Source organism: Lutjanus erythropterus, chromosome 20 (genome assembly GCF_056507025.1).
Source record: "Lutjanus erythropterus isolate fLutEry1 chromosome 20, fLutEry1.hap2, whole genome shotgun sequence".
In the NCBI taxonomy this organism is placed as follows: domain Eukaryota; kingdom Metazoa; phylum Chordata; class Actinopteri; order Lutjaniformes; family Lutjanidae; genus Lutjanus; species Lutjanus erythropterus.
Window position 1 is genome coordinate 20,978,610 of NC_139336.1, and position 202,176 is coordinate 21,180,785.

The 202,176-nt window shown below is 38.2% G+C and overlaps 7 protein-coding genes across 8 annotated transcripts; 2 read left to right on the forward strand and 5 right to left on the reverse strand.

Annotated features, from left to right (window-relative positions):
• Positions 1-992: 992 nt before the first annotated feature.
• Positions 993-2,682, reverse strand: ch25hl2 (cholesterol 25-hydroxylase like 2). Its single transcript, XM_084746125.1, has one exon. The coding sequence runs from the start codon at positions 2,524-2,526 to the stop codon at positions 1,627-1,629; it is 900 nt and encodes a 299-aa protein (XP_084602251.1). The 5' UTR covers positions 2,527-2,682; the 3' UTR covers positions 993-1,626.
• Positions 2,683-9,693: 7,011 nt separating this feature from the next.
• Positions 9,694-16,988, forward strand: s100z (S100 calcium binding protein Z). The gene is made up of 4 exons (XM_084745659.1): positions 9,694-9,826; positions 11,475-11,640; positions 11,735-11,908; positions 16,579-16,988. Exons 2-4 carry the CDS (start codon positions 11,509-11,511, stop codon positions 16,732-16,734), a joined length of 462 nt encoding a protein of 153 aa, XP_084601785.1. The 5' UTR covers positions 9,694-9,826; positions 11,475-11,508; the 3' UTR covers positions 16,735-16,988.
• Positions 16,989-27,212: 10,224 nt separating this feature from the next.
• Positions 27,213-35,660, reverse strand: crhbp (corticotropin releasing hormone binding protein). Its single transcript, XM_084745695.1, has 7 exons — positions 35,526-35,660; positions 35,324-35,417; positions 33,433-33,590; positions 31,591-31,801; positions 29,917-30,062; positions 28,080-28,197; positions 27,213-27,975 (listed from the first exon to the last, which is right to left on the reverse strand). The coding sequence occupies exons 1-7, from the start codon at positions 35,613-35,615 to the stop codon at positions 27,821-27,823; spliced, it is 972 nt and encodes a 323-aa protein (XP_084601821.1). The 5' UTR covers positions 35,616-35,660; the 3' UTR covers positions 27,213-27,820.
• Positions 35,661-56,893: 21,233 nt separating this feature from the next.
• pde8b (phosphodiesterase 8B) lies at positions 56,894-114,244 on the forward strand. The gene is made up of 22 exons (XM_084746167.1): positions 56,894-57,321; positions 73,056-73,112; positions 84,713-84,903; positions 88,627-88,686; positions 89,826-89,883; positions 90,177-90,265; positions 90,375-90,453; positions 91,732-91,872; positions 92,010-92,098; positions 92,189-92,243; positions 97,638-97,689; positions 99,879-99,956; positions 100,849-100,925; positions 101,841-102,005; positions 102,875-102,920; positions 105,210-105,339; positions 105,771-105,969; positions 106,155-106,372; positions 106,467-106,605; positions 107,218-107,385; positions 107,581-107,710; positions 111,532-114,244. Exons 1-22 carry the CDS (start codon positions 57,040-57,042, stop codon positions 111,639-111,641), a joined length of 2,613 nt encoding a protein of 870 aa, XP_084602293.1. The 5' UTR covers positions 56,894-57,039; the 3' UTR covers positions 111,642-114,244.
• Positions 114,245-116,655: 2,411 nt separating this feature from the next.
• On the reverse strand, positions 116,656-128,293 carry wdr41 (WD repeat domain 41). Its single transcript, XM_084746484.1, has 14 exons — positions 128,050-128,293; positions 127,851-127,920; positions 125,633-125,748; positions 124,724-124,772; positions 124,503-124,631; positions 123,861-123,923; positions 122,581-122,692; positions 122,370-122,432; positions 120,761-120,865; positions 120,464-120,648; positions 120,241-120,362; positions 119,901-119,986; positions 117,096-117,229; positions 116,656-117,002 (listed from the first exon to the last, which is right to left on the reverse strand). The coding sequence occupies exons 2-14, from the start codon at positions 127,896-127,898 to the stop codon at positions 116,862-116,864; spliced, it is 1,353 nt and encodes a 450-aa protein (XP_084602610.1). The 5' UTR covers positions 127,899-127,920; positions 128,050-128,293; the 3' UTR covers positions 116,656-116,861.
• A 12,782-nt stretch (positions 128,294-141,075) lies between these two features.
• On the reverse strand, positions 141,076-148,390 carry otpa (orthopedia homeobox a). 2 transcript variants are annotated; one of them, XM_084746537.1, is made up of 3 exons: positions 148,071-148,390; positions 147,187-147,599; positions 141,076-142,441 (listed from the first exon to the last, which is right to left on the reverse strand). In XM_084746537.1, the coding sequence occupies exons 1-3, from the start codon at positions 148,144-148,146 to the stop codon at positions 141,920-141,922; spliced, it is 1,011 nt and encodes a 336-aa protein (XP_084602663.1). In that variant the 5' UTR covers positions 148,147-148,390; the 3' UTR covers positions 141,076-141,919. The 2 variants fall into 2 exon arrangements, with proteins under 2 accessions (XP_084602663.1, XP_084602664.1); XM_084746538.1 differs by having other exon boundaries at positions 148,110-148,388.
• A 9,738-nt stretch (positions 148,391-158,128) lies between these two features.
• On the reverse strand, positions 158,129-172,738 carry tbca (tubulin cofactor a). Its single transcript, XM_084746281.1, has 4 exons — positions 172,580-172,738; positions 165,968-166,073; positions 163,137-163,223; positions 158,129-158,511 (listed from the first exon to the last, which is right to left on the reverse strand). The coding sequence occupies exons 1-4, from the start codon at positions 172,630-172,632 to the stop codon at positions 158,431-158,433; spliced, it is 327 nt and encodes a 108-aa protein (XP_084602407.1). The 5' UTR covers positions 172,633-172,738; the 3' UTR covers positions 158,129-158,430.
• Between the last annotated feature and the right edge of the window lie 29,438 nt (positions 172,739-202,176).

Sequence of the window (202,176 nt, forward strand, 5' to 3'; positions counted from 1 at the left end):
CCACCTGACATATGTTGAGGTGTAAGGACATGAAAAGACAATAAATAAACTAACGAGGGTTTGCAGTGTTAAAACAGTTAAGCTGGTTTGCACCATCAAAGATAGTTATTCAACCCAATTAAACCGTGGTTTAATTTTAAAATATGTTGCACCACACCATCTTAAAATTTAGAAAGATTAAATTGAATCATCAGCTGAGTTTTTAATTTAATTTAAAAGGCAATCAAGTATCAACTGTAAAATTGAGGAGGGTTAACTTTTTGGCTAGTCTGTTTATTGCTTAAAATCCCAGTACTGGAGTGACTGTAGCAAAGGTGCACAGAGCGAGGCGTCTTGATGCAATGTTTCTAAAATAAGCATGACCCACCTGTTGCAACAGGCAGTTCTCTTGTAGACCAGAAACATGCCAAACCAGTTCTGACTGCCAGCATTGTTAAAATGTATGACAACAAAGAGAGAGGAGTCACAGCAGAGTAAATCACCACTACAATACAATGACACACTACATTTCCCATGTGATACCTTTACATTATGCCACTGCACAAAGGAAAAGTGCACATCTTCTGCTTTACCACATATTAATCTGTCACAACAAGTCTTCTAGAAGCTGCTGTCTTTGTTTGTTCCAGCTTGTAGTCTTGCTGCTTTGATTTAGGATCGGAGGAAAAGTGACCTCTGCTGGTTTATTTGTTGAAGTTCAAGTAAGACCACATAAAACTTGATAAAACAAAAAACACGATTTTCCACAAAGGGCAATGGGTTCATCAGAATTTTATTTGACTTGAGATTATTTGAGGAAATTCAGACTCAAACATGTGATTTAAGTTTTTGATTTATTAAAAAAAAAAAGTCAAATAAATGGAAAAATCTGCTAATTCTCACAGTAATCTCTCCTGTTGGTCCTGACACAGTGATAAATTAAAAAACAAAAGAAAATTAATTATTATGTATTGTCATATTTAATTTAATGTGAATGTAAAGACATCCTGAGAATATTTATTTTTATTTTCACAGTTCAAGACTTTGAATCACATGCATATTGTCTTTTTGGAAAGCAGTAAGAGCATTTTGTCTCACAGAGAGGATGATAGATTAGTATTGCACCCACGCATCATACTGGGATGCAGCTAAAAGAGCGCTATTCATGCGTGAGAGCGAGAGAGTCAGTCCTGAGGAGGGAGAGAGGGAGAATGTACGTGACATATCACACCATCTACCGTCAGCAAATAAGAGCTCAATAAGATCTATTTAGTGAGATATAAAGAAACAACTATCAAGTAAGTGGTTTTAATCTTTGCTTTTATTTTGCAAAGTAGCTCAAAACATGTTACACATGTATGGAAACTGACCTGAGAATGCCCTGGAGACAACATATAATACGTTCACATGACAAAAAGACATAAAAAGATCCTTCTTCTCAACAACTTAAGCAATGTTAGACCTAAACTGTGAGGAATATCCATGTTCTGTTAGCGAGATTGTGATCGATAGAATAATATAACAGAGACAGGCAGAAGAGAACGGGGTCTGTAGGAGAGAAGCGAGACCGTTGGAATGAGAGCAGCTACAAAAGAGGCAGTTGGAGTGAAAGAGAGACAGAGTCGGTAAGAGACTGACTCAAGCTCTTTAGTCTTTTCTACATTTCGTCTTGTCTGGCTCTCCGGCTGCAGTGTGGCTGGAAGGAGTTGGCACGCTGTGGGTGCCCCCCAGCCAGTCCCAGTGAGAGAAGAATGGGGCAAAGTTAGTGCTGGGCCGCTGGTGGTGAGCGTCGTGCTTGGGCGCACCACCCCAAAGGCCAAAGGGCACTAGGTTATGGAGAGCCCAGGGGAAGTCGTAGCCGCAGTGCTGCTCCGTGGAGACGTAGACGTTGATGACCATGAAGCCCCATGCTGTGAGGCAGTGGCACTGGAGCAGGATGGGGTCTATCGTCGTCCAGAATCCCAAGCTGAACAGCTCCCATCCAGACTGGTACTGGGTGACGAGGCTGAAAGTCTGGTTGTACTGGTGGTGCACAGCGTGGAAGGTGCGGTACAACCACGGTACCTGGTGGTGCAGCAGGTGCCACAGGTAATACTGGAAGTCGAAGACCACCATGCAGCCAAGAATGCCCAGGAAGAAACTAAAGAAAGTGGGCGCCTCACGAGGTAGCGGCGTGGGCGGCCTCCACATCCACTGGGCAACTGTAGCCGGAAAAATGTAGAGCACATGGTTGTAGATGGTGACCCCCAGCGTAGTCCAGATGTTCGGCCAGGTGACGGGTTTGTCGGGATGGAGCCGGTAGCGGTTGATGCAGGGCCAGGTGGGCGCCAGCAGGTCGAGCGTAGTGTAAAACCCAACTAGGATGAAGTAGGTGGTGACAGAGAGGACCACGGGGAAGGGAGGGCTCCTCAGGAGGTCGTGGTGGTTCTGGAGGAGGTAGTCCCAGAGAGGCTGCAGGACCAAGCCCTGGGACTGTCCCCCAGTCACGTTGTCCTTATCCGACATCCAGGACAAAGCCTCAGTTCTGAGTAATCTGCCTGTGCTCATCACTAACGCAGTGTTTTTCTTCCAAAAGAGGGCCGATCCGACAGGATTATTTTCTAACAAGCCCCAGGAGAGGATAAAGAGGGTCTAGATGAATGGAAAGATCCAATCAGCGTCCTCGTATAGGTTAAGCAACGCCAAATTGGACTGGCGGGCTGTCTTAGCCTCTTATGTATGTTCAAGCCCCACCTCTACCCCCCCACCCCCTGTGTTTTAAAAGAAGGCACTCTGTAAAGGCCCTTTTTCATGGGCACAAGGACGGCAGCCAGGACTCAGGAGCCGGGCCACAACAGCTCTAATCATGGAGAGAGAGCTTCCGTTTACTGGTGAATTTGACTTTGTCACCCAAAAACTAGTGGCCTTGTCTTTTAAAGCTTATCTATAATATAATAAAAACAAACTTAATAAACACATTAAGGCATATATTCAATACTGCATGTTAATAATCAGCCTAGTAATGTTTCTGTCTCTCTCATTTTCAGATTATCGAACATACAATACCCACATACATACACACACAACATGAGCCCCAAAGAGTAATTAATCATAGACAAGCTGTCAAATGAGACATGAATTCAAAAACACTTCCTTTCAGATGCCGGATTGTCGTCGGCTTATTGCTCAGTTTGAGTTTGTTGACAGAAAAAAGAGATTTCATTGTTGGAAGCTGAACTGGACCAGTGGGCACAGCTCTTGTTTCTATGGTGTGACACAATAATTTAGTTTTATAAAAATACCATGTGATACATGCTTTGTAGTCAGACATTATGTCATTTAAACATATTTTTCTGCTATTATCAATTATTTTTCATTGTATTCTATCAGAACTTTCAACAGAGGAACAGTGGGAAAGCAGCCTGGGTTTGTATTACAGAAACATCCTATCTCAAGTCTTTAGTTAACGTAAGAAGAGTCTAAGATAGGATTTCCTCCAATTTGGTATTAGAGAAGCAAATCCTAATTTAGCTTTAGGAATTCTATCTTATCTTAATTTGACATATCTTATCTCAGGTTAGGAAATCCTAAACACTCACTCCAACATTGCCTCATCTTTTATCTGTATTTTGTCTGTATTCTCATCTTCCCAAGCTAAATAACTGTCTTACTGTTGTTGTTTTTTTTTTATCATACTAAAACATACATTGAAACATACATTGTGTTCGATAGTTTTACATGTATTGTACCTATGCAATATCTTGTGTGTCTGAAACAATTTTTTTTCAGGACCTTTGGGACAGTAAAGTCTATCTATCTGTCTAATGGAACTTTCTTTAACTACTGAAATTAGTGCAAACTGATACTTAAACTGTCAGATACAGGCACTATCCACCCTAATTCAATTAGCTGTCAGAGATATCAAACAATAATAGGCCGAAACATATCCAGCAATCCCCAGATCTTTACAAAACAAAATATAACAGAAAGATAATAAACATATGAGGTTCGATGTTAACTCTTAACCTCAGCAGCTGAGAAATCAATTTAATCTCAGGGTGCATTTATTAGTCATTCGAGATCGCTTTCTTCAAAGCCACACAAGACTCCTTTGAGAACATGGGAGCTGCTCCTCTACCTCGTTCATCAGTTTGTGTTATTGTGTGACGGTCGTGTTTTAAAGAGTTGGTTTGGATTCAAACTAACGTATTAAAACCAAAGTCACACAAACAAACTATCCATTCACGGCAGTGGTAGAGCAGTAACTCCTGTGTTTTGCGAAGTAAAATTACTGTTTTTGTCAAAGGAGTCTCCAGCACTTTCCTGTCAGAAAAGGTTGTCTGATCACAAGATAAAACACCTACATTGCTTAACTTCCTCCATTGGTGCTCCTGCTGCATCTCCAAAGATGCATCTACTGCAGGTAATACAGTGACTATGGATAAATACAACCCCACTTCAAAAAGATCTAGACTATCCCTTTAAATAAATTTTACCCATGTTGGCTTAATAGCTGTGCTTCAAGTTTCAGTCTTAAGCTTTAATACAGAAACACTTTTCCTATGCATAGACAGAATACAGTGTGTGCAATATATGTTATATATATTATATGAGACACAGTTATAACTGTACTGCATACAGAAAAAGAATGCAAGAAGTATTATATTCAGTGTAAAAAGAATTAACAAACACACATCCTGTCTGTGACAGGACAGCGGAGCAGCAGTGTATTCTCACTGGACAGAGGACAGAACACGTTTGAACTTGCCAGATGATGAACACACTTTCTGATACCACTGATCATCCAGCAGAGGGCAGTAAAAATCAAGTCTTCACCAAAAACACACTCACAAATAACAACAAAACAATGACTTGCGTATAGACATTGTATGTTGATTCAAAAACAGAAGGAAAACAAAAGGGACTGGACTGATTAATTTACAACCTTAAGTTGTGCAAATAGACATATAAGATCCACAAACTGAACAGAGTGGAGCTCTGTCAAATTTCCTCTAATTTGTCAATTTGATGAATGCTTGTGCTCATACTTTTTGTACTTTTATATTTGCAACTGTCTGTGTTCTATCATTTTCTGGTTCCTGACATAATGTTAGCCCTTTCGTATAAATGAAGAGCTTCATTTGTCATATATTCTTTGTATTTTTGTCTTTGTACCATTTGGGATGTCTATGTGCTTGTGTTGCTGACATGGTGCTAGGGGTGTAACATTTGGACACTGACTTTGGCAACCGTCACCCTTGGATTTAGTATTAGGGCCTGAGCACTGACCTTGGTGCAAGGACCCTATTGCATCTGAAGAAATTACAATTTTTCCTTATCTCTTTGTCCAAATGAATCACATTTTTGAGGGCCTAAACTTCCTTAAGAGTGTATGAAACCCGCCAACGTGTTTCACCTACATGAAAGAAAATTAATAGGCACATGTATCATGTCCAGACATACAAAAAGCCTCTTGGCACCATAGCCTAAATCTAACAGGAAGTTGGCCATTTTGTCTTAAGTGGTCAATTTTGTATTTTAACACGTTTAATTTCAGTCTGACACACCGGAAGCACACTGCTTATATAAGTCCTCCATTGGTCGCTTGCTTCCAGCATCATTGTGGCATCCGCTATGTATATTTTCAAAGTCCTTGGGAAACAAGAACAATTACCTAGTTGCAACCTGCACACTGACATTATTTTACAGCAACACCGTCACTGCATCCTGGGCTTAGCGCCACCAAGGACATTTGTGATTGGTTTCCCCCATAGCAGAATGTGTATGCAGGGAGCCAGACCTAAGCACTGCGGAGTGAAGTCTGGCTATGCAAGATTATATTCGAACAAACTCCTCCAACAGACTTAATTGAGTATAAAGTATCCAATCAGCCCCAAACTTTGCATGTGAGTCAGTTCTTGATCACCTCTACGTGCCAATCAGAAGTTATACTCATTGTGCCACATAGTGGTAACAGGAAGTAAGCCTCATGTGACAACCATCATCTGATTTTCATTAAATTTTCACAGTGTGGTCTACACTTAATATACTGGAACATAACATATAAATAGCAGCTGTTCTGTAGTACCACCTAATGGAGACAGGAGGTGACATCAAACCCCTTCCTGTAGTGTCTAAACATGAAAATTCAGAGCCTTGTCAACTGGTAGGCATCTGCCAAAGGATCCATGACTGCCCCACGCCCTGATTAATGAAATGAAATCCCGTCCAACAAACAATCCAATGATAATTTGCATACCCCGTCAAGGTTGATGTTGTTTGTATCATGTCTTTGTCCACTTTGACTCTGCTGAGGACACAGCAGTGCTGAATTGTCTGTTTGCACAATTAAACAAATCAGCAACTCCTATTTCAAACACCAACACTGTTCACAAATGATGACGTTAATTTGATCAATTTACAGCCATGATATTATGAGATTAGCCTGTTCTTTACGATATGCGAAGAGACAGTGATTCAAAATGCAAAAAGCCTGTGAAATTCACTGACAATATACAGTGAGACTGTAATGAATGCTGCACACTCTGCACTCTGTCCGGAGACTCTTATTACATCGGCCCCAGGCTTGATGTTCCCTGTGGGACTGTGATATCAAGTCAAACCCAGAGGACAGAAGTCAAAAATAACTAGTATATTATAGCTCGAGGTGGAAAACCTGGCCTCCTCCTGACTGATTCGTCAGATCCCAAAGTATCGACCCTTCTTGAAAATAGAGCGAGCCTGTTGGCACATTGTCAAATATGATAACAAGAAGTTGCTTCAGTGCCACAATGATCAACTGTGTGGATACAGACGATCACAAACCATCTTTGGGTTTTGTGTCACCACTTGCCAGACAGACAAGTGTTGGTGAAGTGAAAGAGGATCCACTTCTCACTCAGTGCTTCGCCACATCACTAACATGCACCACTACACGTAGGCGTCTGAGGAGACGATGACAAGGTGTGAGACTACTCCCCTCTCTCCTGAGGGAGAGGACACGTCCATTGAGCTCTGCTGCCTCTGCACGTCCAAGAAACACTGTCTGGGTCCAAAGAGCTCGATTTTTTTTTTTTCGCTCTGTGTACATTATTGATGAGGTTTAACCTCATTTACTCCATCTCTCCCTATCATATACCCATTTTTGTCATTTTTAGTGAGGGCAGGTAGGGCAAGCTCCAGGATTTTCACTCTCTTGATACTAAGGCTTAACCAACATGTGGGGTGCTAGAGGAATAATCGATTTTCATGACTTAATTTTTCAATGAAAGTAGCATTCAAAAGAAGTGCAGTTAATGCAAATGCATAATCAGACAACGGTGCATTGATAATAATATTTCAGATGGCCTATTTTCATTCAGGTATCTTGAGGAGAGAAGCAAAGGGACCCCTTTAATGCCAGCTTTAAAAAACGAGATGCATCCAAACTATAGTTACACACATGCACATACATTTACTTACATACAGTCGGACACCCTGAGAAGGTAGGAGTTCAGTGCCTTTGTTGCTCAGGAGGTGAATTGGCACCTCTCTGGTTCCCAGGTCAAGACCTTATATGGATTGAGCTCCCGCCCCTTACACATATGACCAACCAATGAACTCATGCGGACTACAGTGGTATATTTGTTTGTATTGAATCCCCATAACTGCTAAACTTCCTGAAGTTCACAGATTAAAAACATGTATAAATACCAGGCAAGATAAAATATGGACAAAAGACCTTCACTGTTAAAAAGTTGTCTTTATTTCAGAAAATAAGTAAGTTTGTCAAATTCAGTCTCTAAAGTTCAGACGGTGAGAAATCCTCCAGCGGCTATTTACACTGATCCTGACAGGGTGAGATCCACAGCTATGGAAACACGTTGGGCCGCAGGGCTCGTCCCTGACGAAAAACTACACTTTCCTTTAGCTTCCACATATTTACATTCATAACCGCTGCATGAACCCCTATGAAATGGTTTATAACAAGCACTATATTTCCCCGGGCGCCTCACAGTTCTGCCCACTGTTCCTCAGGAATGAGTTGAAAGCAGAAGTCAAATTTCACTGTACTGTGTGTATGATTTTAAGTGACAATTAAGCAGTGGTTCTCCTTTTTCTTCTTCTTCTTCCTCTTCTTCTTTGTCTTCATCTTCATCTATTACTTCAATTGCTATACAATATATTTACATTTATAAAAAGTTAATGAACAGTTAATAAATGACAACACATGCACAACATAACATAGCTGTAATTAAAGTTCCCCATACTGTGTTATGATTGATATTAGGCTGGAACAGGAGAGAAAGAGTACAGCTCATTCTAAGGTAACACAACAATTCTTAGTTTATGGTGATTATACACTGATGAAAACATACTTATGAATATTATACTTTAACCAGCAACCATTCTTTGCCTGAGTCAGATGAGCAGTCATTTCATCAACAAATTTAACAAACTATAAAGCTCTGGGCAGCAGAGACACAGAGTTGTTTCATCCTGAGCACTTCCCTCTCTCTCTTTGTGAAGGCTGCTTCAGGCTGTGTGACAGCATGTGTGGACACTGCTGAAGGTATGAAAGGAACAGGAGGAGATTCATTGTCAGGACTCATCAACAGGTGCAGGTTGAGTGGAGGAGAGAGAGAGAGAGAGAGAGAGAGAGAGAGAGAGAGAGAGAGAGAGAGAGAGAGAGAGAGTGGATGTGGAGCGGAAGACAGAACCTCCAGTCAGCCTGGTGCAGAGCAGAGGAGCCGACAAACCTGAGAAAACAATGTCAGAGTGAAACGTCAGCAGCTTTGATCACACACACAAGGAAACAAGAAAAGAGAGCATGCTAGCAGCTCTGTGAGGCTTGCTATGACCCCTCGCTCTCTGCACACAGTGACCTGCCCTCTTTTGCAGCAGCTTGCACCAAGGTCTCTCTCTCTCTCTCTCTCTCTCTCTCTCTCTCTCTCTCTCTCTCTCGCACCACATGCTTATCTTTAACTTGGCTTGTTTCACCTCCTTCATAAGTTTAGGATTATAATCATTTGCTTATTATCAATAAACACAAAGCTGAGGCAGGAATGCCATTATTGTGACATTTTTTTTAAAACCAAGTACAGCACTATATGAAAAGACATCATATCCAGTCAATTGTTGTGGAGATATTTCACTCAAAACTGAAAATGTGAACCACAGAAAAATTCAGGGATCAATAAAGTCTGTATATTGTGTGGCATGTCAAGGACCTCATAATAAATTCTCATTAGATCCAGTTTGAGAGGATTTTATCTTCATCTTTTAGGTTGAAGATAAAGACACTTTCATGGTCAATCAATGATTAAATAAGGATCACTATAAATTACACTCAGTCCATTTTATTGTTGATCCAATTTCCACAAAATGTGATAAAATGAGCAATTAACTATTCATACTTAAACTGTAAAAATAATATGTTTAAAATAAACTTTACTCATCAACACTGGGAAGTTAAAATGTCAAAGCACCAGAGGTACAAGAACAGATGCACAGATGATTGCTTAGTATCATATATAAAATTAAGAATAATAAAAGTATAAATATCTATAAAGAACAGGAAATGTAGATGTAAATTAAAATTTAAATACAAAAATTGCACTTGAGAGAATGGAATTGAGCTGCAGGTAAAGTATCCAAAGTGTGTGTCTTACAAAGAAGGTGAACATTTGAGTAAAGTGAATTAAGTCCCATAGTTGAATACACACATGTGTTTATTATAAATATCTTTTTATATCTTAGACATCCCTAAGTTGATAGGTGCAAACAGTACAGAAGCTTCATCTCCTGTTGTCCTTGTGACCTTGAAGAGGCTGCAGAGGACCTGAGGGACCACGAGGGGACATAAAATGATATATCATCTGTCATATAGGTGGGAGGAACGCCTTTTATCCCTTTAAAGACCATGAGCAGGGCTTTAAAATCCCACAGAGGCAGCCTTGTGTAAAATAAAAAAGTGTCATATTTTCTCAGATTTTTCTCAGAATATTTAAATTTATCTCTAAGAAATAATTGTTAGGAGTGGAGTCTTGCGTTTTGAGCGGTTGTAGTGTTTGAGAAGACATGTATGACTGAGATAAATGTAAGAAACGTGTCCAAAATAGCTTTTTATTTGAAGATTGAGCTGTCATATGTTACAGCTAACTAAATGGTAAATTATACTTTTTTTTTTTATGTGAGGGTATAACATTAACCACACTGAAACAAAATGCTGATATCTATATCTATAATAACTCAGTGTGTTTTTTGGTTGTTTTTTTGGGTGGGGGGGGGCAATGATTTGAAAACATTCCAGTGTTTGATGTGATGTCAGTTTGTGTTAAGAGTTTCACAGAACATTTACTATTAGCAGCCATGAGGGGAAACTCTTTCATCACCTTAACAAATGGAAACTTATTTTCTCCATGGCTGTCAGTGTCTGCTGGTGGAAGAAAAGTTGCAGGCGCACCTGACAACTGACCTCCCTCAGGTGTTGTCTTTGGGGGCTGAGGGCTGAATGCAGTGTTATTCTCCACTGTCAGTTATGACACAGTGACAGAGGAGGAGGGACGATTCATGTCCGGACACAAAATGACAAAGGATGAAGGCTGCTGCAGCTAAAAATAAGCCCCACGATGTGAACGTGATGATTATGATTCACAAGGTGAAACTGAGAAAAATGGTGACCTGCTGGCGGGAAAAGCAAGTTTCTACAAGTTTGATGTGTTTCACTGATAACAAGAGAAACCAGTGGCTGCTTTGGAGGCAGGAAGAAATGTTAAGAAATCAGATAGAAGAGGACTTGGATGTGGCAACGTAGTTTAAAACATATCCTGTTCAAAGTCTTTGATTGCACTGTTCCAATGAGATATATGCTAAAACACACTCTGACACCGAGACGAGACAGTAGACCCTAACTCCATAATTGCTTTCTTTGTGGTGTCTCCATCAGAAGACGTACTGTTCTCCAGGCAAATGCTTTATTGCTTTATTTTTTATTATATATAAAAAAAACACAGAGTAGCTTTAATGCTAAGCTAACATTAGCAGTACTGACAGTCTGTCCAACACTTGGAAGGCTATAAAAGTAACTGCCCACTCAGATGCAGGTCTTGAATTATCCTGAGGAGGTTTATTTAGCAAGAATGACCTGCTAACTGTACATTAACCCACTTACTACATGGTTACAAAAAAATGTATTTACTAATATTAATTTCAAAATATTATTATTAGTTTTTTAATTATTTTTGATGCATTAACATGGAGCAGGATTTTAACAAATCTGGATTGATATGTATTTTATAATCTGTTGGGTTGTTTCATTTACTGTACATCATTATAAGACAGATACAGGTGACTAAAATGCACCTTTAGTAACATATTAGACAGTTAGCTTATCCATCTTCTTCGCTCTTTAAGATGAAATCAAGCAGATGTCTCTTATATGTCTGAAGGCCCATGCATGGCTCATGCAGGGTCTGATGAATCCCCACGGGGCCTCCAGGGTTACACGGGCACATGTTTTGTTTTTCACTTAACAGGCTTGATTAAAACCTGGAAAGAAAGACAGTTACCATGGGCGTCTCCCCTGTGGAATTAATTATCTCTACAAAGATAGAGGATGGCCCGTTCAGCTTCTTCTCATTTCCTAATAAACAAGCTGCGCCACAACGTCTCTTACCACATCTGTACGGGACTCTAACCCAGGTAAGAACACCTCCACTCTGCTTCTCACTCTTATGTAAATAATGCCAGCTTTATTTTTTAAATGTGTCAAGTCTTAAAACTTTTTAATTTTCAGGAAGCTGTAAGAAGTTATCATCCTTCCAGCAGAATGCCGAGCCAGCTCGAGGGTGCGATGGACGCTCTGATAACAGTTTTCTACAACTACTCTGGAAATGATGGAGACAAATACAAACTCAACAAGGGCGAGTTGAAGGAACTTCTGAACAGCGAGCTGACTGACTTCCTCACGGTAAAGTTGACATTATTGTTGTAAATTTAGTTTACTGTGTATTTAAATTGAAGTTGTCACATCACGAAGAAGAGTTTCTGTTTGTTAAGCTTTGTTGCTGAATTGAACAGAGGTCTTCAAAAAGAAAACATGACTCATCACATGACCATCCTCAATTTGAGCAACCATTTTAGTTATAGGGAAGACAGGACCCTGGATAATAGCTAGGAAAACTAGGGGTGCACCCAAATTTTAATATGTTATTCTGGAAAGCAAAATGATACTATGGAAACAGATATTTCAACATGAATTTGCTCATTATTATTCAAAAAAGTCAAAAAAAAAAATTTGAATCTACATTAATACGCCAACATTATTTCCTTCATCTGAAGGATATTTTCTTATACGCATATATCTTTACTGTAGAGTTTCTATTTCTGATGCAAATCTCATTTTTGATATTCCAAATTCCCCCCAGTTAAAGGGGTTAAAGTTAAAGTTAAAGGGAGGTGGTGGTGAGCTTCATAAAGTTTATAAAACTAGCTAAAAATAAAAAAAAGAGATATATGATCAATTGAATTGCCAATATGAAATCATTTTGTGCTTTATAGGCTGCTTCGCCAATTAATATTGGGTTTGGTTTAAGACTTAACATGACCTCCAGTTTAAACCACACCCACATCTGTTCTTCTATCCGAATACTGATACAGAAGTTCCAAACCAACCTACATCTTTTTGAGTTTCAAGCCCAATTCAAAATCTTAAGTTCTGAAAATGTTTCACCAACTCAACAAATTTTGTTGAGATAATTTTCCTTTTTTTTCCTTTAGATAAATTTGAATCTTTGAATTTCAGAAACCCCAAACAATTTTTATTTCAAAGATTGTCGACTAAATTCATTGAGGTGAAAGTGAATGATTCACAATTTAATATTCTTGAGTGCAACCATTTAACTTTTGCTTATCCAAATAATAACAAATGAGATTCACAGCTCACTGTGAACAAATTAAGAACACATGCCATTGTTTATATCTGTATTTGTTCAACCAACAAAATTATCTGTCTCTGTACAAAAAAAGTTGAGAAAACTGACTTTGGAGTTTTTGAAACAAATTAAGTTTTGAAATGAAAAACTAAAAATAGTTTTGCCATTCTATAATATTTTCTTCAGATAATTTACTTTTCTGCTTAAGATAAATTTGAATCTTTGAGTTTTAGAATTCACTCAATTTGCTTGTCATTTCATAAAAATTAATGGTTCTAACTGAAAATATTAAATTATTAATCATTATTATTATTACTCAAATGAGTTTACGCAGCAACTTAGTTTCTCTAAAGAAGTACATTTTAGTAATTTTTTTAGATTTAATTTTTTGGTTTTACAGAACATAAAAGTTAGAGCTGGTCTCAAAACTGTAATTAAATGTGACTTCCAGTATAAACCACACCCACTTCTGGTCTTCTATCAATGCACAGATACAGAGACAGATTTGACAGATTTTTTTTGGTTCAACAGATAACCACCTAAAAAAGTTATGTTGAGATAATTTACTTTTCTTCTTCTCTTTGCATCTGTTCAACAAACAAAATTACCCGTCTCTCTGCAATGTTAAAATTTCAAGAATTTCAAGGCAGCTGCCTTCACTTTGGGTTTTGAAAATGTTTTACAATTGCATTGCCAATTAATATTAGGTTAGAAAATAAGACATTTGCATGATTTAATGGGACCTTTAGTATTAACTGTATCCACTTCTGGTCTTCTATCTGCATACGTATGCAAAGACAGATAATTCTGTTGGTTTAACAGATACAGATACAGATAATGACGTCTCTGTGCACCTCCCGTAGGAACCAGTGTGTTTGCAAAGTGCTGACGGGAGAATGTGTAAACGTGTTTGTGCACCAAAGTGTGACCTTTACATCTTCATATTTTCCACCAATCGATCTGTAATGATCAGTAGTAATCAATGTGACATAATCATTTACTGTTGCAGAACTCACTTGAAAGTTAAATGGAATAACCAGCGTTTTGGACTGATTTAAGAAAGAGCCTTCTGACCTTGTTTGAGGAAATTGTTTTTTCATTGATCACTATCCTGCTGTCAGAGTGTAACTGCTGGTGGCTGTTGGTGGGAAATAAAGGCTGTGCAGGAGGAGGAGATAGATAAGGTCATTTCAGATAAGCTGTAGCCCCTGAGTCCGTGTGATAGCGGTTTGTACGAGCCCGCAATTCCAAATGATTGAGACCAACGCGTCAACGTAAACGTCCGAGGCCTTAAAGAGTCGAACCTCTGATGCCTTCAGATATATTTTTTTCGTTTTACTCCTTCTTGTCCTCCCTCATGCGGACGGGAAGCCTCAGGTGCTCACACATCATCATCAGTGGCCCATATCACCTCCAAATATAGACTCTCCCATGATGTCATCACATCCCCTCGGGCCGCAGTCACCTCTGAGAATAGACACGGCCGCAGCATAACATTCACCCTCAGTTTCCTCCGACTGAAAACTCTGACACTTGAAAACCAAGGCTTGATAGATTACTGTACCTTTATATATATAAATATATATTTCCATTTAGATCTTCGAGTGTAATATTAAAAAGATGCACTCAGGGATGCTCCCCACACTGAAAAGGAGAAGGAAACTGTAGAGGACATGTCTGGAGTCCATTAGTTTTACTTTGTTTTATATATTATATCTTTTCTATTTATTAAATATTCGTTTCCTTTCCAGTGGATTTGGCACTTTTCCATCACATTTTATGTTTATGTCTACATCAACTTGCATTTTTCAATGTATCTTTAATGTACAAACAATCAAATCAAACGAAACCAAATATAGCTTTTAATTATTTCAGTTCAGCTTGTGTTGGCTCTCAGTTTAGGATCAGTAGCTTTAATTTTGATCCCTTTTCAGCTTATTTTATAACTATGTGTGAAAAAGGTAATATTAAAACAGTTTGGAGAACATTATTTTTCAAGGCACTGTGGAAGTGTCACTGTCTTTGGTTGCTTTATGGATTGAGAAATTTTTAAATCTAAACACAGGACATCAGTGCACTTTACTAAACAAAAACTACAGTTTAAAACTGTCTAGTCATCCAGGTTATTTTTATTCTTATCTTATCTTAATATCTTTTTTAATACCTCTGCCAAGAAGGTTATGTTGCCATCTGTTTGTCAGCAGGATTATGTAAAAACTACTTTGTCGATTTTCCAGCCTGTTCTCATTCCCAAATACAAATTTTGTCATTCCCCTTGGCAACTCATACAGACACATAAGGCATCTGTTGCTGGCTGTAAGAGATGCATCATGCTTTTAAGGTACTTTCAAGCTTCATGTCCCATCTGAAACTAAATGTTATTAAAAGTTTTAAGGTCTTGCAGCTTTCTTTATATCGCATGGCGTACAAAAGCTAACATACATATTTTAACCCAAAATATGGTCTTTTGCTTGTTATTTACCTTTATAACTAAATAGTTTTGATAAACCTATCCAAATGTGACCATTTTATGATGTTAATCACAGGTAAAAAAAAAAAAAAAGGCTTTCTGGCAGCATTTCATACAGTGGCTAAAGGGTACGTTGTACATCAGGATGAGACGCCTGACAAAGACGTTGATTGTTAACGAGCTGGGATGAGACTTGGTAGAAGTGATGGTGAAGAAACCATCAGATTTTAGAGGAGATTCACATTACGAGGTGGATACACAAATTATTTTTCACTTTCGTTAACATTGCCAGATGGGTTATTTTGCTTTGGCAGAATAAATGCCATACACCCTAAAATCCAGCAGACAGTAGTAAAGCAAAAACACAGCCAAAGTAGCCAATTATTCACCTCTGAGGAGCTCTGCACTCTGCATTACTTCACAACACAATACATAAACTTGGTGAACATCAAATATATCAAAATTGATATATCTTCACGTTCTATTGATAATGTCGGTATTTTTGAATGCTTTAATCTAAAATTCTTACATATTGCACCTTTGAATACTGCTTCAGTGTTTAGTTACTTTCTACCAATGTGCATGTGTGACTGTGGAAGAGTTTTCAAATGCATACATTTTTTTACAGCTTTTGTTAGAAATTCCTTAAATTCCTGACAGGAATTACTTCACTAATAAGATATGCAGCTTTAAGTCACAGTGATTTGATTGAGTGCTGTGGCAATACTTTCCTAAAATAAATTCCATTTCAGTTTGCCGTTAGTGTTGACTCGTATTTAATGTCAACCTTTGCTAAAGGTGATGCCTTTAATGACCAGTGTCACGACGCAAATATCAGCGTTGCCTCTGAGGTTAAAGGGTTGAAAAAGGAAAGCCATGTCTTGTTTCTGGATCCTGGAGGAAATGAGCGGAGCAATAAATGTCGTGTGTGATCAGCTGCAGCTCACGGCTCATTTAGCAGCAACATCACTCTGCTCTCCGCTGGACACGCATGGACACACACAGCTCCTAACTTCAGTCAATACTAAGCTTCAATATCAATATAAACGACTGCATGTTACTCATCCTACATGGACACACTGATATTTCCCATCATGACCTAAATCCAGAGTGTGCTGAAACTATTTTTAATTGATCAAACAGGGACCTGAAGTTTCAATACTATTGACTTACACAGAAGCTCATTAAAAGACGAAAAGACTGAATACTCTCTTTTTCTCTGTTTCATCTTCTCAGTCTCAGAAGGATCCGATGCTGGTGGAGAAGATCATGAATGACCTGGACTCTAACAAAGACAACGAGGTGGACTTCAATGAGTTTGTTGTGCTGGTGGCCGCGCTGACCGTCGCCTGCAATGACTTCTTCCAAGAGCAGAAAAAGAAAAACAAATAAATGTCTGCAGAAATCCAACTGTACACCGACTGTAAATCTCTATCAACAGTTTAAAAATGTCTAAATATGTCAAAACAATACAGTAAATGTCTCATCAATTGAATGAATTGTATTAGTATTTCCCACTGTATAGGATGGTGAATGTAAAATTAATGATAGTAGACACTCTGTCCTATTGTCACATGACATTCTCTTATTAATTTTCAGCCTGGCGCTGTTAAATAATGGCAAATTAATGTCATTTTTATATTGGAGTGATGTTTCTAACTAGAAAATACAAGTTGCCCTTTTCCTAAATTGTGAATTGTCCGTTGTTAATATAATCTTTTTTTTTTTATTGTGTTTTTAGCTGTTCAAACTCAGTAAAAAGTCCTGTCCATAAAAGTCAGCACATTGTGGTCATTACAGACAATTAATTCAGTGGCATTAACCTTTAAGAAGGCACCTTTCTCATTTAATAATTTGTCTTTAAATCCTTTGTTGACATTTATGTTTTTGTCCCAACAGAGACTGCCCCTGCTCTATTATGAATGTCAAAAGTTTAATAATTGTCTTATGAGGCTTTGTCAAAGCCTGATGGTGCGTTTAGTCGGAAACATGTTAGTCCCTTGTCAGTCTTGCTGTCAGTCTGTGTTCCCCGAGGAGGAAAACTTTTTTCCCCTCATGTTGGTGCAGAGCTGAAGTCATGGAAAACTGCACAGCATGTTTCAGTGATAAGGGTTTTATTGTACACTGTCTGTAACATTTCATGTGTTTAAATGTGTCTAAATGTATTGTGTGTTGCATGAGAAAATCTTGTCAACCTAGATTAGAAACATTTGCCACCATCTGATTTGACTGTAAGCATTGTCTTCTAATATGACACTTTACATGGCAAAATAAATCACAACCACTGGGTGACATCATGTGAAAAATAAATGAAGCTATAGTGAATAAAGAGCACTATGTCTTCTGGAAACTGGACCATTTGACCTTTTCTTGCATTATAGTGCAAAAAGTGATGTTTCAGCAGACAATATGTATTTAGGCGGATTTACGTGACAAGTGGTTTAGGAGTATTAAGATCCTTAAAGCTGCAAGGAACTTTCATGTTTTATTGCTTTTAGAGGCCCCTGTGAGCAAAAACACTGGTGTTTCCACTACAATAACTACAAAATATAACATCACAAATATAATAAACTAATAAAATCTCCTCCTGTCTACTTTAAATCAGCTGGTGTACAACTTACTGTAACTTTGACTTTGGGAAAAGGTTAACACAGACTCATTTCATCAAGGACAATCCGACCTGGTGGCACTAAAACAACATCGTAAAAATACTCCATCAAAACTAAAAGCCCTGCATCCAAAATCTTACTCAGTAAGTGTGAAGGATCAAAAGTAAAAGTGGGGCCCGTTCATTCTGAAGAAAAATGACCTCTGTGACTGATATATGAATATCTCACATTATTAGATTATTACTATTGTTACCCATGCATAAGTGGTATTTTACTATTGTGGCATCAGGAGCTGAAGCTTGTTTTAACTACTTTTTATACAGTAAGCTAATTCAGTCCAGGAAATACAGTAGCAAGATGATTTACAGGACTCAGACTCCGCGTACGACAAAGACATGGCAGGGTCAGAAGAGGCGTGAAGAGGGATATGAGTGAGAGGGAGGTGGGTATCAGACAAGCAGCAGAGAGCCAGAAGATATTCACACCTAACTCAGTGAATTAAGAGTTAATTTCAACCAAATCCAACTTGGTGATTGCTTAGTGGAAAGAAAAGACAATACAGTTTCGGTGAGTTTTATTTTGCTTCTGTTGCTAAGCTAAGAAGGGAATCATGCTCATCTTAGTTTGTTAAAAGAGAGAAACTTGAATTCAGAGGGTGTGTGTGGCTCCGGTTAACGGAAGAAAAATAGCTGTATGAATATTTCTTTTCTTGACATTTTGTGAGTTTATTTTGTTTATGTATCAGATTTAAAAAGTTAAAAGAGTTTGTAACGTAGCAGACTTGCACATCTTCAAGCTGAAACTATGGTGGGAGGACTGAGCTATACTATCAGACTATTGCCTTTTGAGGTACAAAGTGGAGCATGCTAACTTCAGTAGATATCTCAGCAACACAATACAAACACATCTTTGATATAAAATCAGAACTGTTATTTTTTCACAATCTGTTGATATTTTAGTCATTTTTTAATGTTTTAAACCAATGTTCTTACATGTTGCTCCTTTAAAAAGTATCTAGTTACTTTCCAACATGGTGTTGGTGTGGGTGTGTGTGAAAGCAAGTGTTCTGTCACTCAGCTTTCACTTACTGGACATCTCACAAGGCGAGAGAGGCTGCGCTTTTGGTAAATGACTGTGTAACATGTCTCGATGACGCATGGTGATCCCAGTACGCAGAGACCACCTGGGTCCAGCAGCATCAGCCAATCACACTGACACGTCTTCCCCTCAAGCAGAAATGCTGATATTTTCACCTTGGGGAGGACAAAAGTGTAAACTCAAGCTGCATTTTCTAAGGGTTTTCCTCTGCACGTCCCTGTTCCCAGAATACCCGAGCAGACAGTTAATTTGCAATGACATTCTCAGCTGTGACGTGGAGGAAAATTACTGAAACAAAATACAGTGGCAAGTGTGATGCCTTTATGTGCGCAGATGGTGCTTACACAAACCCTCACCGTTACAATGCAATTTGTGTGTGATTGGCTGTAATCGAGCAGATAATCACCCTCTCTCCCTTGGGAAGATGCCATGCAGTAATTATGTTTTTTGTTCAGTTTTAAAAGGTTGCAATCAATCATAAGTGTCATTTGATAATATTTAAATGTGGATATTTATACTCTCACTCTTATAAATACCCTCCACTTCAATACACACGCTGTTCGAGTAATTGTCTCTTCATTCCCTGTCAATAAATGTCATGTTCAGGGACTGGCTTCCAGCAGAGGAGAATTTTCCTACAGATCGTAATGTCTGACTCATCTGTCGTGATCATCTCTGATAATTTCCTGTATTAGTACAATCATGAAAGTCCTGTTAGTGTGCAGGAAAATTACCAGCAATTAAATATCGTCTCCGCTCAAAGATGTATTTTTCTTATGTTCATATTCCCTAAAATGTCTTTGACTATAGTGACTTGTATACGTGCGTAAATCATCCACCTGCCACCCACTCAAATGTATTATTTTCTCTCATTTAGAAACCTGCACCCACACCTCTATCCACCCCTGTAGGCTATATTGCCTTTTAAATTATGCTGTGCAATGTAAGCTTTTGCAGGTGATCACTTTATTGATTTACTTTAATGATTAGAGGGACTGCTTTCAGTTTTGTTTCCACACATGCAGTAATGTTACTGCAGCAAATATGATGGGACATTTAAGCGGAAAAACTAAAAGCTGTGGTTATAAACTTGACAGAGCAAAAGAAAATTCTCCAGAGGAAACAGAATTAAATTCTGCCATCAAAGAACTTGTGCTGTGGTGCCTCATTTGTAAACAGCATCTTTCTTACTGGAGAGACCCACCCTATTTTACCTCTACCTGTTCCCTTTTAAATTATGTCGAGCAGCACAAACTTGTGATCACTTTATTGTTTTATTGATGTCTGAGTGTTTTCTTTAACAATTTATTTTAATGATTAGAGCAGCTGCTTTCAGTTTTGTTTTGTTTAGAGAGGCTACATTAAGTTTTTGTTTCCGTGCGTGCAGTAATGTCACTACAGCAAATGCCATGTGACATCTAAGCAGCAAAACTAAAACTGTAGTTACAAAATCAAATAATCAAAGAAGATGCACTGCTGTGCCTCATGTGTAAATGTGCACATAACATCTCTTTCTCTCTCCGGGGACATAAACCTTATGTCCCGCCCACACATCTACCCACCCCTCTAGGCTATTTTGCCTTTTAAAAGATCTCACACAACACAAGCTTTTCCAGGTGTTGTCTTTATTTTGTCTTGTATTGATGTGTGAATGTTTTCTTTAATGATTCACTGTAATGTTTAGAGAGACTACGTTAAGTTTTTGTTTCCATGTGTGCAGAAATGTCACTGCAGCAAATATCGTGGGACATTTAAGCAGCAAAACTAAAACTGTAGTTTCAGGACAGAGGAAACTCTCCAGAGGAAATAGATTTGCCTAAATGCCTAAATGTGCATACAGCATCTCTCTCACAGGAAATACTTCAACTTATTTCCCACCTGCAACCTATCAACTATTCTTACACTGACTATTGGCATATGTCTGCTAGTCACTGATATTGGTGGACAACGGACTCCTTGTCAGAGTCTGGGTCTGACTGAGGCTCAAACATGTATGACAGAGTAGGTGGGGCATGAGGCCAGCTCCAGAAATTGATGAATGACAAAGAGTAAATATACTTCCTGCCCCTTTTTTCAGAGTTTTTCTGAAATGTTGAATGTGGGAACACCATGTTGAGCAAAATATGAATCCCGGCAAAGTATTTTTATAAACTGCAAACATGTCCGGACGGTCAAGAAATGCTGAAGACAAAAATGCTTCCAGCCAGCAGACATGATAGGAGAAACAGTGTTGTAATATCTGTAAGTTTCAATCTAGAATGAAATAAAACTCGGATCAAGTTCAGTCTAACATAAACAAAATATTTGGCTGATATCTTTTTCACCCCAGAGAGAACGTCAATGTCAAGGAGAGCAAAAGGCAGGGAAATGACTGATAAAGTTTGATTACCTTATTCAGAATTTGTGTTTAAAACATGCCACATGCACAAAATACATTGCCTGAAAGTACACGTAGAGCTGTTAACGTCATAAAGTGAAGTAGAAAATAAATATCCAAGAAATAGGATGGATAAGGGCGAACAAGATCAATGAGACAGCCTCTAGAGATTTTCTAATTTAATTAACAAACATACAGGTTGCTCTGTATTAATATTTCTGTGTGTGTTTTTTCCAGGCAGAGGACAGTTTCTCCCCACTTCAAGTGTCACTCATCCAAACGTAGCTGCTACCTGCAATGAATGTCTTTAAAATATGCCTTGAGGCCTTATCTCCCACATGCTGTCCGTTCCCCTGTTTCGTCACTTTGTGCGTCACTGTTTGTGTCATAACTCCTCGTTAGGAGTGACCTGTCTGTCTGTATGTGTGCGTGTGTGTGCCTGTGTGTGTAATGATTTAAACATTTTCTTAGTGTTCATAGCCTCACCTGATGATGAAGAAAGTGAAAATTGAGTGAAATGTGATATGGATGTTGTCGAATAAAACACAGCCGTAAATGTTAACAAGGAACATTCAAGTTGGCTCAGTATCTATAGTGTGTATGCATCTGTGTGCACTGTTAGTGTGGTTTATGTGGCAGTACACATACTGCAGATCTTACTCCCATTTCACCTTCCAGAGGCAGTGCAAGAACAACAATCTAAAATAAAATCATACAGAAGGACAAGATACACCAGACATATAGCCTGTCAAATAAATATAAACAAAGAAAAAAGGGAAATAACCAAAAGTAAATGGAAAAAAAGGTGAAAAGGCTCATATAACACATTCAGAAAATATGTTTGTATTTATTTATTTATTTATCCCCTTTTAGATTTAAAACACAAAGACCAAAACAGAGCATATGAATAAAAGAAGTCTTTCCTGAACTGTACTGCAATTTTGTGAGCAAGACAGGCAGTTTTCTGTAATAGAGAGTGCAGGACACAGACCATCTTAAAATAGCTGTGGATGCAAGCAGCATTATGGGATTTGTATGTGGTTATAAGCCAGCCAGGGTTAATAGCATCCAGCCTCTCTGATCTCACAGGGATAATTATAAAGATATTTAGAGGATACTTGCAGTTAGACACAGTTTTGACAGGATTTGGACACATTTAATGAGCAAAATAGAGACAACAAGGGAGCTGTCTATACTTTAACTCTCATAGTATTACATACCGTTGTAAAAAAAAAAAAAAAGTACATGAAATTGTAACTTCATAAACTATGTGCATATGGACTTAAAGAATGCTAGTTTTTAACATACAAGTATTAACAGTGACTTACTTTTTAAATTATAATAATGCGCAGTATTTTGTACTAATGGTGGACCTGTTTTTACCGTGTATGTGTATACTCCAATTATCTCACATAAAGTTATGTGAAAAATGACTGAAATACATTTTAACTTTAGATATAGTAGCTAAATACACTTTTAAAGACGTAAATATCTGACATGGATTAGTATTTTCTTAGTAACTTGAGGTTCTATTTACACGTTAAGTTTTTTAAAAAACAAAATATATTTGTATATTCAGTGTAGCTGAGTATATGAGTATTTTATAGTATTTTTACCTACTTTAATATTTTGATAACACAAATCATTCCTAGCATGTATAAAATTTACTTATTGCAAGACACTTGAATGATCCACTGACCATTAGTCACTGAGAGTATTCCCACCATGTCATTACTTAGTAAAAGTAATAGTGAAGAAGACACTAAAGAAAGCTTTGCCAACCACATGATGTATCATTTTATGTCAGAACACCTTTACCTTCTGAGTAACAGATGGAGGATGATCCCATTATAAAACACAGCACGAGAGGAGACAGATTTTCCACAGCAGCTTGTTTTACCCTGGAAAACGTTGTGGTCATCCCTCGAGGGATGACCACAACACACCAGTGAAAAATGACGTCCAGCAGCTCCTGCTGGACAACATACAGCCTGGTCTCCCATACTGAAAAAAAAACTGTTAAGATGAGCTCTGTCTTATTTATGATTAAGAGTGAGAGTATCTTTTAAAAAAATATATTAAGAATGACTATCTAAAATAAACACATGGTACAGTATATTATTAAAACAACAAATATTACTGCCTAAGAATATGGCGTTTGGCGTTTTGAGAGGCAGAGCACTCAAAAATATTGAGTGTCTGTATCTGCTTTAAGCCCCTGCTGAGTGATTGACAAAGTATTGATAATTTTGCTTCTCAGAAAGGCCAGATTCAAATGTCACACTTGATTTTCTCAATCTGCAGACTTCAATCAAGAAGTCACTCCAAAACACTCGTAATTTGTGCAACATTTCAGCTGATTCATGATGATGTGACTCCTGTGCTGCATGAGACCAGCACTCCACTGATAGTTGATAGAAGACATATGGTATCCTCTTCAGTCTATAGATAATAACCTATAGAGCATGTGGCCTCATTATTCATTTTATGAAGTGGATGTGTCATCCAGCTTGTTCATTAATTTCATCACTGAGCACAGAGGGGACACACAGGAAGCTGCCTGAAACAGTAGACAGAATTTTAACCATATGAGCATATAACAGAAGTATATCAATGAAATAAAACATCAAAACAAATCTCATTGAAGACCAAAAGCCAACAATTGTTTCATCCTACCAACACTTGTCCACAGCTTGATATACCTTCTTCCTCTGTGTCTTGTTTGACTATGCTGTAAAGATCTGCTAAAAACTACAAAGTCTGAATATTGGATATTTTGTCTTTTAACTCGGTAGACTTGTTGGTTTAAGATCTACGTCTTCATTGACGTATTGAGACCATATTTGGTGCCACAAACTAGGCTGAGATAGTAAGTAATGTCGGAAAAACTGATGGCTCAGGTGCTGTCAGGGGCCCGTCCACAAGAGGACCAAGAATTGTAACGTTATAGCTTAACTTCTTCTACTCAGTCTCTCAGTAGTTGTTTATCAGTACAGATGTAGTATATTTTTGGCCATAAGAGGGATTTTGGTAGTGCTGTTTCCCCCTTTTGGATTAAAGGATCCCATTTCAGTGCAGTTCACCTCAACTTTATTGCCATTTAACACAATGTGCAGGCATCCATTCATTTCATCATGGCTCTGTCATCTAACTTTTCAAATAAAAGTAGGGCTCATTTTTTCAAGTAGTAAATTAAAGCTTCTCAGTCATAAATGAGCTATAATTAATAATTAACTGGCTTGAGTTAGGTTGTCTTAGCGGTGGCAGGTTCTTACCTCTGCATGGCCACATAGCAAATGTCTGCTTTGCAGTTGTCCAGAGTGGTTGTGTGCGCTTGTAAAATATTTGTAGTCACAATTATGTTACACTGCACAGAATGCATTAAAAAAGACACATTATTGGTTTTGGTTTTTTCATGGGATTTGATGTCAACAGGAAAAATGTAGAAAAACAGCAGTCTTATGCCGAGTCCCTTCAGACACATCTGCTTTGCACCGACACCTTCCTTTAATGTAATATTCCAATTAAAATTAGTGAAAGACCACTGGAGGTGCTTCACACTACAACAATTATAAACACACACACACACACATATACACACATACTCACACTGATTTCTGACATGGGTCATGATCACACACTCGTTCATTACCGGCTGTGGCTGCAGGTGTCTGTAAGTGATAATGCACCTGCAGGCCTTTAATCACTGGTCGCCCCATTGGTTCGTACCCTTCCAGCCATTATTTTCAGAGATATCGCCTGCTGTGTTCTCTGTGGTGACTGTGAGAGGTGGTTATATACCACAGACAGTCGTCAAACACATTGACATCATCACACATATGAAGGGATAATGAAGTGGCAAAAGCTCCTGTCACATCCTCAGAGGTTTCGTGGTTATTTACCAAGTCGGGGGTGTGGGGATTTCTGAATTATGTTTTAGAAGCAATATGAAGCATCTGAGATTTTCTGAAATTTAATAGTGGATGGATCTGCCTGCACTGATAAAGATATCCGAGGAGGCATAACTCAGTAGGCATCATCAGCTGTGTACCATGAATATCTGTTGCTATCGTCTGCTGACAAGTTTTTAAAATCTATATTTATATGCAGATATCTGTTATAAATATCAGACTCCAACTCCATTCTCGTGTCTCAAGCTGACTTTAAACTGGCACACAAAGAGAAAGTCTTGGCCCAGACATCCATTACATCGTTCTCCATACATCCACTGGTTACACACTAAGACCTGAAACACGGGTCATTGCCCCCAGAGGCTAAATTTTCAGCAGACCATAGTCAATGGGATCCAAAATTTCAGGAATTTCAACATGTTTTGATTATTAGAAAAAAGGGGAAAAAAAAGCACCCAGCAACACAAATAGTGCCTATTATAAAGAAAACAAAATGTGTTTTAAGTTTGTTTACCCATTACTTTAGCACACTACTGAAGAAACAGAACCAGTGCTGTCTGGAAAGGTGGAGCAGTAAACACCTCCCATATGTGTTCCTGCACTGAAACTAATGAATTGAAAAGTAATTTAATGGAGCAGTGCACAGAACAGACAGAAACAGTGGCAGGAATTTACTTTGAACACAACAAACAAAATGTGGTGAATATCCTGCATATAAATATTAATGTAAAAAATATCTATAGAAAAATGTCTATGCATTTATCTGATGAACGAATCAGTCCTCTGTCTTTGGATGTAATGACACTGATTGATAAAATATTAATTTTTAAAAAAAGAACATAAAGCTTTGTGCAGAATGAGATCTTTGTACTTATTTAACTAAGTGGTGGGGATCCTGAATACTGCTGGATGGATTTTGTTTATGCACAGTCATGACTGTATGCTGCAGGACCTTCGTGATTCAGAATTCTTGAAAAACCTTGAGAATTTTTTTTTTTATGGCTTCACACCGGTGGCCACGGGCCTTCGATTTTCAGGTCATCCCATTTTTGTGAACGCAGTATCTCAAGCACACCTTTAGGGAATTTCTTCAAACTTGGTACAAATGACCACTTTGACTCAGATGAACTGATAAGATTTTTGTGGTCAAAGATCACTGCGTAAATACGCTAACTCTGACAAAATTACACACGATTATCTTACAAGATAAAATTTTATATCCATAAGGTCAAAGGTCAACTGCACTGTAAAAATAATCTCTCAGTGAAGACAGGATGTTGCTCACTAGAAATAATTCACTGGAGCCAGACAGTGATCAGACAACATCCATTTTGCCAAAAAAATAAAACAAAATAAAATAAAATAAATAAAATACACTTAATGCCTTTTATTAAATTTCTTCAAAGTATTCACTACATACATTATAAGGATCTGGACAGACATGGATGTAAACTGCAACTTGACTGGTTGGTGAAAATATACAAAAATGAGACAATAATTCTCTTTTTGACTCACTCTTCTTAACCAGCCACTAGGGGCTGCAAGTGATCAACAACTGCTTCAGTCTGAAATGTTTCAGCTCGAGACAATCTACGTGGAACTTGCACATCTCTGCTGGATGCATCTGGCAGTTGTGGTGGCATTGCAGTAGGTGCTTCACTGTCAGTTACCTGGCGGGGATCAGCACTCTATTAAGTGACCTCTTCTAGTTGCTTTTGCTATGACTATTCAGGCCAACTATGTCCCAGACATTACTTCAGGACAAGGACTGTGCAATTATTTCATGTGTTTGTCATAATAAGTGCTGCATTGCACAGCTCTGTTTCTCATTGTGGCACAAATTAAAACAGTAAACAGATCAAATCCACAGTTGAGTGCTTAGTCATGCGGTATAATTTTATTACAAAAAGGTTTTATACAAATTTAACTGCATAATGGCAATGACCACTTGTATTTATTATATTGAACACTTTTCCTATTGCCCTCTTTGTCACCTGCGACAGGAAGCGGCTCAGCACATCATGTATCATTCAGCAAAATAAACAGAAGGTAACATTCATTTTAGCACCATTCCTTTTCAAGAATGTTGACCATGAACCCATACACAACATAATAACAATATCATAAGTCTCGTCTTAATAAATACACATATTGTACACAAAGCAATAAATAAACAAGAGCAGTTCCACCAAACACAAAAGGACACTTCATTGAGCTTTATTCAGCAACAAGCAGAATGAGTGAAAAAAGATGGAAAAAATAATAAATAAAAACAAAAAAAAAAAATGAAAGTGAAATTTATCACTGCATGTGTCTGTGTATTTCTTATTTTTCATACACTTTTACGCTTACGTCGTTGGATTTTAAGACATTTTGTGTAATCAGAGGAACGGACCAGGTGGATCTCTTGTTTTTTTAATAAAATAATTTTAAAAATGTTTGCAGTCAAATGATACATTTGTCACTTTATGATCCTGTTGGGATCAGTTATTGAAACAGAAATCTTCCACATTGTTGAGTTTGATCGTCTGCAGTTCCTGGCTGTCCAGTAGCCTGTAGCTGAAAGACACTCGGCTGACAAACTTCCCGCTGGACACCATCCTCACCACCGTGTTTTCACAGCCGATCTTCATGTGGGCTGCGGGGGGAAACGAGGAGAAAAAAAAAAAAATTGTAGATCAACCAGCGGGGTGTGATGATGTAGGAGGAAGGGGATGTGTGTGTGTGCGTGTGTGTACTCACTGGGTCCAGTGAAGGAGATGCAGAGATCTGTGATGGGCAGCAGCTTCGATGTGTCGATGCCGTTTCCTCCCAGCAGCTGCACAAAATCTCCTGTCTCTGCACAACCAGGCATGGACCTCTGTGGACATCAACACACGGCTTTATAACGTGTGTCAAATTCTATCAACAGGATTCAGTGGGCTGAAATTCCAGCACAGTCTCACCACAGTTTGTGAAATACTCACAAAATTCATCTATTAGATCAATACATGGACACAAATTTTCCACTTTTCCTGTGACAGTCAGCACAACTTTTATACTAACATATTATCCATTGACAATCTATCCTGTGGTAGCAATAATAAATAAAAATGTGCATTCAAATTCCAAAATAAGGACTGCTGCTCATGCTATGTGACAGTTTCCATTTGGGTATATTTAGGCAACAAAGCTACTCAGTTTTGGGTTAAAATAATTACTTCCTTAAAACAATCAGCACTGACTTTTGGTCTCACATGTAGACCCACAATCCGGTCTACTGTTTTTGACCCATCTAGTCACACCAATCTCCTCCCTGCATACTTTCTCACTCGTTATGCTACGTCTGTCCTTGTTACTTTGAAAGTCATGCCGACTGTCATGAAAAAAAAAGATAATTCATGTCCATGTATAGGAAACTGCCATGATTCTCAGTCTGAACATTCATTCAGTTCATTCATATATTCGCTTTATGAATTTATCAGTTTATTGACTGGTTGGATACGCAAGTGTCTGCAATAATACTGGTGAGCACACTGAAGATAAAATGTAATGATGAAACAATGAAAATCATTCTAGAAAATATGACAGATTTTAGACCTTAATGTGTCCCAAAGAGTACAGCTACAGAAATAGCTTTAAATGAACAAGTGGCTTTATGCACTTACTTGAATAATGACTGTGTGTCCAGAGAAACAATATTATTGGTCGCTTGTTCAAAAAGCCTGAGACAACTTATACTCACAAAACACTATGAAGCTCCAGACAAGTTGGATGGTTGAATGGTTTGAAAATGCAGATCACAGTTTATATCCTCTGATGATAACATTAAACCTGCATCAACTGATTTTTTGGGCACTCGGACGCAGCAGAATCATGTTTTGAACACAACATATCACAAGCATTTAAGCCCAATAAATCAAACTTCTTAGCAAACAGTTGCCTATTGGGAGATCCTGCAGATATGGAGCAACATTATCATTAATTTGGTTTTGTGTTTCTGACCTCGTGATCAATTAAAAGGTGGGGTGGGCTGTGTTGAAAGACGCTAAAATGATCCACAGAGCTGAGGTGATAATTCTCTGTGGATTCTGTACTATGAGCCACCACTTTCACATGTAGTTGCATGTGGTCATTAGATACATTGTGACAGTAAAATATTGATTTGAGACCAGTTTTTCATGCAAGTATGAAGACTTGTTGGTGTTTACTTCTAAAATGTTTGTCAGAATTGATATTTTTTGCAAAAGGAACTTGTTGCAAGTGTAAGCTGAAGGTACAGCATGTAAATATGACAGTATCTTCTCAAACTATGGGGGGAAATAGGGCAAATCATGTGCAATTAAGGTTGCATAAGAACTGTGTTTAATGTCAAGGTTTTAAAGGATCAGTTTTCAATGCAAAAGTGTATCTAACTGATGTGCTCTTGTGTTTTCCTTTTGCAAGTTTGGGCTGCTTTGAGGACCCTGAACTCTACCCCCATTGTATTGGACTAGTGGCAAAACCTTGAGAAAACCATGGTAAGGACAAGAAATACAAGCTCCGAGGCAATATTAAAGTGGATATCAAACATAAATCTGTATTGGCTGCATTTGTTCACCTTGGGAAAATTGTTGAAGTGTCCCAGGCTGAACTCAGAGACGTCGATCTCCACTGGGTATATGATGGAGAAGCTGCAGTTCCTGTGTTGCTGTGGGATCACCATTGTGTAACTGCCCTCTGGTGACTGGGAGATGACATTACAGGCTGCAAGGAGACGAGATGGTGGAAGGAGGGATGTTTACAAGGATTTCCTGAATGGATTCTCAAGGTGAAGCAGGTGAAAATAAAATACACAGAAGTACATTTCTATTTATAACATTTGTTTATTACAAATGAATGACTAAGGACAGAAACAAAACAAAACAAAACAAACAACACAATGACAAAATGTCAAAGTTATTCAATAATGAGCAACTGTTCTATCATAGTAGACCAGTAAAACTTTGTTTTTACAAAGTTATAATTTTATAACTGAGCATTTGGGTTGGGTGGTGAAACAACATGTACAGGTGCTACAGTTGCAAAGGTATAAAAAGGATAGTTTGGATTATTTGATATGGGGTTGTATGAGGTACATATAGATAGTCAGTGCGTGACCTACAGAAGATGGTGGTCGGCACGACCCCAGCTGGAAGAAGCAAAGAGGATTAACAGCACAGAAGCTAAGAAATGTACTGCTGTGCACAGGGTCAGCAAGAAAAGCCATTAAAAAAACACCTGAAAAAATTTCTATCCGTTTGATAGCTATATCTAATATATTTTCATCACTTTACTTTGCTGTCAGTCTTTTTTGTTGAGAAAATATTGCTGTCTCCAAATCAGCCAAACTTCATATGGAAAATCTGTCATTTTACTTCACAGAACACAGGAGTTACTGGTCCACCCCTGCCTCGATCTGTCAGTTTGTTTGTGTTATTGTGTGACTTTGGTGAATCTGAACTAAAACATCAGAGTCACTTAGTAACACAAACAAACTAACCAAGACAGACAGTAGACCAGCAACTCCTGTGTTCTGTGAAGTGAAATGACTGATTTCGCCCACGGTGTTTGGTTGGCTCGGAGACAGCAATATTTGGCAACAGGTCCCCCCCAGAAAAAGCTGTCTGACAGCAAAGTAAAGCAGTGAAAATATTGTAAATATAATAGACACTTAACCTGATATAGATTTTTTAAAGGTGGACCTTTTCAAGTGGCTAAAAACCTTTTGCTGCTGACCTTGTGCATAACAGTACATTGCCTTGCTGCCATGCTGGTGCTGCTCTCTGCTTTTCCTGACTGGGGGTGTTTCTACTGTCAGTAAGATACTGACTATGGATATGTAGCTCATACAAGCCCACTTTAAATAATCCAAACTATCCCTTTAAACTCAATGTTGCTGTCAAAAAAATTAAAGTCTGTTATGATGAAAGCAAAAGTGGTGATGATTTTAATAGGGATTTTGAAAATATGCTGCACATATTTCATGAAGAAATCAGCTAATTTTGGGCTCAACCTAACCCAAATATTTAGCTATTTTTTCCCTTGTCCTTACATGTTACTGCTGAACAATATTTGCCATGTGATTCCAGTCTTGATTCAGAAACATAGTGATGGGAAAAGGGATGCAATTGATGACTAAAGCACCCTGACAGGTTTGTATTCTCAACACAGAACCACACAATAACTGCTGCACAAATGGTCTGAAAGCTGCATTAGTGTCCCTGTGTGTATTTCACAGTTTAATCTTACTTACGGAAAGGATTGATGTGTTTCCTGACTGTCAGGGTGAAGGTGCTGCCAGCATTGTGGATTCTGAAGAAGACCATGGCCACGTTCTGAGAGGAGCGCACGCTCCTCCTCAGTGATCCCGAGTCGCAGTAATCCACGTAGCGCTCGTACAGAGGCAGAGGGTGATCCTGGGAGCTGGGGAACTTCTCTCCTTTCATCACCCAGCCGTCAAACACCTTCACAGGGGGACACATTAAGAGGGAAAAGCTGAAAGTGGGTTTTCAGATTCAGATTAAATGGCGAAGTTCCTATTCTGTCCTATAACTTGTGTTATTGTTTGCCTGTTTCACATTATTTTGACTTCAAATTAATGCTGAATGTTTGCCAAATTAACAAGTGTCTGATTATGAGTTGTACAAAATAATTAATAATCTTTAAGAAAGAGTAGATTCTTATAATAGTTAAATTAAGCAATTTGTTAATGAAGTTTGGCAGACAGTAAGACAGGCAGTCACTGAACTCAAACTCCAGAGTGTATATATTGAGAGCAATAAGGGTTTTTTGTTCAGGATATCAGACTTAATTTTATATTGCCACCCAACTGACAGTTATGAACAGCTGTTCAACTTCCAGTGTAGGACTCAACAACTCTCTTCAACCACAGAATGAATATTAAATAGGGATTCAATCAATTGAACAGCCCCTCTATGGCTCCTAGTTGCTATTTGGACTGCAGTGCTCATTTTTTTTTACAACTGTTACATGCTGCTCCTTTAAAACTTTCTACTTAATGAGTGTATTTTGGTCGATCTTGCTGTGGGAAACACATTGAACTTAAGGGTTTAGACCATCATGGTGAGTTTAGAGCATTAGTGTGCAACCATGGAGGGGAGGGCAGGTCACCTAAAGTAAGCAGGTTATGTACAATTGCCTTATGTTAAAGGAGCTTTTTGTCTAATCAGGAAGTGTTTCTAAGCCTCGTCAAGCAGGTTGACTGAGCCCAGTTTGGCATGAAAACAAGCCCACACTTTACACTGTACAACTACTACAAAAAACACGTTGAGAAAACTCTCAATTTCAAGGCAACTGTCTTCACAGATTTTTTATATGCAACATTTTCCTAAATCCCTGAAATGTATTGACTCATATGAACATGATTCCTTTTAATCATCATTTATGACCCATTAGAAGTATGTGGTGGTGTCTGTATCTGACACTGCAGCCCTCTGCCTGTATTTCCTCATTTTCTTATTATTTTACTGTGCTTGGGATGTTTTACCCACCCAGAACGCTGGTATTTGATGTCCTGGTGTCTTTCCTGGGAAAATCCTTCTGATTCTACCTTTAAGTCAAACTCAGACTCTTATGTGTATAAACTTTTGTTGAGATCATTTACTTTTTAGTTTTAAAAACCTGAAAAAAAAAAATCTATTTCAAAACTATTCACAGTGAACTGAGTGCATGAAAATTAAACAGTTGGATTGAAAGTATCAGATAATTAACTATTATTTACTGTTACTCTCAAATTACTTTTTTGTTGGTTTTAAAACTCAAAGACTCAAGTTTTGTCTTTTTGTTTCTTAAGAAGAAAAGTAAGGAAATCGTACAAAACTAAAAACTTTAAATTTACTTAAAAATTCAATACTTTAGTGAGGACAGTTGCCTTAAAATTATGAGACTCTCTCTAAGTTGTCTCTATACAATAGGAAATGTTATACTTTGAGTTGAAAGTCTAAATAAATCAAGAAATCATTTTAAGATGATATTCCAGTTCCACTTCAAAAATTTTGATGCTATTTCACACCTGATTTCAATATATAAGAGGAGAAAAATGATTATTTGTAGGACTTGTGGGTTGTCAGTTTACCGTGATGAAGTCTCCTCCCCTGCAGTCGATGTCAACATTGTCATATTCCACAGTGATCACTTCGTTGGGCTCTGACATGAAGAAAGCAGCACAGCTGAGCTGAGGACGCTCTGCTGTGAAGGTGAACTGACCCTCCACTGCAACCATGTCCAGACAACCTGACAGACAATCACACACACATGCATTTGTGCAGTTAGAACAGATGTGTATTAAATCACTGGGAAACAGCATGTATATGTTTATTTCATTTTATTTAATCAACATGCAACTGCTAGGGATGCAACAATGTACTGAACATTGCAACTAAAAAAAATGTCCTAAACGCTGTACCGGACTGTGACATTATCTGCCATGATATTACATGGTTAGTTATTTTTTTGTGTTAAATATATTATATTCAGTTCTACAAACAGATTGCTAATGACTGTTACATGGTTTTTGTTTTGCAGTTGTACATGTATAATTTAAAACATCAACTGCCAAAGACTGCCAGTTTTTTTGCACATGATTTGGTTATGGCTGCTGCCTTTAAAGAAGAAGCAAAAGTAAAACAAATTTATAGTAACAAAAATGCTGCACACTATTACTACTACTACTAACAATTACTTGATAAATGACTTATTTAAAATTTTTCTTTTGTTTTAATATTGTGGTAAATATTGTATCGTGGACTTTTTTTATCATGGTATTATGGCAGAGTAGAGTTTTGGTATTGTTACATCTCTCGTAATTACCTTTTTTTTTTCCTTTTATTCTTCCTTTTCACTTTATCCCAATTTTTGTTTTTCTGTTATTCAATTTAATTTTATGTTATGTCATTAGAACAAGCTGAAATTAGTACACTTACTATAAGAAATATCTTATGTGTCCTGTTAAGAAGTGACAGTTTAGACAGTGAATGTTTTTTAGTTGTTGTTGTTGTTGTTGTTTTGCAATAAGCAATACATGAGGAGTTCATTTGCATACCTGCAATATGGCTTATAAATAACATATTTTATCGCTATAACATAGCTAACATATAATTGTTAGGCTATTCTGTGACACACGATACACACGGTACAGGCATTTCCTCCAAAATAACATGAATTCTCAAATTGTGCAAACATATGATTATAGTATAGCTTATTTTTTACCAAATACATTGATATTGATATTCTGACAATGTTGTAGAGATTACTATTGGTGCAACAAAATATTAACACAATGAGACCTCTGTCATATCATGATGCAGCGATGCAAAGTCTATGACGATATCTACTCTCATCAAAAAATAAAAATAAATAAATAAATAACAGACATCTTATCAAAACAATCCAACGCCTGTTTGACTGATAGTCCTTGCAGTGCACAAAAATAAACACGTATTATAATTTTACAATAAAGACGATGTATGTGGGAGACAAATAAATGCACATTACACATATAAGCTGTACAACCTGTTAATTTCTGCAAGAAATAGGCTAAATATGAGGAGTTAATTTGCAAAAACAGATCACACCAGTTTGGTTGACAAACCCCTTAGTGCACAGTTAATAAAAGCATGAGTTATGTCAATTTTGAAAGAAATTGAGAAATCTTATCAAAATGGGAATGAGGATCATGGGGTGCATCACAAAAACAAGATTAGGAAAATTATTTAAAATATAAATATCTGTTTTTTGAAAATTAAGGGTCTAAGGTGCATATAATAGTATATATATATTTGAGGTTTTTACTTGATTAATTCTAGTGTTATTTTTCATTTCATTTGTATTTTTATTCACTAGTATCTGATTTCTACCTTCTTCTTTGACCTTAAAACTGCTGTAACAAGTGAATTTCTGCAGTGGGACTATTAAAGTTGTTGTTATCGTATCTTACATAGATTTACACATGCATACATAAGACTTACGCAGTGGTCGACGGTACAGTAACTCCTCAGGTATTTCTCTCTTGAGCTCCGAGTTGAAAAATGAATATAATTCATCTTTTGAGATCTCGTTGTTCTGCAGGAAAAAAAAAAACACGTGCGCGTACAAATTATAACATGAACTTTAAAGTGAATCTTTACAGAAGTGAATATCAACAAAGTTTATGTATTCTTTAATACTTACCTCTATATATCTGGAGTCTCCCTTGAGGACAGACAGACACAACACCAGGAAGAAGAGCTGCTCTCTGAACGTGCGCTCCATAACGCGCATCTCTGTCTGCAGGACGCAGCTGAGCGGAGAAAGTCTGAGCTGCTCCGCGTCCACGGCGGCTTTTTATAGGAGCAACTTCTGTAACGACCGGCTGTCACCCACCGTGGACTCCCCCCTCTAGCCCCCCCCCCCTCCCGTCCCCTCCCCACAACCAATTGCGTGGTCGTGACGAGAGCAAGGATGGACAAGCAGGTCGAGAGACAGAAAGAGAGAGTGAGACAGGCAGCTGATGCCAAAAGATGCTCAAACATCATAAATCAGACGTCATCTCCTCTCAGATGGTCTCAGGTAGCTGCAGTGCTTCCACAGAGATGATCATTAAACTACTGATCCATGAAACTTATTTTAATGTCACTACACACTAGTTATTTCATCTGACCTCTACTTGTCTTTTAAAATCGGTAAAACTGAGCAGGTTATTGGTTTGATTCGTCAAGTGTCTCTGCGAGGTCAAGCCAAGTCAAGCCCACTCTTATCTGTGTAGGCCAACATCACAAATCACAATTTACCTCAGGGGGCTTTTACAGTCTGCAGAGTGTACAACACCCCCTGTCCTGTAGACCCTCAAAAGAGGAAGGACATCAGGGACGACCACAGAGGGGACAGATGTGGCCAGTCAAAGGCAAAGAATGAACTTTGAAGCTAAACTTATCTTTTATTTCAGGACAGAACAAAAGAAGATAATTTGATCATGTTATCAAAGATGCAAAATGAGCGGCATGGCCAAAAAAAAAAAGAAAAAATTTTAACGATTTCATATGTATAATTACAAATGAAATACAGTAAGATAAGAGACAAGATAGAACTTTATTAATCCCAAAGGAAATTCTTGTGTCAGAGATTACTCCAATATTGTGTCCAGTATAAGTATTAAATACAAAGTGACATGAAAAATAACAATAGAAGTAAGATAAGTTAAAAAGTAAACCAAAATAAATAAAAGTAGAAATAGTAGTATTGGCAGTAGTACTGAAAGTAATAAAAAGTCATATTACACCAGATAATTAAAGTAAAATTGCGTATAATATTGAATGTCATATTATACATAATATGAAAAGATGACAATAAACCTAATTGAAAAGTAATTTGCATATGATAATGAACATGATGTTGCACTTGACAATAAAGTAATACTACACATAATACTGGTAGTACTGTCCTCAGTGTCTTCAAATGAAGTTCACATCAGGGGCCATTATATATTTGACAACCACAGGGAAGAAATACAGTCTTTCACTATTCTGTCATGATTTCTAATAATAGAATATTAGATAATAGAATAGAATAAATATAGGAAACAGGGGTCAAAGGTCAAGGTAGAATTTGCTGTCAGTCCCTCCATATATGTACTCATACCATCAACCTCAGTGCTACAGTCTACACAACACAGGGTTAAACAATGAAATTTGAGTTGTTTTCTCTCAGTTTACACACAAAATACAACATATATAGAGAGATATGGAAGAGGATCAAATATAGAACAAAACAAAATAAAACAATATGTACATGCACATAGAGATACAGGACGTAATTCTGTATTGCATTTTTTTGTATTTGCATCAGGCTCAATCAGGTACCAAGATGCTGATGTTGACAACTTCACATAAAAATGCAATATCCTAAATAAGGTAAATTACTAAACATAAGATTCAGTTTGCCTGTCTGCACCCTCTTTAATGCACCGCTCCTGTTTCCTGTGGATCCACAGTTGATTCAGACTTGCTGCTCATGTTAGTAAGCTTTTATATTTTCAATTTTTGTCTGTAAAAAGTGTTGGGAAAGTTTCTCAGGAAGTGTAATACTTTACTTTTACGTATTACTCCTTTAAAAAGTAATATTACTTTACTTATTACTTGGTATCAGAAGTAATTAGTTATGTTACTCGTTATATTCTATATTACTTTTGTACCTTGTTGCAAAGTTTCTCTGCTGATCCAGTGAACTAGAACTAGAACCCAGAAAGCTTTTGTTGTCAGCTGTCCAGATGTCAGCTGGAAACAAAGTCAACGTCTCTGGCCTTCAGTCCTACTTGAGGGAATATTTTAGATCCAAGATGAAACTGACAGAAGGGCAGGACTGTAAAAATGCATCTGCTACTTCAGCACCACGGACAGCGCCATGGATTTATCAACACACAGCACAGTTGGGGTGCGGATATTTCAGAGCCATGGTCAGGGAACGCCCCCCTCGCCCTCCCTCAAAACAGTCTACTGGTCTGTTCAGTCGTTTGTGCATTTAGTGAACACAGAGCTCAGAGGGAGAGCTGGAACACACTCATATTCATCTACAGTCTTTGGAGCACCTGGAGTAAATCCATGTAAACACGAGGAGGACATGAATGAAGATGAGGGAGAAGAGAAGTGTGTGGATGGAGGATTGTGTGTTCGGGTTGGGGTCAGTTTTCTCATCTGAGGGATTCCCTTATCTCTGTCTGACAGTAAAACTGAACGCTGGGAAGTTTATATTCACACGGCAAGCAACGTCTAACTCATGTGACAACCCACTGTGATTTATACAACACTGACTTCACACCCAGAGTTCATTCACTAAGCTGCGTTCACGCCTGCCTCGTGTGACGCAGCAGTCCTGACAAACCCCCGAAGCCTTCTGCGCTGCAGTCTGGCTCATTTCAGGGAGGGTGAGAAAACTCCAGGGAAACCTGGGTGAACACAAAACAAATACCAGCCAGTTTCTGAAAGATGGTCCCATGTTTTTATCCAGAAAAATAATACTCAGGTTAATATGATTCATGGGTGATAAACTCAAATTATGCTATAATACTACAGTTGATTACATTTCTGATGAACTGAACAACACAAAGAACAATTTCTCTCATCATGCAAAATGGATACCGTGATTGTGCGTCTGCACTTCTGCAGCATCTTAACATTTAAATTAAACTAACAATGAAATACTGGATCGCTGAAAAGTTTTAAGTTGCATTCACAGACATCATTGAGACTCAAGGACACAGAGTACTCATCCTCCACCTGTGTGAGTACCGTCCCTGAGGTCTCCATGTGCCTCAGGCTGTTGAAAAGGTCAATCCATTCAAATGCAGAAAAATTGAGCCTCGGTGTAATCTACACTCTTGGTGGTGAGGGGAGCAAAACAGCATGTTTGTGTCTCCAAGATAAGCAGCATATATAGAGATATACGCTTGAAAAAGACACCTAGAAGGCAAATGGAAAATTCAGGCTCAAGTTTGGGACAGAACAAGTTTTAAGTTGTTGCATAAAACCTATAAACCCACAACTGTTTGTCCCCCAAAGTTTCACTGTTAAATTCAAAACCTATTTTCAGTCTCTTCTTTCTTTCACTGGTCTTTCAGAGAAATTGAAACATGATATTAAGTTTTTCGGTCCAGACTCTAAGGGCGTTTTTATACATAAAAAGAAAATGTTCACTCTATTCACAGAGTGGACATTCACAGAAACATTGCTATGTAATCTAACATGGAGAAATGGGATTTGAATGTAGAAAGTGAAAGTTAATCAACTTCATTTATGAAATGTTTTCTCTGACTTTGACCCATCTTAAATATTAGGAGCAGTGGGAAGCTACTGTGCAGCACCCAGGGACCTTGGTTGGCACAGGAACCTTGGGTACTTTGGTTAAAGGGATAGTTCGGCCAAAAATGAAAATTCAGTCATAATCTACTCACCTTAATGGCGATTGAAAGTTGGGTTTAGTTTTTTAGTCCACAAAACGCTGCTGGAGTTTCACAGGAAAACAGAGTTGCAGAATCTCCCAAACAATTTAAGTGAATGGTGACCAGTTTTCAAACATAAAAAAACAACCATAGTAAAAATATAAAATGCCTCCTTACTGCTTGTCTGGTGTAATTCAAGTCTCCTAAAGCCCCAACATGCCAAGCTGACTTGGAAGATGTCATTTATGCCTTTTTTTTTAAGCCTAAATGTTCACTGCAAATCCTTAATATGGAGCCATGTTCATGTGTCTGTGCACACCGTCTGAACTGGGCGTGTGCCGGTGTGACTGTTTGCATGCGTAAGTGAACAGCATGTCGTGGCTTTAGGAGACATGGATTACACCAGGTGAGACACCTGCCTGGATGAACTGCAAGGAGAAAAACGCACCACAGTCTGATTTAACTGGACTAAAAAGGATGAAGTGAAAAGATCTCTTTGAGTTCTTAAGAAAATGATTTCATGATTAGCATTAATTATAGCTCCAATGGCCACTAGTTTGTACACAACAAAATGCTGTCTGCCCACGCCAGAAGGCAAAAGTGTTTTGTTGCTGCCCTGAACAGCCACACTCAAAGGCCAGAAAAAAAAGCCTTCCATCATACAGAAGAATGCAAGGCAATCGCCAGACAAGAGTAATGTTATTGGACAATAATTTTGACAAACTTTGGATTAAATCCGGTGCCAACATTTTTAAAATTCTCAGTTTAAACAATATTTCCAGATGTCAGCTTTCTTTCCCTAGCCTTAAATTAACTTAAGGCAGCCAACATGTGTTTACCCTCACATGGTGTAGTCCTCTTAATGCACCATGTATCTATATACATATATAACACAACACTAGTGCTGTTCATATTACATTCCATAAGTCCCTCTTCCACCTCACCATTCAGAAAATGAGTCCAAAGCCAAATATCAACACATTACATATTCTGCATTAACATATGTATATACACAATGATGTGTGTGATGTGATGCAAACTCTAGTCTCCTGCATTTAAGTCAGACTTGCTACCTGCCCATCACCATCCAAGCCTTCATACACTCTCACACTCGACCTCGCTACATAAAGGGCACGCTCTTTCCCAGCACTGAATGTTTGTGTTGACGTAAATCGTCCAATATAAAGCAACAATAGTTCAAAAAGAGGCAACAGTGCAGACTATCACAGTCTGCTCTCAAAGGCATTCATGGTGTTGCACTTACGTAAGAAAGGTAAAAGAAGCAGTTCTGTGACAAATGAAAAAAAAAGACTGGGGAGAGAGAAGTTCAGATCCTGCAGACCAGCTCCTACATCACATCGTTGTAGGGGGGAGGAGGTTTTCAGACCCTGAAAATCCAACAAACACGTCATTTGCCGCAGGCGTGCTGTTAGAAACTGACCAATGACATCAACAGTGCAGAAGTGGTGAATGCTTCAGGAGGTTTCTAATGACATTTTGGCACATTTCTTTGTTTTATCTCAGGGCAGTTGAACATGAAGCTGACTGTGAAGTACACAGTTTTCAGAGAGCGTTTGACATTCAACACATGGACACAGTTGAGTATTTCTTTAAATTTGACAAATATCATTGAGGCCTTCTCTTCTGACCAAACACTCCTGGGAAAAGCAATAAAAATCTTTGTATTTTTGCAAAAGTAGCATACTGATATTTAAGATATTATTGACTAATCATATATTTTTTTCTCCAAGTGGAATTTGCAAACTGACATTTCTGGATTATTTATGCTGTCTAACAAACCAGTCCTTGTCCCCTGATGGGTATACTCCCTGTGTTATTAGGTTTCCAAAGCTATAGACTAATGTCAGATTTGATTTTTACAGACTGAGATTTATCTTTGTCTTGCTCTTGAAGACTTCTGTTGAGATTTTACAGGTTGCAGTTCGTAATTAAAGCTGATGACTTGCATGCAGCGTCATTTTCTGCAGCTTTTACAGAGACAGGCTTTGCTGCTCTCCATATATTGAAAATCCATTCCTTATGGAGATGTAAAATGCAACAAAATTACATCAGTTTCACTCATTTTATCAGCCACAGGTGCATATGCATGCATGTATATCCTTTGCATTTATTTTAAATGTTTCTAAACAGTGTAGGATGTAGAAACCACTCACCAGGTTAGAGATGTAATGGAACCTAAACATAAAAAGTAAACCCAAGTAAACTCTGCAGGCTATGAACAAGCAAATTGTTTATGTTTTATCCACTATATGTGCTTATACAACCTGGTGAGAAGTGTTTTCCATCACAGCAAACATCGCAGTCTTATGACATGATTATATTCAAATACGAGCAATATATATTTTTAAATCACAGACACTTTTCATTATCTTCACTAATTTGAGCTATTTTGAAATTTGCATATAGACGTTTCTGTATGAATGCTCACCCAAACTATTTTCTGCCACCGTTAAGCGATGTGTGTAGTCAGTTTTATTTCTGCTGAGATGCCGGCCACTTAAGGGATTCTTTGGCTTTTCATTTAGCCCTGAGAGGTCTGGGTGAATAGCTGGAGCCATTAAGTGCCAGTGATGAAGCTTCATTAGGCTCCATCGAATCAGATGTTTCCCATTGTGTCTGTTCTGGAAGTTATGTACATTATCTTTTAGCGGAACAGAATCTGACATAATTAATGTCCACTTAAGCAAATGAGGTTTCTGAAATATGCTTTCACCATTGCAGGAGGAAGTATTCACATCCGCATGAGCTGAAGCTCTTTGGACAAAAATGTCTCCATATGATACTTATGTTCGGCTGTACTCTCAATAACACAGCTTCAGATTATAATACAAATGCATTCCTATGTATTTATTTCCGCAAAAAACTGGGCCTTTGACCAGATTGATGAACTGAAAACCAGGGACACTCCAAGTTTGGCCATCAATACATCATTTGATCACTCTACTCTGAAATGACAATTTGAGCCAAATCATTTTAAAACAAGATTAACTGTGTGTTCAGAAACAGCGGCGAGATCTCAGACATTGCATAATTGCATTTGCAAGGCAAAGAAAAGAAGAGAGTGCACGTAAAGATGAGTGGACAGGGTGGCACAAAGTGGAGTGAAGATGCCTCCATGCCAATTGAAAATGTTTTAACTTGAGTGAGAAATTGGCGCTTGGGTATTTGTGAATGCTGGCTGTTTGGGGCGGTCAGCTTCGTGTGAACCATATGAGACAAAATTTCACTTTGCTTTCTGTCTGAGCAAACCTCTACAACCATGCTAGCAGCTCTGTCAGACTGTACTGAGCATGCTAACATGCTCACAATGACATGATAACATACTGATGTTTAGCAGGTATGTAATAGGTTGGATTTGGAGCTAATTTGACGTAATGGCCAAACTGTGTCATATACTGTAGCCTCAAAAATGTTTTCTTTTCTTATGATCTTACATTGTGAGATAAGGGGCTGTATAACAGTGGACACCCCATGAAATGACTCGTTTCACTATGAGAAGTTCAGTCCAATAACATTGGGCTAACATTAAACTCAGTTTAGCAGCAGAGCTAAACCAGTAGTCAGCTGGCTCAGTATGCATTTATCTGGGTAATTTCCTTAAAGCAGGAAGTGGCTTTTTTGGCTTCATGCGCCAGTGAGCAACTTCCACAAGAAAGAACATAGCTCTGCCTGCAATGCTGTATCTAGTTTTCCTACATACATGCATATAATGTTTAGTGTTAGCATGATATAATTTGCTAATTGGTACTAAAAATTAAGTAGGCTACAACTGAGGTCATAAACCAATATATTTGATAAATACAGAAAGTTTGGCTCCATGGCGTTAGAGATCATCAGAACAGCCCGGTCTCAACTTCTCACTGACGATCTATCACCGAACCTCAATGAGTCATACAGATGAAATGACACCCGTTAGTGGATGAAAGACACGCAATGAGCAAGTTGTGATGAAAACAGGTTGTCAGCAACATTACATTATTGCACGACTGTCTTTACCAGATTTCCTGGGAATTCATTCAATAGTTGATGAGACATTTTACTCCAAATTCATCCTCCGGGGATTATGAATGTCAGACTTCAGTGGCAATTCATCCAATAGCTGTTGAGATATTTCAGTCTGAACAAAGTGATAAACCAACCAACAAAAAGAGATTGATATCCATAGAGTCATGCTGTTTCCATAGTTAAAATAAAAACAAACCATTCTGAAAATTATAATTTACAATATTGATTCATCAGTTACAACAACTATAAATAAGGCTGTCGCCATTACACATAATCCTTACCTCTTAATAAAAGGTCAGACAGAAAGCCCGGAGCTTTGTCCTACTGACATTTCACCGATGTTTTCTGTTTGACATCTCGTCCAGCTGACATTTGTTAACCTTAATCCTAACCAGAACGCTACTTTTTTTACATGACAATGCTTTATTGTCAAAAGTTTATTAAACATTGAAACAAATGAACACAGACAACAGATAACAGCACCACACACAGCGATATAAATTCTGAACATGCTGCCTGGCAGGGTGGTGAGCCAAACACTGTGACTGAGAGGCTGTGACTTGACTGTGAGGTTTCCTTGTATCTGCCCCCCCGACACTGATAAACAGCCCTCACATTCTGCACAAATTACATGTTAATGTCAAAACATAAATCTTTGGTAAAAATTTCAATTCTTCGGGTGTTCCCATTTTCAGTAACGAGAAAATTGCGTTTCTTATCACACGACAGAGTGTCAGGCCTTATGGATAGTCTGCCGTCGATACATTTTGATGCTCTGACTAATATAAAAGGTGGCAGGGGTAAAAAGACAGTATCAGGTCCAGGTTTGATCATATCATTTTGAGTTTACTGGTAAGCTTCGGCGCTGACGTCTTAAATCAGTGCTGACGTGTCAGACGTGCAGACGCCTGCAGGAGCAACGTTTGAGAGGATGACAAAAGGTTATTGGATCTTGTGAGAAAAAGCAAACTTTCATCTCAGACTTGAGGTTTGATTTCATACATCACATGTCACACGAGTACAATAAAACAAAAATATAAATCAAAATTAATTTAGGCAGGTAAGACAACAAAAAATGTTAACAATCATAAATAAAAATGTTACAACAAAGAGTCATCTGCATATAATCAAGAGCTGAAGGAGTCTGAATCTTCAGGATGCACCGTTTTTAATAAAGAATATCCTAATATAAAATATTTGGCAAAATGTTCACCCCATCTGTGTGGAAGTTGCCAGCAAGTCTGATGATGCATGATGATCAAGTTTAACACACGTTCATTTTTATTAAATAAAGTAACAAATGTGCACAGTTAGTTAATAAAATAACATCCACTCCTCCATTTTGTTTCTGAGAAAATTTAATTGACATTGATGGTATAAAAATAGTCATATAAGCAGTGAAGTTTGGCCTTTTCATTGGATTTGCAACATTTGAGAGAATTAATAGATTAAACAGATCAGAGAATTGAAAGTGATAAAAAGTAAATAATTTACATTTTGTGGTTTGAAGCATTTTGCTGTTTGAATTATGGTTATAATGCCAATTTCATTTATTATTTTTAAGGAACCATTTACATTAAACATAAATGTTACCATTTGATGTAAAGTTAACTTTTCTCTCTGGAGAAAAATAGTAGATTGCTGAGTCTCATTCCCAGGTCATTAAATATCAACTCGAAATGTATATGTAAGAACTGGGCATCGTCAAATTCATACCCCAAACAAACTGGGGGCAGCATCAGCAGAAAACTGTGATGTCCACCCCGAAGATAGTAAACAGTGAAATGCACATCTCTTATGCTGAACTGAAGTCAGAGCACCACAGTAACTCACTATCGGACTCATGAGGCACAAAATGGTATTACAAGCGAGGACAGGGCTGCGGCTAGCTGGTTAGCATGCTAACTTCAGTAGTTATGTCTCTGACATAGCATCAAGACTCATTCCTTTTATAATCTCAGTTAATTTTTGAATGTTTTCAGCTAAAATTCCTTCATATACCTTCTTTAAAGGTAATATACATCTGGAGTTCCTTGTCAGATCACAATAAAAATACTGTACATAGTGACAGAACACCACAAAATAATAGAAACAAAACAGGACACATGATACAAAACTACATATGGCTGCACCACAATAAACCCTGTGAGTCTTGTAATTCCATACAATAATGATAAACATTAAACTACTACTTTAGTGATATCCTCATTGGAAAATGTAAAATTATTGAGAAAATCAGCCTGGTGAAAATGAAAAGGCTCTTGGAAATTAGTTACATCATATGTGACAGTCCCATGACCTCAGACGTCATGTATGTATGCATGTATGGACGAACACATGCACACACAAGCAAGTGTGAAAGCCTCCTCCATGCAACAGAAGTGTAACATAAGCCGTCTGTACCGTGTGTGTGTGTGTGTGTGTGTGTGTGTGTGTGTGTGTGTGTGTGTGTGTGTGTGCGTGCGTGCGTGTGAGTAAGGCGGATTCAGTTCAGCCATGCATAATTCAGATTTAGGGAAACAAAGGCCTGCTTATGTCATAACAGGGTAAGCTACACATTCTGCAAGTTGAGCAGAAGAGGCTGAAAATCTGCAGCCTGCTGGAAACAGGATTTGAGCTCACTCGGCATCTTTAGCTTTCATGTGTCTTCCAGGAACAGATTTTACCTATTTTACATGTTTGCTAACGTGATAAACACACAACAGTTAACACCGTGCATTCATTTTATTTCTTCATAGAAAAATTTATTGCCTTTAAATGAGAAACGATTGCTTTGATTATGCTTTATCTATTTTATTTTCTAACCAACTGTTTGTTCTTATTTTTTCCAATGGAAATTTGTCATTATTGACATTTTTCTCTTTCAGAGGAAACAGGGTCACTGTTACAGCTAGAGTGAAGATTTTTGCATCATATGAAACTAGAAAAGTTCTAAAGGCCCTGTTTTAGTAAGAGAAAAACAGACATGGCCATTTTCAAATGAGTCTCTTGACCTCTGACCTCAAGATATCACATTTGCTACTAGAAAAATTTGACACACAGCACTAATCTTCAGGTCCCCAGCTTTCAGATACATACTCTCATATACTCTTGACCTGCTGTCCCCAAAAAAGATCTCCCGTGCCCCCCTACCCTTAAAAAGGACAAAACTAAGAGTATGTAAGTGTATGGTTTTTTAATGGCACCTCATGTTGCTCTCTTTGTTGTAGCCTGAGTTTGGTGCCTTTTTTGTTTGAGAAAACTCACTTTCTCATCACGGCGGTCTTCATTTGTGTCACGTTGTGTTTTCTTACTTCCTCCCACACTTTAACATCCCCTCTTTTTCAAACTGCTCCTAACAGTTTGTGATCACAATACAGAAGAAGACAAACTGCCAAGGTTTAAGTAAAAAAAAAAAAAAGTCTAAAGCCTAAAGGCTGTTGATCAGATATTATCTGCTATGCTCCTCATGCCCTCTGCTGGACAACTGAGGAGTCTGCAACAGAATTATATCCCTTTTTTTTCAAATAGAGCACTTGCTTTGACGTATCACACACCCAGAGCGCTGAACCTTCTGATTAAGCAAATTAAACTATTGAAATACAAGCACAGCAAATATCTGAAAGTATAGCGAAGGAAAGGAGTATCTGCTGTGATAACCTTAAGGTCTGTGGGATCCAAAATCTCCCAGGACTGAAGTGGGCATCTAACATCCACCCCATCATCAGCAAGACCCAGCAGAGGATGTGTATTTATCCTTGGGAGCTGCTGCACAGAACATCAAGTCTCTCCTTTAGTGGAATTAACATATTATTGTGCCTACTCTTATAACGATGGGCCACTGGAAAATGCAAACAAATAATTATTTTCAAATTTTACTCATTCATTGGGACAAATAATAAAACCACTGCTGATAGGTTTCTTTTGCTGGCGCCTGTTTCTCTTTGTTTTTTTCACAAATTAATCATAAAGGTCAGGATGCTTTGTGCACATCACTGTCGACTAGACTGACCATCAAACAGGACAGAAATAGATTACAACAGACAGTCAGGACTGCAGAGGAAAAAAAAAAATCAGCAGTGCCAACTTGCCCTCCATTCAGAACTAATCCTTTCCACAGGCAGGAAAACATCAGTGCAGATCATCACACCCTGGATAAAACCTGTTCCCACTTCTCCCCTCTGGTAGGCGCTAAAGAGTGAAAACAACCAGACACAAGAACAGTTTCTTCCCACAGGTCATCACTCTGATAAACAATTAAATACAATGTCAGTAACTCTCTAATACTAAAACATCCACTTAACTATAATTATAAATGATCTATTTACAGTTTAAAATATATACTGTGTATGTAACATGTACATATCATGCATCATTGTAAATATAAATCCTGCACACTGAATATGTAGCATATAGACATTGATACATGCATATACTGTACATAACCACCTGCTTCAAGTATATAAAGTAATGTATTACATTATCTCATCAATATTTATCCCCATTTGTATGTTTTTTACATAATAGTTTTTTATCTGAGAAAAACTTAAGTTACATTCCTTGTATATGTCCACAATAAAGTTGATTCTGATGTGATTCAGATAAAAGTCAAAGTGCTCATAAAAAGATACCAATAAGTGCACAGGGTGGTGTAGAAGTTGCATGCATATGCCAAGGAATTGCATTTTATGACATGTCAAATTAGATGAAGAATACACTAATTAAAGATTTGTTAATTGCACATGAAAATAAAACAGGTTTCACACAACTCTTGTCCTGACATGCCACTCGACTGTATGTTAGTATTTTGATGGTAATTTACAGTACAAATAAAGGGACACAAGTACTGTAAGTGAACCATGAGTTGTGATTGTTTTGTCAACTGTTGCTTTCAAGGTCAACAGTGAACTGTCAGGATCGGTGGACTGTGAGCCCTCAGAGGCACGGACAGCGTTTTGTTTCACGACTTCATCTGCTGATGAAGACCATGTGATGCAGTCAAAAGATCCAGAACAAGCAAATAAGTGGTTTTGTAAGCTTCTATTGCAAAGGGGGAAACAATGGACATGTTTTGATGCTTTGGCCATGAAAAGAAACATTTCCTGAATGTTATAAAGTCAAACCTCAGAGTTGCAGACAAGCAAACATCAGAAAGAAGAGAGCGAGGACATGAAATTATTAGGTTAAGACCAGGTTCACATTTTTTCATATCTGTTAAAATAATGACCATATGATATTTACAGTGAAAGAGTTTATGGTCACTGTAACTGTTTGGGGATCATGAATATATGTTCGAAATTTAATAGCAATGCATCCAACAACTGTTGAGAGACAAGAACCTTATGGCTTTAAAAAGAAAAATCAGGGATCACCATCGTCTGGGGGCCGTGAATGTAAATTTAAGATTTCATGGCAATCCGTTAAATAGTTGTTGCAATAATTCAATCTGGACCAAAGCGGTGGACTGACCGAGATACTGCCATCATCAACCTTAGAGCCATATCACTAACATGGCTAAAAAACTGAAAAATTGCATGGCTTATAGTGTAATTAGTCACATCAGTGTATCCACATCTTTTTAGACTTTGATTCTACAACCTGATGGAAGCACACTGAACGATTGAAAAGTTATTTGATGCACCATCTGTGACAACTCCACCCAACTCCTCACATTCATTCTGTTTCTCTGCCATACACTCTCTTGAATGCGCTGTCATCTGTCAGTGCAGCTTCTGTCAGCTGTCAATGAGCTGTCATCCGTCTGCGTTTTCTTGGCGGCTCAGTCGATGTGACCTATCTTACTATCTCCCGCCGTGTAGAGGACTGTGGCTTGCTTTCTGCCAAACGTGACTGAATTCAGTAGGACATCCTGGTATTTCCGGCATACTGTATTTGACATACTATGTATTGGGACATACTAAAACTTTTTCTAGCATAAATAGTATGGCTGTGTTCATGTCATTCCAGATCCAGCCTATTCCACCACCTGACTGTCTCACTTACTCACCTGCTTCACGTTTCCGTAATCAGTAATAAATCCAGTGGTATCTATTCTGGCTCCACCAGATTGTTTGCATCCGTCCCAGCTTTCCAGCCTTGATTGTATTGTTTGTCTGATCCTGACTACCTGACCTCCAGTCTGGTAAAGGTTATCTTTGTCGACTGATCTCCTTGTTTCAACCCTCACCTGTTTTTGGAATTAAGCAAACAAGACCTTTTACTTTTACTACTACTTTACTATGAAATTTGCATGCCAGATACTGGCTTCTTTGTACAGTTTGCAACACTGGCGCTGCACATCATCATTATCTCTTTATCCCTGTCCCTGACCCAAATACTTACTTACTTTGTTCACCACATTCACATTGTAATTATAATATGTGAAACTGCTCCCAAGTAATTTACTACATTTTACATTGCAAATACATGTACATGTGCATGCTGGGAATCCTGCTAATATGTTATGTTTCTATAGAATCTTATTTTAATGAGTTGATTGAATTCTGCATTCAATCAACTCATCATGCAAAGTCAAAAAGTAAGAAGAATTCATATTTATGAGCTCTGAAGAAGCTAGAAATTTTAAGTTTAATTTTATTTAATAAACAATACTTACATGTTAATGTTAAGTTAAGTTTATTCCAACAAATCCCTGTAAGATTTTCTCACAGTGTATAGGACATTGCCTGTCATTAAAAACTGAGGAAAATTTTACTTCTGATCATCTTTGGTTTTAGCCATCATGACAGCGCTCACATCTTAGTGTTATATCTATTGTCATGCTGCACACGATAAGTTGAGCAGACTCTCTAAGCAAACAAGAGAAAAGACGACTAAATCATCGGCAGATATCCAATCGTTAACCAGACAATCCTCACCATACATCCAGTCTTACACTCATTAAACTTTTTTTGAAAGATCATCCATATTCAGACTGAAGCAAATGACAATATTCCACCTTGTTGGACCCCACTGGTTTCTCGGAAGGGTGCAGATATACTCTTACCACATCTAGCTTGCATGCTTTGATGTGAATACCAAAAGTGCAAGATCAAATATGCGGGGACCCCTGGCTCTTGTAGTTTAGCACGCAATTTACCATGATTAATTCACTCAACCGCTTTAGGCACATCCAAGAAACACAGAAATGTTGTTGTGATATGTCTTCTAACAACTTTTCTTCGGTGCATAAACATATACAAAGATCTGTGCAGCGTTTATTTTTACAGCCAAACTGATTGTCAGTGGTAATTATTCTTGAAGCCTGTCCAAGAGAATTTGTTGTAATACTTTGAAAAGAATGCCAGTCAGGGCAACTGGTCTGTGATTCACTGCACAGTTTGCTGTGTTAACAGTGAGCGTACAACATTAAAATATTCAGCTATACATGCCCCTCATGCCTTGTGGATGATTGATTCAGCCAACATCCACATTTCTTTGAGTCCTCCTTCCAGGAAAATGTATAAACTGGGTCACAATCTGGATGAATCACGGCCAAAGGTTTGTGATATCTCGGTCGCGCTCCAGAATGAAACATGAAGCTTCTTCCCTGCATGATAAAAAGCACTTTGTTAACAATGTGTCTTCATGTGGAAGACACAAGCTTCTCAGGAGTAGAGAGATATTTATAGCAACCAACACATAATCACCATACCTTCAACCCCAGTTCTATGAATGTTCACATTCCTCAAAAATGCATGTATTATCAGCAAATTGTGTTTAAAGTACCTCAAAGTACTGATTTTGTAGTAAAATGGTTTCTGCAAGTGTTGGATTATTTTGTACTAATTACAGACATTCAAAATGAAAATATATGAAAAATTGTAATCTGAAAAATAACTTGTAACTAAAGCTGTCAGACAAATGTAGTGGAGTTAATAGTACAACATTGTCCTCTGAAATGCAGTGTAGAAGCAGCATAAAATTAGATGGCAAGGAAAAAGTAAAGTAAAGTACTTAAGTAAATGTACTTAGTTACATTCCAGCACTGACCGAGGACACTAGGGCCACACGGACACCGAGGCTGCTGCTGCAGTGTGAACACAGAAGGTTAGGAAGTTCAGTTCAACCAACTAACTGACCAGCAGTCTGTACCTGTGGGACAAACTCGTAACCCGGCAGCTAAACTGACACGGTTATAAACTGTTTCATATGTCTGTTCAGTGTGAACAGAGCGAGTTTGCAATCCGTATTATTTTGATTCCACATTGAAGGACAAAAGACATGAGTGGACTGTCAACAGAGGAAAGTGCTTTATTCCCCAATGGACCAACAAAGGTAGGAGCTGACTGCGATAAATCAACTGCTGCGTCGTGCCTCCTTATGGCGATTTATTGAACTTTAACAGGCCTACATATATATTTATTTTAAATAATTAATGTTTGGAATCACATTAACACATGCACACCTAACTAACTCCACACTTCTTACCTGCAACTTACTAATGAGCCAAAAATAAATAAATAATAAAATAAACAAAAATAAATACACGTAAAAGTGGAGAGAGTGGGCGACAGAGTGTGTTGTGAAGACATGGAAAACTACTGTAACTGTATGAGCAAAGTTGTCCACAATCACCTTTACATACTGTTATTCTGTCTGGCTAGTTTTTTGAAAACAGCTTTTACACTGACAAATATTTTATTAAAAACTCCAGAATAACTTTTAGGAAAAAAAAAAAACATATTTATGGTTGATTTGTATAACGAAATAATAAATACAAACTTTATTAACATCGCACTTTTCAAAGTTAAAAAGTGCTTTACAAGACAAAATGAAGAAATGGCAGACAAACAGTGAAAATAATAATAATTTAAAAGCAGTATAAAAAGTGTAGCCTACAGCATTAAGCAAAGGTAGCTGCATGACAAATAGTAAAGGAAACAATATTAGATTATTTAAAAAGACAGTCCATAAATAAGCAGGTCTATATACTAGTAAGGATGTTATGTATACTGTGTACAACTCCCATTATGAAGGTTAATTAATACAGCTTATTGTGTGATTAGAATTGTTGTAATTTTGCATTTGAAGTTTTCCAGGTAGCCAATGAAAATCTGAATGCAGACATATGTGGAGATGTGCTGAATAACTGTGATTTCCACAAATGTTCACCTTAATGTACAGGTTTGATGAGGTGCTGCTGATCTCTTAATCCGGGCAGCAGTTGATGTGTGAGGCCTCTGCCACCAGGGGGCAGTCTGCAGTCTCCACAGGACATCATCTAATACTGCTGAGCAAGTTAAATAAGATCTATTGTACACAAACAGTGCTCTCAAGTACACATAACCTCACAGACAATAGTTTGTACTTAAACAAGCAACTGCTCTGTATTTAAAATCTTTTTTGGTGTAGACGCTATATAAAAAGTACAATATTTCCTTCTAGAATTGAAGTGAAATGGAAGTATAAATGAGCAGAAAATGAAAAGATTCAAGATGTAAAATACCTCAGAATTGTATTGAAGCGCAATACTTAAGTAAATGTACTTAGTTACTGTCCACATTTGCTTAAAGGCTTTTCCCTGCTTCACTTTGTATATTCATAGTCATAGAAAGTGTTGTCACATATTTTCCAAGGAAAGTCAGTGAATCAGCTCAGACTCTTTACAGTTGTGTGTATGTGGTTCATGACCTGTAGATGATGTGATTCTGAGTATTTTCACTGTCACTCACTGAAATCATATGCTTCACTAAAATCTCAACCAGGACACTAGCCAGGCTTCCTTATGCAGTAAATGCAGCGTCAGAGTGTTTCTCTTAACTTGTTTCAGGGTAGAAAACATTATAAAAGTGTGTATACATACAGGGCTTTAATGTCCTGACAGATTGATTGTGTTTTGACCGAGTGGCATGATCCAGTGTTTGCTGTGACGTAGAGGAGATATTTAACAGCTCTAAAGTCAGATACTAGATCATTCAAGCACCACTTTATAATAATGGATACTTTCTAAATGGTTTACACGTTTAAGCTAAGTGTAAAAATGGTTAATAAATCATTTTAATGCTTTATAGATCACAAATAAGTGATAAAAGGCAGGGTGGGAAAAAACAGATGAATTCATAAGCTGTGATGGACCTTTGTTAACAGGTTGCTAACATTTATCAGTGCATACTTGATGTCAAGTTAAACAGGAAGTTCTTTAAACCTGCGTTAACAGAAGTTTTGGGCTTGTAGTTGCAGCAGAAACAAGCTGTCAACACAACACATTTAAAGCCTTTTGAAGGAGAAATCTACAGTATATTTACTGTATTATTAATAAAATGACCATGACGTGATCATCAGAGATTTAAGAAACACGCTAAGTTGAAATACTGGCTTCTCCGACAACAACACTACAGCCAGCATGTTCTCCTTGTGAAATTTCTATTCTGGGTAGGAACGACTGTTGTTATTTGCCTGTTTCACATTTGTTAGAGTTCAAATTAATGCCAGATGTTCGGTGAATGAGTAAATGTCTGTTAATGAGTTGCAAGAAATCATCAATAATCTTTCAGAAGGAGTAACGGTTAAATTGAACAATATGTTTATGGAGTTTGGCAGGCAGTCACTGAACACCAACTCCAGAGAGCGTCTTTTTGGAGCAACGAGCTTTTGTTTTTGGGATAATGGTCTTAACTCTACATTGACAGACAACTAACTTATAAAGAGCTGATGAATTTAAAGTGTAGGATTCATTGTCAGTTGTTCCTGTCAGATTATAATGTCGCATTCATCTTGTGCTCCTGCAGTGTTCCTGCAGCCTGCCTGAGCTTCCTTGAGTCTGGGGAGGAGCAACCGATTTAATATACCATCAATGGCTCCAATACTAAATATATTAAACTGCTGTACTCATTTTGGATGTGCAATTGTTAGATACTGCTCGTTTAATTTTAAGCTAGTTTTATAGTTTAGTGCGTCATATTTTGGATCTTACGTATTGCTTGGATCTTACATATTGCTCCTTTAAGTTGCTGTGCGAATTCTTACTTTAGACATTCAGCAGATACTGAGCAGCATTATCATCCATTTGTAGTTGTGTTTGTGTTCACCTAATGAGTTTAAGTCCAATATTCAGTCTTCTTTCAGCTCTGATTTTAGTCTCCACCAACTCTTTAAGCTGTTAAATCCTCCACTATGTGCACCATCTAGGTGCTAACTGTGTTTGTCTGATGTTTATTGCTGAGCAGGTAGTGCACAGTGAGTTTATCCGAACCTTTAGCTGAAAACAGATGCTTGGTGTTGCTGAAAACATTACTGATGAGAAAGACGGGAAAAGTAAAGTTACAGGCTGTAAAAACCAAACCAATGAGCTGCTTAAAGATGCTAAAATTCTGTCTGACTGAGGAGAACAGCAGAGAGTCAGCTCGTCACTACAAGTGACCCCTTTCACATTCATGTTGTCATGTGATCTATTGTTGACACAGAAATATTGATCAAAGCTGCTTTAAAAGGTGAAGACAAAGCTGGAGCCATGATGGAGCCAAACGGTGGTTAGTAACCATGGCCACCACAGACTGAAGTGTGGCCATGCCAGCCGCCACCACTGCTAAGCCTATCTGTTGCTGGTTTCATCAAAAGAATAGCTCATTAATTCCTTACACGATCCTCATCTAGCAGTCACTGTTGCTTGAGTGAATGAATGAAGGATTGAGTGACCCATAAAGACTATTTGTCCCTCAGCTTAATGCAAAACAGAAAAAAAAAATTATAGGCACAGATTTCTGTGCCACACCAAACTAAATATGCAAGCCAAAGGATTATTTCATAAAGTTGCAACCTAAACATTACTGATCTACAAGAAGAAATATTTAGTCAATTATAACCGTGTTTGAAAGGAGATCAAGGCGATCCAGTGTTTCATAAGAGCTAGTCCGAGCATTGACAATGAGAGAATCTGATGAGTTAATTATACATCAGAATAAATCCAAGTAGGGCTACCATTAGTGATTATTTTCAATATTTAATAATATGCCAAGATTAATAAATTAATCATTTAATGTTTAAAGTATTTAATTCACAATTACATGTGACATAAAGGAACAGATAATCCTCACATTCTTAAAACCTGCAACCAGCTTCAAACCAGACATGTTTGCTTAAAAATATCTAAAATCATTAATCATTTATCAAAACACTTTCTGGTTTGTTTTCTCCCAATTAAAGCATTAATCAATTGATTTTTTCATCTCTAAATCCAATAACTGTTAAGACTGAAAATTTGTTTAACATGAAAGCTATCAAATCGTTAGCAAACTACTTTTAAGAAACTATTTGTTGTTGATTTGTTTATATTTGACTGCAGCCAGCAGCTCTGTTTGTTCCTCTGTCAGCACCTTACACACCTTACATTGTTTACTAGCTAAAAACTGAACAACACCTTACATTGTTTATTAGCTAAAAAGTTACGTTACATTGTTTTCTAGTTAGCTAAAAAGTTAACCACACATTAATTAGCTGAAAAGTTAACATCACGTTGCATTGTTTGCTAGCTAGCTAAAAAGCTGACATGTTATATTGTTTGCTAATTAGCTAAAAAACTGACAACAAGTTACATTGTTTACTAGCTACCTAAAATGTTAAACATGTTTAACAACATGTTAAATTGTTTGTTAATCTGCTAAAACATTAACAAGACATTATACTGTTCATTTAAAACATCACTTTATATTGTTTGTTAGTTAAAAAGCTTACAGCACTATATACTGTTCGCTAGTTAGCTAAATAGTTAACACCTTACATTGTTTACAAACTAACTAAAAAGTTAACACCTTATATTGTTTACTGGCTAGCTATGAAGTTAATAACATGTTACATTGTTTAATAAGTAGATAGAAAGTTACACATTACATTGTTTACCAGCTAGCTAAAAAGTTAAGAACACTGTACATTGCTATTGACCTAAAGGTAACACATTAGTCTCATATTTGCTGACATTTTATAGACCAAACAATTAATTTTGAAAAGAATCAATAGAAAAAAAAATGGTAATATATAATCGTAACCTTGTCATGTTTATATTAGTTCAGAACACTGTCAAAGGTCAGATGCCAGAGGTCAGCCTCAGTCATCATTTGTGATCCTCCATAACAAAACACACACTCAAACAGCTGCACACTAAAAATACGATGATATCTGAGTATCTTTATCAGGAAATCTATAAATCTGAGCTAAAGGAGAAGGTGGGAAGTGCACTAAGTGGTTTTTCATCAAGCCTCCATTACTTTGATGGCATTGTGTCTAATTCAGCTGGTTTAAGTGACCCCTGGAGTCAGGAGGAGCGCGGCCTCAGGGGAGATTAGAGGGTCATGATGGAGAGATGGGAGTGATATAATGTTAGTGTGATGGAGGGAGAGGGGGAGAGAGGGATGGACCGTGGCCAATCATCTGCGAGCAGAATAACTAAAGTGGAGACACAGAGGGGATCTCATACAGCCACAGACAGGCCTGGAACACAGGGAGATGAAGAGGGAGGTGATGAAGAGGAGCAGCCAGGTGGTTTAGTCCATTTGATTCGGGTGGTACAGTCCATCAGGAACACCTTTAGTCCTAAATATAATGTGGAAATCAAAGATCCGACACTAGCGGAGCGGCTGAGGACGCATGAATTAAACAACCTCCTCCTCCCTCCTGTCTCCCCCCCTTCATGTGCCCAAACGGAGGTGTGTGGAGGAGAGGAGAGAGCCGCCGATGCCCGGAGCCGACGGGAGCCGTCAGTGTGCAAGACAGGAAGGTGGTACCCGAGCGTTTCTTCCCCGGGCTCTGAGTCCGGAGGCGCGGCGCTGAGGCATGGGCTGCGCTCCCAGCATCCACGTCTCTCAGAGCGGCGTGATCTACTGCCGAGACTCGGACGAGTCCAACTCCCCCCACCAGACCACCACCATCTCTCAGGGCACCGCGGCCACGCTGCACGGGCTCTTCATCAAGACCGACGCGGCCGAGACCATCCCGTCCGTCATCACCTACCAGAACCGTCACTCGCGCAACAACTCGTACCGGGACCGCAAGGAGAACAGCGGCGGACACGTCCGCATCGAGGCCGAGACGCAGACCAGCCACACCAGCGTCAAGGTACAGTCACAGTACGGTAGAGAGGGGAGCGTTTAGATGAAGCGGTGTAGTGGCTCAGTCACATCATCATCATCATCATCATCATCACCATCACCGGGTCGTGCGTGAGAATCACACGTGAGGAGGCCTGTCGGTTTGTTTGTTTGTGAGCAGAGGAGGCCCGAGCCTTTAATTACAACCTGTAATGACTGGAGTTCATTCAGTCTCCTTCATTCACTGCCTGTCAATCCGTCTGCAGCCAGACATTAACAGTGATGATCATTTAATGTCAGGTAAAGATTTTCCTCAAGGATGCATGACAGATAGGCCAACAGAATTAATCATTTATTAATCAAAACACTATATTAATCATGGATCTGACTTATTTGACTGTAAAGGACATATCCAGTTGCACCCTGGCATGATTTTGCCATTTCTTGCTCTAAAGAGGTCAAATACTTTACTTTAATCTCCCATTTAGCATTTATAGGCACTGTAAGTCAGTGATGATGTACAGTGAGCAAGTTGGTATTGTGAAATAAAATCCGACACAGGGATACAGAATGGGGTCTTGAATCATCCTTAAGGGGTTTATTTTACAATAACGACCTGCTCCCTGTACATTATCTGGCTTGTTACATGGCGATGTACCAAAAAGAATCAATAATTTGATGCAAAATGTTTTCATTTTAAAATGATCTTAGTGATGTAACAATGATGATTATACCCTCAGAGTCTATGATCTGAACTGTTCTTCATAACAAAGGTCTGTCATACATAGCAACAGTCTGCTATAAAGAAATAACAGACACAATTGAATTTAAGTCTAAGTCTCCTTAAGTTAATTCCTTCAGTCATTCACTGCCTCCATCAATTCCTCTGCAGACATTAACAGTGATGATAATTTAATGTATTGCATATAAGCCTGGTGTGCATTAAGTTTCCTCCAAAGATGCCTGAGAGAAATGACAGATTGACTAACAGAATTAATAATTTATTAATTAAAATGCTATAGTTAGACATACTGTATATCTGAATTATTTGACAGTAAACCACACAGCAGATGCATATGCAGCTGTACCCTGACATGATCTTGCTATTTGTTCTGTGAAGATGTCAAAACTTCAATCTAACGCCCCATTTCGTATGTATAAGCACCATAGTAAAACTACTACAAGAAACCTTCATACTGTGTTAGTTTTGGAGGCTCCTGTGGACAAAAGCGATCATTTTTCCATCGCAATACCACAGATATAACTGCAAAAATAAAAGGCAGATGCTATTTGCACCTGGTGTGGAATAGCCAATGTGGCCATTTACACCCAGGTGTACATAGCCTAGCATAGCAAAAAATATATAGGCCTATTGATGTTATGTTAATAGTACACATGTGGTAATATTGTGTAAATAATCCAGCGTCTCTTCAATATACCGTATGCACTTAATCTACATTTCTGTCTGTTCTCACTTTGCTCCCTCCCCAACACTCTCTTCCACACTCCTTTTCACTATCCAGTCAGTATAATTACACTTTTTGTATGCTTTTGTACAATTATGGTTGCAGACTCTCTCTCCACCTCCCTACACTCATATTTTGAGTGTCATTCATTTGCCAAAAAAGAAAAATTTTAAGTGTTGCTGAAGTTTTGACCTGCTCACACTGTTGCCTTTTTCTGTGCAACTTGGAAGCAAGAGGCTGAATATTTGTGCTTTAACAAAAACTTGTTTACACGCTCGGGCCGGGCGATATGGCTTATAAATAATAATATTTTAGGGATATTCTCTGCTATACACAACATATATTTTGATATACACTTTCTCAGAAATAACTTCGCGTTAATTCTCCAATAGTGCAAACATATGATAATACAATAGCAAAATACAGTGCACCAGGGCTGCACCTAACAATTTCTTTCATGGTTGACTGATTGGCTGATTACTTTCTCAATTAATTGATTAATTATTAGTTGTTTGTCCATAAAATGTTAGAAAATGTTGAAGAATGTTGATCAGTCTTCTTTTGTCCACAACCCAAAGATACTCAGTTTACTGTCATAGAGGAGTAAAGAAAACAGAAAATATTCACAGTTAAGAAGCTGGAATCAGATTATTTGAACATTTTTACTTAAAATATTACTTGAACCAATTAATTAATTATCACAATAGTTGGCAATTAATTTAATAATCGATTAATTGTTGCAGCTCTACAGTACAACTTCTTCCTGAGGTTTCATTTAAAGATAGACATTTTAGTTTGTAGATCTTTAGCTTGAGGCCATATTCACGTGCACACTGTCTGAAGTGGGTGTTGTACGTTGTGACAGCATGCTGGGGGCTTTAGGAGACTTGGATTACACCAGACGAGCAGTATGGAGGCATTTTATGTTTTTGTCAGTTGTTTTTTTTATGTTGGAAAAGTTCAGCAGTGTTTTCAGGACTAAAAAACTAAACTTGATCTTCAGTCAGCATTAGGGTGAGTATAATGACTGAAATTTTTAATTTTTTGGGTGAACTATCCCTTTAAACAAACTGGGAGATGTCTGATTTAGCACAGGAGAGGCTGTACATAATACATGATTAAGACAAAATGAAAAATAGGTTCATATAAATAACTTTACACTAATAAGATGTAAAATAAATAAATAAATAAAAGTTAAAAGAAAAAACCTTAACTCAAGGTGCACTTTGTGATGACAAATGAGCTTTGTACATGACGAAGAAAACCTCTGAAAAAGTAAGTGGACCTTGAGTTAACTAAGAAAATCAAGTTATTATATGTCACAGGTAAGGTGAGGTATTTAATATTTCGTCATGATATTTCATAACTTCAATGAAAAGTTGTGGCAAACAGATAAAAGATATGTTTGGGGAGATCTTAAATGGGAAAAGAGTTTAAGTTGGATTTTTTTTTTTTTTTTTTTTTTTTTTGCCATTTTACCTTTTTATTCAATGAGTATTTTTGCATTTGATGAATGAGGGCTGGTTGATTGTCCTCGGAGGGTTTTTGTGCTGTCGGTTCATAACATGGGACAAACACTGTCAGAATGACGTTAGGAGCTCAAATCAAAGCGGACTGTGGAGACACTTCAGCCCTATTGTCCGAACCATGTAAAATCAATTCTTCTTCATTCATTAATTCATGACACATATTTGCTGACAAAACTGAAATAAAACGTGAAGTTAATTACCAGTTCCCGTGTGATCAGCAAATCAATTATCTGCACACAGCATACAGACAATTCACCCTCAAATCAAAAATGCATATTCTTCGTCTGTCCTGTAGTGGTATTTATCCTTCTAGATTGTTTTGGTGTGAGTCGTGAGTATTAAGATATCTATGTAGAGATGGCTGCCTTCTCTCAAGTTTAATGCGACTTGATGGCACTCAGCCTGTGCTGCTCAAAGCAGCAAAACAATTCATTTGAAAAATGTCTTTCCAGAAATAATGGCCCAGTTAGTCAAGATGGTCCACAGACCTTGTTATGAGCAGTTTCATAAGAACTTTTTCTTCTTACCGAGCTACACCCATATCACTGCACAGAAGGAAGCGTGCATCAACGTATGAACGAGAGGCTTTTGCTTGTGACAGCACAGGATGTAAACATTAATGGTGTCCTCCTCAGCTGGACTGTGACGTTAGCACCACTGAGCTAGCTAGCAGTTGGCAGGTGTAGTTTAGTACTTAAAGAAAGTAGTTCCTACACGAATCCCTGTCTAGAAACAAAATGTGTAGATTATCTTGAGTAACTTGATTTCTAGAAAAAAAAAAAAAAACATAGCTGTTTAGTTTTTCAGGTGTACTTTTTTGGTGCTTTGAGCGCGACAAGCCGAGTGCCATTTAGTCCCAGTGTATTGAAGAGAAGGGAGACATCTCTACGGCTGATATCTCCAAAACTCTGCAACTTTGAGCTAAAGTGCAAGTGAAAATAAGATCTCACAAAGTTTATCTGAAAATAGAAAAAGTTCTATTTAAATCAGTAATTTTGCATCATAAGACTGAAAATGTTTCTTTTTGGTGGTGAAATGTTTGAATAAAAAAAAGCACTAAAATCAGATTTATTGTTTTCTTTCATGAACAAAGATTACTAAAGATCACTTTTTCTTAATTAGTGAGAAAGCGGTGGTGTGATGTGTGTGTGTGTGTGTGTGTGTGTGTGTGTGTATGTTTGGGTGTATGAGTGAGGGGCAGTGATCCAGTGTCCACATGAGGTGATGAAGGGGAGGAATGGACTATTTCAAGAGAGAGGAGAAAAAAATAAAATATAAAAAAATATAATAATATCCTAATACCATAACAATCAATTTGATTTTAAAATTAACAGTCAGCTGTTAGGTAAAGACTTCCAACTTATGTTATTTTTAATTTTTAAATCAGTGAATGGTAGTACATGTCAAGATTAGAATATGTCAACTGTTTTGGGGAAAAAGAGACTCATTGTAGCTGGATGACAGAGCATTTTAATGTCATATAATATGAGTGTAAGTGGTTGCAAAATTCAATATTATAACTCACGTCTGAGATGCTCTTAACTCAATAAACCAAACTAATATGTATTAATAAGTTAATGTGAAAACTGAGAAGCACTCGGACTGTGTTAGTTTTCATTCAGCGTTTGGGGGAATCGGTGTTAAGACCATAAACTGGTGCAGTTGTGTACATGTCTTGTCATGAGGGAGCATGTGAACAGATACTTCTTCATATTTATGATCGAACCCCAGAGGATATAGCTGTGTTTTGTTAAGAAGCTGTGCAGCAGATGATCCTGTCATCAGACCCTCTCAGAGCAGATTAACCCATTCAGGTCTGGATTAGATTTGGACAATTTTACAACCTTTTATTGTGCAATTTGATTTTGATAAATTATACTTTTGGACTTTATGTTTAAAAAAAAACTGGCAGTATTTGACATTTCTGCATGTGTTTTCTTCTTGTATTGTCTAATTAATATCATCTGGACTCAGTTTTGGCCTTTATGGAGTCTCTCATGCTCTTTAATTCTCACATTTCATTATTTTTTGGCACATACTTGTCTCCTCTGGTCCTAATATGGAAGGAAATTGGCACCATGTGAGTCACTGGATTGAATGAAAATATTTAGTCACCCTAACAGGATGCTTCTCATCAGCTGCTGAAATCATAGAGCATGTTGCAACAGCTTAAGACCTTTTATAGATTTGTGTCATTAGCTTAGGGTTGTACAGATTGTGTGTGTGTGTGTGTGTGTGTGTGTGTGTGTGTGTGTGCTGGTTTGTCAGCTGTTCCTTCCCTCCATTCCCCTCTATCTCCGAAGACTGAGAGAGGATCAATGATACCATTTATTATTAAAACCATCTGCCTTTCCCTGCAGGATCTTGATAATCTGCCATGGTGTGGATCACGCTCTCATGTGTGTTCGTGTGTGTGTGCGTGCATGCATGCGTGTGTGTGCGCGTGTTTATATACACAAGTCATTTGTTTACCCCTCTGGTCAGTACAGCAGGAGTGTGAACAGTCGCATGTGAGGGAGCTGATCCTGGTGGCCCGTACAGACGTCCCTCCAGGGCCTCTCACACAGTCACCGACTCATAAGAGTTTACAGACAAATTAGCACTTTCCCAGCATCCTCGCAACAACCTCCTGCTGTTTAGATGCACAAAAGTTCAGTGATCATTAACAATACAGGTTCTGTGTGTTAAAAAAAAAAACTTTACATAACTTTATATTTGATTATGTGTGACTTTGGAGAATCTGAACGAACCTTCCAAAACACAGAAGTCCCACAATAACACAAACAAACTAACAGATTGAGGCAGCAAAAGACCAACAACTTTGCCTATGGAGTTTCAGTGGTTTTTGGCTCATATAACAGTGGTTTCCTCTTGATACAAGCTGTATACCAGCTTTCACAGCTTGCTTAGCTTCCATGTTTGTACTCTTCTCTGCTTCTCCTAACTGGAGGTGTGCTGACCACCATCTACTGTAGGTAATACACTGACTATCTGCAACACTGCAAAATTTCATCAGTGGGCCATAGCTTCAGTTACCATTGTGGTACCATATTCAGTGATTGTGACTTAACAGACATTTAACTGAACATTTTTGAGACTGTCACTTTAGAAAAGAGAGACAAACTCCTGAACAAAAAACTGTTGATCCTAGCTCATAAGTTCCGAAAGAAAAACATGCATTCTGATCTAAGATCCTTTCATTCCTGTGCATTGCTTTCCGGGTTTTTTTGGTACACAATTACTGTATATGTGTGCTCCAGTGTGTATACATGGTCCATGATGTCTCAAAGACACAGTCAGTGAGTAGTACAGGTGTCACATTCTCACCAGTGGTGTATTGCAGGGTATATGCAGGTATACAGATTATACCCACGTAATTTTCTGTCTGTATGTATACACACCTCTAAATCTAATCTGATGAGCATTATTTAGTTGTTTGCCACAAACCATTTTTTTCCTAGGATGGTAAAAGCTCTGCTCTGATTGGTCTACACTATGTTTTGCAAACTACTATAGGCTACATGCACGATGAGAGAATAGTCGTCTAATTTTCACATGTGGATGGGATAACGAATAAGGGACAATTTACTCAAAATGCATAATTGTGTTGTTGTCTCCTCCTGTGGTCTGTGGGCCAATATTGACTGCAAAATCTGCACATCCTCTGTAGCTAATGTTAATTTCATAATGATCAAACAGCAGAAGATAAGTGACAGTGTGCAAAAACAACCGGCTCATTTTTGGATGAACTAAGTATGCAAGAGTAATCTTAATGTCGCTGTTTGTAACACAGGGCTGTTACCTTTTGCTTGGATGGGCCGCTCTTATAAAAATTTTAGTTATAAATTAAGAGTATACCCTTTTCTCCAGGCATCACTACACCCGTGACTCTCAGTTTATTGACCTCACTTGGCTGATATTTAACGCTTTCTAGAGTAAATAATTTTGAATCTGCTGTTCTATGGGCGAGGAAAAAAAGAGCTTTTCACACCGGCAAGTGTCTTCTCATGCACAATTAAGGACTGTTAATCTGCGGTGTGAGGAAGACAACTTTCTGTTTCTTCTAACCCTCTCTGTGAGCATCATTTTATGCCCAGTCAGAGGTGGGCGGGACCCAACCTCAACCTAACAAGGCACACCTGATGCAGCTTTAGCCCTTTGTTTGCTGGAGCATACTTCAGAATCTGCTGTCAGTGTTAAATAGTAAATTGTCTCCTCTCATTGACTGTAAAAGGATGCATTTTGTGTGTAAGTTATCATATTATTATTGATGTTATTTCTTATAGAACTGACATTTAGTGGTATGCTTTATTAATTTAGATTTATTTCAGCACCTTTTTGTTTTCATGTTGTTCTGAGGCATTGAAATCAGCTGCAGTAGACATCAAAGTAAACAGAAGTGAAAGTCTTTGATGAAGTAAAAGTAGTTACTCTCATGCTCATGGTTATAATGTTTTACCTGGTGTACCAGTACAGAGACTCTTAAATTAGAACCAGCTATTAAAAACTAACCGGTGATCAACATCTCAGCCAGCAGTAGCAGTTAAATAGTGAGCATTTAATGTTATGATTTTGATGGGTTTTGTGTTGTTTTAGCGTTTGAGTGTAGACTTTTATTGTTTTAAGCAACATTTTCAGGTTTTGCCTCCTCAGCGTGGACATAGTCTGAGCTTGGATGTAAGAGAGGGGTGTGTGCGAGCAGGAATGTCATCAAGGCTGTGAAGTGGAAAATAGTTTGAATGCTGGACTGGGACAACTGTTTACATGCAGAGAAGTTCCTGTAGGTGTGTGTTTACATGCGTGTTATCTCACCGGAGCGCAGACTGAATTTTCATTATGCGCAGTCATGTTTCCATGCTCGTTTTTTGCTATTTTTAAGATGTAGTGCATAAGAATTATCAGTATCAGGGATGGTGGCACTTTGGGGGGAAATTCCAGACCCTGCAGCTGGGGAGTAACACCTAAAATCAAATTGTGTAAATATTGTAAATATTAAAGAGTCAGACAGGATTAACCTGGATACTCATTCAAAAGGGGAGTTTTTTTTTTTATTTTCCATTCCAGCAGGCAAAAGGAGTAGAACCAACAGTTCACCACTTCACTGCAGCTTAAACACACTGATTCACAGTGCTGGCCAAATTAGACTTGTCAGTCCATATTAAATCTCATATTAAATCCTGACCAATACTTGATTTTTTAAGCTGAAATCAACAGCATTATTTGAGAGTTTATTTAACATAATTGAACTTTTCCATAAGTACACCTACATGCTTGCTAAAAGTGGAGATCCCAGCAAACACTTTGCAATTGTTATCCCTTTTTTTGGGATTTTGGTATTAAAATGGCCAGATGTGGTCAAGGAGGGTCACTGGAAGCTGCCTCTTGTTCTGGGTTTTGCTCCATCATCATTGCATTGTTAAAGTAGATTACTGGCTCAAAATAATACTGGAGTAAAGAGTAAAAGTACAGTTTTTACTCACATGCGTTAAGTGTAACCCATTACTACCCACCTCAGTCAGTTTATCTTGTCGTCATTAGTTTGGACTGTGGGAGGAACTTTGAGCAAAGAGTGTCTACCAGGCTAAGCACAATAAGTGCATGTTATCTTATGAAACAGTAGAAAGTGTTAGAGCACTTTTACACTACAATGAATATTACAACAAATCATGAAAAAGAAGATATAACCAACAACTGTTACTGTATATAATAATGGCCTCTGCAGCGTGCTGTCATTGGTAGCATAACATCAGATTTGAAGGTTGCAGCCAAGAAGCCTGCTCACATGAGTTAACCCACGTCAAAATATCACTTGATCAGTGTGAGCTTATCATTACTTCATACTGTGGAAAATAAGTGTAAAGGAAGATAACTGCAACAGACTGAGGCCGACCTCAAGTCAGTCTAGGCGCTACAGAAGGCCACCTGCACTGCAGATAAGATGAGGCCTTGCTGCAAGGACTGTGATTCACGTAAACGCCGCGGCCTGCCGTTAACAATGCTGACATGACAACAATGACAGCCGACTGCTTGGTATTTATCTGGCAATACACAAAATAAATAACATTTCAGTTTGGGTCACAGATACAGAAGAAAGTGATGTAATGCGTAGGATCAGAGGACTGAGCACTGAGCTGAAGGCCACAATAACGTCATGCTGTATCATTTTTGATTTCTAAACAGTCTGATTTTCAAAGTAAAAGCCACACGCAAGGTCGAGCCCAGATGAGAGATACACCCTCTTTGTCACTTACCCAAAATGATTAGACGTTGGCCTATAAACAGCTCTTTCTCTTCTCCAGCTGTAATGTAAACTGACTTGTCATCCTTATAATCTACCATCACTGTAAACAATGAAAACACCTTCAGAAGAATACATTAAACATACTGTAACTTTGTTAAGTTTATGGCAGTCTGGAGAATAAACTGCTCTATTAAATGTGCAGTGAAATGGTGGAGCAGGGCTGCACAATGAAAGCTATGTTTAATCTGTATCATAACAATGTGTATGCAGTGTATGCAATGACATGATGTACCTGGGCCCCAGTAAGTAATTAAGGGTTTATTTATACAGCACCTTTCAAAGCCAGCATAACAAAGTGCTTCAAGAAAACAAAGACTATAGAACTAGATGAGATGACTTCAAGAGGAAGGCATCTCCACAGCAATAAAGGTTTATGAAGTTAGAAATTAGAAGATCTACATCAAAGGTTTTCAAAGGTTGCAGAGGCAATGAAGGCTCATCTCTATGCTACATTATTTTATGCTGAACCAAACAATGCCGCTATAAAGCCGCCTAATGTTGTTTTATTCAGCATGCTGACAAGTGAGTCTGCTCTTTTCTAATCACGCGAAGAGCGCAAAGAACCAACGTAGTTTTCAATAATTTACTCAATGCCCGTGTAAAGTTGAAAAAAAAAAAAAATTTTCTCCACGAGTGTCACAGAATATCCGCAGAATTGTCTTTTGCTGGATAAAAAAACCAAACGGGACAAGAAACGGTACAAAAACCGTGTGACAAAGCAAGTCTAGCCTCCACTAACTCCCCAGTTCAGCAGCCCTGCTGAGGCAAATGTGTCAGGCAAGCAACAGTACGCAAGTTTCAAAACTGAATGAAATAGGCTGTTCTAAACAGAACACATTAACGTTAAATTTAAAATCAATAAAAGACCTCTGTTAGTATTTTAAAATCCCAAAACTAAATGGACATCCATAGCATGGTATAAGCGGAAGTGAGAAAAATAACTTGCCTCATCCAGAACTAATAGCCTCATGAATTTATATCATAAAGCTTTTTATGTAATGGTGGATGAATGGAGCCATACTTCTTATGCAACAGTAAAGTTAAATAGATCGTCTTGTGTGATGATCTGTGGGGAGGGATTTCTCTCCTGTCTGTGTCTTTTTAGTGCATACAGCGCTGGAGTGGAGCGTTTTCTTGTTTTTCTCCCTCTCTGCTCAAACACAGCTGACAAATATGTGGAATATCAACATAATTTAAAAAAAACACAGTAACAAATGGTCGTGAACGTGTAGCTCAACGGTGTCTTGTCCTGCCCTTCCGGCTCACCCTTTAATACAGACACTGATTCAGCTCAGTTACTTCCTCTGCTGGCAAATCATTCTTCCTCCTCTTTCTCCCCTGTGTATAATGGCCATCTTCCTTGTTCTGTGGTCCACAATGCAGCAACAAAGTCATGATCCCTCACTGGCTTCCCACCTGCAAACACAACCAGTTGTTTCAGGGTCTCTGCTATAGAAGGTGACCAGTGTACGAATATCGGAAACGCAAAATGTTCAGCTTTATACATTAATAAAGGGCCACTCGGACTGTTTTACACATAAAGGGCAATTTAGTAATCAAGAGTACTACTCAGGCTGTAAAGACGGTTTTATAATGTCTGAGAAAATAACCGCCATGTCATGTCATAGTGGTGTCCTCAGATTATATCAGTTTCTCCTTAGAAACTACAAATATATAAAATAAAAGGTATGCAATACAAATTGGACTGTAGTTTGGAAAATTTTGCTTGTTACCAGACAGAACTGGACTGAACTTTCTGCCTTCAAACGTAGAAAAGTTTAGATTAGGCCTGCAACTCAGTCTGCCAATTGTTTTTTCGATGATCAGATAAATTATTTTGACTGTAAAATGCCAGAAAACAGTAAAAAAAAAAATGCTTCAGTTTACTAGAGCTCAAGGTAGTATCATCAGATCTACTGTTTGTCCAACCAACAGTCCACCATACCCAAAGATATTCAGTTTATTGTAAATTCTCCCAATTGTTTGATTGGAATACAATTAAATTTGTCAAAATAGTTGCAGATACATTTTCTGTCAATGGTTTATCATTGCAGCTGTAATTGAATTTATTAGTAGGCCTGCCACATCTAATATTGATGTTTTGCCATAACAATACAAGAAAATCAATGGACAACATTTACCAGACCGATCCTTCCAATTGACAGCATATTACCAGACTTTATTGCACCTATTTGTTCTAGTTTCACTTTAGTGATGTTTATGTTGGATTCAATTTTATTCATATTTATGTTCACACTGTTTCTTATCTACGTCTCTGAGTGTCCTTGCAGCATGTTGTGATTGGTGTGACTGGTTGCTGTAACAGTGGAAAATCCCATTACGTACTCTACTTTTTATGTGTACATGCAGGGTCAGAATTACTGATTGTAAAAAGGAAATACCAACTTATCTCAAAATTGTGTCTTTGCTGTACTTAATACTCTCACCAAGAACATAACAAAGGCTTTTCACTGGGGATTAGCTCTTCTTTCCTTTCTTTCTTTATCCCTCTCATCTAAGTTCAGTCCACTTTCTTCCCTCTTTGAATATTTCTTTCCTGTGTCTCCTCACCTGCTTCTAAATCTTTGTGAATCAAGAGTTCTCCATTCATCTCCACATCCATCTATCTTTCTTCTACCACTCATCTTTCAGGGCTCTTCTCTGTGTACTCCTAAATCTTCCTCCTCCCGTTTCCCCTTCCTGTATTTCCATGAAGACTTTGTCACCCACTCTAAGACTGGACGGTCCTGTGACAACTTCACCCAACACTTCTTCCATCATCTTCTAACTCCACGGACTGATCTCTCTCCAAATTGTTCTCTCAGCAGTGATTACTGAGCTGTTCCCATTTCTACCGCCTTCCTTCCTGTCCTGTTTCACATCTGGCTGCGTCGTCCTCAACTAAAACAGAATTACTCATTTTCTCATGAAGCCAACCCTCAACCCCTCAGACATCTTTGGACTCTGTGCTTCTTGTCATCACAGAAGCACTCAGCAATGATTCAGTCTCATCGCTTTTATCTCACAAGTCTTTTTGTCTATGACACTGGATGTCCAGATGCTCCGTGTCTGTCTTACTAACTTGATGGATGTCTGGATCAGCGCTCCCACGGGTCTTCATCTCTTACTTGATTGACCTAATTTCTTTGCCCTGTTAGACCACAGCAAGATGGCTAACAACATGAAAGTGATGCCTCCTCCGACATCCAAGAATCTCTTTGTTCTCCACATTTCCGTTTTGAGTGAAACCATTTTAATCAAGCATATGTCACAATGCACAATGACTTGTAAAATATAACACACCTACTTTGGTTCGCACTTCAGGTCAAGGAAAACCTGCTGTTTTCTTGTTCCTGCCGGGAACTGGTGGAAAAGGGGTGTGATTGCTCAGAGAGAATCGGTGCAAACAGTCGTCTCGTTTCCTGCGCTCATCTCAAACAGAGCTTCTCTCCATGTCGTGATAAACAACCACTGACTGAGAAGAAAGAACAAGAAGCGTGTCTGTGCAACAAGTGTGTGGTTTAGCAAGTGACAGAGCAAGCAGCAGAAGAGTGATGGTGAATGCGAGTGCAAAGGAAAATGTTAGCAGTAAATTGTCAATCTGGCAGTAAATGTACAGTGTAGTTTACAGTGTGTCAGTTAATAAACGCTGAATCTTTTCGGGGGAGCTTTCACATCAGGGTCCCAGGCCTGGATCTCAGTATACTTGACTGCAAAGTTCAGTTTGTTTGATTAGTGTGAAGTGTGGTTTATCGTACCCAGGTGATGGTACGGTTCGTTGGTCCGTGCCCGGTCTACTTGAAAAGGTGGTCCTGGGTATTACCATATCAATTACCATATCAAAACAAGGAAGTAGACTGCTATTGGGATCTTGCGGTTGGCAGGCTTTTTAACATGGTAGTATCCATCTGTGCTAATGCGAAAGCCTTTGAATGAATGCCTTTTACTTGTGGAGTATTTTCACAGTGTGGTATTAGTACTTTTACTTAAGCAAAGGATCTGAATACTTCTTCCACCACTCAGGAACATACCTCCGGAAAACTACTGTAAAATAAAAATAGTTCCTACATGTAAATTTGAGCATTTTTTCCCAGTTTAAAAATCACTTTTAGTTAAAATATTACAAAGATGATATGAATTGACTTTTTCCCACTGTTTTCAAAGTCTAAAGTCTTTCCACTGACTGTGTTCCTACCTGTCGGTGTCCAGCTGTCCGGTTTATAGCCTATACTGTATCTGTCAGAGTGATTCATGTTCAGCATATTATGTTCTCAACATGCTGCAAATCTCTTATTATCACATTGCTCTATTAGTTTGTTCATGCATGCAACCCAAAATTAGTCAATTTCTTCAAGTGTAGCGCCCAAAAGCTCTTGATGACGTTGGTGGTTGGTAGTGGCCGGTTGAGACTAGATGTGGTTTGAAGTGTGTCCACCTTTAAGCCTAATTACCACTGACAAATAATACTGATGTGCTGTTGAGTCACCAGCTGCCGTCTACCTCACCACTTTAGTCATACAGCGGCTTCTGAACGGCTTGAGTCACGTTTCTGCCTGGCGTGCATCATTATGGAGCTCGTGCCTCTTGCAGAATTAACAGAAATCCCCCTCCTCCCTCTTTCTTTATCTCTCCGCTCTGTCTTTGTGGAAACCTCATAGATATTTTCCTTCAGCTGGAGAGAGACCTTTATCTGGAACATCCCCCCGCAGGTTATGAGTGTGTGTTTATATTTTAACAAAGACCTTTCCAGAGGTGGCAAATATGCACACATTCTGTATTGAAGTAGACGTACACATATTTGTTAAACAATACTCAGGTAAAAGTGCTGATTCTACTTTTTTAACCAAGTAAAAGTGGAATGTAGCCAAAGTGTAAAAGTAGAAAGTAGACCTCTGAAGGCTACCGACTGTTTTCTGAGCAAACTGTACCTCATCTTTTCTCTGTGCTTGATTTATTTGTTCTCACATTAAAAAAAAAATCAACTTGACATAGACATAAACAGATGTGATGGAGAGATGCACACTTAAATCCATTAGAAAAGAGAAAACATTTTAAAGGAATGGAAAATAAAAGGAAAATCTTGTTATCTCTTATACATCATTTTCATATTATATTCTTTATGTTGTTTTCATCTTGTTACATATTTTATGTCGTTTTCGTCTTATTAAGGCTTTCAAGCCATTTTCTTCTTCTTTATGTCTTTTACGTAATTTTCATGTTATGTCTTTTACATCATTTTGGCCTTGTTACATATTGGTACCTCTTTTACATAATTTTCATATTATTGTTACATCTGTCATTTTTGTTATTTATTTTTGTTATGTCTTATTACCTCTCATACATATTTTTTGTATTGTTGTGTCTTTTATGTTGTTTTTGTCTTATGTCATTTTTGTATTATGTCTTTTACTTTTACATAATTTTCTTCTTTCTACTTCTTATCACCTCTTTTTCGTTGTGTCTGTATTATGACTTTTACCTAATTTTCGTCTTACATCATTTTTGTATGGTTACGTAGTTTTTGTCTTATGTCTTTGTGTGTGATATGCATCGCTGGCAAGGCGGCACAAAATGCTGCGAAATAAAAAAAAAATCCAGTAATTACCCTTAAAAGCATTAAAACTAAAATAATGAGTCTGTTTTAAAGGAAAGAGTAGAAAGTACACATTTGTGTTAAAATGTGGGAAGTAAAGTACTCAAATAAAGTCAAAATACCTGAAAAATTAGCTTAAAGATAGTAACAAAGTACAGTGTTTGTACTTTGTTTTGAATCTATCAATGAGGGGAAAAATTACTCACTGACACAAAAACAAGCAGACACCCGATGGTTAATTCCCAGGCATGACACACAGAGTTAATGTGGTGTACACCATGATATGTTACAACACAAACAAAGTGTGGTGTAAGCATGTGTGTGCATGCATAATATGCTCAAAGGATGCGCTTTTAGCTGAGTTGCTTGTTCACACCAGAATGACGCATGGGGTTAAGAAGCCTGCGCGTGCGCGCGCACACACACACACACACACACACACACACACACACACACACACACATACATCCAGCAGAGAATGTGATGCTCCTGCAGTCGGATTATGCAAGTAAACCTGTGAGTTCAATCTGTGACTGGCAGCTAATACCTTCTAAAGATGTTTGCAGTGGACAGGTCAACTCCAGGCTACTAATACTGTGTGTAAATATCCATGTCTGCAGCGTAGGAGAGGCGATCGCGGGTATTTGTTGTTGTTTTCCTGAGGAAATACTTGTTTTGTGGACTTTTAAAGCTGAAAGAGGAAAGTAAGGGAAGATTAAAGTTGGTTAACTGCAACAGGCATAAAAAAGCAATATGCCAATATGCTTCTGGACATCAATGGTAAAATGGTAAGAAGTATTTGCTGCTTTTTTGCTTTGAGTGTGTTTTATGTGCTCTGTTTGTGATTCACACAGTCTCTTCTGTTGTTTGCAGGTTTCAGCAACAGAAGAATGTGTGGGACCTATGAAACTGACTCAAGAGCCGATTCAGGTAAGAGTAAAACAAACCTCTGCAATCATGCTACTGGCTGATAGAAAAATAGTGTGTATCCTCTTTTTTTGTTGTTGTTTGTACAATAACTTAAAACAGGGGTCTCATACTGGCTTGTGGCCATTGACAATCTTATAGGTGGACCACCTCAGCCGTTCAAGTACTGTAAGGAAGTGTAATATTTCTGAACATGTACTTTTTTGTTTCTGTTATTAACGTATTTTCTTCATGCGTGCCAAAAAAATGCATTCTACATCAGTTAGCAGTGTGCATTAGACCCAGCAACTCTTCTGTCACTTCAAACCGGTCTTAAATACACTTGATAAAATCAGCTGGCTGAGCACTGTCATTTTTATTTATCTAAGTTCACTGCAGAGTATGCAGTGAAAACTGTAGCTTTGTCACGTATCTGATCATAAATGTCATGTGATAAATTGCTAATCTGCACTGCCACTGTGTTTGCGATAGAGAAATATTGTTGTTGAAATATTGTTACTGTTGTTGAAGAACACTTTAAATTGGTATGAAACAACTAGAAAAAAAACATCTTGATATCTGAATGTATGAATGGCCTTCGCAAATACAACGTCACTTACTCACCATTGCCTTCTTTATGATTTTGTGAGTTGGACCTCATTGGCTACGTTTACATGCACATTTTTCATTTTTTGGGTTTTAGTTGCATTCTTTGGTAATGTACAGTATACAGTACATTCAGAATATGCTTGTCAATGGGATATTTTACTGCTGTTTTTAAGCCCAGGCTAGAGATGGATGCACAAAAGAAAAGCCCACATTTCTGTTTGGAAGGAGAAACACAACTGCTTAGACATTATGAAAGACTTGGATATCAGCATCAGCGTTTTTGGATATGTGCAAATATTGGAACGCTGATCTTTTCAGCAGCACTGGTATATTTTTATCTATAAAGCAATACTAGGTGAACTCTGGCCTGCCTCTGTACCCTCTGATAGTCACCAGCTACACTTCTTTAAGTGGTTGCTTTTTAATGATGTGACAGATCTGCTGAAAACTGGATTTGCCTCTTATACAGCTTGATGAATTTAAGGGCATCATAAAGTCGTGACAGAGGCATGTGGGTGTTTTTCCTGAGAGGCCGCTGTGTTTGAATAGGTTTACCTTTTATATTGTGTGTGTATATGTTGTATTTGTTGCTTTTTCTATAAGCTGTGTTTTTGTACTGCTGCTACCTCGGCCGAGTGTCTCTTGTAAAAGAGATTTTCATCTCTTTCAAATAAAGATTAAAGAAATAATAAAATAAATTATATGTAGGGCTAAAGCCAATGATTATTTTTAATTAAAATATCAATCATATGAATATTCTACAAGTAAATCAGTAGTCTATCAAATGTCCAAATATTGTTGTCACAGCTTTGCAGGGGTGAAGCAGACCTCTTCAGATGTTTGCGTTTGACCAAAAATCCAAAAATATTCAGTTTTCAATGTTTTATGACGGAAAAAAGCTGCAAATCCTGTTATTTTAGAGGCTGGAATCTGAGAAAATTTGGCTTTGTCTCACAATTTTGGCAAATATTAAAACTGTTTCAAGTCGACATGAATGATGATCATTTTACATAATTCCCTAATTTCGGTGGAATTTTTCCAAGTAGTTAAAGTTTGCCACTGTATGCTTTGTGTTTTTCAGTTCAATAGAAATGTAACACTCAAAGGAATAATACAGTCTCCAACATATGAATGAAAAAAAGATTTAAACATTTTTATCAGTGCAGTTCTCCCCAGTTGTTTATACATACTTTGCTATATAGTAGTGTGTTGGGTCACGTTGGGATTTTCTGTAAATTGCGACTGGATTTCCTGAGAGATTTGATCTCTTTGCTGGGAAAACCAGTCAGATTAACTTGTCTTGATTGGAAACGGTTTTGCAAAACTAAATATGTTCCTCCTCTACTTTTGTATAGCAGGAGATCGTTTAGTTAATAACACAATCTGAAAGGATTGGTTCACAATTTTTCAGGTCTGTCTGTCTGACCATATGACCACTGAAACAGTTTTTACTTATTGTAATCATTCCCTCTGTTCATACAAACCATTAAAGGGATAGTTTAGATTTTTTTTTAAGTGGGATTGTATGAGGTACTTAACTATAATCAGAGTGTTACCTACAGTAGATGGTGGTCGACACGCTGCCAGTGTAGGAAGCGAAGGGATGTCCTGCTGTGGACAGGATCAGCACCAAAATGTATTTTAGCCACTTTAAAATGGTCCACCTAAAAATATCAGTTCAAGTGTATGCTATATCTACAATATTTTAACCACGTTACTTTGCCATCAGGAAGCCTTGTCGGACTGGAAACTGCTGTTATACAAGCCAAAGATCATTCTGTCCAAACCAACCAAATTCCATTGGTGAAATCAATAATTTTACCTTGTAAAACATTGGAGATGCTGGTTTAATGTCTGAGTCTGGTAATTTCTTTGTGATATTATGTGACTTAAGTGGCTTCAAATTAACCATTTAGGAGACAAAAGTCACACAGTTTAACTGAACGGGGCAGCAGTAGACCAGCAACTTCCATGTTCTGTGAGTTTGGTTGGTTTGTAGAGAGTAGTATTTGGCTTGTATAACAAAGGTTTATAAGGGCTGTTTAATGGCAATGTAAAGCAATGAAAATCCTGCAAATATAGCATACACAATTTTTCTTTTTTTTTCTTTTTATTAGGCGCTAAAAACACACTTTGCTACTGACCCTGTCCACAACAGGTCATCTTTGCTTGTAGTAATATTGCTTCTTCTCTCTGTTACTGCTTCTCCGACCAGCAACTACAGTCAGAAATACACTGACTATGGATAACTACTTCATACAACCCCACTTCAAAAAAAACCTGAACTATTCCGATGTAGTTGATGGAGTCAAAATCCAGTCCTTGTATTATTTAAAAAAAAAAAAAAAAAAAAAAAGTACTGTATCTGTTTTAAAAGTGTATTTGAAGTACAACATTTCCTCGTGAAAAATTGAACTTACCCTTTAAAGGATGTCTCCCATAGCCTGCTTTGTGTTGATTTAAAATGTATAAAAACAAATTATGGATAGATTTGGATCTTCTGTTTCCATTAGTAATATGGCCCTAAGCTTTCAGTTCTAAAAGCCATTTGACACTGTACAGCATTTGCTGATCTGCACATATTGTTATTTGATGGCTTTTAGTACATTTTGTGTTTGCGTGATTGCCTGCAGACACCTCGTCTGTACTCTGGTATCAGTCCTGCTGGGATCTCCTGTTGCCCGTCAAGAACTTGGGAATATTGAAGGTTAGGTAGAGTTGGGTTAGAGGATTGTCTGCGCTCATCCTCTGGTTGGGGATTAGGCCATGTGCTAGTCAGATTTATCCTTATGTAACAAAGAAACTAAGAGTTCCTGGAGGTTACGAGCTGGTGGAGATGCAGGTATAACCACAAAGCATTCCTCTCCTTTGCCAGTTCCTGTACTTCAGGAATCAGCTACTTTATTAGGTGCTTGTTTATTGCTTTTATTTAATTTTCTTTGGTTGGAGCTGTGCTGGTTTGACCGATCTCCAGGGGTTTCTGAGTTCAGTGCAGTGATGTGAGAGGCCTGGCATGCCGAGCTACAGTATCCTGCTCTATCCCTTCGCCCTCCTCCTTATTCATCATGCCAAATAACATTGCATCAAGAATCTGTGGCCGCATGCAGGCAGGTGGAGGGACCCGCGGCTTTATTAAAAGCTTGCTATAAGACCTCGTCTCATGGCCCATAAAACCCTTAAACTGCTCTCCAAAAGCGGCCCGCTAGAGTTGTAGCTCCAGTCTTCTGCTGGATCCATGACCTCTCCTGATTCACTCCTTCCACAGGACCAGAGATGAAAAGAGTGAGATAAAATACTCTGCAGGAGAGGAGTTGTATATATTGAGTTTTCCTTGACATTTACTGTTACTGCCTCATAGCCCTGGAGAGTTTCAAGCTCTCCAGATACCTCCTCCTTCAGCTTATCTATGATTCATGTGTTTCACTCATTAAACAGAAAAGTGAAGGCAAATTAAAACACACGTTTACTGTCACTTTGCAACTTTAACCTTTTGTACACACTGTTGATCCTACAAGATGAAAAATGTTATGTGGAAATTTTCACTAACTGGCAGTACTTAGAAAAGTTGCATGGACATGGACAAGAGGTGACTCTATTAGTCAATTAATAAATTAATAGATCAGCAAGTTTGAATTTGATCTGTTTAATCACATGCTTGGCAAAACATACACAAATTTCACACTAAAGTTTATCCTAATTTGAAATGACTACATCAGAAAGTCGTATCACAGGTGTGTCAGAGCAAAAACTGAATATGACAAGTTCTGATCATTGAAATCAGGTAAAATTCATACATACACAACAGCACTGGCACTATATACCACATGAAGACGTGGCCTGAGAGCACCAGCTGCACCTCCACGACATCTACCGCATACGAATTAAGGTCAATGATTTCATACTTATTTCATTAATATTTCATACAAAGTTTTACATAACAGCGTAAAAATGTAAATCCTGAGACAGGATCTCAGTGGCCCTCCGTGATGTACTGTCTGCTGGGCTCAGACTGTGTTACGCTCCCACACAGATAAAGTGCTCAAAGCTAGTTAGCCCAATGACACCTCTCTGTGTTTGGGAATCTCCCAACGTTAGATGGCATCTGGCCTGGTTGTGCAAACATGGCGGATTAACCTCTGAACTCTGAAAATGTGAGTCGGCTCTCAGCAGCAGCAGTCAGGGATAAACACTAACTGTACGGTGTTTTTTCATACAAACCATGAAGCCAGTAACTTACGGCGCCGTGTGTGTAGCTGAATGTGTTAAAATTTAAATTATGCATTTGATTTAAAGACGCTGTAACCAGGTAATTATATAAACATACATTACGTTCAGAGAAGTGTGTGTTTTAGATATGATGTTAGTGTGATGAAGTGTGTTTAAACGTTGGACTGTGTGTGTACATGAAACTGTGTTTTAAGACCAACGGCGCCTCCTACCCGCCTCATCGTTGGTGACATACTTGGGTGGCAGGTCAGAGATCTGTGCGGTCAGTCGGCGTCGTCCCAGGGTCGACTGGGTACCGTGTGTGTGGAATTTCACATGTTAGCACCATGGTTACACAAAGCAGTGCCATGGTTACACAAGCCAGCACGGGATCAAAGAGTGTGGACCTTTCACAGGCACTCACCAATACTAGCTCATTTTCTCCCTTCTTCTTCTTTTACATCTTCTTCTTCTGCCGTTCTCACCTGTGCTTTTCCATATTTCTGTCTGTCCTGTGTCGAGGTATGTACGGCTGCGTAGATGTAGCGCTGCAGCTATTGATTATTTTCTCGATTAATCAATTTGTTCCCCCATAAAATGTCAGAAAATGGTGAAAAATGTGTGTCAGTGTTTCGTAAGATGTCGTCTTCAACTGTCTTGTTTTGTCCACAACTCAAAGATATTCAACTTACTGTCAAAGAGAAGCAAAGAAACCAGAAAATGTTCACATTTAAGAAGCTGAAATGAGAGAATTTTACTTTTTTCTTTTAAAATTACTCAACCTGATTAATTGATTATCAAAATAGTTGGCGATAAGTTAATAATCGATTAATAATCAATCGATTAATTGTTGCAGCTTTGCATAGATACATGTTACACGATGAACTACTCTCCTCATTAATTTAAAACAATATGCAAAGTGTCTGGAGTGTGGAAGCCCATTTCTGGAAAAAATTGAAAATATGAGATGAAAATCATAGTTATGAGATTTAAAATAAAAACAGAGATAAGCTGTAATTATGAGATTAAAAATGAAAATGATGAGTCATAATTTACATCCAAAAGGTATTGCAGTAGGTGCTTCACAATTTTTTTCCTGGTTGGGATCTATACTCTACTGTATGCACTTGTCTAGCTTGTGTATGAATTCTTGAGTTATAGACAAATACTTGTTTTGTGAGGTCACGGCAACCTTTGACCTTTGGCCACCAAAATCTAATCCGTTCAGCCTTGAGTTCAAGTGGACCCTTGAACAAAGTTTGAAGTTCCCTCCAAGCGTTCCTGAGATATTGCCTTCACAAGAACGGGACGGACGTGAGGTCACAGTGACCTTGAACTTTGATCTTTGTCTGATCAGTTCATCTTTGAGTCCAAGTGGACATTTGCGCCAAATTTGAAGAAATTCCCTTAAGGCGCTCTTGAGAGATCGCGTTCACAAAGATGGGGTGACCTGAAAACATCATTCCTGCAGCTTTTTTAAAAGTTACGAATCACAAAGGTCCTTCATACAAGACAGCATACAGTCATGGATGTACACAAAAGAAATTAGGCTGATCAATCATGTAGTATCCTTAATTTGCTCCAGACAAGATGTAGGTCCACTGATCACTCGCACAGATATGCACACAGACGCAGAAGCGATCGCATGATCCCCTGACGGCGTAATAATAATAACGAGATAGAAAATCATCATTGTGAGATAAACCTGAAATTATGACGAAAAAGACAGAATTATGACATAAAAAGTAATTATTTCCTTATAAAAATTATAAACTATCTTATATTTTTGACTTTACTTAATAATTATGACATTTTATCTCATAATTATCAGTTACCATGGAGATATTTTTTATGATTATCAGTTACCATGGAGATATTTTTTTCTTTCACTGGTGGACATGGGCTTCCGTAGGAGAATCATAACTTCAGGGCTCTTCCACTCTTTTCACCCACGCACTCATCCTCTTTTCCCCTCCCTCTCTCGCTCTCTGCTGCCCCTCCATTCACTCCCAGTGTCACTCTATCCTTTGTTGTCCTTAGGGGGGTCAAGAGGTGATGCTGCTGTGAGCCAGAGCTGAGTACTGTTGGTTCTGGCTGCACACCAGCTGTGTGTGTGTGTGTGTGTGTGTGTGTGTGTGTGTGTGTGTGTGTGTGTGTGTGTGTGTGTGTGTGTGTGTGTGTGTGTCTACTGTATGCGTGTTGTATTTCCTCACCACTGTACCAAAGGTGGCTGGTGTGTTCGTGGTCAAAACGCAGTGTGGGATCAAAAACACAAATCCACGCTCTGCAGGCTTCATGTCTGTCAGTTGAGAAACAGCTTTCATTAGTGATAATGTGCTGCTGAGTTAAAGGGATAGTTTGGATTTTTTTGAACTGGGGCTGTGTATTTACTTCCAGTTTGAAGGCGCAACAGGAGTCCATGTGTAAGAAGCTAAGCTAGTCAGTTTATTAGGATCCCCATTAGCTGACAACATGAGGTCAGCTAATCCTCCACAGTGCAAAACAAACAAACAAACAAAATAGTTTAGGCAACTTCAAATGTCCAGGCAACAGACTGTAATACTTTTTTTTAGTTTTGAGCCCAACTTGAACTCTGAAGTTTTGAAATAAACTTCTTCTTTAGATCAACTTGAATCTTTGAGTTTTAAAAAGTGAAAGTGAACTGGGAACCTGATTAGTCTCTTTTTTTAGTGCCTGAAAAATGAAATCCCTTTAATTGAACATATTAAAATTTTAACATTTACTTTAACTTCAATTAATTTACTCATTTATTTTAAATACAATGTTTTGAGTTTTTAAAATCTAAAGCTTTAAGTTTATCTAAAGAAGAAAACTAAATACTCTCAACAATGTTTTGTTTTACTGACATGATCTAGTAAATACTTCCATCCTGTAATGGCTCTCTGAATTAGTAGATTTGAAGAGATTCGTCCCTGGTCTAGGTGGTAAAAGATATCCTGCACTGACCTGCCTTGTCAGTTGGTTATGTCTGTTTCTGATGTTCACTCCTCAGTCAGAAAAGTACAATGTTTTGTTGTTGTTTAAGTTTCTCCTGAAGATCAGAGGACTGCAGTGTAATCTGTTCTCTACAGTCAGCCATGAGAGATTTCTGTGCATTTCATCAACATTAGTGCACACTGAACACTGGAGATCTAATCTGGTGGCCCCGTTTTCAGCGATTTTGAGGTTTGTTTTGGATCTTTCTTAGCTACGGATAACCAAATAACTGAGCAGCAGTTGGGGTGTGGCAGAACTAAAGCCTGAATCACTTGGTTCAGAGTGTTTGATGTCACATACCTAGAACATTTCCTGGTCGCAGCAAAACTCTTACTCATAATAGTTATATTATCAACAGTTCCTGCTGGTCAGACAACCAGAAGTTAAGCAATGTACTACTGTGGACAGGGTCAGCAGTAAAATGTATTTTAACCACTGAAAATAAAAAGGGTCAACAAAGGAATCAATATGAGTTCAAGGACACACTATATTTAGAATATTTTCACGGCTTTAATTTTCCATCAGACATGGGAAACCACCGTTATATAAGCCAAATATCACTCGCTCAAGGCAACCAGAATTTTTTTTACAAAACCATAAATTTACCTCGCAGGTCACAGGAGTTACTGGTTTACCGCTGCCTCAATCGGTTAGTTTTTGTTATTATACGACTTAAATGAATCCAAACTAACTCTTTTATGTCAGGGGCCAGTATTTCAAAACTTTTAATCTGGATCATAATTATTCAGATTTTGTAATCCTTTTTTTTTTTTTTTTAATATCTGAGATAGAAATGGTTGGATTTGTTCTGGTGTTTCAAAGAATTGTCAGATCAATCTGATCCAGATACCACAAGATCAGGATTGCAGAATCTAGATTTGCAGTCTCTGGATTAACATTTCATTAACACAGATTTGAAAATGTTGGGAAGTGTATTATTACTATTAAATAAATTTGTCACTGGATAAAAATACAAACAAAAAAAACTAAACCAAAACACAACCGTAACGTAACTGTTTTGTCAGTGTACTACTGGTTTATTGAGCAAAAGACCCTCAGTAAAATAATGGTTCACTAGAGCGTCTTTCATTGACCGTCCAGCTGGTCAGTCTGGAGTCTAACTGGGGCTTCTACTGCAGTGAGGAACCTGGCATCATTTAGTGATCTGATCAAGCATTCTAGTTGAAAATATTGATTTATTGGTTAGCTGTTATGATTTAATGATTAAATGCATCCCACAAGCTCTGCATGTCTCTGCATCTACCTTGAATCCATGTTGAATCCACCCCTCCAGTGGAATCAGGATAATCCCGTTTTTTTTTAGCATCATAGTGATGCTAATCTGCTCCTTAGAGTTTTGAGATGCCCCAAAATAACATTTGATCTGGATTCTGGGTAGCAGTGGTTTACCAAATCCATGTTCTGTTTTTGTAGGATCAGGATCACATCTCCTGGTTTTGAAATACCCAATTTTGAGACTTAATCCAATCTGGATCAATCTGGTCTGGATTAAAAGTTTTGAAATACTGGCCCCAGGTCCTACGATAACTTGAACTAACTAACCAATCAAGGCAGCCGTGGACCAGCTATTCCTGTGTTCTGTGAGTTAAAATGACTGATAATGCGTATGGAGTTTGGTTGGCTTGGAGAAAGTGATTTTTGGCTCATATAACAGCAGTTTCCCATCAGAAAAGGCTGTCTGACGGTAGGGTAAAGTGTTGAAAATATTCTAAATATAGCGTACACTTATACTGATAATACATAATGTCCTGTCAATGGATCTCATAGAACCCCACTTCCAAAAAATCTTCCAAATGTCCCTTTAATCTTGAAGTAATAATTCATCAAAAAAAAGATTACGACATTTACATGAAGTTGTCTGTCTAGCCCTGCTGTTTTATCCATTCTTTTTTTTTTTTTTTTTTTTTTTTTTTTTTTTTACATGAAGCAGGCTTGAGGGTATCCCAGCATGCAATATAGGCAGTCAGGTTTCCAGCCAATCACAAGCAGATGGGTGAACACGCTCACAATTATGGACAGTTTACAGTATAAATACCCTGAACTGTGTGTGTGTGTGTCATAAGACTGCGGGAGGAAATCCACACATGATGCAAACTTCACGAAGGGCAAATCCTCCCTCCGCTTCCTCACAGCGAGAGGATTTGATGTCTTTTCTATATTTAGAAAAAATTACACGCTTCTTGATAGGTTCCACTGATAACTTCTACAAGAAACATTGTTCCGCAATTGCTTGAGTTGAGTCACTTATCTCCCTGAACTCAGCCTAATAATTGGTAGCTTATCCCACCTGCTTTCTATTGCCAACAATTCCAGTGGAAGGCATGAAATATTAAAACATTATGTGATAGTTATTATTTCATTATTTGCATTTATTTTTTTGCCCTTTTTGCACCTTTTGTCCTTTTTTTAATTTAACATGTGAATGGGGGAAGGGAACCACCCAGTTGAAAGTTGAAAAGGTTAAAAAAGAACATGTTTGTTTCAGCGTGTTCCAACCTGTGATATCTGTACTTCAATATATGTTTTGTTTTTTGTTTTTTTTCTCAAACATTATTACACCCAGAGTGTGAATATGCAGGCTGAGTTTTAAAGCATCTCCCCTTTACAGATGTGCCCACTTTTTTCTGATCTCCTGCTGTTTTGAGAAAAAAAATCGTGCTGTTATTTGCATGCAGTATAAAAGTGTCATTTTTGCCTATTCTGAAAATGGTGTATTTCTGCGTGCGCTGGTCCCTAAACAGTGTGACATTACATATACTGGGTATGATGGGAAAGCTAAGACTTTTGTGGATTCAATGAGCCCAATTGTATGCCTGTCTGTTGATGTTCATCCCCATAGTAACCATTTCACTGTAGTGAGACCATATTTAAAACTTGAACATGATGTGGTGAAGTGGTTGCTTGCTGGAATTGAATTCCCGTACCGGGGGCAATCTAATCAGCTGTTTGCTAAAACACTAACCTTCTGAATACCCAAAACCTCCGCTGGGACTCACTGCCTCTTTCTTCAAAGTTATGTAGCAGACCAACAGTGTAAAAATCCTTGAAAAATGTATGTCCTGTGGAAAATGGCTAGCCTGGCTCAAACTTTTTGTTATAAATTTACCAATACTGATTATTTCTTAAATAGGTGTGTGTTTTTTCAAGATACTGGTCATTTGAACACTTAATACATCTGACAAGCTCTTAATTTTATTCAATATGAGTTATACAAAGCTAAAGTTTTGCTGCTGACACAATGTAGAACTGGCAGAAACACAAAAAGTACTGGTATTTTCTGTCATGGTCGCAAAATATTCCAGATACAGTGGCCCACAAAGTAGAACTCACTCTCCCTTTGTCCAAAGCTATCTGGCAGCTCAACAGTGTAATAAATCTTGAAAAAGTTTTGTCCAATTTCATTGCAAGCATCTAAAGCAAAAAGCAAGCAAAAGCAAAAGCAAAAATGCTCCTGCTTCAAAAGGGAGGTGGGTGTTAAAGGGTTAAAAAGCTCTGAGAGATGCTGTCACATTGGACCGTTTTGGCAGTGATCTCAGTGAAATCACAAATTCATGTTTTCTGAGTCATAAAGAAAGATTACACTCTTTATTCAGGCCCATAAATGTCAGCAACGTTGGTGTTAGAAGTGAATACGACAGCTGAAGTCTGGTTGTTGGACATCTGGCTGCTCTGGAGAATGTCCTGTCTGACTCGTAAATGTAGTGTGGACCCACTAACACAAATATTCTATAATTATCACCGTCGTAGCAGCACTGTCTCACCCAGGCGTCCATTCCTTCCTGTCTCCTCAGGTCCTGCTGGTGTTCGCCAAGGAGGACAGCCAAAGCGATGCCTTCTGGTGGGCCTGCGACCGCGCCGGGTTCAGGTGTAACATCGCACGGACGCCCGAGTCCGCCGTCGAGTGTTTCCTGGACAAGCACCATGAGATCATAGTCATTGATGGACGCCACTCGCGCTACTTTGAGCCTGAAGCTGTGTGCCGGTGAGCCTTACCTGCTGTGTGTCTGCTGTCGCTGTGTATATATATTTCTTATTCCATGTCTGAATGGACTGAATGACAAACTTTACAGTTGGTTAAAGCAGTGGTTCTCAACCTTGGGGTCGGGACCCCCAAGGGGGTCGTGAGATAATTTCTGGGGGTCACCAGATGTTTGTTGAGGATAAAATAACATATTGTGGCGAGCAGCTTGAAATGAGAGACAGAAAACAGCTTGCAGCAACATCAGTCCCACAAAGACATTCAACATCAGGGACAAGCACTCAAAAATACACAAAATACACTCCTCGCTAATGATTAAAAAATTATTAAACTTTTGATACAGAAAGTATAAAATGAAAATGTTATGAACACACACAAACAGTAACTTAAATCATTTGCATTTTGTAACATAACAAACTTAACAAACTACTCAGTCCAGCAAGCATGATGGGAAGTGTAGGTTGTATTTTAGACTGGACTTTGTTGGACTTTGGCAGACATACATTTATTGATTTTCTGTCTGAGAGTTTATCTTGACGTTTTGGGAAATAAATGTATTTACCTCTTAGGTTTAAAGTTAAAAAAGGTGGGTTTATTTTCCCAAAAATATTTTACAAAGCAGATAAATGGAGGTAACAAAATTTGAGTTGTAAGACCTTTTAAAGGAGGCAACAAACTATAACTCTACTGAGAAAAAAGGCTAGAAGAATAAGACATTTGGGCAATATATATATATATACACACACACATATATATATATATATATATGTGTATATATATATATATATATATATATATATATATATATATATATATATATATATATATATATTGGCTGAAAAGACTATCAAAGAAACACACACCAACAAGACAAACCTTAATCCACCCCCCTGATGTCAGAGCTCTTGGTATGGTCTGTGGCATAGCCATAAAACCAGGCTCCGCCCTCAGTCCCACCTTTTGCCAGACTCAGTTACCTCAGACCCAGGTCAGGTAACTCAAAGAGAAATTAATTAATTTAACTTAGAAAAGTAACTAGCAACATGTCAAACAGTGTAAAGTAAATGTGCACGCTGCATTAAAGAAAAAGTCTTGTCAAAGTGCTAATAAACAATTCTAAACCATACAAATTATGTCTTATACGTAATTTAGGTGACTGCAGATTAAAGTAACTGAGCATGTGGTAATAATGTGGGTGAGTGTTTGCATCATTCAGCCTTTCAGTGTGTGGCTGTGGGCGTGGCCATCACATGAGCAGACTACAGCCCCGTCCTCACTGACATGGGTATTTTTAAGCTTTTAGGCCTTTTTTTTCAGCTTTTTCTGTGTTTTGACTTTACAAACTGTGTTTCTAGTCGCTAAAATCTGAGTTTGTTCAGATCACCAAACAGATGAGTGGTATCAGTCTTTTCATCTCTTGGCAAGAAAGTGAATTACCCTTTTTCCCCAAAATGTTGACCTATTCTTTTAAGCATCAAATGGCATTTTTTTAAGAACTTGAGATGACAAAGTAATCTGTCTTATTTTCTGTTCCGGCTTGCAGACAAACATGCATGTTTGATATTAAACTTAAAAAGCTTAGAAAAAGCTTCATCTGCCAAAATAGTCACAGAATCTCTAAAACAAAGACCATGTAATCCTTCACTTTGATCAAAAACGATCAATACTTCTGAGATTTCCTGCCAGTCAGTCATAGGAAGGAATGTCCAGAGTTCAGTCTGTCAAAAACACTGCAGCTTTGTGACTGATGTGGAGGGCTTGTTGGCACCATCTGGTGTTCACTGGAGGCACCACAGGCGTCCACAACCTGAAGCTGCACATTCAGAGTCACTCCAGTCCGTTATCTCGTGTTCTTAACGTTGCTCGGTTCAGTGTTTTGGTCTAAAAAGAAGCATCAGTAGATACTGGATCTCACAATTCATAAGAGGCTATTAAAATAGAGTAGCACTTGAGTGAGTCTGGACTACAAATTGTGAGTTTGTTTGTTTGTTGACATGAAAGCTGGATAATGGCCCAGGGGGACCAAGAGCAGTACACATGCAGAGGCTTGAAAAAGTGTGGGGATTTTTCTTTTCTTTCTTGACCATTTTTCCACAACAAACCCCATCTTTGACTGCTGAATAAGCTCAGTCACTCCTTGTTTCCAGGTGTTATTTGACTTTTATACTAACTTTATCCACTATGGTTAATACAAGCATCTCATTTTTTTTTAGGATTTATTTTCAGTCCTATATTACCCCTCTTCTTACTGAGTCTCTCAAGAAGATTTCAACATTGTGGGTTTTCATGTCAGATTCTTTCACCCTAAAACATCATACTGTAATTAAGTGGAATCAATATTTTCTCATTAACTAAATGTAAATTTACAAGCTTATATTTATTCAAGTTAATTAAACTTACACTTTCTTTTTAATTTCAGAGCACTTGAGAGGTTATAAACATCTGTTCTTCTAACTTGAAGGTTTTTAATTTGAAATAATGAGTTGAATGAATGTAACTGTACTGAGATTAATCAACTCAGTTGAGTTTAATTTCTAAAGAAATATGATAGCATATTAGCAGACTTCCCAGCATGCATTGTTTGACGGTTAAAGCTCCCCTGACCCTTTATTTTTTATAGTTTGAAGAAAACATACTTGCTGTGTATCCCTAATACACTTAAGATTGGACTAGAAAAGTTTATTTCATTTGAATAATAACAAAATTACCTCCACTTGTCTTTTCAATTTTAGTCAACTTAAATCAACCCAGACAAAAGAAGTCAAAAGAAACCCTGTCTGTGCAGTTGTTACTGGAAGTTTATAGGTCATTGACAAAAATAAATATCCTAATGACATTCGAGTTATTGGCAATCTTTATTAGTTTTTGGAAGTAACTAATAAAAGCTGGATGTTCTGCTTTTTCATATCTAACAAAGAACTTGTGTTTCAGGCATTTGAATGGGAATTCCCATGTCTCAAAGTGTTTAATGTGTGTCCCATGGTTCGTCTTAATGCCTGTGTGGATACCTTCTAGGCATCATTACAAGAATGCCTATAAAGAACTTTTATATATGTTTAAGTTGGTGAAATATAGGCCTTCACTCCTCTGTGTTTATTTCAGTCGTGATTTCTGCAGACTTTCGGGCTGTAGTTATTGTTAGATACAGTACTAGCCAGTCCAAAGTTCTTGGATGCACTAAAAGCCACCACCATATATTTAGTAGAGTGATTTATTATAAGTGCTTCATTATTTCCCCAGTAAAGGAACAGATCCATTCATCTCTCCCGTCTCCTGATTACCACAGTTTGGCAGCTGCTTCTTCACTCCCTTACTCAACACTGTTTCTTTTTTCTTTCCTCTCCCCCTCCTCCCATCTTTATCCCCCCATGAGGATCTCTGCCATCATCTGTTCCCTCTGTTCGTCCTTTTCATCCTCCATCACACTGTCTCCTTTCCTCCTCCGCCCCCGGGCCGCTTTCCCGTACTGTACTGTACGTCCTGCCAGCGGTGTGTGTGTGTGGCTTTGTGGCCGAACCTCTGAAGCAGATGTTGTGTTTGGTGTTTCTGTGTAAAGCGCAGAAATGTTCTGCCCCTCCTTTGTGGTAATGACATCACCCTCCATCTGCCCACATGTTTGTCCGGCTGTACCTGAGTCCAAACCACTTCTCATGAGCTCAAAGTGTGAATGGAATGAACTCCTGTTGACACTCCTGCTGACTTTTAATCCCTTTGTTTTATTTCCAGGTTGATCCGCGCCACAAAGCCCTCTGAAAACACAGTTATTCTAGCCGTTGTGCCACAAAAGTAAGTTTGACTTCATCTTTTGTGGATTTTCATATTCTCTGTATTTTGTGTGCCTTAAAGGGATAGTTCAGATTAGAAGAAGAAAGATCAGAATACTTAAATTACTATAATTAAGTACTTTTTTGTGGGTGCTTCTCATTTTATGAGTAGATTTTCAAGTCTGTACTTTTACTTGTACATAAGTATGCATTAGAAGATGTCATCTACTCAGTTACTTTTAAAAGTTAAGTGCTGAGTACAATTTGAGTTAATATCTAAACTTTCATCTGCATTTTAGTAGCCAATCAGGTGATCTGATCATAGATGGGCCAAAGAAAACATACAACACAAAAACAAAACAAAATGTTGCGGCAACACACATTTGGAGTAAGGATGTTAATGATTATGTATTAATTAATTAACCAATTAAAATGTATTCATGGATATTTATATAATATTTTGACATTGTTTTGTCTGGCAGAGCTGTTTGTTGAATCAGGAAAATTAAACTTGGACTTAAAATTAGGGGAAAAAATTACAAAATAAACTGAAAAAATTGAAAATGAGGAAAAAAGCATGTTTTGTATCTCATAAATTTTTAATGATTAATCGATTGTTAGTGTTTTCAACTGTCTGTTTAGAAAAACACAAAATTTGCAACCCTAGTTTGGAGGGGTGACCGTGACATCAACAGTTAAGAATAACTAATACTCTGAGTAGTTTTTGACTTTGTACTTTTACTTAAGTATGTTTCTGACACCAGTACTTTTCCTTGTACTTGAGTAATATTTCAGCAGTGTAACAGTACTTGTACTTGAGTACAGATTTTCAGTACTGTTTCCACCATTGGATTCAAGTGTATCCAAAGAAGAAAAGTAAATTATGTTATTATTACAACTTTTAAAAACTGATATGCGCTCAAAACTCAAAAATCTATTGAACTTGCCTTTTTTGTTTTTACAGTGTTGTAACTTTTGCAGAAAATACTGTTGACATATTTCCCATCACTTGTAAATTGAGAAAATAAGTTTTCAGGACCTTTAAACTACATTATCTTCCATATGGATGTGGACCAATAAAGAAAGTTGTATTGCATTGTAAAAAAAAAAAAAAAAGATTGTGGTTTCAGATGATGATGATTGTTTTCTGTCCTTGTGCAGGCCAGCTGATCAGGACGAGCCATCTGTTCTTCCTCTCCTCTGTGCTGGATTCAGCAGAGTACGTCCAACAACTGTCCTCAGCTTGTGACTGTGTGTTTATAACAGACTGAATGTGTTGTCCTTGTTTCTGATAGATGCTTTTTATTGGCCTTCTGAAAGACTTTAGACACTAAAATAGCAGCATGTAGCCAGTCGTGAAAGAAGCACTTATTGTCAGCGGTGTCTGATGGTGAGAAAATGACGTAGGAGGCTGGAAAACAACTCGCTACTGAGTAAATCCTGACTCATTCAATTTTCCACTCGTCTCTCTTCTTCTTCTTCAAACACCACTTAACCTTGTTTGGCCTCCAGAGGTTTGTGGCGAACAGCAGTGTGTCAGCCTGCTACAATGAGCTCATACAGATTGAACATGGAGAGGTGCGCTGCCAGTTCAAACTCAGGTACAGCACAGGAAAAACACCTCATGACGCACAAACCAAGCAGTCACACACAGATGAACAGACACATGTATACAAGCTGGTGAGCTGCTGTGGTTTTGTTCATCCGCAGGGCTTGTAACTCTGTCTTCACTGCTTTGGAGCACTGCCAAGAGGCTGTGGAGATCACCAGTGAGGACCACATAATACAGGTACGGATAATTCACAAATACATGCATGCACATAAGGGCTGCGCAATTAGTCAAAATTTGATCTAAATATAGGGCTTTCTCCAATTTCCAAATCAGGTGCAATATTTGTTTATTTGTTAAAGGCAAAATGTGTGTCAAAAAACTTTTAAATTAATGAATGTGGTGAGTCAGAGATGCCCTGTCCTACAAATCAGATTCTAAAGACTTAAAAACAGAATGAGAAAATGTAAAACCTGTCCTTTAAAGCAGGGGATCTCAAAAGTTTTGATGACTGCGTGCCAGTGTAGGGATCCGGCGTATGAATGAGGGTTGCATCTGATGTTTCTGAGGGCTGCCAGCCACACTTTGAGAACTCAAAGTATGGTCACCTAAGGCAGATGATATTCTATTTTTGTTGGTATTCTATGTTTTTGTTTTTTTATTCTTTATTTCATGGTTTTGTGACAATAGCTGTCTATCCAAAGGTTGATGGAATTATTGATTGAGGATGGGATCAAATAACATCATCGTGATCCCATAGATATCCAGGCTCACGGTGTCAGATTTTGAAAACTCCAGTCAACTGACTTTCTAAAGCCTGTGCTGCATCAAGTGCAGATCTGCAACATTTTGCAAATCTGTGGTTACCTTCTGGACATGGCCGAGAGGGTCCTCCTCCAGGGAGGCCACCATGATAAACCACAGTAGCCCAGAACGGACAAACCAAGCACTGGCTCTCGACAGGCCTTTCACACGTTTTGCAGCCGAAGTACGTTCTCAGAAACGCTTGGAAGGAGAGGGTGAGGCACACGGTACTCAGTTGGTTGCAGGCTACAGCTTCTTTGCTAGATGCCACTAGATTCACCGATCCTTTAAAGGATTCTATATTTTTGTTATTTTAAACAATTCCCATGAAAAAAACAAAGATTGATCACTGATGTAATGTGACTGTGTTTTTAAGGAGCCAGTGTGTCAGATTTACAGGGATTTATTACCAGAATATGGCAGAAAAGGAATATATTATTTATAAGTATGTTTTATATTTTATATTTATATATATCAGCAATATATAAGCAAGTTACGTCTGACATGGAGGCTATCATGTTGCTCCGGCTCTCTTATCCTTTGGAAGGGGAGGGTGATGTGAAGATTTTGCAATCTGCAAGCTCAGTAGATGACACTAAATCGTACACACTGGTCCTTTAAATAGTTTCAGGACAATGACGGAGCTCTACGGCTTGTTGGTAGAATAGAATATTACTAGACTTTAAATCTAAAATCTTCCTGGTTTTGTTCCAGTATGTGAACCCAGCGTTTGAGCGGATGATGGGTTACCACAAGGGGGAGCTGATCGGGAAGGAACTGACTGAACTCCCCAAGAGCGACAAGAACAGAGCTGACCTGCTGGACACCATCAACACCTGTATCAAAAAAGGAAAGGTCAGTGTCACATCCATCCATCCATCCATCCATCCATCCATCCATCCATCCATCCATCCATCCATCCATCCATCCATCCATCATCTGTGAAATGAGACGATACCGCATCATTCCCTGACTGTTCTGTTGTCTTGAAGGAATGGCAGGGTATTTACTACGCCAGAAAGAAGTCAGGCGACAGTATACAACAACATGTGAAGATAACACCGGTCATCGGCCAAGGAGGGTAAGCTTAAGATTAATCAACCCAAAGTGATCAGTTCACATTTACAAGAACTGAAAAATTACTCACGGACTGTTACCTCTCTTCCAACAGGAAGATTCGACATTTTGTAGCCATCAAGAGACCTCATATTGACAACAATAATCAGGTGAGTCAGGTGATAATCTAATGACAGATAATGTATTTCTTTTCGATCGTCTTTTAGTTTTCTTTTTGGTAATGATAAAATGCTGCACTCAGTAGCTGTTTAGCTCCTGATAAGTTCTTATAAGAAGCCACACAAGAGCTTTGACCCTTAAAGGGATAGTTCTGAGTATTTGTAGTGGCGTTGAGTGAGGTAATTATCCACTGTCAGCATATTACTGAGAACAGATGGCGGTTGGCCCACAGACAGTTTGAAGAAGTAGCAGGAGTACCAGTGTAGGACGCTAAACAGTTTACTGCTGTGAACAGGGTCAGCCTCGAAATACATTTTAGGCAGGAAAGGTAGCTGTTTATTTATCTCGGTGGTGAAATTTCAGTCTCACAGCAATAGAGAGATATAAGGGAAAGAAAAAAGGACAGTAAATCAGGAAAAAAGATGCAATAAAAAGAAGAAAGATTAAAACATTTTAAAAATATATGGATTGCTGTTAAATGTAAAAAACAGTGCAAACAGAGTCGACATTTTAGCACCCTAAAAAAAACCTTTATCAGTTTAAGTGTACACTATATTTAAAATATTTTCACTGCTTTACCTTGCTGCCGATGGGAAACCATAAGCTAATGTCACTCTCTCCGCAGCCACCAGACTCCTGTGACAAAATCAGTAATTTTACCTCACAGAACATGAGTTGCTGGTCTACTGCTGCCTAGATTGGTTATTTTGGTTGTGTAATTGTGTGATTTAAATCCAAAATTACCCTTTAAAACACAGAAATCACAAAATAACAAATAAACTAACTGGTTGAGGCAGCAGTAGACAAGCAACTCCTATGCTCTGTGAGCTAAAATTATGTCTTTTTGTCAAAGGAGCCAAGGAGCTTTTATATAGCTGCAGTTTGGCATCGTAAAATATTGTCTGACACCAAGGTAATGTGGTTTAAATATTCTAAATATAGCGCAACTTCAGCTGATATTGATTAGATAATAGACTGACAATGGATAATTATCTTATACAACCCCATATCAAATTATCTCAATTAAGAGTAGCAATAAAAACCTTGATCTTTGATCATTTATGTACCTGAGGCAAAAATTCAAACATGGACCACCTTTACCTGCACTAGCTTACTCCAGTCCAAAATTAATAGCACCTGCACTTTTGCAACACTTTGAAATCTGAAACTGCTTGCTCTGAAAATCTGCCCAAAGTTCTGATTTGTGGGCTCAAAATGATAAATCCTCAGCTTACTAGCAGCTGTTTGGACATAATTCTGCTACAAAATTTAATTTTCAAAAGCCTGAGACTCATAAGCCTGTTTTTGAGGTGAGCTGTTTTTTCTGTTGTGGAGCTTGAACAAACATCAGTCCATCATCAGTCCTAATGCTACGGCACAGCTTGGCCCAATCAAGCCTGGTGGTGGAGAAATGAATGATCGAGTCCAAACTGGACTCGGACGTAGATTGCAAACTCTGCTGGCAGTTAGTTTTACATAAATACTTGGAATGAACTGCAGGCGAAAGTGTCAGATTTAAATACTTGAGCCTCACGGGCTTCCAGCTCTGTTCAGCAGCGTGCACACTTACTCTGGAGCAGGTGTGTGTCGCTGCTCTCAGCTGGGTTCCAGGCCAATAACGTCATACTATGCTAAGCTACGGCTAAGCACCAGGATCCCCCGCTAAGGCCTGAGAGGGCTAGCAGCCAGGCGCCAGGGCTATTTATACCCCAGGCAAAGCTGCGCAGAGACTAGCTTTAGCTTGTTGCCGTCTTTTCATCATGTGTGCATAAGGTGAGTCAGCCGTTGGCATCTGCCTGCTAAAGCCACATGGCATTCATTCCTGCTCGTTGGGATTGGGAATCCTTAGACATGGCAGCAACTGATCCCATTCTCCAAACCGTGGAATTCAACCTGGTTTGTGCAGAGTCAAACTGAGTGGTATCATCAGGCTGTTCTCTTTTCTTAATGGATTTTCATCACGTTATACAACAGAGCTGATTGTGGGAGCAAAGTTTAGTATTTAACATTTTAAACAAAATGATGTCGTGAGGTATGCAGTGCATTTTCACTGAGACACTATCAGTCCCTCCAAGAAGTTGCAATGATACAGTTGCAACAGTTAATGCAAATTCAACCAATCCCTGTGAATTCTGCACGACTTTGCAATTTTGTCCAATCACAGCAACTTTCCCACAAATCTTACCAATCAAATTGTAGTCTCCTGCTACATTAGTCCCCCGCAGGCTTTTTTTTTTTTTTGAGACTGGGACTAAAATGATTTCACGGCAGAATTTTGTGACACATGCTGCAACGTTTTTAGCTGTTTTTTATTAAAATGAAATTGCAGGAGCAAGTGAAAATTGCAATTTAGCATTTTTTTTTCTATAATTCATAAAAAAAATCAAAGACACTTGGTGAGAATAAACCTGCGCTGTGTTCTGAATGTTCTAAGTATCATTACTGAGAAAGCTCAGGAACACTAAAATTCTAAAAAAAAAAAAAAAAAGATGTGCTGTATATGTCAAGGTATAAATGCATAAAGAAACAAAATCTTTGTGGAGCTAAAACTTGTAGCAAACACAAAATAATAAGACATAAAACTGCACAGCTAAATGTCAGTGACAAACCTTGTTCTGTCCAAAATGCAACAAAAAGGTAAATAATAAAACACCGAGTAGCTTCATTAAGATATAAATATATAACATTTGCAGAGGGGTTGCTATGATCAGTCAAGTTTTGGGTGATTGGACAAAATTGCAAGGTCATGCAGAATTCATGGGCATTTGTAAAATTTGCATTAGTTGTTGCGATCACAAGTTCCTGGTGGACTGAAACAAACATATTAATGAACTGACTAATTCTATTATGATTTTTAATGAATTATACTAAAATTTTTACATACCCCTGAAATTTCATCACAAAAAATGCCTAAAAATATTGCAACACGTGTCACAATTTATTTAAAAAGCTGGTGTGAAGTCATTCATTTTCAGCTGCAACAATCCCCCAAAAAATCCCGCGAAAACCTGAAGGGACCGTATTATCCGTTTGACGAGCCGCGGCCACAGAGGTCCTCTCAGGATCATCATCATCATCTGATACTGTATCCTCTCTCAGAACATTTTCTTCTGAGCACTTTAAACCACACACATCATTCCACGTATTTTCCCACCCAGACGCTTGGCTGTGGACCACGGTTTCCATTTCATTGTGTTGTTTAGTTAGCAGTATTTGTCTAAGCGCTCCAGCTTTACAGCAGGTTTTGGGTCACTTTTGTTTGTCTTTGCCTCTCAATTAAGGGCCATCATAATCTCAACTATTTCCCAGCTTCAGTCGAGTCAATTCAGAAGATGTTTTTTTAGATGTGTGTTTGTGCTTCGCAGCCCAAGAAGCCCATTAAGATGTAGCCAGCTAAATCTGGCAACCTTGTATGTCATTAGAAGTGTTTATACTGTCTTAATCCTATTTACTCAGTATGGGACGCACTGGAGACCTGAGAGCAGGCGACTTTAGAAGAGGGGGCTGTAAGAAGAGAAAATGAGCAATTGTGTGAGGGTTAAAAATGAAATGTAATTGACAAACATTTCAGGAACCCATTTTTATATATCTAAATTATGTTTTTCTGATTTTTGCTTCTAAAAATGAATAAAAATACAGCGCGCTTGCATGTACACATTCGCCATTACATAAACGTGCGGGATGCTCTGTCAGCAATATGTAAAGGTGCAGTGAGTCACTGGGTGAGGAAAATCTCCTGTAACTGGATTAGAGGATCTTCATATTCATATCTACTATAACCTCGGTGTGACTAACAGGATGTTCTGAACAAATGGTCTCTGCCATGAAAATATATTGTTATGAACACAGGAGAATGAGCTGTCAGGTTCACAGTAACGGTAAATGCTCAGAACCGACAACATATTAAAATAATTTTTGCATTTATGAAGTATCATTCTTATGTAATTTCATGTAGTCAAATAATGTTTTTTTTAAAGCCACTGTAAAACCAAATCCATAATAGCTTTCTAATGTGATTTAGGGTCTTATTTACATGATTTTGCAATAAGTTAATTATTTTTAGTTAGTATTTGATTTTCGGTAAACTTAATCTTGTAATAAATATTTCTTAATCCTTAAAATGTGTCTCATGTACCTTTTTGGGGACATAAAAAGTGTGTACTAAAGACAAAAAAGAAAAATCTACAGGCACTCTCTAAACAAAAGTTCAGTTTTCACTACATACAGCACTACAAATAATTAGTTTGAGCGTTCAGTTTTGCAGTGTTCTAATGTTGCTGATTTGGGTTCAGCTTCTCGGACGGACAGTTCTTGTGAGAAGCAGCATCCATAAGTAGTTATAATGTTAACACAGAAGACATGAAGTTATCTGTACAAGTTCCAAAACATCACCAAGCAGCACAGGTTGAAAGTACAGAAGTCCTTCCAGTGTTGAACAAGTTCACACTTTACAAGAGGCTAAATTTCACATTCACATCAATTTCCTCTTTTTTTTTTTTTTTTTTTTTTTTTTTATAACATTTAATTTTAAATAGAACCTCGTCCTACCAGAGACGATGCACCATAATGCAGGAGAGCTGCACAGAGATGAAGAGGGAGATGAAGTCCACAAATCTTCCCTGGGTTTTAGACCGTGGTGGAAACAGGCTGAAGGAACCTTTTAGTTCCTTGAAAAGTAGTTCCTGTGACAAGAAGTTCAGTGCACTTTGGGTGGAAACATGACTTATGAAAATCCTGCTGGATGCCACTGGATATAAGTCCAATGTGTTGGTGCAGTTTTAGGTGACTGCAGCATAAATAAGCAAGTTTACACTCAAGAAACTTAAATCAATACATGTCGAGCCAAGTTTCCTTGATGTCAGCTAGTATTAATGGTTATCATGAAAAGAGGCTCTGTATAATTGTTGTTGTTTTTTTTTTTTTATCATCTTAACACGTCACTGACGTCACAAGGAAACCCGTCAATCTATATGTAGTTACTACGTTTTGGCAGAGCCGTCTTTACTGTTTCATTCATCTGCTTTCTCTGTATTTATAAGCAGCTTTACCAGTCACAGGTCGAAGATTCAGAGAATCTTTTAATACTTAAAGAAATGACTCTCACACAGGTTGTGTAAATACACAATGAAGTGTTACAATATCAAACATTTTAGGTTGTTGAGGTGAGATGAAAAGATATCTTCCGAGTATAAAGAACATCAAATTGCCGGCTCGCATTAAGTCTTTAATCAACAGCAGTAATCCCGCCAGCGTGCTGCTTTCAAGGAGCAGGAAATTAGGCTGATTATTTTCCTCACAGCGAAGGCGAACCAACAGTGACTCTTGGTCGCGATCCAAACCCCGACTTTAATCAGCTTCTGCGCTCTCTGTCTGTCTGTCTTCAGGTCCACAAGTTCAACAAGGACGAGAGGTGCAGCGGGGAACACTCGCAGTCAGGTAACTAAACAAAGCTTACTTTTTCATCTTTATTTTTCAGTTTGGACAAATAGGCTGTACTTTATACTTTTTAAATTTAAAAACTTGTAGATATTTCCAGAATAGTCTGCTTTAGATTAGCAGATTGTGACTGCTTTGTACTATCATGACATTTGAATCATAGAGCTCAGCTATAAAACTGACAGAACGTAGTAAAAAGTCACGAGAGAAGACAAAAATATAACTGCAAAAATCAGTTACTATTGCTAATTGATATTTAAGTTGATTGTAGGCATGAATAATATAAAACTTTGCATATCAGGGTTATTATAGTTTTGTATTTTTCGCTTTTTTTGTGTGTGTGTGTGTTCTTGTTTTTCATTTTTGTTTTATTTCAGTTTCAGTTTCCAGAGTGAGTTTGTTCATTTCAGTTTAGTTTTTATTGTTTAAAACAGTCAATTTTAGTTTAATTATTAGTTTCAGTATTAGTTGTAGTTGTCACACTATAATATGGGTGGTATTTATCAAGGAAAAAAATTGAAGAAGCTTGTTGTGTTGACAAATTGTCAGACTTAAACAGACATTTACTGTGTATTTTTATTTTAGTTTTGTAAGTACTTTTTATTTTTATTTTGTTTAACTAAAATTTTTTTTCACACCAACTTATAGTTTTTTGTTTAGTATTAATTAACTACAATGACCTTGTGTACCACTACATTATAGATGATTCTAAACAATTATTACATGTAGGAAACTTAGTATCCTTTTTTTTTTTTATCCAGTTAAATTTATATTGAGGCTCTCTCAGATATATCCAAAAACAAGACAGCAACAGTTGCTAGAAACATGGTGAATAAAAATACCACAAATTTGGACAGTTATGATACTGAAAGCTGTGTATTTTAATTACACTCTATGTAAAAGCCAAACTCGGGACACAAGTTGACAACAGCTACAAACTCTCTGTGCAACACATCATTTCATACTTAAACTGCAGCAGCCTGTTAAATTGTCCCAATCAAAAAAAAAAAATATATATATATATATATATATATATGTATATATATATATGTATATATATGTATGTATATATGTATGTTTTTTTAATTCCGATTCCTCAAGTAGGTATGTCACAATTTAACAGTATTTACAATAACCGTTATATTTTAAAAATGAAGTATTGATATCATGTTAATAATACACATGATAATATTCTATAAACATCAACTTAAATCAGTTCATCTGGTTTCCTTTTCATTATCTATTAAATGTAATCATCTATTAAATTAAGTTTTGGTTACAGACTCTTTCTTCCCTACACTCGTATTTGCCATTGCCAAAAAAAAAAAGACAAAACACACAATAGACAAAGATGAATTTGACTGGTAATATTTAATTTTTTTCAACTGTTCTATAGCTAATGAATTCCTTTGGCCATGATAATTGTGTAGTGAAACTTTTGATCAGTTATGACAGTTATGGATTTTCAGTCAGTACGGTTCTCCTCATATAACACGAACCAAAAATTAAACATTTCATTGTCAGTTATAATTCTCTATATAGACATAGACTATCACTTTTGTATTTTGTCTGTTTCATACAAAATGACATAATATTCTGGTCACCTGGACAGGAAATTGCAACATGGGAAATTGATGTAAATCTCAGACAGGATATCTTTCACACAGATGGTCAGAAAAGTATTTCAGGAATCGTGGAAATACTTTTGGAACAGTAATAAGTGCTGTTAACTGATACTCTGGGTTGTTAAAATACAGCCTGGTATTTATTTTTCTGAAAAATGGATGCTTACAATTCTGCGGCTTTAATTTAATGCTCATACATGCGAGACACTATGGAGCCAAATCCAGGCCGATAGACCTGATAATTAGAAAAATAAAAATGTAACTGGGAAGGGAAAAAAATAAACTGAAAGTTCTGTTTTAATATAATTTTGATTCTGGAATTTTGTATTTTCATTTTTCACTTTCATATATTTTGATACTTTATTTGAGGTCTTTGTTTTCACTTTCAGATAGTATTTTTTCACTTTCAGATAAGGCTCAGACTGTGGCAAGATTAAGAGGATTTAGATTCTTCAGAAGCGAAATATATCATGTTTGAAATTAAAGTTAGGCTCAGCTCTATCAGTATAAATCTGTCCTATCAGTCTAAACTGTACATTTAACATCCGTTACTTCCCTCCACAGAGTGCCATTCTCTACGTCACCGGGACCGGAGGAAAGATTCAATTGACGCCAGATCGCTCAGCTCTCGCGGTAGTGACGGTAAGACCAATCAAAACGCATCATTTTTTATTTGAGCCACTGGTATCAATGAATGGCGCTCCGATGGGGAAAAAGAGGATGAGATGACTGCACTGAGAATAAAGTAAAGGCAGGAACACAAAGGAAGAATGAGGGGATGATGGGAGTGAGTCACACTGTGTTACGGTCGGTACTTGAACTAAAGAGAGACGGCGTGGGCCGGTGACATCACGGTCCTCCCTCCTCAACTCACTTTGACACAGCTGCTGCTATTTTCAGGTATCTCAGCTGAGTGCCTGTTCTCTTCTGCTTTGTCTGCTTCTCCCTTCTTCAATCAAACCAATTTCTCTTCTCGTCCTCAATTACCATTATGTTAATATTTGTTTTTACATTTACATTTCCTCTCCTTTTCTGATATTTTGCATATATCCTTTTGATTTCCTTGATTTCCTTTTGATCATGACAAACAAATGCAGGCTGTCTGATCTATTTTTTGTTTGTTTTAGGATTACTTTTAACTTTTTTTTTCAACAATATGTTTTTTCACTTAATACAAGCAGCAGCAGACATCAGTTCCTCCCACCTCCCTCCAAAATGTCCAAGTGGACAACATTTAAATTAATTTTCTAATAAAAGGAGAATGAACACAAGATAAAATAGTAACAATAATAACTACAACAATACATATAACATCTACAATTATAACCAGGGTGGAAGTAACCAAATACTCAAATTACTGTGAGTGTGATTTTTTTTGGGGGTACATGTACTTCTGTGCTTTTCTAAAAACATTTGGATTGGATCTATGGTAATTTTTTTGTTTGTTCTGTTACAGTATCAGTATCATTCATTAATCAGCAATCAATGAGCCACATTATTATGATACATAACAACCTTTTTTTCTGAATTGCAGCTCCCAGTTTACAGAACAGAAGATATTCCTCCGTCGCCAGGATTCACTCCATGACTATCGAGGCTCCCATCACCAAGGTAAGCTGATTCAGCTCCTTGATGCACAAACTGTTGTTGCTGTGTTTTTTCTTCAACTAGCCATTTTTCCCTGTTTCGGCCATAGGTGGTCACACCGACCACACGGAAACTGTCGCTGTTACATTGTTACTTTTTGCCCAGTTGTAGATTCATCTTGGTTGCCTAGCAACTATCATGTCCCTGTCAATAAAACCTCACAAGTGGTCTTGATTTCCAATTTGCCAACATTGAAATACAAATAATTAATTAATTAGACTCAATTAAAAATAAAGTAGGGGAGACCAGAGATGGAGACACTTTTAGTGACAGCGCCTGTAACTCACAGAATTTTTGTGTTAAAAGCTCTCAAAATTTGAAACAAAGTTCCCTTATTTATTACAAAGTGATGGTTCTAGGAGGAAATTTGTTAAAATTAACAGTAAAATAAGATGTTTATAGTCTTATAAAATGCATTTAACTGTTTCTCACCCTGAGTGGATTAATCAAAGATTACTTTTGGATTTATTGTTCCACACAACTAATCACAGTTGTTATCGGTGGATTTTTTTTTTTTTTTTTTATCTCTGAATTCTCCCTGACTGTGCTGTTATGACATGAAGGTGCTCATAGCAACAGCAAGCCAGGTCAGGCTGCAGACACACACTATAGACAGAGTATACAGTACATCACATTGTGTCACTCTGCATCCTGCTGCAGGTCCTGTGACGCTCTGGTGTGTCTGACCAGCAGCTTTATTTAGCCGTTTTGCCCCAGACTAGATTTCTCCAGCATCACATGCACATCTCCATGACACATGCACAGAGAAAGGAGCACTCTGTTAACAGCGTGTCTTGCAGAGGACTCTTTGTTCCTGTGTTTGTATGCAGTATCTGTTTGCGCAGCAGAATAGGGACTTTTCTTTCCCCTCCTCCTCAGGTAATAAACATCATCAACGCAGCCCAGGAGAGCAGTCCGGTAACGGTAGCCGAGGCTCTGGATCGCGTGCTGGAGATCCTGAGAACCACCGAGCTCTACTCCCCTCAGCTCGCCTCCAAAGAAGATGACCCCCACACCAACGACCTGGTCGGGGGACTCATGAGTGTAAGAGGCAGCTTAGATATACAGCTCATTGATAAGTAAACGTGCTTGAAGCTCTTTATAAGGAGAAGTTAGAAATACTCTTTTTAATCACATTGCAAAAATGTTCTGACCTCATGCATATGAAATTGAACATTGCATTCTTGTTGAACCAAGAAATTTTTGGCTTCCAAAATCAAATCAATGGTGCCAATCAGAGCGCCAACAGAGTCTTTGCTTATGTTTTACTTTTTGATTTGTTGAATAAGACTTTGAGATTATGAGGTGAGTCACTGCACGAAGATGTTTGTCAGAGCTGATTGCAAGTTTTCAGATCCATCAGCTGACTGCAGAAACTTTCAGCAAGGTTTCTGTGTACCATTTTCTAGGCATATTCTTTATTATTGTTAACAAATCCCATGAAAGGACCAAAATTTAAACCTGACTGTGTATCCAAAACCTGATAAATCTTACTCTTCTGTGACACAGAGCTTCATTGTCCCCCAAACTACCGAGAGACATGTTCTTTCATTTCCATGAACACACGCTGTGGTTTATTTTGAGTCAACCCCCTCATGCACTATCACAGTCACTATTTATTCCTGTTTTCACTAGAAACTACTGTGTCCAGCGTTTTTGGAAAATTTCTGAGCCGTTTTTAAAGATTCCGATTATTTGTGAGCTATTTTTTTTTAAAGATTAACATCTTCAGAGGAAACAAACGGGCTTGAGGCTGTGAGCCACAGACAGGGTACAGATAACACATTGTTGGTTTTTGTCCTTTCATGTGGTGTGTTGACAATAAATAAAAATGTGTTTTGCAGAAAAATAAACTAAAGTCAACTCAGTGTTTTTCTACAATTCATTAAACCATTTTTTTTCTCTTTGTCCAGGATGGTCTGCGGAGACTCTCTGGGAATGAATATGTCTTTTGCAAAAGTAAGTTTTAAAGAACCAATGAATTACTGAATAACAGTGATGTAACTAATGATAATGATATAACTGACAACATGACTCAATATGGTAATAGTAGTAATTCAATATATGTAATACAATAAGTACTTTTTACTGGCTGTACAACTCGTATACTTTGATAGTACACACAATAAATCATCCATAAACATAGCATGGTTTTGCTAGTAGTGTAAAGCCACTGCAAAAACAAAAACAAGATTAAAGGAAGGCTTCAACATTTTGAGAACTATGCACTTTTTCTTTCTTGGTGATTAGTTGATTAGTTTGTCATAAAGACTGAAAAGAGGGAGAGTCACCTTAGCTGACTCTGTCCAAAAGTATCCCAAAGCTTGCAATCAATATGAACACAAACAGAAATGTCAAAACAACAAATTGTGGTTTTACAGTAACCAACTCCCAGTTCTCTACCTCAGTGTATTTATGAGTAAACTGATTAAGTATAGGTTGAATGAATATTTAGTGCACATAAATGAGTAGTATCTTCTCATCTAACTCTGGGGGGACATTTCCCAAAACGTCACATAATTCCTGCAGTTGACAGATTAATTTCTGGACACGTGTCCTTTTCAACTGGTTATATTTTGTAAAATGAGAGTACATCTACGCTGAAGTGTCCGCCGAAGAAATGTGTGATTCTTGATTAACTGAAATGGAAGAATTACCTCATTGATGCCAAAACAAAATAGAGAAATAGTCATGAGAAGTGAGTCATGTATTCAGTTTTGTAATTTCTACATTTACATACCGTGTATGACCCAGTGTAGTGGTTATATGATCAAATCGTAAGACAGAAGAGGAATCATAACAGGTTGATTCCACTGAGCATGGTACCTCTGGGCTACATCCTCCACACAGCTGCACGCTCCCACCAGCAGTGTTTCAGAAACGTTTCAGCAGCATTTTGCCTGCCTGATTATTTTGACTTGCTCAGATTTAGTTGATTTGGGCTTCTTGGCTTTCTTTGTGTGCTTCTACCATGGATAAGTAGGTTAAATAGTTAGTTTCTTTTCTGTCTTCATAATTGCGGGTCTACACAGGGTCTTTTATTTTGAAAATTAACCAGATACTCTCAACTTTTTATGTGTCTGACTTCTTTCCTGCTGTCAAAAATAGACTCTGTTGTATTTGAAGCGGAGTGGAGAGCTGCTTCGGTGACGCTTCAGGGCTCAACACTAACTTTTAAAAGTTGCAATGAGGCATCAGCCTTTGGTCGCCATTTTTAGTCACCTTATAGTTTGATTAATGAAGGTTTGTTACAGTAACCTGTGGTTCTGTAGGATGTGCCACCTTGAACTAGTGGACTTGGCGTGTCACTTATCGAGGTGACTTTTTGTGTTTTGTTCAGGTTCATCTGGTTCGTTGTCAGCTGAATCAATTTGCACATTTGGGTCAGTTGAACTTTTCACTCCCCAGCCAATCCACAGTTAGTATAAACTTTTTTAAGCAGGCTAGATACATTGTAAGATGAAGGCAGAGTCAGTAGGATTTGTCTGAGCTGTTCCTAAATGCATCAGGAAGACAAATACTGATGGTTTGGATTGGTGAAATGTCCCAAGCACAACAAAACAATGAGCAACAATAAGGAAATGCAGGTAGAGGGCAGGGTCTCAGGCAGCCATCACCACACACTTCTAGTGGATCATAAGTGACACATAAAAGGGATTATTTAATTTGTCTGCATGTTGTTTTCTTTAGGAAAAGAAATTTGCAGATTATATCTTTAATGTTGGTGAGTTAAGAACAGGTAGGAGTTTGTCTTTGCCTGTGGCCTTCATCATCACAGAGATTATGGAACATGAGCTCTGCTGCCTTGACTGAACCTCATGAATAAAAATATTAAGTTTAAGCTTGTCATTGTGATGAAAGAATTACAATGAGAGTGAATTCTTCCATCTGAGTTTATTATGTAACCTCCATTATAATGATTAAAGTCATAAGGACACTTAACTGAGAGAAGATCTCAATCAAGCATCTAGTTTCCAGGAAACAGTGTCCTCTTAGAGCTGCAGCTACGTCGGCCCTTATACAATTCTTTAAACAATCTTATCACACACCATCTTTCTTCCACAGATTTACAGAGTGAGACACTCAGCCAGTATGTTAGCACATGTACACAGATATTAAAGAGCCAAGATTGGTGCGGCCATTTCTTATTTATCTGTGAAATCCTACACAGAGCTCCCTCACAGTTTGCCCCTTTTATGGTCAAATCACCTTCAACCGTGTGTCTGTGTGCGTCTGTCTATCTGCTAGATATGAGCCAGAGCCAGCTGGCTATCCCAGTCACCCTGAATGACGTCCCTCCATCCATCGCTGAGATGCTGAATGATGAGGAGTGCTGGGAGTTCAACATCCTGGAGTTGGAGGCGGCTACACACAAGAGGTATGAGGATGGTGGAATCAAGGCAGCCAGAATGAGGAGAAAGACTGCCAACTTTTTAGGTTCAGAAAGGACAATTTATTGCTTGCTGCATGGTAATCATTTCATTTAGTTATCAGTCCAGCAGTTCCCTGGATTTATTGGTACACTAGTGCAGTGCCCATCTGAAGGGGGCCGACTGCCTGCAGTGTTGTCGAGAACCCCTCATCCAATGGACTTCACATCCAACATTGCACACACTTGGGTCCTAAGCAATACATCTGCTAGCTGTGAAATCAGTTCCATGAACTTTTTTTTTTTAATATGCGGAGGACAGTCATACACACGTTCACAGGTTCCCTCCTTTACAGTTAGATGATGCTGCTACAGCGCTACCTCTTGGCCAAAAGGCACCAAATTGTCCGTTCACTCAGTCTTTGTGTGATCTCTTACAGACCACTGACTTACCTCGGGCTGAAGATCTTCACGAGTTTCGGCGTGTGCGAGTTCCTGAACTGCTCGGAGGCCACGCTGCGCTCCTGGCTGCAGCTCATGGAGGCCAGCTACCACGCCTCCAACTCCTACCACAACTCCACGCACGCCGCAGACGTGCTGCACGCCACTGCCTACTTCCTGCGCAAAGAAAGAGTCAAGGTTAGAAGAAAAACACACATTTGGAATGACTGTGATTCCCGCAGCATTTTCCTAACACATGCAACAGCTCCAGAGTACAACAGGAATGTTTCAGACACTTAACCAAATGCTTCTACAGCTAGATGAACATTAACATAAGTCATACCCATACTGACGTCCCCCTGTGTCTCTGCTGTTTACTTCAGAGCAGTCTGGACCAGCTGGATGAGGTGGCGGCCCTGATCGCAGCCACGGTGCATGACGTGGACCACCCGGGCAGGACCAACTCCTTCCTGTGTAACGCCGGCAGTGAACTGGCGATCCTCTACAACGACACAGCCGTGCTTGAGAGCCACCACGCAGCGCTCGCCTTCCAGCTCACCGTCCGAGACAGCAAGAGCAACATCTTCAAGAACACAGACAGGTCAGTAGTAGCTTGTAGAGAAGAACAGAATAGTGTGTGACATTATAATCACTTGACGATCCAAATCTTAACTTCATCCTTTCCCTGCTAACAGGAATCAGTTCCGAACATTGCGCCAGGCGATTATCGACATGGTGTTAGCCACGGAGATGACGAGACACTTTGAGCACGTCAGCAAGTTTGTGAACAGCATCAACAAGCCGATGGCTGCAATAGAAGAGACCAGCACAAGCGTAAGTGTGGCTTGGTTTGTCATATTTTTAAAATTTTCCCAGAAAAGACTGTTACACTTTATTTTACAGGTCTGTTATTTCCTAATGGTTTCTTCAAAGTTTCCTGGAAGAAGCAGCAATTTTGGAAATAAAAAAACACTAATAACGCTCGTTTTGGCAGATTGCTGATGCTGATATATGCACATATCTGTATTCCACCTAATTGCAGAGAACAAAAAGTCTCTCCTGGAGTGGAACTATTATTCCTACATTATCGTGATGGCTCGCTGGCAGATGCAGACATAAAATACAATGCTTTCAAATTAAACGTGTTCACTGAGCAAATTAAGAAAGCTACTGCTGCCAGTTCTTTTTCTCTTTGTTCTGCACAAATTCGTTGCAATGATTAGGATGACCAAGATGGCCAATCAGATTTGCAGTGTCAAAGAAATAATTGCAAATAGCAGCTTTACTATTTATTTCGGACACTTCAGAAAAACCTCCACGCTGCAGACATACAGTGCTCGTGTCATTTAAGTGCCATCTCATCCGCCTGTCATAACAGTAGAAATGTTCCATTTTGGGCAGATGCCGACATCATGCAGATGTTTATGTGTTGTGTCTTTCCTGCAGAGCGTGAACAGCGACTGTGACAGTCAGGCCAACATCAGGAACTCTCCAGAGAACCGTCTGTTAATAAAGAGGATGTTGATCAAGTGTGCAGATGTGGCGAACCCCTGCAGACCACTGGAGCTCTGCATCGAGTGGGCCGGACGCATCTCTGAGGAGTACTTTGCACAGGTGTGGCTCTGGACGAACACTAATGCAGCTCAGTTTAATAGAACAATGCAGTGAAAAGGAAGATATTTTTGTTTCTTTTGATCATTTTCATCATTTGCACAATTTAACTCATTGTTGGCCTCTCACAGTCCAGATTTAACTTGAGTGTATGTTGTCACTTCATTGTGATGTGTGTGTGTGTGTGTTAACCTGCAGACGGATGAGGAGAAGAGACAAGGGCTTCCAGTGGTGATGCCGGTGTTTGACAGAAACACCTGCAGCGTGCCCAAATCTCAGATCTCCTTCATAGACTACTTCATCACTGACATGTTTGACGCCTGGGATGGTGAGAATGTTTTCTGTTGTATACTCTGCTGCAGTGTGTTTGCATACCTTTGTGTTGTCCTGTGTATGTAGCGTGTTTAGTCATTTCCTTTTCCACTTTAATTCCACGCAGGCTGGTGTGTTCCTAAAATAAAGTCCTGTACATATTTACCGTTGAATCTGATTGTGTTAGAAAAAGGTCACAAATCAGACTTGGGATCAGACAGGCCATTTTGCAAACTTAAATATTTCCTTTCAAAGACTCTAAGTAGTTAAAGTAATCAGATTGTGGAGCTTCTTCTCCTGCTTTTGTTCTGACCATTGCCCTGCTGCATGTTTGATGTCTGCTCTCACATTAACAAATGAACAGTGTTTCACATTGTCAAAGTGCTAACACTTTTTTCTGTTACTCTCTCTGAAGTCTCTCAAGCCTCCTCCTTTAGTCAAAGGAGTTTTTGTTGCTCTTACAAAATGAAGTTAAGAGGTTCAGCATTAAAGTTTTGGAGAAAACAGTCAGATTAAGCCAGAAAGTATTTCTCTAGAGCATTTTAACAAATATAATAGATAATAGAATAGAAACATGCTTCTGAAATTCATACTTCTACTAGCTTTAACCTTACATACTAGTTTGACTAAAAAAAAAATCCTCCTATTAGCTTTTCTGGGAGCATTTAACCACATCATCAAACACTACAAAGTGCAAAACAGACTTATATATAATTATACTTACAGACATATACTTTATATTCTTTGATATTATTATAATTAAGAGTCAAATGACAGATGAGGACAGGAGACATCAGCCAGTGCCTTCAAACTCCTGAAAGTCAACTTGACAAGCCAGCGATTGTTGCAGTTACAAGTGTGCAGGGAGGGTCAAGCTTGTGTTAGTCACAGCCCCGCGCTCGCATCAGAAATGGTCCTTCACGAGGATTCTTTTCCACTCATGGAAACTGTTCTATGCTCTCGTATCATGTGCAGATGCCTGGCTTTTATGTGAGCGGATATTTACACTAATTAAAAGCCATAGAGCTCCGTTTCTTTTGACTGTTTTCGGTGCAGCTGACATAACATCTCCTTCAAAGAAAAAAACTCTTTTTAACGCAGCGTTCAAATACTGTTTTGGAAACTGATTACCATGGCAGCAATGGATGCTTCAAATCCTTCAGGACAACCCAAAACTAAAGTATTGGACAAAGCCCGAGGATCAACAACGTTAATATGATTCAATCTGAGGGCAACATACAGTACATGTTTACAAAAGTTCATGGCAAACCATCTATAGTTACAGTAGTTGTTCAGTCTGAACCAAAAATATCAACCTGCTGGTTGCATCAGAAGAAAACATCAAACTTTTGTGCCAAACTCTCAAGCAGATACAGTGAGTGAAATTTTTGACTTGACAGGATAAGTCTGGGGATCACCAAAGTCATTATAATGCAGCACTATGGTTGCAAATTTTGTGCGTTTTCCTTAACTGGTAGGTGGTGAAAAAAGGTAAACAATCAATAATCAATTAATTATTAAGATGCAAAACACACTCTTCTTAGTTTAAATTTTACTTAATCAATTCTAGCAGCCCATTAATTATGTGAAACATTTATAAAGCGCAAACAATTTAAATTAACGGAATAAGAAAATTAATAAAGTTTTCCCTTGAAAGTCCTTTTCTTGTCCACCTGTTCTTTTCCAACAAATGGCTGAAAACAGTATGAAATGATATTTCATTACTGCCATTTCTGGACTAACAACACAGACCAGACAAGACTGTGGGTACCTGCGAGCACCTGGGAAATGCTACACAAAAAATACATTGTCAGTTAATACATTTTTACATTTTTAATCATTTAAATTCTTAATAGTGATTAGTGATCATACATTAACACTCGTACTCAGCACCATGAATCCCAGATCCAATCCCCATCCAATACTTCTCAAGATATTTTACCTCATGATGGCATCAGAAGAAACATCACTAAAATCACTAAAGTTGTAGTTGTAGAGAGATTTCAGTCTGGACCGACTGACTGATCAGCTGCTAAATTTACTTTTGAGACAATCAATCAATCAATCTTATCAACAATTGATACATTGCATAAAATAGTTCCCTGGAAACACACGTTGATGAGTGTTTCCAGTTAAGCAGAAAAACAGAAGTAGATCTCTGAATCACGGCCCACATTTCTGATTTGTTCAGCAATTGAAATAGACTGAATGAAACAAAACATCAATTCAGTCAGACCATCAGGATGAAACAGAACTTCATTACATGGTTTCTTGGCCAAGTTGCAGGACAGGGAATTACAGGAAAGGGATGAGAAGGAGCAGGAGGAGGAGTTAGGAGAAGTGGGATAGGGATAGTGCTCAGAGCTTCCCATTCCCACTGAATTTCCCTTTTCGTTTAGTCTCCCCAAGAGGGAACTTGTTTACTGTCAACACAGCTCTGATGTCACGGAAAGATTCCAAATGCCAGTGGGACAGAGAGAAAAGGCGAGGGCGTCAGGGGAGGGGAAGTTGGGAAAAATGGTAGAGACGAGTAGTTCAGCGGAACTTCACTTACACATAAACACAAAAACACACACGCAGCCGCTCTCAATTCACCGGGGTCACCGTCGGGGTTGTTGTGAGCTCCAGAGATGCAGCATAGGTCATCAACAAACCGGAAACGAGGATGTAAACAAACACGGGGTCATGAACCGAGAACACACACTCTGAGAGAAACGCACAGAGACCTTTGACTCCAGCAGTGCTTTTATGTGGGAGCAACACTGCAGAGTATACATAACATTCACCACTGTACATGAACCGAACCAAACAAACAAACACGCACATCTTCTGCCTGTTGGCTCATATGGAACTGTGAAATCGGTCTGTAATGATAACAGGAAGTGTCTGATTGGAGGTGTCTGAGTAGTTGGCATTTCAGCGCAGTCGTTTGTGTTTATTCTTGGAAAGTCTGTCATAAAATAATACTGAAATGCCATTTGTGCTCTGAAAGTTATTGGTAGCTTACTGGCCCTGAAGAGATCCTCTCTTGATGTGATTTTAATGTATCTACAGTCTTTATGGTGGGTTTAGAAAAGTGCTCTATAAAGACTATCATCATCAGTTGACTTACTGTTTCTGCTCGAGAAATTTGTGCTTAAAAGACTATAACTTAATATGACTAACTCAGACTGATGAGGCCTGTAAAAATATTTTGCACAGAATAAAAAGTGCTCCACACAAGGAAGCAACTTGATAACAAGTAGCATAAGTTTCCCCACAAATAAAACCTGCAAAATGACGGTCTGTAAAAATCAAAGCAAAAAAAAAAAGATATGACCAGCAAGTGCATAAAAATGAAAGTTAATAAAACAGATAAAAGAATCGTAAACTGAATAATTTGGGGGTTTCTGACTGATATTTTAAGATGTCACTTTGGACAGCAGACACAAAAACTTTAGTTAATCCTGTCACTCACTTCGCCTTTCATGCTGCCATTGCAGATGGCGGTTGCAATAGTTGTGGTAGTATTGTGCAATATTTAGGATCTAGTCTAGTGTTTTGTGTCACCTAATTGTGTAATTCTACACCATTTTGCAGTATTACATCTCCTTCAGTCAAACATGATGAGGCTACACATCTGTCTATTTCTTACTTGTTTGTGCGATGTGACCCTTCGCCATGATATTACTGCCCACTTGTGGTGTGACATACTAATACTGAAAAAAGACAAATAAGTGTCTCAAAAAAGAAACAGGAAAACACCCATATTGGCTCCAACAGCAGCCCAAACATGTAGTTGGAACTTGAAAAAAAAAGTTTTTTTCAATGAAACTGACCTTTTCTGTCTCCCCTCAGCCTTCGCCAGCCTGCCTGGCCTCATGGAACACCTGTCGGAGAATTACAAGTACTGGAAGAGCTTGGACGAGATGAAGTGTAAGAGCCTGCGTCCTCCCCCTCCTTCTTGACCGATTCCTCGTCGCCTCCTCTCATCCATCACTCCGAGCAGGGCGGGACAGCGAATGCAGCCCTGCGGCGGAACAATTAGTCTCTTCAGCTGTGATTCGACGGCGCCCTGTGCCCTCCCAGGCGACCCCCCTGGACACGTTCACGGCCCCGACACTGGGCAATCTGGGACCGAGAGCAGACATCACTGACTGATGGACACTGAGACGTTGTTTCGATCTCAAATCACAGCCTCTTTTCTTGCGTGGTTCTTGGTGGAGGTGGTGTTCTGCCAGTGGAGAACAGGTTGTCATTTGAGGGCCTCTGTCAACTATGGACCTGTTACGTATTCCTGATAGCACCCGTGTGGCCCTGATGGCTCACCTGACAATCTGCACCGTACAGTGTAACACACCAGAAACCTGCACTTTAGCTAATCAAGACATTTTCAGTTTGAGCTAATTCTTGCTACTTTTGCTTTTTGCGTTTTTTTCTCGGTTTTCTTCAAACAAATCTTTTCATTCTGCATCTGTTTATTGCTGTAAGATAAATAAGATGGTGAACAAAGCTAGAGGCACTGACGAGATGGATCTGGGCAGGCTTTTTCGGCGAATGTTTGTGCACTTAAAATTGCCAACTTGTAAAGGTGCTCAGCTGGAATTATTCATTCTCATGAGCTGTGATACGGTCTCCAGTTTGAGAAACTTTGACCTACGTCTGGGACCAAATCCTTAGCAATCCATGTCCCCTGTTGGAAGGGTTTTAGAGAGGGGACCTCCAGAGACGGTTAGCCAAGTACCAGGGTCCAATCAGAAAGAGAGAACCAGCCAGCACACAAGTTTTCTAAACGTTCAGCCCCCAGAAACAGAGGTGACATCCAAGAAGGGCTGCGTTTGTGATGATTGCTGGATTTAAAGATCATGTAGCTGGTGGTGAAATGTCTTCACCCTAAAATCTACTGTTATGGTAACTTTCTCTGCATCATTGTCCTTTTGTGCACTGTGAAAGCAGTCAGTGTCAGACCTTTATGTCAGAACAAATGGAAGAACAGAATTGCACTGTATCAGAGCTGTTTTTAGCAATGATCCTAACAAATAATATAAAAATATCAGACGTTACACACATAGCTTTGTGACACTAACTGTAGACGTTTGCACCTAAATAAGAAACAAGTCTGACTTGTGAGTATCTGAACAATAGTACAAGTGTTCTGTGTGAAGTGGGGCTCAAACTAACGATTATTTTCATAAATGATTAGTTATTTGGTCCACAAAAATATGAAAAATGTTTCCCAAAACCCACTGTGAGGTCCTCAAATGTCTTGTTTTGTTCACAACCTATAGATATCCTCTCTTTTAGAGAGAGAAGAAAGCAGAAAATATTCACATTTTACAAGCTGAAATCAAAGAATTTTGACTTACAATGATTAACGCATTATCAAATTAGTTGCCGATCATTATTATTAGCTAATATAACAGCTCTAATGTGAAGCTACACTGACTGTTGTTTGATGCACAAACCATGCAACACTTAGTCGTTGCAGCCTGACAGATGTATGAAGGAGCACAGGATCCATGTTTGGATCCAGCTTGTAAAAACAGCAGCTGCAGAGCCAGCATGTTGTCTGCTTCTAACACTAATCAGCTCCGGCTCCCACATGGTTATTGTTAAAAAACAGTTTTTACTGTATCGCAAAATCCTGCAACTGCAATTCACCTTGCAGTCATTTGGCTCTCTTTTGTAAGAAAGCTGCAGATGATTTTCAAATTATTTGAATTCGGAGAAACAGACAAAAAAAAGGCCATCATGGTCAGATGATGAGATCTGTATGATGTGTGCGCCCTCTGGTGGCTACATGGGGGTGATGCTGTTGTGGCACAGAGTTATTACCACACTGTGACTGGGAATAGAAAAGACAATGATTTGTCAAAGTCAGCATTTAGCTTTAATACTTGAGAACTGAACCAGTATCATCGCTTAGTTAATGCATCTGTGTATCTTTCAGAGCGCTTTTCTTAAATTTTAACCCATGAAAGTGAAACAATATTGGAAAGCTCCATTTCTAGCAACACACTGAACACTTTTGATATAACTTCATAAAGAAAATTAAATTTCAAATGGTAATTTGTGGTTACATTTGCAGATATCCACCAACTATCTGAGCTGTTTTGGTGAAATTGTCTAATTTCATTATCACGTATTGCCAGTTCATGTCCCTTCTGAATGATGTCCACAAGTGAAGGAGGAAGACATGTTGCTGTGTGTGTGTACAGTATGTGTGTTAATCCTGGAAGCGCACATTTTACAGTATTAACCAAAGGCACAGAGAGGTCTTTACAGGTGCCTTATTCTTTGGTCATCTTTACACAAACAGAAAAGTATTTTTTGGTTGAAATAGTTCCTCCTCTCCTCTAGAGAAAAAAGACAATTACAGGAAAAGCCATACGTGATTTAAATATTTTTAAAACATATGATTTTATGTTGCTTTACGCTCTGTGCTACAGTTTTGAGTTAACTTGGTGTATCAGTGTTCATGGCTCTGTCACGACGGTCCTGACTTTTTTTTTTTGTACATCTATGTAATGAGATTTTTTAATAGACAGAAACTGAATCAGGTGATGTTGGATCAGATGTGAATTTCACTTTTCGTTTGTAAGTTATTGGTTCAGTTCAATTTAAAGGTGCAATATGTAAGAAATGACCCGTCCTAAGCTCCACCCCTTTTTGCTCTGTGCTCCAATAACAGCTGAACAAATCTGTTACCTCAGTCAGTTTTCTTCTTTTCCTGTAAAAGCAACATTCGGTCACTTCTCGAGATAGCTAATGTTAGCAACAACTGTCTAGCTAATGGCCGATGTAGATTAGCTTGTGTTTTGCTAACATTAGCTAACTAAAAGATGTTAATTTTACAGGTCCCCCAGCAACTTCTTTTAACCATCTGCTAAATGTGGTTTCCTTTTCAACATAGCCGAGGACATGGCGTGTTCAAGTACAGGAAAGGAGAAAGCTACCAAGTTACGAGGTAATTTTAAATGTTTTTAAACCAAAATTCTTACATTTTGCACCTTTTAAAGAGACTAAACTGGTCACATTCATGTATTCACACTGATATGTCGTCATTTTACTGATGACCAAGGTCTTAATCAACGCCTTAATCTTGTCATGTCTCAGTGTTTAGGTCTGTTATCGTTGCAATACACTGTAAACTACCTGCTGTTCTTGTAAATATTCACACAATATATTATATTTGCTTTGCATTTTACACAGTTTGCTTATGTAACTTTTGTTTTGTCTGTTATGTTTGGCAGGGGTGATTTCCAAAATCTCTAAAACAAGAATTTTTTTTTTTTTTTTTTTTTTTTACAGTGACTTGAAATGTGACTCCATGTCTGAATGTTTCATCACTGCTTTCACTGATAATGATAAGATATTTTTGCTAGTCGATAATGAAAGATTTCTATTCACAAAGACAATTTTCAGATTTACATTTCAGAGAAACATGCCTTTTCTGTGTGCAGCAATGACTGGAATGTGATGATATCAATTAGAGCAGATGACAGCCGGTCATTTAACGCCTCCCTCCCTCTGAGTCTACTGAGGCAGAACCAGATTGTATGACTGCTTGTTATGTAATGATAAGCCTTCATCACTTACAGTGATTTCTATTTCCTCTCTTCTTCATCTCTGATGACACTGATGGCCGTGGCTGCGGACAACGTGCCAATCCTGTGTTGTTTTGTATAATTTCTAAAGCAGAATAATTAGAAAGTGATGTTATATACAGTACAAATTATTTTTCAAAGAAGAAAAATCACCATTATTGGCCATGAGAAGTGTAATGTGTGTTTTGAAGGATTTTACTGCCTCGTGCATCATAGTGAAAAACGCTTCCCATCAGAGTCACTTAAAATGTTTGTTTGAAAAGTTTAATTTAGTTTGCGCTCTGGATTATGTCTTATTTTGATGTTTTCTGTCAAACACAGAAATGTATTGTGAGAGACGATTAAAGCATTCTTTAAATATGACGTTGTTACATGAATGGCAACAACACATTAGGAGGGAAAAGTTTGACATTTTAAGAAATACTGAGCAGCGGGAAACTGTTAGGGGGGAAACTCCACCTGCCAGCACCTCTAAATCTCACTATTTAACTAACATGCTATACTTGTTTGTTTAATCCGCTGCTTCATTATTATTTTAGTGTGTGAATGATCTGATGTTTAAAATTTAAAATGTTACAGGGAATCACTAGCATCACTAAATTGAGTTTCCCATGAGCATGCCATGCATACAGTTCATGCTGCTGTAACACAGTTTTACTCTGTGAATTTGCGAATGTGCGGCTCAGCAACTTTGCATAAGTTACGTATCACCTTTGTGACACTGAAAACTCCGACTTAAAACTCAAAATACCTAACTAACACATGAATCTCATTTTGAAGTACAGCCCTCAGCAAGTATGGATAAGTACCTCGTACAGCCCCACTTATAAAAATCTGAACTCTCCCTTTAAGGCAGCCGGCTGCTGGCTAAAGATTCAGATTTAGCAGACAGATAGGAGTGATATCAATCTTGTCATCAAATAAGCATATTTCCCCAAAATGTGCAGCTGCCCCTTTAAATGAATACACCAGTGCAAATTTGTGCATGAAGATGAGAAGAGCTGTGCAGACTCTGCGGTGAGTCTGATTGGGAACATTTTATAAAATAGTAAATCTGCAAAATAAAGCAGTGGCTACAATGTTTGCACAGGATAACTGGTGGTCAAGGATCATGACAGTGTTTCTGGTTGACAGGGTGTTAGGAAAAAAAACCCAAATCTCCACAAAGAGAGCTGTGAAACAGGCTTATACACCAAAATATGAAGAGGCACCAAAATGAGGACTGAGGCAGGAGCTTAGACAGCAGCAGCCAATGAAATACCTGCTAATCTCTGACAGGCCTCCAGCGTGTGACCCCACAACAGGGAATATCCTGTACAAGATGACTGACTTCACATCACACTCTCACTCCTGGAAATTAAAAAAATATTACACATTGTTCATTTGTGAGATGAGGTATTTTACTTTACAAGTTTTTAAATTTTAAGTTAAATACTGCTTTCAATGAAAAGGCAAACAATCATTACATTATCATTAAATGCAAACAACAATCATGACAGTAAATTCACATCATTTGTAACCAACTTCAACTTAAAGCCTCACAGCTTTCCTTTTGTAAGGCAGCGATTCAAGAGTCAAAGGTCAGAGTCCTCCATTCTCTTCCAGCTTTTGGAAAAGTGCCAGGCTGCGCAGGTGGGACTGTCTTTCTCCGTTCTTCCACAGAATCAGCAGGTGGTCTGCGGAGCACGTGACCAAACCGTTCTCCCCGAAGCTCACAAACATCTGACAGAAAAGAAAAAAAAAGAGATTGTTGAAACTCTACTGTGACACTATTTCAAAGTAGAACAAGTTTGTACACTGCGAATTAAATCATACCTGGACTGCCCCTGAATGTCCGATCAGATCACCCATCAGCTCCAGCGTCCTGATGTTCGGGACGTCCATGACTTTCTTTGACGGAGGACCAGTCTGTTTGTTTGACCGACCAAAAGTCCACATCCCAAAGAATCCTGGTTTGGTAGACAAAGCAGAGTTGTCACAATTTAAAAATTTTAAGCTTTGAGATAATATTAGTATTTAAAAAATGGCACTCAATACCTTTTTTGACACCACAGCAAAAATTTAAAACTTACATACTTTTTTGGAGCTTTGGTGCTGTGTATACTTTAATTAATGGATATTGTATCATTTTAAAACAAGAAGACATTGACAATACAACTAATCTTGTGCCTACTGTACTTGTTACCTGTACTATGTCTGTTGATTGTTACTGTAATATTTTCTGTATATTCAGGTGGAGGAAAAACAGCAGTTAAATCAACCACAATATCTGAGAGTAAAACTACTTTTACAGCTGATGAACTTCTGGAGTTAAAGCTGCTCTAAACAGTTACAGGTGGGATTTTTCTTTATGTATTTCATGATTTGATTTGATTCAGAATTGATTCTTGATTGAATGAATAGAAAATGGGTCAGCCATGTTTAGTACTGCTGATTGGTGATCCGCTCCATTAATGTTAGTTTCGGGGTGATGCCATAGAAAGTAGACATACATGCTTAATGTTTGTTGCACAATGGTAAATATTGAGACATTAACTTGCTTGCAGCCGCTGCCTTTGGCAAAGATGAATCACAATATAACTTCAGAGTGGACCAATTTAGACCGTCTGGGTGCCCTCGCAGATGAATTCTGCCTTTCTTGTTTCTTCAACATCACAATATTAACCAACATTTAGAAAATCAATTTTTGACAATAAGTGAATTGATGCCCTATGATCAATATTTCTTCGTGCAAACAACTACTCTGCAGGTTAGATATAACAGTTTTTGCACAGGGCTTCTTTATGCACTTCATGTGTTCATGCATCTTAATCCAACATGTCATTTTGCTTCAGTCCTTATTTCCTTGAAACTCCAACACTTAGTTGGTGAGTGTAAATTTGGCATGACACATAAGTTGACAAGTAAGACATTTAAGTTGATAATGGTGAACTTGTGAGAAAACTGTTGATTATTTTTCCTTGCAAATGTAAGCACTCTATTCACTCTTTTAGCTCTGCTTTGACCCCTATCAACATCTGATGGAAATATTTGACTTCTCAGCTGCTAAATATTCCTCTATGCTCACCAGCTAGTTGATAACTCACTCTCACAGCATGTTACCTGTTCAGCATTTAACAGTAAAGTTGTGGGCCTTGAAACTAAAACAAACAGCTAAAACGCTCCACGGAGTTGATGTTGGATGATAACTCTCTGTGGGATCTTCATTATTAGCGACCCCATTCACTTTACATTGTCCAGATTCCCTCCTGAATCCTTGTTTCCCCAAATCTCTAAAGGTTGGCATAGAGTCACAACACTAATAAATACAGCAAGCTGAACTATACAAAAAGACCACAGGAGAAGTAAGTGAATGATTTCTGGTTTCCTAGTGACATAAAACAAACTATGGACAAATAATCTCCCTTTGGTGATGATTAGCAAGTGATGATTCTGAATAGGTCTTGGCTGGAGAGTACACTCAGGCTTCACCACAGCTCTACACTGACTGCAAACAGCTCAACCATCAAAGACAGCATGACCACACAGACACACACTCAACTCTAGACCACCCCACTTAAGTGGAAAACACAGCCTCTCTGAGTGCTGGTAGAGCACACTTTCCTTTGATATACACAATACACATCTGGACTGCATTACTGAACCTCCACACCACCCACACACCAATACATCCAACTGTACACACAAAAGTTGAGTGCAGGCAATTTTCCTCAGTCTTTGAACTTTCTGATTCATACTTATGTATGTGATCTCTCACTTTGATGAAGTCCGGTTTTCTTAAGATGATAAATCAACGGGAGGAAATGGGAGGATGGCCTAATTCTTAATATGTCTGCATGTTTGTACAGTGTGTGAAAACGACATACCATCCAATCATTACTATGATATTTAGACCCCATTCACACCAAGTGTTCTGCCTGACCACATCTGGAGGTAGTCTGGGTTATATTGCATTGTGTTCAGACCTTACGTAGCTGTAAACGCCATCCCTACAATGTGCTACCATCTGTACACAACATGACATTGGTTTGGCTCACATAAAATGTAGGTTGTTGTTCAAATTTAGAGAGCCAGCAAGCGTGAAAGCTGAGGAACATCTCTAATTACAAATGATATCTCTATTCTGTGCTTAAAAAAAAGCCCCAAAAGATGCATTATATAACAAAACTGCGTGAAAAATGAGAGTAATGCGGCTGGAAAATGAATGACAACCAGTAAGAAATAACTTTGTGTTGCACTCATCTATGCAGCTGATCCGCTGTTGACAGAAGATAATTTATCTTGCCAGTACTGCAACATACTGGGATAAACATTTTTTATACAAAAAAAGAAAAACATTAATCTATTACATTTGCCAAATTTATAAGAGGAGACAAACAATTAAGAATTTGTCATAGCCTTTCATAAAGTTTCTCTTAATCCTGCAACTAACAAAATGACTCAAATTTTAAGGGAATCGGGCTGATTTGCTGCCACTTGAAATTATTATTCCCTTGTATTGATTTTGCTCTTGAGGCCAGAGATTTGATCTCAATGAGGATAAGGAGAATACATAATAAATACCTGGCGTAAAAACACATAGGGTATGGTTGTGTGGGTGTTCTGTTGTGTATGTGTCACCTGCAGAAGCTGGTTCAGCAGGCAAAGGCAGGTCCTGGATCTCCCACATCCTCACGCTGCCATCTTCAGAGCAAGACATCAACTCGCTGAAACGGAGACAAAGTCACACCAAAAGCTGCTTAAACCACAAGCATTTCTCCTGGATGGTTCTGGTCAACAGATGTACTTTTCCCTGTCTTTTTTGTTGTTCTGTAAAAGCTCTGTCTCCAGTTGGTTTTCAAAAGGCTGGAAACCACTGCCATCATTTACAATATTGTGCAACTCCAAAGCCAAGTGTGGTGACACGTTTTAAAATGCATTTATAAGAATGGAACTTGTGGGAAAATGTCAGATGTATTACCTGTCAGATAACAGCATGGTGTGTAAGACATTAGAGTCATGGGCAACCTTCTTGTAGGCCACCACCGTCTTGGTCAGAATGCTGTAAACATACAGGCCGCTGCCCACAGCTGCAAGGATGTGCTGAAAAATACAAGTTTCTTTATGGATTACAATAACAAAACAATATCGTAACAGTTTGTCTCAATACACAGCAGGTACATCCACTTATCCTTCTTCCTCACCTTTCCATTGGTGGTCAGATGTTGAATGGACATCTCACTGGGTTTGGGAGCAGCCATTCGTATTTCAGCCTGAGTAGAGGCCTGTGACTCCTCCCACAGGATGTGCTCATAGGCCAGGATGTTCCAGTCGACCGCATCCCATAAAATCAACTCGCCTGCATGGGACCCACTTGCAAAGAGCCCATCTGAGGAGGACATGGTGTATATATGACGTGTACATCCAAACCATTTCTCAATATCTCAACAACACAATGCAGCCACTTTGATTTTCACAGACAGGTTTCCTGACAGACTGACCACTGACGTTGATAAGAGCCCGAATCTGGTCCTGGTGGTCAGACAGACAGCGGATCTCAGCTACTGACAGAGAGGAGTCAGTAGAAACTGTCAGTCTGTAGATCACTGCAAGAAGGAAAAAATAGTGTTTTCATCTATTTGCTCATGACCGGAAGAGAGTAGTAGTGAGTTACATTTACTCAGTTATATGTACTCAAGTAACTTTTTGGAGAAATTGTACTTTTCAGAGTAGTTTTAATGCAGCATACTTTTTACTCTCACTTCGGTAGAGTCTTAAAGAAAAATCCTTACTTTTTCTCTGTTACATTTCAATACATTCATCACACTGCTTTTATTTATTGGTCTATTATTTTATGATCCATTGAGGCAGGTGGACTGTTGGTCCCAACACTGCCGGCTCTCTGCTTTCTTACCAGAGCCACACCAACACATGACCCTGTTCAAAGTAGCATAATGGCTAAATCCACAGCAGGAGTTATGTTAACATTATGGCTTTAAAATAGCACTGGCTAGCAGTACATCAGGGATACATGCAGAAATGGGGAGTAATTAAATATTTAAAAGTACACAAATGGCACTTGGAGCAAAAAAAAAAAATCACACACCACTGAAGTGTACAGTAATATTATGTTTCATGATCATAAAATGTTTTTATATCAAGTCAGCACATCTGTCCATATTCACACACTCTCTCCCTCCCTCGCTCTCTGCTGCAGGTAGATTGTTTTTAATCTGCTTTCAGGTGGAGCTAAAGCTCAATCAGCACTCGCTCCTCACATCCATGCCTTTTTTGTTCCATTTAACTCTCCCCAAACACGAACTGCAGCTGCAGATAAAAAAGCCCTGGTCCTCATTTGACGCTCCAAAATCGAAACAAGTTCAGAGTGCGAGCGTCAAGAAAGTTTGATGCACGTCAAGATGCTTTCAGTGCGTGTTCTATACATTTAAACGCGAGCGTCAAGCGCCTTTAGTGCGTTTTGGCCTTCAGTGATTTTCTACCAGCATGCCTCTCTTTACATATGTGCAGCAACAGTTTTGCTTTTAGCTGTAATATGTTTTTTTTGCCTCTCTATTATAACAACTTCTTCCGTTTAGTTAAGTACATGGCATGTGGTCCATCCTTTTTGTGCAGAATAAGAGTCAAATGACAAATGAAATGTCATCTTTTATGTGAATTCGTGCAGAGCCTGAAGAAGACAACCTGGTTAACAACGCAAATTGATAACCAGTTGTGATACCTGTTATCTGGGGTTTTAGATTTTGTCAAGCCAGCTCATGTAAAGAAATCCTGGCTTTGTTGAGATTTCTTCATAACACTGCCCCCTGGTGTGTAGGTTCATCACAAATAAATACAGGTGTTTATTCACTGAGGAAGACTATCAGTGGTTGAAATAATTCCACTCATATCTACATCAAAGACAATACTTTGGAGGTGGGAGGTAGTTAATCACTACTCAAGTATTTCTTTCAGTAAATATTTCTGTACTCTAAGTCAGGTAGTTATTTTTGATGATTACTTTTACTTGAGTAAAGTTTTGGGCTACTCCACACCTCTGCTCATAACAAATGAAATTATTGAACATTCTTGTCATGAAAATGTGTCTCTTACCTATCTCTTTATCCATAGCAGCAGCAAGGCAGTTCTTGGGCAGCTCTATCAAAGCAGTTATTCCTACAAAATGTCAAAACACAATAACAACATTAATTGGTTTGTGCGCATACAGCGGTGTCGGGGGGTGAGTAGAGTTGGTGCAACAATCAACACATGAGTGGTTTATTGTGACAGTTGTTTTGTTTTTTTTCCTTTTGTTTCTCCTCACCAGTGTCACTGTGGTTCTGTCTGTGACACTGCAGCTGAAAGTCTTTGTTCCACACACACAGCTCCTCACCGCCGGAGACCCACACACACAGCCGCTCAAGCACCAGCAAACACTGCAAGAGACACACAGCTGGATGAAATACGTGTGCTATATTTAATTTGGACATGCACACACATCGATGCACGTACACACACATGATATCAGTGAGGAAAAGAATCAAATCTAATTAGCCTATGGATGCTGCAATTAACCTTAATTTATGATCAAGAGGAGGCAATTACCATTTTTGTCTTAAATCATAACTGGCAGGACAACCTTTAGGATCATACAAATTTAATTAGTATGTTAAATATGGTATCTTTCCAACACAAAGTTAATTTCCCAGAGTTGAATGCCATGGCTGGATTTTCAAGAAAATCTCAAGGGAAGGACCAAGACATACTGTATACTGTATGTTCTCTGTGGAACACTGAACAAACATTTCTGCAGCTATAATTGTTATAAAACTTCCATTTCCTTAAAAACTGCATTTTTTTAAATATTAAATATTTAAAGATTTGCTTCCACGATGCATTTCAGACATGTTGTTGTCAGGGAATAATGCAGAAATTAGGTGTAACATTAAAAAGAATCCTCATTTGCTTTGTGTTTTTTAACGAGAAAACTTTGCAGGGATTTATAGAAATGCATGCTGGTTAAGACTGAACACTGTTTAGGAAACTTTCATTACACAAACTAAATTTTATGAGTCTCTTTAAATTTATTTCTATATTTATTTCATCTTGGCACAAGACACTATATGAATAAATAAAATCAATCGGTCAGTTTTTCTTATGTTAGTCGTTTCCTTTCTCTTAAAAAAAGGTTGACTGATGATTAATGTGTTACATGGCTTGATTTTCATTTTTAAATATATCACATTTGCACTCAAATGCTCAAAGTCCTCCTTAACCACTTAAAAGTGTTTCATTCACAGTTTGGTTTTTTGTGCAAAAGATGTGATAATTGAGAAATGTATTACAGCGCCCTTAATAAGTCAGACCAAGACATGCATTTAATGTCCCTCTGTCCCTGTGTTACATCATTCTGCTGTAATTTTTACATTAATCTGACAGCATTCAAGTCAGACTTGTGTTTTAAGTTATACAAAATGTTACCACCATGTCTGACCTAGATTAACACTATGACTTTTAGGTAAAAGTGACTTACTTGACATGAGACCCACATTCACATAACATTTATATAACAAGGTACATGTCGGAAAGGAGTTCATCCATTACCTTTACAGAAGACTGAAGATCAGAAATTGTCTGAACCCTGTTGCCTGTATCAGGGTCCCACAGCTGACAAGAAAGATTAAGGAAAATCAAGTATGAATTATAAAAACCACAATTTCTCATGAATGATTTTAGTGCATAAGTTTCCAGAGTGGAAGAGAAAGTAGTCCTGAGATACAGAATTTGGGAGGAAAGCTATTGTTATTCCCATATTCCCAGGGTCAGAAAACAGTAAATACCTTTAGACAGACCTTTTTTTGTGTATTTGGTGTAGTCTGACATTATGTCAAACAGCAATATTACTCAATTTTGACTCAAATCTTGTGTGTCCATGGGATCAAACAACATAATCCTGATCCCATAGACATCCAGGAATTGAGTAAAACGAAGCCATTAACAGGATTCCTACGCATTTTCCATTTCAAAATTCCAAACTTTTTCCAGACTCAAATATCCTACTTGCATAAATAATATGACATTATTGGTCGCCTGTATTGTTTAGTCTCCATACAAGAACCAAAAATGAGTTGAAAAAAGTGAAAACTACAGACCTGGAAATTACAAATATCAAATTCCCTAAAACCACTGTTTCAGTTTGTGTTTAAATGTCTGGGTGTTTGCTCTGTTTTTTTGTCAAGAGGATACACTGAGACTTCGGTCTGAGGAGGCAGTGATGATGGAGGTGTGCGATGTGAGTCCATTGTTACAGGTGAAGGTGGTCATGGCTGTTATTTGCTGGGAATGGCCCCTAAGCTCCTGCAGCCTCTCCCCGGTCTACCAGTCAAGAAAAAAAAGTTAGCAATTAGCACCACTGTGTTGTGTGCAATTTCAAAAAGCACTGGAGTGATCAACTTTCAATGTATTACCTCGATGTTCCACACCAGAACAAGGCCATCGTCCCCTGCTGAGGCACATCTGGAAGACACAGGATCAAAGGTATGAGCTGTTTCTTACAACGTGACAAAAATCCTTCAGGGGAGATGTGCACTTGGCAGGCCCCATCTTCCGCGAGTTCACTAAGCGTAGCCAAACATACCAAGTTAATCTCCACCTGTGTGAGGAATTATTTCCCGCAGCTCCATCTCAACCTGCGAAATCTTAAAAAAACATCTGTCCTGGGGCTTTCCACCTTCGCTTGCCCTCTGACCCTCAACCATCCACACTACCTGTTCCCAAAATCAACAGACAGGATGAGCGGATAAAAAAAGAGAGATAAAAATGAGAAGAGAGGAACTGTCGCGGATACATTTTCGGACTTCAAAAGCAATCTGGAGAGAATTTTCTGGCCTTTGCCCCCGACTGTGGACCTGTGTGCAGAGAGGACGAGACCCAGAGGAGGGGGTTATTACTGGAGGAGACCAGGCGTGAAGCAACCCCCACCTCCTGACACACACACACACACACACACACACACACACACGTATTTAGTTCTGTTATAAATCCCAATCTGACCACTTATGCAGGCCCACTCTACCATGCCAGGGTGCAGCATGCTTCCACAAAGCAGCGCAGAGAGGAGAGCAGGTGCAGAACCTTTATATGTGTGCGTACATGTGTGTATGGACGGCATTAAAAGGCTTTGGCTATACTGTACTGTGCACACACAATCACATAGTGGTGATGATTGGGCTCTTGTCATGCTCTGTAAGTTTTCTGTAGGTGAGGATCTCCTGTCAATCACAGAGGGATAGAGGCCAGCCAAGGGTAGAGAGGAGAGAGGTTAGAAAGAGAGAGAAAAAGGGGGAGGAGGGGGGGGGGGGTTGTGGTCTGCTTACCTGAAGTCATCAATCTGCACCAGAAATCGAACAATGTCAAAATGTCCTTTCAGCACCTGCAGCTCAGTGAACCAGTTTTTGGGCTGTTCCTCTCCAATGCACAACACGGGGCTTTTCTGCAGACACAAGAGAGAAAGTAGTGAGACAAACAGGCTGCGGTGCAGAGGGGGACAGACACCAGTGAAAAGAATTCAGTTCATTTACTCAAGTATTGTAGTGGAGTACATTCTTAAGGGACTTTTATTTCCATTTTATGCTACTTTTTACTTTTACTACAATATATTTCTAAGGGTAATGCTGTACTTTTCACTGCAAAATACTTAAGATAGCTGCATTCAACATTCAGATTAAGCTTTTACCTTAAAACCATATAATATTTGTATTAAATACTATGTATTGTTAAAGACCTGATATGTAAAATAATACCTTTCAATCATCACTTATTACCCACTAGAAGTGTGTGGTAGTGTCTGTATCGGCATAGACACTGTATTTCCTTATTTGCTCATCATTCTGCTGTGCTCAGGACACTTAAACAACCAAAACCACATCCTAGGAAACTATTATCTATCTTTCTTGTTTGTTCATAAGCAGCTCAAATTCTACTGATTCTACCTTTAAAGTTTAAAGCAGTGGTTCCCAACTTTTTTGGGATTTTTGGCTCCATACCAAAACGGGGCCCCTTGTCATGTTTCAGATGACTTGTTAGAAGTTCTTCACCAGACATGGTCAAAAATGCTGAATTTTATTTTTTTTTTTTTTAAAAAAAGAAAAGAAAAGAAAATAGGAGAAGCACTAAGAGGTGTGTCCTGTTTGTTCAGTATGGCAGGCCTAATAATGTCTGTGATTTACTTTGATTTACTGTGTCAAGCTATTAAAAAAACAGCAATTATGTTATATCCAAATACTTATGTAAAATAAATGCTAATTCCACATTAGCAATCAAAACAGGTGTGCTACATGAGACCATTTTAGTATAATGTTTTGGACTCATAACTGTCACTAATATGGGAAAGTCAGCACAAAGGTACTGGCATGAAAACAAAGCCTTTGCATTTTTGTTGCAGTTTTCAACAAAGGTTGCAGCCAATAATACAACGGTGGCTCACCTTTGAGCTGCAAAGGCAGAGAAATCCCTGCATATAAAAGTAAAGACAGGCAGGAAGCAGACACAATCAAGAACTAATTGGATATCATGAATTGAATGTGATAAAGTATTTTGAGATCTTTCAGACAATGGGGTATACTTGATAATTCTTTGGCATTTCACATTATCTTACAGAATACAGGCCATGTCCTGTTTTGTAGAAAGGAAATGATCAACAAGTCTTGTACATTAAGTATATTTGTATACTAACCGACATACCTGATGAATATTTATCATATACAGAAAGAATTCTTATCAGAAAAATGTATTTTACAGGGATGCACGATAACATCTGTTAAAGGCTCTAAAATGACATTTGTCTTTGCAGAAATCATGACCCAGTTACTCCACAGGCCTTGTTGTGAGCAGTTTACTGTAGCAACTACTGTCTACAAAAACAGAGACATGGCTGTTGAGCTTTTCCCAATGCCTTTTTTTTTGGTGCCACCACCACAACTAGAGTACCATTTGTAGTTTATCTTAATTGTATTGCCTGATTTAAAACACTAATAATAATAATTATACTTCCAATTTTACTGCCTCTTTATATTAAATATAAAGCAAAACTTGGCAACTCACACCAAAACATACAAGATAGGTAATAGCACTACAAGCCAGATGAAAAATAAGTGTTTTTGATTTGAGGTTGAACTGTCTCTTTACAAATCAAAGTTTCAATAATGTAACCCGGCTTTGGCAGAGCTGCTTATAAATACTATTTAATACGGTTTACTGTGTAATTTATTGTGTAACATTACAGTACACTGGATTATATTCTCATTATAGATTTTTTAAAGCTCCATCTGCAAAGTAAATACAGTTTACATAATCTGATGTACATGTAATGGAGTAAAAAGTACATTAAGTACCTCAGAACTGTATTTAATGGAGATCTTTTGGCTGATACAGAAAACGTACTGAGATTAGAGGGGTGTGCACTTATCCAGATAAATGTCCATAAACAAAATAGGAATGAAAAGTAGTACAGCTAGCTTGACCGTTGAGCTAAAATATATTAGCTTTACTGAGGTAGCTAGCTAACGTTAACATTTAGGTTAAAACACATCTTACCTCCACTGAACCCTGAGCTTCTCGACCACCAAGAATCCACCGAAGCATGACTCCGTTTATTAGCGATTAACTGAGGGAACAGAATTAAACCATTTTACATATTTATCGTTATCTGAGCCAGAAAAACATAGCCTAACATATGACGTTACGTTAGCACAACAAACAGGCTAACGTTACAGGTGCGGGCGTTTTAATTTACCCGTCATTAGCGTCAACAGAGACACCGAGAGGCTTCTTCCTCCTCCCGATGAAACGTCGTCCTGTTCACCGCTCTGTGAGAAGATTTCGAGGCGTAATGTAAAAGCTTCCTTTTGTTGGCCGGATAATCCCACCAAGGCCGACAAAATGTACCGTTTATGCAGTAAAATGTAAGCTAGCTACATGTTATGAGACGTAAATTTCAGTCGCGACCACAACAAACCATTCATGTGACTGAAACTACGGAAGCTTTGGATGGACAAGGTTGATTCAGACCGATAAATAAATACTGAGAAGTGAGCCTTTCATTTACTGCACCCAATGGTTGTATTTTAATTGGTTTAATGTGCGCTTTTTGGAGCACTTGACATTTACTTGTCTAGTGTTTTATTATTTAACGTGTTTCCCATAAAGATCCTCTCCAGAAGTCTTTTAAAACAGAAAAAATATACTTCTTTGAATAATATTTTGAGTTTTTTTTTTTTTTTTCACAAAAAAGGCCAATTACATCATCAAACATTACTAAAATTACATCTACATCTTCACTCATTTAAGCTATGAATATCCAACCAGAGTTGTTCAGATTTGACTGGCAAAAAGTAACCCGATCAGAGCAATTATCATAAAAGTAGATCAGTTTTCTCTGGTCTTCTGAATATTAAGGGAAATTCAGTTGCTGCTGTTGCTCAAGTTAAAAAAAAAAAATGATATGTTTTTCCGCAAAGTACTTTAGATGATGTTTCATTAAAAGTTAAAAGTCTCCACTTATTGAAAGAGATGTGGGTCTAAGCTTTTGCAAGCCTTTTACCACAGTCGTGCTGCAACTAACAATTGTTTTCATTATTGATTAATCTGCTGATTATTTTCACAACCATCCATGTAAAATGTAAAAAAAAAAAAAAAAAAGTGAAAAAACTTGTCACAATTTCCCAGAGCCCAAAGTGACATCTACAGGTTGCTTCTTTTGTCTGACAGTCCACACTCCAAGGACTCATCATTTAAGATAAGATTAGATAAAATAACAGATCAAGATTTCTCCAAAAATTACAGTAACAAAAGAATAACAACAATAGAGAATTAAATATAAAGTGAAATATAAAACATAAAGAGTATAAGGAGTAAATTCAAAGAAAGAGTGCCTAATATAATAATATAAGTAAGATAAATTATGTTTAAAAAGTAATCATTTCAAAAGTTAAATTAAGTTCCAACCTACTATACTGAAATGACACTGACAATGAGAAGAAGCTGGTTTATTAAAATACAGCCTAAGGTGAAACTTGTAACTTGGTAGTCCAAGTTATCCGGACACAATTAAGAATCCATTCTTTGTCTGTGTGTACTGGACATTTCCACATCACACTTATGTAAGCTGAATATTTGACCACAGTTTTCTAACTCACTAAACTAGTTGTTATGTCAAAAAATGTGCTTGTGCATGCAAAGATTTAAGGTGTGTGCAGAGAAACTTCCCCCTTCAGCAGATAAATGTGGAAAAAAAAAAACACATTCTGCACAATGAAGCTCTAACATCCAAACAGAGTAACAAAAAGCAAAACATTTTTTGAGTGGAGGGGAATTTTAATATTACAACAGAGTCAGCTGCTGAGCACGTGTATCCTGTTTAAATGTGTGTCATTCTTCTTTTAACAGCTAGATGGCAGTGTGTAACAATCCCAAGAGATTAGAGGAAGGTTCAAACCTCCATTAAACAGGGAAACCATGTCGTTATCCATGTGTTTCCTCTTGCATTTAGTTAAATTATTAATATAAAAATATTTTTTTTAAAAATCAAATCATTTGATTGACTCTTGTGTCTAATTTCATGTCTCTCTACCCTACCATTGTTCAAACTTCCCCTTGTTTTTCACCTCCTTCTCATGACTGATGCATTCATGTTGACCTGCTCTCCCTCCATATCCTCCTCCTCCACTCTACATTCTCCTGCTCTCTGTGTCTCCCCTGTTAACACACAGATACACACACACATGCACACACACACACACACACACACACACAGTCACACATCACCCTAGCTGTGTCTACTCCTGCTCCCCCGATTGAGACGACACGCAGTGTAGGGCCTGTGACCTTCATGGTGGCTCAGATCTGCGGCTGGCACTGATTTCTGATTTAGTGTCGATCCGCCGCGCTTGTCAGGGGCTGCGAGGTGCTTTCCATGCGGTAATAGAAAAGCTCAAGGGCAGCTGGAGAAAGGAGGAGGGTTAGGGAGAGGGATTGGTGGAGGTGGAGTGAATGGGTTTTAGATTTGGGGATGGGTGATGCTCTGTTTGTTTAACTATGTGTCACATATCTGAATGAATAGGTCACATATGTAGACTGTAGAGAAGTGTTTTGAGTCAGTGTGTAATTAATTCAAAGGGTGTGAAGGAATGTGGTTCAAGTACAAAAGCAACAAGGCTGCAGACATGCTACCTGCTCTATGAGGCTGTACTGAAGCAAAGCGGTGCTTTGATCTAAATGCTAATGTCAGTATGCTAACAAGCTCATAGAGAGATGCTAACATGCTGATCTTTAGCAGGTAAAGTGTTTACCATGTCACCATCATAGTTTAGCATGCTAGCATGCTAACATTTACTAATTAGCGCTAATGTTGCATTCCAGACAACTCAGAACTCTTCTTCTTACTCCCTTCGAGAGAAAATACGATGGAACGACACTCAGAGTCAGAGGTCCTTCTAGTGAACTTGGGACAAATCCATCTATCTATATCTATATCTATATATGTATATATATCTTTTCTTATTTTATTAAGACATTGTTTGGTAACCACAAATATTATGTACCAATCTGTCCAGTATATGTTGAGATATTCCACAAAATAAGTTTAAAATGTGACCTGTTGGTGGTGCTAGATAAAAAGTTTTTTTTTTTGTCTGACTTCCATAAAGATTTTTATATTTCTTACATTGTGTCATATAGCTACTTTTGTATAATACTGTATAACTTTTGTAAGTTTTTAAATGTTTTTATCAGTACTTTGTAATTTTATTTAAAAAAAAGTGCTATATTGTTGTTGCTGTTATTACACAGGGAATGTTTTCACCAAATTTTATGGTAATCTATCCAACAGTTGTTGAAGTATTTAAGTTTGGATTAAAGTGGACGACCAGCCGACCCGCTGACAAACCAACATTCACACAGCCATGTTGCCAGCATGGCTGAAAAGCACATAGAAAATGTAATGAGGCCTGTATGGCGCCAAGAAATGAGGAAGGACGGTGACATTTTCAAAAACTCATTACACAGTGAAGATGAGAGAAAAGATAAAGAGAATTTATAAAAATCAAGAAAGACCAGGAAAGGAGGTAAGGCAGAGATTCGGGAAGAAATGGAAGAAAAAGGTAAGTGGTTCCTGAGTGCAGCTGCCTCGGTCTGGTGTAGACGAGGTGTCAAATATGACCAATGGCAGGAATCAGCTAAGAGGTGAAGTCATGATGCGATGGCCACCAAAACACTGGCAGCACTAAAGACCAGAGCAAAGAAAAAAGTCCTCCTACTCTCTTCCTCCGCTGTAGCGCCTGGTCTCATCCCCCTGCAGCATCACCGCCCTGTAAGGAAAACAAATGGTTATGATGATGGAAAAGGAATTAAGCCGTAATTTAACAATGGGCCAACAACAGTATTCAATAACGGGCTCCCTCCCTCGCTGTTCGGAGGGGTCTTGTAGAAGAGAGAGTCTCATTCTTGACCAACACACTTCACTGTCCCTCTTCATCAGGCTTTCACTGTGTTCTGCTTTACCTTCTGTGGCCTCTGCCTCACAGGATCTGCACTCAGACCTCAGCACACAGGAGAGCAGCTTCACAAGTCTATAGCTGATGATATACAAGATTTATCCTTAACTAATTTTCATTTACAAAAATATGACTTCAAATTCATTTCTTCATGTTAACAGAAGCAATACAGATGTACTCAATTTTTGTAGGGTTGCTCTGATACTGATAACAATATGATAAATGCTTCTGATACAGCTGATAATAATGGATGAGTCTATGCATCAATCCCATATGATGTAATTCATTATCCCTGTATTCCATTTTTAAATTTGGGATTTCTGGATTTCGCAGGCTGTTTTGGGGAAAGTTGTGGCCTAAAATGTCTGATTTCACAGCAGCTTTTCTAAAAAAAAAAAAAAAAAATCCAATGCATTTTGCAGTGTTTTTAGGCACTTTCTGAAATGAAATTGCAGGAGCAAGTGAAAATTACGAAAGGAAGTTGCCTTTTTTTGTATAATTCATTGCAATCAAGGACAACTTGTTCCAGGAAGAATAGAACCGTACCCTATTCTAAGAGTTCTAAGTAACCTCACCAAAGAGGCTCACGAGTACAAAAATTCAAAATAACAAACATATGCTTTATATTTAGATGAAGAGGTGTACAGAACATTAATAAATGTCAATAACAATAACAAACCTTCTGCTCTTTAAAGTACAATATATATATATATATACATATATATATATATGTATATATAAACAGAAAAAAAATACTGAATAATAGAACAAAGCATTGAGAGTTTGGACAAAGTTGCAAGACCGCGCAGAATTCGTGGGATTTGGATGAATATGTATGAACTGCTGCGACTGCAACATCACAACTTCCTGGAGGGTCTGATTAGTATTGGAACATCACTAATATTTCCCAGAACAAAATAAATTTCTCACTTCCCACCGCTGCTGTCAAGGCCTGATTATACACACAAACACGGACAGCTGCAGACAACATGGACACAAAGTAGTTCTGTTCATGCTACTTTCTGGAGTCCTCTTGGAGGACAAATCCTACACGTACGCACACCGTGTTCTGTAGCTTGTTGTAGTGGTGTATGTGGATGTCTGCACAGAGCCCACACATACATCCTCAGATGCTGAAATTAACATTATACATACCCTAGTCAACACAGAATTGATCATTTCTGCTTTATTTTAACATGCAATTATATTTGGCACATCAGTTCTATTTGCAGATTTTAAAACAACTGTCTCTGAGAAGTTTGCCTCCTCCCTGACGCAATGGAGGTGAGTTGAATTTTCTTTCTGTCTTTTTCTTTTTTGTTCTCAAAAAATACGTTAAAAATGCAACAGAAACATCTCTCTCCAGAATAATTGTCCCAGTTTTTGCAGATAATCCACAGAAATCACTGTCAACAATTTTTATAATGACTGTTTATTTGGTAGATTATAGTTCTAATGAAAACACAGAAAATATGTATAGTGACACTTACACCAGAAGACTCGTCACAATCACAATAAAATTGCAATATGGTCAAGTGCAATATCCAAATTGAAATTTTTTGCATTATAATGAAGAACTGTAAGTGCTAACACCTTGCTCTCCAGGTGAAAGAAAACATGTTTGTTTGGTACAGACCCCAGTAAATATCACATCATCACAATTTTAAGAAGTATTTCTTCAGTGAACATGAAAATTGTAACGCAAAACTGATCATTTCCACTAATCATATCACAATTGCAATTCCAGTCAAAATAATTGCAAATATGACTCTTTTTTTTCTTATCAAATTGTGCAGCCCTACATAAGACCTAAACAAAGTGTATGTGTATCTGATTAGAATATATATGACAGAGGATCATGGTCTAAAGCTGACCAGGGAAGAAGCCTGAGTGTATTCAAGCTTGTCACTTTGATTTGTCACATGAGTATGACTGTAATTGCTGTGTTTCAGTCATCATGGGTTAATTATCAGCCTTGACCTCTTACATACACACACACACAGACACACACACAGACGCACACACACTTCAGACATGGGCCTGGAAGGATTGTTTTTGTGCAAATCCAAAAAGTTTGAAGACATACAGTGAGGTAATGTAAAGCTGCCAGTTCTCTTTTACTCTGTATCATCTCCCTCTCTGTCTCACTGATCATCGCTGTCTGTCTCTCACCCCCTCCTCCCCTTCCCCTCCCCCCTCTCCTCCCTCCCTCATTTGGTGACCCACTAATGTTCTGTTCATTTTCTCTTATGAATAGATAATGGGCAAAAATCAAATCTCTTCATTTGCATGTAATACAATTAAGACCTTTTCAAACAATGACAAATGGAGGGAGCAGCGAGATGTCAGTCAGCCTCGTCAGCCAGAGAGCAAAGACAGCGTCGGCCGAACCTCTCCATTTTAACGAAAATTAATAAAACCTTCAAATGGAATTTTCTCGCCACCATCTGGCATAACAATCACCAAGACACTCCTAGACTCTGCCTGTCAAATAAAATTAAACTTCTCATGAATTTGGATTCATATCAAGGATGTGAAGCCACCAACATACTTCTACCACCAAAAAGCCAAAGGATTACACATTTTTGTTTTATTGACAATGATGGGATGTTTGGCCCAAATTCTCTTTTTCTCATTGGTTGATTTAAGACTAGACGCTGTCAGTGTGAAACATGGTGACTTCTGATTTTATAAAGACAATAATATCAGGATTGAGTTCATGCTAGCATTATAACTGATATTTTTTAACTTTTAGCCCATTTAATCCTGGGGCAGGGAGTTTATTCTGGTGTAACTGGGAAAATTAGACTTCTGCTCCTCCTCTGTTTTCAGGCTTTAGAAAATCTCCATGAGAGGAGACTTTGCGCGGGAGCTAAGGGGAGCTCGGCTCCCCTGAAAAGGACATGAGCTCCCCTGAAATCCTAATCTGGGACACTGGAGGGGAGCTCTATAGCGTGATGGTCCTGAAATAAATAATAATTGCGAAAATATGCCAGTGTTGTGTGTTTATCCGCACATTATGTTAAAATTTCTGAACATGTATCTTCACTAATTAACACCATGCTGTGTGGGTTGTTGTGTGTGACACCCTGACCGCTGCGCTGTCTGTGGTTCTGACACGGAGCTGAGGTGACAGACAGACAGACAGACTGAACATGTTACGTACTTTGGTTTCTGTTTGCTTTCTGTTGTTGCAAATTGAACTTTTGGCCCCAATTCCACTTTCTACCAATTATAACAGTCCACAGACAGAAGGGTAAAGGACAGGGAAGTGAAAGGACAGATGGACACAGCCAAAAAGCTGCTTCTATGTGCCTATGATACTTTATGAAGTCCTCTCATGTAAAAACAAATGTAAGTTAATTTTGATTTAGATTTTATTTATTTTTATTAACTTTGATTCATTAATTTTTTTCCACATTAGTTTACATTCACAAAGATCAGATTATGATGTTGATATTAAAGGCCAAAACACACTAAAGGCGTCCGACACTCATGTTTATGAAGTACACCAGTTGTTCTAAATGGCAGAACAACAGCATCAAATAAGGACCAGAGTTTTTTTTCTGCACCTGTAACGTGTTTGGGGAGAGTTAAACCTAACTCTTAAACTATCTGTAATAATAACAGTAACATGCTTCTCACAGTCACCCTGAAATTGGCACGTGATGTGTTTTAGAAGCAATGTGCGCCGGAAAATAGGGCTCCAACAAAAACCACTGTGTAATTCAAACCCTGACTTTGTCAATCACAGGTTGGTAAAACTGATGATTGCTTAGTCTAAAAAGTATTTCACAACCTCAGTTATCAACTGTCTTTCTCCAGAATACTGCACCTTTAAAAGACAGGTTTACATGTTTGTCTCAAAACAATTCAAACATGTCCCTTGTTAGATTATTTCATGGCTGGATGCAGTGATTTTTTCATCACACTACAATTTTTAAACAGATTAAATATAAAAAATATATAACATAAACCTTTGGTGGTTTCAGATTCAGTCTTTAAGCTAAGATAAACCCATTTCCTAAACTATAATTCCTATTTTGTCAAGATAATCACAAAACCATCTATCTTTGCATGTAAGTGTTTTGATTTGTGATAACGTGTCCTAATATGAATTCACATGATTTTATTCAACATCATAAACAAATATAAACATACAGGACATACACACAATAACTATATGCACACTCACAAATACACATGCATGCACACCTATACATGCATACAAACACACACAGATTGTCTCCCTCCCTCCCTCCCTCTCTCTCTCCCTTTCTCTCTTACACACACACACACAGGAAAATTAATGAGCTCTCATTCATAATCCGGGATAGAGAGAGCCATATTCACCCTTGGATGGTTTATTGACTGATTTCATTTATTTGTGTGGAATAAATAGGAGGTAAACATTGGCTCGCTCTCACATTTTCCACGACACACTCGCTGCACAGCATTCTGGGAGAAATGATCCCACCAACAGCAGGGTCACTGATTGGCTACCTCGTCAGTGTGTGACAAATTACCCAATGAGAAATAGGTTACCCATTTCCACAAACTAATTAACCTGGGTGATAGTGAAACAAATTATTACATTTATGTAATATTATTTCACATCTGTCGCTAGACTGCAAAAATCTTTATCCCCGAGCTTCCCCGCCCCCTGATCGCTTCTTCTTTGTGATTATAAACACATCCAGACATCATGAAAGACCTGCACCTCCTCTGCATGAGACTGAAAACACATGAGGATTGTATTATCTTAAAGGATTTAACTTCAGCACTTTGAAAATAAATCTAAAAATATTCAAAATGCATTATTTATTTTTGCCAGTTAAAGTTAGCAATCATTTATAGCGGTGGTTTCCAACACGTAGATCAAGACCCATTTCAGGGTCACAAGATAAATCTGAGGGGTCAGAGGACAAGAGGAGAGAAATAAGAAAAACAAATAATATTTCATTTACCCATGTTTTCATAAACATATTTTAATGTACTGTTTATTTGTAATATGAGAAAGTTACTCACCAAGGAGCCATGTTGAAAACATGGTTTGTTGTAGTTGTTTGCTGACATCAAGTAAGGCTGAATGTAGGATATTGCACCTACAAAACATTATTCATGGGTTAAAAGAGAGAGAAAACAACATGAAAGAAAGCTAAACCCTTTTTTTAAAAAAGGCATCTATAGTTTAAAGAAATGCACCTGCTCAATTCAGTACATGCTCGATAATAGTGGATGTGACCACTGTACTTTGACCACTCAAAAAACCAATAGCTTACATATGAAAGGTAAAGTCTGAAGGGCTTTTCACACTGTATATTCTTAGCCCTGGGCTGTCCTTTACGCTTGGCTAAGAGTTAGATTTGTGCTAACTTATCCTCTTTTCACACAAGCCCTACACATTGATAAGCCAGAGTTAAGCTAAGCACAGGGCTGTCTGTTGGTACACCAACTGACGAGAACATTTTAGCGTGTTCTGTGACTACTCCTTTCTTTTATCCCTGTTTCACGCTGGCACTTTTTAGCCCTGGGTTTAGTCGATTTTCATGGGATAACCCCACAAACTCAGAGCTAACTCTGCTCTGGAGCAGGGCTACACTGGAATGGTCCTGGATTGTGCAAGTGTAAAAGCTTTCTTAGCCTGGGGCTGACAGCTCCCTTAGCTTTGGGCTAAGTGCAACGTGAAAAGCCCTGGGATGGAAGACATGTTCCATGTGGTACACAGACAGGAATGATAGGCCGACATAGGACAATACTAACTGACTGATCTAGTTCCACTAGTCTACAGTAGCTGAAACAAATTATTACAGTGGAAACTGCTGATTGTGATCACAGTTGCAGTGACGTCACTTGAGTCAATTTATCAGACTTCAAAGTTTCAAAGCATTTTTGTACAACTTGTTCCACATATGCAGTAGAATTCCTCAAGAAAACAGTAAACAGACTTTGATGTGTAAAATTAATCTGATGGTGACGACTAAGGTTGTACAGTCAAACCAACATTTGACACTTTTTGCATCCCTGCTCAGCTTTTTTTAATGTTTAATCTAATGCCACCAGTTATCGCAAATGTTCGACATGTCGGCGACAACTTGTTGAGAGATTGAACGGTAAGATTCTACTTTTTCTAGATGATGATAGAGTTTTCCATGGAGGAATGAGAGGAGCCCAAGGTGGGCGGTATAAAACTTTAAGTTTGTAATGACTTTCCAACATGCATTTTTTTAAGATAAGTCTGTGACTGACAGTTGATTAATTAGATGTACTGTATGTTTCCTTATACATATATATAAATATAAATTGGTATGAATGAACTAATGTGAACTATTTATGGCTAGGACTTCAAAAAACTTGGTCCTCCATTGGATATTGAATTTCCATGATATTAAAGAGTATTTAAAGACTTCAGTTAGGCATCACAGGAAAGCTTTCCAAGTCTTATCCAAATATCTCTGATATTTATAGTCATAATATCAACAAAATAGCAACTATGAGAAGATGTACAGAAAACGCGTCTTACCTGAGACGACTCTGAGACATGCAAACTTCTGTTTGCTTCTCATATCAACTTATAAACAGGATTTGCAGGGATTTATTACCAGAATGTGGCCGAAATTGAATATAATATCCATAAGTATGCCTTCATTAGTGTTTAATCACCTGAAAATAAGAATAGTTGTGTTTTCATTGCCCTAGAATGAGCTGTTTTCTACAGAGGGTGTGGGTCCTCCTCCACGGAGGCTGCCATGTTGCACCGCCATGTTTCTACGGTTAGATAAATAGATAGTTAGATACGGCCTTTCTTTGTTTCACAGACACTGTAGGTTCTTATATGCTTGGAAGGGGAAGGCATGATGAGGTGTCCTGTCAGCTTGTCCCAGCTAGATGTCTCCAAATCCTACAGAAGGGTGCAGAATCGAGCAGGGACAGCAGGGTCATATCCCTGCCAATATCCAGGGACTACTCAGCTATCAATACATATAATTTTGAGCAAAACATTAAAATATGACTACTGTTGTCCATCAAAACAAAAAAATGAAGCAAAAGAATTAGAAAATAAGATAATATAGTTTGAGTGATTTGTTAGATCAACATTAACAGATGCTAAAAAAAAATAACTGCAACCATCAGAGACTCAAACCTGTCTCTGATTTTATGTGCCTCCTGATAGAAAATCAAAAATTAAACGAAAGATATGGATCTTATATGGTTACACTCTAGCTAATGGCAGAGACATTTGTCCACTTAAAAAAAAGAACTGCATAATTGGATGATGATCAGTTTCTTAATGCTGTGTGGATAAGAGCTGATCTGGTGTTTTACGGTCTGACTGGTTTGATTCCATACAGTAAAAAAAAAAAAAGCAAAATATGCAACTGCTTTCAACTTCCAACACAAGATGTGTAAGATTTAAGGGGATTTATTGGTAGAATATGGCAGAGGAATATAATATTTATATAAACCAAACTAAACCCTGGATCTAAAGCCTTCCACATTTTTCATGAGAACTTAATGTTCTCCTACCAATTGGAAGGGGAGTGAGGTGAAGTGTTTGCGAGCTGACCTCTAGATACCACTAAAACCTATGCACTGGTCCTTTAAACATGGGGTAAACAATTCTGAAGAATACAGTTGCTTGTTGATTTCCCAGGTTGTCAAATACCAACACTGGATTGCAACAAAACACTGAGACTCAACCATCAGCTATCTTTGTCCAGAATCACTCACCCCACCTTTAAACATCCTGGAACGAGAGGTGGCAGACATGGAAGGAAAACCAGTGTAAAACGCCTCCATTAGCAAAATGTACTTACAATATCAAAATAAAAGCCCTCATAATGCAAAATGACTGCTTTCAGAGTGGTATATAATTATGTACTGTATATAATATTATTGGATTCTTTTTATTTATGCATTAAGCAGCATTTTAATTTTATAGCTGGTTGACGTGGAGCTGATTTTTACCAATAATATTTGTTTGTTTAATGGGATCTTTTATGCATACTTTATATACTGCTCACATGTTTTGAGTGTAAAATTTAAATCTGCAGAGTAGTGGCTGTCAGACAGATGTGGTGGAGTAGAAAGTTCTGTATTTCCAACAGATATGTACTGAGGTATCATATAAAATATGAAAATAAAGTAGAAATGGCACAAAATTGTACCAGAGATTTGCTGTTACAAAAACCATCATACTTTCACAGCCTGCATTTCACTTTTTTTGGGTGATCCTTGTTATTTTAGCTGTAAATTGGGTTTCCACCTGTAGAAGTCATCTTCATGTCTTCATCGATTCTGGATGAGGTCACTCTATGTCCTCATCGGATGATGTCATGACATGATGTCATTATGTTTAAATTGAAGATTTAAACTGGATGATACCATGGATATAATAGTATTGATGATAACAATGATATTTAAAAATGAAATACTGACATCATGTTCGTTAAATTGTTAACAGCTACAGATTCTCTCTCCAATGCCGTAGACCCGTATTTAGAGTGTTAATTATTTTCAACAAAACAAGACAAAACACACAATAAACAAAGTTAAAGATTAATGTGATTGATAGAATTTTTGGTTTCAAATTTTCTATAGATATCGTGGTAATCTTGTTATTGTGGATTCTTGAGATTCTTGTGTAGTGGATGTGACATGAATGTGACATTGTGACAGCCCTGCTGTGCAAGTTAGTGTCCAGACTGTCAGCATCCTGGGAAGTCTGCTAATGTGCTGATCGTGTTTCTTTAGAAACTTAATTTAATGAGTTTGAACTCAACTCATCATTTCGAGTCAAAAGACTAAAAGAAGAAAAGAAGAACATGTGTTTGTAAGTTCTGAAGTGTTCTGAAAGTACTTGAAATTTTATGTTCAGTTATCTCGATTAATAAAACTTTACATTAATGAGAAAAGATAAGTTGATTCAACCAAATTCCCATATGATTTTTTTTACACAGCTCATCTGATGATATCATGACATAATGTCATAAAATTTGAAGGTGATTTATGATTTATAATTTAGTTTGGAAGTTGGGACATGCTGGCAATGCACTGATGTGTTTTGGACTAAATTAAAGCTGCAAACATTTATTTTTAAAAAATAAATATTACATCTTACGCTGTCCACACCTCCTTTTTTATGGTACAGTAATGAATCTATTTTAAAACCAATTGTATAACATAAAAAACAGGACTTTTTTCTCTTAGTTTCAGTTCTTCACTGATGTCCTTTAACTGCTTCAATAAAGGAGGGTTGATCCATGATGTGACATAATTGAAAATGATTTTTATTTGATCATTTACATTGAATTGATATAAACATGTCCATGAAACAAAATGGTTCAAACATTTAAGAAAGTCATATTTGATAATAAGCACAGACAGAATCATTTTTGGAAACATAAGTTATTATCACAAACTGACCAAAATGGGAACACGAGTGCTTCCGCTACACAAAAACATCCTATATAACAGATTATAGTTAAAGTCAGTTTCCATGTCTTAATTTATAGTATTTCCCTTTATTTTTTTGCCTTGGACAGCACATGCAGTCAAGTCCTCTCCCATGGTGTCCTGTCAAATCAGTGTCCTCCTCCCTCTCTTCTTCTGGTGAATCTTTCAAGTCCTTTTAAACCTCCAGGTGTCTTGTGTCTGCACGTCCACTGTGTGCATCCCTTTGGCCCTTCGGAGCTGCATGCTGTGCAGCAGGTGGAAAAGGAACCTAGTTTTGTGTCTCAAAGTATCCACAGAAATTGTCTTCAATCACCAAGCAAATGTCACTGATGGCCCTCCAACAGTACAGAGGAGGGCTGCATGTGCCAAATAAATAAATAAACACAGAACAAAAACAGAATAAGTTAATTTAAATAGACAAATAAATAGTTGTCATAGGCTACATGCGAAATAATAAATTATAGCTTCAAACAGAACCAGTCCTATGCTTGATAAAGGCCTGACAAAGAGCTTCAGGTTTCCCTCTTCTTGGTGATTCTGAAGGAAAATAGCTGCGGTTTGTTATCTGAACAAGTATCCTGGTTGTATTTTTCCCGGTGGGTTGGATGAATCAGAACTAAGTGCAGAAGCTCTCTGTGAACGTGAAAGAAAAGCTCGTTAGGTGAAGCTCATGGATACTGTGTGCTCCAGCGCTTTGCGGCGCAGCGACGCGATGCTTGTCCCTCTCCAGACGTCACTGTCCGGGGAACTACACAGCTGAGGCGAGCCGGTCACGTTGGTGGGGCCGGACAGGGACGCGGGTACCATCCCGGGGAACGTGGGCTGGTAGAGGTGAGACTGAAGCCCGGAGCCGTTCGACGACATGTTGGATAGACCCATGGAGTTGGGCGGCGGCCCCGCGCCGAGGCTGCACTGAGACAGGGACTGCGCCATGGCCTGCTGGCGGCCCAGAGCCGGCGGTAGCTGCAGCTGAGACACGCCGGGCATCCCTGCCGTGGCCCAGCGGGTGTCGTTGGCGTGGAAGGAGCACAGGCTGTCGCCCATGGCCGCTGCCGCCGCAGCGGCGGACGGGAACTGGGGCAGGCCGTGGTGCGTCGGCAGGAGAGTCCCCGGAGCGCGGAACACATTGGTGGTCTTCTTGCGCTTCTTCCACTTGGCGCGTCGGTTCTGAAACCAGACCTGCAGACAAACATTTGATGAGTCAGGAGGAGCACTGACAGGTCATATTATCAGAGCTGTGAGTGCTCATAAAAAGATTATGACATCAGTCTGGGATCATCGTGATAAGGCGAACAACAACAACAGTTGCAGAAAAATGTATGTCTTTTTTTTCCAGGATCATATCAGCTCATAACAATGTACCATCCATTTGTACAGATTTGTGCGCAAACGTTCACAATTAATAAAATAAATAAATAATAGATTTAAGTTATTCTGGTTATTATCTCCATATCTGGATCCTTAACGCTGAAAACCTCAAAGACACGTTCAGCTCCTAGAGTAACAGATGTTACATCTCATACAAGGATCAATGATTCATCTTATCATCTTGTAACAGTGTGCCATCCAATTGACATTGTTCCGGTTTGTGCGTAAAGGTGCCCAGTTAGTACCAAAACGAAATAACACGTGCACACGTAGTTTATTTTGGTGATTCACTCCATATATTGATCATTAACAATGAAAAATATCAAATAAACTTTTAGCCTCTGGTATAACAGAGGTTAAATCTCATACAAGGACCCTACCACCACATAACAATATGTCATCCACTTTACATTGTTAGGATTTGTGCGTAAACGTTACCAAAATAAATAACACGCGTGAAAATGTAGCTGATTTGGGTAATTCTTTCTATATCTTGATTTCTAACGCTGAAAAACCTCCAGTGAACTTCAATAATAGTCAACTTTTATTTTGCACACTAAATCAAATCAAATGATCAACATCAAATGTTTAAAATTTAAGGTGAATCGTAGAAATGTTGCGTCAGTCAATCCATAAAAATGTTATATATTACAGTCATCACCACTACACATAAAAAATATGTGTTAAATGATCTCGACTTTTCAGGGATGCAGACAGATATGTAATGAGTTAGGAGGGGCAGGTGTAATGGCTGGTTGTGCACTGACAGGTCATGTTATCAGGGCTGTGAACGCTCATAAAAAGGTTATGGCATCAGTCTGTGATCATGATGATAATGCGAACAACCAACAATAAATCTGTTGCAGAAAAACACTGATTTATGTTTGTGCCAGGATCCACCCAGATTATTTTGTTCAGATGTGTGCGTAAACGTTACCAAATTTTACAAAAACAGAAAAAACGTGCGCAAATTTTATTTATTTTGGTAATTCTCTCTAAATCTTGATCGTCAACGCCGAATGCCTCCAATAAATGGTCAATTTACGTGTGATTACAGATCATATCAGCGTTTAACAATGTGCAGTCCAGTTTACATTGATTGGATTTGTGCGTAAACGTCACCAAAAGTAAATAAGTCGTGCGCAAATTTAGTTTATTTGCGTTATACTCTCTCTATCTTGATCATTAATACTGAAAACCTCCAGAAACTGTCAGATTATAATATAAAAGAAGCGAGATTTCATATAAGAATCATGGATCCTATGAGCATATGATGTGCCATCTGTTTACATCGTTCAGATTTGTGCTTGAAAAACACATGCGTAAAATTTGTTTATTTTGGTTATTATCTTGCAATAAACTTTCTGCTTCGACATTTGACTTCTCATACATGTAATTGACTTTTATTTTGTACGTCAACTAGCGTCAAAATGTGCAAAGTTTAATGTGAATTTTGCGTCAATAAATCCATAAAAACAATCTAAAGCTTGAGGAAGCGAAATACTCAACTAGGGGATCCACTCAGCAGGGATTGGAGCTGGAAGCCATTTTTGGACTTACTTTGACTTGGAATTGTCTGCTAGAGGTACAGTACTGAAACCTAGCATTTATTTATTTATTTCTGTTTTTTTTATTATTGTTGTTTTATTTTCTCTATGTATAGATGTTGTGTATAGTCTAGTATTTTGTCTGTTTTTGCATTTAAAAAGCCAAAAATATTTGAATAATATGAATTCACAATATTACAGATTATATCAAGAATTTTATGTGAATTATTTAGACGTTTCAAAGATGCAGAAATTATGCATTTAACTTATGACAATCTTATGGTGTTATGTAAATTACGTGATTTTTAATAAGATATTTTGACCCCAAGTTATTTTTCCTGCTTTAGGAGGAGCCATTGAGAGCGCATGCAGTCGGATAATAAAGATAATGTTAGTGCGGTGACAAACAGACTTTATTCCGGGAGTCCTTGAGCTTCTATAGGTTTGCTTGTAAGCGGGCCGTCTATGATTAATGTGAAGATTTGCTTGAGAAAGTGGGGCGCAGTAATAAGAACGGGACAATCTCACTTTCTCCTCTCCCCCCTCACTCCCTCCCCTCCCCGCAGCAGCCATGCAGCCGTGAAATCCGGCCTGAAATGCATTACACTTCAAAGGAAAGAAAATGCAATTTCTCATTCCGTTTAAAAAGACAGAGTGCACCCTCAGCGCGTCCAGCATTGAGACGTGCAGAGCGGTGACAGGCCCATCGCTAAACTCAACCTGGACCTGCTTCTTCTTATTCCAGCTCCTCTCATAACAGCAGATGAGCTTCATTTCACTAATTCTTATTTTATGGAAATGGTAGATAGACTCATGCAATAATAATAATGATTATTAGGGTGTTATTTCACATGTGAGCGACCCAAGTGCCTCCGCCATCGCTGGGTAATAAGGCGGTGGCGCCATAACTCCAATTTGAGCAGACTGGAAGTCACTGAGGACATAAAGGAGGATAAAATCCACAGAATTTAGTCAGCCTCAAACAGTTGATTCAGGTCTGTTTAAAGGTTGGTTTCAGCGCAGTTTTATCTGAGGCGATTAAACGAGTGTAATAAAGCTGCAATCATCATTTGGTTCCCTGTGGATTCATTACATTAGATGGTGGACACAAAATGTTGGCCAATTCTGAACTAGGCAGAATTTGGATAAATGTAAAAATTCCCTGCAAAACAAGCTTCTTTAGATACATAAAATAAAACAAAATAAAACAAAATAAAATAAAATAAAATGTACAAACACAAGTTTTCATAAAAAAATATATATTTTTTTTTTTTCGTGAGAGTGAGAGCATGGCAGTTTTTTTTGTTGATGTAACAACCTGATGTCAAGCTGTAATAATGCCTCCAGACATGTTATACAGTGTTTGGGATAAAAGACGAGTGTCTGTTCCAATCTAGACACAGACGCTGCACCTCTGGTCCAAACCTCTTATTATTAATGTTTTACGTTGCCCTGACAACATCCAAGGATAGAATAAACTATCAGACACATAAACAATTTATTTTGTTGTTGTCATTGTTGTTGAAAGATTGTAAGCCAAACCTCATGGTGTAAAGCATAAAATTAAACAAATATAATTATGAGGGGAAAATTCAACCCTCACAACAACACACACACGACAGCCCCAAAAAAACTGTGTTGTTGGCTGTAATTTATTTGCTGCTGGCTCATTTATTAAAGCTCCCATAAGAAATAACATGACCTCATATAATTAACAAATAAAATACACTTTCTTTCAGCTGTTTTGGTTTTGTCTTTAATGAAATACATTTTCAAGAACAAAGACAATTTTGGGACAAGCGGTCATAAAAATTTGTATTTTAATAGTTGGGTTCGACAGTAGATATTTTCGTTGCTTATTTATGCTTTTTTTTTTTTATTACAAATGCCCGGTAATATGTTTAACGCATTATGTTGTAATAGTAACACATTAATTAATAGTTTCTGGTCATTTTCATTTATATATAATTAACATTTAATGTAGTGAAATGGCACATTTAGGTGTGTTAAGTCACCTGACACAATTTTGTGTTAAAATGGCTCACACAGATCTTTTGTGTTCAATTTTCAACACAAGTGAACGCTGAACACACTCGTTACATGTGTTACACTTCTGTACAAAACGTGTCATCAATGCATCTCTTTTTTCTAGTAAATAACTCATATTAATACGATATCAAATGTCCTACAATTAAAGCCTACAATTAAAAATACGTCTTTGTTTTCTCTTTAAATCTTAATATCGACGGCTAAAATCACAACATTAAATTGTACATGCATGAAAAAAATGAACTGCATTTATTTATTATAAAAGCAATACTTGATTGATGATTGATTAACAATTTAAAGAATATATCGAGGTTGCGTTTCAAATATGCAGCTTGTTAAAATTGTTGCTATCACATACATTTTGTTACCATTAGTTTACGGTCAGTTGTATCCTTTTCTGTATGTTAACTTTAATAACTGAGATTTTTTTTTTTTTTTTTTATCTTATTGACTTTAGGTGGGGGCTTCAAAAAAGCTCCCTCTCTGCACTACACTGTATATTATTTGTTTTCTTTGCAAATATTTTGTGCATTGTTTAAAATTGTGCAGAAAATTAAACTGAAAAATAATTTGAATAAATGTATACCGCAATTGCAGAAATAAGTAAATAAGTGGAGAAATTAAGTCGAATTTTGACGTCAGAAAATAAAGAATAAAAAGGCTGTTGGGGGGATATAATTTCACTGAATGCAACTCTTATTTTGTAGAATTGCTCTTACAATAAAATTGCTTCAGCAGGATTTCGTTTACCTTTTTTTGTAGCTGGGGAACATTTATTTTTCAATGGATTTTTTTTTATTATTATTATTCATACGCGAATTTATTCTGTTCTCTATTGTAGCATGTTTAATGTTGCTTTAGAGATATTAGCCAAACATACGCATCCTACAAATGTCAAACTGTAAACTGTGTAGTTTCATTCCTTCCATCGTTGATTAAAACTATTTCCAGCCGTCCTACCTGCACTCTGGACTCCGTCAGGCCGATCCTCAGCGCCAGCTCCTCCCGCATGAAGATGTCTGGGTAGTGCGTTTTGGCGAAGCTCCTCTCCAGCTCGTTGAGCTGCGCCGGGGTGAAGCGGGTCCGGTGCCGCTTCTGTTTCTGGGTCTGCTGCGCTCCGGACTGGTTCGGGTTGTTGTTCTGCTGTTGTTGCTGCTGCTGCTGCTTTTCCTGCTGCTCTTTGCTGCTGACCTGCACCGGGTTGCCTCCTCCGCCGCTGCTGATATCATCGCCCGGGAGCATCGTGGCCCCTTCGACACCGTCCGGGCCCGGGCCGAGCTCCCCGGAGTGTCCGGGGTCAGGTCCCCCTCCCCCGAGCCTGCACTTCAGAGCCTCCCTGTGGCCCAGAAGCTCCGCCGCGGCATCCTTCATCCCTGCACAGAGAAGCACATCTGCATTGTAAGGTTTGGACAGAAAAGACTTTGGCTACAGGAGGAAAGAAGGGACATGTTAAACTTTAAACTGCATGCATGCAAAATGCTTTACAGGCAAAACAGAGGAATTAAGAATAGCTGAAACATGATTTTTCTGCTTCAGAAGCATGCATTAAAACGATCAAATTTAAAAACACAAAATGCAGAAATTAAAGAAGCTTCTGCAGCTCTTTGACAGAGACAACCACGGCATGCACATTACAATCTGCTCCTTAAATACTCTTAATTCAATTCGACCACACTGATATCTTAGAAAATTGTTAAATCAAATTACGCAGTAATATAATAATAATAATTACTTTTCCAATGAATTAGGCGAGTTTAGCTCACTTCAGTCGCATTAAGATGATATAAGAAGCAAATTGACAATTTTCTGAGCTTGATTTAAGATTAGAAGTGCCTCCAGCTTACAGTAGAGTTGAAGACCGGAGTTTGGTGATGATAACTCACCGAGGCGAGCATCCAGGAGGTCGGCATGAGATAGCATTGCGCACCGCTCCAGGGCGAAGTGCTATTCCCAAAAAAAATCTCTACTTTAACCTATTTAAGAAATATATATGGCCTAAATGAAAGCAAATTCGGTTTGTGGTTAAAAGGGAGGTTCGTTGCATTATAATGTAGTTTAGAGAAATGGGGAGGCGCTTAACGGCGGAATGAACCCATGAGCTTCTCCAAACGAGGACCAATCAGAGTTGAAGCCTGAGGTATGTCAGCTTTAGCCCGACCAGACCCCCCTCCACCCCTCAACCACCCTCCACCTCCATCCTCTCACATCCACAAGTTCATTCCTCCTCATTCCTGTAATTGGCTTTGATTTCTCCTCCAAATTACATCCAATAAAATAACCTGATTTAATATCTGTGTGAGCGCTTCGACCCGCTCAAGAAATGTTGGATCACCACAATATTTGTTTAATTGTGCATGCTGCTCTGCACCCGCTTTTATAGTTCAGGAATAGGACTTATTCATATCAGGAGGAAGCATTAAAACACACACACGCCAAATTATAGCTAATATAATACCTTGAATATTAACTTGACTCTAATACAAAACTCCATTTAAAATTTTGGCTTTTTTTAGCCTCTGTGAAGATATTCGACCTTTTTACGACACTAAATGCCTCTTGGAGACCAACTGAACCTCCTCTAATATCCTTGATTTCCCAACAACAAACTTTATATAATTCCAACCATGCAGCCTCATTTTCAAGGCCATTAGGCTTTTATGTAATTAGTGCCAAATCTATACGCCTTTATTGCAAATATCAGAGTAAGATCAGTATAAATTAGTGGTAATTTACTAGTGTTTAGGCCCAACTGTCAAGAAGGGAGGGACTTGAGTTTAAATGATGTGTGAGCAAATTAATTCGGCGGAAAGTGGAGGGAGTTCAACATGAGGCTGTGAATGCTTCCCTTTGATATAAAGGACACAGTTAATATAGACTTGGAGGAGGCCTTTATTCCTCTTTTGTCATACTTTGTTTATTTATTCTCAATGAAAGTTCTTTAAAAATCCCTTTGTCACCGAATAAAACAATATTAGGCTCAATTAGCACATTTTTTCTCCACCGGTCTGCCAAATATTTAAGGACAAAAGAAAAAAAATCAGACATGTTGTATCAGACAGATGTCGGGACGTTTTGTGGGAGCAGGTTTATTTATTATGTGCAGGAAAAAGTGGCACAAAGGAGGCGTCCGAGCGTGAACCCCGGGGCTCGTTTGGCTTCTTTTCTTCCATCCATCCAGGCTTCAATTGCCTCTGCTCATCTTTTATTTGTCTGCAATCTGGTGGCACGACCCGACCGACGGACACTGAGACAGACAGACCGGGAGGGATGGATGGAGGATGGAGGGATGGAGTCGTGCGGGAATCTCTTTCGGACGCATCGGGGACGTGTGGAGGAGATTTTTTTTTTTTTTTTTTTTTGCGCTGATGTCTGCGTCTTTCTTCAGAGGAAGAAAATAAGAAGACGCGCACTTGGAGATATTTCTTGTCATCTTCTTTTAAAGGGCTCTAATTTTTTTTTAAATAAGCTGGACTTGAGGTAGATTTTAACAGGTTTAAGACTGAAATTTTGCGTTTTTTATTTAAATTATTCTAGATTTTGTAGGATATAACCCAGCATATTTGTTTACTTCATAGAATTATAAAGACATTACTAGACCATTTATGCGACTCCACAGTCTCTGCTCTGCGTTTGAATAATTTTGTGCAAAATTATCGTTGTAGTCTATTTTTGCAGCGTTTCTTGACGCGCTGAAAGCCTGTAAGGATAATTCAAAATCATCACATTGCGGGATGATGGATTGCGCGCTTCATTTTATGACTTTTCAATAGCTCAGTGCGTTTATAGCTGTACAAACAAAATGTGAATGACTCCTCGCAGCAGCAGCTCATATTTAACTCAAAACAACAGAGAAAGAGGATGATGTGGTGTCAGAGAGCAGGAGATATTTTTTCTGCGTGTGAAATGACCTAAAATACCCCAAATGTATTCATATATATTTTTTAAATTATTTATTAGTACTTCTTTTATTATATCCACTTTGTTTAATATTTAAGACCCGAAAAAGGGGCGACATTTTTATTTAATGGGGGATAAATATTTTTTTCCTCAAATAAATACATTTGTGATTGCTTGAAACAACACTGGCTGCCTGTAATACAATTTATTTAGCTGCTTTAGGTTGTATAGATTGAATCTTGCAAGATTTCATGCCTTATTTGGAATAATAAAACAGCATTTTATTCATTGAATTGGAGACTTAAAGCACAGATTGTTATTGTAACATTATTATTGGTTTATTTTTATTTATATGAACTAATTTGATGTTTGATAAATTACTCTCCCTGTAAGCTGTTACTCCTATCAGTAGATTCAATGTGTTTAGCTCAACTAATTCAAAGGCATCTTTTCACTTAGCCTAGTGTCAATTGTGTGTGTGTGTGTGTGCTGGGTTGGAGGTCTTGGTTTTGCTGAGTTGATAAGGCTGTAATTAGTGTAAACAAGGACCAAAGCTACAGTGAGCTGCGGCAGATTCTCCACTAACATGCTCACATCAATCTCCTGCACGACATAAATAAAAATAGACAAACAAATTCGCCCCCTGCAAGTTAATGCGGTGCATCTGAGTGGAAAGTAGACATTTTCACGGCGTGGTGGAGATGAGGAGTGACTTTTAATAAAAACAACATAAAAGTATAAGATTGTAAATGTGTTGGGGCTGAAGTGTGGGGGAATTCTTACCCTCAGATTCACGTTCTTGCTGATAGTTTTAGAGTTTGTGTCTGGCGGGGCTCGAACTCGTGACCTCTTGGTTACAGTACAGGCCCTCCAAACCACTACAGGCCGCGCATGCATGGCGATTTTTCTTCCCCTCCTTCCTCCCTCTGATCCGCAGTCTGTATTCACTCAATTAGAGATTTCTGAGGAGAAAAACAATCGATCTTCCATCTGCACGAGCTCCCAGTTTAACAAATGAGATTCTTGTTTCATGCAGCTGATTTGGTGACAGTCTGGAGGGGATTAGGAGTAATAAGTTACTGTGGTGCTGAAGAAGAACAAGAGGAGAGCGACTCAGCTGCAGCCACAGCGGGCTGCTCTGCGTCCTGCTGCAGCCAGCAGCGGTGAAAGAAGTTTCACACGACAAACTTTACAGAAAAGCGCGGTGATTTGTGCGAGCGGAAAACGCAAGGGAGGCGGCACAGTACCGCGTCCACGTCAAAACAAGGACTCCTGTCATTAGTATCCAAAGTTTAGCTTATGTTCAATATCTATTAACTTCAACTCAGTTCATTATTAATAGAATGACTGTTGGAAAATATATTCAGATCTTTTAAGTAAAAATAGGGGAGAGCTGGGGCAATTGTAACAAGAGACCAAGCGTAACACACTTAAACAAGCAAGAATGATGACACTTACCTTGCACATGCTCAGTTGGATTCAGGCTTCAGTGGAAAAACAGCAGGATCAGGATGTCAGAGTTTTTTTTTACAAAACTGATTTTAATGGTGGCATTAAAGTTTTTTTTAGTATTAAATTATTTTTAGGTATCTAATTTTCTTCTGCAGTCTACAGTTTATATTACTGTAAATTTAAACTTATATCAGTTTTACCTATAAGTTATTTGTGAAAAAAAATTAACATGAAAAAAAACAATGTTAACATAGGCGTTAGCATACAAGACTTTATCATAGCTGCAAGATCTGAGCCACATGGTCCAGTGTCAGCACCTTGTTAGTTACTTTTCTGTTGAAAAAAAAAAGTACATATATCTCTAAATGTAAAACTACTTTTAATTAAGTTTAAATACTAGTTACCACCTGAATAATTCCCTAGTCTTCTGCAAAAATAGAAACAGACTTTGAATGTGTTTAGACATCTAAAATAATTTGAATCATACACAAAAAACCCTTCAGCAAAATTAGACACTGCAGCAATAACACAATTAAGTTGAGGTGTGCTTTCATTTGCAACAGAGTATATATATACTTATTTATTCACTGTTACAACACTCTGAGTTCTTGCATTTAATTCATCTTGCCCATATTAGCGAAAATATATAGTACCAATAATTAGTGCACATATATAATGTTTCTTGTATCAAATGATGATTTGCGTATTTCAAATATAGTCTGTGATTTATGAAAGGAAACATAAAAATGTCACAATTGTCTCCGCAAGTCTGATATTTTCAGTAAATGTATCACCGTAAGTATAAAAGTAATCACTGTGAAGGTAAAATGGCCTCTATTATTAGATTATTATTACAGATGCAGTAACATGATTTCTATGTTGTAGCTCAATTTTGTATACTGTTTGGTGACTTAATTCACTGTATTTTAAGGATTACAAATATTGAATATCGCAATAAAAACATTAACGCCAAAGACAGTGCATGCTAATTTTTCACACATGGCTCTGTCATGGCTGGCTTCTTTTATTTTATTTTAATTTATTTAAGAAGGAAAACAGAAGCATGTTCAATTGAAAAGGCAAAACTAATTTCAAACAAACATTATTATTAAAATCTTTAGCTTTAAATTAGCCTAATGTTGGACAGTTATTTCCCTCTTAACTGTAGTGGAGTAGAAGTACAAAGTATTTTCCTCAAACAAATGTCCTTCATTACCTTCCACGGCTGAACAAAACCATTTCATGTGTTATATCCTCTCATTATTCTCCTACATTATTGGATTATAAATGGCAGGTATAGCTTTGCTCCGAGGTTATATACAGGCCAGTTCGTTCATTTGGTGCTAATTTAAGGAGACCTAGTTGGCATATATGATAATTCACAGCAGATAAATCAGGTGATCTTGGAAGCAAAGGGACTGAAACTGTTAGTTCTGTATGATAAATGAGTACATTACTCCAAATTAATGACAATGAAGTCCCACTAAGATGACAGTGGAAACTAACTACTGTATTTCTGTCAGATTTTGAGGTACTTGCATTTTACTTGAGTTTATGCTGTTTTACCATTAGTCCATTAAATTCCAGATTGCTCAGAGATAATTATGTACTTTTTACTCTGTGACATTTTTCTGAGAGACTTTTAGAGAGTTTTCAAGCAAAAACGTGATAATTTTCTGAAATATAATGCAACTATCCACCAGTATATAAACCAGTTAAAATTTGCTTCACCTTCACTGGCTACAACAACAAAATGATGCTTTAACATTCAACGATTCCGTACCTCCCTTTTCAGATTAAGAGTTTAAAAGCAAAAACAAGTGATCAGTTTATAAAATAAGATGCAATTCAATAGATCAAACTTTCCACCAGTATTAAAAATTTGCTCCACCTCCATTAACTACAACATAAAGATGATGTTTTCATGTTTATGTATTAGTAATAAAAACCAATTATATATTAGCCTATATATAATAACTCCATAACAGCCATTCTGCTGCCAAATAAGTGCTTTTAATTTGTTTTCCTTTTCAGATTTAGAGCAAAAAAGTGATCAATTTGTAAAATATTAATCTTTAATTAATTAATCTATCCACCAGTAGTTGGGGAAATTTCAACCTTACAAAACTAAAACTTATTTTCAATCAATTCAGTAATATTTTAATGTATTTATTTATTTTCAATAATCTTTCATGGCCCACCAGTGGGCCGCGACCCACACTTTGGGAATCACTGGATTTAACTATCCACAAATGTGCTCCACCTCCACCAGGTCCAACCAAAAATAAATAAATAAATAAAAATCCAGTTATACAGTATATATCAATGGTTCTCAAAGAGGGCATGATGGCTGAATCTGAAAAAACTCTGCCCTCTGTCTGTATGTCCTTATTTTTTGCCTTTGCTTTGCTGTGGGGACGTTTCACCAACCTAAAACACTGGTGTTTGACATAGTGATGTGTTTACGAACAGCTCAGACAAATCAGAATAACTTGCACCTTTAAAGGATATTTTTTTTTTAAACCAAAGGCATCATAGTTTAACAAATAAAATTTTATTTTTTTTAGATCTACAACAGTTAATTCTAATCTAACAATCTGTAACTCTTAATAAGTACACATACCCACATACACACATGCATACATAAATCTTCCTTTTATCTGTCAAGCAAGTGTCACCCACATGTCACCCATTAATAATCAGCTGTCTGTATCACATTTAACTCCCAGTTTAGGTCTATATTGCTCTTTTTATGTTTTTTTTAATCATTATATATATTATTTTTCTACTTCTCTTGTTGTTCTTTCGCATAACTAAGTATACCTGTAAGAAAGATTGTGTTAACTATTCAAAGGAACATGCACGAGGGTGTCCCTCGTTTGAGCGACAGAAATTAAGAACCTCTGGTGGGTAATATACTGTATAAGAACATTCTGCTGCCAAATTAGTGCTTTTATTTTGAAGTCAATTTAGCTGATAATACTTCTGTAGTTTTATTTATAGGTAAGACTTTTGAATGCAGCAGTATTTTACACTGTACTGCTGCTTCTTGTACTTGAGTATGTGCTGTGAATACTTGTTCTCTCCATGTTCAGAGCAGTCAGCTGCAGCCTGCACGGGTCCTCTGGTCACATAAACCCAGATGTAGCGCCCCGCCGCCGCATCTCATGCCTCAATTAGCGCCGCTGCCCTCTGTACGGACTCGATTAGGCCGTGATTTATCCGAAAGAAATATAATTATACCTCCAAATAAAATAATCAGCATTGAAGAGCGATTTCCTTAACGAGACTGAGCGGGGTAGATGCCACGGAGTAGCAGCGCCTCATTAGGGCGGTAATGAGACTTTGGGGTGATCCCGATAATTATCGAAATCTGTAAAATAAGGATCAAGTCAAATGTAACCTTAATTTGTCTGGCAATTGAGTTCATTTATTAGTATGACTATTTAGGAAGGACTCTTTCAGCCTTAATGCAAGGTGTCGTTATTTTAGGCCATTTGGATAATAGATGTAACAGCTGCAGGGACACCAGACAGGCCTGTTTTGTCATTCACGGCCATAACCAACATTTGTCATTTGACTGACAGGGTTTCCCAAAGTGCTCTTGTCTTTATTGTAGGTATCAGGACACAATCCATTTCACTGCTCCTAACAGGAACACCAGGGGGTGAATACACTGTGCAATTCAGTCCATCAGTTTCTGTCAGTGCTGAAATCATCAGTTTATTCATCGATTAGTCGATAAAAAGAAAATTACAATCCAACAACTTTTCCAAATTGATAAATTGGTAGTATTTTTTTCAGCAAAAAATGCCAAATGTGATTTTTTTTTCTTAAGACCATTAAAAGTTGAATATATTTACAGGCAACTTGTGATGGGTATTTGCAGCCAAAACGGCAGTTTGTGAAAAAGTCATGAAATTGAATCTATTTATTCCTGTAGAGCTGCAATGATTAATCAATCATTAATCCACTAACATAATAGTCGGTGATTAATTTGATAACTGACTAATCGTTCTGTGTCATTTTATGAAGAGGAAATGTCAAAATTCTCTGTATTCAGCTTTATAAACGTGAATATTTTCTGGTTTCTGGTTTCTAGACGTCTCCTTGGGCTTTAGAAAACACTGTTCAACATTTTATGAGATTACATGGACCATACAACTAATTGATTAATCAAGGAAATAATCTTGCAGACCCTAGATTTGTGTACATGGACACAAATTTTCCACTTTAAAACCAGGAAAGACAAACGTAATATAAAGAGCAACAAAGCTGACTTTCACAGACGGGTTGGTTCTGATGTGAGACCGATAGTGTTCTATAAGTAACACAACTGATTAATCAGTAGGCCAGTTATCTGACATTTGGAGGTAGTCAGCATCTGTCGATGTCTGTGCTCATGATGCCCCTGCACAAAAGAAATTAAGGCAGATACATCTGCAGGCAGCCTTGTCTGTGTGGCTGCTGTGGGCCGATAATAATGCAGCTGAATTAAGTTGCCTCTGATGTACTGTACCCTGCTCTACATTACCAGTTATGTTTTCTGAAATCTACAGAACGTATTTGTCTATTTCATTAATTGATAAAATTCCACCTTAAACATGTTTCTGGCTAAGATAGCCATGTATATTGGATTGTAATGTGCATGGCATAATGAAATTATACATGACTTTTCTTTGTTTTGCATTATATATCTGTCATCTGCTGCTAACCATGAAGTTTTGGTGCCTAATTATAACCTAACTGCAATATTTATTTCAGCTAAGTTGGATGTGCAATGAGAACAATGGTAAAAAATACACTAGTTTTAAAGTCATGCTGAATGTCATGAAAAAAAAAAAGAGGAGAATTCACATCCATGTACACAAATCTACATGGGGCGCAGATCCTGGGGGACAGAGGGGATGAGTCCCTGCCATTTTCTAAAAGACATGTAGTTGCCTGAATAAATAATTTCAAAATAAATTATGTATTTGAAAACATATACTTAACAGAAGCCAACTGCACTTTTAAAATGACTGACAGAGGAACGCAACCCCCTCTCTATCCAAATAAGCAGTATGAGTCACATAAGTCACTTTCCTGTCTTTAGGTGAAAACAAGGCAATACACAAAGTGTATGTCTATGGCAAACACTTCATGACAGGCTAGTTAATGATGTTTCTGAGTAAATGACATGTGCCGATTCTGCCTGTAGATGGAAGTGAATCAGAAAAGAGTTTTAGTGATGGTGTAACCTAAGCTTTTACTGCGAAAAAATACAACCCTGTTATAAAACGCCTGCTTTTAGAACAGTTTGGTTTAACAGTCTGTCCAATTTTAAGACCACCAGGCACAGAAGGTACTTTAACATTAACAATTCACACAAATTGAGCTGATCTACCCTCTAATAATAACTTGGGATTCAAGTCCAGGGATGAATTTCACCACTGTCCCCCCTGAAGTTGTAAAGAGATCTGTGCCCTTGTTTTTGACTATTTCACAAACTGCCATGACACTGCGTTGGTATTTTTGACTTTTCTTAAACAACTCAATGATTAATTGAAAGAACAATCATCAATGAAAATAATTGTTAATTGCACCTCTCGTTAGTAGTCTGGACATACAGCAAAGGCGCTGCTGGCTGAACCAACTCAGAAACAAATAAAAATAATGCAAAATAAACAAAAACATAAAAAACTGGAGCTTCAACACAGATCTGCTTACAATAGTGACCAGTGTAAAGGCTTTGAATTAGGGATGCACAATATTATTGACACGTCATTGGAATTGGCAAATGAAGGCTTGAAATGCCGATATTTCTACAGGTAAGACTGTATTTATGTGCATGTGACAGGAGTGTCTGTAGTGTGGAGGTTTGTTCAAGAGCTCAGCATCAGTCATGTGAGGAAGGGCCAATCACATTCCTGATCATTACAATAAATAAAAAAAAAAACCCGCTGTCAGCCATAGCTTGCTTATTTTGCTTATCTTCCAGTGCGACATCATGATAAGTGTAGGCAGAATAATATGTTAATTCTGGACAGGAGGCACTTTATGACCTCTGACATTAGGTGGGGAAATTATGTGCAAATATTGGCTCTGGCAATCAGACAAAATTACTTTGAAAAAAAACTGCCATCGTCATCCTGATTATTATAAAAAATTGCAAAGAACAAAGAGAAAAAACCTGCCAGCAGCAGTTTTCTTCATTTGCCCAATGAATGTGTCAATTGTGAAAAGCACTGTATTTTATTTAGAAAATCATAGCACTTTATGTTGAAAACCTTGGTATTTTACTTTGAAAATCATTGTGCTTCCATGTCTGCATCTGCCAGTGGGCCTCATGATAAGAGTAGGCAGGATAATGTGTTAATTCTCTACAGAATACACTTGATTAGGTTGGAAAAATATGTGCAGATATCTGCAATCGGACAAAATTAGTCGGAAAAAAATTGCATATCGGATATCAGCAATAGTCCAATATCGTGCATCCCTACTTTAAATCCAGCAGTGGACCCACACCATTAACAGTGATATTTGTTAGTGCAGAAAAGACAACAGACAGATGTGTGTGTGTGTGTTTAATCAAATCCAGACTGTGCATTAGTAAGACAAATAAAAACCTTAAAAACCACTCCTCTACTATAGTAAAACTGAATGTTTCATTGTGTTCTTGTGGGATTTTACACACATGAGAGGCATGGTCAAAAACTGGTGGCACGTTAACAGTAAACAGTAGAAATAATTACATCAAGAACAGAGACTTTGAATGGATTCAGTTTGCCTCCACGGTTGCAAACAGGGCCTGACGAAAGGAATGGACATTTAAAGCAAGTGAATCTCACAGTGAGAACAGAAACAGATCAGAAATCATCCTTCAAGCTTCACTGAGTCCAATATGTTTCTAGCCTCTTTGTACTCCTCTGATTCGCTCAATTCCTCTACTGTTTCCTGAAAAGACACAAACAAACACACACACACGGTTTGGTTTTATTGCCATTTTAGAACAAATACTGCCATCTCCTACACACAAAGATGAAGAATCAAGGCTAGCTACTTAACAAATTCACAACTCTCCTCAACTTTTTGTGTCACTTTCTGTATAAAAAAAACATTTGAACAAAACTGTTTGGATGTTGCTTCATTGTCTTCATGAAACTTAATGCTTGGGAACATATTCACTCTGTAGCACATTATATGGATCTATATTTAGCAGTTAAGGGTCAGAAGGAGGGATAACATGACTGTATGGCGTCCATGTCCTTCAATCAAGTGTGTTTGAGTTCCTGTGGTGGTCACCGCGGTGACAGGGCTGCTAATGAACTGTGATGAGCGTGTGCATATGCACATGTCTCTCTGAAGGAAGGAAGACAGGAGGATGAGTGAAAGGGAAGGGGACATGTTGCTAATTCCAGGTTAGCTCCCTCTGCCTACCATCCAGCTCTCATGTGAGTGACTCACAGCACCAGCTGCCTGACTGTTGCTCTGCATTAATTGAGATGACCCTGAGACATGCATGCTTATGTTTGCTTCTCACTATATCAACTTAAGTCCTGCGGGGATTAGCACACACTGTGAATGTGCGGATAGACCCAAATATGTTTAATTGGTGTAACATGTCATTCTCAAGCATATTAAAATGTTCAGCTCTACAAAATAACATAAAAGCTTTTTTTCCCTCATGTTTGTTGTGGTATGTGGCTGAGAAGAAAGTATCTGTTTTATTTTATTCAGCTTTGGAATACGTCCTACTTATGCTACTACACCATAGACTAAAGATGGACAATGCATTTCCTCTTCCTTGTGCAAAAATGAAGCCAAAATATCTAGAGATGCACCGACAACAATTTTCTAAGAACTATCATTGACTGAATGCACACCAATATTTATAATTTTTCTTTAATGTAAAGTTAAATTGGATGTTCATAATAAAACTGACAATTAAATAACTTTAAATTTTTGTCCAAAAGGACTCCAAGTTACAGCCAGGCTTCATTATATGATTATATAAAGGTAATAAAGGTAATAAAGGTAATGTATCAGAAGTAGCATGATCTTGTGAGATCTTGTAAGGAATGTGATTTCAAGAGTTGAATTCATTTCCATTATATTTTGTTAAACTATTGGAAATGTGTGCAAACTGGAAAGTTCCAACATTTGTGCAATACCTCGGAAAATCCTTGGCAGTGAATGTCGCAATGGCCTTCGTTATTCACTTCGCCTTTTCCGATGAGGGTGGCAGCTTTCTCATTGCTTCCTAGTTTGTTCTCTGGTCGGTAGCGCCACTAGTAGCCGCATCAACAACAGCCTGCCGTCTTCTCATGTTTGTTGTGTTGCCAAAGTATTTTATTTTAGCATGACACAGCTTACATATAACGTGGCTCTTGTCCAGTTCGCTTCTGCCGTCGACATTGTAGAAGCCGAAGTGTTTCCACACGTCTGCTTTTAAATTAGAAGGAGCTGTTCGGACCTCACAGTGAGGTGGCTGGCGGTCAGCCATGTTTGTTTTCCTCTGTGCGCGTGTTGGCGTGTCCGCTCCAGGTGCGCATCCCAAAGTGTCCCAGAGATGACGCATACCGCGCTTCTTAGTTCCACATTATTTAGAACCTTCTGTTCTGTCGTCCACGTCCGAATCGCGATGCATCTAAGAATCGGAAATTTTTCCCCACCCCTAATGCAGATGTTAACAAATTAGAGGCTGACATAACGCAACAGTTTGTCATAGCAAAGCTTTGTAATGAGAAAAACAGAAACAGAAATTAAATGAATCTGGCTGAGAAAGTGTTTGAGGAGACGCCTCAACAAGAAAGGCACCAATCGACTGACCAGGGACCAGAATCGGCCAGTTTTCAGCGTGACTAACCCTGACTAACCCTGGTGACCGGACAGTCAACGTCATATATCCGATTCTGTGCCCGTCATTGTCACACACATGTTCTGCATGATGGTCACGTCATGCACGCAGCAGACAAACTGACCGTGATGTCACATCCTTCACAGCTACACACACTCGGACACATGCATGCATGAAGTTGGTGTCAGCAACAGATTCCTGAGTAGAATAAAATTGAAGACAGACAGTCTACAACAAGACAAAACAGCTGACAATGTCACAAAACAGCCGGAAACTTTGCAGCTCTTCTTGCAGAGAGACAGTTAAAATCTCACCTCCTGTTCTGGCTGAAGAATAAACAACCTGTGTTGATGTGAAGGAGGTGAGATTTTAATTATCAGTCTGTGAACAGTAGTTTGCTGCTGGCTAACATTAGCCTGAAGAGCTAGAAGGTTTACCTTTGTTCGGCAACACCGTCAACTGCTCAGGTTTTCTGTCTCCTTGTAGATGGTCTGTCTTCTCTATATTCTGTTCTTGGGATCCATTGCTAATGCCAACTTCATGCAACATGTATCTGAGTGTGTGGCTGTCACCAGCGCTGTATCAGCTGTGATGTTACTGTCTGTGGCGCTGCATGCATGATTTGACCAACACGTGAGATACGTGATGCTGACCAGTTCCAGTCTCTAGCCAGTCGATCGGTGTGTCCCTTAAAATATCCCTGATATGAGTGCTGGTGACATCATCTAGAGCCAGAGTGCAGTTGTGATCAGCGTTGGAGCCATGCTTTCAGAGCTCAGAGCTGACATGAAACCCCCTTTTTATAGTATCAAATAACTGATTAAAAACAAACTACTACTAACGACAGAAGCAATCTTTAGGAAAAATTTAACTGAAGTGTACTTTGATGTTTTAGTTTGACCGCTGTTCTATCTACTAAAATGGAGGGGGTAGGGTTTATGATATGTACTACAGCGAGCCACCACGGGGCAATCAAGATGTTTTGGCTTCATTTTTGGAGAATTGTCATGTTGTCCTTTGTGTACAGTTGGGCTGTAACGGTAACACATGACTGCAACACTGTGGTCATGTGATGCCTACCACGGGGTTGAGCTCATTACCGTCATCACTACAATTTTTTTTGTTGGGTCAACTTCATATTATTCCATTATGCAATGCATTTGAGATCAATCTTTTTTTCCCCCAACAACACCAAACCCATTCAGCTTCATTATATTTAAATGATGCCATAAAGTCTCTAATATCTGTTTTTTATTCATAGAAAAGATACCATTCTGGGTAATTGAGAGAAGGATTTTTGTGATTTTGAAGAAGTAATTACTTTCCCTTTTGGTTGGTTTTGGTCAGTTGGTTGTTGTCCAAAACCAAAATATTCATCTCCACATGAATTATAATGTTGCTCTCTTTCTGCTTGGAGAAAGGCAATTGTTTGCCAACTCGTAAGCTGTAAAATCTTTAAAAGACTGTACTCTATCAGGACTATGCTTGTCAGCTTGTTTTAATATTTTGTGCCCCCTACTGGCCAAAGCAGAATGAATGCATATTTATTTTAGAAATGCATTTTACCCTTAAATTCTCCCATTTCCAGAATCAAGACATAAACAGCTGGTCTCAAGCCGTGCACTTTAACTCTCATGCTATAAACGTTTGCCTAAATTTCCACAGTCACCACCATCTTTTCTAAATGTGAACATGGTCCTCCTTTAGCATAACCCAATGTACTTTTCTATTTCGTTAATTAAAATCCATCTAAAACAGCAGGTTAGTGGCAAAGATAACCATGTATATTAGATTGTAAAGTGCATGGAATAATGGAATTATACGTGACTTGTCTTTGTTTTGATATCTGCATTATGTATCAGCCATATGCCACATCAGCCATTGGCTGATCTGCTCTCTGAATATCGGCACTGGCCACTGAAAAAAACCCATACGGGTCAATCACTAGTTGTGACCACCATCTGAATACTTTTAAAAAGGGACAGTGCAAACACGAAAAACAATACATATTGTAGGAAAAACTTTTTTCCTAGTAGAAAAGAAAGTAGTTCTGGTAGATGTTACTGTGAAAGAAAGTAGTTCCTACATGAAACTGCTCACAAAAAGGTCAGTGTATTATCTTGAGTGACTGGGTCATGTTTTTTGTAAGAAGACACTGGTTTTGAATTTTTCAAATGTATTTTGAAATACAAACCAAGTGCCATTTACTCCCATTACGTTGGAGAAAAGGCAGACACCCGTACAGCCGATATCTCCAAAACTCTGCATTTCACACCAAAGAAATCTAGATGTGTAAATAGAACTACAGGCCAGACGGAAAACATGTATTCTTGATTTGGGTGTGAATTGTCCCTAACTGGTCAAATGTTGAGCAATGCTCACTTGCTGATACTTAGGCCTATGAGCTTAGTTCAGCTTATGAAAAAGAACAAAAGGGACTAAAAGGTACACTGTTTGATTGCAGGTAGCAGCCCATTTTGTGTAATCACAAGCTGAGGTTTAGACTAATTTAATGGAAAATAGTTGTTTTTGTCACCATGTGTCTGTAATATCCCACAAATACAATTACACCATGTAGCTTTTCAACCAGGCCATGAATTAGTCACAGTAGTAGTAACAGAATAAAATGGATCGAGAGTTTCATCAATACAGTTCTGTCCTGTTGTGAGATGAAAACGGTTTTTTACACTTTCACTTAGCAATGACTCTGAGTGCTACTCACTAATAACTGAAGCAGATCCGCGTGTGCCATGGCCAGACGGCGGCGGCAGTCTGGGATCATCATTCTGGACTCCTGCAACACCTCCATCTGAAACCACACAGAGACCACATCAGTGCCATTGCTACCTTTATTAATTGGACTCACCCCACCACTGTTCCTGTTATCTTTTTTCATTACCAAAAAAAAACAACACAGTATCGAACATGTATTTTCCAGGTATAGAACATTAATTTAAACAGCCAGATACAGGCATATTCATTCGCTGCATTTGGCTGTAGCCCTGCTCCTCGCAGTAACATGCAGGGTGTCCCACACACACTCTGCTGTGGTTAACATCTCCCAACAAGCCGGCGGTATGAAAAATGTTATTGAGTTATCGATCGGGTAGGGAGTTGGGCAGCAGGGGACCACCTCGATCTGACTGCACACCTGGATAAATGAAGAAACCCTGAGCCGAGGGCACTGTGATCAGGCGTAAAGAGGTATTACTACGCCTGGAGTGAAACTGTGTTAAAGCCTGGGGAACTTTCACAGCCGCGGCTAATGTGGAATTCCCCCAGCTGGCACCCTAAAGAGCAGAGAAGAGTTGGCTAACGCTGTCAGACACACTCACTCATGACAGATGCTTCCTCACCTAGCCCTCTGTCGAGCTGGAAAGTCAAAACATGGACGCCGTTACACACATGTACATTTCACGGCTGTGCACACCAACAGGCGCTCAGATGAATTCATACACAGGCACGGCTGGCAGACTAACTGACACGCTGAGAGACGGCAGACAACTAGTCGAGTTGGTTGCCATCTAGATGTGACAAGGTGAGGCAGACTAAGCAAAGGAGTGTTGAAACAGAGAAAAGTCATGGTGCCCTCCCAGTGCGGTGGAATGATCCCATCAGTGCTGGATAAGGATGACACTTACAGCGTATTGATTCCATTAAAATAAAAACCTCTAATCCATCCTGCCTCAGACCTCTCATCTCCAACCATAATCCATCTGGCCTCCCAATCTCCCCATTTAACACCAGCCAAGCCTGCTGCTCAGCCTGAGCCGCTGCTCTATGAATGAACAAACAAAACAAAACACACACAGAATTTTAATGTTACCAGTAAACATAATCAGAAGCCGTGCCTGCTCTGCAGTTCCTCCCTGCCCGGAACATGTACAAGCGAAATCCAAATTAACTGGGACCCAGTAGCACTCTTGGCTGGAGGACATGTAGAGCAGTACTGGTGGACCACGGCACACATATTTTGCTTTTGTCCATTAAAGTTGCAGCAATTAATCGATCAAGAGAAAATACTACTAAATACTATTGAACACATGATGTAAACCTAATGGATCACCAATATTCTTACAATTCATCCTGAGGGGAAAATGAATGTGTGTAAAAATGTCATGTGAATCTTTCAGTAGTTTACACTGTGGTTAAGAGCTTCAGTTAAATAAATGTAGCCCAGTGTTGAGACGTTTCATTCAAAACCATAAATATGAAACTTATGGTGGCACTGAAGGCAAACTGTGGGCTTCATCCTCTGGTGACTATGAATTTCTTTACAAAATTTCATTGTAATCCATCAAATGGTTGAGATATTTTGTGATGGATCGACAGACATTAGCCGTGTTTACATCATAATGTATCATATATTTTAACTGAATTTCGAGTAAATCTGTGAAACAAAACGCAGATGAATGTTTGTTTCATCCACTATTACGTGATTCTTAGGAGTTCGAGATTTATAGACGCCGCCAATTTTCCAGTCAGAAAACCACTGTGCCATTGCAGAAGAAGAGGGTGAAACAAACCGACATAATTAAAAGAGCACAAGCTGAACATCGGATAGTGAAAACAAAGTTGAAAACACAACAGAAAATAGGACATTTCTGTCTGTTTCATATATTTATGTGAAGAAGGATACATCAGATCTGACTGGATCATAGATGTATGATCAACTGATCGGTCATATGAGTTACGTCACAACTTATTCTTAAATTAAAAAAAATAAATAAAATTAAAAAAAAGACAACACGACAACAACAAACAAAACGCATCAACCCTTTTTTGAAAAAACAAAACAAACAAAGATTTAAATGGACATAAAAACTTTTTTCAAAATTGAGGATGTTTTTTTCTTTTACTAAACCAATACTACAAAATGTGCATTAAAAATACATTGATGGGTACAACAGTATTGTCATCCCTAGAGCTATGCCACTAGCATGGCAAAAAAAGCACATGAAATGGGATCATTACTCTCAGAAAACAGACACTGATTAATGCCTTGTATTTAACATTCTTCTTAATCTCACCTTTTTGGCACAAATCCCTGTGTAATGATCTGTACCCGCGTATCTGTCTGTGTTAATCAAAATGTTTCAGATGCTCTCAAGAAATAAAGCAAGCTAGAAATGTGTGTCATACAGATTTCAAAGGCCTATATTTCTTTCTCTAATGCACAGACCAATGATGGAGAGCTGTAGGCACAGTGGCAGAGAATGGAGGGGAGGTTAGGGACATTAAATTACCAGCATGTGTCAGTAATTATCAAACTCCTCTAAAGTAACATGATATAATTACATCTGCATCAAGCAAATTACAAAATCACTAATGATTCTCCTCTCAAAACCTAATTCTTCATTATCATTGTGGACTGACCTCATTACATGAATGAGGGGCTACTCAAATCATCAAGATAGGAATGACTTCCTAACTATGGGAGAGCGAAACCTCTTCACTTCGTGGCTGAAATCACATAGATAATGCAGAGATTTTCAAATTAGGACCTATAATTGTTGTACAGTATCCCAGAGGTCAAACTTAAGACCCACATACCTGTTTCTTGATGACATAATCATCTCCTGCCTCTGCTTTCATGCGCTCAATCTTTTCCTCCTGCTGCTTTGCCTCAGTTTTGTATGCAATCTCCTCTTTGGCCAGCCTGCAGACAACAAGGACAGGAAAAGAGGAAAAGACAGGTCACAGTTAGAGGCAGTGACACAGTGTTGTTCCATCAAACACCAAACATAAATGCACAGCCTCCCAGACAGATAATGTAGGCCGAAGCATGAAAAGGCGGGCTGTGATGGTCACCTTTTGCAGACAAGGCCATCTATCCTCATTCTCTCCAACGTGTCTCTGACTGAGGGGACACAGTGAGATCATCTCCCGCAGGATGGCAAGATACACACCTCAATAACAACCAGCGAACACATCATTCCTTCTCAATGCTGCTACACACACTACTGCCATCCAAGTGGAGATCAGCCTCAAATCATACTTATACACAAAATTACACTCAACATATACAGTATATTTTCATCTAAAGCAACTTAGGGACATTTTAAAACATGCAAGTACATCCTACCCTGACTATCTGAGAAAAATGTTTCCAATAAATTCTTAATATGAAGCTTATCTGCTTTATTTCTGGAACAATCCTTCACTTTTACACTAAAATATTATTAAAAGGCAGCTGCTTGATAGCTGCTTTACTTGAGCACTCAGCATAATGAACACAAAATAAGTCTTTGTAAACAACACACTGTGATAGGCTAACAGAAGGCCACGACTAAACTGACAAAATGTTTACTTTTATGCCATTTCTTAAATATTAAATATACAATCTAAATTCTCTGATTTCAGTTTCTTAAATGTGAATAGTTTTTGGTTTCTTTACTCCTCTGTGACGGCAAACTGAATATCTTTGGGTTGTGAGCAAAACAAGACATTTGAAGACATCATCTTGGGCTTTGGAAAACACTGATCAATATTTTTCACCATTTTCTGACAAGCTATAGGCACACAACTATTGATTGAGAAAATAAAGGGCAGATTAATCAACTATGGAAATAATCGTTAGTTGCAGCCCTATTTACAAGTGTGGAATAATATCATGTTCTAACTTTAACTTGTATTGTATCTCAGTTTCTTCCGGGCTGAGAAAACATGCAGCACCCAGACAAGTGAAAAACCTTTTGCTGTCCTTCTTAAGAGTATCATGTCCTCCAGCACACACCTTATGCTTATCTGACTCCTATCCACCTCTATCGCCTCCAACACACACACACACACACACACACACACACACACACACACACACACTACTAGTCCTTTTTAGAGATTAATTGATCATCAATTTAGTCCATAATTTGGACCAAGTCAGGTGGTAAATGGGCCTCTTTTCCTTGATTGTTAGTGAAAATGGGCTTGAGTACATTGATAAATTTTGATTATTTATCAATTACGGGCCAAATGGAACTAAATCTATTAAACAGATTCTGACCCTGATTGGCATAATGGAGTTTGAAAATATCGCGATTGATAATGATTCCCAACTAATAGTCTTTTTCCGGCTGTGCCTGCATGTCGGAATGACAACACAAATTTAATTTTTCATAAAATCAGCTGTGTGTGCGTAAGTGAGTGATCCTTCATTAATCAGTCACATTACTGGAGACCCTTCCCTCCATGTTGCACGGCTCCTTGCTTAGCCAAGGAAGCCAACAGCACTCTGTCATATTTTACATCAATTACCACTCATTCTAATACGGTTCCATCAAGAAGCTTTTAAACAGGCACTGTATGCAATAGCGGCTCCTGCCTTCCACTCTCGTGCTTGATGTAGAGTGAGTGATGTCACCTGTTTAGAGTCAAAGAAGGTGGCGAAGAGAGGAAAAGATGGAGGAAGGAAGGCTGGAATAATTTGAATAAAACTGAAGGACAGTCTAATAACAAAATGTCCATTCCTCCCCTTCCAGTCCTGATGTTAATTTCTTATTTCTCCCAGACTTGGAGCGCTGTGTGAATGAGGGGTGGGGTCGTGGCTGGTTTTAAATAGACCTGCCACCTCAGGCTTAATGGAAAAGGCAGCTCTCTGGAAAATAGAAAAAAAGGGAATTAGAGCCAGCCGACACACACATTCGGCCGCCTCCTCTAGCACTGTATTTTTGAGCCGCGATGTAGTCTGTGCTGGGACCGGAATGACAAAGGCAAATTACTGTTGTCATTTTATTAAGGGCATCCGCCTCGCTAGGGCAGAAAAGGCACTGACTGGAATGTGCAAAAGCCACTGGAAATAGGCCCGGCTAAAAGAGCAGGCAGGTTTCCTCTAAACTCCAATATATAAAAAGGGAGGAGGGAGCGAGGAGGGAGCGAGGAGGGCAAGAGGAGAGAAAGAGGAGAGACAGAAGAGAAAGAGACTGAATGGGAGGGACACGAGATTATGAAGAGACAAAAAGCAATGACAGTCTGTACATTTAAACCTAACAGCTTGATTATAGGGATAGTTCAGAATAATTGAAGTGGAGTTGTATGAGGTACTAATCAATACACGCTCCCAGTTTGGAGAAGCAGAGAGGAGAACCAGCACAGAAGTCAAGTGATGTACTGCTGTGGGCAGGTATTTTAGAAAATGCTATATCCAAAATATTTTCACCACTTAACTTTGCTGTCAGACAGCCTTTTTCGCTCTCTCAAACCAACCAAACACAATGGACGTAATCTGCCATTTTAAATCACAGATCACATGAGTTGCTGGCCAACTGCTGCCTCAATCTGTTAGTTTGTTTGTGCAGGAATTCTGCAGGAGCAAAAGACATGGCAACACTGTGCTGTAATAGGCAATGACAAGTCCTAAACTGTGGTTGATCAGTTGTTTATAACTGTAAATTGTCTATCAATGTAAAGCTAAGCCTCTTACCCTGAACACAAAACAACACTCTGGTGTTTGAGTTCACTGACTGTCTGCCAGACTCCATTAACATTTTGCTTAATTTAACCATTATAAACATCTACTTATTTCTAAAAGATTGTTAATGATTTCTTAGGACTCATAAACCAACACTAACTCATTTGGCGAACATTCAGCATCAATGTGAACTTTAATTAATGTGAAACTGGCCTTTCTTCCTTAATCTCTAATGGCATATTATGGTCATTTTATGATTTAGTACAGTAAATATATTACAGATTTCTCCTTTAATTGTTGATGTCAAGGTAGTGCTTTTGGCCTAGAGAGGGTGAGATTTACTGTAATGTCTCCTTTCTTACATTCATATAATATATTCAACCTCAAAAACATCAGTACAGTTGGGACAGCAGTGGTTGATGAAGTACATCTATTGTACTATGTGTACTGTGACATTATCCTCTATGTGAAATCCAGCCACCGTCATTACCACCTCAGGGAGCCTGTTAGTAATCTGACCCTCATCAAAACACAATCGATAGCACATTACACTATCACCATTGACAGGAGGGAATTAGAGGCCTGCCTGATCGACGAGACTCTCAGTCCATCACGCAGACTACTATACGGAGCCCATTACCCCACCACACCTCAGAATATCTGTTGCGTTTTCTATTCCAGCATGGTAAATCTGGCCACTGTACAAATTTAGAAATGGATGCCAACTCTATTAATAGGCTATCTTAAATTGGATGATGGGCTTGTGAGGACATACGTCAGAAAGGCTTTGTTTTGCCCCATATCAAATCTGTCTAGATTTCATGCACAAGAAAAAGCAAATTATGAAAAACATACAGGTTTAGACTTTCTATTCTTTATTATTTCAGACTGTACAAGTCCATTTTATGAGACAAAGAATTAGCAAATTCCTCAGCCACATCCATCACAAGCTGGAAAACTACAAACAGTTAAGTTGCAAAGTGAAGAGCGGGACATAAAATTGCTTAAAATAGTGAACATGAGGCTCTGACAAACATCTCAAACATCTTGTGGATGCACACTGATAACTTATTCTGTGGTTGAGTCATGGCTGATCTGTTTTCCCACATGCCAAAATTTCTTTAGAAAAAAATAGACTAAAGTAGGTGATTTGTAAAAACATCAATATATTGTAAAATACAGCCTATTAAAAATGTTACTTATTAGCTAATCATTTGATTCCTTTCAGTGAATCAGATGTTTCCAATCAGATGCTGCATCATATCTACAGCAGAAGCAAACAGTCAATTAGTTTGACAGGATAAATCTGTAATATTCTGTAACCAATGTAATTTTTAACTAAGAAATGCCATAAGAACACTGGTTCCAACTTTTCAAACTTTAGCATCAGAGACCAGCTAAACACTGACGTTAGTTCCGTGACTATCGTAATGACAGGCCAAACTTGAACTTTGCCTTTTGTCTGTACAGCCACAAGTAGGCTGCAACTCCAACTCCAACAGAAAGATTCATCTTTCTCCAGTTGATGGCTTCAGTTTCAGGAGTCACATTCTCCCAGTTAAACTTTAATCCAAATCACATCAATAATTTAAAATGATCAGTTTTATTGCTTTGAACCATGACATTCGTATTTATATAAAGTAGCTTGTGAAATAATAATGTGGGTCAAATCTAGTAGCTATGGCTGGTATTTCAACGTGTCAGATACATAATTAGTCCACATTTAGGTATTAGCAGATGTCCAATATTAAAGGACTTGGACTGGGATCTGGTACAAAAAACAGTAGTTGCCTTTCTTTGCTTAATGACATTGTTCAGCAGTTCAATAAAACAGTCATATGTTAATCTGACCTTTGCAATACTTTGACCATCTGAGGCTGTAGCCTTGAATATTTTGGATTCTTAATATGTGCTCCTCCATGTGTAAAAGAGGTGAAACTTAAGTTAGAGTATTTATTAGAGGACTACTGTATTCCATTACATTAACTGATTGGTGTCTTTTCAGTCAGTGAGCAAGTTTACCAATGGCACAAATTCCCTCACATCCCTTTAAACCCTATAAATCTAAAAGGGTGAACTGCCTACTTTTGTACATTTGTTTGTTTGTTTTTTAAGGTAAAATGTGTCACAACACACCATGGCAAATGAAACACTGTGGTGCTACAGATATGCTCCAGCCTACAAATCATATTTTCCTGACAAAAAAACACATTTTTTGTACAGACCTCAGCAAAAATCACATCATCATGTTTATATTTTTGGTGCTCTGGTGCAGATGCAATCATCTAGCTCGAAGAAGAAACTCTTCCTGGATGTAGTAATAATAACATATATTTTTAAGTGGGATAAGATTATCCATAACAGAACACAATATACAACTTTACAGATGTTCTTATGATATGCTTAGTTAGGACTGGGCTATTTATGAATATTACATTGTATTGTGATACGAGATTAGATATTGTGATAGATTTGGGATATTGTTATATCACAAGCGTTGCCTTTTCCTGGTTTTAAAGGCTGCATTACAGTAAAGTGATGTCATTTTGAGAGCCCACCAGAATGTTCTAGCTATTTTATTATTTGCCTTTATCCACTTAGTCATTATATCCATGTTACTGATGATAAACGATTAAAAAAAATCTCACTGTTAATATTTTGTCAAGGCACCAATAGTTAATGGTCATACTGTTGCAATATCAATATCAAGGAATTTGGTCAAAAATGTGATATTTGATTTTGTCTATATCGCCCAGTGTTAATACAACTATTCTAACATATTTTTTTTTATCACCATAGCCACTTTCATCTTTTAGACTACACAACATATCATCAGTCACAACCTACATGGACAATAATTATCGATCTGGACCGATATGAAATTTCACTGTTGTGATATGTTTTTCAGCTTTTCTATCTCACCTGGGCCTGTGCTTAGTAACAGTAAACTTACCCAATTAATGACCTGCTAGCTAGGCCACAATAGTAGCAGTACATGAAGGAGACTTTATAGAAACATGACAGTGCAGGTATTTTCTACATCACAAATGTCCTCCATCAGTTCGGACAAGACGGGGGAAAGTCTTGATATATGGAAATAAAAACAACTAAACGGTACTGTTTTAAAAACAGCAGTGTAACGGCAGTCTATCTTACTTTAGCCACGATAATAAAGACAGTTTCCAGTGTGGACGTCTCTGCGGCTAGCCGTGGTTATAATTTTTCAATAGCTTAAGCTAAATAAGTGTGAAATCATAATGAAAAAAAAAACGTTTGGGACCTTCGTTGCGAGTGACCTCAGCATACATAACAGTTTTAGAAACAATGCAGCAGGCGTAACCTCACAGACGAGCCAAAGAGACGTCTTTCTAACAGTCAACTAGCTAACAGCTAGCAATGAGCATCAGTCGACCAACGTTAGCAAGTCACACAAAACACATTACCGTAGGCGATCTTTTCGTGCACAATGCACTTGTATCACCACAGCAGCATTGTTAGCTTGGTGAGAAAATAGTATAAAAGAAAACAGCCATTGCAAGCCATTTATTCACTGACTACAGGCCGCGTGGAAACGCCGGAGTAAAGTTAAATCCTTTCCGAAATATAATCTTTCAACTGCGGTGTGGTTCAGCGCAGTCCGTCTGTCCGCCCGGCTAAGCTAGTTAGCTCGTTAGCTTTAGCTTAACGAGCTATTCCAGGTAGCTTGCTAGACATGCTAACTCCAATTTTATTTAACGGAAACCAGAAGCCAACCTTACCTCTTAACGATCCCAGTTTTGATCTTAATTTGCCGTATTCTTGGATCTGCCATGGCTGTAGATTGTAGTTTTACTGAGTAGTAACGTGCTGTGGCTAACTGTTATCAGTGTGCAGGGGGAAGTCAGTCCTGACAAGCAGCTCACAGATAAATCGATCTGTCGGAGAGGATGATTATCGAGTCCTTGGATCACAATGACAGGTCCAGTAGAATAAACACTTTGGAGAGTAAGCTCTGGCACTTAAAGCTACATTTAATCAGATTTGCCCTACAACAACTTTTAAAGAGATGACTGTGAAACTATGAAACTACGTCGGCCTCATTCACTCAAGTTATGTGTTATCATCAAGCACCGAAGTTAGAACTTCTCTTCTACAGTGAGCGGTGGAATGTAATTAAGTACATTTACTCAAGTACTATACTGTACAGTTTGGACGTATTTTGTACTTTACTTGAGTATTTCTTTCTTTATTTTCTTCTGCTTTTTTTTAAATTCTACTCCACTACATTTCAGTGGAAACACTGTACTTTTTACTTCAATACATTTATTTAACAACTTCAGTTAGGCTACTTTGCAGATCTGGATTATTAAAACAAAATATAAATCAATCAATCAAATAGAAATTTCTGTTGCTATAGATGAAGCTACTCTAGCATACAGAAGATATTTTAAAAATTATAGTATATAAATCAGTAATTTAAAAATCAGTTAAATTTGAACAGTGTAACTACAGTGTTAAAAGTAAAGCAGTAAGCTTTTATATTTCATAATTTATGCTTTTATACCTTGATAGTTGTTCTTGTATGTACTAATGCTATTTTGCATACAGTTTTATTATATAAATATTAGAAAAATTAATATAAATGAATGAAATAAAATGATATTCTGAATGTTGATGTTGATGAATCAGTTTTATGGAGCACTGTAAGAAACTTAAGTTGTCAAGGGAAAATTGCAGCTCTCTTTTTTTTCTTTTTCTTTTTAAAATTAAACATTGTGAGATGAACTATTCCTGAAGAAGTAGCCTAGCTTCCTCAAAAAGCAAAGTTTATTCAACAGGATGCATGAGCCAAAATTTATCATAATGTTTGGACCACTAAATGATATAAATTGATTCAACAAGATGATTAGTTTAAACAACTTTAATTTTCATGTTTGTACAACTCAAGATGTCATTACAAATTTATTGTATGGGTTTAGAAAATTATTTTGAAATACTTTTTAATACATTAAAAACATTTTTTTTTAGCTAACTGAACTTTTTAAAGACTTCATTAGATCAAATGGAAAAAAATGACACATTGCTGTAGATTAAAATACCCAAAAGTACATAAGACAGCTAAAATGACTTCAACCTTAAATATACAGCAATAAAATGCAACATACTGTTAACATAACATAATGTTATATAAATATTAATCCAAAGATATCAGATATAGTGGTAAAACACTGACAGCAATCATTTAACTGCACAATGAGTACTTTTACTTTTGATACTTTGTGCTTATAACATTTTCACTTTTTAGTTTTTTACATGTGGTATTAGTACTTTTACTTAATAGAATACTTCTTCCTCCACTGAGTGATGTTAGTAAGATATCTCAGTCAGCTGATGAGCCCTGTTAGCGGTTGTGTTTTATATTTTAATAGTGAATTTTTGTTTCTTTCTAACAGTGTTATCCATTTACTTTCTTTTGATCTATGCAGTATACTAGAGAGATTCACTGTAGAGTTATTTCCAATACATCTATGCAGATTGGGGCTCCTTGCTTTATCAACACAAGACAATATACACTACACACAATATACACAAATTTCTTCAAATTTGGTACAAATGTCCACATTAAATTAAGGATGAACAGATTAGTCTTTGGTTGTCAAAGGTCAAAGGTAAAGGTCACTTTACCCTCATGTCCATCCTACTCTCATGAATGTGATACTGTATGTCTGGAACGCTTAGAGGGAATTCCTTCAAATTTGGTACAAATGTCCACTCTGACTTAAGGATGAACCGATTAGAATTTGGTCTTCAAAGGTGGACTAAGTAATAAACTGATTCTATTTTGGTGGTCAAAGAAAACATTCATACACTAATTTTGACAAAATCAGTCAAAATGTTGATCACCTGGCAGAGTATCTATCTATCTATCTATCTATCTATCTATCTATCTATCTATCTATCTATCTATACTTATATTTGACAGATAATTACTATCACAAACTATATAAGAGTTTATTCTTGCAGTTAGGTGTACATCTTGTTCACTGTAATATATCAATATATAATATAGATGTACTGTATTTGCAGGCCGGTGTATTTAACTGTTTTTACATTAACTCTGCCTTTAACATTTAGAGTAAACAAGCATTAAACTCTATATAGAGACAAATATCTGACACCCTGCAGGTTTTATAAACCTCAGAATGAGCCTATTTCTTTATTTACACAGTATATCACTTAAGCTAAACAATTGACATGCCTTATAAAGCTGCGTTACAAAGACAGCACATTCAATATCATTTGAATCTTTGTGCATCTGATATTGATTTGTGTGATCTATGAAAAAAGAATCAATTTCATAGTATTCTTCAAGGCTGCTCTTGTCAAAATATATATATATTTTTATTACAATCCAGTCCTCAGTCTGCCAATACCATTAAAAGTTTGTTATTCAGCTACATTTCTGCATATTATGGTATAACAGCTTTAACACAGTAGAATACTAATTATGAACAGTATGTTAACACAACTTAAATGTCCTAATTGCTCATCACAACTGATCATAACAACTAAACCTACACCAGAACAGTTGTCAAGTCAAAGGTGGAGGGGAGGAAAACAGCTTCTGCTACATGATGAGAGGGAGGAAATTTAGACCTCTTTTCTAGTGCAAAGAAATCCACATGCAAAATACAGCCTATTCCAAATTCTTTCTAAGAAAAGAAATTGTATTAAATACGTCCTCACTGTTATATTTTGTCGTATAATTTTCAGTATCGGTTGAGTGTGGTTTTTGCTTTTATCAAAATGATAAATGTTGCATCTTGTCACGTTCAGACTGAAGAACATGAGCATCATTTCAGTAACAAAATCCAGTCTGAAGGTTTGTGTGGTGAAAAAATGAAATGTCTTGTAATACATTCCAACTTTAGTACAGTATCACTGTCTGTGGTTTATTAAGCTAATTTTTTATATATCCGACCACAAATTACTGTAACTAAAAATGAAATATATACTGTATATATTGTGATAGCTCTCAGTAAATATCTCATTTGCAGCAACATAAAAAAAACATTTATTTCCTGTGAATACATTCATTATTCAACCACCAGAACATCTGATTTTCATTCAATTTAACAATGTTAAAGTTAAAGGTAAATGGAAAGGAACTCATTAAATGTTGCATCTGTTTGTGTAATACTGGAAAATAAAAATCCAAGTTCAATTCCACTATAAATTAAATATAAACTCATCTTTATTACATACAGTAAAGTGTTTTCAACACTTTTTTGCTGCAAATAACTGACAAAGACATGGATTGCTTGGGGTAAACATGAAAAAGTAAGTTATTTGAATTTTTATCAAAGCAACTTAATGCATATGCAGATACAGATATACAGATATAGATTTAACCCTCTGTTTTCTCCACTTCATTTATCTCATAACTTTAGTTACTTTGCAGTTTCACATTTTGTGCACAAAACCAATCATTTTTATTTTTAAAAAATAACTTTTTTCAAGTCACCATTTTTCTTTGTCTTTTAATATGGCGATAAATATGGTATCATGGAGGGGTTTTTTTTAAATTATGGTATTAATATACATTGAGTTTTTTGTATTGTTACATCTCTAAAAAATACTGTAAACAAATAGATGAATACATATTAAAATGCTGGTTCAGAGAGAGAAGATGCATCAATGAAAATTATCCAGTTATATAACATACTGTAACAGTAATTGATGATGTAGTACAGACAGAGATTGTTTCTAAGTATGTCTTTGATACAGTTTGCTGACAAGGCTTTTATTTTGGTGAAAATTTCAGTGTAGCACTTTAAGGGGTGTTTTGATTTGCTTCTTAGTAAAGTAATACTGAAAAGTCTTCTTCTCTCGCTCAACAATATGCAGATCCACAGAAACATTCAGGACTAGGATTCCCCTCTAATGCAAAAATAATTATAATGAGTTGCTATTAATTTATATTAAACCAAGACTAAATAGGTTAACATAAGAAGGTTGAAATCAGCTCATTTTCTCTGCAAACCAGAACGATGTAATGATGTTAGATTTGCGATTTGCCACGCATTAATGCAGGACATTATTTTAAAATATTACTCCAGTGAGGAATATACGAGTTTATCTAATATATATTTTTCTCCTCCACAGTAGGCATGAATAAAATATGGCGCCTGTTTGTCCCTGCACGTGTATATCTGCTCAAGGCCTGCATGCATGGGAGCAGCAGCAGAGAAATCCTATATCGTGCAGAGCTGGTGTGATTGCATCTGAGAGGTGGGAAAACCCCCGGCTCTTTCCCCCTGCAGCTCCATGGCCGTTGATTATTGGTATTTTCCGAGTTTTCCAAACTAATAAGTGGCACTATCAAGCATTTGGAAGCGCCGCGAGACTACAGACGGGCTGCTGGACTTAATTGATATTGAGCGAGGCGCTGGTCGGCGCGGACGGGGCCGCTGCTGGGTAATTTGCAGTTTAATCAGCGTTTGTAATGAGAGCCGCTGATTAGCGCGGGGTGGAAATAAAAGAGAGTTACAAGGAACGTCTGTCAGAGTCCGGTGATAATTCACGACTAATTGTAATGATTAGAGCAAACTGGATGACTTTGGAGTTTTCTAATGCGCTGCCTCGCCTGTGTGTGTGTGTGTGTGTGTGTGTGAACTTAGAGGGGGGGGTTTTGTATGTGAGCACGCATGCGCGAGTGTGTGAGTTTGCAAGCTGGTTATATTCCTAAACATCAAATATCAATTCACTTTGGCAATTGTCTCCATCAGAAACAGTGCAAAGTGTGTGTGTGTGTGTGTGTGTGTGTGTGTGTGTGTGTGTGTATTGCTCATGTAATGGGGACACACTCACATTGTGGGGACTCACCTTCCTTATGGGGACCAAACACAAAATCCCAAAATGTAAATCATTCCATTTTGGGGTGAAGACCTGAACTAGGTTAAGTTTAGGGTTAGGTTAAATTTAGATTTAGATTAGGGTCAGATTAGGTTTAGGTTGGGGTAAAGTTAGGTTTATGTTAAGATTAGGTTTAGAGTAAGGTTAGGTGTAGACTCAAGCAGTGGGGTTTTTTGGGGCTTCTGAAAGGAGGGCATGCTGGAAAAAATGTTTGGGAACCACTGGGTTAGGGTAAGTTTAGGGTAAGGTTATGTTTAGGCTAAGATTAAGTTTAGGTTAAAGTTCAGGTACATTTAGGATAGGGTTAGGGTAAAGTTAAGTTTTGGTGTCTGAACTTTTTTTCGGTTTCTGAAGAGTGCTAGGGTAAAGTTAGACTTACAGTAGATTAAGGTTAGATTCAGGTTATGGTTTAGGGTAAGTCTGCAGGAAATTGATGTAAGTCAGTATAATGTCCTCTAAAGTGATAGAAACATGAATGTGTGTGTGTGTGTGTGTGTGTGTGTGTGTGTGTGTGTGAGAGAGAGAGAGAGAGAGAGAGAGAGAGAGAGAGAACAAGGCTGAATGCAGAGATTTGATTATCAAACAAAACAGCTAATTTATAACTGGGGAGGGAGGGAGGGAGTGGGGGAGAATGGGGGGGTCGTTGATGGACTCTGCAGCAGTGAGGGCGCGGGCTGTATTCCTCGAGACGTGCCTCGACCACTGCTGGAATAACAAATGAGAAATTAGTGAGAAATGTGTGTATGAACGCCGTCGGTCAATTAGCACGAGGCGAGAGGAAGAAGAAGAAGAAGAAGAAGAAGAAGAGGAGGGAGGAGGAGGGGGCAAGAAAATCAGCTGGTAGCTACTTGCATAGGGCAGATTTGCCAGAGAGCATGTGCACACATATACACACCCTCACACACACACACACACACACACACACACACACACACACACACACAGCCGTCTGTGTTCACCCTCTCTCTGAGGCTTCATGTGATTTCCTCTGAATTATAATAAAGTTGGGAAATAACATCGCTGACTGTAATGACGACATGAGAAAAGTGTTTTATTATTGGCTGTTAAACTGGTTGTGTTTCCTGAACCCACATTAGAGGCTCTCAAATGTTTTTACTGTAATTGCACATCTTAAAGGGTCAGTTCACTCAAATAAAAAACCTAAATACATTTTCTTATTTATCTCTAGTGGTATGCAGTTTTTTAGATATTCATCTTTGAGAGTTTTCCCACAGACAGTTGGATTTTTTATTTTTTATTTTTTGCAGTGCTCACAGCCATCAGTGGATTACCAAAGGCAAAGGCATTTTTGTCACATAGTCAAAGGGTTTAGTCATTCATGCCAATACCAGAGCCTCAAAAATCCTGTAAAAAAACTAAAAGAACAGCATTCATTTGAAATATTTCACAAGAAAGAATCATGATACATTTTAAGTGAGTTCAACTCTTCAACTCTGTGCGGAGAAATCTAAAAAGCAAGTTAAAAAAAAAGGCATTAAAAGCTCTGTTTAAGTGGTCTCTTGGAAGTGGTCATAGACAAGGACTCACCAGCACACACAAGTGAGCTGTTTACAAGGCATTTCTGTAAGTCATACTTCATAAAGACCCAATAAAGCTGTTATACATCAAGTCGGCAATGCATCATCCAGTCCGAGTTTGCCAGGCCGTGCCCACTTCTGGCTTCCTATAATGGGGGAGATAGGAAAATGCTGAAAAGCTGCTACGTAGCAGGTTGTAAAACCAATAAACATACTAATTCATCACAACCTCTGGTTCCCAAAAAGAGAGCAGTGAGAATGTCTGAACCTCCAGAGAACAGTGACTGATCCTTCTTCTTCTAGGCCTAGCTTAGATCAACAGTTGTCTATTGACAGGTTTAGTTATTTACAGACAACACTTGGACTAACAATACCTGCTAATTCAGTATTAGTGGCGTCTGATCACTGTGTTTGCTCATTGATCCACTTGGACAGGAGAAGACTGAAGGAGCATGACAGCTGACTGATTAACCTTAATTTATTAAGATATTGTGAACACTCCGGTTCAGGCCAGGTCACAGAATAATTATAAGACATGTTGATAAAACAAAGGTTTGTTTAACTTGACGTGAATTCAGTCAAACTTGTCAACATTGTACCACATAGAAAGTCATCACTTTAATCAAAATGAAAGAAACTTTTATTCAATTTTAAATCTTTGGCCTAAAACAGTGTGATGACAGTCAGGTCCGTGGTTATAGAAGTCTTTCTTTATTTTTAGTTAAACAAATCAGTTCATTATCTTTGTTTGGTCTTTAGGGTTTATCTAATCCTTTTGATACCTGATTAAAACATGATTTGGTAAAAGTCTGACAGAGATGACATATCTGGGACACAACTTTAAAGGGCCAACATTTTCATAAAAGAGGGAACACAACTACAACAAAAAAAAGTAGAAAAAGACATAACAAGACCAACAAATGGCAAATGGAAAAAAAAGACAAAAAACAATGAAAAACAATGTAAAGATGAAAACGACATAACAAGACAAAAAATACACAACAAAATGAAAAATAACGTAAAAAGACGACAAACATAAGACAAAAAAATGTAAAAGACAAAAAATCGCATAACAAAACAAAAAATGTAACAAGACTAAAATCAACCCAATAAGACAAAAAAGACATAACAAGACCAAAAAACAACATAAAAGACATAACAAGACGAAAAAGATGAAAAACGATGTAACGCCAAAAAAAAGTATCAAAAAAATTATGTTAGATGATGAAAAATGACATAAAACACGTAACAAGACTAAAAACAATGTTCGTCTAAAGAGGAAAAGTAAATTATATCAACAAAAGATTCATTGTTGGCAAAACTCAAAAATCTATTGCAGTGCTCAACTTCTTCTTTCTTTTTACAGAGTAAAAAGTCAGCAATTTAACCAAACTGAAGTAAACTTTTATTCAGTTTTAAATCTTCAGCCTAAAACTGTGAGCGGTGTGATGATAGTCAGACCTGTGGTTATAAAAGTCTTTCTCTATTTTGTGTTAAATAAATCACTTCCTCATTTTGTTGCCAGGCCCCTCTCTTCTCAGAGACCCTGTTGGCTCCTGAACTCCTCTTTGGGATCCACCACCCTCTAACAAACACCCCCCCATTTAAATGCATAAGGCCTCCCCAGGCACCGCAGCAGCAGCATGGATGACCTGTTTGGTATCAGGTGTGACGTGCCACTAAAGTGACCTTCTCCATCTGATCCTCTGGTCGGCTACACAGGGAGACGGGGCCGGACGGGCCGGCTGGAGCCCCGCGATCGATTCTCCAGCGAGAGGTTATCTATACGTGGTATTTTAATGTCACGGAGTCAGGCCAAATTGATAGTGATAAATATTTGCCGGAAGATTAGGTGAGGGGAGTGTGTCGAGGGCGCTCTATTTCAGACCTGTAACCCCGGCAGAGCTGTTCCTCTCTGTGTCGGATTAGCCCCATCCATCCAGTGTCAATGGCTGTCTTGTTGAGAAAATCAGTGAGTAAACACGGCTGACAGAGAGAAAGAGAGGAGTGCGTGTGCATGTGTGTGTGTGTTAGCTGGTGGATAGGCGGCTGATTACTCATACAAATAGACTCCAAACTCCGCCCGGTCCCTCCAGAAATGTGTTTTCCCTCTGTTCACCTCCTCTCCTCTCCTTTTCCTCTCCAATATTTACTCCCCCCTGCTGTCTCCAAGGATCCCCCCCCCCTGTCCTGCTGTTCCCACTTTGTCCCCCATCAATCACTGCAGCATTGTGTCCTGGATGTTATATGGAGTGACTTAATATCGCCTCCTTCATCTCTATTCACTCCCCAAAACTAGTCGCCATGAGGGTCCGACGCTGCAGCTGAGTGTATGTTTGTTGAAAACGGTGATAAAGAGGAAACAGAACGAGTGTTTACTGTAAAACAGGAATCATCAAAACTGGAAATGAAAAAGTCTCTGAAAAAAGTATATTTTTCTTGCAAGTTGACCTGTTTCCTGTACTTAGATATGCTATGTGCTAAGCTCATCTATGTTGAAAAGAAAACCAAATTTTGAAAATTATTAAAAGGCGTTCACATCTTAAGTTAGCTAATGTTAACAAAACACTTTCTAAGTAGCTAGCTTATGTACATCAATCATTAGCTAGCTATTTAGCTAGCATTTTGTTCACATTAGCTAACTAGTTAGCCAGTGTTTTGCTAAGCTAACTTAGGATGTGACCTTATATGTGGCTTTTATAGGAAAAGGAGAAAGTTGACGGAGACACCACGTTTGCTCAACTGTTATTGGACTTCGATTGAATTGGTTACTGAAGCCACAGTTAGGAGATGTTTAGCTTAGCTTAGCATAAAGAGTGGAAACATGGGGAAACAGCTAGCCTGTTTCTGTCCAAAGGTACTATCTGGCTTTTGAGATATAAAAGTGTTAATTAGTTTTAGATGTGCTGGTAGGCAGATTTTGTTACCTTCAGACAAGATCTTTCCCCCTGTTTATTCTTCGTGCTAAGCTAAGCTAGCAATACAAAAGACTGTAGCTTCTTGTCTAACCAAACTTGGTCTCAATGTTTAACAAATGTTCATCAAAGAAACATTGTCTTTGTCCCTCCCCCTGCAGATTTTGATTTTTGTGTTCAGAGGTCACTGAAATAACGTCACTGCTGGCTTTTGTTGTACTAGTTTACAATCTTTCTCTAACCATAACAATTAATAGATTAAAGATGTCAATATTGTAATTAATAATTTAGACACTAAAACCAGATGCCGACAGGGAATTTGGCACAAAAAAATCTAACAAGTATAGCAGATATTCATTATAAAAAACTAAAAAACTTAAGTTTGTCATGTAAATAAACTCATTTTTGTAATTATTTTAAAAAACACAAATAAAAAAATCTATTTGCTCTGTGATTGTTTACTACTTAACTTTTTAGAAAGTAGTCTCAGTTTTAGAAATATTCTGAGAAATTAACTTGAAAATACTTTCATGTCATCAACTTAATCTTTTCTGCAGCAGCACTTACAATGAGCTAAAAGAAAATTCCTCTTGTGGTTAAATTCACTGGAATAGTCTTTTAGCCTTTTTGCCCTCTGCGAAAAATGAAGACATCACTTCTCCACCGCCGTCCCCGTATTTTATGAAGGGTCCCTGACAAATAGGGCCTCCCCGCCACGCTTGGGTGGCCACCTTCATTCCGCACTTGGCTTGTTTACATAGCACCAGGACCATTTCCACGGATTAAACAAATCACTGCCCGAGGGGGACATCCATAATCCGCTAACGGGTCACCAGCAAGACAGTTATAAATGCCTGTGTCTTGTATTAGGGGTAGAATAGATGTCCGTGTCCACAGATGACCTTCCCTGAATGCAGCACCCGCTGCTCCCTGCAGTTTATTATAAGACCTAGAGGGGAAAAAAAGAAAGAAATAAAAAGAAGAAAGAAAGGCTTTGTCACAAAAAATGTTTTATTATATTGTTATTAAATGGCTCATTTTAACAGAAAAGATAGAGCACTTCTGAAGTCAGCGCTACAGAAGCAGAAGTGGGAGTAACTAAGTACTTTGTTACTGTACCTAAGTAGATTTTTCACGTATCTGTTCTTTACTCAAGTATTTATTTTTCTGACAACTTTTTAATTTGACTCCATAAGTTTCAATACAAATATCTGTACTTTGTACTTGTTATATTTTCAAATAGGCTTTAGCTTTAATGAATTTGAGGGTAACTATTAATTAATTTTATTTTTGCATCATTGCATCCTTCTCAGCATCGAGACCGATTTCAGACTCAATGGACAATAACACAAAGAATGATTCTTTAGTGTACATCAGTTCATATCACACATGACAGACGTAACAAGACAAAAACAACAAAAAAGACTTTAAAAGATAAAAAATGATTTACAAAATAGACTAAATAAACATAATAATATGAAACATGATGTATAGGATGAAAAATTACGCAACAAGATGAAAAACATTACAAAAGTAAAAACAATGAAAAACGAATAAAGTGAAAATGTAACAAGACAAACAACAACCTCACAAGACAAAAAAAGATGTAACAAAATGAAAAACAGCATAAAAATCATAACAATACATAACATCATGTAAAACAAGACAAAAGACATAACAAGACAAAAAAAATACATAACAAGAAAAAAATGTAACAAAATGAAAAAGTCATAACAAAATAAAAAACACTGTAAAAGATGCAACAAGGTGTACCAAGATGAAAAAATAATGTAACAACACAAAAGAGACGTAACAAGTTGAAAAACAACCTAAAAGATGGAAGAATACATAACAAGATGAATAGGACAAAAAATTCTATAACCAAACAAAAAACAATGAAATACAAAAAAAAATGAAATGAAATACAAGATGTAACAAGACGTAACAAGATGATACTTGAATAAACAGTTGACTCAGTGCTTCTACTTTTACCAGAGTCTATTTTTTTTACACAAGTATCTATCTGTACTTCTTCTTGAGTACAGGATGTGTGCACTTTTGCCTCCTCTGTACAGAAGAAGGAGGAGTGAGGCTCGTTGATGAGAGCCCATCACCTCCTATCAGCTTCTATCTCTCTCTGAAAGACTTCGTGACACCTTCAGTAATAGCGGGAGACATTTTTCCTACGAACAGAAAGGCCAGTGAAGGAGATCAGTAAAATATTGTGTGGATCTCGGACCAATTTCCTTCATCATTCCACATTACAGCCTTATGAATTGTTCAAATTTGATAACAAGCACTCAATTCACTTTATTATGTAAGTTAATTTAGACTTTGCAGGGGAAAAAAATAGTTGCAGTGGCATTCAGTGGATCCTTGAATAAAATGTAATTTGTGTGAGAATTTGTTGTATCTGTCACAAATATTCACAATTAGTGGCGGTAATTATTTGATAGTTTCTGCAATTATGGCTTAAACGGTTAAATTTGGAACTGTGTGGAAGCCTAATTGGCCTAAATGCGATATTTTGCATATTTGCATAATGAGGAAATTGGTAGAAAATTGTGTTCATTCATTTGTGAAAAATCCTATGAATTTTATGAATTTGAAAGGTCTGTTCCGGCAGTCTGTGACTTTGCTGGCTGCTCCCCGAGGAGCCCGCTGGAAAGTGGGGCACAGGCAGAGGGCCAAATGGAGGAGATCTGGAAGAGAAAAGGGGAAGAAAGGGAAAGGTGCAAAGGTTTTTATACAACTTTATGTTTGTAGTCTGGCACCAGTGAGAATTCGAGTTTGACCTTTTTTTTAATAGTAACAAAATATGTTGTTAGATTGTATTGAACAATGATCAGACGCCAGTTGAGGTTCAAGTTAGAGATTAGTGAGAAATGGTGGTTGTTTTTTGTTATGTGTCATAAGCAGCGTTAATAATAACATTTCCAGAACTGTAACAACTGTAGCCACACATTGCTTCAGATTTCTCCTCAACTAAATATAAAACACCATCTGATTTCACACCTTTAATCAGCTTAATACACTTATACAAGAATACACATAATACAAGAATTTGGCAGAATCAACTAATCTTTTCTTATTAACTGAACATAAATACGAGTTTTATTTATTCAAGTTAATGAAACACTTCAGAACTTACTCATTAAAGGGATAATTCACTCAGAAATGAAAATTCAGTCATTATCTATTCACCCTCATGCCATTTGAAGGTCAGGTTTAGTTTTTTAGTACAGAAAACACAGCTGGAGGACTTGGGACTTTAGGAGATTTGGATTCTGCAATGGCGTTTTCCTGTAAAACTCCAGCAGTGTTTTGTGAACTAAAAAAACTAAACCCGACTGACTAAAGTTTTGTTTTGGGGTAAACTACCCCTTTGAATTATGTTTCTAAAGAAATCTGATCAGCACATTAGCATATTTCACACGAGCAGGAAATCAAATTTGCTTGCAATGTGTGAAGTGTTGTTGGTTCAGCTTATTATCTTAAGCTGTGAACATGTTTTCTCAAATACAACTGAATTAATATCAAGTTTATTTTGAATCATCGCAAAATAACATTTCAAATTCTGTGAACTTAAAGATTCAAGGCAGCCTGGACGCTAACTTTTTAAAGTTTAAATAGTTTATTGTGTACAGGTCAGGTAATGCAGGGTATCTGTCTAATTTCTTCACTAAATACGTTCTTTCTCTTTCTCTATCTTAAAAAAGGTGCAACATGTAAGAACTGAATTACTCTCTGTCTTACAAGACAAGGTGGGCCGGGGCTAGCTGTTTAGCATGCTAACTTCAGTAGATCTCAATATATAGACATCTATCTTTATAATAACTTCTAAGATCATCAATATGTAGATCAACTAACTCAAAGCACAGTTATTCTGTAAACAGGTTGTTTTAAAGAGGTAAACATCTGTACAGGGGAGTGGATATCTGCTGATTATCACTGTGATGCCCAGTTCTATTATAACCTATTAAGCAAAATGAGAATTGAGAAGCATTGCTATAAGGTCAGCTATAAAAAAAATCTACTATAAGTAAACTTTAGACTTAAGTTTTAGACATTCCAGGTGTTATTAGCAGCCATTGTTGCAGTTTTATTAGCTTGTTGCCTTAATCAAAACACCTACACACACAAAAACACACACTAATTTAGAGATGAAGTGTGAAGTTAAATTTAAAAGTTTAGTTTGTTCAGGGGAACGTTGAAGGTTTTCCAAAACTCTGATGATTTTAAGGTAGTTAAAAGTTTGTAGATGTTGAGAGCACAGAGTGTGTTGTTTGCAGCACTGGTGACTTGTTATTTTTTAATTTAATACGGGCTACAACTCTGTGAATAAAAAATAGATGATAGGTTAGCTTTAAGTTTAGTTTAAGTTTATATACACGTTATTCCTTTTAGCCATTATTTAAGCTCATGTGCTCGTGGTGAATGCAGACTAAAACTACTAAAAATGTGACTTAAATGCACAAAACTGAAAAAATGACTGATACCAAGTCTTATAGGCATTAACAGATTATGAGACAATGAGTCCCTTTAATAGAAGACAATCAAAGGAAACCTGATAGGCAGCTTATATTTTACATCAAACATATTTACTTATATATTTTGTAGCATTTCTGCTTTTTTATTATGATGGTGACACCTGAAAAGGAAAAGAAAGGCAGTGAAGGAAGAGAGAGAATAAAGAGGCAAAGGCCCCCAAACCCGGGCTCCTACAATAAAGACTTAAAGCTGGAGTACTGTACTTTTACATATAAATAAATGTCCGTCACATTCACACCTTTCCCAGTCGAGTCCACACATGCTGATTGAGCCTATCACCACCAGGTAGGTCTCTTTGTATTTTGTATTTTGAGTTTTTAATGGCCTGCCTTCCAAATATCAAGACAAATTTCCACCTAAATGGATGGGACAATAACACAAAAGACAATTCCTTGGTGTATCCATTAGTGCATATGTGACCAGATGGAAATTAAGAAGACTTATAAAGACAAAAAAACAGAAATATAACAAGATAAAAAAAAAAAAAAAAGACAAGATGAAAACCAACAAAAAATGAAAAAAAAAAAAAAAAAGTTAAAAGATGAAAAAGGCATAATATGATAAAATACGACACATCAGGATGGAAAAGAGGTAACAGAGCGAAAAATGACGGAAAAGACATAACGAGATGAAAAATGACATAAATGACATAACAGGATGAATAGGACATAAGATAAAAAAAAAAAAGACATAACACAAAAGCTGCGGAAAAAGATGTGACAAGATGAAAAACAACATAATAAGAAAAAGAACAAGATGAAAAAAACGATTTAAGGAACATGAAGAACGACTTCACACAATGAAAAAACCTTGACAAAGATGTAACGAGATGAAAAACTAATTCTAATGTTGTGCTGAAATTTCCGCACTGGCACGACAGTAGTATTGCATTTTATGTCAACAAGCAATGACTTACGAGAGCTGGACAGTGGAGCAACAGTGTGTGTTTGTAATTATGCTCACAGCCAGAGGGGAAAAAACATATATATATTACTAATATTATTACTATTATAGAGATAATGTAGCCAGCATAGATAAACAAACGTAAATATCTGATATTATCCACAATAATTATCAACAATTTTGCATGACCTCTTTCACTTTTCAACAAGAATTTTTAGTAATTTTTTACAGGCACTCCTCTGCTCACTGGTCCTGTGCTCCTCATACATGCAGACAGGCGGAGCTCCTAAAACCTGCCTGTGTCACATTTTTTACAGTTTTCATTATCATGGTGTTATTAGTCTAGTTACTAATCACCCACTATTATTAGGTTGTGAGTAATCTCCTCCATGATCTGATTCTGGTTTCCCTTACAGAAAAAAACAACATGAATTTCACATGTTTTCCACATGAGGCCATTTATGATCACGTGGAGGAAACATGTTACCACCTGTGGCGTGTGTTTCACGTGTGTTCCACATATTTCACATGTGATTTTTTTGATTTTGTGTTTTTTTCTGTAAGGGTTGTTTTGTTAATTGAAAGAAGTACTTCGCTGTAAAAGCTGAACGTGTTGGTTTTACCATTGACAGTGTAACAGTGGACGACATGACAGCTCCCCAAAAGCGAAGCCAAAAAAATTGGAATCTCCCCCTGGTGGCTGGCTGCAGTATAGGCCATAAACCCAGCCCCCTCCATGTCAGCAGATGGCACATGAGCTCAGCTAGGTGTAGGGGCTTCAGTTTTTTTATAGTGGGAGGAAGTAGAGACACGTTACCCAACTTTATTTGCAGTAAATGGTTTAAAATCAGTGAAATATCACATGAGCTGCATAAAAATGTAGGTATAAGCAGATATGAGAACACTTTAACTGTTAATACTCAGTGTTTGTCAGCATTTATATTATTACAACTGTCTTTTAATATCACAGTTATTAATTATCTGTTCATCCACCAGTCTCCAAGTAAGAGTTTTGATTGTTGACAAATATATTAATAAACTCATTACTGCTTGCAACTATATTACAGAATGTTTATATACTTCTTATAAATACTAAACTGGGGGGATTAAAGTAAATCCATTCCTCTGAAACGTGCTCAGATACATCTCTGACTGTTTGGCCTCGCTGTTGATATAAACACAAAAACGAGCCCCTCAAAACTCAGATTGCATTATTTTCATCTTAATGAGAATCTGGTTGTTTATGTTTTGTGTTTTGAGGATCATCCACATTAATTAGAATTTGACAGATCCAATTAAAACTGTAGGCCCATAATGATGTGATGGGGTTGCCACCGGGGGAGCAGCCTCAAAACAAACAGCACTAGTTTAATGTAAAGGTTGAGGGGCCGGATCACAGAGCCTTGAAGAGGAGGCAGTGTGTGTGTGTGCAAGTGTGTGCGAGCGAGGGAGCCCATTTTCCCCCGTATAGTCGCTCTCCTCTCTGCCATTCCCCAGAACCTCATAAAGCTCATAGACAATAATGATCCTGCCATAGACTGTAATGATCCCGCCATTTCATGGGGTATTACACTATAATGATGATAGTCCTCGGCATTTGCATCCCATCCAGCCTTTAGCCGGCGAGCTGCACCTCCATCTTTACCTGGCATGGGTAATTTATGGAGCAAAGGCGTGAATAAGCCGCTCTGGAATAATACAAGCTGCACTTAGAGTCAACCGCAGAGATTTATTATCAGAGTGTAAACCCAAAAGGCAAATAGAATCGGCCTGCTTGAGTGTGTGTGTGTGTGTTTGTGGACGCCGTTTAGGAATGAAGACATCCATGACAACCCGCCAATGACAGCACATAAAGGATGATGGGGAGGTGTGAGACGAGGGAGGAGAGGAGAGGAGGGTGGGAACGTGGGTGTGGTTGAATCATAAAAATATTTGTCTGCACGAAAGAAAAAAAAGAAGAAGCAGGAGAAGAAGAACTCCATAAATATGTTCCTTGCCCGAGAAATTTTTCACCACTACTCTTTACAAACAGAGAGACACGTGCAACACAAAGACGACACACACACACACAATCACTGGGAGGAGGAGGAGGAGGAGAAGGGGGGGAAAAAAACAACAACCCTGTGCGTATTTTACTCCGAGAGTTAATGGGAATAAAATACCTTGGTGGATGAGTGCAGATGTGTTTGATACAAATAGTCATTTTCCTATTTGCTGCCTCATTGAGCATGATGAATGATGGGAGTCAGGGAGGCGGCGTGATGAATGGCAGCACCTTGGCTCCATTGCATGCCCTATTGATTCTCCTTCTTTATTACTCCTACAACCCAGCTGGCTGCTCCTGCCCTCCCTACACTCTCTCCTCTCTCCACTGAGGGGGGGGGGAGGTGGGAATGAGGAGGTGGAGGGGTCTTCTTCTTCCTACTGTACAGGCCCCACCTTTTACAGGACGAGTGTGTGTGTAAACAAGTGCACACGCATAATGTGTACGTGTGCTCGTGGGCTGCTGGGAGTTCATGGATAGAGCAGGAAAAAATGAGTTTTCTGATTAGCGGATTAGAGGCCAACTGTCTCTAATAGGGACTTGTCTGCTCAGTTAGGAGGAGCTCTCAGATGACAATGAGGAGGAGAGGAAGTGGGAGCAACGCAAGACAGAAATCAGACTTTAAAAGTGCGAATCCAGGGAATGAAGAGGGGACGCGGACAAGGACTTTCCACAACTTGCCCCAGGAACGAAATCATAATAATCATCCACCTGGAAGCACCCAGGAGAGGAGAAGATGCCATTTAATGCCTGTGCCTCGACCCCTTCTGTTTAATCAGCAAAAGCTAGGCGGCAACCACCTGATGTTGAGCACAGTGTTCCCTGAATTGCAGAGAAAAATCTGTGCACATTCACGTGAGCGGCAACCGGCAACTCATTGTTTTACTAACATTAGTTTCAGTATATACAGGCCTAACACATAGCAGATCTAAGTACAGGAAACAGGAAAGGAGAAAGTTGACAAGGTTCCACTGAGTACCAAGCTCGCTCAACTGTTATTGGAGCACAGACTGAGAAGACAGAAAAGACAACCAAATTTTTAAATTACGTTCCTGGGTAACCTGTAAAAGTGACACAAAGGCCCTTTTTAAGTTAGCTAATGTTAGCAAAATGCTAACTTGCTGACTAGCTAGCTAACACTTGAGCTAATTGGCTTGGGTTAGCAATTGATGTTGATTAGTTAGCTAGTTAACTACAAAGTAAAACACTGTCTAACTAGCTTCATAACGGATTAGTCAGTTTGAACTGTTATTGGAGCAGAGAGGGAAAAGGGGGTGGGAAGGGTCAATTGGCTCCACATTACTGTAATTGTGACGTAACAAAGTTACACCTGGCGTTAATGTGAGCTCAGAAAATCTGCGGCTGTATAACTCTGCACAGTGAAGGCAAACATAAGAGAAAGTAACAAGAGGCACTTTTTTTGTTAGCAGAGTGGGACTTTAAATGGTGAAACGTGCCCTTATTTGGGGCATAACAGTCAACTATCCCTATGTCTAGATCATTATTAAACAGACACTGATATAAATCACACAAAATATATATATATATACACGTAAAACATTTCAACACTGTGTACTTTATGCTGACACGTCTTTTATGCATAACTAAGCAGTAGTCCCAAACAAAAGGATTTTTTTTACTCCTCCTCAAGTGAAGTTTGCTAAAACTTACAGTGAAATTACTGAGCCTTTCCATAAAATGAAACTACATGTTTGTGACCTGTTTATTTTTAGTTTTTTAGACTCACTTCGGCTGCACATGGCAGGTTGGAGTGAGGTGTTTGAAGTCAGACATATTACATGAGCTATACATAAAGCCACGTGAGTGACAGCACTGCGTCTTCTCTCAGCGTGGAGCATTTAGAAGATGTGAAATCACATCTTGCCAGCGACTGTGACCTCAGTCCCTCAGGCTCTGTCAAAACAAAGGCTTGCCCATCCATCCGTCCTCTCATCTGAGTCCACATCTGAGAGACTGGGCCCTGGCCTGGACAGCAGCCCCCAGTGGGGTTTAGACGTCACTGGTCTGGTCTGTATGAGTCTGTATGTCATTCCTAGCGTGGCACCAACTTACAGTGATGTCACTGGCCAACAGGAGGACACGGAGAAGGATTGGATAAAGGTCATGATGGGGAAGATGTAGTCATAGTCGTTCTACACTCCGTGTACCTGAAGTGAAGTCTGAAAACTAACGTTTATGAAAATGTAAACAAATGTGACATTATTGAGTATTGTGGATGTAACATATAAAGCTTCCTCTAGAGGTTCCCTAAAGAAATATCAAATTGCTTTCTGATGTTTTAGCCCATTGTACTGATGACCCATTATTTATAAAGCTCTTTTCAAAGTTAAATGCTGTACAAGACAAAATAAAAACAGTAGACAAACAGAAATAAATTTAAAGACATAAAAGGCATACAAGTTAATACAGCATCAAGCAAAAGTAGCTATATGACAAAGAGTAAACAATAGGAAATTATTAAAATAGAAAATTTATCTGCCGCTCTGAAGGTATGAAGGTGTGTATGAGACTGGGACAAAGCAGGAGCAGTTCAAATGTGTATTAATAAAGAAAAAGAATGAAGAAAAAGCTCATGTGGAGGCTGGCAGGTCAAAGCCAGAGTCCAAAAACAAAGAAATCCAATGAGTGGTTGAACACAGAGTCCACTAACACAAACCCAAAGTCCAACAGATGAAATGGAGAACCAGAGTACAGAGAATGAGGAAGTTAATGACAGAGAGAGAGAGAGAGAGAGAGAGAGCTCAAATAACCAGAGTTTATAATGACAACTTGTTGTTCTGTTGTATCACTACAGAACAGAGTCATGTGAACACTGGAGGTGTGAACAAACAACGGGTGGAAGAAACTAATTACAACAACTCAAATTACTAATTAAGTCATTTTGTGGGGGTAGTTTTTATGAGTATACCTTAAACATTATGTCAGCATTATATTTTGGAATCCACATCACTACTTTTAAAATCATAATTCACTACTGAGCAGGCCTACAATCTGAATTACTATCCACACCTCCACCACGAGTAAACAGTATTATATTTAAGAACACCTGTAACCATGGTAAGTGTACACAACAAATATGGCAACAGCTCAAAGTGTTTGGAAGACATAAGAATTTAAAACCAAGTCACAAAAATAAGACTAAAATTTCACTTACTAGTAAAATTAGAATTCAAAAATCAAATTTGTAGAGTACACTGCTGCCGAGCATCACATTAATGCAGTATTCATCAGCCAGTACATTTCTGTATGCATCATGAACACTGCGTTCAGCTAGTTTCAGTAAATCCAAATCCAATCCCTGATTTCAAAAACAATACTCATTGAAAATAATGGGCAATCTCTGCGGCTGATGAATTAAATTTCGATTCATTTCCTAAATGGGGGTAGGCAGAGATAGAAATGATCCCAACCAATAATATGCATTCACACGTTACCCTCTGAGGTGCGCACACACACACACACACTCACACAGACACAGTCGCTCCCTCACACACAGCAGCGTATACACACAACCATCTTCCTCTCAGCATGGCCTGTGCGAAGCTTCCCAGACTAAATTACAAATGTTTCAGTGGATTGGAGTTGCAGGACATAATGAAGCAGTGCGGCACGCTGAGAGGTAATTACCCAGCAGCACTCCTGCCGTTCTGCAGCCCTGCGAGGTGAGAGAGAAGATGAATAGCCAAAGTACAAAACCACTGACCCCTCAAAAGTTTCATTTACCATCTCCCCCTTCTATCTCCCTCCCCCTGGTTTTGGGGAGCTTGGAAGAGGTAATCATCTAGGGACAGTTTTGGTAGGTTGATGAATGGTGTGTGTGGCTTTGGTGCTCGTACACACTCGCACACCTATTTATCTGCTCCGGCCTAAAGCAGCCGAGCAGCAGCATGCTGAGCCTTATTGAGTCACCAGGGCTGGGTGAGCGCAGAGACAGGCCAGCACAGGAAGAGGAGGAGGAGGAGGAGGAGGAGAACACGCTGAGAAACAAAGGTGGTCACTAGAACCATGAGGGATTCTATGACTTAGCCCCATAGGAGAACCCTTATTAGCTCCTGGTAGAACCTTCTATGACGTTTCCACTTCAGAGACTTCGACCTATAGAATCCACCATGAAGGGTTATACATAGAACAATCTGTGAGGGTTTCACCCAGAACCAAGAGGTTCTGCAACCTTCTATGGTGTAATGGTTTCATCCAGAACCCTGTCTGGGGTTCCTATCCAGAACTATTCCAACCTCAAAAGGTGCTAACAAGGACACACCCTGGGGAATCTTCTGAGAACCCTTTTCATTTTACTAGAGTTTTCATCTAAAACTCGCCCATGGGTTCTACTGAGAACCCATTTATATTTAAAGAGTTTTATCTATAACCTCACCCAGTGGTGTTATTTAGAACCCACCCAGGGTGTTCTACTGAGTACCATTTTATATCATGGTACAAAGAACCCTTGACGTTACTTCAAGAACCTCAATAATCTGTGAAAAACTTTCTTCCAAAAAGTGTCTGAAATAGAACTCTCAGTCTTACAAAGAACCTTTTCTTCAAAAAAGGTTCCTCACAAACAAGTTGTTCTGAGTAGAACCTCAGCCCTTCAGGTAGAACCCTTTTAGAGCCTTTCTTTCTCGTAGTGCAGGAGGAGGAGGAGGTGGAGGTGGAGAGATGGAGCGATGGAAGGAGGACAGACTGCCTGGCTGGGAGACGAGGAGCCGATCAATTTTCCCCTCCAGCCTATCAGTCATGTCCTCTCACTCTGTCCGTTTCTGCTGATGACACACTTTCTCTGCCCATCGGCCCATTTCCAGGCCAAGAGCGAGAAAAGAAAGTCGAGGTGTGTGTATTTGTCTCGAACGTGCCTGTTTGTGTGTGTGTCAGTCAAGAGAAAGGGTGAAAAAAAAAAGCACACACCTGGGGGTTGTCCAAGGGGAGCACGGCGTGGAAGGCGGCGGGGGCTGGCTTCTGTCAAAGTTTCCTCTCTCCCCCAGGAGGAGTGTGAGCAGAGGACTGAGGAGCAAGGAGGGGAAAGCAGAGCGGCGAGGCCCCTCAGGTGAGCCCGACTCCTCTCCCAGGCATGCCAGCGGAGGTGGCAGGATCCAAAGCCTTGTCAATGCATAATGCATTAGAGGCCTCCTTCTACTGACAGCCCCCTCTGCCGCCTTCCACTCCAGCAGCCTGCCCGCTAATCAAAAACGACACATCCGAATGTCCAGACATACACACATGCGCACGCTCGCACACCCAAACATACACACACACGGGCAGAAATTTACTAATCAAAAAGTGTATTTCCTAGAGGCCGACTCCCAAGAGAAATCCAGCTGGAAGAAATTGGAATAATTTATTAGCTTACAAGTTTTCGTTGACAGTTAGCCCGAGGCTATTTATCTCAGTAATAGGGAACGTCTCCAATGTGGCAAAATTGACCAAATCAAACAGCTTTGATCAGAAAATGAATCTGGCAAGGCTGTCTGTCTCTGGGTGTCCCACGAGGCGAGCAGGAAACAAACAAAACTGAGAGACAGAGAATAAGACTGAGAGCAAGAGAGAGAGATTATTTAACAAGTGACCACGGGAGGAAAAATAAAAAACAGGGAGTGAAGGATAGACTCACATTGCAAGTGAAATCTCTCACTATAAATTATTATTAATTCAACACAAAGAAAGGGGGGGCTGGAGATGTTTAAAATGGAGGATATGGTTGGATAAATAATGTGACAACGGTAGAACATCAAAGCAATTTGTAGAGTTTACGGTCTCTCTTCATCGAGTTTGAGATGGCAAAAATTGTCCTGCTTTTTCATATTACAGCAACGGAAGAGCTAATTCACTTTGTCAGCTACAAAAATGGTGAAAATGAAGGAGACAAAAGACGACTGGTTGACAGAAAGAGACCTGTTCAGTACACACTGAAAAAAAGACAAACTTAAAAAAAAAAATTTAAGTTAACAACTCATATGAACACAGATGTTTTGAGTCACATGTACTTAATAATCTGACTGCTTTCAAATCAACAGCATGCATAAAAGCAAATCGGTAGGATTTGTCCGAGCTGTTCGTAAAAGCTCCAGAAAGATGCGAGGATATCAAATGCCAACATTCTGAGTTGGTAAAGCGTCCGGAGCACAGCAAAATAATGAGAGAAAATGAGGAAATACAGGCAGATGGCTGCAGGCTCTCTGCAGATACAGACACCATCACACGCCTCTAGTCGATCATAAGAGATATTTGAAAGGTATTTGTGTGAATTTTGTATATTGTATGTTTTGTTTGTATGAGTTTATACTTTTTTTTAGGAAAATGTTCCATATTATACCTTTAACAAGCTAAAAGTACCTTCAGGAAAAGTATTTTTCTCTAATAACCACCAACAAAGATTAATTCAACCTATGATTAGTTCTAATCAGAGTTTAACAAAATCAGGTTTAAAATTAATAAATACAGATTTATAATTAAGCAGAGTTTTGTTGCACAATTAAAAACTGATGTCAGTTTAGTAAATCCAAGTTTAGTGATGTGAACTGAAATTAGAGTTAAATCAATATGAAGATGCTTGCTTATTTAAATGAAAATAAATAAGATAGTAAGTATAAACCGCAAATAGTCGGCTTTCATCTACTCTGTATTCCTTAACATAACAAGATATTGTTTGCTTGCTAGTTATCTAAAAAATTAACAAAACGTTGCATTGTTTGCTGTCTAGATAAAAGACACTTCATGTTGTCTGTTGACCAGCTAGACTTTAACAAAATGTTACACTGTTTGCTATTTCATTAAAAACAAACAAACAAAAAAAACCCCACCCAGTTATATTTTTTGCTACGAAGCTAAAATGTTGTCTTTGCTATCTAGCTAAAAACATGTTATATAGGCTATTAAGCTAACTAAACACACTGTTTGCTAGCTACCTAAAAAGCTAGTTAGCATTACTCGTTATGGTTCAGCAGAGAAGCTCCTCATCACCTAGACTGAAAGACAGAAGAGACACATCATAAACCTCAGTCTTTCCCTTGACTTTCTTCAAAGGACTTGATTATTTTGCTCAATTCATCTAAAAAACAGGAAGTTTAAAGTTAATACTATAAACCACTTACCACACCTTCTGCATGACGGCAGACATACAATACTAGGAGAAACCTTACTGATGCACTTTTACTGAAATATGAATAGCAGGTTAAGGCTACGGGATGTAATGCCAAGTTGTTATACTTGACCACCATCACTAAAGTAGAAAGATGAATATTACATTTCTTCAGCTACCACTACAATTCACTTTTTACAGTGCAGTAAATGTTGGATTTGGATACAACAATCTGTGCACTCTTGTCCGCTGCAACACAATCCCCGTCTCTAAACTCCTGATGGGATTCGTAGACACTTCTGAGCCAAATCTATTTCCATTCCTGCGCAGTATATCTCTGTCACTCTGTTTCAGTCTCAGTGACAAAGACACTGAGGCGAGCTGTAAAACATGCTTTTGACATGATCCCCAGGCATGCCTCTCACAGTGAGGGACACATTCATTTGTCGGGGAGACTGACAGACAGTTCAAAGGGTCGTCAGGCTGACACCGAAAGGGGACAGTAAACACACCACAACCGTCTCAATTAGCAGCCGGGGCCTTTGATTCACAGCCGTCACGCAGAGGCACCGGAGATAGGTCTCATTATGTTAAACGCATGTCAATCACACGCGCCTCAGGGCAACAACATGGAGGAGGAGGAGGCGGCGGTGATGGTGACGGAGAACTATAGCCTGATGAATTACATATTTACAGTGTTTGAAATAAGTTTCACTCGAACAGAGTACAAAACTCAAGTCAGAGTGAATGCAGCTGAACAGAGAAGAACCCTTTTATATTCCAAGGGTTTCATCTAGTACCCACTTCCTGGGGTTCTACCAATAACCCTTCGATATTCAAGGATTTCTATCTAGAGCCCACCCACGGGGTTCTGCAGAGAATCCCACATATACTTCAAGGGGTTTATCTAGAATTCACTCAGGGCATTCTACCAAGAATCCGTCTATATTGCAAGGTTTTTATCTAGAACCCAACCAGGACCTTCTACAGAGAACCTTATATACACTCCAACAGTTTTATCTAGAATCCATCTGGGGGTTCTAGCAAAAAATCCCTTTATATTTGAAGAGTTTTATTTGGGACCCATTCAAGGGATTCCACTGAGAAACCTATTATATTCCAGGGGTTTTATCTAGAACCCAGCCATGGGGGTTCTACAGACAACCCTATATACAGCAAGGGTTTTATCTAGAACCCACTCAGGAGTTATACTAGGAAACCTTTTCTAGTTTTATTTGGAGCCCACTTAGGGTGTTCTACCGAGAACCCTTCTATCTTCCAGGGTTTTTATCTAGAATTCACCCAGGGGGTTCCACAAAAAGCCCTATATATACTAGGGTTTTGTCTAGAACCCAACTGAGGCTTCTGCTGAGAACCCCTCTATATTCTAATGGATTCATCTAAAACCCACCCAGGAGATTCTACCGAGAACCATTTTATATTCCAAGGGCTTTACATAGGACCCACATAGGTGGTTCTACAGAGAACTCTATATATACTCCAAGAGTTTGATCTCGGGGGCTCTTCCAAGAACCACTTTTATACTCCAGTGGTTTTTCTAGGGGGTTCTATTCTCTTGTATTATGGTACAAAGAACAGCGTGGTGGAGGAGGTGGTGGCGATGGCGGTGGTTGTAGGCAGCTGTAGCCTGACGCACGACATATTTTCAGCGATGGAAGTTAAGTTTCACTGGAGCAGAGTAGAAAACTCCACTCAACAGAGTGAGTGGGTGCTTTGACCTCGCTGCAGCTGAACGTTTAGAGAAGTTTACAGAACAACAACAAAGTCTTTCCATAAGTGTGGAGCCGCGCAGCAAAGAAACAATGATTGGATCACAGTGGGAAATTTCTCCATAGACTGGCATTAGCATTGACCCCCATCCTCCCTCCTCCTCCTTCCACCCACCCTCCACCTGTTCTGCTCCGCACCTCCTCCCTCTCCTCGTCCTCTCCAATCTATCCGCCTAATGAATTTTTACCTGGCACAGACTGTTTTAAACTCCATTTGGACTTGTGCCTACAATTACCTCCTCAGAGTCTCCAAAGTAACTGCGCACAGCCTAATTAGTATGCATTATCAATTAACAAACTTAATAGCTGGCAGATTGATTGGATCCTCTGTAGGAGGGGGGGGTGCAGAGCTGAAGCGAAACACGAAATGAAAAATCATCTCCCTCCGCACTTCTCATTTCTCTTGCACACAGATTCATGCACGTATGTGAGCGGTATTTTATATACTATTCTATATGTGAATGCTGGTATATGTTGGTGTTTTTCAATGTGCATATTTTTGTTTACGTTGGAAAAATCCATGGAAAATCCCCCCAAAAAATCTAGGCCACTATTCCAAAATACTATAAAAATACACAGGTAAAAGAAGTACTCTGGTCCTTTACTTAAACAAAAGCAGCAATACCACATTGTGAAAGTACTCTATTACATGCAATGCATCAAAAATCTTAAAAGTACAGGATTATTGTTAGCAAAATGTACTTAAAGCTGGAGTAGGCAGTTTATTTTTGACATCATAGGGCAAAAATTTCTATAATATTCTAATTCAACTGGTCTGCAGCTTAAAAGGTGCAGTAAGCAATTCTAAAGAAGGATAATTGTGACAACCTGGGAATAAGACGCAATGATCAACTATCTGTCTGACCTGCAATTGGCCAAATCCTTCACCAACATAAAAATGTAGTCATTATTCTCCAGGTTGTGTTTGTAATAAAAAACATATAATGCCTAACATGCCCAAAGTTTAAATCAGATTCAGATCGAGGTAGAAATAGCAATACTCCAATATAACAGTACAAGGGATGAACAATAAGGTTTTTTTTAAGCTGATATCTATAACTGATAAATACCCACTTTTCCTGGCTGGTAAGATAAACCGATAATTTTACATTTTTATGTTTTAGAAAGAAGTTCATATAACCTGTACTATATGCACACCTGAGTGTTAGAAAGGAAAAGATGTAGTGAGCAAAGATGGATGATTTAATATTTCATAGCTCTGACTGACTGACTTTCGCCACCTTAGAATGAGCCGTTTATATCCACAGAGGGCGTGGGTCCTCTTCCATGGAGACCGCCATGTTTCACCGCCATGTGTCCTTGAAGCAAAAGTACATAGGTGGTATAAAAACTAAAATGGCCCCTGATAGTTCTACATCATACTGAAGAATTATTATTACTGGTGCATTCATGTGTGAGTAGTATTTTGGTGTTGTAGTTTATTGAGGTGGAGCTTTTTTAATCTTAATCTGTGTGAGTATAAAGTAACATATAACATTAGAATACTCCACTAAAGTACAAGTATCTCATATTTATACTTAACTATATTTCACCAATGTGTATTTTCTGCATATCTATCATCTGTTTTGCCTCCTGTAACACCACAAACACAAGGCTCTGCTCTGTAAATACGAGACCAGAGAGCAAAGAACCCTCCCAGTAATTCAGAATTAGGAGCTTTATGAAGAAGAAAGGCGACTGATGGAAGCCGCTGTGGTGAAAAATGAAAAACAAGAGTCTGCTTCCCGGGAGGTGTTAAGTGGCAGCCATGGGAGGCATGTTAGGCAAAAGAAACCAATTTGTCAGGGAGATGAAAATGATAGTTAAAGCAAGCATTCATTTTCTGGACATCGACGCCGCCATTAAATTGTGCTGTCTGACATAAAAGTCGCTGAATGGAGAGGAATGTCTGCATTTTTCACTCCTCTCTTAATTAATGCCACCTGTTTCCTCCCGAAAACCTTTTAGAATCATTTCAGAGGAAGAAAACAGATCGTCTGCTGTGATTCTGATGCTGCTGAAAGACGAGCACAGATCCACCAAACTGCATGTTAAAAAGTCTTCATTTAGTCTTATTATTTGGTGCCATGTGGTGATATTACTCTGCTTGTCAGTGTTGAAGTCTGCAGCTTCAGGCTGCTACACTCTTAGAAATAAGGGGTCCAAAAGAGTTTTTTCCTGAAGGACTGGGGTTCTACCCGGAACCATTTCATTCTGAAGAACGCTCTTTTGAAGAAAGGGTCCCAATCAAGGGTTCTTTGTAAGGCTGAGGGTTCCATTAAGGACCTTTTTCATCCATTAAGAACCCTTTTTGGAAGAAAGAATTTGTCAAGGGTTCTTTGTTCCATAATGTAAAACTGTTCTCTGTAGAACCCCTGAGTGGGTCTTAGATGAATCCACTGGAATGTAAAAGTGCTCTCAGTAGAACCCCATGGGTGGGTTCTAGATAAACCCCTGGAATATAGCAGGGTACTTGGTAGAACCTCCTGGTTGAATTCTAAATGGAACCACTGGAATACAAAAGGGTTCTCAGTTCTAAATAAAACCATTGGAATATAAAAGGAATCTTGCTAGAACCTTCTGTCTTGGTTCTAGATGAAACTGTTGCAATATAAAAAGGGTTCTTGCTGGAACCCCCTAGGTGGGCTCTAGATAAAACCTTTGGAATATAAAAGGGTTCTTACTTTATTCCCTTGGGTGGGTTCTAGATGCAACCGTTGCAATTTGAAACAGTTCACTGTAGAACCCCCTGTGTAGGTTCTAGCACCCTTGGCACCCTTGGAAAAAGGGTGATTGAAGATTCTGGATAGAACGGCCAGAGAGGGTTCTGGGTTGGACCGTTACACCACAGAACGGTTCTCCTTAGAAGGTTCCGGATGATATTCAGGAGCCAAAAAGGGCCTTTCTACGGGGACGAGCCAAAGAACCCTTTATGGTTCTAGTTCGCTCTTTTATTTGTCAGAGTGTACTTCACAGCTCTCTTCCAGTCCAGACTGTTTAGCTGCAGTGTTTGTTATGAGGGGAAAATAATCCACCTTAATATCGCTCTTTATCTGCGGCACTAATGCTTGAATAACATTCATAAACGCATTACCAAAACATGTTTGACAGAGTCGTTTTAGATGCAAATTGGCCAATACGTCCTCAGCTTTAAGTGCGTGCTGTCCACGGCGCTAAAAATTAATGCTGCATTGATTCTCCGCATGCGCGTTGTAATGAATCCCAACAACAATCTCACCTGATTCCAATGCTTTGATTAAAGGAACTCGCTTATTTACATAAATATCAATAAGAAGACATTATGACAATTACCCGCCCTATTGGCCACAAACTTTATATGCTTGAAAATATACTTTATTTTCATTAGGAGGCATGAAATGCAGTCATTAGTGCATTAATTAAGGCCACTATAAACAATTATCTGGGTTAGTTTTTCAGTTATCCTGTAATGGGTCATTGTTGTGATAGAATCAACACTGCAGTGAGACTAATTTCTACACAACGCCACTTAGGACGCCACAAAGGGCGCCCATTCCTACAGCAAGAAAATGAACAAATAGAATAATGTTTGGTCTTTTATGGGAGGCTTTTCTGTGCTAGAAATGGCATCTCAGCACATCAGC

Excerpts from the sequence above, each read along its gene's own strand:
- s100z (XM_084745659.1), top strand. The coding sequence starts at position 11,509 with ATGGGCGTCTCCCCTGTGGAATTAATTATCTCTACAAAGATAGAGGAT. Across the intron at positions 11,641-11,734 it reads TGTACGGGACTCTAACCCAG|GAAGCTGTAAGAAGTTATCA; the intron begins GTAAGAACACCT and ends TTTAATTTTCAG. Across the intron at positions 11,909-16,578 it reads AGCTGACTGACTTCCTCACG|TCTCAGAAGGATCCGATGCT; the intron begins GTAAAGTTGACA and ends TCATCTTCTCAG.
- otpa (XM_084746537.1), bottom strand. The coding sequence starts at position 148,146 with ATGCTATCTCATGCCGACCTCCTGGATGCTCGCCTCGGTGAGTTATCA. Across the intron at positions 147,600-148,070 it reads CTCCGGTCTTCAACTCTACT|GGATGAAGGATGCCGCGGCG; the intron begins GTAAGCTGGAGG and ends TTCTCTGTGCAG. Across the intron at positions 142,442-147,186 it reads TGACGGAGTCCAGAGTGCAG|GTCTGGTTTCAGAACCGACG; the intron begins GTAGGACGGCTG and ends GTTTGTCTGCAG.
- crhbp (XM_084745695.1), bottom strand. The coding sequence starts at position 35,615 with ATGCGCGTTATGGAGCGCACGTTCAGAGAGCAGCTCTTCTTCCTGGTG. Across the intron at positions 31,802-33,432 it reads GGGGAGGAGACTTCATCACG|GTGTTTGACGGCTGGGTGAT; the intron begins GTAAACTGACAA and ends CCCCCTGTGAAG. Across the intron at positions 28,198-29,916 it reads ACTTCAACAATTTTCCCAAG|AGGTCCATGCCTGGTTGTGC; the intron begins GTGAACAAATGC and ends TGATGTCCACAG.
- pde8b (XM_084746167.1), top strand. The coding sequence starts at position 57,040 with ATGGGCTGCGCTCCCAGCATCCACGTCTCTCAGAGCGGCGTGATCTAC. Across the intron at positions 92,244-97,637 it reads ATATTGACAACAATAATCAG|GTCCACAAGTTCAACAAGGA; the intron begins GTGAGTCAGGTG and ends GTCTGTCTTCAG. Across the intron at positions 106,606-107,217 it reads TAGAAGAGACCAGCACAAGC|AGCGTGAACAGCGACTGTGA; the intron begins GTAAGTGTGGCT and ends TCTTTCCTGCAG.
- ch25hl2 (XM_084746125.1), bottom strand. The coding sequence starts at position 2,526 with ATGAGCACAGGCAGATTACTCAGAACTGAGGCTTTGTCCTGGATGTCG.
- wdr41 (XM_084746484.1), bottom strand. The coding sequence starts at position 127,898 with ATGCTTCGGTGGATTCTTGGTGGTCGAGAAGCTCAGGGTTCAGTGGAG. Across the intron at positions 123,924-124,502 it reads CCTCAGACCGAAGTCTCAGT|CTGTGGGACCCTGATACAGG; the intron begins GTATCCTCTTGA and ends CTTTCTTGTCAG. Across the intron at positions 117,230-119,900 it reads TGCTGAACCAGCTTCTGCAG|GATTCTTTGGGATGTGGACT; the intron begins GTGACACATACA and ends CTACCAAACCAG.
- tbca (XM_084746281.1), bottom strand. The coding sequence starts at position 172,632 with ATGGCAGATCCAAGAATACGGCAAATTAAGATCAAAACTGGGATCGTT. Across the intron at positions 166,074-172,579 it reads AAAACTGGGATCGTTAAGAG|GCTGGCCAAAGAGGAGATTG; the intron begins GTAAGGTTGGCT and ends TGTTGTCTGCAG. Across the intron at positions 163,224-165,967 it reads ATTATGTCATCAAGAAACAG|ATGGAGGTGTTGCAGGAGTC; the intron begins GTATGTGGGTCT and ends GTGTGGTTTCAG.